The following is a 213,765-nucleotide window of genomic DNA, read 5'->3' on the forward strand; positions in this document are numbered from 1 at the left end:
GACAAAAACATTACCTGAAGTACGTGTTGACTGTTGAATGAATTGTTTTTTGTTAATTAACAGCAAAAGCTGCCTAAGCAAGTGTAAAACATGCAGAAAGTATTTCTAACTGTTTTATTTAATTTTTTAAGTCAAATTTACCCATCATTTTCATGTTCTGGAAGGAAAATAATTCATTGTTAAGTGAAAATTTAGTTAACACATCTGTGGTTTTTCATCATTTTTATAATTATAAATGATTATAATGATTTTTATAATATTTGATTGATTAATTTACCCCCTAATTTTGGGAAGGGTTCTTTTTTGAAGTAACTTTAAGTTATCTTGATTTTATTTATTTTTATTACAAAAAGACGTTAAAAAACTATTATTTTTACATTAAAAATAAAATACAATAATCTCCTCAATATAGTTTTTTATAGAGCTCAATATTATTGTACAAAATACAATGAGATTTTAACTGTCAGAAGAAGTAATTTGTACGTACAATAATAAATAAAATTTTTACAGGACTTTTATTAACCGATGAAGATTTATGGGTCGAACAAAGACGATTTGTTCTTAGACATTTAAGAGAATTTGGTTATGGACGTAGAACCATGTCCGGTATTGTTGAAGAAGAAGTGATAGAGATGGTCACATTATTTAAAAAAAAAGTTGAAAAAGGAAATGGTAAAATAGTTATGGAAATGGATGAAGCATTTGGAATATTTGTAATCAATACGTTATGGAAAATGCTTGCCGGTCTTCGATACGATCCGGAAGATAAAAAAATGAAAAACTTACAATGTCTTTTAGATGACTTATTTAAAAGTATTACCATGGTTGGTGCCCTTTTTAGCCAATTTCCAGTACTTATGACTATCGCACCGGAAATCTCAGGTTATAAAAAATTTGTCAGCATTCATCAGAGCATATGGGTGTTCTTAAACGTAAGTAAATATTTTTTTTATAAATATGTTATGTAATTAATTAATAGTTGAAATTATATTTACCTCTAGCCACGAATAATGTTTAAATTGTTATCAGAGCACGGTGCAATATGTTCATTTTTATCTGTCTGATATATAAATAATGAATGAAGTATACATTAAATGTAAATACATACTTCTGAGGGAGGAAGGAAACTAGCATCTATCATATTTGTATTAGTCCTGGTTCAAGACTTTTTTTTTGCGTTGTCTAGCTTTGTATTATAATCGATTGAAAAATTTAATCGATCATATCAGTGGATCGTTGACCAAATAACTGAATTTACATATTGAATTACCACAATACTATATTTTATACAAACATTTTGTGATGTATTGGAAAATATCTAACGGTTTGACTAAACTGTTGTTTCTCAAGAAACAAAAAACGAACTGTTGTTTCATTTTGGTACAAACTATTTTTTCCTACCCAATAGTAATAATGCATAGCAAACATGTTAACTCAACAAGCAGAGTTATTATCTCACGCTAATGAACATTAAGTTAACGAAAATAAAATTGAATAAACTGTTTGCTGTTTGCTGAGAACAGGTTATTTGCTCAGCAAATTGTCATTTTATCAATATTAAATACCCTGTAAGTCTAAGATTGAACAGTTTCAAAAACCATACAAATTTTGTATATGAAAATAACGTAATATTAAAGTGCAAAATAAAAAGGTCTTAAAACTGTTAATCTTGTGATAAAATAATAAATGGTATTTCCCAGAGACAACCAAAGCAGCCGGCAACCAATGCCTTAAGAAAATTATTAAAATGAAACTGTTGTTTTTAAACGCAAAAAACATGCAGTTTAACAATGTAATGGAAGAAAGAGTCATGAACATTAACAGATTAATAATTCAAGCTGTTTTTTTCCCAAAAGTTTGTGTGAACAGTTGTTTTTTTTTTCAAGGAACAATTTGTTTTCGTTTAGCAGAAACAGTAGAACTGCTCACCTCTACAAACATTAATCAAAACGTTTTTGTCATAAAGTCTGCAAGACACTATTAAAAAAATTACATTTTGTTTCAATTTTAACTGTTTTTAATGTGATAAACTAAAAAAAGTATCAACACCCAATAAATAATTAACTATTTAGGATACCCACTCTGCTTGAAGATTACGTAGAATACATTTTACCTGAAGATCAAAAAGAATTTATTATCGTATAATACAGACTTTACACAAATATTTGTAACAACACATTCACTGATTGATTCACTCTTTTTAAAAAAATAAGTAAAAATTTTAAAATAAATAATGAATATAAACAAATCACAGCCACACCAATATGCATTAAAAAGATTCAGAAAATTTTTTTAAATTCTGAAAAGATTCAGAAAAAACCATCTATCAGTTATGGAGCACTTTCTAACATATACAGTACAGTCCACTGAATTATATAAACTGCAATCCACTGGCTGCATAAAGTTTGACATTAAGCAAAATAATAATGAATATTATGACTAAGCGACCTTCACAGTAAACAGACAGTTTGATTCAGTGTCATTATAAACCTTTAAATTTCAAACCCCAAAATTCTAATTAAACAAACAATTTTTTTTGTTCCAGTAATTTTTATATTTTGTGTGGTAAAAAATGATTAATTCATTATCTAATGGCATGAATAACAGTACAATAAAAGCAACTGTATGCTTTTTATAAGAATATAACATACTTGTATATGACTGATCGGTTCTCCAATTGGTGTTGCTAAGGACTCACAGCTATCTATCAATTTGTTTTTATTTGTTTGATGTGTTTGACCGACATAAGGCGGCTATCAAAAAGTAAACCTAAAAACTTGGCATCAGGAGAGATTGCAATTAGCTCTCCGTTAAGAAAGACTTGTGGAATAAAAGGGTCCCACGGGCGAGAAAATTTTGTTTTCTCAAGTGAAAACTTGGACCAAGCTTCAAGCCAAGATATAGTGTTCTGTAGTAATCTCTCTGTGGTGACTTTGAACGGGACGTAATACATACAAAAAAATCATTAACAAATAAAGAATACTAAACAGGTGGTTGCACACATTTAGTAATACTGTTGATGGCTATAACAAACAAGGTGGACTTAATACATTTCCTTGAGGCACTCCATTCTCAAAGGTAAAAATTCTCCAACATGAACTCGGAAAGTTCAGTCATTTAAGAAACCCCTAATAAAAGCAAGCATATTGCCCTTGACTCCCTATTCTTTACGTGTTTTAGAATATCATGTCACCAGGCCATATCATACACCTTCCTTATATCAAAGAAAATAGTGAAATGGCTCTGGGCTTAGTAGTAAGCATTTTGAATAGCTGTATGCAGCGACACTAAATGGTCAATGGAAGATCATCCTTGGTGGAAACCACATTGTTCTGGAGATAAACCCAATGTTTTTCTAAGTACCATGTAAGCTTGTGGTTCACCATTCTTTCCATCACTTTGCATAAAATGCTTGTCAAGGATATTGGGCGGTAGCTTGAGGGGCATGCCTTAACTTTACCAGGTTTAAGTAATGGTACGACAATGACTTCTGACCAGATGAGTAGGAAGACTTATGCAGAGAATAAATCACTATAAATAACAGGTGTTGTAGTGCTGCATTGGGATGGTGTGTGAGCACACACAGACAAATGTTGTCAGGTCCAGGGGAGGTGTCACATGAGTTTTTAAGTGCGTGTGGATAAATTTGGGTGTGCTGGTTAGACTGCCTAAATTTAGGAGCTAATTTTAAGGTTGACCTCTTGCTCTAGAAACTTTGCGACCAGGAGTAGTTTATTAAAAATAAAAATACATGAACTAAGTAAGTAAAGATTAATACAAATAGTCACAGCTTCCTAGATCATTACAGTTAATAACTAGTTCTTATTTCCATCTGGCTGAGTATCTATATACTAACGGCCAGTCCTCTGAGTCCATGATTTAAAAATAAAACCGTATGGAAACATAGTATCTAAAATAAAAGGTGTACTTTTGAGATGCATTATAAATATTGTGCAATTTATGAATCAGGAACAGTTTGTTCATTTTAAGCTGAAGAATTAACAAATGACAACCACTGATATTTTTGTTTACTTAAAACAATACAACCTCAAAACAAAACCCGTCGAGTTGGTCTAGTGGTGAACATGTCTTCACAAATCAGCTGATTTGGATGTCAAGAGTTCCAGCATTCAAGTCCTAGTTAATCAGTTACTTTTACATATTTGAATACTAGATCGTGGATACCCGTATTCTTTGGTAGTTGGGTTTCAATTAACCACACATCTCAGGAATGGTCGAACTGAGATTGTAAAGACTACACTTCATTGACACTCATACATATCATCCTCATTCATCTTCTAAAGTAATACCTGAATGGTAATTCCCAGAGGCTAAACAGGAAAAACAAAGGTATAACCTCAAAACAAAACTGTACTGTATTAATAATAAATCAATTCATTGCCATTATGCATCTAGGCTTCATCAGCACAATACATCATCACTATTATTAGTTTCCTGTCTTATACTACTATAAAGAAATTTTCTCTTGTATTATTTTTTATTTACATCTAGAAAAAATATTCAGTGTTCTCATTGCATCTGTGGTAATTATGTAAATATATATTAAGTATTATTATTTTTTTATGTTTATGGCTGCTTCTATTAGTGTTTTTTAAACTAGTGTTTATGTTTTTATTAATTTTGTTCAACAGTATCTTGATTTTATTTATACTTTGTTGTTCAACTTTTTAATGTTTCCTTTACAAGTCTAGATAATGTCTAGATTAGGCGGTAAAGACATTCATAGCTAAACAAACAAAAAACGTTACTATAAATGTTGTGAAAATTATGACTGAAGAAGCAAGTCAGTACTTTTATTATTAATTAAAAAAAAATTACAACAGACTATAAATGGCACCGGGATGTCTAAAAGAATTGTTGTAAGAATTAAAAAAGAGCCATTAACTTTAAAACCATTGTCATCTCAGAAACAGAAAAGCACTGAAAAGAAAGCAACTGGCACAAGCAATTTCATTAGTGCACAGTAATAAATTTTTATTCATCTGAAGATTGTTCAATTAATAAACACAAGACCAACAGTACCATTACACCCAAGAAGATAAGGTAGCAAATTTTCCAACAAAAATTATACAGTTGACTGACTAAAGAAAAAGAAAATTAGTTTAGGGGAAGATTTTATGTTAAAAGTGGAATCTTGCAAGATAATGAAACGATAAGGAAAAGACAAAAAAATTCAAATTAGATGAATAGCATAGAACACAGAACTATATGCTTACATTTACCAATGCTACGGTTACACTTACCAAATTATCACATTGACTTAAATCCCATAGTATTAACATGTAAGCTCAAGTCAAAAATAAGGTTGGATGTCATAATGTTCTATGTCAAACAGTTGATGCAGGTACGCCAAAATTTGAATACTTTACTGTAGATATTTGGAGAAAACGCTATCAACATGTTGAAAAATTGAAGGACAGTATCAACAAATGTAAGGATCTATTGAAACTCAAAACAAAAATTATATTTTAAATTTATATGAAACAATAGTAGAACTAATAGTAATATACAAAGGTTATTTTTTTTAAGGTCCGATCGGTCACGAAATTAAAACCACAGTGAAAATAAAAAAATTTTTATTTGTAACAAGTACTTACATAGTTACACTATTTCTCTACATAGTCGCTACTCCAATTTAGACAATTGTTGCAGCGTGGTACCAACTTTCCAAAACCCTCGTCATGGAACGGAGCCGCCTGTGTGTTCAGCCATGTTTCTATGCTGGTAGGCAGCTTGATGTCTGTGCCAAAATGTTGTCCTCCTAGACAGCGTTTCACATGAGCAAAGAGATGAAAATCGGATGGAGCCAAGTCCAGACTGTATGGTGGGTGATCAAACACTTTCCAATGAAAACGCTGCAGGAGCTTCCTTGTTACAGCTGCAGTGTGCGACTGAGCATTGTCATGGAGAAAGATAATGCCTGATGACAACATTCCTCTCCACTTATTCTGAATTGCTCTTCGTAGACGTTGAAGAGTCACGCAGTATGAGGCTGCAATGATAGTCATGCCACGTTCCATGAAGTCCACCAAGAGAACTCCATTCTGGTCCCAGAACACAGTAGCCATACACCTTCTGTTGGAGAAGGTTCGCTTGAACTTCTTTGGTCTACTGGGAGAATGAGAATGCATCCACTGTTTACATTGTTCTTTTGTTTCGAAATGGACCCATGTCTCGTCCCTGTGACAATTTTGTTCAAAAAATCTTCTCCTTCGTTGTGGTAGCGCTGTAGAAACGTTAAGGGGGTGTCCATTCTCATTGTTTTGTGATGGTCAGACAGCATCTTGGGAACCCATCTCGCACACAGTTTGCGGTACTGAAGTCTCTAACTCACAATGGTGTAGAGAGCTGACCTTGAAATTTCAGGAAACAAATCACTCAATACAGAAATTGTGAACTGACGATTTTCTCGAATTGCCTCATCCACTCGCTCAATGAGATCATCGGTTTATACTTGCTTCCTTCCCTGATCGCCTGCATCATGAACATCTGTACGTCCTGCTTTAAAGTTCCTGCACTATTGTCGCACTTTGCTGTCACTCATTGAAGTTTCACTGTTCACATTACTTATTCTTTGATGAATTTCAGATGCATTACACCCCTCAGCCTGAAGAAATTGAATTACCGCACGCACTTCACACTTGGCGGGAGATGTTATTGTTGTAGACATGTTTACGTGCTAGCTGCATGTTCAGAACTAAACGAAGTGAAGCGGTGTGATTGAAGGCCACACTAGAGATGCTGCGCAACATATATGAGCAAAGGTTCATTCGATTTTTGCCCGGGTTTTTATTTCGCGACCGATCGGACCTTGAAAAAAAAATATCCCTCGTACTAGTGAAGGTAAAAAGTACTGTTTAATTCATGTGTATATTTAATTGCAGTTGGTTTCATTTATTAATTTATATTTTTTATAAAACATGTTCCGTATAAATAAAAATGAAACAAGAGCATATACAAAAAAAAAACTTTTTACTTTGAAAGGAGCATATACAACAAGGCTAACAGGTAGTAATATATGTCACTTTTCCAGATTTTTTAGCAAAGTTACATTACTTTTTGATTTTACAAAACATTATTATTAAATTATTTTTATTCTTTAACCAGGAGTATAAACTAACTACTAGTAGCAGAAAATTTTATTTGTAAGCATAGCGTCAAGTGGTGAAGAGATTTGAATGCATGTGCTTAGGTTATATATTGAGTACTGAATGCGAGTGTGCAGCTATTGAGTGCCATCTGCCAGTTTGAATTAAACATACTGTTCATGAATAAGGCTATAGTACTGTAAATTAAAATTTATTAATTCTTTTCATGATTGAAGACCTTTTTTTTATAAATGTCAAATACATCCCACGATAAAGTGAGTTGAATACTGACCAATTAATAAAGAAATAAACAAGAAGAAATAATTTAGAATTCAGTCAAATGAATATATTCTTAAAATCTGATTTAAAAAAAAATTATTACAAAGAATTACTTTTGTATGTTTAATTACACAACTCATCTTGGAATTAATAATATTATAAAAAAATAGTATATAAGTAAGCATAGCAATGTCTAACAGTTTTTAAAAGAAAACTGAAAATAATCTAAATATGAGGGTAAGTCAATTATTATCTGCAATTTAGTTATATTTTTGTTTATGTTGGTAGTACTGTCGTGTTGCGTAGATGACGCATGCGTGGTTTAATTGTTGTTATGTCTGTGCAGGTTTCAGCTGCTAGGTTAGTTCCATTATTGCTGCCCTGCTATTAACCATGGCTGCTCCGCTTTCTGTTTGCACCAAAGAAGAGCAACATTCAGCGATCCGTTGTTTGTGGTCAGAAGGTGTATCAGGGGCCAAAATTCATTGAAGACTTTTGGTACAGTACGGTAACAGTGTGTTGCAGCAAGGGAGTGTCTATAAATGGATTGAAAAATTCAAAAATGGTCGCACAAGTGTTACGCACGATAAAGGAGCCGGACGACCAATTACCACCACAAATGAGGAAAACATTGAGCGTGCACATAACATGATTTTCTTAGACAGACGAGTAACTATTGATGAAGCGGCACATTATCCGCAAATTAGTCACAGTCCTGCCTACAAAATCATCCACAACAGACTTGGGTTTCATAAAGTCTGTGCAAGATGGGTCCCAAAGCAACTCACACAGTTGCATAAACAAACGTGCTTGGACATCTGCCAAAAACATTTGGATCGCTATGGTAATGAACGGGACAGATTCTTCTTAGACAGAATCATCACCGGTGACGAAACACGGATCCATCATTACGAGCCAGAGAGTAAACGGCACAGTATGGAATGGAAACATCCAAATTAGCCCTGCAAAAGAAGTTCTAGACCCAAACATCCACAGGAAAACTGATGCTTATGGTTTTTCGGGCCCAGTAATGAAACATTATGATGAAAGGGGCACGACAATAAACAGTGCGCATTACAGTGACATGTTTACTGCCAAGCTGAAACCTGCAATTCAAAGCAAATGCCAAGGACTGCTTTTGAAAGGTGTTGTGTTGTACGACAATGCCCGTTCACATACTGCTGAAACGCTCCAGAAACTCAACTTTGAAGTAATGGCTCCTCCGTATGATCCTGATCTTGCCCCTTCTGACTACCACTTGTTTGGTTGACTCAAAGAGGCATTAAGGGGCCATCAATTTACCTCAGATGAAACAGCGAAAGAAGCGGTGCATTCCTAGCTCGCAGCTCAACCGAAAATCTTTTTTTATGAGGGCATCAGGAAGCTTGTGCAACAATGGACCAAGTGTGTTGAAATGCAAGGGGGACTATGTTGAAAAATGATATACATGTAAGATTCCTATTTGCAATAAAATTTATAACTACATAGCAGATAATAATTGACTTACCCTCATATTATGAGGTCTATCTTAACTATGAGAGCTATTCTAGAACTGACTCTCAAAAGGTGGTAAAAAAAAAAAAAAAGAAAAGAAAATCTGATTTTATGTATCTCTATTATTACTTGACACAGTTGCCATCCAAATTTGAGGCACTCCACTAGCAGGTCATCCATTCGTTCAGTTCTTCCAGCTAAATAAAAACAGGGTAGTCATGCAGGATCACGTTTGGGATGTAGAGGAATCAAGAAAATTGTTTGCATAACTTGAAGGGAAAATGGGTAAGTTTTCCCTTAAAATAAAATCTGGATCTTTTTTCCCTTAAAAATAATCTGGAGTCCATACACAATTTTTGAAGCTGTTGGTAGGACTGCCTGATTCTTATGGTATAAAATGTAGTAAGTTATTTGGTATATGTTTATTACCTTTCCAAATCGGTCTTTGTCATATGGATAATATTATATAGACAAATATTTTATCAAAATGAAAACTAAAATCAGAATAAATTAATAAATATTTCAAAATGATCGCTATTTTGCTGCCTTATTATTTTTTTTCTTGTTGCAAGCACCTTTACTCTGCATTACTAAATTCATCAACTAACAGTTTCAGCCATATTTAATTAAAAATTTTAAATTTTTTAAATTACAAAACTGCATAGAACAGTTTTTGATGAAGAATTTGGGAATTATATGGGTGCTCAGAACAAAAAGTATAAAATAAAATAGCAAATTAGCGAATATTACAAAATATTTATTAACATTTTATTGGACTGGACTGAAAATAATAAAACAAAAAAGTAATGAAAAATTATATTTATACCTGTTGCAATTTGCAATTATTTCTTAAAATTATAAATTTTAACTATAGTTAATTTTAATTTATACACATTAATAATAATAGTAAGTAAGTAATGATAAAATACTGGCAATTTATATTACATTATATCAAGTGTCAAATTGGACTGACACAACAATAAATTATTACATACAAACACATAACGACGATTGAAAAAGAATCACATGTGCATTCCAATTTGTGCTAAAGAAGAGAACTAAGTCGGCATCACACATAACTGAGATATGTCATAATACTAATACAATCAATTTATGTACATAATTAAAAAAATAATAATAAAATTAATTTGAAGAAATAAAGGACTGCCGAAATTTTTTTAATAAAATTTCTCAGGGCCAAAAAACAAAAAATGAGTGTATAAAAAGATAATAAAAATAAAAACACTGCTTGTCTGATTGTTGAGGTCCAAAATTTGGTTCTACCAGTACAATTCACTGACTCTTCAACAAGAAATGAAATAATGGTTTCTCTCCTTTTAATGCTTCCTAACAATGGCACGCAAACAGATTATAAAAAGTAAAATAAATAAATGTTACAAAATTTTACAACACTTTTATAGTTTTATTCATTTACCAATTATTAACATTTTTTCATCTGTAATTAATTTCTTCAATTCTACATTTATGCAAATAGTTAACATGTCATCAATATTCATAAATGTACTATGAATACTAATTTAAGAAAAAAAGGGAAACAGCAGTGTAAAATTGTTACGGCTAACCTCCTTCATAATAAACATTTTATTCCATTTAACACAGCAATAAAATTAATATAGCTGATGATATTACCTCAATTTTTAAGAGACTGGTTTTTCTTATGCGACAGTAAATTCAATTCAATTCAATAATCATTCAGAGATGATTGTTGCATTTAATTTGAAACTAACAGTATTTAACATGATTGTTTAATGATCAATAATCGTCTTCTACCTACTATTGTTTACTAATCAAATTTAGTATAGTTTACAAGCTGTACTCTTCTCATTATCATAATCTATAATATTCATGACCCACTATGTGATCGACATAAAAGTTAGCATGACAGTTTCTTGTTTTATTACAAAAGAAGCTATTCTTGTTTAGTAGAAATAAAGTTGGAAATAAAGAATCAATCCTTCATATGCAGGGAGCAAACCGGTAGTAATTTCCCAGTATAAAAGTTAAATTATAATCAGGTTCTGTGTACATTGTAGATTGTACACAGTGTAACCCTACAGAATTTCTATTATTATTATTATTAGGACAGCTTGGTTAATAATAAGCCCAGTTTATTAAGATTTTCCCTTACTAAGTGCGATCAGATTTTCAAGTTAAAAGTTAACTAAAAATTTATGAACACTTAAATATGGAAACATTACAAAACAAAATTTAATAAATTTTTTTTATTTAGATAAAGCTATAATGTTCCTTACATTCTAAAAAATCCATTGTTATGTTACTCCACATATTCAAGAGCTTTTGTATTCTAGCATGCTACCTAGTGTAAAAATATTACATGCTACATCGTCATCTTGTTTCATTCCAATCAAACCACTCGTTGTATGTCTCAGAATCTATGATGTAACTTTGTTAATAGAACCTAGTTTATTTAGATATTTAACCCTATTTATCTGTATAATGTTCATGCGGAACACAATTCATTCAATGTTGGATTATTTTAAATAAATATATTATTTATTTTTTATAAAACTTAACATAAATTTATTTTTATAATTTTGGTTAGACATATAATTTCTATTTGTTAAAGTAACTTAAAATGATTTATTAATTTTTTCATATTGGAGAATTCAGACTTTTCTGAATTGAGATATGTCTGTTTATACAGAAGCATAAGCTGTTGCAGCCACAACAGCACATTAAACTTATCCATCCCTTGTTTTATTTTAACTGAATTGTAGACCTATTTTCTTCAAAACTGATCTTACTTTAAATTTGAATTTATAATTACTACATATACTTCTGAATTTTAAATTCTATGCTTATTACGGTCTCAACCACATCATAAATTTTTGATATTTCCAGATTATTCAGATTTTTATTCATCGACTATGTCAGGATGAAAATGGGTTAACCATATATTTTGTTTTCTTTACAATTTCTTTCAAAAAATATACAAAAATTGACTTTACAATTAATCATTCCAAATTGGAAATTAGCTGAATTTTTAATTTAATTATTCAACTGAAAAAAAATCACTCCTCCTGAAAATTGTCTGAATTCTACCCCGGTTTCTTCTATTTACATAAGTGTAATTTTATTTTTGTAGATGATTTCTAGATAAGCTTGCTTAGGTATTGAGATGAAATACAAAAATATAACGAATAAAAACCAAAAATAATGTTAACTTATATAAGTGGTAGTGCACAAAAAAAAAATAGAGAAAATTTTCAACTAATTAAAACTGAAAACTTTAAGCAAGAAATTAAATATTAGACCTAATGAACTATTTATTAAATTAGCCAGTTGTTCTACTGGCTGAGCTACCAAGATTACCATAATATTTAAAGAAGAAAATAACAGAAAAGTAACATTTTCAAATATTAACTTCAAATATACCTAAATTTATAACATCAACATAACATTCTACACTTTCTGAAATTTTTGTTATTTTTATCTGATATTTAATTTACAGTCTATATAATATCTGAAGGCGGGCCCATAGTAAACTACGGCATCCCCTTCACTGTTCTTTACATCACTTATCGACTTCTCCTCACACCAGCAGCCATAGTAGTGTATCCCAAAAGTCACATAAATTAATTTGTAATGACTTGCACCGTACTAATTATGATGCCACTATTGTAGTAATGAAATATGTTCTGGTAATTTATTATTACAAATAAAATTATTTATGCCTAATATATTGTCCAAGATATATGAAACAATTTATTTTTTTTCAAGTATATTAAACTTTGGTTTTGCTATAAATCAATAGTAACAATGATGTAATAAAAAGTATATGAAATGAGTTGTTTATTTATTGTAGGCAATAATTTTATAATTTTCTTTGACGTGGCATCATAGTTATGAGAATTATTTTTTTAATAGCATGTATACATTACTTTTGTTGCAACCAGTAGCACACGTTACACATGCCAGGTTAGAGGAGTAGGGTAGAGGCAGCTTAGAGGGAGAACCCGCCTTTAGATTTTACATATACTATAATAATTAACATAATAAATTAACTTTCTTTCAGTATTACAATAATGAAACGACTTTTAAATTCAGTTCACTAACATTTTAGAACTTCAGAACCAATAAACTTGTCCATTTTTTGTTTTAAATACATATTTTTTAATTCTTTGATTTTTTTCTTAAGAAAGTTCCAATACAATCCAATCCTCTTTTCTAGGATTTTGAATTCAATAATTCAACTTCAGTTACCTCAATATAAACAGATCATCTGTCACTAACCGCGATCGATTACGATAATGATTGAAATTCTTGTGAGTGAAGTATTTATTGTCTGGTAGCTTTACTCTTTATCATATCCAATTTCTTCAACCTTTAGACTGAACAGAGGCTTAGGACTACATTCTATTTTTCTAATTGGTGGAAATTGCCACCAATGAGATTTTTCTCTGATGTAAAAAAAAAACCTGGTACAGTTACAAGTATTTAAAAATTTAGGTCTCTGTTAATTATATTCTTTAGATTTCCATGAATTTCCTCAAATAAATGAAATAACTATTGTAAATATAAACATTTAAGATAATAAATATGTATTTATATAATCAATATATATAATTCCCTAATTGCAATTAATGTTTTATTTAAATTAATTACTTAGTTAATTTGAATATCAATTAACTTAATTCAAAATAAACAGAATAGTATCCGATTGTGATTTGCTTCTAATAAATTTATAAGGTAAGTGTCCAGTATCCAGTACATATGATTAGGGCAACAATGTATGTCATACAGTAAAATGCTATCATTTAGTATCAAATTTAACAAAATATAAAAATGACTTCTTTACAGGAGGTAAAATATTTTACTACACAAAGGTGTAATAACTCACCCTGAATTCAAGAGATTATTAAAAATAATAATAGTGTGGTTCTGATGAAAGGCACTACTAACTCAGGCTAAATTTTATTGAATACAACCTAATGAAGAAAGAGGACACCAATCATCATTTTTTTGTAACATGAGTACTGTAATATTTTTTAACATAACATATTCTTCCTTTAAACAAAATTTGTTTAAATAAATAATTACTTCATTTAAAGAAAAAACTGATTATATTCAAACAAAAATCAATACATCCATAACATTTTTATTAAAAGAAAAACCTGTAATTTTTGAAGAGGTGTTTTGAAAGCATCTTAAAACATATCAAATATAACTAATCTTCTTAATTCAAGAATTAACAAAAAATGTATAACCTGAAATAAATGTTAAAAAATAATAAGAACAAAAACCATGTAGTTATTTTTCTCCTTTAAAAAACAAAGAGCCGACAAAATTATATGCAACTAGAATAATGAATTAACAACAAATTTTCATTTTAAATAAATTTTAATATAATTTAAATTACTTAAGACAAAATATTTAAATTATAAAACTTAATTTATACAAGTACAAATTTTTTCTTAAGTAAAAAGCAACAGATCAAGTCATCTGCATTAATTGCATATATCACTTGCATCTATGCCTCTACATAAGTGATGTCATCAATAACAAGTAAAGGACATATACCTTACAATTTAATTTTGTTAATGATGTAACCATTAACCAGTTAATGCAACAAAAAACATTTTAAATGGTTAACGACGTAACCATTTATCAATAAAAAGTAAAATTAAAATTTTATTTAATTTTGTTATGTTATATAATATTCACTCATTTCCTACTTAGAAGATGGCCTTCGTGAGAGATCACCTATTTTCCCATATATACCAGTTCACTTGGTGAACATCTCAATGTAGTACAGTAACTATACTCTTATCTATGATAAAAATTCAAAAAAGTTCTAATTATATACAAATTTATAAATAATATTGTATTGTAATGGTTTCAAGAAGACATGAGTCATGCCGATTCATGGCTACTGTTCAGAATGCAGTGTTAAAAGCAACAGATATTTCAGTAATGACTACCTTACCTCACAGTTTGGAAACAGTAGCCACCCATCGTTATGTTAATTTGACTTTATCACCAACAGATTCTTTGTTGTAAGAAAGAAATTCTATGAATTTCACATTCAATAAGATATGTTTGGTTAATATACAAAACTGAGGCAGCAAATTTAAACTGTTTGTATGAATATAAATGGCATTCTACATCAAATTATACATATATATTTGTTATTAAACTAGTAAATTCTGAAAAAATTATCTTCCTTGAGTGCATTTCCTTCCAGGTACAAAACATAATGTTTTTTTAGTATAAGAGTGGATGTTAACCCTCGGGCAATTATTTTCTTCAAAACACCAAAGTAAAACTAAACTTAAACAACTTTCTCTTTATTTGTTATTAAAATTATTTTTTATCACATATATATATTGTTTAAGATGTCTAAAACAGTCAGATGTTTACATTCCAATCAGTACAAAATTTCTGTGTAATACTTTTTTTTATTACAAGTGATAATTAATAACGATGATAATTAAAGCATTCTGTAGATGTAATTTATGAAAAGAAATTCTTTTACTGCCGACATAGAACTCAAAAAATAAAAATTAACAAAATAACATTACAAAATATTACTATTTATGCACTTAAGCACCAGAAATCACAGTGACCTTTATTTTAATGCTGAATTATATTAATCTGCTACAATCAATCTATATATTAATAAAAAGACACAAATAAAATGAAAAATAATAATTATTACTGTTAACATCATAATATAAAGAAAGCCATACATGTTTATTTTATTTTAAAACAAAAGGTTTACAAAAAAAAAATAAGGAAAACCAAACAAAAATCTTTCAAATGATCATTAGGTTATAGCATAAAAATTTTACACTATTATTTAGTGTAACAATATATGCATTTTTTATGAGCACATCTGTAAAATTTTTACATACACGCTCAAATTAAGCAAGATTATTATCAATCACACTTAGTGCAATGCACACGTATGACATTCATACATTATACATTCAAGCAGATGTACATACATGCATCACATATACAATCGTACAAATGTACACATCCATACAAAAAAGAAAGTTTACAAATTTATTTATTATTATATATTATAATTATAAATATATATAACCAAAAATTAAAAGACTAAACATACAGAATACAAGTATCTTACTTAAAAATAACACTACCCAATATGACTAAAGCAATAATTAAAGTAGTTATTTAGTTAAAAACTGTGGCAGATAAGTCTGTACTTTTTCTCTTTTTTATTTTTGCTTTAATCCTTTGTAATTTTCTCTTAGTAAATTTTCAAGTTTATTATTACTTATTTTTAAATAAAAGTTATTAATTTTAACCATTTTAATTTATACTTAATAATTTTTAATTTAAACTTAAGTACAACGTTATTAATTTGTTTTAATGATGGAACTAAACCTTAAAAATTGCATTAAACAGATCAATAAAAAGTAATTAAAATAAAAATTATATATATATAAAAACCCTGAATGTATGTTAAAATTTTTTTTTTATGATAATGAAAGCACCAAAGCTGAATTTATAATAAACACCCAAGAAAATAACTAATGTTAAATGTTAACTAATTAACAATAATTAAATGTTAATTAACATTGAGTTATTAACTAATGTTAAAAAAAAGTACAGTACAATCCTATTACTATGAACTGTTTGAGGCAAAATAATATTAATTATGTTGAAAGTTTGGAATCGGCTAGATGTATTCTTTTAATACAATTAAGACTGATAACTATATTGTACTTGTAAGATTCACTCCCTCTACTGCTAGAACAAAATTTCCGTTGTTTTTCATGGTTTGTCACGAAAAAAATTCTTTTCTCACATAAACTAAAATAGGGGATATGTAAATATATTTATATATATATATATAGAAATATATTCTTCTTATTTGAATAACAAATATTAGCAGTTTACCTTATAAATAAGTAATAAGTTCATAATTTTGACTTGTTTTAGAAAGACAAATCTGATGGCTTGATGAAAAATTAATATGAAATATAATTATATCATTAATCTGTCATTAAGTAATCTTTTTTTTTTGTCAAAAAACACTTAATTCAGATCAAATTTTCTGAGATTAGGCTGAAATGTTTAAAAGGAATTGTTAAGCTGAACTACCTACCTGATGCTAATAACAAATTTTGTAAATTAATAAACAGTTACCTTTCCATTTACAAACCTTAGCTAAAATATCTAAACTTTAGTTGTTATGTGGGAAACATTGCTAATATTAGAATCATCTTACAATGCAATTGGTCATTAATTTTATAAAGAAATAAAACTACTAAAAGTGCTGGAACAAAATTGAAAATTATTCATTTAAGAGAAAAAATATACAGTATGCAATTTGCAGCTTATAATTTACATTGGGTTATTACAGATTTTAAAAGATTCTATATAACTTAATTCAGAAGATTAATGGAAAGTGATTAACAAACCTGTTATTGGCTTCTTATATATAGAGGAACTCAAAAGAAAATGGAATGCATATAGTTTTGAGTTTCTTTATTCCCTTTTCAATAATTGATTATCATATATAAATAAATGCTTTAATTTTCATTTTTTATAATGTTTTTACAATGGTAATTTTGGATAATAGTTACCAATAAATTTAGTTTTTTATGCAAAAAAAATTTCGAACTGTACTTTCCTTGATACTATAAAAAACTAAAAGAGTAATTTAATTAAATGTTTATATTATACATTTATGAGTATTCAGGATTAAACAAAACAAAAATACAATACAGCATTACATCAGAGTAATATAATGGAAATGCAAAAGAAAAAGGCAGATCAATGATATGAATACTAAAGACTGTTCATAGATTATCATTCCATGTAATATTTAAGAAAAAAGGTTCGACAATGACAGACCAAAATTGAGAATGATAAACCAGAATTTTATTATTACAAATTGAATTAAATATTAAATGAATTTTAAACAAATTGTACAAAAGAGGATATGTCTATAAATTGTTTATCAGAGCAATTTTATGAAAATTTAAGGAAAACAGAATAGATACATCCATGTGAAAGTAGATTCAAAACCAATTATAGAACAATAGATTATGTATATCTAACAACCTAGAAATTTTAACTGAAATACAATTAATTACATGAGAACATAAATGCGGCATTGGAATAATTCAAAGTAAAACGTTTACAGACTTTATAAATTACTTTCAGCATCATCACCCAAGATATAAATTATAAATCTAAAATAGAAAGAGAACTTTTGGAACAACAACTTTTGTTGTTCTCTACAACAAAAGTTTTCCCAGATATCTTAAATTGGTAGCGATTGGAAAATTAGAATTTAAAAAGAAAACAAACAAAATCACTCTTTTTCTCTTGGAAAAATGGAACAGGATTTTGTTAAATCATTTATGATAAATTAGCTGTGGCAAGCTGTGCAGAAGAGATAGGTTTGTGATATTCTGAGATCGGATGAAGTATTAAAATAAATGGATCTTCCAAATCGGATAAAAACAAATGAAACAGAAAATTGAATGAAAATGGAGAAGTAAGTATTTAATTATGGGGCAAGAGAAGTAACTTCAAAAAAGGAGACGAGATTACAATTTTATAAATACGTGAATTACCTTGGGATGAATGCCATCTCTCAAAGATAAAGTAAATAAGTACTGCAGAAAATACTTTAATTGAAAAGTTCAAAACAAAAAATGGTGGAAATATTTGGAAGAGGCCTATATCATGAATATTATGACTGAAGAAAGAAAGAGGTCCTTCTAAACAATCATAATTAATTAAGTTTTATTGGATTATAAAATGAAAAAAAAATTAATAAAAAATGTGTTCTATTGTAGAAACAAGATTATTTAGATTACTTCAATGATTATAGATTACTGAACATTAGTAACAGTTCTTAATTTTTTGTGGAAATTTCTTCTGAATAAGAATAAGTTGATGAAATTTTACCAGTAGTTCACACAAACACTAAAAAAAAATTCTATTCACAAGGGATTCATGACTATAATTTGAACGTATACTCTCTCACTGCTCCAAAAAATTCAGAGGGATTGCACGAAATGTCAGGCTGTTTATACAGTAACTAAACCACACCTTTATTAGAAAATTTTAAATATAGAATAAGGTGTTTTACTAAGATTCCATGAATATTTAATATTATTTATAAATAAATAATTAGATGATAATCATCTCACTATTTGACCGTGAAAAAAGTAATTTTTACCATTAAGAAAGTAAAAACCACTTCTTTTTAAATAAGACATTAAATGTTTATTTATCACATAACAATAACCTCTGCACCCCTGGTACAGAACATAGTTATATATACTACATATGATTGTATCTTTTTAAAGATCTTGTTTCAAAGAATTTAATTTTTTGGGTAAAGGATTGTACTGTATATATAAAAGCAAAGTACATTTTTTCTAAGATAAGATTTGTTAATGAATTTTAATTAGATTGATAAAACCACATTTTTTTACTAAGAATAAAAATGCAATGAAAACTTCATTTTTTATAATTTTCATAATACTTATTTAATTATGAAAATATATATCGATATCAAATAATCTGTACATGTAAATAAAAGTGTCTTTTTGCAAATAATATAATAAACCTGTTTAAAAAAAATATTTTATTAATTCGTTTATAAAATTATCATGATCATTTTTTAATTTAATAATTATAATAATAAATTAAAAGCTATAGAACAATCAGTATCATTTATTTTATTTTTCCATATAATTTTAACAACTTCTAATTCTACATCTTGATATACTGTATATTTATATGTATATATGATATATTATACTATAAAAATGTGCTACACAATACTTTATTAAATTCAATAACTGAATTATTAATAATTCAAAAACATGTACAGTATAATTATGACAATTTATTAAAAAATATTTACCTATAATTATTTATTAATATCTGCTGATGTAAATTTCATCATCAATTATTATTTAAATTACTTAATAAATAAACAATTATAATAAATAACAATTCAGAAAATAATAATAAAAAAAAGGTTAGTGTTCACAAAAAAAATCCCAGTTTAGTTAGTGATAATTTTTTCATTCATAACAAAATAATATTACAACATATTAAACTATCAGATAAAGATATCAAAAATAAATAAATAAACAAGTAGATTTAAACATATGTAATTTTGAATAAAGTTCACAAATTCACTAGAACAAATATCTGGAACAGTTTAAGCAAAAATGAATTCTTTAATGGCAATGGGGGTTGTATACATGCACATAACTAACCCATTTGTGGAAGAGAATGGTGTAGAGCAAAAGCTAGGATGGATTACTGGAGTGAAATTCATTTTTGAAAGAAAATGACTTTTAATTAAATAGATATACTAAAAAAACTGATGACTGTATTCTTTCCGTGGTCAAACACACAGCCAGCCAGGTATATCAAAAGCAATAGATGGCTTTATTAGAAAATTATTATAAAGATGAGTAAATCTTTCATTGTATAAAGTTAAGTGTACTTTTTTTTAAAGGGATGTTTCTAAAAAGCTTAGGAGTAAAAATGTATTAAATGTCCAATATACGCATAATTTATCCAGAAATTAAAATCTAAATTCTATCAAATAAACAGAAAAAAGTTACTAAACTAACACATAAGCATCAAAGAAATAGAAATATAGATTTAAACACAGTACCTGGAATGGTTATAATCATTAAAAACCTAATGATGATAAAAACAATAGAGAAGAAGAAAGGACCCTACCAGAAACAATGAATGAAGATAACACCTGGCTTGGGCTATACAGCACCGCGTACAACGAACACAGATTTCTTTTGGACTTGTTAAAATAAATTAAATTATAAAATTCTAAGAATACATCTCTAAGATAACATTATGATTGTGGATTTCAAACTTTTTTTATCAGACAGAAAAACATTCATTTCAAACTCAATGTAAAATTGGGTCAGGTTCTAAATTAAAAATTGATTTCCAAAGATATATTTTCATTAGCTAACCAGAATTAATGAAGAAATTTTCAATATTTAGAAAATTATACACAATAATCATGTTTATAACAAAAAAACATTAATGAAGTACCTTTGGAAAAAATTGCAACAAAACAATACAGAATCGTTTTCTTTTCCAGCAACGAACAACACCTTTTCATGTTTATTACAGCACATTTAATCCAGTAGTTATAAGTGAACAAACAAATTGTTAAAATGTATACAATTTACTCTGGCTCAATGCTATATAATTTTTTCATACTTCCAAAAAATATAAATCCAACTTGTAAGTTGGATTTAATGAACTAACCAACTAACTACAGCGGTAGATCACCTTCTACATTAATACTGAAAAAAATTGTCGTTTTAATATCATTATTACTTAAGTAGAATGAATTTTCAGAGTAAATTCAATCATCAGATACAGTATTTCACATATTAAGTGTGCATCATGAAATTGATTGCTTAATAAAATTAAACAACCAGAGTATTACTATTTTAGTACCTTTGCAACAATACAGTCAGTATTTATTATAAATAAGCGGCAAGTAATCCAGTATAATGAAATTTATTATCTTTTTCTGTTAATTTACATAAAACACACCTCTTATAGCCTATAAATTTATTAATCTGTGAGTATTGTTAAAACTGTAAAACAATTTTTTTTAAATTATTTTACTTTGTGCATTACTTTTTTAAAAAAATTACAAATTGTTCTTTGTACTACCTAGGACAGTTTAAGTTTTGGTAAGGTGCATAGTTAAGTTAAATATTTTTTTTTTTGAGCTCACATATTTTCTAAAAATGTTGATTCAAATGACTTTACATGATTCAAAACTATTGACTTATATCAGTAAATGTCCTTGCATCAGTAATTATCTATTACACATGTATAAAATAAATGAATAAGAAATAGAAAAAATATATACAACAGGAAGAAGCATCAATAATAAGTGTCACAACAAGATTACCTTTGAAGCATCACCATATGGAAAGAAATTTCCATAAATTTTTTTAAATTCTTCAACACTAAGATGTCCACTTGGACAATCCTTCAAGAAACCTTTGTACCATCCTGTATTTCAGCATCTAAAATAAAAATAAATTAATAACAACATTTGTTTTGATAGCTAATTGATCCACTCTTTTATGACCTACAAATATATGTAGAAATATATGAAATGTATTTTTCCTAATGGATTACCAATCAAAAGAATGAGGCTGCAATATATGTTTTTAAAGAAATTCATTTCCTCTACAGTATGCTAGAATCCAACAACAAGCATCTGAAGTGATTCCAGCTTTTTGTACGGTTGAGTATACTACTGTATACTGATCAGCATACTGTATACTGTACACTTCAGCATGCCTTCAATATTCCTTTTAGCAGTTGGTGTTAATCATGAACAATTAGGCATTTTAGGGGTCACTAAAAATGTGTAATTTTTCTTAAAATGCAAAGACTGGTATAATAACATTTGGTAACATTATAAATACATGGATTAAGTTGTACAAATAAATTTTATGTTGACAGTCATAATTTCTAAGGTAAAATTCTGGGAAGAAATCAGCAAAGAATATCTTCAAATCACCAATATGTCATTTTCAAATTAAAACAGGTCTGGCACATGGAGATGGATTGTCTCCCATCCTATTCAATCTAGTTTTAAATAAAGACATGAAAACCTTCTGGAAAAAAATTAAAAAAGCATTAAAATTGGACCAAAAATCAAAATCTAAAAATCAGCAGCCTTGCTTTTGCAGATGAACTAGCACTTCTCCCAAAATCAGAAGATGGGAGTTTCCAAAATTAACAACCTGCTAATTCAACAGAAAAAGTAAGCTTGCAAATTTCCTTCTCAAAAACAAAAATCATGTCAAACCTAAAAAATGTATGCCAAAAAATCAATAAAGAAAGTACGGAAAAATTAATGTAACAACTCAATTTAATATTCAGGAAAGTAAGTAAGCAGTAAAAAAGAGTCGCACAAAGCTGTCTGGATCCTGAAATCCAAAATAGAAAAATTGTTATTTACTAACAATCGAAGATACCTAAAAAATAAACAAAAAACAACCTTTCTATAAATGTAAAATTCAGGTGTTACAATACTATAGTCAGACCAGTGATCTTGCTTGGAATTGAAACAGCAAATCTGGCTGCCCGTAAGAACGTTTTCTCAAAATCAAAACAAAAATACAAAGAAGAGTCTATAATTCCAGAAAAGCAGAAGAAGGGTACACATTAAAAATCAAATAATAACATTTATAAAACCCAAGATTTGAAAAATGCAATTACAAGTCATATTCATAAAGTAATGGCCATCAGCTTATATTTAAATATTAGCGGGTCTGAACACACTTACAAGTATGCAGGGCCATCTATCGGCTATTTACAAAGCCACTGTAGTTGTTATTTTGATTCAGTAATCATTTGCCTGCCGGTGAATGCAGATCGCAATGTTCGCGACAATTGTTTCTCCCGCCAGTTGTGAAGTGAGTGCTGCGATTCAATTTTTGTATACAAAAGGATCTTCAGCTGCGAAAATTCATTGGGAGTTGTGCCTAGTGTAAGGATCTACATTAATGAGTGAAGAATAGGTTAAACAATAGTGTTGAGACTTTAAAAATGGCTGCACAAATGTGCATGATGAAGAGCGGAGTGGCAGGCCCATTATTCAGATCGATGAAATCATTGAACAAGTGAATTAAAAACTGCAATGTGATCGGCGACTGATGAATCTCGGCATGTTGGACACATCTCTACCTACACAACAGTCACAGAAAAGCTCAGATATCACAAATTGTGTGGCAGATAGGAACTGAAAATGCTCACTGACCAACACAAGAGCAAAGAATGTGCAGTGGACGAGTGTTTTTGGACCGCTATAGAAAAGATGGCGATAATTCATTTTCCCACACTGTTACAGGCAACCAGACATGGATATCCTATACCAACACAGAATCTAAACAACAGTCAATGTAGTGGCGCCATTCATGTTCCCCAAAACCAAAAAAGTTGGTGTCAAAAAATGTTGTTACTGTTTTCTGGGACGAAAAGGGCATCATTTTTGACACCCTGGATTCTGAATGTGTGCTGCAAAACACTCATCAAACTGAGATGTACGACCCAAAATCAACGACGCAGAAACTATCATCCAGCATAATCCTCCTTCACGACAACACGCATCCTCATACCACTGCCTTAACCAAGAAGATTTGAGATTTTCATTGGGAACTTTCTGACCATCCTGCATATAGTTCCAACCTTGCACCTAGCAACTACTTCTTCTTCTTCTTGCATTTGAAAAAGTGGCTTGGTGACCAACAGTTTGAAAACGACAAGGAACTCAAGACTTCCGTTGTCAATTTGTTGAATTTCCAGGTGGCAAACTTCTATGCAGAGGGGTTAAAGAAACTGGTGCAGCGTTATGAAAAGTGCTTAGAACTGAATGGTGATTATGTGGAAAAGTGAAGTAGATGTGTAGTAAACTAAAACTGTAAGTAAAAACGTTTTCTAACGAGTAAATTTTTTTAATGACCAAACACTTCTTACTTTATGAATATGCCTTGTATAATTCGTCAGACAAATGAATCCAAAAAGGCTAAATAAACAACATTTTGAAAAATTTTTGAAAATAAGATGCTAAGTAGGATACATAAAGCAGAAAAGCAGATGAAAGAAAAGATTAAAAGAGAGAGGGCTACTTGAATTTTAAAAAATTAACATACAATACAGCGGTTCTTGTTTGAAGTAAAAGCACCACAGAAAATGGACAAAGAAGAGAATGGGTGCTTCGAAGAATATGGAAAAGAAAAAAAAATTATACTGGCATGGTCCCCAGTAGGCCACTTCAAAATAAAAAAATATCCAAAAATTTTACTTTGCTGCTACTTTTATCATAAGTATGATTAACAATGGTAAAACTACCTCAGAAACACAATCTATAAATTATTCTAGATTTGTTTGACAACAGATGTTAAAGGAGTTTTAAAATAGTATTTAATTGGACTCTTAACACCACAATTCGCCATTATTTTTTTTTTTCAATATAAATAAATAAAAAGTGTAGGGAATTGTAACGAAAATTGTAAAGAAAATGGCTTCTACAGTTCCGGGTCTCATTGTCTGGTTTGTAACAGTTCTAATTTACATTCAATAACAGTAGGTTTTTCACGCTCGTACTACTCAAATTCCTAATTTCTTCTGACTACTTGTTGCTTATTTTAGCTTCGCTTCTATGACTTATCTGATTTGTCCTCGGCCAAATTTTAAATATACATATAATTAATTAAGTTGATTATAATTAACATAAACACATATAAAAAAAATTGTATTTACACATTATTTGTTAATTATACAAGTGAGCAAATATCTAACATAAAAACTACAAAACAAAATAGCTATTCTAGTACCTATTTTCGATCAATATAAAAGGCAGCTTCTTATAACAATACCAGTGCCACTTGTAAACATAGAAGGACTATATCACAATACTCAAAGAGATAGCCCCCAAATTTATGTTAGCGAATGTTAATTCCCACCTACAAGAAGAGATAAGGATGAAGAAATTGAAATATTCACTTCAATTGCTGAACAGTGTTTTAGTAATTCTAGAGTTTAATGAAGTTCTTAAAATTATTGCTAAAAAATAAGTAAATGCAGGAAGTAAACATTAAAAGAAAACCAAAAACTCAGCTTTAATCAAGAGGTCTCTTAAATTTCAGGACACAAAATTTCACATGACAATACGCCTGTGGACATAACAATTTTCATGGGAGTAAATCTACAATGATTTATTAAGTTTAAACTGATATAAAAACTGCAACTATAATAAAAAAAATTTGCTAGTCAAATGTACAGAGCATCTTGGCAATAGGTACTTGGTTTTTTTTTGTGGTATTCACAATGAGACTTCATCTAAAAGAAAACCCTGATAAGTGCATATAATTTCAGTGTGTGTAGTTTAATTCCATAATTACTTGCACATAAATGATAACCCTCATGTAACTTGACTTCAGATTTTAAAAAATCTGATGTGGATACCACATGACTTACTTGTACGCCAAAAAATAAAACAGTACATAAAATTTTATTTCATTAACAGCTTCTGATATTTTTTCATATTTTTTTTTTATTGTTATTATTGAATTATTATTTATTGTAATTTTTTTGTGCAATCAGAGGTTAATAATTATTAATAAATCAATATATTTAAATTAAAAAAAAGGAGATGAAGTCCGATTCGAACTGATGTGCCTTCTCCATATAAGATTCAAATATTTCATTAGGCTAGAGCTCTCGAACCAATGAAAATAAGTACCACTTATGATACATCGTTGAAAAGCTCTCAATGAGGTTACTACTGCAGTTAAGTAAAAGTAAAAAAAAACAAAATGTTTTTGGATTTTGGGCTTTTTGGACCAGTATTGCAATGAAGAGGGGAGGTGCAGAACTAGATGTTACAAGAGTCCTAAATCCAAAATTTCAACATTCTATGACTAATCCATTTTGAGTTACGCAAGATACATATGTTCAGACGTCACGCTGAAACTAGTCAAAATGGATTAAGGGATGGTCAAAATGAATATTTCTGTTGAAATCTGAAATTTTTCATGATTACAATACTTCCTTGTACTTAAGCTTTTGTTTAAGTATTAATCAAGTGATTGAGGTCTTGTTCACAAAAGAGTTTATTTTTATCAATTGATTCTTAAAACAGCAAAAAAAAATATATAGTTAACCAAATCCTGATCTACGACACTAACAATTATATCAACAAATAAATAAAAATTTCTTTACCTATAAGGTAATGTTTGTTTCATGTGATTATGAAGGGACTAATTAAACATTTTCCAAATAAAAAAAGTCATGTAATTTGGTTTGGGGATTTTTGCCATGTAACAAAGACAATATACAGAGAAATGACATCAGCAATCAAATAGAATTTATAACACAAAATAAAAAAAAATCATTACAGTACCAACCATTACCATATTAAAATACTAACCAGAAAACTCTGTATTCTGCCTAAGATCCTCCAATACTTCTGGCTTAAGTTTGCTGTTCTGTTTTCCCATTGTCTGCTATATACAATTCTTTATCTATAACTGAAATGAAAAACAAAGCAAGTAATGAAGAGATGATACAGCTAGTATAATTTCATGTATGGAGCATATTTTATTTATTTTTAAGTACTAATACATTAATTTAACAATGTTTGATTACTCACCATTATATGTTAATACTTGCTTTAGTTTATTAACAGAATTATTTCCACTTTCTTTGTCTCCACTTTTCATTTTACATCCATAACACTAATCTGTTACCACTACAGTCATAATAATGTTTGATTAAATTGTGAAATATATATATAATATATTCCTTTTTAAAAAAATTACCTTTAAAAATAATTAATGTTTTCAAATAATCTGCAATATAATTAATAAAGGAATAAAAATAAAGAATATATAAATGATCTGTAAATATAATTGTCATTTTTATAATTTCATAGGGACTCCTTATTAGCAGACAGCTTCACAAGTACACAAAAATTTCCACAAGAGGTGTTTTGCACTCAATAAAAATTCTGATCTTGTAACATGCAGATTAAGTTTGTGATAATAAATAACAGTTTTGGAAAAAATAAAATCTAAAAGTTAATAAGCTAATAAAAATAAATGAGTGCTGCCCATTAAGTCTTTATTTCTTAGTCTTATTCAACACCATATATACAGAAGAAACCCAGTTTACATTTTTGGACAATTTCATCTGGGCACTCTACAATGAATTTAAAATCAATTTAAGGAAGGGTGTCTTTCATGGTCATAAGAAACTTCTCCAAGTCATTCATAGAGAAAAGGGAGAGAATAGATCTGTACATTCATAGTTCCAGACCTCAAACAATGGAGTCGAACAAAATAAATCGTTTGAAAAAACTAGACAGAAATAAGGAAGACTTAGTAGGTTTAACTGTTAAAAAATTTGAAGGAAATAACTTTCCAGATATAACCAATAACCGAGTTAGATTATATTTTGGAAGTGAATAATAATATATATATCTATAAAGCAAAAAATAAAAGAAGCAAAAAAGAATTACTAGTCCCAATTTACCAAGAGTATTAATTATGAGCACCAGAGTTAATATATCCAAAACTGAAGAATTCCTACCTGAAATGACTAAAAGAAAAGGCTAATTCCTACACAGATGACACAAAACTATGTTTGTTTTGATATCATTTAAAAAAAAAATTAAATTTTAGACAGCAGTAAAAAGCAATTAGATATAAGTTGGACTTAAATGTAATTTCTTAATTTTTTCTTCATGAATAATATGCTGACAGATTATACAAAAACTATAAAAAATGAAAAACTATTATTTGAATTCAAGTCATTGTTATGTAGGTCCAAAATTAATGGAGGAATTAATATATGAAATTAATACCACCAGTAACATAATTTAAAAAAAAAATAGTTTTTAATTGAAAAATATTTTTATTACTAAAAGAATTTGTTTCCCTCCTCAATACTCAATAGGTTTAACCCTAAAAGATTCTGCTGTATTCAGATATAGTATCACAAGGAGATATATAAAATTACAATCCACTGAGATTATAATGCCTGACCAAGATGTTAAACTTCAGCACTGGAATTTGTCTGCTATTGGGCCACACAGTTCTGAGTTAATCCTACAGAAAATGAACTCTTGGTGATTTACAGGCTTCTCTATCTATTGTAAATACATTAACCACAAACATACATCCAATTGTAAACGTACAGATGAATTTTTCTTAGAATGGATACAGAGTAGGTAGACAGAGAAAGTAAATAAATAGATTAATAAATGTATTAGAGGTAAATACGAGGGTTATTTTTTTTTCAAGGTCCGAACGGTCACGAAATTAAAACCACAGTGAAAATAAAAATTTTTTTTATTTGTAACAAGCACTTTGATAGTTACGCTATTTCTCTACATAGTCGCCACTCCGATTTAGAAATTTGTCGTAGCGTGGTACCAACTTTCCAATATCCTCGTTATAGAACGGAGCCGCCTGTGTTTTCAGCCATTTTTCTACGCTGGTCTGCAGCTCGATGTCTGTGCCAAAAATGTTGTCCTCCTAGCCAGCATTTTACGTGAGCAAAGAGGTGGAAATCAGATGGAGCCAAGTCTGAGCTGTATGGTGGGTGAACAAACACTTCCCAATGAAAATGCTGCAGGAGCTTCTTTATTACAGCTGCAGTGTGCGGCCGAGCATTGTCATGGAGAAAGACAATGCATGATGACAACATTCCTCTCCACTTATTCTGAATTGCCCTTCGTAGACGTTGAAGAGTCACGCAGTATGAGAGTGCTGTGATGGTCGTGCCACATTCCATGAATTCCACCAAGAGAACTCCATTCCGGTCCCAGAACACAGTAGCCACACACTTTCTATTGGAGAAGACTTCTTTGGTTTACTGGAAGAATGAGAATGCATCCACTGTTTACATTGTTCTTTTGTTTCTTCATTTTTAAATGGACCCATGTTTCGTCCCCTGTGGCAATTTTGTTCAGAAAATCTTCTCCTTCATTGTGGTAGCGCTGGATAAACGTTAGGAAGGCGTCCCTTCTCATTGTTTTGTGATGGTTGGACAGCATCTTGGCAACCCATCTCGCATACAGTTTGCAGTACTGAAGTCTCTCACTCACAATGGTGTAGAAAGCTGACCTTGAAATTTCAGGAAATGAATCACTCAATACAGAAATTGTGAACCGACGATTTTCTCGAATTGCCTCATCCACTCGCTCAACGAGATTATTGGTTGACACTCCCTTCCTTCCCTGACCGTCTGCATCTTGAACATCTATACGTCCTGCTTTAAAGTTCCTGCACCATTGTTGTACTTTGCTGTCACTCATTGAAGTTTCACCGTACACATTACTTATTCGTCTATGAATTTCAGCCGCATTACACCCCTCAGCCTGAAGAAATCAAATTACCACAGGCACTTCACACTTGGCGGAAGATGCTATTGTTGTAGACATGTTTACAAGCTAGCTGCGTGTTCAGAACTAAACGAAGTGAAGTGGCGTGATTGAAGACCATACTAGAGACGCTGTGCAACACATAAGCGCAAAGGTTCATCCGATTTTTGTGCGGGTTTTTATTTTGTGATCGATCAGACGTTGAAAAAAAATAACCCTCGTATCATGACAGGTATATCTTTTTTAAAAAAAATGTGTCTAAATCATTACTGATCAGTAAATATCACCTGCACCTAAAAATTTTGAACCATCACTTATTTTCAATCATTATTTACAGATTAAAATAAAACTACTAATATTTTACATGAAACTAACAATTAAAATTAGTTCAGTACATATGTCAATTATGAAAAAAGGAATCTTTGTATATGGCAATGATTAAATAATTATAAAACAGCAAATTCCATCACTTCAATCATTGAATAAATGTATCAGAAACACTACTAAATCAAATTGGAAAATATCAATTCATTTACACAATATAGTACAAGAAATTTTCATATTTGTCAATTTTTTTTATATTACTGAATCATATGTTTTTGGTAACAGATAATAAAACTGGCAACGACATGTATTGCGATGAGTTTAAAATACTTTTTAGAATGAATTATCAAAAAATGATTAAAGACTGTAAAGAAAAAAATCACTTGAGTGATCGAGATATGGAAAATGAAGAAAATGTATAGAAAAAATTCATCTTAATCTAATGAATGTTAAAAAGTGCTTGGAATGAGCCGACACCTTCAACAATTAAACAGGTTAAAAGAATCAGTATTTTATTTAAAAGTAAAAACAAGAAAATAACTGAAGCTTCAGTTTCATAATAATAAAATAATTCTACAAAATACTATTGACTGTACCCATTAAGTTTGACATATCTAGAGACTGATATATTCCTAAAGTTTTAAATAAATAAATCCAAAATAGGATAATAATGATGAACAACAAATTGCAATATCAGCGTAAATTTGAAGGAAATTCATATTATTTACTTTTGTTACGTAGCAACTTACATAGAATTGGTATAGAGTTAAAAGGAGGAAAATCAAAAATGTTTATTAATTTTTAATAATCAGAATATTACAGTGTTAATCTTTGAAATAACCATGTTCAAATCTTACGCACAATTTAAAAAATTGTTAGCTATTAAAAAGTAACAAAAATTATACTGTGTTGATTACTGAATCCATATTTGTATGGTACAGATGATTGATTACTCAGGAAAAACTAAGTTAAAATTAATAATAAATATTGTTTTATACAATCTAAGGTTTTTGTACGTTAGGTGAGATGAGATAAAGTTAATCTCATAAATGAGATAGCTATTATCAAAAATAACAAGATTACAAAGTAATATGAGGAACAAAGTGGTTTCTGTTCCGACTGGCTTCTTTACTGAGTCTCACACACTACTTCAAATCAATAGGTCAAACCCGCAAAATGCAGATTACCTTTAACCCTAAAAGTCAAATCTACTCTCTGTTCAATTTTATTCTCATAGAGAAAGGAACTCTTATAGAGATTAGTACCTCTTATAATATAAATGTTTCACTATGTCAGTCAAAAAAAAGATGAACTGTGATATATTGTTTAAAGCAGCAACAAATGTACCTGTTTCTGTAGTAAAAATGTATTTTATGTATTTACTAGTAATAATAAACCAGTATTAGTTAATTGGACATTAGTGCATTCTAAGAAAAATACATCTGCAAATATGTATGTTATGATGTGTGCAATACAAAAAGTGGAACGAAAATTAAAAATAAAAACTCCCAAATCTAATATTGTAAAGAAAAAGTGGTAATTAATATAAATACTTAACAAGAAAATATGAATACATGTATAAACATTTTCTTTTTTTTAAATTAAAACTTTATTTACACATCACTTTATTTAATTTAATAAAAATTTAATAATTTTTAAAAAATATAAATTATACTAAATCATAATTATGGTAACATTAATTCAATTTTTTTTCAAGTATCAAACATCCACACACCAATAAAAGTTATCATTAATTTTATATATATATATATATAATGAAAATCCTGTTAAGTTTTTTTTATGACAAAAGTATTATTGAATAAAAACTGTGTTTACATGTGACTTTGTTTATCATTAAATTATTTAAACACTAAATTTAACTACAATTACTTTAAACATCATTAACCAAATAATTAAATGTTGATTTATTTCCAAAAATAATCTGTGTAAAAAAAAATTATAATAAAGAATATTTATCATAATTACTTTTTATAAAGATATAATTCACAGTAATATCTGCCCTTAACAGAAACTTTTGCAAGAATAGAAAATTTACATTAAACAGAATTTGTTACTTTGTAAGAAACATTCTTTTAGAATGTACTTCTGTATCAGGCACTGTTACTTCTCTACTGTACTAAGTTTATGACATTATAAAGTATCAAAAAGTTGTATCCGATTTGTTAATTTTGTCCATTATATAATATTTTGAAGTTTATAACATATAGCATAGAAAAGAAATTTAATACATAAATTTCAAAACTTACTTATCGATTGCATTTTACAAAGTTTTCCAAACATCCCATAAAACTAGTAACATCAAAACAAATATCATTTGGAAATATTTAATGGCTGATAAAGATTGGAATATAGTTCTGAAAAGAACTTCCCACTGGTAAACATGACTCTGAAAGTCAATCATAATAAATCTATTCAATTAAAAATTTAATAATATGACTTTTAATGATGAGTAAGACAAAACAAAGAATTATCATGTAGCACATACGTTACATCACACTGAAAATATGGAGATTTATGCTGTGCACCACATGTAGTCAATACTTCTTTTACCTGACAATTAGATCCATATTCTTAAATAACTATTAATTAGAATGTGTTATCAGTGAACAAAAAGAAATTAATATTATTATTTACATAACAATTTATGAAAAATAATGATCAAACATTGAAACAAGTAGATTTTTTAATCTAACATAATAGTAAATAATTTATTAAGACTAAAACAGAAATGGTGTCTGCAAATAGTAACTGTTTACATATTCATTGAACTCAAACAATACTAACTACATTAAAAAACAGTTTTCTAAAATTACACTTATTACTTATAAACCCCCTCACGTCAAATATGAGATCTAGTGCAGAAAAATAAATTCTGTTAAGGACAGCTTTTACAACTATTACTGTAATTGTTTTAGTAAATATAATTTATTTTATTTTTTAAGATAAGTTTTTATTACATTTTATTAGGCCATTATTTATTATTTTAATTTCATTTTAAATGGAATAATTTAAAGAGATGAATGGACACTGTAGTAAAAGAATCAGAAGAACTGAATTGAATTTTAAACATTGAAATCTTATTTTAAATTTGAAATATATGATACATATTGATTTTTATTACTTGTTTACAATTAATAAAAATAATAAATAAATAAAAATGTATTACAAAAAATTACTTAAAAATACAACATCCAACACAAATAGTAATAATTAAATTTGTTATAATAAAGATGACAACAACAATAATAATAAAATAATACATTTCATTTTAAAGAGAAGTAAATTACAACAATTAATTAAAATGATCAATTTTATTATTACTGTACAATATGTATGTATTATAATATATATTTTTTCAGGAAAGGATAAAAATACAAAAAGTATCAGTAATGAGTGCTGCAGAATTCATAAATACTTCTATAATAATAATAATAATAATAATAATAATAATCCACAAAACTCTCAGTGCAGTTTTAAATATTAAACAATAAAAATTAATAAATTAAAATAAACAATCATAATACTAAATTTCAGTTAAAAGTACTTTTAATACAATATAATAAATTCAGAACTTGACCACAGAAATCGCTAATTATTTTTATAATGGTATAACCCTTAATCAGCTGCTATACATCTAATGTCAATATGGTCTAATATTCATCAAGTGAATAGATTTAGCAATATAAACTGGAACAGTTTTAACTTTATAATAAAATTCACAGCTTATTTCTTACCAAGCTATGTTTTATCCTTAGTTTAATTAGTCAACAACAATTAATATGTATACTGTTTAAAATATTTTATTTTTCCAATCATTATGTTATACATGAAAACTCATCATTATTCCAAAAATACTTCTTGTAGATGATCTGGAACTATTTATAAAACAAGAATAGTTTGTATAGAATGTTTTGCTCATAGTTAAATGGATATCTCTAGATTAAGTGTATCACAATCTAACAGACTGTATGTCTATTGAATTTTTTTTTAAGATTAGCAGAATTATAACAGAACTGAAACATTTTAAACGTTTGTAGTCTGTGGATCAATTTTTAACTCAAAACTCGAAAAAAACATTACTATAAAGAAATCTTTTCCGCAATATTTTGGATATCACAATGATAGTTTCCTAAAAAATAAAAGAGAATTTGTGAAGAAGGATTAAAATGCAAAAAGCAAACTGGTTCTTATAGATTACTTAATACATGTGATCTCGCTTATGTTAAATAATACCACATATGCAATCATACTTTGATAGATGGCTGCATGCCATACTTGTTACTGACCAATAATCACAGTGATCAGAGCTATATAATTCTTTAGTGAATTTACAACTTTGCACTGTGCATCTTTCCTTTTATCGAACAACTATAATGAAAAAATATAATTAAACTATATTATCTATGTTTTGTCAACTCCAGATAAAAAAGTTTATCAAGCCATCATATTATACATAGGTGGACTAATTTTTGTTAAAAAAAAAAAACAAAAATAGAGGTTACCAAATTCTCTCTAGAAATGTGAAATTCTCTACGATATTTTGGAACAAGAATATTGGTAACACAATCCAAAATTATTTAAGCTCATATGATTAGTTTACATGAGGAATTAATCAAAATTTTATCTAATTATAGAAATTAATCAGATAGTAGGGTATGAGTAGGAAGGGAGATGACTCATAATCCAATCATAGTGCAAGAGGAACTGATGTTAGAATCGGATCAATCGCATTTTAGTTCAACATCAATGAAGTTATGTATGTATTAATTACATCTTGATATGTTTAGAATATTAACATTTTCAAAAAAATGATCCTAACTGATAAGGACTCGGTTCAAGACTGCAACATTGCATTAAAATAGTTATGTTTTTAGCTATACTAAGGTATCGAAGTCAATCTCAGAAAATGAAATAAATGACATATTTTACTTAAAATAATTTGTCTCATAATGTTCCTATGATACTACCAAAATCTGCAAACATGACATAAAATAAATTATGTAATAATAATAATTATTATTTACTGAAAATATATTTATAATTTCAAGTTATCTTTCTTACAAAAAACTGCCGGCAAAAGTTTAAAACCTTAATTTAAAACATCTGATGAATTAAAAAATATAAAATTACAAACAAAGGAATGACTAAAATCTCTGCAGCAGCTATTCAGAATATTTACTTAAATAATAAATCATGATTTCTGGTTAAAATACTTATATTTAACTATTTAAATATTTTTATTTCCAGTATGTGGGTACATGCAATTAGCCCAACAGGAGGTTTAACCTATTTAGTGACTAGAAAGGTGTCCTTGGTCAGGATTAATAGGATGTGGCCAGTTTTTTCTCCCTCAGAAGCATAATATACTAACTAATAGTCCATATGTTCACCATGCTCTGAACAACAAGCACAGGTTAATAATCAGAGGGTATTTTCATAGCAAAAATTAAATACTCTGTTAGCAATTATATAAAAATCTATTAAAATGAAATAAGCAAAAGCTCTGAAAAAGATTATATATAAAAAGTAATTTCTGACTTATACTCATAATTATAAGAGCAAGTACATAACAGTTATAACAAATTAGAATGTAAAATACAAGACGTCAATAAAAATTAAAATCCTTAATTTGTCAGGGAACTCTCATTAAAAAGCTACAAAACTAATCTCCTGGTATCTGTGATAAACTCTTAAGAAAAAAATAAATTCCTATACATAAGTAATGCATCAAAATACACTTTCTAGTGGAAACCCAACAGAGAATTTATTTAGAAACAAATAGTGAATATTTGTATTGCCTGAAAATTCATCTTATAATAACTATAATAACAATTCTGGAAGAAGAAAATTACCCACTTAAGTAAATACACAATCAAATTTTTGACAGTATTTAATAATTTTCCTGGAAAGAATGAAAATCAGTTAATAATTTCTCTGATAAAGTATTCATCATACAATAGGCATTAAGTTTTTTTAATAAAAAATTGATGAACCTCTGCTAAGTAGATGCAAGTGAAACAATGAATTTCAGATCTTGCGTGGATAAAAATTATATAAGAACTGAAATAAAACAAAATACTGAAATTTGTAACTAAAATTACAAAAGAGAAAGTTAGGAAGCTGTTTTGAAAACTGTATAAACTTTAAATAAAGTTAACAAGCCTTCTCTGAAATATTGCAATTTATTTATCTTTTTGAGTTTCTGTAGGAAATCCTGGAAAAATATTTAATTAAGATCAGATTTTGAGAATAATAAAGGGGCTGAATTGGCTACTGACTCGACGAATCATACTAGGATAATGAAAATTTGAGCAACAGAACTATCTTCTGATATTCACCACCATCTCTCTTTTTCATTTTACAACCAAATAACCCATCAAAATCATAATTGTTCCTTTCATTCTATTCACATCAACAAAACTCAACAGATCTGGGTTATAAATAATTCCTGAAATACATCAATTATAAGATCAATCATACAACTCAGGAAAACATTACATTTATTTATTTTTTTCTACACCAAAGTAGGCATTTCTACCACTTTATTCCTACAGCCCAATATACAGACGCCATATTAACACGGCTCTTGCCAGTTACCATATGTAAAGTTGCTGGACATAAAAATATATGATCCACTATCATTTCTTCTTCACTGCATAGGACGCATTGTGAAGTCTCAGCCACTACTCCTATTCTTAATCAGATATTAATTGCATCACGTTTATATGCAATTAATATTTCATCATTACAATTACTAGAAGAGACTAAGACCAAGTTTCAGGCATTATAAAATATTTTTATATAACCATAATTTTTATTTTAAAAATGATTAATGTTAATGTTTAATGATTATTAAGCAAACTACTTTTTAGACATTTTTTTTATAAGAATCTATAATTATTCTAATAAAATAATTATTTTATTAAATGTTTCCATTAAAATTACAAATAGGAATTACATTTAATAAACACATTTTAATATTTATTAATGTGATTGAGCAAGTTCTGAACTATATGCATAATCTGGTTTTATAAATATTTTTTATACAAGAAGCGTTAAAAAGTTAACTTAATTTTTTATTAAAAAATAAAGTAATGAAGAGAATTTAATTTTTCAATTAGTAAAACAAATAATTTCTAGTGTTTGTTTAACTGTCAATTATCATTATTATTTTTGGGTAAATTAAGAGATAGATAGAAAGAAAGAAAGAAAGAAAGAAAGAGAGAGAGAGAGAGAGAGAGAGAGAGAGAGAGAGAGAGAGAGAGAGAGAGAGTTCATCAAGGAAAATTCTTTAGTGGTAAATTAAAATCTAATAAGTTCAAACAAAAGATAAAAATAAACCTTCTACAAATGGGGTTATCTATATCTATTAGGCTATACAGTACAGCACAATAGAAAGTAGACCTACTGTCTTCTTAGTGTGAACGATACTTAGGTGTACTTATATGACCAATAAGTGGATATACAACCGTTCTTAGAATCAGATACAAAAAAAAAATAAAGAACATTTTTAAAAATGAGGAGTAATAATAAAAAAAATATAACTGTGTTTGCAATCAAAATGAATTTATATAATATTACTTGCTCAAAAAGACATTTTAAAAATGTATTTCTAATGTAAAGACAGCTACCATACCATATTAAAAACCTGTAAAAGGCAGACAGACACAATACAAATTCTAGATCATGAAAATATCTGCATACGTACTGATGTATTTAAACTGCTATGAAGTATATTTTGGTCAGGTAATTAGTCTACTTCTGCAAGAATTTTGAGTTGAAAGCATTAAAAGCCTTAAAAATACCCTGATTTTTCAAAAGAGTGATAGTCCAATATTATTAATATGCATTTTAAGAATCTGAGCATCCCATTTAAAAAAAAAACATTTGAAACCAAGTTAAGAAAATCGTAAAGCAAACCAGTAAGCTACATCTTTTACAAACAGATGACTCTGTTAAGTACAGAATATTTCAGGAAGAAATTTCCTACAATATTTCAAGGCTATTGAGAGCATAAATGATAAAATACAAACTGCTGTAAACTAGTTCCTGAAAATAATAAAGTTTCATGGCATGTAAAGCTTCCCTATATGTGAACAACTCAAACACACTGACGATATCAATGATCTGCAGCAGTAACCCAACTAAGGATATTTAACATAAATTAAGAAAAAAATTAATTGAAAAGAGACCCTTCCTTCATGGTATCCCAATGTTTTATGTGACAATCGATCCTTTGAAGAGAATTGAAGGGAACCCTCATAAAATAAAAAAAGATTTGGTTCAAGATATAAAATATTAACAACACTTTGTAATAAATGCATGAAAAATGAAAATTAATCTTAAAAAAAGATATTCAAATTCTTTTAATTTTGTAATAAAACATAAAACAAGATGAACAGTAAAATTGCAATCAACTTTTTACAATGATGCTAATATCCTGTTTTTGTTTTAATTCTGTTAACGCTTTTACAATGTTTTATAAATACTACTGAAACCATACAAAAATAAACATAGCTGACACTGTCACTACTTTAGCATGCTAAGGTGTTATGTTTTTTTTAAATTAATGTGTTCATAATTGAAAATAACTGAATTAATTACATATTTACAACAGTGTTAAAAAAATTTCTTTAGTAAAAATTCAATTGTGCTTTAAAAAAATGAGTCCAAATGTATTAAACAATAATACTGTAATGCAAAAAATTAAGTACACACAACTTTTAGAAGTTCTAATAACATGTAAAAAAAAAAAAACACACACAATTACTTCTGAATAAAATAAAAATTTGCATACTTACATTTAACTATACATTTAATTTACAAAATCTTACTGATAAATTGTTATAAACATATTAAAACTTGTGCAAAACAGAATAGAGGAGAACAATGCAAAAGTCCTCAATTTAATAACAGTAATTTTCTATACAGCCTTACTTTGATGAAGTAAATCCTATCCTTAAATCCATGAAGTAACAGATACATGATGAAACTGGTAATTACATTTTCTATGTATTTTAAATATGAATTACGTTTAAAAAATAATTATCAAATTAAGATATAAAGATTAAAAAACATACACATGAAATCAGAATACATAACCTAAAAATACCTCAAGTTTAGAATATTAATAACTCCAGTATTTGGCATTAAGTTTTATTTCTCTAATTATAATTAAAAACTTTTTACGTTAATATTATAAAATTATAAGCATAATAATTATGCAAACACATAAGATGATAATACATAAATAACTGGTTTGTAATTCAGTAAACGATTTTTTGCAAGCGTGTCCCAATGTGGAAAAAATTGTATTTTTGTTTTATATGAAAACCATATGAAATAATGATTATGTACCAAACTTTCCAAGGTTTGTAATTTGCATAAAAAACTTTTGTTAACGGTAATCCTTAGTTTTGCACAAAAAAGATCCTCTGATCAGAAATTCTGTAATGGACAAGTTTCAAAAATTTTATATTAAAGAATTAATTTAAAATTAAGTAATAAAAAGAAAAAAATGAACTTCACTAAAGTATATAAATCTGTGCTTTAAAAAATATAACATTATTGTTTTTGGTAAGATTATTATTTTATGATTTAAAAACTACAAAACCTAGTATGCTTATTTTCTAAGTACTGGATATAGATTATTACACATATAATAATTTAAATATAGATTCAAAATTCTGCATTACAGTACAGAGATTTCTCACTTATGGTAAATAATCAGTTTCTAAAAATTCAAGTGTTAAATGTGTCTACTAAACGAAACACTATAGATATATGCAAATTAAAAATAAAAAATATATACTTTTTGAGGAGAAAAGATACATGGAGAAAAGATACATACAGAAATACATTACATTTACTTCTTTGCAAATTTAGTTATGATTGATAAAATTACTAACTGAAATTAAAAAAAGAGAATATTGTATTGTATATTAATCTATACTACTGTGAGAATTATACATTACTTAATATCCTACGTAATGTAATTTACAAATTTAATGTATAATAACATTGATTCAATCAGTATTTAAGTAAGTATAGTGTTATAAATTTAAGTTTGTATCTGTGTATGTAGTTATTTCTAAAATAATTTATATGTTACACCATAACAAAAAAATATCATCTGTGGTTTACCACGGTCTAATAATATTTAACAAAAAAGATTCTACAAGGTAAACTATTTATTAGTTTCAATGGTCGGTTAAATCCTGATTATTTACAAACAATAATTTTTATTTATGATAAAAGAAAATATCATATATTCTGTAACAAGAATTGAATATGCAAGTTGTTATTATTAATTAAACTCAAGGAAATAAAATATATAGCCATTAATTAGATAGCCAAGAAAGCAAATATGAATAAACATTTTAGAGGAAAACTAACTGGTGCTTCGGTAATGCTAAGAGGGATAAGTATACTGAATGGGATGTTTAGTTGAAACTACAGAGTAGCACACACTACAGTAGCTGATAACTACTATTCACAATAAAACCATTCTATTCAGTATTGGCAGTTCATCACACCAGTGCCTAAGTTATCGATATAATTTCAACAACATATTTGTAACATTATAACTACAATATAATAACAAAGTATAAAAATACAGATTAAGATTTATATGTAAATGAAAAGATTTCTGTATGAATCTGAACATTATAATAAGTCGTTAATCACAATTGACTGTCAAAGTCTATCGACTGATTTATAAATACATATGTATTAAAAAGAATGACGCAATACTTGTTAATGTTAAAAATAAATTCACATGGAAATGTTAAACAATATGCGATGAAATGTAAACAAATCATTTTCTCTTCCCACAGCCGACCATAGATCGCAATCTTTTTTAAAAAGAATAATACTTCAAGTCATCTTCATTTCAACAACAGTCTCAACTAAACATGTCATTTAGTATAAAAGATGTCACAATCAATGAAGCAATTAAATGAAACTCAGCAAGGGTGTTAATTTGTTACATATTTGGCTATGTGTAGAACCATATTAATTACCACCATTAAATGCTTTTGTTAAATGTTGAAATGAATTATCATTTATGATATATTGTTAATTGCACAATTTATAGTAAATCATATGAAAAATTTATTAACTTTTTTATAAAGCTATTTGAATCTTTTAAAAAAGATTATTCTTGTTAAAAATTATTATTTTATTTACTTACACACTATTCTTTCTTTTAGAAAATACATTTTTAATCATTCTCTTTATATAATTTTTAAGTTTTAAACAAAAAGTATTTGAATGCCTTTTATTATATAAACCTGCATTTAAAAAACAAAATCCTTAAAAACTAAGTTTTGTAGATAATTTGTGCAAACTCATATAGTTTATTATTCTATATTTCAATGAAGAAATAGAATTACCACCATAATTATTTAAAGTAAATTTATTAAACATAATGTATGCTATTAGTATTAAGAAACTAGTATTTTATTTTTAATGATTTCAAACATGTTATAACTTTTAATCGTCCATTTAACTAAATAAAAATAATATGTTATTATGTCATGCTAACATATTTTAAAGACAAAACATCTCATTTATTAAAATAATTTTGGTAATCTGTAACATATAACACAATTCAAGACATTACTATATTTTATACACATGCAGCAAAGTATTATTTTTTTATTTTTTTTTTTGTATGATTATACTGCTTTAGCATCATACAAACAGAACTACTGTTGCTTTCTCATCTACATATATATATATATATATATATGTTTAGCTTTGTCACAAAATATGTATGTTTATAAACAAACAACAATTTACATATATGGCTATTTATATATCCCTGTTCATGTATCATAGGGCCTAGATAGGTCTTCTTCGATGGATGTGAGAGACAACCAAATTGAATTCTAAAAGTTTTGCAAAACTAAAACTGTCAATTTCATGGATGGTTATAATTATTTAAGAGTAAGAGGCTAATACTTTCTATTAGTGTTAAAAAAAATCTTTTTAAGTGCTGCTGTTGATAACTATTAATTGTACAATTATGCTGTGCTGTATATACTTAAAGAAAAAACATTATTTTGCTTCATTCTTGTGATTTTCAAATAAAAACTTATTTTTAAATGATTTTTTTTATACAAAAATTTTAGTCTTATAAAAATTTGGTACTTATAACTACAATTCAAAAATTTGTGCAGAAGTATGGTAATAATACATAAATTTTAAGATTCAATACAACCTAACTTTACATTACAGAACATATTTACGATGGATATTTAAAGTTATCAGTCAGGCAACAATCTCAAAATAATATTTCCAAAATAATTATTCTATTGGATAAATTATTTAAAACTGGATAAATAACTAAGATTAATCCAGAATGATAAAACTTCATTTTAAAGGAGGTTTTTTGCAATTAAAGAGATATCAACCATATAAATCAAATTTAAATTAAACCGATAACAGTATTTTTATAAATATATATATATATACTAATTGCTTAATGACTATGACAGCAGTAGCAACAGCTCATTTTACTATTACTAACACATATGCATATAAAAATAATAAAACCCAAAACCATCATGAATCCAGTTCTGTAAACCAAAGTGATAATTTGAACAATGTATAGTAATGAGATGAACCTACAGAGGTCTATCACCTTAAACCTTAAAAATATTCTTTTGTAAGCGAGATAGATAGTAGGTGGATCGTTAAGCTGGGAAGACCAGTGAAGACTATTTAGTTAATGATATATGACTTCTCACAAAGGAAATAAACATTTCAGGTTTTTGTTTCCACGCTGGAGATTGTAAAAAAAATCTAACAAGTACTGTTACTTGATGGATAAACTGAAGAATAAGATTATTTTTTCAATAATCTCATATAATCAAATCCTTAACATGGCAAATATAATTAATTACTTTAATTCAAACAGCCTAAAAGACAAGCTATGTAGCGGTATAAATAGTTGAAACGCCTACCTGACTGATCACATACTACTAAACATACAATAACACACACTATGTACACAGCACATAACAAAATAAAAATATTATACTACTTCAAGAAACATTTTGAGTATTAATTAATAAACAGAGGGATTTGTCGTTCCCAAATTCCTATTTAAAATTTATTATGACAATTTTACAAAAGAGAAAGAATAATTTTAAAGTAATTTTACTGCAAATTAATAATAAACATTTTCTATTATTTTGAAAAATATAATAATTAAAATCATTTAAATAAAATGATTTAGTCTTATAATGTTTTAATCAGTCATTATTTACATTAACATTTTATTACATATCATATATATATTTTTTCAATCAATCCCTGTTAATGACAACAAACTAATTTTTAGCATGGTGTTTAAGTAATCAAGCGTGAAAAAGAATCTAGCAAAAAAGAAATTCACAAGACTTAATTCAATCAATAATTGTAATTATATACATATAATATAACAAACACAACACACCAAACTTATTAAATGTATATTAATATGACACTTATATACAAAATAATGTGGTGTTTGAAAAACTCATTAATCTTACATAAAAAAGGGATTACTATATATATATTTCTTAATATACACTCACAAATGACTTTTTTTGAGTAGTAATATTATTATATATTTCTTTTTTTTATAGGATAATTGTTTGCAAATAAAGTTTGACAAGGTCATCATATGGATAGAGCCATTAAAATAAATTAATATGACTGGTGATATCTGTAACTGATCCCACACATTCTTAACTAAAAAAAAAAAAGAAATGGAATTTATTAAATATAAACTGTTCTTGAATTCTAATAAGATATATTAGTATATATATTATTATATTATTTCTGATGTTAAGAATTAAATTTTAAAATAAAAATTTACGGCTCATAAACATTTTCCCCAAAATATTTTCTGTAGATGAAAAATCATCATATAAAAAGGTTATTTACATAAGTATGTAAATAACCTTTTTATATCGAATTATAATAACCTATTTTACATTATATCGAATTATAAAAAAAAAATTAATTAATAAACCATTTTGCATAACTCTAAATGAATGTAAAAACAAAAAATAGTAAATACATATTAATGAAAGACCCTCGGTGATTTATATTTTACAAATGGCACAAAGTTAAAAATATCTATGAATCAAACATGAACTGTTAAACTAACCATAAATTCAAATGCATTTAACAAATTTTATAATTTTATTTAAAAGAAATTGTATAATAAATTATCACAGCTAAAAAATTATATACCTCTTTTAACCCTTAAGCTGGTTAGTATCTGTTACATCAGGTGACATGCATTTATTCAACTACCTGGCGTCAATATTTTTAAGAAAATTACTACTAGTTATAATTATATATTGCTCAAGTAGTACTGTGAAACAATTAAATACATATTTCTTGCATTCCACTTGTTTGTAGAAACTTTACTTCTAAAATTTGATAAAAAAAATTTGATATGAATTGATCAAGAACTCTTTTCAATGCGCTAAAACTAAATTACACTATGATAGCTATTTTTTTAGAAAAGAGAAGGTTCAATCTTACAATTTTCAATACACAAACTTTAATTTTTAATTTACTGTAAGTTCTACAATACAATCTAGCTTCACTGTTAAGAATTAGCTTTCATTTAATTAACTTCAAATTACACAGGATGCCAATAAACATTTTTTTTAAATTAATGAATCAAGGTGTTTTATAAAACTAGTAGACATGCTGGCCCAGGATATTTGATTAATTTTATTTTTCAGAACATTTAAACATTATGAAGCATTTAATACAATACATAAAAAATAAAATAAAATAAATAAATATACATACATTTCAGAAAGATTGTTTGTGTTCAATAATGGATATTTAATAAATGTATTAGTATTGACATTATTAATACACAATTAAGTCAATAAACATGTTTCATAAATTGACTGCTCAAAATATGTATATTTCAAATATTATATTATCAAAAACACTATTCTGTTATTTTAAAGCTGGAACAACACTGTGATCAGATATAATTTTAACTTATTTTTAATTAAAATTAATAGAACTGAACCAGTCCAACAGGATTAGTACAAAAAAGTAACAATTTTTTCTTCGGCTGTTTAAAATAAAATTTATATGTTAAAACATAACTGGTTTACATACTGAAAAAAAAAACAAAAAAGCAACAGCGGGTTAACTTTCGCTATTAAATGCAACCGTGACAATTTATAAATCAAGTGGTTTGATTACTCAAAAATCTGTTTATATGGTAGACAAGCTTTTGAAAAGGTGAGCTCATAAAACAAAAATTATTATAGAGAGGAAATAGTAGAACTCAATCAGCAAACTATTAAGACTCTTAAAGTTATTACTGATGTAATGGATATAGACAGAGGTTAATCAGATGAACAAATACCAGCTCAAGGATAAATGATTAAGAATATAATATCTTTTTATAGATAAAATTTTTATTTTTTGTTATCACTTTAAAATATTATTACTTCAATTTTTTTTATTAAAGCAAATTAAGGTAAAGCTAAAAAAAGGAGATGTGATAATATATTTTACTATATGAGATGCTTCTTAACATGAAATTTAAAAAGTGGAAATTATAATAAAATATTTAAAAATAGAATGTTTATCAGTTTATATTCAAGTTGGACATATACTAATTAATTTTTTGATTTTCTTTGAACAATTTTATCTTAAGTTTTATAATGTACAAAAAAAATTCACAAATAATGACTGTTAATAAATAATATCAACTTATACTATACCTACATAAATAAGTAAATGCTTTATTTTATCATTTTTAATATATATATATAACAATTATTTATAATATTAAAAATGTATTATTTTACTTTACGTTAACTAATAATAAATTTATGATTATCAAGCAACAGTTTATAGTATGAGAAATAAGAGGCGCAACATACATATTTTATTTATTATAATACTATATAATGAGATATAGTAAAGAAGAAGACAGATGTTGGTTAATCTTTTTTTCCTCAAAAAATAAGTTGAACAAAATATTACTAAAAACAACAAAATTACTGATAAGTAAAAACTAAATCCGTATAAAAAACTTATAAAAAAAGAAGATTTTATTAATACAGAATTATTTACTTTCTCTATTTCCCTGTTATAAAATTCTACAAATGAGGGGCAGTGATTAGTAAACAAAATACTTGTTTTTGTAAACCAGGTGTAAAACAAAATAACAAATCTTGTATAATAAATGAAATTGAAATAATCAAGTCCTCATTTAATTTAATTTCATTATAACTGATAAAGTTTATACTGAACTATTAAGCATGCTGTATTACTGGTTTCCACTTGTTCATTGATCTTTTTCATTAAGATGGAATGATAGAGTTGATAAACCTTGAAATAAAGATGGCTATAAATTAAAGCTCAGTGCTGCTATCAATCCTTGGATTTCAGGATTAACAGCACCGTTAAAAGTTAACACTGTCAGGATTAAGTTAACAGCACTATATTAAAACTGGTAATGCCAAGTTTACCAAACTATAATTGAACCGACAAGATTATTGTAAAGCTTATAACCAATCTGTTAAAGAGCAAATAAATAAGGTCTTTTAAAGACTGTGAAAAATAGTTATTACTTTTTAATGGAGTACAATCCAACTTATAAAAACACAAAAAATTATAAAAAAATAGAAATTTATGAAACACAAGTAACAGTAACGTGTAAGATTAATTGTAATGGTACTATTTTAATATATTAAGTCTCATATTGAATAAAACTAGTTAACTGATATCTTTTAAAGAATACAGGCTAATCTGTATATTTATTCAAATAACTGCAGATATTAAACAAATTCAATTTTCACTAATAATGAAAAATGGATGTTTTTAGCCGGTGAAAAGTGCCATGTTTGATCAGAATTTAAAACTAGAATCTTCTGGATAAAAGGCAGAAGCACTACACTCTGGCATGAACTTATGTCCTTAAAGTTCATTATAATAGATGTGAATAAGTCATTAGCTTGGTAAGAAGTAAATTTGTTTTAAAAATCTTCTAACATTTTAAAATATATGATGTCAATCATAAGGAACAAATAGCACTTGTCATTAATGTAAAAGTTCATGATACTTTTACATTGATTCTGAAATCGACTCAAAATTTATACAATTTAAGGATTATTCTTAAGCATTTTTATGTCTGAAACATACATATAATGTTTTTGTAGTAAACCTTTTTCTAAAATATTAATAACTATACATAATAAACAATAGTGCACAAATGAAAAAAGGCAAAGAATAAACATTTAATCTGCAGTAACAACGAAAGCAAAACAATGTTAGAAAAACTCTTTACCAGGTGACTGTATTTCTGTTGTGGTAACATTTTAAAAAAATAAAATTGAATAACATTAAATTCTTCAAAATATATTGTTTTAAAACTCTGAATTATATAATGGAAAATATTGCAGAATATAAATTCCATAAAAAATTGTCATTACAAGCAGTAAAAATCAGTTTCTGCAACTCTATCAACCATTTTCATCAACTGTACATTAATTTTCAATATTCATAGATTCACCATCCACTTCATAAAAACCAAATTAATTTTTTGTAATATAGTCTTGGTATTTCATTGTTAGAAATAAGTAGTTAATGATACTACGAAACAAAAAGCAAAAACTAACCGTGGCAAACCGAGTAAAAAGTATAACAAGCACATCTTCAAAGCATTTAAGGTAGTAACAAATTGAACATTGTATTCATTGATCTGTAGATAGATGTTCTAATCAACATCTATGAAATCATAAGATATAAATAGTGATAACAAGAGATAAAACAGGTTCACGATGAAATCCTTTTATCATTCAAATAATAACAATCACTAATAATTGTAAGTTAATCTACACAGCATCAAAGTCATTTCAAAACCTTAAGCAACAGAATTAGTTTTCATAAAGGAAATGATGTTTTGCTAATAACTATTTAAATTAATGTTATAGATTACTGAAATATGAATAACATATTAAACGAGGACTTAGGTAATTTTTTTTAGAATTACGTTACCTGGGAATAAAAAAAATAATATCTTAAGAAGAAACGGTACAAGTTATAAACACTGAAACAATAATAATAACACATTGTAAAAATTTACCAGGACTCATGACATGTACTGAAAACATTCACGAAATTTACTTCCAACATGACCCTCCACCACATTACACCACTGCAGTCTGCAATTATTTGAATGAAACATTTGATAGAAGAGCGATTGGTCGACAGGCAGATATCGATATACCTCCAGATTCACCAGATATTACGCCAATAGATTTTTTTTCATATGGGGTGTCTCAAGGAGTCTGTTTATTCTAGAAAGCCTCATACTATTGATGAACTGAAAGATTACATTTACGATGCATTCGATGATTTGGACAGTGATAGAGAACTTTGCCGTAGTGCATGTTCCCAAAAGACTGCAAAAATGTATTAATGAATATGGAAAACATTTTGAACATAAAATATATTTGTAAGTACTGTCTGTAATAAATAAAATAAAATAAATTCAGTACTTTTATAAACAAATGTTAAGTGACTTTTGTGCCACTCTGTCTTATCTTCAAAGGCAGTCAATAAATAAAATAAAAACAAACTTGGGTGATAAATTTATCTAATTGCAAAACACTTAATTGATTTTATGTCTAGAAGTTTGACATTTTCTAACAAAAAAAGTATCCTGTTTAATAATTTATGTTATTTTAGACATATTTTTTAAAATCAATTGGTGTCAATATCATATAAACATAATACGACAGGTAATTTTTATAACAATAGGAGTACCAATAAAAATAAGTGTAAATAAAATATACCACATTGATGACAATAAAGAAAAATAAAATAATTAATAAAATGGAATAATTATGATTCATAAATGGTGTTATTATATTTTTTAAACATTTCTTAAAAATAAATTAAAATTTTAACTTCTCTGTTAAAACTGTACTTAATGCAAGGTATTTGAACCAGGTTACTCCTTACAGGATTTGTCATACTATAATTACCAGTGCATTTATAGAAGATTAATTATTTGAAGTGTTTTATGAAATATAAACAAAGGGTAATGCGTCATGTAACATTAAGCTAATTGATGTCTGTCAGTATGGTTTGGTGTACAATTTCAACTGAGCTGAAATTAAATGCACCTCAATCGACCATTTGAAAGAAAACTAGGCAAAACTTCTTTACAAAATCCAATTTTACAAATTTCACTCCATAAATCTGCATAATTTTTAAATCTCTTTCAAATCTATTTCTCAGATTCAGTTGTTTAAAAACTCAAGTGGAGTATACAATTAGTGATTTTAATATATAATGACTGCTGGGTAGTACTAACCTTTGTATTTTATTCCGGTAATAATATCCTTTACCCCAGCTATTCCACAGGAATCGATAGATTATAACATTTAAATAATTCATTAAAATTTTAATGATAATTTCTTAAAAAATGTAATAATTTCTAAAACTTCTGCTGCTCAATTATTTTTTAGTGAACCTATTTTAACAAAGTGATAAGTAAAGTAAATAAGTAAGTAAATAATCCTATTTCATGCAATCATAAATTGATGAAGAAGATATAATTTGCTTTGTAACCGGTGTTTCTAAAGCATTAATTTGTGGGATCGTTAAAATATCACTGTTTTAAAGCAATTTTTTTTTTTAATCATTAAATCTGCTTATATAAATTTTTTAATGGGAACATTAAACAATAATTCTGAAAAATATGCTTCAACAAACATCAACAACTGAACTTGAATTTTAAATTAAAAACTTAGTATTTTCATAACCGATTATGAAATCAAAAATAAGCTTGTAACATGAATCAGTTGGTGGTTAATAGAAGATGAAGATCTCTGATCTCCGATTCAGGTAGAAATAAGACGAGGATATTTGTAATCTGTTCCTATTGACTGTCAAATTATATATAGGAGCAATATGGAAATTGAAAGATAACAATTTAAGAGAGATTTTGAGATTAATTACAATTTAAGTGAATTATATAATAATATATCAAGTTTACTTAATTTGTGAGGGATGTTTAAAGGGTAAAGACTATAAAGAAAGACAAAAACTGTAAGTATGCTGAAGTTAATTAGCACAGAACAGAAAAAGAAAAGAAACAATGAAAATAACAGATTATTGCATAACTTTGTAGAACTGACAATAAATCTAATGTTGCAATTTAATCCTGTAATTTTAAGATAAACTATTAATTTTGCAGTTACCTGAACAATTTTGGTCATTTCCTGTATATCAATTACACAGTTTCCATCAACATCATACATTCTAAATGCCCATTTGAGCTTTTCCTCAGGTGTCCCAGATGAGGTAACATCTATTGCCAGCAAGAATTCCTGCACAAAGAAAAGTTAATTTAAATATATTTAAAATTTTAACATTTATTTTCAATACTGTTAATAGCATTAAATCTACCTAAACTGTAAATTTATCACGACTGAAAAATTTATTTTTTTACTTTGCTACTACAAAGTAGCTTAAAAAAACTCAATTTTATTCCACATTTCCTATTAAATGTTTAACTGCTTCATCACTCTTTGAGCACTTCCATATGAAATCTGACAGTGTGCTGATAGTCTCCTCAAGCTTTTTTAAGGTGAATGATGCATCATATTCTTAACCTTAGCCAGTTTAGCATCAGTCAAAATGGCCTGTCTTCCGGTTCTCTTCTTGCCTGATACACATTCTCTTCAACTGATTTGCATTCTCTAAAATGAGTGATTAATCTCATTATGGTCGAATTGTTAGGCACTGCCACACCCGGGTATTTCCCATGAAATTCATCTACAACATATGCATAAGAACGACTGAAAAAGTAATGTTGACTGAACAGTTAATATGTTCAGCCATAAAAATGGATGAATTTCTTTTTATGTAGATATAACTAAATTTATTCTTCAGATTAAAGAACATTATATATAAAGATTATCAACATTTCAAAATGTCAAATAAATAATGACAGTAAAAATTATGGCGACTATTAAATTTTTGATATGTTAACCTAAGTAGATTTAAAAAAAAAAAATCATTTTTTTATCGCAACTGCAGATACACTGCAAATATTTCAGTAAGGAATACAGGTTGAATGAAATGATACATGAATAATCAAGCGACATAATAAAAATTATAATTTTATTTATTTTTTAAATATTCTAAGATGTTTTAAAAAATAAGTAACACTTTCATCTTCATTAAAAGAAAATCCACAAATTTAATTTGATCTGTAGGAGTGAATGGGTTATCAATCATGGGTGATAGTGGCCACACATGGCTTCAATCACCTAGAGGTTTATTTTTGAAAAACTGTTAGCAGATCAGATGAATGAATTTTTACTATTATTACTTAAAATATTTAACCAAATCTAACTAATAAAAACTAAAATACTGGTTAGATGTACCAAATACTAAACAAGATCAATATATGGGAAAATTAAAAATTAATTCCAGGAAATATTTCATAATTAAATCATCATCTATAAAAATTATGTCTTTAGTGGTTTTACATTACTTTTTAATAAAAGAAGACAACAGATTAGAACTGTAACTAAGAGAAGAAACATGTCCTAACATATGAATAACTTATTCATCAAACCAAGTCACTATTGTATAATGTAACACTAACAATAAATACAAAGAAAAAGCTGATTTTAAATACAGTCAAATACAGCCACAACTGCCAATTCTTATTTCAAAAACTAAAGTTATATATAATCACTTATTTGGTAAGTAATAAATTACTTACGCTAATTTTACATAATTCTTTTTACTTCTCTCTCTTTTTTTGTTTAGCATCCAGAACCACCATAAGGTATTACTTCAGACGATGAATGAGGATACTAGGATTGTTTACATAATAATTCGATTTATTTGCTAAAATTTTACTTGGGCTTACATCAAGTTCCAAACTAGATTAAATAACTAAAGTCTCATTACACAATTATGTTATTTCGAGAATAAATTTAATAAATATTAATTTAATTAATTAATGCTACAAACTGCTTACGACTGCAATATGAGCTCACCACATCAGTACCTTGAATCCCAGAACCAGGTTGGATCCAGGCCTCCAACATACATACATATATAATATATATATATATATATATATATGTAATATATATATTGTATATATTTATTGTACTTGACAACCATAATACAAAACATTTAAATTACGGTGGAACAGCAAGAAAGCATTAGTAATTAGGCGGTTACTACAATTTTAGAATATTTTGTACAATTTACACCATCTCTGCTTTAATCTTGGTTTAAAATATAATCAAAATAGGGGAACTTTTTATTTATTTTACCATTAAATTTTCTTTATATTGTATCATCCATTTTAAGCCACAATCTGAAATTAAATTTATACAATTACACTCAGAAATTGGGAAAGACAGTGTTAGTAGCAGTATTGATGTAAAAGGAAGTAGTCATGACATTATTGAATACAACTTTTTTCATTTTTTACTTTTCATCACTATCATAATGCTTTTTACACTTTTTCATTGAGCAAGTTGTAATAGAGGTTGTGTGTTGCCCATTTTTTACCGCTATCAATTATGTGCCATTTAGTAAATACAGACTGATCGTATTTTATTTGTTAGGCAGCCAGTGGCCTTCATACACATATCATTTTATGGTGAAACAACAGTCAAAGCAACATTTTGTTGATATTCCAGAACAAAATAGAACAATTTTATTCTTGTTATAGTTACTTGAACGGTTTATTCCGGTTGTTGCAACAGCTTTCTATCAAACACTAATCTTTTAACCTCAAATAGATACACTAAATCCATATATATCTTTTTACATTCTATTCTGTGTTTTTATGTATAAATCTTGTTTTCTGGATTTCCAAATTCCTCCTTAAATAAATTAAATAACACCAAATACTTTGAGGTACAGTCCACTAACCTTAATTTTTTTTAACATGATTCTTTTTAATCAATTCTTTTCAAACTTTTTAACTGATCTATAATATTAAACTTTCTTTTTAAATATTGGAACATTTCAAAAATGTATACTTGTCTTTCCATTCCTGTGTTTTACTGCTATAAAATTCGACTAGTAGAGATTTCTTGTCAATATAATAACTCTCCTAGCATGTACAATTTGTTTTTTGATAAAATCCATCCACCTAGCATTTGCAATTTTACTACCTCAAAAATAAAACGGTTCCAACTTTTGGATTATTATTTTTATATCTTTTATTAACACACATTATTTTTCTCCAATCTGTCACAATATTATTAATTTGGTTTTACTTATATTTATTTTCACGCATGGAATATTTATTCATAAAGTATTTTTTTCTAATTCATTTATAATTATTATTGGTACGAATAACAATTTTTTTATGTAAAAAACAGCAACATTTAAACGCAGCACAATATTTTAAATTTCATATAAACACTGTTCATTATAGAGCATAATTTAACTGCACCTAACACAAAACAAAAATTAAACGTTCTTCTGTTTTTAAATATACAAAAATTACAATAATTAATGTGAAATAATAAAAAGAAATCCATTTACATGACAACATTACAAGTTCGTGATTATGAAGACATGTAAATATTCTTATACTTAAGTTTGAATTAATTACAAATTCAAGACCAGGGTTGCATGTCTAGAACAAGGGGTGGTCTTAACTAGATAATATTCAAATGGTAGAATTATAATAACTGCATATTACTCTACAACAAACAGCCTTGTAATGTAACACTACCCAATCAAAGTAGCAGGATTAATAGTCTGGTGCAATTTAAAAATGGCTGTATATTTATTTAAATTTAAATAGGTGAAGGTTTCTCAAATCCCATAAAATTTCAAATATATATATACACACACATTTTTGATCAGTAGTTTAATAACTTCAACATTAGAAAGAATAGACTTTTTATAAATGTTTGATTAAAGAAAAGTCTTTTTTTTTTTACATATTTTTGATCTTTCAGTTAAGGTAAGTTTCAAAGTTAACATTAAAAGTATGGTCAGTCACATTATCCATCACACTATAGCTCAATCCGTAAACTGAAAGGCCGGTATTATCATGAAACACTTGCTTGTTTTATAATAAGCAAGCAGATGCATACTTCTAATATGTTGGATTGGTGAGGAGGCCATTGGTGGACTGCTAATATGTTGTTCTTCCAGCGGACGATTTCAAGAATTCAGTTTGCTACAGTAGTAACCCTAACTATCCGCAAAGAGCTAGGTTTTCACCCATAATCTAACTTAATGAAACATAACACAAATTATAATGAAATCAACCGATGCGCGGGCATGCACACACACCACACACAATTTACACTGGTCGCAACATTTATATGAAAAAAACAAGCAATAAATTTTTACTACCAACAAAGAAATTTTTAATATCCACCAAAAAATAAAGAAATTTTAAATACAGCATCCTTCAAGAATACAAAAGATAAAGAAAATAAGCTCAATCTCAACTAAACCCTGGTTAATATTCCAGAAGTATTCCAGACAGAACTTGAAAAGTTATGAATGTTCCTTTAAATTGTTATAAATAGACATAATAGTACGTATACATTTTGAAAGACTTATGTACATATATACTTTTCTGTCTTCCATGGGCTACGTTAAAACAACTTCACTTTGCAGTTTGTTTGTTAGCTTTGATGTTTTGCAATTATTTTTTCATTCGTTCACTTTCAGCTTGTTTTTTTCTGTTCTATGTTTGTCTCTTATTCCTCTTGGTTTTGGCTAGAAACATTTTTCTATCATTCACAATTTTTTTTTTTGTCTTCAGTCATTTGACTGGTTTGATGCAGCTCTCCAAGATTCCCTATCTAGTGCTAGTCGTTTCATTTCAGTATACCCTCTACATCCTACATCCCTAACAATTTGTTTTACATATTCCAAACGTGGCCTGCCTACACAATTTTTCCCTTCTACCTGTCCTTCCAATATTAAAGCAACTATTCCAGGATGCCTTAGTATCTGGCCTATAAGTCTGTCTCTTCTTTTAACTATATTTCCAAACGCTTCTTTCTTCATCTATTTGCCGCAATACCTCTTCATTTGTCACCTTATCCACCCCTTTCTTATTACGGCTTCTTTCTTATGTTCTTCAATTGTTACTGTTGCTGTTTGGTTCCTGTACATGTTAGCAATTGTTCTTCTATCTCTGTATTTGAACCCTAATTTTTTTAAAATGCCAAACATTTTATTCCAATCTACGTTATCAAATGCCTTTTCTAGGTCTATAAACGCCAAGTATGTTGATTTGTTTTTCTTTAATCTTCCTTCTACTATTAATCTGAGGCCTAAAATTGCTTCCCTTGTCCCTATACTTTTCCTGAAACCAAATTGGTCTTCTCCTAACACTTCTTCCACTCTCCTCTCAATTCTTCTGTATAGAATTCTAGTTAAGATTTTTTATGCATGACTAGTTAAAACTAATTGTTCTGTATTCTTCACATTTATCTGCCCCTGCTTTCTTTGGTATCATGACTATAACACTTTTTTTGAAGTCTGACGGAAATTCCCCTTTTCATAAATATTACACACCAGTTTGTATAATCTGTCAATCGCTTCCTCACCTGCACTGCGCAGTAATTCTACAGGTATTCTGTCTATTCCAGGAGCTTTTCTGCCATTTAAATCTTTTAATGCTCTCTTAAATTCAGATCTCAGTATTGTTTCTCCCATTTCATCCTCCTCAACTTCCTCTTCTTCCTCTGTAACACCATTTTCTAATTCATTTCCTGCGTATAACTCTTCAATATATTCCACCCATCTATTGACTTTACCTTTCGTATTATATATTGGTGTACCATCTTTGTTTAACACATTATTAGATTTTAATTTATGTACCCCAAAATTTTCCTTAACTTTCCTGTATGCTCCGTCTATTTTACCAATGTTCATTTCTCTTTCTACTTCTGAACACTTTTCTTCAATGCAATATATCGTCTGAAACCCAAGGTTTTCTACCAGTTCTCTTTATTCCGCCTAAGTTTGCTTCTGCTGATTTAAGAATTTCCTTTTTAACATTCTCCCATTCTTCTTCTACATTTTCTACCTATCTTTTTTACTCAGACCTCTTGCGATGTCCACAATTTAAAAATGCAATATCTAATATACTTATATCTAATTCTTTTCATTTTTCTTCCATTTCTTTAAAACAATTAAGTTTAGTCTTAAATTTTAAGAAGCAGTTACACAGTTGTTATTTATTTCCAATCTTTCTTTTTAAATATCTAAAGAAGCAATACTTCCTTTTTCATACTAAATCTGTATTTATTTATTTTTTCAAATTTCCGGTATAGCTCTTCATTTGACCTTAGTATATTTTTATTATCTTTGTACTTCAGGTCTAATATTTTACTTTCTTTTTTAATGATTTTTAAAATTTTAATTTATTTGCTGGCTTCATTGTTTCTGTTGAATATAAACAATCAAGTTCATTGTAGTGTTTTGGTGCCTAGATTTTGCTTTGTAGAATATCCAATTTTTTTTATAGTAGATGTTTCTTGTCAATTAATATGCAAATACCACTTTATTTTTTTCTCTTTCAATGTTAACTTTTCGTAATATATATTGTTTTGTGATATTTCTGCTAAGTACTTTTTTCCATCGGATATTTGAAGAGTTGTTATTTCCTTTGACTATTAAAAGGAAATAATAATATTTTGGCTACAGTTAAGTCATTTGCAGTTACGGCAAAATCATCAGCAAAGACAAAACAGTTTACTTCTGATTTATCTTCTTTACATCCCAGTATTTTTCTCCATGCTTTGATCAACTATCTTTTAGAATGCTATTTTGTCTCTTCATAATTAAAGAGAATTTGTAGGCAGACCATCATCCCCCTGCCTTACTCTGTTTTCATTTCAAAAGAATCTGTTATCATGCCCATAAATTTAATTTTCTGACAAGTTTTGTGCTTGTCTACTTAATTATGTTTTCCTTCAACTTCCACCTTTGTTAAAATTTGTGCTTGTCAGAAATATAGTGAATAAATCATAAATTTAGAAATAAATAATCAATAAAACACTTTCTTTGAATAGAATAATGCTCCACTTCACACAGTACCACCATTATTTGTTTCAGATAGTGAAAAGTGAAATTCTCTTTTTAAAAACTTATTTAAAGAAAGAAAATTTATTTAAAGAGGATTTTAATTGGTATACTCAATGAGCTAATTTATAAAACTTACTGATCTAGTATGAACTTAGATTGATTTACAGTCAAATTGTAGCAGGCTAGAGTTATTACCTTGACCTCAGAATATATTCTAAATTAATGTAAATAAAAAGAATTTCTACTCAGTAATTTTCTCAACGAACAGTGAACAGCATTTGTGATAATTACTCTATGAATCAACTTAATGAAATCTTAACCACAAACACACACACACACACACACACACACCACAACCAGCAAACTAAAACCTGAATATTTTTGCTGATTCCATTTTGAGAAAGAAACAGATAAATTATCAATTTTGAATAAATAATATATACACAAAACAAAAGATAGACAAATAAGGACTTAGAAAAGCAAAGTCAATAAACAGAAATATGCAACAAAACATACATAAAAGTTACTTTCAGAGAACAGATCCATTATTTTTTTTAAATAACAGATCATATCCATTAAGGATATAAACAATTTGATTACGTTTACCTCTTTACTTTACGTAAAATCACATTTTACTATTGAAATCATTATAACTCTTAAGTTTTGACTTGGATAGCATGAAGGAAGTCTCTAAGTATTTTCTTTTGTCATTATAAACAATGAAAACTAACAGTCAACATAGAATAGTCTCACCTACCCACAATATACTGAAGTCATCCAAGGAAGGGAGTAAAAGGCTACAGATTAACAAGACTTAAGGAGAAGGAGGTCTAGCTTTACCAAACAGTAATTTCAGCCACCAATTTGGCTTTTTGTATAACCAATAGATAGGAAACAATTAGTCTCAGGGCAGACAAAATGTCCTCCCTATTAAAAAAGTGATTACTGCTTCCACCACTACAGAACAAGGTTAGATGAGATAACAGATGGAAAAGGCAAAATAACTAACAAATCCCATGGTACCTGTAAAGGAAACAAGAGTCAGAAACTACAGAATAGGAAATAACAGACAAAGAACAGGGTGAATGAAATTCAGGGCCATAAAATATGTGATAAATTTGCTAACTTTATTACTAAGACATGCAAGTATTCTTTTTGTAGGCGCAGAACCGACCTGGCGTTTTATGCGTCCTCCAGATCTATATTTTTTATTTAATTTTTTTATGTTGATTTAATAGCTTTTAGTCATTGTTTATAAATAATAAATTTAAACTAAATTATACAATTAGTTCATAGCTTAAAAGTAAGATTCTTCAAATTTTTTCTTTTTAAGTTTATTTTACACTTATCTCTTCTTCTTTTAACATTTTTTTTAAACAAATTCATTGGTATATTTTTCTTTTAAAAAATGTATAAAATAAAAAAGTCTATAAAGTCAATATAGTCATGCAAATATTATCAAACTATGCAACCCAAGTTCTAACAGAAAAGGAATTCATCAACTGTATAGAATGAATAATCTGATCAGAATGGTATAGGTAAATAGTTTACACTCGCCTTCTTGTGTGAAAGGAAGACAGTTTCAGGTTAGGCCTGGCCTGACCTGGACCTCATCACTTATATAATTTTTAAAAAACAAGTCTGACCATCATTCAATGTTTTTTTTAAATTTTAATTCTAATTAAGAACACATGCCAGGTGAAACAGGAATATAATAAGTAACAAGTATAATCACTACAAGAACAAGGGTATAGCTGCCTAACAGCCTCTAATTAATTTCTTTCAATTTAAAAATGCTCATTAAAAGAAATGTGATCAGAGAAATGCTCATCAAAGAAATCATGTGGTCAGAGGGTAAGGTATTATTTAGTGAAGTTTACTGATGCGGCTGCACTTAATTTGTTCACATCGAGAAACAATAAAGAACATAAAAATTACCGGGATGATCATAAAACAAAAATATATAACAACTATGTGATTCAGAGAAGGCAGAAAAGCAACTTCTTATAATTTAATGTAACTGTAATAAACAAACATCTTAACATTCAAGATATATAAAAGGATTTGAGGCGAAGATTCCTCACATTAAAAATGAGAATACTAACAGATATTAGGTTGGATTGTGTTGATTAATGTATATCAATAGCAGAAGCGTTAGCTAATGAATTAAACTCACAAAAGAAGGAGAACGGATAAAAAGAAGAGAACATTAAGGATGGAAGGAGGAGGACAAAACACAAACTGAACGCATCTTACTCAACACTGCAGCTAATACTACTGTTTATCTTATCCCCCAAGCTACTATTACCCATTGCTGCTGTAATTAATGTCCACTTATATTAAATTCAGCATTAGAATGATAAATTTTACAATATAATGAAAACGCTACACAGATTTAATAACTTTTGTTGTAAGAATATTACAGTTTTTTAATTCAATATCCTCCTGTGTAGGTCGAGATGATTATCTAACAAGTACAAAATAAATATATCTAATTGTTATAGAGTTCAATAACTTTTGGAATAACTGATATAATACTATATGGTTAGAAAGTTTATAATTTTCCAAATAAACCAATTAGAGATTTTTAGATTATGTTAGAAACAGCATAATTTAAAAACATATTACATTAGATAACTATATGTTACTTATCTTTATTTTAATAAAAAAGTTATAAAATTGTTACCAAAGAATAATGAAGTAAGGAAATGTAATTATTAAAAATAAAACTGTAAAATTAAATGATAATGCAAACAGAATTACATTTAATCTACTTGATGCATAAATTCAGACAAGATAAAAATATTAACTTCATTTATGAAATAATATTACTAAAATTATTACAACTTAATCAACACAACAGATGGCAATATATTACATATAAATAAAAATAATATATTTAACAAAAATATTTCAAAACAAAGTTTCTGACATCATAATAATAATCATCATGGTCTGAACTTTAGAAACTTTACTTTGTATTCAAATTATCATCACATGCTTTATAACTAATCAATCAACAACTTATGTCATCAATCATACACTTGTGACAATTAACATGTTCCTTTATTAACGTATATCTTTTTTTTTTAAATTACTTTTTCATAATTTATACAATTTAATTTAAAAATTAAAATTCTTATAATTAAAACAACAACATAAAGTCTTTTATGCTTTTTTTTTACTATTTTTACTTTCTTGTTATGTTATTTATAAAGTATTTTCTATTAGTAAAAAATGAAAACCAACCAAGATTCTAATATCTTGACATTTAAAAATCGGTGAATCACGAAATTCTAAACAAAACTAGTCAATAAATTTAAATTCATGTATATGTTGAGCGACTGGTTTTGTATCTCAGAAAAATATTTAAATTATTAACAGATTTAGGTTGAATAAGGAATATTTAGACTGAATTAGAGATTTGAAAAAATTAAGAGGTAATTTTTTTATCTTAATTAAGATGTGATGGAAAGGTACTTGAAAGGGGCTGGACTTGATATAAAATTGTTTTTATGTTAAAATAACAATATCAGGAAATACTTTGAAAACTGTAATACTGAAATACTTTTGAACAACATTTTGATTGAAATTCCCCACTATATCTAATAATTTTATTTTTATACATTTTTTAACTTCTCCTTTTCTAAGCGGTTTCATATTTCTTATTACTATTTTTTAATGTAACATTATCAGAGTATAATAAGTTTTAAAATCATATTGCAGAGTGAACGAGTAAAACTCTAACTTCGAAAAGAAGTATTTCTATACTTCAACTTTTTATGACGTGTCAAACCTATATTTCTTCTAAAGTTAATATGATGGAAATAGTTTTCAAAGTTTATCAAAGAGGTAGAGTTAACATTTTTTTTTTTGTTCAAGCGGTTCAAAACGAATAGGTACGGTCAACAAGAAATCATTATGGAACTATATATTATAACCAAAAAGTATAGGATTAAGAATGAATAATTTTCAACTTTATCACTAGGGAAAAAAAATAAATTATTAGCTCTGGCAAATTTCTAAGAAAACTTTAACCTAGCTGCCAAATTTCTGTTGCAGAAAGGAACATGGAGGACAATGCTTTTAAAGTATCACTCGAGAGATGAGAGTATTAAAGGCATATACCAAAAAAGATTAACTAGAAAGTTGATGAATTTACCAATGGTAGAAGATATTGATGAGGAATGAGATAACCTCTGTCGCACTATTGAAGAAGAAGTCGATGAGGCTGTTTGTATGAAATCGAAATTACATAAGAGGAGGGGGCCTGAGGATTTGGAATGAGAAGATATTAAGTGCCATAAAAGAGAAGCAACGTTGGTATAGAATAGGGCAAAATGATCCATCAGAAGGAATTCGATTTTCTTATAATAGAGCCAGAAACCACTCTAAATCTATTGTCAGATGTGCTCAACAGGAATGTTGGGAACAATTTATAAATACCATAAAGCAAGATTTGCATGGTAAGCAAGAACTAGCTTATACATTTCTAAAAATGATGGGTCAGGAAAACAGGGAACACATGCGGCTACAATGTGTTTCAAAGAGAAGTGAACAAGAACATTATGCTGCCTTGTAGTGTGATAGAAATGTAGATAAAGAGAATTTTGCTCAGTGTTCCTCCTGCCAGATCAATTTGAACTAACTATTGACGAGTTATAGCAGATAATTAAAAATATCAAGAATTGAAAATCGCCAGGTCCAAATGGAGTCAATGCGGAATAGATCAAATATGGAAGATTACTGTTGCATATGAAGTTGTTACACTTGTATAAATATTTGTTGGAAGAGTTACAAAATTCACAGGGCTTGAGGTAAGTCTGGAGTAACCTCATTGTTCAAGAAAGGATAACATGCTGATCCCAATAATTATCGAGGAATCGATTTGTTAGATACAGGTTACAAAATATGTGGGATTGACAGGCTCTTTAGTTGGGGAGAACAAGATGGGTTTCAGGAAGAGCGAGTGGATCATGCAAACACTATGAATGGTTATTGAGAGACACTGAAAATTTAATCATCTCTAACATCTTTCCTGTGTGGATTGGGAAAAGGCTTTCGACAACATTTGTAGACCTATGATGTGGAATATAATGTTGGATAATGGATATCACAAATATCTTGTTATTCTGCTGCTGGTTAACATTCTGAAATGGCTATTATGATTGATGTGGGAAGAAGAAAAAGAAAAAGAAGAAGAAGAAAAAGAGTAAGAAAAAGAAGAAGAAAAAGAGTAAGAAAAAGAAGAAGAAGAAGAGGAAGAAAAAGAAGAAGAAGAAAATATAAATCTAATAATAAATTGTCAATAACTGTTAATCTATACATAAAACTTCATGATGGATATAGACATAAAGTAAAATAAATGACAGCTCGATGTTAGTGGAAAAAAAAAGTATTTCCTGGGTATCTTTGAAGATTTTATTATTAGAAAAAGGTAGTTTGTGAGAGTGAAACAAGATGATGGCCTTTCTACAATGTAGTTAACTTTATGTTGTACAGAGCATTATGTGATGTAAAATTGTGTAAATATATTTTACAAATCAACCTGAGTATATCCCTTTATAAATAACATTACATACTTTATAATTACTTAAATTGGGATAACATAAAGAGTAAGTTGTGTAAACAAAGGATTCGGCATGATAACAGGGCTTACTTTACCAGAAATAAAATTTTTAAGACAAATTTTTAAGCAAGAAGCTATATCAGAATGAGTACGATAAACTTTTTATGAGCAATTGTTAAATAATTCAGAGGCCTGGTCAATATCATTATATTGACCGGCCTCTTGTCAATTTGAGGTTTTTTGAAAGAAAACTTAAGAAGAGCTCTTAAGTATTAACAAAAAGAGAATGGAGATCTGTAAGCGGTAGAAAAGAGTAAAATCTGTTAATGCACAATAGATAAGCTGCACCTGAGTCGTATTAAAAGGATGGAGGATACAAGAATGTCTAAAGAAATATTGGAGAGTAAATTGGGAAAAAAAATGATCGGTTGATGTTTAGGGAGACTTGTGAAAGATGGATGTGAGATACCAAAGGTGACATGACAATGTTAAAGATAATGATGTTTTAAAAATTAATTTTGTTGCTAATGCAAATATATATAATATACAAGTATTTAGCAATTTGCAACATTTTAATGTTTTTATTGACTACTTACTTATGCGACATGAAAAAATGTAGAATTATTCATTTTTTTATTATATATCTATAATCAATCCAAAATACAAAGTTTTTATAGCAGTATAGATTTGCATACACATTTTTTTGTGAAATTAGTAGTTACAAATGTTACAAAACCATATAGTAATGTAATTTTAAATCGCTGTAAAACCCGATTGAAAACCTTTATTTAAAACATAGTATTTCAGCTCTTGAATTATTAATAGAATAAAAATGAATAACTACATATTAAATTTAAATTAATATCAATAAAATAATAAAAAACAAAATGAAATTATTTACTTTACATAATATATAGAAAAGAGGTTAATAGAATAGTCTAGGAAAGTTAGAACAGTGTTGTAAATAGGTAAAGTTAGAAACCCAGATGTTCAGCAAGAGATCAACCAAAAGTTTAATCAAATGATGAAATAGAGCATATTTAAACTAATCACTTTCTTAATCGTTTACCCTAACAAATTCCATTTTTTAAACACAATTCTTTCTTTGTACAATATCAAAATTAAACATTCGCTTTTATTTATTTATTTATACATTTAGATAAAAATTAGTTTAACAAGAGGATTACATAAATAATAATAATAACACTGAACATAAATACAAGAAATACTGTAAACAAAGAATAAATAGATTTTAAAAAACTATTAATTAAAAGGAGCCTAGTAAAGATAAGTTTGACTGCTATTAGTTCAGTTAATGCACTTAAGTTATTTATTTTAGTTATTACAGTTTATACTGCAGTTGATTTAACAAGATTATTCTTTAGAGTGGCATAAACTGCTACCGTCATTAGACACAAAATGTAGCTTGCAGCAAGGGAAAATGCAAATGGCATTAATTAAATGACAATAACCACTCTCCTTCATGTTTCAGTAGATTAACCTTTTTTTTTTTTATAAGCTCACTCGGACATTAATACTGGACTGGAGTGGTTCAAAAGTCATCAAAGTTAAAAAATAATACGTAAATTAACAAATAAAAGTTAAAGATGGAAACAAATATTTTAATTACACAGATTTCATTTTATTTGTTTTTAAATATATTTTTTTTAAATTTTAGAGCAGAATTCTGTAATAAAATTGTTAGTACCATCAAAATTGTTAGTAAAGTACCATCAATCTATCTCTTGACGACTTGGATTCTTATCATTCACACTAACACTCCTACAATGATTTCAATTTCATTTTCATTTTTTATATAAACAAAAACCTTTTATAGAAGTAAAAAAAATGAAGCACCTTTTTATATATATATGTATATGAAATTACCTACAGTCATCATAAAAATACTCCTAAATTTTGAGTTAATACTTAGCGATAAAGAAAGAAATATGCACAAATAATAATTATAACATTGTTTCTGGCTTCACATAAAAAAAATGGTTAAACGAAGAGGCATGTTCATCAAGCATCATTAACTGTATCATAAAATAAAAAGACTAAAAGTATATTTTCAATATTATTTCTAAACTTGTATTTCTTCAATGTATCTAGTATTTTTGTAGTTCAGTCATCCAAGTGACACTTTATATTCCATAAAAAATATACTCTTTATGTTAAATTTCATAGTTTATGTATAAACATTAAATTTTACAACTTAAAATAAAATAAAATAAAAATACTGTAAAAAACTATATATATATATATATATATAGTTTTTTTTCAACTATATATATAATTTCTTTACAGTATTTTGTTTAATGAGTTTAATTTTGTTTATTTTATCAAATAAAAAATGATTCATTAATCTATTTTTATGTAAATAAATAACAGCAAAATACATAAAATAAATAAAAAATTACAACAGCAGTATTAAAAAAGATTTTTATTATAATAATCCCTCGTAAAAAATTGTTTGTTATAAAAGTAGCAGTAATATTTTACAAACGGTAAAGATATTTTGTAGTTCTATGTTTGGGTAACAGTGATTAGCATTCTTTTTGCACGTGGAGATCAACAGATCACAAAACAGCCAATCCCTGTAGTGTACACGATTAATGTTACAATAGTAAAGTCAAATTTCAGCTGCTTTTTACAGGGATTAGTGCGCTGAAATGCAACAGTACCTTCAGTTCACTGAATAAAATAAGGGGAACCGATTTCATAACTCCCTTTTGTATGATTTGAAATGCGTGATTGTTATTTTTGAGAATCGCTATGTAATTTTATGAATGTCTTATTATGTCTGTTACATTTCCTAAGCCCTAAGGTTATATCAGCACCTAATAAATATAATTAACTCATCACACAGTTTAACAAAAAAACTAAGGTGTTAAACATACACGGCGTAAAAAAAATGTTAATGGCTAACTATACATAACATTAATTTTTTTATCGTATTTTATTAATACGATTATTAAACTTTCAATTTTTGAACTCTCATTAACAAGATGTTTAAGAATGACAATACTTTTTGAGAAAGTAACAACCTGAAACTTTTCACAATAAAGGTATATTTATGTTTATATATTTAACACCTACTGTGTTATACGCTATTTTATCAAATAAAGAATAAAACTTACACATAGACAAAATAAAAAGTATCCATATTTTTAGTAATATAAATAAGAGCTTTGACTCTCATAAATCTTAAGAGTTACCAATTTGTGGTTGACAGTTTAGTAAGTTCTGATTTTACTTATTTTTATTGACAGAGCATAGATGAAATATATATGAGGAAGGAAAATTTATGATAACTATAAGCAATATGCAAAAAAACTTTCATTATTACTAATCAAGTGATTTATTTGCTTTAATCAAACCGTTTCACGATAACCAATAATTCATTACGACCCAAAACTACAATTTTCAATGTAGAGTCATTTATGGTTTTGGCACCACCATCTTTTTCTAATTAAACTCTTTTAGGGATAGGTATATTAGGAAGAGTATATCAGTGTTTCTGCAATAATCCTTGAGGTATCTGAAGGTTGATAATTCTATACTTACACTTAAATTTACACTTATATAAAATTTTTCTATTCACTGTAATTTAATATTATTTTTTTATTATTGCTTAGAAATCTCAAGTATTTCTATAAAAAAATTCTACGATTGTTACTTTATGTTACAATAAAGTTAAAAATTACATACCCTATTTTGAATATCGGATTTTAGTAGCAAAATTTAATATTTTCATTCCACAATAGTTACAATGGTATTTGTTTCCCCAAAAAACACTACTATTTATGGCATTAATAATATAAGTAAATTACTAATTTAAAGGCTTAAGATGACTAAAATAAGTCTCTTATTCAGCAGTCCTAATTAACCCAAGTACTCCTGAACTAGAACAAACTGTAAATCCATAATTAGGTATTACAAAATTAATACTTTAGGTTACAAGCAAATATAGAAGCTTTAATATTTATCAGCTTACAGTTTAAAAGACATTACAATAAATTTATGTACCGGCATAAAACATCACTACACAATTTCATTTTTCAGCTGTACTGTTCGGTTGATTAAAATATACTGACTAAAATTTCAAAAGTTACAATTTAATTTTTTCTTAATCAAATAAGATGCGTTAATAAAATTACATTTAAGGTGTGAAAAAAATGCTGTAAATAATTAATAACATTATTAACTTGTAAAATGAAATGAAATTAAAACTGTAATTTTAAATTTTTAATGAGAAATAAGTATTTAATTGTTTTAAAATTAATTTTAATTTTGCTACTGAAACATAAAACTGAATTTCAAGAAGGTTTTTTTTTAATTAATTTTTTCCTTATTTTGGTTAGTTAATACCATGGTATTTTGTTGCTTAATGAAAAAAAAAATAAAAGGATAAAAACTAAGACAAAATAAAAGGGTAAAAAAGGAAGACAAAAAACAGAATTATTTTAATATTGAGGTATAAAAAAGGTAAAAAAATATTTTAAAATTTAAGATTACTCAAGGTAAAAAGAAAAGATTTGTGATAAATCATTATTTTTTGTCCTGAGCAATATAAACGTACATCCTGAGTGTATATATCATGCAAGTGAGTGTGTGTGTGTGTGTGTGTGTGTGTGTGTGTGTGTATATATGAGATATGTCCTAAGCTTAAACATATGAAAAGTAAGTTGTCTTCTGTATTCAATCAAAATTATGAATCCCACCTACGATATACCTAAATGGAATATAAATAAATAAATAAAATGAAATAAATATTGGGTGTAGGAAGTCTGTGATTATAGAAATCTTTATTATAAATAATACTAGTTGAAATTCTAAATTTATGATGTTTTAAATTATTTTAAGAATCGGGGCATCTAAAGGTAATATATGAGGTATATTCGTAAAGTAAGGGGGTTTTGTCATTAAAAAAAAAAATTAACTCATGAGAAAAGGTTTTTACTTACAGATTTAATTTACTTATCTACTTCACTTTTCCACATAATCACCATTCAGTTCTAAGCACCAGTTTCTTTAACCCCTCTCCATAGAAGTTTGCCGTCTGGGAATTGAAACGGTTGAAAACGGCAGTCTTGAGTTCCTCATCGTTTTCAAACCGTTGTCCAAGCAAATTTTTCAAATGCAAGAAGAGGAAGTAGTCGCTAGATGCAAAATCGGGACTATATGGAAGGTGGTCAAAAAGCTAAAAAAAATCTTGACTCTTCTTCTTGGTTAAGGCAGCGGTTTGAGGACACATGTTGTCATGAAGAAGGATTACGCCGGACCACAGTTTACCACGTTGACAATTTTGGATTGCACGTCTCAGTTTGGTGAGTATTTTGCAGTACACATCAGCTGAAATTGTTGATCCACATTCCATGAAATCAACCAAAATGATGCCCTTTTCGTACCAAAAAACGGTAGCCAACATTTTTCAACTCGAGTATGGAGATGGGTTAAACATTTTCGGTTTTGGGGAAATTGAATGGTACCACCGCATTGACTGCTGTTTCGATTCTGCATTGGTGTAGGATATCCATATGTCATTGCCTGTAACAATGTGGTAAAACAAATCATCTCCATCTTGTCGATAACGGTCCAAAAACGTTCCGTCACTGCACATTCATTGCTGTTTGTGTTGGTCGGTAAGCATTTTCGGTACCCACCTTGCACACAATTTGTGATATCCGAGCTTTTCTGTGAAAATCATGTAGATAGAGGTGCGTCCAACATGCGGAAATTCATAAACCAGAGCACACATCCTTTTGGCCCTGCAGTCGTGAAACTGTGTTCAGACCTGTTAATATAAATATAATATTTAAATATAAGCCGATGGCCCTTACTTTATGAATATGCCTCGTAAAATATGAAGAGAGATTCTGTGCTGTAATTATTGTTTATAAATAATTCCATGATAAAATTTCTTAGCGTTTCATCTGAAAAATTCTGGGTTCAAATCTGGTGAGGGTTGTTATTTTTCATAAGTATAAAATTCATTTAACGTACAAAAAAATTGGAAGTGGGGAGATGCAATGAAGTGTGAGTGTAGTTAATGAAAACAGTGTAGTTATGAAAGTTACTACAATGAATGATGACAATTAGCACTGTCTTAAATAGAGTTATGTTTAGGTCAGCAATGTAATTTTTAAAATTTTAATTAACTACTTCATTATATATAAGGAACAAATAAACTGTAATTAAAACATGTTCTTAGCTAATGTAATAAAATACACGTAAAGCAAATTCTCCTAATAGCCTTTAATAAATTAAATAAACTACAAATACTCACTAATATAAAATCAAAATAAATTGTTAACTACTAGATAACTAACAAAAAAAAAGAAGAAAAAAAGAACAATTAAATAATGAAGAGAGATGTATATGTAGGGGAAAAGACTGAAGGAAGGAAAAGTGTAAACCGCACGAGGTGGGATAATCAGCTTTCCTAAAGGAAATGAGATTACCTCTTTCCCTGATCTACTTTTAAAATTGTTTTAACTGTTTCACAAGTTAGGCAATTTTTGAGACAAATAGCTACTCTACGTGTAATACATGTATATATTTTTTTAAATTTATAATATTTGAAGAAAGAGTTTAAAAAGAGTAACCATTATTTATTGTTATTTTTATTAAGTTTCAGATAAAACAATGGTTTGTATGTAAAGCAAATCTCTGAATAAACAGAGGAAGCTTAACAAAATCTTGCAACTAGAAAATTATTTATGATTTCCTTATACTAAATTTTATTTTATTTATCAACATTATTATTATTATTATTGTAAGTTTCTATGAAAATTATAATCATATTATTAACATAAAAATAAATACTGTAATTTATTGTAGTCTCATCATTTTATAAAAAAATATAATCACATTTTACTAATTAACAAAAAATAAATTTTACTAATCTTATGTCTTAATAACCATCATCTAATAATATTTTCCGTTAAGTAATATTATAAAAAAATATGTTTTTTATATTAACTCAGATGTTTTTAAATAAAAAAAATTATAAAAATTAAAAAAAAACGACTGTCAAAAAAAAATTAAAAAGCATGATTGCCAAAAAAAAAAACCGTTGACAATTATTGCTCTTTAATGTAGAATAATTAAAGAAGGTGCACGTGACAAATTGTATACATATTTTTTCAAACTTTTTAAATCTATTTAAGCATATTTATATAGCCTATGACATTCCCAGTAACATAAGGATTCCATCCAACACGTGGTCATACATCTAAATCGGTACAGCCATTGAGCTGCTAAAATGAAACAAACATGTATATACATATATAAACAGTAACAGTTACATGGTATTAATGTGTAAGCGATCTACCTCTGTCATTAGTTAGTTCTAAATTGGCATCACTGAAATTCTATATTAAAATAAGTATATAAATACAAAAAAGAACGAATAAATGGACTAATTTAAGAAAAAATTAACCTTTATAATTATACGCTTATAATTTATAAATATAATCAAAGCAAACTTAATCTATGCCCGCTTTACTCAATAACCTTGACTAGCGCGCGAAGGTTAGTGAGCGAAACGAGCATAGGTTAAGTTTGGTTAGATATTTATAATTTCAGTATTAATTAAATAAAAATAATTCCATTTATTATTAAATTAGTCCATTTATTCATTCTTTTTGTATCTATTTTCTTAGTTCAATATATCGTTTCAGCAGCACCATCTAAGAACTAACTACAGAGGTAGATCGCTTACTACATTAATACCAATTACAATCCTTTTTGGGGAGTCGTATAAAAACACTAGTTACATGAATAAAAGTGATCATTTGATCTATCAAATGTAGATTTGAAAAATTAATCAGATGAATGAGTCGTTTTTGTATAACTCACATCTCAACACTTCATTCTGAATGACTCGGAAACCTCATATCTCATATGCAAGATGGGAATTATTTAAAAACGACTCAAGTCATTTGATAGGATTCTTTTAATTTAAACATTTTTTTAAACATATATAAGTAAATATAGTGGTACCTTGAGATACGAATTTAATTCGTTCTGTGATCATCATCGTATGGCAAAAAAATTGTATCTCAAATTTTTCCCATTTAAAATAATGTAATATATATTAATACGTTCTATCGATATGAAACTAACCCAAAACACAGTTAAATTACATATAATATACACAATTTGTATATAAATAAACAAGTAATAACACACATAATGTTTATTAATTTATTTATTAATATATTAATAACACACAATGGTTATTTATCATCACTTTAACGTCGGGCCTTTTTGGCCTCACTTTCCTGACTTTCACTGCGCGAGACCTTCACAAGGCAACGATCGAGGTCTGTTTCTGCCTTCTTTTTAAAATTTTACGAAAGAATGTGAGACACCTATCATCAAATAAGGCACTCGCTCTCCCTGTAGATAATTTCTCTGGGTGTCTTTTTTCCACAAAATCAGACACTTCCTGATATGATGATACGAGCGCCACGCTCATGCTTTGCAATAATTTCATGTTTCGCTTTCATTGAGATCATTTTCTTAGGCTTTTTCTTTTCACCAGTTTTGTCTTTAACTTTGGGATCCACGGTTAAAATAACAAAATATGCAGAGTACAGTATATATACTATCCAAAATGACACGAAAAACAGGCACAAACAAAGCGAATAACACGTCGTGGCGGCCATACAGAGGACTCTGGTCTCAACAACCAAACAGAGCGACATAGCGGGCAGAAGTGGCGGGAGGAAAGCTGAGCGAACGCTCTGCTATCTAGGGATCACCTATGCAATTATCGCACATCGCAAATTCATATCTCAAATTTTTCGTTGTATGTCGAGGTTTAAATTTTAGAATATTTCATGTTGTATCTCAAAACATTCGTATGTTAAGACATTCGTATCTCAAGGTACCACTGTTTATACATTTATACAGCCTATGACACTCCCAGTAACGTAAGGATTCCAACGCGCGGTGATACATCTAAATTGGTTCAGCTGTTGAGGTGGAAAAAACATATATACATGTACTCTAAATACATTACAATCTTTTTTGTGCAGTTTGTGTAAAAAGGAACAGTATAAATAATAAAAGTAATAATTTAAGTCTTTCAATTAGTAAATGAAAGAACATTAAGCAGAATAATAAAAATAAATAATGTTGAAAAAATAAAGAAAAACTTGAAGAGTGGCACCTTAGCAGAACTGTGGGTATTCTAAGCGACAATTTTTCTACAATAATAAGATTTGAAACTTACGCAGAGATTTGACATTTTTAATACAAAAATCATTAATACTTAAACAGCTTCAGAAATAATTAATCTCAAAATAGCTTAAAAAATTTGTTACATATTATATTTAAATAATATGTTTATAAACTCTTTTATTGATGGTTTAAAATAAACCATCAAAAGTTAGAAGAATCTGTTTAGTACATATTCTTGGCAGCTTTTATCTTACAGAATCTACTTTTGATATCGTTTAATTATTTGTTGAAGTTCGCATAGTTTTTCATTTGAAATTTATTTTAAAATGACTAATGGTTATTGTTTTGTAATTAAATACAATAAAAATGTTTTTAATCAAGATTTAAAAAAAAAATGATATTGTAACGTACGACTGATTAATTGCAATTCAATTAATTGATTCTTAAGTTTATATGAATCTGATATAGGAGTAAATATTTTTAAGATATATTTAGACGAGAAATCCATTATTATAATGTTAAAGGGAAAATAGTTTTTATTATTCAAGATTTATATCTTAATAATTGTTTATAAGTACAGCAGAATCTTAGAAATCCAAGTTTGCTATTATTATTATTATTTTTTTATAACATTTTTCTATAGTATCCATTATATATCTTTTCAAATATGTGTACAGTAAAGCAAATTAGTTTAATGTCGTCTAATGAAGTTGCTAAAACATAGTATTTTACAACATAGATTACATTAAAGTAATACTCTACAATCATTTTTTAAATATGTTTTCTTTTGTTCAATCGGTGTAATTTTTTGGATTAAAATATGTTTCATCAAATGGAAGTAAAAAAAAAAATTCTGTATAAATGTTGATACAAATCATTAAAATTTACAATTTTCATGGATGTGCTAGATCAGACCACCAAGAACTTAGAATTAATGGAGTTGGATAACTATTCTATATTTATTACAGGTTGAATGAGGATGCAAACTATTCAGATTTTTTTTTTATTAGTTGTTTAAAAATTCACTGAAAAAGTAATAATGTTTTTGTAAAAGAAAATCTTTTAATTGTATTTTAAATAAATGAATTTAAATGGGATCGGTAATTTATTAAAAAATGCAAGTATAATAAGATCCTTTCTTGTTGGCAAAAGTACAGAATGGACCAAATAAAACTGACCCCAGGAAATAAAAATTTAAAAATGAAAAGCAATAAGTAATATTAAATTACCTAAATTTATTGATTTTAATGTTTAAAAGTGTTGCAACATAATTTTAAAGTCTCTGTTTCAAAAACTCATCACCAGCCACTATATAAAGTTCGGCGTGGTGAATCATGTTCAGAAAACTTTCCTGCAATTCTCAAACTGGAATCCTGGCAATCTCTTGTCATAAATTTTCTTTTAACTTGTCCAGCATCTGCGAGTCGTTCTTGTAGACTATTCCTTTCGGATAGGCCAAGAGGTAAAAATCACAAGACGATAAGTCTGGAGATCAGGTGGCCACAAATCCTTACAGATTGTTCTATCCTTAGTGAAATCTTGGTGGATTCGAGTGAGAGACCAGTCAGAGATGTACTAAGCTGTTCCATCTGTTGGATGTACCCGTAAAAAAGTTCATCTGGAGTCTAGTTATGCGTAAATTCTATGTAAAGTCATATAAATAGACACTGATATTAACAAACAGTCTCCTCAAAGAATACAGGTCCAATTATCCGGCTTCTAGAAATTGCAGACAAAACACCAATTTTTAATCATATACTGGTTTCTGATTGGTCTCATTCGGATTTTGTGAAGCCCACTGCTGCATATTCTGAGAATTAACGTAGGCTGATAGATAGGACCACGCTTCACATGTTGAAATGAAGAGAAAAGGATTAAGGAATCATTCGCTTATATTCTATAAGAGCCACCGGTAGTAATTCACTCGTTTGTCTTTATTATGTTGTTTTAATTTATGCACTATACTCACATGATAGGCTTTCATTTGTAAAACATGAAGTATACGCAAACAAGATGTTCAAGAAACTCCAGTTTATTGGGCTAATCACCACGATGACTTGTGACGGCTCCTTCCAATGTGATATATAGTATATAAGCAACAACTTTCGGAGTTTGAACAGTTGGTTGTTTCACTCTCTTCACATTAGCAACAGAGCCATTTCTTTGTAACAACTAATACGCATACGCAACAAACACCATCTTCTGACGCAGGATGTGTCAGATGGCTGAAACCGGTTTTATACGGCCGACCCGGTATTACGCTGAGTTACAAAAAAATAATTCAGCTGTCTGATTAGAAAAGGGCTGGATATTGTATCTTTTTTTTAAGATTAAGTGATTGCTGTAGACTACATTTATAACGTAGACTACAACCGTTGTTTTATATTTAATATTAACACATGTAAATGTATCCATATACAGCACACTACCCTTAAAAATATATGTCCGAATCGATTATAACAGAAATTAAGAGAAAAACTCGTAAAGAAAAATATAACAAATAGAACAATATAATCAACCCAAGAGTACAATATACATATGTGTAACTTTAAAATCTCCTAAAAGAAATTGATATTATTTTAGGGATCTCTTGATGAATCCTGAAAATTATAAGTAGATCTATTTCTAAATAAAACAAATTTAAAAGAAAGAAAACATATAGAAACAAGTTCCAGTTCAGTTAAAAACTAATTGAATTATACATGTAAGAAAATGAATTATTAGGTAATTAATTTGTTGAATATAAATTTTTAACTGCTTTACAAAAGCCTTTAAAGCTCAATCAATGGTTTAGACCGATTACTGAGACCAAACCAATCTCAGAACTATTTTGAGATGGTACCACTAACTGTGTCTTAGTTAGTGGTATCTAAAGAAACCAGTCAAATAACAGATCAGTTAAAAATTCGTATTTTTAAAAATGGACTTACCAAATGGATAACACAGTTTGCGACCATATCTATACATATAAATTCTCAAAAAAAAAAAATATAATATAACCTCCAGCAATACAATACGCGAGCTGAAAGTCTGCCCCTCACCAACTGCTATGTCTGTGTGCTAGTGTATCTAGTGCGATCAGATGATGTCATCTGGTTTGATAGTACAACAAATCCTTCTTTCTGCCTACCCTTCTTGCCTTTTAAGCTAGCTATAGTTTGGTTGACAAAGACAGAGACAAACCCTCAGCTCATTTAGAGTAATTTCAGTTGGAATCGACTAAAACAATTACAACAGCAATAATCAGTGATGAAAAGCTACCTGTATAGTAGATGAAAATAGTTTTCAAATATGTAAAAAGTTTTAATTAAAATGTAAATTTTGTTTCTTTAGACTAGGCGATTAGTTTACAAGATAATCAAAAATATTTAAATATAAAATTCAATAATAGCGTTATAAGTTATAAATCAGACATTACATAAGATTTACAATACTTACTTTGAAATCGATATAGCCATTCTTGTCCATATCAAATGTTCGAAATACATGGTCACAAAACTCTTCTGCATTGCCACTTGGAAAAAACATCTTGTACATGACTACAAACTTGGCCGGTGTCAACCGCCCGTTCGGACAGTCTTGCTGTAACAGGAAAAAGAAATCAATTATTTTTTTCAATATATCAACAATATTTTTTGTTTTCTATATTTAAAAAAAATTCAATACGTTGGAGTAAACTTTGTATTACCATAAAATTTGAGCAGTGTGTCTCGATGAGTGTAAAAAAATATATGTAAATAGTTCTTTAGAAATCATCTTTCATCCTCAAGGTAGGAAAAAAAATTCTGCCTTTATAACATGTTTAATGAAAACAAGCCATCTAGTTTTAAGTGTTTTCCAATATATGAGAGTTAAGTTTCTGTAACTCCTATAAATAATTCATCCCTTAAATTTGTTTTACAAGAGGGATAATTATGAAATAGCATCCACACCAAATTGCTAGCTTCTATTTAACAGGTTCTAAATTATTTAAGGAAATTTTGAAGTCCATACTTCAACTATTTCACTCACAAGTTTTTTTATAGGAGACAAGGTATTTTTTTGTGAATTTTGGAATTACCATGTGTGATTTCAAATCATTTCGATATCAATAGGTATGAAAATATCTACAAAACTGTTTGTTTTGAAATACAATGAAATTTAATGACCTTGAAAATTTCAAGATCGATTTCAGAAGAAGTTCTTACAGATCCTACTCTAAAATAGAGTTATTTATCAAAAACTAGTTCATCCAGGTAACTTTTTGCAGTCAATTATCTTTCTTTCTTTTTCCTGTTTAGCCTCCAGTAACTACCGTTTAGATAATTCTTCAGAGGATGAATGAGGATGATATGCATGAGTGTAAATGAAGTGTAGTCTTGTACATTCTCAGTTCGACCATTCCTGAGTTGTGTGGTTAATTGAAACCTAACCACCAAAGAACACCGGTATCCATGATCTAGTTTTCAAATCTGTGTAAAAATAACTGGCTTTACTAGGACTTGAACGCTGTAACTCTTGACTTCCAAATCAGCTGATTTGGGAAGACGCGTTAACCACTAGATCAACCAGGTGGGTTGCAGTCAATTATCTGAATACATTAATCTTCTACTGTTTTAATAAGTAACAAAAATAAAATCTTTTTACATGTTTTACCATTCTTTAAATGAGTAAGGTGTATAGACCATGAATGCAATTTTTCCTTACAATAAGATAAAAAAAAAAAATCAGATTACCTTGAGTTGTATATATTACGATGACTTTTCAATTGTTAGAAACAAATGTTAAGTTTTAATAAAACTTAAACCGCTTCACTTTGATATAACAGTTAAGTTAAATTCTCTAAAAAAATGATGTAGAATTACTCTAGACAAAGAGAAATTAGAATAACCAAACCAGACAATTTCTCTCATAAAATAGCTATGCATCTATGAACATGAAGCTCTTTTGAAAACAAAATGGGATGTACTGAATAATTAGTGATCGGTGTCAGGAACATTAATGGTAATTTTAAACATATTGGTGAATGTATAGAGAGGAAATGTCTAATTAAAAGAAAGAAAAGTTTGTAACTAAGGCAATTTCATCAAAACTGTAACAGAATTAGAAATAAAAATGTTTTTTTGTTTATTCAGCATAATTTACTTGGATTATGAGACTGTAGTTAACACGTTTGATAAAGTAAAGGGCAATAAATTTGTGTATCTAATAATCTGTTTGTTTTTACAAAAATTAAATTTATTTTGAAGGAGTAAAGTTATCCTTTAAGAATATAAATTTTTGTAACACGATTGAGTAAAACAAAAATGTATACAGTTTCGGTGTTGCTGAAAGAGCATTTCATTTTCATCACATTTCTGTGGCATGTTATTTTTTCTTCAGGGAAATTATCAAAAAACTCTATAGTTGAAAAAATAATCATTCTCATTCGATAAAATAAATATTTTAAATAGTTATTAAATAATCAAAAAACTTAAAAATATACAAATTAATTAATAAATCTGTTTCTGATGACAAACAGTCCTACACTCGATTACAACTAGTTTATGAGTTTTGTACGATATGAATAACCGACTAGCCCGACTGGTTTTCAAACCCTGAACCTTCCTTTCAGATGAAAGGCATAGACGATACCATTACACCATAGGGGTCGGTATGTAATAAATACGATTAGTCATTGTAATATACAATCCACATGTGCAAAAAAAGTTATAATAAAAATACTGTCCAAACTAAATAAGCAATTAATGAATATATATAGATATATAAAAGGTGGGGGGAGAACCCAATCTGAAAGGTTTTGGCTGTCTCTGATTAGCGGTTTAGATTTACTTGAAAAAAATTATAATAATGAAAAAGAGATGTACAATTTTCTATTATTTTAATATTTTATTATAAAATATAATGTTATAAATATTAATATTTTAATACCTCATATCTGCTGAGAAAACATTTTTCAGCAGAAGTGAGATTTTTATAAAATAATTTTAAAATTCATTAAACACACATTTATGTATTTAATTATAAAAAAAATAATACTAATAATAATAAGTAAAAATACAGGAAATTCGAAAAAAATGGTGGAAAAAATATAGATATAGACACACGATACTTCAATTAAGTGTTGCAAGCAAATAACAAAAATATTAAAAACAAAGTGAAAAATGTAATGTAATTTACAACTGTACGAATATACTACACGAATTCAATGAAACTATATTTTAAAATTCTATAACTCGCGTATCTACGCTCCCGTTGGAGCGCACTAAAAACACATGCGCACGCGCGCGCGCGCACACACACTTTTAATACCCCTATTTTTCTGTTTCGCCTCCGGAACCACCGTAAGGTATTACTTCAGAGAATGAATGAATATGATCTATGAATGTAAATGAAGTGTAGTCTTGCGCAGTCTCAGGTCGACCATTCCTGAGATGTTAGTACCCATAAAAAAGAGCCGGTTAGCGAAGCAATTACCGCTCCGTATAAAATTCACTTCGTGTAATAACACTTAAAAGAAGAACATTTTATTTCGCTTTACATTACTTTTTTCCAAAACGAAGTTTTTTTTACATTTCTCTGCCGTTCTTCACCTGGAATAAAATTACCAAAAATTCTTGTCGGTCCGGTCGGCAAAAAAGAACAAGAGAAAGAAAATATGACTTGCACCGATGTATTCTCAAGACGGGTCGTCGACTGGTTACATATCAAGGTTATATAGTCGACTCGACAGATGTTAATTTAAGTTTTTATGTAATCTTGAACCGTAGACTCGGTATTTCAAGTTGAAAGTAAGATTTTTAAACTTTCATTTTTTTTAAAATGCTTTGTTTAATTTTTTAAGACAAAACTTTTATTTTAAGATGCAATTAACTAATTCCTTCTTTGAAATAAAATAATAATTTTAAATTACCGTAGTTAAATTTAAAGAAACCAGTTATTATTATTAAGCTAAACAAGCTAACTTCTTAAGTAAATATTAAAATCTCGATTGAAGTTGTTAAATATCTAAGCCGTCATTTTCAGCTTCATACCTGCAGTACCAAATTTAAATTATATTTTCGAAATTACAACGACCGGAAAAAATGTTTTTTAAGGTGAAAAAATGAGAAAGTATATTTTTCAATTTAACTTCCGCTAGAAGAATATTTAAGAGTTACTAAATAAAATACTAGTAATATTCAGAAATTCATCGACGCTTAACAAATCAAGAAGTTAGAATAACCTTTAAAATTTAGTTCGATAAGATAAGCGAGGAGGATCGTTCGTCAACATATCACAATGCCCTCTACTTGAATTTATTGTCATTTATGATGTTATTAAAGCGGAGTGTAGTCATCTTTCCTTTTATTTATAACTTTATATATCTCCAATAAAAAAGAATAGTTTGTTTGCTGTATGCGCTCACATTTTTATTTTGTCACCGTTGTAACAGAAATATAATTAAGAGAAATCACTAATCTTTTTTTATTTAACGAATACCTGCAAAATATTTAATATTCTCACAAACACGAGGATATGAACGCGTCAAGGGTCCAGAAGGCTTCGCCCCCTGGCTAGACGGTCGGGCGATCGAAGCGGTCAGGGCTCGCTTCGATCGCCCGACCGGCTAGTAATCGATAATGCCGCTCTGATCTAGATTTCATTACGTTTTCCCTTGATCCTTTCAGGATTTTTTTTGTATAAATAAAACAACGGTACGATCGGAACAAAATACTTGTTTCGTATAACAGTTAGTTATTTGAAAACAATCGAGAAGTAATAAAAGAAACCACGCCCACCGGGACCATCAACGGTTGAATCGCATGCGATCTAGAATAGGTAAATATAATTTAAATAGAAATCAGAATTTCAATAAACTATTCCTTTAAAAAATCAGCGGTTTTTGCACGGTTCACTAAATACATAAGTCGAGATAATCGTCTTATTTCTTTAAATTTATATCCGTCGAATAGATTAACATGACGACGATCGATATGCTGAGTAAAGTACTTCGGTTTTATAAAAGCGACACGAATGGAATGTAAACTGCTACAATCGATATATAAATAAACACAAATCAATGTCAATGACAGAAATTACTATTAAAAAAGGAGGGATGGAAACAAAAAGCCTTGTATATAACAGCGTACGGGGGAATTTGTGTGAGCAAGGAAGATGTAGTGTATAAAAGACAAATCGACAGGGAAATACACGTTAGGTACAACCGATCGGACATGATTGGTCGTCACGCAAGGAATAAATAATATAACAGATAGTAAATAAAGTAAGGAAAAATGTATTTATTTAAAACTTCTTACCCGATCAAAATAATTTGATTCGATTCGATACGAATTGTTCGATAAATATTACACAAAAATATAAAATATAATAAATAAATAAATTCCTTATTTTCGTAACGCGTTAATAAAAAAATATGAACTTCAAACGCTGTCGTGTCTTAGTTTTAATTAACTTGCGTTTATTACTTTGTACATTAATTTGTCGAACAAACCACACAATCATGTAAAAGAACAGAGGGCAGACAAACCGATCTCTCAACTGCTGTGCGCACCAGTCGGATAGTGTTGTAACCGTTACAACACTCTTGTGACGCTTGGAAGCCATGGCTTCCAAGCTAAGCCATGGTTTAACCTGATCACATTGAATTTTGTGAGCAAATTCTCGTCTTTATACTTGCTACTGGTTTAGGCCCAATTTTATGTTGGATATGTATATGACATATGAAATTACCAAAGCTATGTTTATCATGCCATAAAACACACAATGGGGCCGCCTTTTTGACTTACAACTAGAAGACATTTGATTACACAGTTGATCCATTGAATCTACTCCGCTTTTAGTAACCTTGTATATTTCAATGATGTGTAGCTATTTGGAGTTCGGGTCGATTGTTGACTTTTCATCACATGTTGGTAGTAGCAAGACTACTTTATTACTTTTTACCTTATAGGATACCACAGTTTTGAATTCATCAAAGCAAAACATACTCAATCCAATTTTTCTGCCCTTTAGATTGACCATTTTAGGGGGTATCTCGTGTTTGTCCTTACACAAAGTCCCAACAATAGTTAGTTTGTAAGGATGATCAAGTAACAAGGTGGCTAGAGGCACTGAATTAAACCAATTATCAATTGTGATATTCTGATTGGAACCATGAATAGTTTCTGACAATTTTTTGACAAAAAATTTCCAGTTTGCATTGTTTTCACAGTATAAGGAATTGCACCTACCATGAATTTAGTTGAACTCTCACACATCATGACAATCTTAATCCCGTATTTTTCAGACACTTATTAGGGATATACATTCTGAAGCTACAATGACCTCAATTGCATTTTGAGGTCATTGTAACTGTTCATCGATTGTTACAAATGACTAAGGTTTATAAGAACTTCGACAGGCTGCAACAAAACAATCCCACACTTCTCTTATTGGTGCAAAGCTTTCTATGTTCTTCTCAAATTTCAGCATGATTATACAAACTGGTGTGTAATATTTATGAAAAGGGGAATTTCCGTCAGACTTCAAAAAAAGTGTTGTAGTAATGATACCAAAGAAAGCAGGGGCAGATAAATGTGAAGAATACAGAACAATTAGTTTAACTAGTCATGCATAAAAAATCTTAACCAGAATTCTATACAGAAGAATTGAGAGGAGAGTGGAGGAAGTGTTAGGAGAAGACCAATTTGGTTTCAGGAAAAGTATAGGGACAAGGGAAGCAATTTTAGGCCTCAGATTAATAGTAGAAGGAAGATTAAAGAAAAACAAACCGACATACTTGGCGTTTATAGACCTAGAAAAGGCATTCGATAACGTAGACTGGAAATAAAATGTTCAGCATTTTAAAAAAATTAGGGTTCAAATACAGAGATAGAAGAACAATTGCTAACATGTACAGGAACCAAACAGCAACAGTAACAATTGAAGAACATAAGAAACAAGCCGTAATAAGAAAGGGAGTCCGACAAGGGAGTTCCCTGTCTTCGTTACTTTTTAATCTTTACATGGAACTAGCAGTTAATGATGTTAAAGAACAATTTAGATTCGGAGTAACAGTACAAGGTGAAAAGATAAAGACGCTATGATTTGCTGATGATATAGTAATTCTAGCCGAGAGTAAAAAGGATTTAGAAGAAACAATGAACGGCATAGATGAAGTCTATGCCGTTCATGCCGATGTTCATGCATCGCATGAAAATAAACAAGAACAAAACTAAAGTAATGAAATGCAGTGGAAATAACAAAGATGGACCGCTGAATGTGAAAATAGGAGGAGAAAAGATTATGGACGTAGAAGAATTTTGTTATTTGGGAAGTAGAATTACTAAAGATGGACGAAGCAGGAGCATATAAAATGCTGAATAGCACAAGCTAAACGAGCTTTCAGTAAGAAATATAATTTGTTTACATCAAAAATTAATTTAAATGACAGGAAAAGATTTTTGAAAGTATATGTTTGGAGTGTCGCTTTATATGGAAATGAAACTTGGACGATCGGAGTATCTGAGAAGAAAAGGTTAGAAGCTTTTGAAATGCGGTGCTATAGGAGAATGTTAAAAATCAGATGGGTGGATAAAGTGACAAATTAAGAGGTATTGCGGCAAATAGATGAAGAAAGAAGCATTTGGAAAAATATAGTTAAAAGAAGAGACAGACTTATAGGCCACATACTAAGGCATCCTGGAATAGTCGCTTTAATATTGGAAGGACATGTAGAAGGGAAAAATTGTGTAGGCAGGCCACGTTTGGAGTATGTAAAACAAATTGTTGGGGATGTAGGATGTAGAGGGTATACTGAAATGAAACGACTAGCAGTAGATAGGGAATCTTGGAGAGCTGCATCAAACCAGTCAAATGACTGAAGACAAAAAAAAAAATATTGGAAGGACAGGTAGAAGGGAAAAATTGTGTAGGCAGGCCACGTTTGGAATATGTAAAACAAATTGTTAGGGATGTAGGATGTAGAGGGTATACTGAAATGAAACGACTATCACTAGATAGGGAATCTTGGAGAGCTGCATCAAACCAGTCAAATGACTGAAGCCAAAAAAAAAAAAAATTGACACGTGCATCATTACTGACATAATTACATGACATTAATGTGCACGTGCAATTAAAAGTTTGATAAAAGGTAACAAAATTAACATACGGAACTTCACAAAATTTAAACTTTCTTTTTTACTCTTTCTCCCTTTTCCCCTGTTCATTTCCCCCATTTACCCTTTTATCATTTTCACATTTACCTTATTCTCTTTCCCTTTCACCCATTTCCCCCTTTTTCCTCATTTCCTTCCCCCGTTTCTATTTCCTTTACCCTCTTTTCAGTTTTATTTTTTCTCCTTTCACCTTTCCATTTCCATTTCAATTTTCCCCTTTTTCCCTTTTAGTTTTATCGATTTTCCCTTTTTCCCCGTGCGTTAATCGGTCCAGAGGTTTTTTAGTCTATAGCGGATACACATATTGGAAACACTGAAATGGAATCGAAAAATATTTAGTATAGCGTGTGTTGCGTTTACGTCCAACAGATAGCGCTGTTTTTCTAAAAAAGCATGATTTTACATGTCACAGCTGTGACATCTTAGATATATAAAAACGCGCGCCTATCGAATCCAATGTTCTGTCAAAATTTGAAAGCGATCGGTGAAGAACTTTCGGAGATTTAACATTTTGAATCTTTACATTTTTATTTATATAGATAAACAATAAATAAAAGTATATTAAAATACCTTCATTTATTGTAATGTACGCATGCGTTACATTGTACGTAAAAAAATCCGATGTGGACACCACATGACCTCCTTGTACGCCTATTAAATTACATAGACACATTTTTTTTTAAATGAAAATTATAAAATCTAATTTTTATTAACAACTTTTGATATTTTTTCATACATTTTTTTTTTATTATTATTGAATTATTAATTTTTTTTTTATAAGCTGAGATTAATAATTATTAATAAATCAATACATTTACATTAAAAAAAAGTTATAAAAAAAGAGATAAAGTCTCATTCGAACCGATGTGGCTTCCCTTGTAAGGTCAAATATTTCATTAATTACAATTCAATTTGGCCATAACTCTGGAACCGATGAAAATTACTACCGCTTACAGATATCGTTGAAAAGCTCTCAATGTGGGCGGCTTATTACTGCAGTTAAGAAAAACGTGTTTGAAAACTTTTGGTTCAGTCGATTGCAATCAAATTTGAAGGTGGACAACTTGGTGTTATAACAGTTCTAAATCCAAAATTTCATTATCCTACGTTTTTTAGTTATGCGAGATTCATACGTAGAGACGTAATGCCGAAACTAGTCAAAATGGATTCAGGGATGCTCAAAATGGATATTTCCGTTGAAATCTGATATCGAAGTTTTTCCCGATCACAATACTTCCTTCTACGAAGTGAACGAAGTAATGTGATCGCGAAAAATTATATTATATATTATAATAATTATAATTCCTCCTCTATGAATCATGAGACCTTGCCGTTGGTGAGGGGGCTTGAGTGCTCAGGGATACAGAGTAGCTGGACCGAAGGTGCAACCATATCGGAGAGGTATCTGTTGAGAGCCAGACTAAGGAATGATTCCTGAAAGAGGGCAGCAGCTCTTTCAGTAGTTGTTAGGGGCGTAAGTCACAATGACTTAAACGGCCATATCAACATCACTCAGTCCTCTGAGTACTGCGCAGCTGAAAGCAATGGAAAACTACAGCTGTTTTTTTTTCCAAGAAAATGTGGCTCTGCATTTTCAAAAGCAATAATGGAGGCGCCTTCCTTGGTAAAATATTCCGGAGGTAAAATAGTCCCCCGTTCGGATCTCCGGGTGGGGACTACTAAGGAAGGGGTCACCAGAAAAGTAAAAAATAACATTCTAAGAGTCGGAGCGTGGAATGTTAGAAGCTTAAAAAAGGTTGGTAGGCTAGAGAATTTAAAAAGGGAAATGGATAGGGTAAACGTGGATATAGTAGGAATTAGTGAGGTACGGTGGGAAGAGGAAGGCGACTTTTGGTCGGGTGACTTTAGAGTAATTAACTCAGCGTCAAATAATGGGCAGGCAGGAGTAGGTTTCGTGATGAACAAGAAAATAGGGAGGAGAGTGGAGCATTTCAAGACGCATAGCGATAGAGTCATTGTAATAAGGATAAATTCAAAACCTAAACCGACAACGATTGTTAACGTCTATATGCCTACAAGCGCCCATGATGATGATGAGGTAGAATGTGTATACGAAGCGATTGATGAAGCAATTAAACACGTAAAAGGAGATGAAAATTTAATAATAGTTGGAGATTGGAATGCAAGCATTGGAAAAGGCAAGGAAGGAAATATAGTGGGTGAATACGGGCTGGCCAAAAGGAATGAAAGAGGGGACCGACTTATAGAGTTTTGCACGAAGTATAATTTAGTAATTGCCAACACCCAATTTAAAAATCATAATAGAAGGATATACACTTGGAAAAAGCCAGGCGATACTGCAAGGTATCAGATAGATTATATCATGGTTAAGCACAGATTTAGAAATCAACTCGTGGACTGCAAAACTTACCCTGGAGCAGACATTGATAGCGACCATAATTTGGTGATAATGAAATGTAGATTGGGGTTTAAAAACCTGAAGAAAAGGTGTCAGATGAATCGGTGGAATTTAGAGAAGCTTGAGGAAGAGGAGGTAAAGAAGATTTTTGAGGAGGACATCGCAAGAGGTCTGAGTAAAAAAGATAAGATAGAAAATGTAGAAGAAGAATGGGAGAATGTTAAAAAGGAAATTCTTAAATCAGCAGAAGCAAACTTAGGCGGAATAAAGAGAACTGGTAGAAAACCTTGGGTTTCAGACGATATACTGCAGCTGATGGATGAACGTAGAAAATATAAGAATGCTAGTGATGAAGAAAGTAAAAGGAACTATCGGCAATTAAGAAATGCTATAAACAGGAAGTGCAAACTGGCGAAAGAAGAGTGGATTAAAGAAAAGTGTTCAGAAGTGGAAAGAGAAATGAACATTGGTAAAATAGACGGAGCATACAGGAAAGTTAAGGAAAATTTTGGGGTACATAAATTAAAATCTAATAATGTGTTAAACAAAGATGGTACACCTATATATAATACGAAAGGTAAAGTCGATAGATGGGTGGAATATATTGAAGAGTTATACGCAGGAAATGAATTAGAAAATGGTGTTACAGAGGAAGAAGAGGAAGTTGAGGAGGATGAAATGGGAGAAACAATACTGAGATCTGAATTTAAGAGAGCATTAAAAGATTTAAATGGCAGAAAGGCTCCTGGAATAGACGGAATACCGGTAGAATTACTGCGCAGTGCAGGTGAGGAAGCGATTGATAGATTATACAAACTGGTGTGTAATATTTATGAAAAAGGGGAATTTCCGTCAGACTTCAAAAAAAGTGTTATAGTAATGATACCAAAGAAAGCAGGGGCAGATAAATGTGAAGAATACAGAACTATTAGTTTAACTAGTCATGCATCAAAAATCTTAACTAGAATTCTATACAGAAGAATTGAGAGGAGAGTGGAAGAAGTGTTAGGAGAAGACCAATTTGGTTTCAGGAAAAGTATAGGGACAAGGGAAGCAATTTTAGGCCTCAGATTAATAGTAGAAGGAAGATTAAAGAAAAACAAACCAACATACTTGGCGTTTATAGACCTAGAAAAGGCATTCGATAACGTAGACTGGAATAAAATGTTCAGCAATTTAAAAAAATTAGGGTTCAAATACAGAGATAGAAGAACAATTGCTAACATGTAGAGGAACCAAACAGCAACAGTAGCAATTGAAGAACATAAGAAAGAAGCCATAATAAGAAAGGGAGTCCGACAAGGATCTATCTCCGTTACTTTTTAATCTTTACATGGAACTAGCAGTTAATGATGTTAAAGAACAATTTAGATTCGGAGTAACAGTACAAGGTGAAAAGATAAAGATGCTACGATTTGCTGATGATATAGTAATTCTAGCCGAGAATAAAAAGGATTTAGAAGAAACAATGAACGGCATAGATGAAGTCCTACGCAAGAACTATCGCATGAAAATAAACAAGAACAAAACAAAAGTAATGAAATGTAGTAGAAATAACAAAGATGGACCGCTGAATGTGAAAATAGGAGGAGAAAAGATTATGGAGGTAGAAGAATTTTGTTATTTGGGAAGTAGAATTACTAAAGATGGACGAAGCAGGAGCGATATAAAATGCCGAATAGCACAAGCTAAACGAGCCTTCAGTAAGAAATATAAGTTGTTTACATCAAAAATTAATTTAAATGTCAGGAAAAGATTTTTGAAAGTGTATGTTTGGAGTGTCGCTTTATATGGAAGTGAAACTTGGACAATTGGAGTATCTGAGAAGAAAAGGTTAGAAGCTTTCGAAATGTGGTGCTATAGGAGAATGTTAAAAATCAGATGGGTGGATAAAGTGACAAATTAAGAGGTATTGCGGCAAATAGATGAAGAAAGATGCATTTGGAAAAATATAGTTAAAAGAAGAGACAGACTTATAGGCCACATACTAAGGCATCCTGGAATAGTCGCTTTAATTTTGGAAGGACAGGTAGAAGGGAAAAATTGTGTAGGCAGGCCACGTTTGGAATATGTAAAACAAATTGTTAGGGGTGTAGGATGTAGAGGGTATACTGAAATGAAACGACTAGCACTAGATAGGGAATCTTGGAGAGCTGCATCAAACCAGTCAAATGACTGAACACAAAAAAAAAAAAAATTATAATTATATTATATATTGATTTTTTACATCCGTTTATCGTTTTCTACAATTTTTTTCCATGCTGACGTTCTCATTACATCTTCTACGTAATTAATTCCTTTATTTCGTACAATGAAGTAATAACGTAGATGTAATGAGGACGTCACAATGGAAAATATTGTAGAAAACTATAAACGGTTGTAAAAAATTAATGTATAATATATATGAATCGTAACTACAAAAAATAAATAATATTAAACCAATCTTATATATATATATATATATATATATATATATATATTACAAAAATTGGGCAGAAATCCTATTTCTAGTTAGGACTAACTATATATCGGGCTGAATTTTTTTATTCTGCTCGAAATAATCCACAGATATGTCATCAAGCATCAGCATACCCCAAAATTGAGTCCTTTCTGAAAAGTTGTAATTTATTCCTTAATTGAAGAAATTATCAAGGTTATTACTCATAGAAAAATCATTTTGAAAGCGTATGGATATTTTATGAAGATATCTGCTGGGGGATTTCGAGCAGAATAAAACCAAAAAAATCAGCCCGATCCGATCAATAGAACATCTGAAGGGACTGGAAATAGGATTTAAGCACGCGTTTTACCTGTGGTAGAAAAAGAAAAAGAACAACAAGCGGGTTAGGGGCATAGTTCCATATAAGCTGTGAGGCCCCGAAGTGATTTTAGAGGTATTGAAATAAATTGCACAAAGAAATTTATTACCCGCTCATGTACACAATCAACTATTCTAAATCTGTAAGGTATACTCAGTGACACATTCTGTTCAGACTACGGAATAGAACATCGTGACTTTCTTACGGGAATTTATAAATACTATTCAAAACAAAAATATTCTATTCAGTTATCTATAGTTATTCTATTACAACAATACTGAGCACGCTCTGCACCGTTATACAACTGCATGATGACTTGATTTACCCATTCGCGCATGCCACCTTTTTTTTCCTTTTTACTCCACCATTAAGGTACGCACAGCGCTGTCAGAGTGTCGTGTCAGTCGACTTTTTCTTTTTTTCTTTTTCCTGTTTAGCCTCCGGTAATTACTTTTCAGATAAAACTTCAGAGGGTGATATTCGTGAGTGTAAATGAAGCGTAGTCTTGTACAATCTCAGTTCGACCGTTCCTGAGATGTGTGGTTAATTGAAATCCACCACCAAAGAACACCGGTATCCACGATCTAGTATTCAAATAAGTGTTAAAAATAACTGACTTTACTAGGACTTGAACGCTGGAACTCTCGACTTCCAAATCAGCTGATTTAGGAAGACGCGTTCACCAATAGACCACCAACCCGGTGGGTTCGTGTCAGTCGACTGCCCCCTGTCTTTCCTAGTCCTACGGGCGTACCATCGAGGTCCTCCTAGTTTCACTCAGGGACGTTGACCTCCATTCTGGACAGCCAAGTTCCCCTCTGCTGGGGAGCTGCGCCCCCCGTTCCTACGCTATCTAGCTCCAGATGTTCGTTGCGCACATCTCTTGTTCTCCCCGCGGCCCTCTCAAAGCTTGAGGGTGCCCGATGCCATCATCGGATAGCTCCGCCTCTCCCCCCATTCTTGTATATATCGCGTGTGCCACCTAGTGGGAACTTCGGGAACTAATGGTGTTACGCGGGGATGAAACTTGTGGAAGTTTTGAGTGATGTATCTAACAAGTTTGAAAGTATTAAACGCTACTTTTGTATAACTAATTTAGAAATATTCTGTATTATAAACAGCAATAATAATAATAAAAAATAAGAATAAGAATGTTCGGGAACTTTTCAGTAGACCTTTAATTGATAACTCTTTTTTTCCATTTATTTATTATCTTTTTTGAGTTGTATCGCTTTTCATCAACTATAACATTTTTTTAAATGTAAAAGTTTAACAGAATCTTATACTTTTGATGTTTCAGTTAATTACGTTAACAAAAAAAAAAAAAAAAAAAAAAAAAAAAAAAACAAATTATTATATAAAACCATTATAGTTTCTTTCATATTATCTATACTAATCGATTTATTTATTTTCCGATTAGTTTGAAACTTTAAAATTCCTTTTATAAAATTATAAAGGGCCTTATTTTATACCACGGACACATCTCTTTTAATCTATGACATTTTTATTTTGTTATTAAAATTATTGTTCATAAAAGTAATAAAAAAAAGCTCTAAACAAAATATATAACTTCCTTTGTTTATTTTTTTTTTTATAAAGAATGCCTAAAAAGAAGTGTAATGTATTTAGGATGTTTACATGTAAGTAAGTTTTTTCACCGTAGCCGCTCAACGACTGAACCGATTTAGATATATGACGCCGCGTTGGAATCCTTACGTTATCGGGAATGCCATAGTTTATATATATATATATATATATATATATATATATATATATATATATATATATATATATATATATATATATATATATATGTTTAAATAGATACAAAAAGTTCGAAAAAAGTTGTACTGTATACAAAATTGTCAGCCGCAGGCTCATTAATTATTCTAATTTACTAATTATCCTACGTTAAAGAGTAACAATTTTTTTTGCGGTCGTTTTGTTAATTTTAACTTTTATCTATTGCTCAATCTTACTAAAATGTTTGCCCGTAGAAAAGACGCGAAAAAAATATTACAAGTATACAAGTATTGTATGCTTGTAACAATTTTTTTTTACAAAATTCAAGTGATATTAACAACCAAAATTTTTTTCCACATATGAGACGTTACTCGCTCAAATAATAGCTATTTAATAACAGAATGATTTACAAAGAACGTAAGAAATTTTCAGGTCATGTTTTAATAACCCACCGGGTTGGTCTAGTGGTGAACGCGTCTTCCCAAATCATCTGATTTGGAAGTTGAAAGTTCCAGTATTCAAGTATTAGTAAAGACAATCGTGGATACTAAATCGTGGATACGGGTGTTCTTTGGTGGTCGGGTTTTCAATTAACCATACATTATAGGAACGGTCGACCTGAGACTGTACAAGAGTACACTTCATTTACAATCGTACATGTCATCCTTTGAAGTAATATCTGAATGTTTATTCCAGTAGACTAAACAGAAAAAAGAAAAAAATCATGTTTTAATGGTAAAAATAAAAATTAAAATTCGATGCACATAGGTTTGGAAATGCATCGTTAGCGACTGTTGGTTGCCGAAAGATTTCGTCCCGATTTCTGCACCTTCGGTTAAATTAAAGCAGATCGTAATTCTCAGGACACAAAGTAAAGGGTAAATCCAGTTATGTGAAATCTGACCTGAATAAAGATTGAAAAAAAAAATTTATTTTTAGTAGTTAAAGCTAAGAGTAAAAGACAAAAGATTGGTGTTAGAAATACGATTTAATTTTTGGTAAAATAACTCTTTGCTAATAAATACATAAAAATACATAAAGTAAAACGGTACGAATTAAGTTTACAGAAAACAAATCATATTCAAATGTATTTTAACTAGATAATAAAGGAAACCCACCGGTTTGGTCTAGTGGTGAACGCGTCTTCCCAAATCAGCTGATTTGGAAGAGTTCCAGCGTTCAAGTCCTAGTAAAGTCGGTTATTTTTAACACTTATTTGAATACTAGATCGTGGATATCGGTGTTTTTGGTTGTTGGGTTTCAATTAACCACACATCTCAGGAACGATCGAACTGAGACGGTACAAGACTACACTTGATTTACACTCGTACATCATCCTCTGAAGTATTATCATAAAGGTAATTACGCAAAAAGAAAAAGATATTAAACGAAACAAAATGTTCAATATTGTAAACAAAAAACAATTAAAATTTATTAATCGATTAAATATCGTAGATGATTTTTACATATATTTTAATCGCGGTTTTCAGATTTCAATGGAAATATCTATTTTGACCATCCCTGAATCCAGTTTGGCTACTTTCAGCGTGACATCTGTTCGTACGTAACTCGCATAACTCGAAAACGATTAGCAGTAGGATGTTGAAATTTTGGATTTAGGACAGTTGTAACATCTAGTTAAACACCTCCCGTTTTTATTGCATTCGACTGAACCAAAAATGTCCAAAAAAAAACTCAAAATCCAAAACTTTTAAATTTATTACTACAGTAATAAGCCCTCATCGAATGCTTTTCAACGATATATAATAAGCGGTACTTTTTTCATCGGTTCCAGAGTTAGAACAAAATAAAATTTTAATTAACGAATTATTTTGCTCTTATAAGGGGAAGAAACATCGGCGAGAATTTGTCTTTTATTTAAATATATTGATTTATTTATAATTATTATTAACCTCAGATTGTAAAAAAAAATTACGATAAATATTAATTTAGTAATTAAAAAAAAAATTAAAAAATATCAGAAATTATTAATGAAATAAAATTTTATGTACTTTTCACTTTTCTTTTCAAAAAAAATGTGTATATGTAATTTAATAGGCGTACAAGGAAGTTATGTACGCCTATTTTATATCAGATTTTTTTAATATTTTTAAATTAAATATCTCTCAGTCTGAAAAAAAAAATTATATACTCACATACACACGCGCGCGCGCATAATATTTGTATTTTTTTTTATAAATAAAATTTCAAAACAATTTTTTTTACAAATAATTTTTATTAAAATAAAATAATTATACATTAATAAAATAATAATTTTGTTCACAATTTATATTCACTCACATATAGAAATTTTGTCGCATTAAAATTTTGTCATACAGAAATTTTGTTTTATGTATTCGATATACGTTGAATTTTGATGTTACTTCTTGTAAAATTTACTCTTCAAATTTAGTAATTTTGATAACGTTGAATTTTGATGTTTATAATAATTTAATTTTTAATTTTTGATAAAATTATAATTAAATTCTTCAAGATCAACGCACCCACTACGTATTTTAGTAGTGGGGCGCTGAATACTATGTAAACTGAGACAGCAACAGCGAAGGAAGCGAACTTGTATAATAAAATGAGAAGTAAATATATAAGATAGTTCAACATAATTTAGTCGATTAATATGTTTTATCGTATTTTATTATTACTTTTCTTATATCACCTTTCTTCTTTGATCTTACTTTTACAGTTGTCTTAAGCAGAATGATTTTAATAAGATATAACGTATGTTGCTATGAGATTAAAAATGATGTATGTAATACATTGTTTAATTTTATAAATATTTTATTCAGTTTTTAAACGCTCCTTTGTAATTATAATTCGAGTGAACGCGCGCGCGCATAAAAGAAATAAGTCCATGAATTTTTAGTTTTGATTAACCTGGGATAGAAATTAAAAAAATTTGTCGAAAACGCGTTTTAGGTTGTTTTTTGTTTTTCTTTCCGTAGGGGGAAGAAAAAGCTCTGGCAGCCGACGTCAGGCCCGCACTGACGGCAGTGCGGGGCTCTCACCCGCTAAAAAACCTCCCCTCTTATCATGAAGGGGCCGGATCTAAGCCGTATTGTATGTTTAGTCCCTCCACGATCACCCAGGCACTCTACTATCCGAATTCGTACGACCGGAAGGCTTCAGGAGGGTGTCTCAGAGGTTGTAACTCAAATTTTTTAAATTGTATCACTCTTTGTAAGATTTTAAAGGTTCCTTTAAGATAAGGGAAATAATATTAATAAAAATTTTTGTACGATGTACCCAAAATAGCGGCAGGATAAAATTTGGTTTTTTAAAAATATTATATTGATAATTTAAGGAAAAACTGTCGCAAATAAATAATATTATAAAAATTTAATAAAGTTGACAATATCGAAAAAAATTTATTTAAAAGGATTTACGTATTAAATATAAAGTTTTCTTATTTACTTACATTTCATTTTAATAAATATTGGGAACGACCTACTTCTGTTGTTTGACAGGATGTGTGGGATGATACTGCATTGTTCAATGATTCCCTACGAATATTTTGTGTTGATTCTCGAATTTTATTTTATAAATTATCGACATCTTGGGTCGTATGATAAACAATACTTTTGTAAAACGTATTTTCCAAGTTATTAGAATTTCATGTTTTGATTACCATTTTCAGTTATCGATAAAATAATTAATAATAATAATAATAATGTTAGTAAAACTAATATGTGAATTATTAATACACAACGTCAATGGAGAAATAAAAATGTATCGAGAACTACAAACATTATATTTAATGTTTTATTTGTTTTTAATTAATTCGTAAATTTCTTAATAAATTCATGGACTATTACTACTAAATTTAGCAATTTTTCTTTTTAATAAAACAAAAAAAAAATTAGATCAACTCAAAAGTTAATAGTTGACAGATTATGAATTTTTTTTTTTTTAATATACAAACGTTAAAATTAATAAAATACAGCCTATTTTTTAAATAAACAAATAAATGAAATTCTATTAATTAGAATTAATTTTTTTGTACATTTATACTATAAAAAAAGCCGACAAAATAAAATATATTGCATGGCTTTCCCAAGTACGCGGTCATGTCATACAATACTAATTACACAGCTTTTGCATTCTGTATATTTTTTTTGTTAGTTAAAAAAAAAATCTTTACATAAAATTACTAATTAATGATGTTAAAGAACAGATTAGATCTGGAGTAACAGTACAAGGTGAAAAGATGAAGATGCTACGATTTACTGATGATGTAGTAATTCTAGCCGAGAGTAAAAAGGATTTAGAAGAAACAATGAATGGCACGGATGAAGTCCTTCACAAGAACTAACACGTGAAAATAAACAATAACAAAACACAAGTAATGAAATGTAATAGAAATAATGTAGATGGACCGCTGAATATAAAAATAGGAAGAGAAAAGATTATTAAGTAGAAGAATTTTGTTATTTGGAAAGTAGAATTACTAAAGATGGACGAAGCAGGAGCGATATAAAATGCCGAATAGCACAAGCGAAACGAGCCTTCAGTAAGAAATATAATTTGTTTACATCAAAAATTAATTTAAATGTCAGGAAAAGATTTTTGAAAGTGTATGTTTGGAGCGTCGCTTTATATGGAAGTGAAACTTGGACGATCGGAGTATCTGAGAAGAAAAGATTAGAAGCTTTTGAAATGCGGTGCTATAGAAGAATGTTAAAAATCAGACGGGTGAATAAAAAGACAAATGAAGAGATGTTGAGGCAAATTGATGAAAAAAGAAGCATTTGGAAAAATATAGTTTAACTTTAACTATAAACAGACTTATAGGCTACATATTAAGGCATCCTGGAATAGTCGCTTTAATATTGGAGGGACAGATTGAAGGGAAAAATTGTGTAAGCAAGCAAAGTTTAGAATACATAAAAAAAAAATTGTTAGGGATGTAGAATATACGGGGGTATACCGAAATGAAATGACCGGTACTAGATTGGGAATCTTGGAGAGCTGCATCAAACCAGTCAATTGAATGAAGACAAAAAATAAATAAAATGAAAACAACTTATAATTTTGATGATCATCTTGCAATTTATTTGCACTACGGTCAGTTCAGCATTAATAATAACCATTGTGTCAACAAGGATAACGAGTTTAACTAATAGACCAACCGGGTAGGTTAATGTTCGCATTTTCGTAAATCACTTACACGTAAGTGTTATTTACACAAAAAAATAACTACAGACGATATATTTATTTCATTATATGTTGAAAATAATTCTGTAGGCGATTAAAATAAAAAAAATAAAAATTAATTAGAGTACCTTAGTATTACAAAATAATATTTAATGTTAGGTTAACAATTTTTTAATCTCTTCATTATGAACGAATATGAAAGTTATTTTTATCTATCTTTACAACTCTAATTATTTTACTAATTAAAGAAAGCTATTGAAGAATTTATATAAGTAAATAACGTTTTACAAATTTTAAATCCGTAAAAAAATAAAAAAATTTACACGAACTCTATTTTATACCAACGAACAATATCGTACGGTTCTGTAAAATGTATTTTTAATAATATCATTAATTTCAACTATTTAAACAACAAATTCATTATTGTTCATATAAATAAATTCATATAGAAAAAAATTTACTCGATAGATTAAAAACTTTGGTTACAAAAATTTATAGAATTTTAAGGTTAGGTAAGTTAAAGAAAATTTTTTTAAAATTAATTAACCTAATTATATTTTCAATAGTATTTCTTACGCTAAACAAAGAAATGTAATATAGATATAACTTACTTTTAATATCTTCCCAATTTCAAACCCGATTTTAATCTTAAAAAAAGTATAGATCAATCTTCAAGAGGTCCCGGATTTGAATCCCGCGGTCAGATATAGCATTTATCATACGCTACAAATTTCCATGAGGGTTAATTGACGATAGTAGTTGATGCCCGTAATCTCACAAAAAAAAATCATAAGTTTAACTGTTTTATATATATATACACACACGAGTACATCTTTAAATAGAAACTTTATAACTTTTTTCAAGTCACTTCTAAATATGAAGAAATAACAAAATCTGTGTGAAAAACAATTTTATCACTTGACAGTAACAGTGGGATAATAAAAGCAAAACAAAATTAATTTATAATTTATAAATTAATTTGAACAATCAGTAATGTTAATCCTTTAACATTATCTATATAAATAAAAATGAATGTTTGTCTGTATGTCTCTTATGCCTTCCTAAACCGTTCATCCGATAGCGATGAAACTTTAGTGAGAAGTTGTGCGCACGCTCGCGAAGGTTTCTCATTATCACAAAAATATGTTTCACTGCAATAGGTATCACACCAATGAAGGAAATACAATGATGAAAACTATACCGTATTAAAAAAAAAAAACACGCACACACAAACTAAAAGAAATAATTCAAATACTTTTGTTATTTTATTTTAAATATATAAATTTTGATGTAATCAATTAAATATATTTAAAAAAAAAACAAAATAAATATTAATTTAAAAATAAATGATTTATCTCTAACGACTGCAAACTATATACCAAGTTAATTCTAGTATTAATTTGTCTCTAGAGAGAGAAATAAAAAGACACACGATGACTAATGTTACATCCCTCACCCCTCTCTCTACTTCCCTCGCCCCGCTGCCTACATGAACATTCAACACGTACAAGACGTTTTGTTATACAGTTTTATTATATACTTTCACTTGTCCTTGAATCTATACATATAATAGCGTTTGTTTTGACAACTGTCTTTTTAATACAACGGGGTTTTTTTTTTTTTTTTTTTTTTTTTTTTTTAACACAAGTGGCAGTGTAATAATAAAAAGAATTTTACAGTTTTATAAGTATTTTCGTCAATATTTTTATACATATTCATAACTCTTGCACGAACAAATATAACAAAAAAAAAATCTTCACAAAACACTAATATATATTTTATATATTGATATACCGATTCAAAATGTTTATTATGTCCGCCAAATGATTTATCTTATTAATAAACATAATTCATTATTTTCATAGAAAATATTACTCTTAATTATTAATATTAGTATGGAAGATATTTTACATAAATCACAGTAATTAGAAGAAATAGAAATGATATGTTTTTTTTTTGTCTTCAGTCATTTGACTGGTTTGATGCAGCTCTCCAAGATTCCCTATCTAGTGCTAGTCGTTTCATTTCAGTATACCCTCTACATCCTACATCCCGAACAATTTGTTTTACATACTCCAAACGTGGCCTGCCTACACAATTTTTTCCTTCTACCTCTCCTTCCAATATTAAAGCGACTATTCCAGGATGCCTTAGTATGTGACCTATAAGTCTGTCTCTTCTTTTAACTGTATTTTTCCAAACGCTTCTTTCTTCATCTATTTGCCGCAACACCTCTTCGTTTGTCACTTTATCCACCCATCTGATTTTTAACATTTTTCTATAGCACCGCATTTCAAAAGCTTCTAATCTTTTCTTCTCAGATACTCCGATCGTCCAAGTTTCACTTCCATATAAAGCGACGCTCCAAACATAACAACCTATATTATCGGTGTTACAATTACGTCGCTAAACGAAATCTTAGAGCTGTACCACACTTTGTGAGATAAAAATTTGATTTTTTATTTATTTAATACCGGTATGCAAATCCGTACAGGTTACATCCGTACCGTAAACGAATTTACGAGTTTATCTGTACATCTGGTTCGATTAGAAATAAAAAGTAACGGGCCGAAAAAAAATAATCGATAGGATGATTTTCTGCAAAATCGTGATCGATATGTAAGTCGTACGCAAAGGTTAGTTACACATAATTTGCGCGCTCCTATGTTTTCACTATGTTCTTGTTCACGACTTATTTTCATTAAAGTTAATACGGCAAATTTAAACTCGATAAAATTTTTTTAGTTAACATTTTGATAATTTTTACGGGCGATTTTATCCCCGTCGGGCCGGGGATTACAAGCGCAAGGTGGATTTTACTAAAAGATATCTAGGATCAAAACGTACACAGAATATAATTACAGATACGGTAACGAACGGTTTACGATATTTCTGATCAACAATTTCGACAAATGTCGAAATTTTGACTGCATTCAAAAGGGATTTTATTTTACGGTTTACCCGCTCAGAATGTCGTTTAAAAACTTAAAGAAACTAGTTTCATTTTTTATTTCAAACGAGATTTCCTTCTCTCTTTAGTCGAATAAAAAAAAAGTAAATACGATATGAAAATTTTAAACGACTTATTTTTTAAATATGGATCGGAGTGGTGGTCTTTTCACACTAACGATAAGGAAAGGCGAGCGATTAAGGTAGTATAATTGTAAAGTTATAAAATACGTTTATTTTTAGCGCGCAAATCAAGTAATATGTTAAATGTAAAGGCGGCTTCATCGAAAAAACTATTTAAATTTAGTTTCCCGAAAGTGTCTTTCTATCGTATCGCAACCAAGTTTTTTCCTAAGATCACGAATTCCGTTAACTGAAACACGACAACCGACCAGATAAGATTTTCTATCGATGAATTCAGAACGGGACGTTAACATAATTCTGTGTTCTTAATAGACATCCTGACGACGGTTTAAGATACGGATTCCCTCTTCCTAATCGCTCCACGTTCGTTGGCACCGGCTTTTGTCCGACCGAGATTCTCTTCGTCTCTTTTTGTTCTTCAATTCAAGATGCGGAGACGTTCTGATGTTCGTCGCGGAGATGTCATTTCACCTTTCCGGTAATAGATTACCATATATATATATATATATATGCATAAATATTCATAATTTTTGTCGATAACTCTAGTCACAGCTACTCATACGTAGAAATAATATATCGACACAAACACATATTTTAATATTATTTTTAACCGATCGAAATAAAAAGCTAAATTTAAATCGCGAGCAGAACCTTAATTTTATTAAATAATTGAATCGATTTAATTATATTATTAACTAGACCGTTATGTAACAAACAATTTTTTTTAAATTATATTTTTGGTTTTACGATAAAATATTATAACTCCATTTTATTCCGATGAACGGCATCGTAAAATTCTATAAAACGTAGTTTTGATAGCATCATTAATTTGGGCTATTTAAACAACAAATTCATTTCTGTTCGTATAAATATTCGGTCGATAAATTAAAACTTTAGTTACAAAAATTTATCGAATTAAAATTTTTAAGGTTAGGTAAGTTAAAGGAAAAATTTCTAAAAATTAATTTACATAATTATTTTTTGAGTACTTACGCTAAACAAAGAATCGCAATATAGATATACCGTACTTTTATTACTTTCCAATTTCAAGGCCGATTGTAATTTTAAAAATGTACAGATCAATCTTCAGGAAGTCCCGGGTTTGAATCCCGGTCAGGTATGGCATTTTTCATACGCTAAAAATTTCGGTCGGGGTTAAATGACGATAGTAGTCGATGCCCGTAATCTCACAAAAAAAACCAAAGGTTACTGTTTTTCACACAAACACGCGCAGAGAGAGAGAGAGAGAGAGAGTGTGAGAGACACACATCATTAAATAGAAACTCTAAATGAAGAAATAAGAAAATGTGTGGGAATATAATTTTTTTCTTGTCAGCAAGACTTAATAATAAAAGTAAAACAAAACCGACATAAATCGATCTGTAATGTTTATAAATTACACGATATAAAAATCAATCCGTACTAACCAAAATAATATTTTGACATATTAGACGCAACTCAAAGGTTTTCGAAGAGAAATTCTAAACAATTTACAGCCGTCTATGTAAAAGGTTCTTATTTTGCTTATATAAAAAATAAACCCGTCATTCGCTTGTTTTTATTTTCAACAGACTTCTCACGTACGTTAAATATATCTATAAATCAGTTAAACGGAAGATGTAATCGCTCGATCGTTTCGTTTTGCATTTGTAACCGATTCCCTTATACGTTATTTGTTTTAACCGAACCGTGTACGCTATTCTGCCGGGATACTGGCGATGTTCATTAATCGCATTCTTTATTTTACATCCGTTGTCTGCAACTACAGTCACTATTTTATCGGTGATATTCCGTTCTTCGAAAATCGTTTTTAAGATATAGCCGATCGCCACTCCCGTTTGAGCGACTGACATTTCGCGCGTCGCCGGTACAATTGAATGAAGTTTGTTACCGCGTGTAAAATGTAACAAACGATTTATTGCCATCGGTCCACCAAATATCGGTTGTTACTGAAACACGTTTTATTGAATTTAGATATTTTTAACTTTTTCCGACGTTCCAGAATAAATTTACGGTAGCATTGTACACGACAAAACTTTCCTACTACTTGACGTATAAAATTTTACTACAAACACTTTTGTTGTCTTCATTTATAGCAAACTACGTTTAAACGATCGATGATTTCCCTTCATAATTCTACTTCATAAATAAAAGTTAAAAAATAAACTTTCTTAACGGCTAAATTATAAACGAAAAGTAATTAAACTATGAAACCAAAGTTTAACGGAATAATCTCTAAACGAGTAAATTCTAATAAGTAATAATTCCAACGATAGTAAAATAAATGAAAAATTCTGTAAGCCGAATTAATATAAGTAAAGTAACAAAATTGAAAAACGCTACTATTTAACGCTAACTGAAACTGTGACAAATAACACCGTAAGAATTGACGCGATATATATAAACAAAAAAAAAACTAAGTTACCAAAATATTAGCGACCGATTGACAACGCGATAATAATTCAAATAAAACCGCAGCATCTGTAGAAATTAATTTTTAGGGGGCGATTAATCGCGGCGCCAGTAACCCGTAGACAGTCAAAACTTGTTAAATGAAAATTACTCAACCGATGGATTATATCTTATTCGATGTTTGTACTCGTGGAAAAAATAAGTAACGTTCACATTTCAAACGAATCATTCGATTATTTATATCGTTCCATAACTAATATCTCTATTATAAAAATCAATCGATTTAGCCCATCCCTAGAGACGAGGGTAGTAAAATAAACAATTAATATTGGAGTTCGTAGGTATTAAAAGTGACAGGCTGATAATTGTAGTTCGAACCGGGTCGCTTCTGTTTTAAATCTGTCATCCTGTTCATATGAAAGTAATTTCGCTCTCTAATAGATAATTTTCGGTACGTTTTTGAAATAAAATAAACCGTAAAACAATCGCATACAGAATTACTAAAGAAGAAGTAAAATATGCGAGGTATATGACTCAACTGAATTTCGTTGTAATAAAACAGGATTGGCTAATTACCTTTGAATTATTAAAATAAAATCTATTAGCAATTCAGTAAAAATAACGTTTGATAAATTTAGTACGCTTCATTATAAGAAAATAATAAAATAGAAAAATTCCAGTACAGTACGTAGTAACTTGACTTATTTCTCTACACCTAGCGGCAGCCTATTTGGAAACATCTCTGATTTAAAATGCATTACGATTTTGATTCGACGAAGTAGATGCGTACATTACAGACGCGAAAGTAACAGAGCGCCGTGTGAAAATTCAGATAGCCGTACTCAACGATCGGCGAAATCGTTAAAAGATAGTATAAAAACCTTTATTGTACAGATAAGTTTCTCGGTTAACAGAACAATCTACGAATTACACGAAAAAGGCGACGTAATTTTTTCCACATAAAAGTAATAACTGAAATCGGTCGACCGAATTTAAAAATTAGTCGGATCTAAAGTTATTTAATAATAAACTCCATTGCCCGGTCAAAGTAGTCCAGAATATACATATTTTTTTAATTCACCATCGCTTGGGAAGCGAAATAACGGAAATCAAGTAAATCAAATAACTGTAAGAAAATCCGTAACAATGAGGATTTGGAATTTAGCGTTTGAAATACCGATCCTTTTTTATTAAATTTCATTCGACGTACAAGTGTAAAAATTACCTGCGGCAGAAAAGTTTTACACAAAAAACTTTCTGATGCTAATCTAACGTGTCACCTACTAAACGGAGAATATTAGAGAAAAATCCTTCATTATATAAAAATATATATATACACTTACACACACACCCACGCAGCCAACACTGCTCCATATTGTCGGTAAGTACATCATATCCCGCCAAAATTTTAATGCACATAATCAGAAAATTTTATAAAACATTACGTATCACGCTAAGATAAAAATAAGAAATAACAAACTTAATACAAAATAATTCCAAACAGTAATTAAATAATAAACTATACGAAATACTGAGTACTTTAACCCACAGATTACTTTAAATAATCGCACGTCAATACTACTACATACATATTTATAAAAATATATAAAATTTATATATATATATATATATATATAGAGAGAGAGAGAGAGAGAGAGAGAGAGAGAGAGAGAGAGAGAGAGAAAATATGGAACGAAGAAAAACTTCCAGAACACTGGACCACAGCCCTCATCCATCCATTACATAAAAAAGGAGATAAAACTAATCCTGAAAACTACAGAGGCACATCTCTCCTGGATTGCACATACAAAATCCTGTCGAGAATCATATACAACCGATGCAACGACCAACTTGAACTGGAACTTGGGGAATACCAAGGGGGATTTAGGCCATGGAGAGGTTGCCCGGAGCAAATAATATCCCTAAAACTTATGATGGACTTATATAAAAGACGGAAAAAACAACTAATAATCACCTTCGTCGACTTTAAAAGGGCCTATGATTGTATACACCGACCATCCATGCTGAATATTCTGAGAAACCTGGGCCTTCACCCTAAACTCGTAAACATGATAAAATTAACTTTAACCGATACCCAGTCCAGAGTGAAATTCAGAGGTGAACTCTCTCGACCCTTCTACATAAAAACTGGATTGAGGCAAGGAAACGGCCTCTCGCCACTCCTTTTTAACTGCGCCCTCGAATTTGTCATGAGAAAATGGTATGAAATAAATCCCAAAAATATAAAAATGGGTACTAAGAAAAACTCCATCACACTAAATCGCCTAGGATTTGCAGATGACCTCGCTCTTTTAGCAAATAATATTCAAGAAGCCAAAACACAAATCATGAGCCTTCAAAACCTAGCACAAAAGATAGGGCTTCATATCTCTTTCGAAAAAACTGAACTAATGGCCACAGATCCTCTGGTAATAGAGCGCATTACGGTAAACGATCAGAAAATTAAAATAGTAAAACGATTTAAATATCTAGGGGAAATAATAACTTATAATTTAAATGAAAAAGTGACATGGCAAAACAGGACAAATAAAATGATTAAATCCCAAAAATTAACTCGGTCAACATATAACAAAAAATGCCTTTCTGCTAAAACAAAACTTAAACATTATAAAACTGTAGTACAGCCAGAAGTCACCTACGGAAGCGAGACCCTTTTCAAAATCACTCAGAAAAACCGAATTGAACAAATTCTGAAAATAGAGAGGAGAATTGTCAGAACGTGTATCGATAAAAAACACCAAAAAGAAGGCCGATGGTGGATTGTGCCAAATGAGGTGGTGTATCGAGAAATAGAGCCTGTTACTGATACTATGCGGAAAAAAAGAATCTCTTTCTTCGGTCATCTCATAAGGACACCGCAAACAAGACCGTCAAGAAATATCATTGAAAAGCTCTGGTTCCAAAAGCTAGAAGTAGGATGGATCAAAGAAATTAGAGAAGATATGAAAGAATTGGGAATTTGCTGAATGACCTACAGAATAAAACTGGAAAAATTACAAAGCTAAAAGATAAAAGCATTAGATTTAAACAAAAGACAAACAAACGACAAAATACAACGAAGAGGGTGTTTACGGATGAAGAAAAGAAAGCAAGATCTGAACGGATGAAGAAATACTGGGCAGCTCGAAAGAGTAAAATAACACGCTTTTCTCAGAAAAGATCCAACTAAAATTGACTTAAGTGGTCCCATGTTGGCCGTAAAAGCATAATAATAATAATAATACTGTACGATATGCAAAATACAATATTCTATAACTTAATAAAAAAGATTAACCGAAAATATTTTTTTTTTAAAATGGATTAACCGCATTCATTAACAAAATAAATTACATAAAGAAACAAGAGATAAATATTAAAAATTTAAGAACTTGACTGCCCAAAAAATAAGACAGTTGACAAGCGCAGCTTTTTAATGTAGGATAATTAAAGAGCGTGCGGGTGACAATTTTGTATATAGCATAATTCTAATTTTTTAAATTTATTTAAATATATATAGCTTGTAACAATCCCCGTAACGTAAGGATTCCAACACGGGGTCATCATCTAAATCGGTTCAGCCGTTGAACTGCTACGGTGGAACAAACATACATATATAAATCTTAAATACATTACACTCCTTTTTGGGCAGTCGCGTAAAAATAAGATTATTCATTTATTTTAATTTATATTCATTAAAAGTTACGAAATATACAACGATAAATTTAACTGCCGATATATATTACGATTATTATTATCTCGTAATATAATCCTAATTTTATCAGAATATTGCGAAAACAAAGTCCCAATCGCTTTAAAAACGTAATCAAAAATATATATTTATTAAATATTAAAACATCATTTTAATAAAACCGTACACACTTAGGCCTACCGTTTCTAAGATTTGAGGTTAATTGAACCGCAACCGCCAAAGTATACTATTTTCCAACGACTAATAGTCAAATCCGTATAAAATTTACCGACCGATCTTTACTAGGATTTGAACCTCAAATCCTTCGACTTGGAAAATCAGCTGGTAAAAATTTATTTTAGACGAAGAGTTTTATCACTAGTTACAGTATGCGAGTACAATATATAACGCTTCATAATAATAAATATAAAACCGGAAAAAATATAAATACTTAATTTTTTTCAATGTATTTCAAAAGATTCTTATAGTTTTATCTGAAGTATCCAGTTTCTCTTAAGAAAAGTAATAAAATTTACGTTTCGGCTTTATACAGTTCATCTTTTTGTTTTAAGCCTTTACGATGGAAATTACGCTCTTATAACCAGCAGATTGCGTGCAAGAAAAACAAGAACAAAGTAATTTATCGTTAATGAATTTCCCTTACAATCTCAAAGAAAAAGGGTCGGTATCGGTTATAAGAAAAGTATGAAAAATCGAATCGTTTAACTTTCCTTCGTGACCTGTTCTGATGAGCGTTTGAACGCTTTCCTCTTTGCAGATAATCTAATCGTAACGTCTGGAAATGAAAGCGACGATGAATTGCAGATGGATTTAAACAAATTTTATAAACCGGCTTTAAAATATAACTTAAGCTACTGTTCTTTGTCTAAAACCAAAATCCTATTCTTACAAGGTTATAAATTTATAAGGTCTAAAAATTTTATACAGTATTTTAATTATTAAATCTGCAATATCAGAAACTTGACTGCATTCGTTTTAGGCCCTTATCCGAAGAATAGTAGGCGCTTTAAACGAATTCGATATTTTACTATAGAAAGTTATAGCGATATGTTGTTTTTTCTAAAAAGCCCCCCTTCCCGTCTCCATTTTCCCGGTTCGATTGGCCGTTAACGAACTCGACCGAAATTTTTTGACAAGTTATTTTTACGAAACAATTTGAAAGTGATTGGCCCAAAGTTACGGCAGTTATCATGTCCACAAGAAAGTGAAATATATATATATATATAACTTTTGAGCTGACGGTGGTTTTGGGGTCTGGAGATGTGAAACGCGAAGAAGTCGAAATTTTCCGAATATGTTGAATCACGGTACCGATTACAATAGGTAGCTTTCTTATGAAATCTTCCAAATAGATTGTGTAAAATACAAATGAACATTTTATATTATCTCTATTTATTTATAAGAAGATAAAAAATGAACATAAATAACGGTTAACGTTTACAAAATTACAGATCGTTATGTCGCGTTGAACTTTGAATTTTGTATTAGGATAAATTGAAACGGATAAAAAAGTTAATAAGACATTTTAAGAAAGTTATAACGATATTTTGTTGTTTTCTTTTTTCGAAAAACCCCCCCACGGTCCGATTTTGGCCGTTAACGAACTCGACCGAGATTTTTCGTTGTGCTATTTTTAGGGAACAATCTGAAAGTGAATGGCGCAAAATTACGGCAGTTATCGTACTTTTGAGCTGACGGTGGTTTTGAGGTCTGCGGGAACGGGAAGATGTGACGAAATTTTCCGGAAGTCGAATCATGGTACCCGATAAAACAACTAGCCTTCTTATGAAATCAACTTAAAAACAGTAGCCCGTTTAAAGAATTTTAAATTAAATTTTTCAAACGTGGAACCGTCGGTACATGAAATCAGTTATAAAAATAAAACAAAAATCAACCTTACCGACAATTTATATTTTGTACTTTGGGTCGATCACGTTGGTTGTCGTCGCATAAAAGTATGTACGCCCGTAACGTAAGAGTGTCTGTTGTCTCAGTTCACCGATTTTTATGATTTTAATATTTTATAATCTACGTTTTTAATTTTAATGTTTTAAATCAGAAAAATTCTCTCCTGAGGATGGTCGAACGACCGAAAGTACTAGACATAATATAAATTATCGGTAATGTTGATTTTTATTTTATTATTATATTATAATTAAAGAATTTTATCAACGATGTATAAAAATTAAGATTAATTTTAACTAAAAAAAAAAAAAAAAACGATTCTTCCTTCTACTTTATAAGCTAGTAAACGCATAGAGTAAAAATTGAAACGATTGTAATCCAAAAAAATTATACTTCTGAAAGGGAAAAATAATATTAAATTACTTACGAAAAGGTAAGAGACGAATAGAACGAACGAGTAAAAAATGGAATGCCGGAATACGTCATTACGTATATTATACAGAAAAAAAACAAACACAATTCAAAATGATACTTAAAATGTCAAACGATATTTAATAATTTATTAGTTAAATCTGTATACGGATTAAAACAGATAAATTCATCCACGGTTGGGTGTACAGGAATTGGGAATCAAAATCCAAAATATTTTTTTATCTTTTTTAAAATATTCTGCTGATTTAGATCACTATTAATATCAATAAAATACTAACAGAATTCGATAGATGGGTGGAATATATTGAAGAGTTATACGGAGGAAATGAATTAGAAAATGGTGTTATAGAGGAAGAAGAGGAAGTTGAGGAGGATGAAATGGGAGAAACAATACTGAGATCTGAATTTAAGAGAGCATTAAAAGATTTAAATGGCAGAAAGGCTCCTGGAATACACGGAATACGTGTAGAATTACTGCGCAGTGCAGGTGAGGAAGCGATTGATAGATTATACAAACTGGTGTGCAATATTTATGAAAAAGGGGAATTTCCATCAGACTTCAAAAATAGTGTTATAGTCATGATACCAAAGAAAGCAGGGGCAGATAAATGTGAAGAATACAGAACAATTAGTTTAACTAGTCATGCATCAAAAATCGTAATGAGAATTCTATACAGAAGAATTGAGAGGAGAGTGGAAGAAGTGTTAGGAGAAGACCAATTTGGTTTCAGGAAATGTATAGGGACAAGGGAAGCAATTTTAGGCCTCAGATTAATAGTAGAAGGAAGATTAAAGAAAAACAAACCAACATACTTGGCGTTTATAGACCTAGAAAAGGCTTTCGATAACGTAGACTGGAATAAAATGTTCAGCATTTTACAAAAATTAGGGTTCAAATACAGAGATAGAAGAACAATTGCTAACATGTACAGGAACCAAACAGCAACAATAACAATTGAAGAACATAAGAAAGAAGCCCTAATAAGAAAGGGAGTCCGACAAGGATGTTCCCTATCGCCGTTACTTTTTAATCTTTACATGGAACTAGCAGTTAATGATGTTAAAGAACAATTTAGATTCGGAGTAACAGTACAAGGTGAAAACATAAAGATGCTACGATTTGCTGATGATATAGTGATTCTAGCCGAGAGTAAAAAGGATTTAGAAGAAACAATGAACGGCATAGATGAAGTCCTACGCAAAAACTATCGCGTGAAAATAAACAAGAACAAAACAAAAGTAATGAAATGTAGTAGAAATAACAAAGATGGACCGCTGAATGTGAAAATAGGAGGAGAAAAGATTATGGAGGTAGAAGAATTTTGTTATTTGGGAAGGAAAATTACTAAAGATGGACGAAGCAGGAGCGATATAAAATGCCGAATAGCACAAGCTAAACGAGCCTTCAGTAAAAATATAATTTGTTTACATCAAAAATGAATTTAAATGTCAGGAAAAGATTTTTGAAAGTGTATGTTTGGAGTGTCGCTTTATATGGAAGTGAAACTTGGACGATCGAAGTATCTGAGAAGAAAAGATTAGAAGCTTTTGAAATGCGGTGCTATAGGAGAATGTTAAAAATCAGATGGGTGGATAAAGTGACAAATGAAGAGGTATTGCGGCAAATAGATGAAGAAAGTAGCATTTGGAAAAATATAGTTAAAAGAAGAGACAGACTTATAGGCCACATACTAAGGCATCCTGGAATAGTCGCTTTAATATTGGAAGGACAGGTAGAAGGGAAAAATTGTGTAGGCAGGCCACGTTTGGAGTATGTAAAACAAATTGTTGGGGATGTAGGATGTAGAGGGTATACTGAAATGAAACGACTAGCACTAGATAGGGAATCTTGGAGAGCTGCATCAAACCAGTCAAATGACTGAAGACAAAAAAAAACTAACAGAATTGCTGGTAAAGCATCGTGGTCGCCGCGCTGGGAAATCACAAACATTTAATTTTAAAAAATAAATAATAATAATAATAAAGCAATATATCATATCATATTATAATAAAAAAAAATCCAAATCGGTCGGGTAAGTTTAATAATAAAATAGAGTCGCTAAATATGTTTCCTTTTTTCCCTCAAATATTGGGAAAAAAAATTCTGAAGAACAAAAAAATAGAGAAAAATAAAACCTGATTATTTTCAATCGCTATGCGTAATATAGTTCCTGCTTTGTACGTAGTATAACATACGAGTAAATCTTATCTTTAGCTAAGGGAGACAAATTATCTATAAAATAAAAAAAAATACACTGCACTTTAATATAATCAAAAAGCGTACGGGTGACAATTTTGTATTAATAATTTTTGTATATAGCATAATTTTTTTTAAAACTTTTTATATTTATTTAAACATCATATATTGCCTATGACACTCCCAGTAACATAAGGATTCCAACGCGGAGTCATACATCTAAATCGGTTCAGCCGTTGGGCGACTACGGTGGAACAAACATACATACATCTTAAATACATTACGTTCTTCTTTGGGTAATCGTATATGTAGTATTTGTATACAGTATAAGATGAAGGAGAAACACGTGCTTGCATGACGAACAAAATTAATATGATTTTTTTCTTAAACGTTTATAAACATAAATTAATAATTAATATAATCCACCTTGCTAGCACGCTGATATGTACTCTAGAACTTTCGGCTTACTTGGAAGCCGGCATCAGAAGGTAAAATTAATGCATTAAAGTCAAAATTTAAAAAAACATAGTAAAAATTTAAAAACAGTTAAAGTATACTATTAGGATCGGAACAGTCACGACCGTTTTTAAATTTTAACTATGATTTTTAAACCTTGACTAATGCATTAATTTTAACTCCTGATGGTGGCTTCCAAATAAGCCGAAAGATCTAGAGAACGGTAAGGTGGATTATATTAATTATTAATTTATTTATTTAATATATCAGCGGTACCGTGTTTGAGAAATTAATATATATACATATATATATTTATATAGCCTATGACACTCCCGGTAACGTAAGGATTCCAACGCGGGGTCACACATGTAAATCGGTTCAGCCGTTGAGCTGCTACTATGGAACAAACATACATACATACACCGTGAATATATTACTCATTTTTGGGCAGTCGTGTAAAAAAAAGGAAATAATAAAATTGTTTTAATCGGCAGATTATTTTGAAACGAATGTAAAATAATACAAGTTTCTTCATTTTTATTAATTTTTATTGTTTTAAAGCAAAATCATCGGATTATTTTTATTAATTTATTTTTTATAATAAAATATTTAATAATCTTTAAATAGATGAAGATATAACGGTAACGATAAAAATTGTTACCTAAAAATCTGAGGAATCGAATATTAATACTGAAAAGATTAATATTTTTTCATAAATTGTAGAATACATCTTAGTAATTCTATTTGTACCATGAATTCATTAAATTTACGGGTATTTTGTAACGCGGTTAATTTATAAGAAACTAGCGATAGATTCTTATCATTAGCTGAATGCAGTTACACTATTTTTAAGGGCTTATTATCATAATGCAGTAAAATATTTTTATCTGTATTTATATATTTATAACTTTGAATAACTTTATTTTTTTATTTTTTAGACTCGAAACCCATGTCACAATCGTATTTAGCCTAACCCTATTCATACTTATACACAATATTAATTAGTTTGTTCATCGTTAAAATATTTTTGGGTTATTAAAGAAATGTTTTCATTAAAAATATTAATTGAAATCAATAATTAATTAGACGTAATTAAAAGCAAATGTTAGTCTTTTCTTACCTTACAATGAAAACAATATTAGCGAAGATATCATTTAAGTATCAACATTTACGTACAAAACATTTATATAAACTGGTTAAAAAAAAAAACGAAATTACAACTGAAAACAACCGCTAGATAACTTATTTTAATGTAGCAAACTTGCACATCACTAAAAAAAAATAAAAGCAAATACATACCAACTCGCAGACAAAATAACCGGTAAACAAATAAATACACAATGAAATAAATACACAGATATGCGTTTGAGTTTCGAACGGTAACACGCCTGTTGATTCCTATCGCAGCCGGCAACTGGGTGACGTGATTCTAATAAAGACAGCAGAGCGGCAACGTTGTAGTCCGATCAGCAGAGTATAAAACTGTTCGACAGTAAATTCAGTTTACTAAATTTATTAGCACATCAGGCCCCTACCGACAAACCCTCCAACGGATCGGAACGCAATCCAAACTTCAGTCTACTATTACGTTCTTAACAAAAAAGATATTAACGTCAAGAAAGAAACCTAACTTTTCGGTATGTCTTTTGTAAATACTTAACAAAAGGTTACATTTCATGACTCGAATTTTCTGTAATCCAACTAATATTTTAGGCGACTACTACGAGTTAATAATTAATTTAAAATAATATAAATAAATAAAATATTTATATAATTTGAATATGCTCTTTCTTTTATTATAATTTTCAAAATGAAAACAATTCTGAAATATTTACTTCTGCAAATAGATTTCTACGATTAGATTTATTCATTTATTTTTTTTAAATTATATATAATTATAAAATCAACTCAAAAGTAGAGAATTATTAATTCTAATATTTTTATAAATTCCACATATTAATTTTGAAAATTAGTCGAGATTTTAATATTTATAATTTTTTTTTTTAACTATAAAATTTCTCTATTAAACAAACTCTCTACAAAAACAGAAGATATTTAATATATTAATGAAATTTTAAAGAAAAATAAATGTAAGTTCAGTTTCTATAAATCGAATTTATTACGTTTGGAACTTTCAAATCTTTCATCATCTGTATTATGTAATCGCATAAATCCAATTATCTTTTAATACCACCGTGACTTTTTGTAAACAAGATTAAATTCGAATAAACCTTTTTTATTAGGTCGTTAGGATTAAATTCACATTTCCGAACTGTAGACTTGAATATAAATAAGAACAGATGGCAAAATGAAATTGATTTTACAATCAGTCATAAGAAAGAGAATTCTCTAAATAAATGTATGTATGTAATAATAATATGTATGTATTAGAGGTAAATATTTTAATATTTAATCACGACGTATGAGATAACTTATTTACTTTTTTTTCACTTACTGATGCAGTTAAACCAACTTATATATAATTTTTTAAAGCAGTTAATTGTAAATAAAATGACAACCTCCCCACAACCCGCTTTGTTAAATCGGTTAGTAAACTTCTTATAACTGTTAAAATGGATTACAAAAATTCCGATCACCGTGATGGAGTGGTAATATCTCCGCCTTTCATTCGTTGGACTCCGATTCAAATCCGGTCAGACATTTTAAATATTTCCGTTTCATATACTCACCGCACAATCTTCCGGTTTATGCGGTAAATTATAATAACTAAAAAAATGTAATAAAAATAAATTACGCAGTTTGACAATTTTATGCCTGATTTCATTTTTGCCAGAGAGATCGGGCAACACGAGAATATATTAATATATATATAAATATTAATAAATTTTTCTTTTATAGTTACATAGTTACAAGGAACTTATTTCATACTAAAAAAAAAAAAAAAACGCATAAAGTCAAACTTCTTTAACCCTGAAATGCAAATTTTATTGAATATGCAATTAAGATCTCAGTGCCGGTAAAAAAAAGTATGAATACACAGACTTACGCAGAAATATTCGACTACGTAAACAAGTACTTTTATCGTGTTCTAAAGGTATATCTCTCGTTAAAATTATATTTTTGTTTAAAATGTAAACAAATTCATTATTCATTCTGAAGAAAAATAATAAAATTATTGTTTATATTGAATAAAATAATGTTTATTAATAGAAAAGTTACAATTGTAAAATGTATAACAATTTAAATGTTTAAATTAAATTTCAAAAAATAAATTTTCATCCTTTACGTAACGATATGAAACAATAATACGTTTTGTGCAAGAGTTTCATCGACGTAATTGCGGTCCGTTCTCATATCGATGGGAATAAGTCTATTTATGCAAGTTAGGGCGTTTTACAAATCTCGGAGTTGCTGTCACGTTCTAAAAAACATGTCGTCATATTTAAGAGAACGCCAATCCGCAAATTAGCGTCAGCTACTACACGGGATCCTTGTAGACTATTTATACTGCCCACCGGATCGGTCTAGTGGTGACGCGTATTCCCGAATCAGCAGATTTGGAAGTCGAGAGTTCCAGCGTTCAAGTCCTAATAAAGACGGTTATTTTTTACGGATTTGATTATTAGATCGTGAATACCGGTGATCTTTGTCGGTCGGGTTTCAATTAACTACACATCTCAGGAACGGTCGAACTGAGACTGTACGTGACTACGCTTCATTTACATTCATACATATCGTCCTCAATCATCCTCTGAACAGTAATTCCCGAAGGCTAAATAGAAAAAAGAAAGAAAACTATTTATACTGCCGGTTCGATTGTACGCGTCTGGCTCTTCAAGTATAACCCACCGGGTCGGTCTAGCGGTAAACGCGTCTTCCCAAATCAGCTGATTTGGAAGTCGACAGTTCCAGCGTTCAAGTCCTAGTAAAGCCGGTTATTTTTACACGGATTTGAATACTAGATCGTGGATACCGGTGTTCTTTGGCGGTCGGGTTTCAATTAACCGCACATCTCGGGAACGGTCGAACTGAGACCGTACAAGATTACACATCATCCTCTCAAGTAACACCTTACGACAGTTCTGGAGGCTAAACAGAAAAAGAGAGAGGCATAGGCGTCGGAAGTTTGAATTTTTTTATACGAAATGATATTGTATAGTATAATTTAAATTTATTTATAAATTATATAAATATTAAAACATATAAAATAAATTTATTAATAAACATACAAACAAAAAACCTTAGGCGATTCTTTTATTATATTTAAAAAAAAGTCTTCTTTTCAATAAACCAAAATCACTGTTCCACTTATCGGTCTAGACCGTCCAAAATTTCTCTAAAAACAACATTTTTCACTCCTTTATTTCTACGCTCTGAAGACAATTTCACTTTCATTCCGCTCCGTGCTTTTACTCTTGATAACGCGACAAACAATTGCCCGTGCCAGAAAACTTCTCAAATAAATGTCGACCGATTCAATGGTTTTTTTATACAAAATCTAATCGCAGAGGAAACTGAAGTCTGTTCAATGAAAACCCTTTTGTACTCTCATCGATCAAAGTTATTCTTGGAAAACACAAAGTTTCTCACCTCCGGTCAAAATGTTGCACTTTATAACATTATTCGCCAGTCCTCTAACAATAACTCTCGTTACATCGCATAAACCATATTTACGATCGAATTTCTTAAACGCAACACGATTTAAAAAATATATTAGTAACATATATTTCGCGTATATAACGATTAAAGAAATAAATACGTATTACAAGTATAAATAATAAGTACAAGTAATAAATATATAATATATAACAAGTATACACCTGACCGCCACGGGACATGTACTAACCGATCGGAATTTTCCGCTAGCGATCGGTACATTCCGGTGCCTGAGCGCATTATTACTTATTGTTGTACGGAATGACTTCGCTCGGACTAGTGGTGTTGTTTTATGTGGTAAGCTAAGGGGAATGGACACACGACAGACAGACTGACACACTTATAAATGCCCTTAATAAAATAGGATTAACCGTTGTTAATACTATTTTTTTTTTGTCTTCAGTCATTTGACTGGTTTGATGCAGCTCTCCAAGATTCCCTATCTAGTGCTAGTCGTTTCATTTCAATATACCCTCTACATCCTAGATGCCTAACAATTTGTTGCCTAACAATTTCCAAACGTGGCCTGTCTACACAATTTTTCCCTTCTACCTGCCCTTCCCATATTAAAGCGACTATTCCCAGGATGCCTTAGTTTGTGGCCTATAAGTCTGTCTCTTCTTTTAACTATATTTTTCCAAATGCTTCTTTCTTCATCTATTTGCCGCAATACCTCTTCATTTGTCACTTTATCCACCCGTCTGATTTTTAACATTCTCCTATAGCACCGCATTTCAAAAGCTTCTAATCTTTTCTTCTCAGATACTCCGATCGTCCAAGTTTCACTTCCATATAAAGCGACACTCCAATCATACACTTTCAAAAATCTTTACCTGACATTTAAATTAATTTTTGAAGTTAACAAATTATATTTCTTACTGAAGGCTCGTTTAGCTTGTGCTATTCGGCATTTTATATCGCTCCTACTTCGTCCATCTTTAGTAATTCTAATTCCTCAATTAACAAAATTCTTCTACCTCCATAATCTTTTCTCCTCCTATTTTCACATTAAGCGGTCCATCTTTGTTATTTCTACTACATTTCATTACTTTTGTTTTGTACTTGTTTATTTTCATGCGATAGTTCTTGCGTAGGACTTCATCTATGCCGTTCATTTTTTCTTCTAAATCCTTTTTACTCTCGGCTAGAATTACTATATCATCAGCAAATCGTAGCATCTTTATCTTTTCACCTTGTACTGTTACTCCGAATCTAAATTGTTCTTTAACATCATTAACTGCTAGTTCCATGTAAAGATTCAAAAGTAACGGAGATAGGGAACATCCTTGTCGGACTTCCTTTTTTATTACGGCTTCTTTCTTATGTTCTAAATTATTACTGTTGCTGTTTGGTTCCTGCACATGTTAGCAATTGTTCTTCTATCTCTGTATTTGAACCCTAATTTTTTTAAAATGCTGAACATTTTATTCCAGTCTACGTTATCGAATGCCTTTTCTAGGTCTATAAACGCCAACCGATTAAATACAAATCTTTGTTTTTTAAATATAATTTCATCCTGATTTTATAAAATCAGGCCGAATATTTAAAAGCTTGAAACGGTTCAGGTAATTTGTATTTAAAGGAAATACAGTGTCTTTTTTGTTTCAAAAGAATGAAAAATTATAAGGCGTCAAATTACACGAATGCGGTACCTATTCGCGGTTGTTCCTTTGGTGACTTAAACGTTAATAAAAAGTTTGATGGAGATAATGTCTGATTTGAACCCTACACATACATTCACGCTAAATACATTACACTCCTATTCGGGAAGTCGAGTAAAAAAATATCATTCCGATCATTTGTAGCCTGTCGCACGAAATAACAGTATTTACTAATTTCAACAACTACGGGCCAATCGTTTCAATTACTAACGAATGACGATTTTTGTGAATACGGTAATCGGTCAAAAAATGGGATACGAGTTTTTTTTTTTCATTTCTCAACGTTTTATGACCCAGGGAACCCAAAAAAGTAGCGGAGGATAAGGTTCATACGTACGTATGAGCGTGTACTGACGCGTTTCAGTTTTAATAACTTGCGAATGGATAAAATAATTTTGATAAAACCCGGTACTCAGAGACTCATGTATATTAGGCGATTTTTTCGGTAACAGTTTGGGGCCAATATCTCCAGGGGATGAGATAGATAATGTCTTTGGAGTCATTTTTCTCAAACTTTTGAGTACATGCGTACGCGCTTATCTTACCGTTTAAAAAAACGTTGCTCCCCAAATTCTCCCTCTTATCCCGGAAATCGACAAAATTATCTTTTCATTTATCGCACATTTTTTGAACGATTTTTTTTCTTTTCATCTTCGTAAGGATAGTAATAGTGCAACTGTTGTAAGCGACCAAAAAAACCTTTGGAGGCGATATTGTCGGTGGGGGAATCGATGAAATTTTAAAGATATCAAATTTAGGAGTATTTAAAAAAAATTTCAAGTTTCTTTAAATTTTTATTAATAATATTACGATACTAAAAACCCTCATTATTCACCCCCACCCCTAAAAAAGAAACGTTAGATAACTTTAAGTCGTAAATTTATCGGTGGAATTATTTTATTTCTTCAATTTAACGAAGTAAATGAAAACAAATCACAAAATTTTTCTGAGAGGTGATTTTGGTGTGGGAAAGCAGAAAATGTAATAAAATACTGATTTTTTGAATTTTTTACACTTTTTCTTCGATCGTTATTTTTTTCACTACATAAGAATAAGTAACCAGAATCAGAAAAGCATTAAAACAGCTTTACACCGAATGTCGGTTCTTGTACCTCATTTGTTTTAAATGCGTTCAATTTCACAAGAAATACTGTAATAGATTATAAAAATATTTAAAAATCTAAAATATTCAGTAATTTAAATCGCAACTAAAAGTAATCAAATGCAATAATAACCACGACTGTAAAGGTTTTTTTTCTTGATTATAAGATTAATTTTCCTTTTTCAATATTTGTTTTATATAAATATGTATTCGGATATAACAAAAAATAGAAGTAGTATGTAAAAAATATTCAAAATTTATTTATTTATTCCACAATTTCTTTTCTGCTTACAGCTTTACAAAGGAAAAAATGTAATTATTATTCATAAAGTTAACAAAGATTCATTCCAGAATAATAGAATTTACATTTATTACTCAAAAGTGATACCGGCAAGAAGTTACGCGTTTTTTTATGAAATTTAGCAATTAATTAAATAATCTTGGGACTTATATATTATTTATACTAATAATTTATTTATTACTTATTATCTAAAAAATAACTCTCTTGCTAGGAAGATTTTTGTGCTGCAAGTGCATTATATTATTTATATTTCTTAAGAAATATGGTTCTTTTATAAGTATAAATAGCAAACGTAGATATTTTTTCTTAATTAAAATCGCTGTTATTTAACTTGAGATTTAAAAAAAATCAGATTTACTATGAAAAAATAATATTTACAGTAAATAATAAATGTAAATTGTAAATTTCCATATTCCACGCACAAGCTTCAAGTTTATATGATGATTCAAGGAAAAAAAAATAACACACAACTGCGCTGTAGCAGGGACAGTTTAAAACTGACAAAAGTAGACAGTAATAGCAGTGTTAAACGTGACGCTAAAATAACTGCAGTTCGAGACGATTCTACACCTTGCAGTCCTCGTAGAGGGAAGGACGGTCTTGGAGGTGCGGGAGAGGGTGTATGCGGCCATCGACACTATACAGGAGTGGTTGAGGTCCAGGGGTCTGCAACTGTCTACGGAAAAATGCCGGTGTATTGCCTTTACGGGTAGAAGAGTGCTAGAACCGTTCGATATTTCCATCAACGGTCATGCTATAGAAGAAGCGAATAACATCAAGTACTTAGGAGTTATCCTCCAGAAAAACGGTAGATACACCGAGCACATAGTCGATGTATGCAACAAGGCAGAAAGGATGATAAAAAGTCTAAACATCATTATGTCATCGCAGAATGCCCCTCGGGCCTCAAAGCGCCGTTTACTGGCGACCACCGTCGTGTCTTCGCTTATGTATGCCGTTCCGGCCTGGTGGCGCTCTATCGCCATCAGGCGCAACAAAGAGAGACTGGCGAGGACGCACAGGTGTGTGCTCCTAGGTGTTGTGTCCGCATACAGGACAGTGTCCTATGCCGCCCTGTGCGTGTTATCGGGTACACCTCCTATTGACCTAATCGCAAAAAAGAGGGTGGAGAGGGCACAAGGCAAGCCAGAACAAGAGGTCAGGGATGCCGTTTATAATATCTGGCAGGAAAGATGGTCGCAGGAAGCTGTGGGTCGATGGACGAGAACCCTCATCCCCAACATCAAGCCGTGGTTGTCGAGAAGATTTGGTGAGGTTGATCATCACCTATCGCAGTTTTTTACAGGACATGGTTCCTTCAATAACTACCTGCACAAAATAGGCAAGAGAGAAGAACCGATTTGCAACTACTGCAACGAGATAGATGATGCTGAGCACACCTTTTTTGAGTGCAATAGTTGGGACACACTTAGACGTAGTAAGGCACTCACAGGTATAACTCCAGAGACAACAATAGACTACATGCTAAGAAGAGAGTTAAACTGGAATAATATAGCTAGTTTTGTTAGACAAGTCGTTCTACAGAAATACTCCGATGAGAGAAGACAAGGTGTTGGCTAGAATAGAACTGGGTGGACAGCCTTGCTGGTGAGGTCCAGCATGCTGCGGTGTGTTGGCACTGATGAGCCACCAAGGACTCCACGGGTAACAGCACACTGAATACTGAAGGGACCCGGCGCCGCGTCGCGGCGAACTGGCTCTAGCGTGGTGTATTAGTATTGCCCTTTTGGGTCCCCAAGGGGCCAATATTGATAAAGAACTCTCAAAAAGAGCTAACCGGTAGGCCGACCTGCCTTGCCGGTATATAGCCGGTGGGGAGGCCTATTTGAGTTTAAAGACACTCCCCTGGGCGGCGTAATACCAACAAGTCGGTCCGGCCCAGGGGAGCTGAGAGAAAAAAAAAAAAAAAAAAAAGTTCGAGACGATTAGGTTCGATTTTAGGTTGCTCACCCGGTATTGCAATAATAAAAAGCTACTTCAGAAGACCTTGTACTTTTCACAAAAGTCTGTATAAGTGTATATTTATTTATACATCTATTCAAATATTAATCCTTTAAGGCCGATTTTTGAAAAATTCAGATTACGATAAAAGCAAAGTGTTTAATAAAAAAAATAATAAATGAAAATGTAAATATAAATAAAATAAATTTAATAAATAAATTCTTTATAGTAATAAATGTTTTAATAAAAAAAACGGTAGTTCCATAGCCAATGATAAAATAAAACGATTATTTATAAAATTGTATAGCTCATACGTTGACAGACGACTTTTGTTAAGAGGAATTTTAGAGGTAATTCTTTTTTTATTTAATTTTTTTGGGATGACATGCATCAACTAAAAACAACTGTCAGTCTGATTAATGCGACGACGGTGTGGGAGAGGGTGAGAGGGGGAGATGAACAAAACACAGGTGGCTTCCTTCGGTCTGATTGGCTACCGTCGGACAGTAATTATCGCGCGATGTAAACTTGCGTACATGTGTGCGTAAGTGTGTGTATTGCAGTCCAGCAACAATATTAATATCTCTATTTCTTATATAGACGTTCGATATAATTAAATTAAATCAAGATTTGTCGATAATTTTATATCTATTATTACATTTTATTTAAAATAATAATTAATCTCCCTTAATTTTAATAAACTTATTAAAAATATTACGATAAGGTTTATCCGTTTTGTAATTTACAAAAAAAAAAATATATTCTAATATTACATAACAGATTTTTTTTTCGGGAAATCGAGTAACAGGAGGCAAAAAATTAATAATTTCAAAAGTTAAGGATTAGGTGAATTCTTTTCCGGTTTACCAGAAAAATTACACTCGAGAAAAGGTTTCGAACAAAAGAAAATATTAAAATCGGTCCGGGTAAACTTTACAAAAAAAAAATTTATGTTATGTTATGTTAATGTTAAATTAATTGTTAATGTTATGTTAAATTTATGTTTTTATGTTAATCGATAAATAATGAATGTTTTCCTAAATAATTGAATAAATTTGCTTCTACAACTGCATCTATAATAATATTTTAGAAAATAGCCGTAAAAAAAAAAACAAGAAAAAATTGGCGTAAAAACGTTATTTTAGTTTGACATATTTTTTAAATTTCCATTAAAAAAATGCGTAAAGAATTAAATTCTGAGAAAATCTACGCAGTAACATCAACTGAACGTAAAAAATAATTTAGGAAATTTTATTTCGATTTATTTAAACAAAACAGATCGAAACATGACAGAAAAACCCTGTGTTATATAACGAAATTATATCGAAACAAGAATTATTATCAATATTGCAAAATATTAAGAAACAAAGTCATTTTTTATTAAAAATTCATAAACCGAAAGAAAAAATTAATTAACTTTTCAAACGAATATTATTTGTTTACGATATTGTAATACATCTTTAATACCGACAAATTTACAATAAAAAAAATTTTAATACGCTATTTTTCTGCCGTTTTTTGTTTAAATGAATAAAATTCAAATTTTTCAAAACTTCTTTATTCGAAGTTGTTTATGCGTACACGGATTTCTCAGAATTATATTTTACACAAATTTTATTTCTAAATGTCAATTTAACGTCAAATCTAAAAACTTGTTCTTAAAAAAGGAAATAAATATAAAAAATTAAAAATACACTACCGCCTTAAAAAACTGCTGACAAACTCGCTATTTAATATAGGAGAATTAAAGGGCGTGCGGTTCACAATATTACATATAGTATATTTCTTCAAATCTTTTTTTAGTGCGTAAAACTATTTTCCAATAAAAAAAATATTCTAAAAACTTGATGCCATCGGTCGATATCATCGCGTAGCGTTTACGGGACAAAAATATTTGTCGGATATAAAAATTTAAATAGAAATTTTTTTAAGTTAGAATTTATACTTAAGATTTTAAATACATCTTTCAATATCTATTTGAAGCGTTCATAAAAATTTTTTATATTTTTACGAAAATATGTGACGTCAAATAAAGTATTCAAATATTTCCTTAAATATGAACGGTATTTTCATCTGAAAAGGTTTATTTTTTGAAGTACGAATAAAGAAACGAGTAAAAAATAAAATCGATATGTTTGATAGTACATAAAACCCGTATCAAAACATTTTTTTATTTGTAAATATACGCATCGTACGTCGGGTAAGTAATACGTATAAGTTGCTTATTAAACTAACATTTTACAAATATTAATTTTTTTATAAAAAAAAAGTAACAATTATTTTTGTTTAAATTAATCACTTTTAATACACGAGATTCAATTTATTAAAAGTAAAAATAACCTAACAATATAAAAAAAGATGGCTTCTGAACAATAGAAGGGAGGAAAAATATTACTACTGCGGTTAGTTTGTACGTATGGTGACTGTGAGAGGGGGGAGAGACGTCAGAGAGAATGTGAATGCATTTGACTCTCACGTTCTCTCCTTGGTTCGCGTCGAAATTCATCAAAACAACTACGTAGATCAAAATGTGTGTTACGTTGATGAAAAATTATAATTGATTATAATATTATTAGCTGTTTCCATTATATTCAGCGATGTAAAAAAATCAAAAAATCTTAATTATAATATTCGATTTTTTAAATTTCTGCTTTAAATTAAAATAAAACAATGTTTAGTAAAAAAGAAAAATTATAAAAGCACGCACGCGAATGTACTTTTATATATATGTGCAATAATCACGTTTACGTGCGTGGTTATAATTAATCGAATATTAGGTAAAATTAAATAATTGAAAGCCACCACATCATTACTCGTTTATGTACCGTTAGCCATGTTCTTTAGCTAACAGATACAAGTGAATTTAAAAAATTGCTTTCATTTATTCATTAGTCTAGTGTTTTTTTTTAAAAAAAAAGTAAAAAAAATGAAAAAGAAATTAGAACAAACATTTTGGCTAAATTTTTGTCGAAAAAAAATTAATAATAAATCTGACCATGTAACATAAAAACCAACCGTTTTGATCTACAGAACATATCAATGTAAATTTCAAGAAAAGTGAGAAAATATTTGTAAAGTATTTCATATGAATAACAAAGGCAATTTATCTTTCTAAAATAGATAGCTAATTTATTAATTACCAAATGTAGACACAGGCAAACGGTTTTGTTGTTAAACAGAAATCTAAATTTTTAAAACAAAAAACAGAACTTCAATAGAATATTGAAACCCGAAATAATTAATAAGTAAAGCACATTTAAATATAAATAATACGTAAATAAAACGTTTAGTCTACAAAAGGGATAAGAGGGAGAATTTGGGGAGCAACGTTTTTTTAAACGGTAAGATAAGCGCGTACGCATGTACTGAGCTTAATATAAAGTGAGGTATGTACTGAAAAGTTTGAGAAAAATGACTCCAAAGACACTATCTATCTCATCCCCTGGAGATATTGGCCCCCAAACTGTTACCAAAAAATTGCCTAATATACATGAGTCTCTGAGTACCGGGTTTTATCAAAATCATTTTATCCATTCGCAAGTTATTAAAACTGAAACGCGTCAGTACACCCTCATACGTACGTATGAACATTATCCTCCGCTACTTTTTTGGGTTCCCTGGGTCATAAAACGTTGAGAAATGAAAAAAAACTCGTATCCCATTTTTTGACCGATTACCGTATTCACAAAAATCGTCATTCGTTAGTAATTGAAACGATTGGCCCGTAGTTGTTGAAATTAGTAAATACTGTTATTTCTTGCGACAGGCTACAAATGATCGGAATGATATTTTTTTACTCGACTTCCCGAAAAGGAGTGTAATGTATTTAGCGTGAATGTATGTGTAGGTTTCAAATCAGACATTATCTCCATCAAACTTTTTATTAACGTTTAAGTCACCAAAGGAACAACCGAATAGGTACCGCATTCGTGTAATTTGACGCCTTATAATTTTTCATTCTTTTGAAACAAAAAAGACACTGTATTTCCTTTAAATACAAATTACCTGAACCGTTTCAAGCTTTTAAATATTCGGCCTGATTTTATAAAATCAGGATGAAATTATATTTAAAAAACAAAGATTTGTATTTAATCGGTTAAATGCCGAATGATGTATAAGAACAGAGGGACAACACTTTTAAGACTTCTTCCGATGTGAATCTGACATAATAAACCTTTCTTTATTAACTAGGCTCCTGGAACAGACGGAATACCTGTAGAATTACTGCGCAGTGCATGTGAGGAAGCGATTGATAGATTATACAAACTGGTGTGTAATATTTATGAAAAAGGGGAATTTCCGTCAGACTTCAAAAAAAGTGTTATAGTAATGATACCAAAGAAAGCAGGGGCAGATAAATGTGAAGAATACAGAACAATTAGTTTAACTAGTCACACATCAAAAATCTTAACTAGAATTCTATACAGAAGAATTGAGAGGAGAGTGGAAGAAGTGTTAGGAGAAGACCGATTTGGTTTCAGGAAACTTATAGGGACAAGGGAAGCAATTTTAGGCCTCAGATGAATAGTAGAAGGAAGATTAAAGAAAAACAAACCGACATACTTGGCGTTTATAGACCTAGAAAAGGCTTTCGATAACGTAGACTGGAATAAAATGTTCAGCATTTTAAAAAAATTAGGGTTCAAATACAGAGATAGAAGAACAATTGCTAACAGTAACAATTGAAGAACATAAGAAAGAAGCCGTAATAAGAAAGGGAGTCCGACAAGGATGTTCCCTATCTCCGTTACTTTTTAATCTTTACATGGAAGTAGGAGTTAATGATGTTAAAGAACAATTTAGATTCGCAGTAACAGTACAAGGTGAAAAGATAAAGATGCTACGATTTGCTGATGATATAGTAATTCTAGCCGAGAGTAAAAAGGATTTAGAAGAAACAATGAACGGCATAGATGAAGTCCTACGCAAGAACTATCGCGTGAAAATAAACAAGAACAAAACAAAAGTAATGAAATGTAGTAGAAATAACAAAGATGGACCGCTGAATGTGAAAATAGGAGGAGAAAAGATTATGGAGGTAGAAAAATGTTGTTATTTGGGAAGTAAAATTACTAAAGATGGACGAAGCAGGAGCGATATAAAATGCCGAATAGCACAAGCTAAACGAGCCTTCAGTAAGAAATATAATTTGTTTACATCAAAAATGAATTTAAATGTCAGGAAAAGATTTTTGAAAGTGTATGTTTGGAGTGTCGCTTTATATGGAAGTGAAACTTGGACAATCGGCGTATCTGAGAAGAAAAGATTAGAAGCTTTTGAAATGTGGTGCTATAGGAGAATGTTAAAAATCAGATGGGTGGATAAAGTGACAAATTAAGAGGTATTGCGGCAAATAGATGAAGAAAGATGCATTTGGAAAAATATAGTTAAAAGAAGAGACAGACTTATAGGCCACATACTAAGGCATCCTGGAATAGTTGCTTTAATATTGGAAGGACAGGTAGAAGGGAAAAATTGTGTAGGCAGGCCATGTTTGGAGTATGTAAAACAAATTGTTGGGGATGTAGGATGTAGAGGGTATACTGAAATGAAACGACTAGCACTAGATAGGGAATCTTGGAGAGCTGCATCAAACCAGTCAAATGACTGAAGACAAAAAAAACACGGTAGCATAAAATTATATTCATTTTCTATTGTAAACTATCTAATAGATTACCAGTTATTTATAACCATTAGTCGCTTCTGTGTCTCCTTTAAAGCAAAGTCTTTTGATCTGTTGCGCTATCGCGCCCTCTCTCTCTCACTCTCTCTCTCTCTCTCTCTGTATATATATATGTGTGTGTGAGAGGGATAAAAACAAAAAAAGAAAGGCTGATGTAGTATAGTTGTTAATTCTATTTTTATAAGTACATAAAAAACATGTCTGATGATATGGTCAAGAATAAAGTTAAACTCTGTGTTGTTTTGATGGTAATATTTAAAATAAAAAATGCTGTTTAGTCAATTTTCAAGGACAAAAATGAGTACGTGCTACATGAAATAAGATACACACACTATAGCTTATAATAAAAAAAAAAACAAACTGAAAGGAGTGAGGGAGTAAAATGAGAAAAGAATAAGCGGGATATAGAAAGACGTGACTAAACTGGACACACGTTTAATCTTTTTAACTGTTTTACAGTAGCAATTGTTCAGCTTTGCGATGAAGAAATAAATCAACACTTGTTTTATATTATTTTAAAAGTTAGTTTACCCCTAGTACACGTATACATATAAATTATTTTTTATATTTCAAGCACAAATAACAATTGTGGTTTTATTGTAAGGGAAAATATTATTTTCTACTAAATAGTTGTATTTAAAAATAACATAATTGTGTTTCTATTTTAGTTCAGTTTAATCAAGAGCAATTCAGAAATAATATTATTTTTAAATAATCATACTAACGTTTGGTAAAACTCATCACATTTACAATACCGTAAGCGTTTAATTAAATTGTTTACTTTTACGTATTTTTAACTGATAATTATTTTAAACAAACATAATCTACACTTCTAATCGTTTTTTTTTTTAAGTAGGATTATCGCTTCGCTGATATTTATGGTAGAGTAGTAAAAACTCAGCCTTTCACCTAGAAGATCCAGGATCGAAAATCATTTAGGCATAGTATTTATTTTACAAACTACAAATTTCCTTCCCATATTCCCACACACAAACTTCTAACTAACGTAATGATTTAATTATCTTAAAAGAAAAAGGTGTCTGTTATAACAAGAACTTTCGTAATCGTTTTATTAGGTTATTACATTGCCTGAGTGTTTTAATTATATGATAATTAAACTGTAATACGTAGATAATCCACCTTAAAAAATATTTATAAACTTTAGTATTTCTTTTACTTACAGTTGTAATTTATATTTTTATTTTCTCAGAGAATATAAATTTATCCAATATTAAACTTACAATAGATTAAAATTTATTGTTAACCTACGTGAAAGTTACAAACATGATTTTTACGAAACATATGTAGTTAAATAATATTAATAAATAAAATAATAAACTTAAATATTATCTTACCTAAAAACTGTACGATTACAATAAAAATAGATTATCAGTAAATCAAGTAAATATTTACGCACGGATTTAACTTCCTCTTTCAACAGAAATCAGTAGTTGACTGCTAAAACCATACTAAGCTAATTTGAATTTTTCGAATTTCTTCACTGCAAATGTTTTAATAAAATGATTTTATGAATTATTTATTCTAAGGTATTTAATTTAAATTAAAAAAAAAGAAAATAATTTATAACCAAATTAATTTTATATTTACCAATTTTCATTATATTAATTGATGAAATAATAATATCTTTTCCGTCTTAGAGAACATAAAATATAGCGAGTAAACTCTTAATATCGTCGACCAGTCAAAAACAAAGAAAAGTAATAAAGTTGTTTGTAAAACTTCTAATGTCGTGCCAATTAAGAGACATTTCTCAGTCTCATCAAAATCGGTTACTATTATGCATATCGTTTGAATGGTAACTGAAGAATTTTCTAGAAAGAAAATTCCACACGGTTTAGGACATTATTTTAAATTTATGAACATTTGATTTAATTTATTGTATACAACTTTTTTATTTTTAATATATCGGTTTAAAATTAAACATTTCTTTTTTTTCATTTATAGTTTAATGAAAACTAAATTAAAATTTCAACATGATTTTTAAAAGTACCTTGCTACAATTTATATGACGCACTTTTTTTAGATGAAATCTCGTGTTTTATTGATATTTTTAAATTTAAAATCTATTCTAGTTATTTAATAATCTTCCAGTTTACAAATTTTTTTTATTCAAAATAAGAAGGGTGTTTTAATTATTTTTTTCTTTGATGTTGATACATCAATATCGCGAAATTTTTATAAAATTAATTCATCAGTTTTATAAATGAACTAAAATAATTTTATTAACGTAAAATTTATAAAATGACTTTAATGTTTTAAATAATTTTATAGGAATGCCTAATTTTTATATTAAATCTAGATACATTATTTGTATAAATAGTAAATATAATTTATATGTATTTGTTCTTTGTTGCGCTTCGCTACCATTAGTGGCCTACTGAAAATAAGTACAAATTTCTTAGTACAATGAACATCTCACAGGAACTATCTTAATTTTACTGTTTTATGTATTGAATACTTTAATAATTATTATTACTGAAACAGGAAATGTATTTTAGAACCTGTATTAAAAGAGAAATCTATATTTTCTTTTGAATTTTTTTTTTTGTCTTCATCATTTGACTGCTTTGATGCAGTTCTCCAAGATTCCCTATCTAGTGCTAGTCGTTTCATTTCGGTATACCCTCTACAGCCTACATCCCTAACAATTTGTTTTACATATTCCAAACGTGGCCTGCCTACACAATTTTTTCCTTCTACCTGTCCTTCCAATATTAAAGCGACTATTCCAAGATGCCTTAGTATGTGGCCTATAAATTTGTCTCTTCTTTGAACTATATTTTTCCAAACGCTTCTTTCTTCATCTATTTGCCGCAATACCTCTTCATATGTCACTTTATCCACCCGTCTGATTTTTAACATTTTCCTATAGCACCGCGTTTCAAAAGCTTCTAATCTTTTCTTCTCAGATACTCCGATCGTCCAAGTTTCACTTCCATATAAAGCGCCAATCCAAACATACACTTTCCAAAATCTTTTCCTGACATTTAAATTAATTTTTGATGTAAACAAACTATATTTCTTACTGAAGGCTCGTTTAGCTTGTGCTATTCGGCATTTTATATCGCGCCTGCTTCGTCCATCTTTAGTAATTCTACTTCCCAAATAACAAAATTCTTCTACCTCCATAATCTTTTCTCCTCCTATTTTCACATTCAGCAGTCCATCTTTGTTATTTCTACTACATTTCATTACTTTTGTTTTGTTCTTGTTTATTTTCATGCGATAGTTCTTGCGTAGGACTTCATCTATGCCGTTCATTGTTTCTTCTAAATCCTTTTTACTCTCGGCTAGAATTACTATATCGTCAGCAAATCGTAGCATCTTTATCTTTTCACCTTGTACTGTTACTCCGTTACTTAAAAACAAATTATTTAATTATTTTGTTAGATCTTCACTAAAAATCACATCCTATAGAAGTTTATACTTTTTATCTTCTATCTTTGTTCTTTTTATTACAATTCTTTTAAGTTTATAAGTTAATGTAATTAATACTTCAGCACGTATCAACTAATCACCTCGCCAATCGCCGAGGTGGAGTAGTAATATCTTCCCTTTCATCCGAAAGATCCCGGTTTCGTATACCGGTCAGGCTTGAAATTTTAATTCACTTCAAAATGTCAATACCATACTTCCACACACAACCTCCAACCTAATATAATAAATTATTGAATTAAAATAGTAAATTCATTTCTGCGAGTAAGCCAGGTTTTGTACTCGTCGAGTTGAAGTGTTATATATTTTTCAGTTATTATCGTTACACTTCTTAACCTTCCTCTGTTCAAAAAAGAATTTAGGAATTATTTTTAAAGAAGATTAAATTTTTTGTATTAATTTTATATTTAATCTTTAGGCTTCGGTTACAGCTTGGACAACACTCCATATGTGTAATATCTGTATCAGTTTTACGCATTAAAAAAATAACCATAAATTGAAGATTCTATTATAAATTGCACGCATAATCCTTATAAAAAAAAAATAAGTACGTAAATTTAGACTCAATTTGATTCTCACAGAGTTCAATTTTTCTAATGTAGGTTTTGTCTATAATTAAGTTAATTAAAAAACCTAAAAAGGGAAAGAAAAAAGATTGGTGTAATCGGAAGTAAGTGGGTTCGATTCTTGGTTTTAAAAATACTTATTTTGATATTACCTATTAAAAAAAGACTGACAAGTTGAAAGTCGCGATTTCGATTCTAGGTTTCAGCACAAAATCACATACTAAATGTAAAAATAAATATTAAGTAACGTTAAAGAATAGACTTGATCTTCCTTCAGAACAGTTTTATTAAAAATACTATGCATTAATGTTAAAAAACAATATTTAAAAAAAAATCGATTTCCGGTTTAGTTCAATTAGTAATATATATCCGAGTATCATTATTAAAAAAAGCTTAAGTTGAAGATCCTGGGTTGGACTCTCATAACATAATCACATTTCAAAACACAATCGCATTTTTAATATTTATAAAATACTTAGTTTAGAATCAATTTGGTCTCCATACATTTAAATTTATTTATAAAACCATTAAAAAAACAAACCAATTTACATCCATGCTGCTTATACGTGTATTTAAAATATAAAATAAATAAATAAAAATGATAAAAAAATAAAAAGTAGAATAAAAATCTCGGAGGGTGTGAAAAAGAAATAAACCGAATGGCTTTACTTTAGACAGTATTAAACATTTGTAAATTATTATTATTATTATTATTATTATTATTATTATTGTTAAACGTGCTTTATGCAGCCGCGCGTTCGAGACGGCAGTTGTGTAGTTTAACCTTGAAACAGTTGTACGTCTCATAGCAACTGGAGTAGTAGACAGCGCGTCGGCGAGCAGTTTTGTCTACGATAGCGCAGTATAATTTGTAAAATTATCTCTCGATAAATAAAACGAATATTTATAACCATTTCTTTTCTGTTTTTTAAATTTATTTTAATCGTATTGACAACATACAAAGTATATATATATTTGTTCCTTTCCTCGGGCCATCCGTTATGTATTTGCTTCACAAGATGAGATGAAATGATAATTTTGTAGCGTGTAAAAATGCTATGCCTAACCGGGATTAGAACCCGGGACCTCCGGACAAAAGGCTAAGACACTATCACTCGCGCCACGGAGGCCGACAAACGTCAGTTACTATTCACCCAATTTTATTTAGGTTATGATTTTTAATTTTTCATGTTATGAATTTTGATAATAATGTAAGATAACGTAACCGAAAAATCGAACCCAGAATTCTTTACTATACAAAAAGAACGTTAATTCAGATGCAACGTCACTCTGACTGGTTTAACAATACATACGAGTAAGTTAATAAAACATTGTGTGTGTGTGTGTGTGAGCGCGCGCGCCCTCCATTATTCTTTAATTACGCAACAGACTTAAAACTTGAAATTTTTTGTACATCACGAATTCATTCTTTTGATTTCATTGACCCAAAAAATGTACGGGAAGAGTATTTTTTTACAAAAAATTTACTGCATTAGAAATTAAATCAATTAACAGTCAACACATAATACGTATTAAAATGGTAACAGGATACAATTTTCTTGTTTTTTTTTGTTTTTTTTATTACTACCGTTCTGGTTGACAAAACAATGTACACTTCATTTTACTTTATCAGATTAAATGTATCACAAAATTGATTTATATCCAAAAGGTTCTGGATCCGAATCCCGTTAATTTTTTACGTACGAAAATATTTATCTACCTCACTGTCATAATTAAAAAAAAAAAATTGATGTGGGACACCACATGACTTCCTTGTATGCCTATTAAATTACATATACACATTTTTTGCTTCATTTGGTATAAACTTATTTCATTTGAAAGTGAAATACGATCCTCTAATTCTTTAATAAAGAATTTTTTGATTTTTTTTCTTCATATTATTGAATTATTATTTATTGTAATTTTTTTACAATCACAGGTTAATAAATTAAATTATATTTACACGTTTTTTTTAAAATGAAAAAGTATGTAATTTTATTTCATAAAAATTAATGATATTTTTTTCTTTTTGGTTATTACTGAATTATTATTCATAGTAAAAGTTTTTTTTACAATGAGAGTTTAATAAATTAATAAATCAACATATTTAAATAAAAGAAGTTAAAAAAAGGAGATGAAGTCTGATTCAAACCGATGTGCCTTCTCCTTGTAAAATCCAAAAATATCATTAAACTTTTACTTGGCTATAACTCTGGAACCAATGAAAATAAGTATGATATATCGTTGAAAAGCTCTCAATCAGGGCTTATTACTGCAGTTAAGAAATAGTGGGCTTTTTTTGGACACTTTTGGTTCAGTCGATTGCAATAAAAAGGAGGAGTGCACAACTAGATGTTACAACAGTCCTAAATCCAAAATTTCAACATACTACGGTTAATAGTTTTTATGTAATGCGAGATACATACATAAGTACAGAGGTCACGCCGAAACTGTCAAATGGATTCAGGGATGGTCAAAATGAATATTTTGGTTGAAATCTGAAAAGCGAAATTTTTCGCGATCACAATACTTCCTTTACTTCGTACAAGGAAGTAAAAAAGGTCTGAAATACTCCTTACCTGTGCATGTGTTCCCACGCCCGGTATGAGGTAAAAAGACAGTAATATTATTTTTCGCTTAAGATGCAGTCTAGTACTACAATTAGTTACCCAACGTAACTTCGCACGGGCGTTGCTCTATGTTCAACCCTGCGGCACATTTATGCATAATCATATCTCGGATAATTATAACAATAAAAAAATATTACAATTTAAGTACAGTTTATTATTTTTTAATTTTAATGAAATGAAAATAATAAATAATAATTTTTTAAGACGCTAAAAAATTATATGCACCAGTCCCCATAAAATACTATTGGTGGAGAAGATCATTAATTTTGTAAGTTTAATTAATTTTTAGTAAAATGACTATAAAACTTTTACGATTTCCAAATTACTTTCATATAATCTTTATTTTTATGAAGGAACAGTTTGAGAGTGTAATTGCAGAAAAACGTTTTTGTGAACAAAACAGTCGAAGAATCGATAACTATTTAAATTAACGGGTTGGCTAATTAGCTTTATTTTTTGTTACGAGTTAATAATTAGTAAATGAATAAAATATAATGAAAAAATGTCGGCCTATATCTAGCGCAAATATAAAACAGAATAACATTTCCTGAATGAACTGAGGAAACACACACGACGGAAAGAGCGGTAGAATCAGTGGAGAGTTCTGGGTTTAATCCCAGCAAGATTTGGTATTTTTCATACGCTTTAAATCTATGAATTGAGAAGGTAAAATTGATTAAGTGAAATGCTAGCGCATTACGTCATTATTTACCATCGGCTGTGAAATTACGTAACTAATAACTTCGTTACAAATACACTCTTGCTTAAATCCGAGTCTTGGTTCAACAAACAATATTTTAATATTTATTTTTATTTATCTCTTAGATTTGTCACCGCTTTTAAGTCGAAAAATGTTTTAGATATGGAGGTCCGAATAATCGACGTTTTAATGAACATTAATCTCAGATTATATTTTTTAATTTGATTCAGAATTAATTTCTGTTTTTTGTTATAAGAAAATCTCTGGTAACTCGAGTACTTAAAACAAGCAATAATTTATACGTTATTTATTTTTTTTATATTTATTTTTTTATAAAAAATAGTAAAATGATAATATAATGATTCGTTATTAAATTAAGAAAAAAAATTATAAAAATTTTACCATAAGTAATAAAAAATTTTTTTTATTCATTTCCTTACTGGGTTTGCTTGTTGGAAGAGTTATTCTATGAAAATGAATTGAATAAGATATAAGACAAATGCAACGCAGCGATTTATCTGATACCCAACTGTTGCGAGTACACCGGCAAGGCGGGAAAAAAATCAGATTAAATTGCAACATAGCGTCTGTCATAGCATCAGTAAATGTTAGAACTGTGTTTTATGAATACAACTCCCTATAAGAATATTAGTGTCTGTACGTTAACCGAAACGAACGGGCGTCTTACATAATTTTGAAGTAATTTTCAGTTTAAGTAAACCTTATTATCTCTTTATAAATAATATATTAATTAAATTTTTTATTTATTTGTATAATCACACACGCGCGCACAATTTTAATTATATATATTGAAATGTATTACTCTGTATAATTTTTTTTTCTCATTCAAATTTGTTATAGCAAAACCTTTGCAATTACAAAAATAAAAACTGATAGAATGTTCTAAATTTTTTTTGTATAAACTTCGTTAAAATTTTATTGGTAGCTCCGCTCCTTTATATATATATAATTTAAATAAAAACTACTACCAAACCCGATAAATTTGAAAAATATATTTATACAAATTTATTAAAATGTTATATCTTGCTTCCTTTCCAAGCAAAAATTAGTTGCTTTTTTGTGTTATTCCTAAGTCTATATTGATTTATAAATAATTAACGACACGAACTGATATCGGTGAACAAATGGAAAATTATTTGGGAGTTGAACCCAGGAGCCTCAGAATCAGTATATTTTTAATAACGATACAGATACGAATTTTTTTCTTGCTAGTATGCTTCACTCTCGTTACCAGACTTAAAACATGTAAAATTACATGTTTAACCCAAAGTATAACCAAATATTTAACTTGTTTCGTTTTATTTGCTTTTTTTATATTGTTTTGCTGCTACTATTTAGAACTATTTGGATACATTATTAAGAGATAAATACTGTAAATTAATTAATTTATTATTATTAAATTTATTAATTTATTTTGTATTTATTATTTATTAACTTTTCTAACAAAAGCTTATGTTTTCTAAAACGTGAAACGATCCAAATGTTTTATGATAAAAGCCAACTGCATTTTAACTTAATTACAAAAACAAAACTGAAATTAATTTACTAAATTATTATATTTGTTTCATCTTACATGATGCTGTATATATATATATATATATATATATATATATATATATATTCTAGTTCTATGGTGCAATTAAAGAAAAGTGTTCATAGGATGTCAACTGGTCATTTTAATACTAGGGTCAATTTCCCATCTAATTATGCCATCAATATAAATAAATATTAAATAGAGTCTCGGAGGTTCAAATGTGATAATTTCATCATTTGACTCTCCTGCAATGTTGATGGAAGTATTAGGAGATAATTACTTGTAAGCCTTGCCAAAAAACTGTAATTGTTTTTCAATTAAATAATTTTATATATATATATACTCATAATTTTTTGAAAGTTCACAAAATTCATTAACATACTGACTAACTGTGCTAATTAAATTTAATATGAAAAGAAATTTAAACCAACAAAACACAGTAAATAGATAAGTTAATATGGTAAGTTTAACTTATCTATCATTAAATATATATACAACTGTATAATATATTAAATAGAAAACAGATATTAGAAAACAATTTTCTTTAATTAAAATCAAAAAATTCACTGCAAGTTAATTTTTTTTAATTAATAGTTTCCGAGCTCAACGAACTTTTCTTGAAAATAAATTAATAAACATTAAAAAAAAAATATCATGTAATATTAAATGAATTAAGCAAATAAATTAATAAAAATTTACAAACCCAACACAGTAACAGAAGTTGTTCCATCACCAACTTCATCATCCTGAACTCTAGAAATATCAACTAAAACCTTAGCTGCAGGATTATCCACTCCAATATTTTTTAAAATGGTTGCTCCATCATTTGTAACTTCAACCTGACCTTCATTGCGTCCTGATGAAACTAGTATTTTATCCATTCCTTTAGGCCCTAGAGTGCTTTTAACTAAATCACCAACAGCAATTGCTCCAATAAATGAAGACATCCGAGCTGTTTCAGCTTTCTCCTCAGCTGCTTCATTTTTAATATTCTTACAGGATTTAATGACACCTAAAAAATAAATAAAATCAGATACCTGAAATAATAATAAAGACTTATACACTGAAAACTAAATGAAACTTAATCATTCTATATACTCAAAATACAGAGTAGGCATTTACAACCATCAAATACAAAAAACAGAATCTGCTACCATACCTGGGAATAACATAAAAGATCATTCAAGACTATAATCAATCTTCTGTGACAGCGTAAATGGGCAATTTATACTGCTAAGGAGGATATTAGATACAGATATTATATATATATATATATATATATATATATATATATATATATATATATATATATATATAAAATGTGTATGTGAGGTACTAAAGCAATAGCAGAGAGATATTAAGAAATGCAAAAAAGGACTACTTGTCATACATTAGCAAGATCCTCTAAGATGAACCACCACCCCTCAGAAACAAAAAGACAACTTGATTATTTAAAATGGGATATTTTTGATTGCTCATCTAAGACTTGGACATGACCCTTCATAAGTGATTTTCACATTTTCATCAAACTGAACAATTGATTAGGAGTGCTTCAAAATAAATGAATAGCTGCAGGAACCACTCACTAGCTTCAGAATGGACAGTGTTGAAGAAATTTGGTGAGAGTATAAAAAAATTTGTTACCATTACAGAAGGTTCCAAAATTTGTACCCTCAATAACACAACTTCGTGCTCATTAGATGATACTGTAATTAAAGTATATCAGAGTAATGACTAGCTATTTACATCAACATTGTTTATCTATACTGTTATGATGTGGAAAAAAAATCCATGAATTTTTCCATGGCACAGTAATGCCAAACTTTTGTGTTGTTTTATTTAATTCATAAAATTGTAACTAATGTTTAATTTTGTTATTAAGGATTGTTGTTATAATTGATAAATATGTTTATCCATAGTTCAATTCTTTAAGGTGAATTCACATTCTGAAAAAACCCCTTACCTTTCCCAGTCTACAATGCACAAGAGTAAATAGAAATTACAATCACTGAAATGCTTTCTATTTTGACCAAAGATAACACACAAGATTTCTGAGAGTTACTAAATATGAGATCAACTAAACAGCTACTTTAATTCAAACAAAATTTAAACTCACAAGTAAATCATATGTACAGAACACAGCATTACTCCAGTTAATCATTTCAACATATAAGTGTTACAACATAATGTAGAAATTAAACAAAATAAATCACTTAAGCGAATTCTTTAATGAAACAATTAAAAACTAATAAAGAACAGTTCACTTAAAAGAGAAAATTTATTAAAAATAAGTGAATTACATTGAAAAATAAAATAAAATAGAGACATTCCTAAAAAACTTAGTTAATAGTGTTGAAATTTGCGGAATCTATAAACTAATATTCAAAATAATCTTAGGGTTGTAAAATTATGAGTTTGCAGTTAATAAATGACAAATTTTGAGACAATGACAACAAAAAAAAAATCTTTTAAATAATTAATAACAATAACTTAGCTCAATGTTTATTAAAATTACCCATACGCCAGTACTTTTACATTTATTTATAACATAACTTAATAAAAAAAGAAAACTATTCTTGACATACATTACTTTGAGTAAATTTACAATAAATAAATAATTTAATAATAAACACATAAAATCTCACACTTAATTCACATAAAACTCGATAATGTCACATAATATAATATATATTGCTTTGACATATTACATAATATAGATGTATTGCATCACATAATATAAGGGAACTAAATACACAATCCTGCCAAGTGTAAACCAAGCTATGTTCTGTCCAAAGTAAAAAGCACCAATAAAGAAATTGATTAAGCAGAATATATAAGTTTATACTATTATTACTCCTTTACAACAAATACCATCAAAATGATTTTCATATGTTTGTTTTGATGACAATGCCATATTTTTGAAATAAAGTTACATATGTTAGTTTAATTTTTTTCTAAAATTAATGAGAATTTTTCTCATAATTAGGAAGGATGTTCAGAAGTGGAAAGAGAAATGAACATTGGTAAAATAGACGGAGCATACAGGAAAGTTAAGGAAAATTTTGGGGTACATAAATTAAAATCTAATAATATGTTAAACAAAGATGGTACACCAATATATAATACGAAAGGTAAAGTCGATAGATGGGTGGAATATATTGAAGAGTTATACGGAGGAAATGAATTAGAAAATGGTGTTATAGAGGAAGAAGAGGAAGTTGAGGAGGATGAAATGGGAGAAACAATACTGAGATCTGAATTTAAGAGAGCATTAAAAGATTTAAATGGCAGAAAGGCTACTGGAATAGACGGAATACCTGTAGAATTACTGCGCAGTGCAGGTGAGGAAGCGATTGATAGATTATACAAACTGGTGTGTAATATTTATGAAAATGGGGAATTTCCATCAGACTTCAAAAAAAGTGTTATAGTTATGATACCAAAGAAAGCAGGGGCAGATAAATGTGAAGAATACAGAACAATTAGTTTAACTAGTCATACATCAAAAATCTTAACTAGAATTTTATACAGAAGAATTGAGAGGAGAGTGGAAGAAGTGTTAGGAGAAGACCAATTTGGTTTCAGGAAAAGTATAGGGACAAGGGAAGCAATTTTAGGCCTCAGATTAATAGTAGAAGGAAGATTAAAGAAAAACAAACCAACATACTTGGCGTTTATAGACCTAGAAAAGGCTTTCGATAACGTAGACTGGAATAAAATGTTCAGCATTTTAAAAAAAATTAGGGTTCAAATACAGAGATAGAAGAACAATTGCTAACATGTACAGGAACCAAACAGCAACAATAACAATTGAAGAACATAAGAAAGAAGCCCTAATAAGAAAGGGAGTCCGACAAGGATGTTCCCTATCGCCGTTACTTTTTAATCTTTACATGGAACTAGCAGTTAATGATGTTAAAGAACAATTTAGATTCAGAGTAACAGTACAAGGTGAAAAGATAAAGATGCTACGATTTGCTGATGATATAGTAATTCTAGCCGAGAGTAAAAAGGATTTAGAAGAAACAATGAACGGCATAGATGAAGTCCTATGCAAAAACTATCGCGTGAAAATAAACAAGAACAAAACAAAAGTAATGAAATGTAGTAGAAATAACAAAGATGGACCACTGAATGTGAAAATAGGAGGAGAAAAGATTATGGAGGTAGAAGAAATTTGTTATTTGGGAAGTAAAATTACTAAAGATGGACGAAGCAGGAGCGATATAAAATGCCGAATAGCACAAGCTAAACGAGCCTTCAGTAAGAAATATAATTTGTTTACATCAAAAATGAATTTAAATGTCAGGAAAAGATTTTTGAAAGTGTATGTTTGGAGTGTCGCTTTATATGGAAGTGAAACTTGGACAATCGGAGTATCTGAGAAGAAAAGATTAGAAGCTTTTGAAATGCGGTGCTATAGGAGAATGTTAAAAATCAGACGGGTGGATAAAGTGACAAATGAAGAGGTATTGCGGCAAATAGATGAAGAAAGTAGCATTTGGAAAAATATAGTTAAAAGAAGAAACAGACTTATAGGCCACATACTAAGGCATCCTGGAATAGTCGCTTTAATATTGGAAGGACAAGTAGAAGGGAAAAATTGTGTAGGCAGGCCACGTTTGGAGTATGTAAAACAAATTGTTGGGGATGTAGGATGTAGAGGGTATACTGAAATGAAACGACTAGCACTAGATAGGGAATCTTGGAGAGCTGCATCAAGCCAGTCAAATGACTGAAGACAAAAAAAAATATATAAAATTAAAATAGTGTCATTATATTTCACACGTATTTATATCATTTCTTAAAACTGATTATAAATGAGTGTCATAACAATGACAACGGATTAGCCAATTAATATTCTCTTTACTTTAACAAAATCTCAAATTTTAGAACCACCCCGAATCATAAAAAAAAGTCCAGGTACATTACTTCAAAATAAAACCGAATGAAGAAATGAACCATTTAGTACGAAATCATGAAAAATATTTATAAAAAACAAACTACTCACTCAATAATTAACTACCTTTGATTTTTACAACTGAACCGACTATACATTCACAAAGGAAAAACAAACTAATGTTTTAAAACAAAACATGTGTACTATTACAAATTTCTAAGTTTAGTTTACAGTTACAAGCATGTGAACCATCCGGTTTATAATGTTCGTCGTAAGTGCATTAAATAAGTAATTATAATGATTAAAAGATGCGTATAATTTTATTTAAAAAGGATGAATATAAAATGATTCAACTTAAGCTTACCATTCTGAAATTATTTATACAATAAACGATGTAACGATTTCAATATAACCTCACAGCTCGAGAAACTCAACTCTGGTGAACGGAAAGCAGGTTATCCACCCACATAAAGCAATGACAAATACTATGCCGCCGCTATGGAAAAAAAGATAAAGTTATAAATTACTACTTCTTAAAAATATATAACAAAAGTAGTTAAGGTATTTTATTCTTACTAATCATTGTAAAAAAAGAATATTTACTTTGGGAAGTTATTAGTAAAGTAATTTATTATAATGCCAAAAATCACATTGTTAATCTATAATTACGTCTGAACAAAATGATATAAAATATCTATGACCATATGAATTTTGTTAGTTTCAATGAACGTATTTTTTAATATATTTTTAATTTTCTAAAAATAAAATGCTCCATAAATAAAACTAAAAATGTTGCACAACCAAACTTAATTTATATCATTCGTTTTTATAGATAGTCGACATTGCTTATGTTGATTAGAAAAGAAACATATCGGATAACCGTTGACATACTCTACGTACCTCATGTACTTAGGTATAAGCATAGTTTCCTCTAGGTTGCGCGGGTGCGCGACCGCGCAATATTTTTAGAGACACTGCTATTAATATTCACAGAGAAATTTATTTTCCGCGCATCTACAATCAGCTATAGTAAATATTTAAGGTATACTCAATAACACGTTTCGTTGAGAATACGTCGTAGTATACACCGCAACTTTCTTACGGGCGTTGATAACTATTCGCAATAAAAACAGTATTCAGTTATCGGCAATTCATCACACAAAAGTTGTAATGCTTCTCAGTGATGAAGCCAGTGTTATACTCGGGAAGAAAAGTGGTCTAGCAGCAGTTCTTAAAAGAGAAATATCACGTTTAACTTAACAACAATCTATAGTTTCATAGAGATGATTTAGTATTAGATGACACGTGGAAAAATGTATCTGTATACAGGATATATGTATAATTTTATTAGAAGTGTGTACACAATGTTTCACCGATCTGGCATCAAAAAGAGAAATTTTTGAATAATTAACTCTAGCGTTATAACATGATGTTATATCATTTAAACTATTAAATGTAGTTATGATAGTAATCAGCCTTTCATAGGATCTCAACCTTTCATCCGGAGGTACCGGGTTCGAATCCTGGTCAGACATGGTATTTTCACGTGCTACAAAATTGTCATTCTCCCTAATGGTGGTCCAATGGTTCAAAGATTGGCAAGAATTTGATAATGAAATTATTATAAATTCAGTAAACAATTTTGATTTCATGAAGCAAAATATAATACAGCTTTCAAAAAAAATATTCAGAATTTATGAGAAATAAATTCTGCCCTCCTCTATGAATCATGAGACCTTGCCGTTGGTGAGGGGGCTTGAGTGCTCAGGGATACAGAGTAGCTGGACCGAAGGTGCAACCATATCGGAGAGGAATCTGTTGAGAGCCAGACTAAGGAATGATTCCTGAAAGAGGGCAGCAGCTCTTTCAGTAGTTGTTAGGGGCGTGAGTCAGGACGACTTAAACGGCCGTATCAACATCACTCAGTCCTCTGAGTACTGCGCAGCTGAAAGCAATGGAAAACTACAGCTGCTTTTTTTCCAAGAAAATGTGGCTCTCTGCATTTTCACATAGCAATAATGGAGGCGCCTTCCTTGGTAAAATATTCCGGAGGTAAAATAGTCCCCCGTTCGGATCTCCGGGTGGGGACTACTAAGGAAGGGGTCACCAGAAAATTAAAAAATAACATTCTAAGAGTCGGAACGTGGAATGTTAGAAGCTTAAAAAAGGTTGGTAGGCTAGAAAATTTAAAAAGGGAAATGGGTAGGACAAATGTGGATATAGTAGGAATTAGTGAGGTTCGGTGGGAAGAGGAAGGCGACTTTTGGTCAGGTGATTTTAGAGTAATTAACTCAGCGTCAAATAATGGACAGGCAGGAGTAGGTTTCGTGATGAACAAGAAGATAGGGAGGAGAGTGGAGTATTTCAAAACGCATAGCGATAGAATCATTGTAATAAGGATAAAATCAAAACCTAAACCGACGATTGTTAACGTCTATATGCCTACAAGCGCCCATGATGATGATGAGGTAAAGTGTGTATACGAAGAGATTGATGAAGCAATTAAACACGTAAAAGGAGATGAAAATTTAATAATAGTTGGAGATTGGAATGCAAGCATTAGAGAAGGCAAGGAAGGAAATATAGTGGGTGAATACGGGCTGGGCAAAAGGAATGAAAGAGGGGACCGACTTATAGAGTTTTGCACGAAGTATAATTTAGTAATTGCCAACACCCAATTTAAAAATCATAATAGAAGAATATACACTTGGAAAAAGCCAGGCGATACTGCAAGGTATCAGATAGATTATATCATGGTTAAGCAAAGATTTAGAAATCAACTCGTTGACTGCAAAACTTACCCTGGAGCAGACATTGATAGCGACCATAATTTGGTGATAATGAAATGTAGATTGGGGTTTAAAAACCTGAAGAAAAGGTGTCAGATGAATCGGTGGAATTAAGAGAAGCTTGAGGAAGAGGAGGTAAAGAAGATTTTTGAGGAGGACATCGCAAGAGGTCTGAGTAAAAAAGATAAGGTAGAAAATGTAGAAGAAGAATGGGAGAATGTTAAAAAGGAAATTCTTAAATCAGCAGAAGCAAACTTAAGCGGAATAAAGAGAACTGGTAGAAAACCTTGGGTTTCAGACGATATATTGCAGCTGATGGATGAACGTAGAAAATATAAGAATGCTAGTGATGAAGAAAGTAAAAGGAACTATCGGCAATTAAGAAATGCTATAAACAGGAAGTGCAAACTGGCGAAAGAAGAGTGGATTAAAGAAAAGTGTTCAGAAGTGGAAAGAGAAATGAACATTGGTAAAATAGACGGAGCATACAGGAAAGTTAAGGAAAATTTTGGGGTATATAAATTAAAATCTAATAATGTGTTAAACAAAGATGGTACACCAATATATAATACGAAAGGTAAAGTCGATAGATGGGTGGAATATATTGAAGAGTTATACGGAGGAAATGAATTAGAAAATGGTGTTATAGAGGAAGAAGAGGAAGTTGAGGAGGATGAAATGGGAGAAACAATACTGAGATCTGAATTTAAGAGAGCATTAAAAGATTTAAATGGCAGAAAGGCTCCTGGAATAGACGGAATACCTGTAGAATTACTGCGCAGTGCAGGTGAGGAAGCGATTGATAGATTATACAAACTGGTGTGTAATATTTATGAAAATGGGGAATTTCCATCAGACTTCAAAAAAAGTGTTATAGTTATGATACCAAAGAAAGCAGGGGCAGATAAATGTGAAGAATACAGAACAATTAGTTTAACTAGTCATGCATCAAAAATCTTAACTAGAATTTTATACAGAAGAATTGAGAGGAGAGTGGAAGAAGTGTTAGGAGAAGACCAATTTGGTTTCAGGAAAAGTATAGGGACAAGGGAAGCAATTTTAGGCCTCAGATTAATAGTAGAAGGAAGATTAACGAAAAACAAACCAACATACTTGGCGTTTATAGACCTAGAAAAGGCTTTCGATAACGTAGACTGGAATAAAATGTTCAGCATTTTAAAAAAATTAGGGTTCAAATACAGAGATAGAAGAACAATTGCTAACATGTACAGGAACCAAACAGCAACAATAACAATTGAAGAACATAAGAAAGAAGCCCTAATAAGAAAGGGAGTCTGACAAGGATGTTCCCTATCGCCGTTACTTTTTAATCTTTACATGGAACTAGCAGTTAATGATGTTAAAGAACAATTTAGATTCGGAGTAACAGTACAAGGTGAAAAGATAAAGATGCTACGATTTGCTGATGATATAGTGATTCTAGCAGAGAGTAAAAAGGATTTAGAAGAAACAATGAACGGCATAGATGAAATCCTACGCAAAAACTATCGCATGAAAATAAACAAGAACAAAACAAAAGTAATGAAATGTAGTAGAAATAACAAAGATGGACCACTGAATGTGAAAATAGGAGGAGAAAAGATTATGGAGGTAGAAGAATTTTGTTATTTGGGAAGTAAAATTACTAAAGATGGACGAAGCAGGAGCGATATAAAATGCCGAATAGCACAAGCTAAACGAGCCTTCCTCATCATACAACAATATTGAGGTGGTACCGAGAGTATGAAAGAGGAAATGTAGACCTTAAGGAAGCTTCAAGATCAGATTGATCATCTTTGCCTATGACTGAGGGAATATTATTACAGAATGAAAAATGCTTGACGCATTTGCTTGACATTGCTTGGTAGGACATTGCTGGTAGGTCGCATGCCTGTATGACCTACCAGCAATGTTTAGGGGGTGACCTAGAGGTGTTCTTGGGCATTAATATACCAACAATTCATGCTATTGTGCAAGATCACCTTCAAGTTAGAAAGCTTTTTGTGTGCATGTTCCTCAATCAGATTGCACGTCGTGTTTCATGCTGCCATTAAATGCTGAAAATGTTTGAAAATGAGGTGGTCAATTTTTTGCTATAATTTTACTCGCGGGTTAGGTGTTGATCAGTGTTTAGAGGAAATGACTCCTGTGCTTGGAGAGGATTGTCCTCATTGTACAACGATATTTAGGTGGTGGCGAGAGTTTGAAGAGGTAATTTTGGCCTCAAAGATACTCCAAGATCAGGTCAACAAACAAAAAATGCCATACATGACAAATTTGTACTATTATGATGTTCTGATCAACTTTCAGAATGAGGTGTGTATGTTTGAAGATGAGGAGACCGCCCCCTTGGCTGTTTGAAAATTCAGATCAGTGAAAAAGAGAATGGTGGCTCTATATTTTAGTGTGAGAGGAGTTTTAGAGTGAAATGTGTTAGAAACTCAAAAGATAATTACAAGGAGGTAGTACACCAAGGAATGCCTGCCTAAAGTTGTTGAAGCTCTGCCCAAACTCAAGAATGGACACATGGTTTCTTCACCATGATAACGCTCCAATGCATCACTCCAAAGTTTGCTCTGAATATTTGGCCAGCACTGGAATAAAACTATTTGAGCAGCCTCGCTACAATACTAACCTTACTCTTTGTGATTTTGCGCTCTTTCCCCCAGATAAAGAATAGACTGAAAAGGGGGGATTTTATGAGCAATGATAGACTTCTAAGGGCTTGGGACAATGAGCATGCCTCATTGACCTGTGATGAAACATGACAGATCCATGATTCAAAGAATTCTGGTTTTGAAGGGTGAAGAAGTGTATAATGTGAAATTATTTTTAAAACTTATAAGAAGTAAAATCTTTAAAGCGTATTGCAAATCTTTTCTAGAATCTTTGCATTAAATAATTCATTCTACAAATAATTATCAAAATTAAAGGGAATAAAATGATTGAAGAAAGAGAAGGTTAGGAAGAGACAAGAGTAGACAAAGAGAATAAGGACATGTTAGAGATAAACATGTTTTTAAATAACTATATTACATTTCATAAACATATTACTTTTTCATAGACAATAATGTTTTATTGTAAATATTAAAAATTAATAACATTAAAAAAACTTAATCATTTTTCTCAAAAATGTAGTGAAATCCTGAAATAAAAAAAATTCTATAGTGTTATTAAACATGTATAACAATGAACAAGAACTCATCAATGTAATTGAACTTACTAGTAAAAACTTCAAATTGTAAGCCTATCATGCTGGTCCATGTGATCAATGTAGAGAGAGGTTAAGCCATTGTAGGGATCAGTAGAATTTGACACAAATATTAATGAATTATCTCATTTTCATTTAATTAACAGAGGATCCATGTAAAACAAATAAAAAAAAATAAATACGTAGCTTATATATAAGCAACAGTAAAAAATATATTAAGTTTTTTAAAGCCTTACGTTTTTCTTCTCTGTGAGATTAGCTAGTAAGAAGTAATTTAAAATTAAATTATTGAAAATGTTGGACTACATTGCCATCAGCTTAGCCATGTTAGTTGTCTGTTTTGGAGGAAAAATGATGATCAGATTTATCATTTTTCCTCTCAATGAACTTTATTTTTCACTTATTTTCATGTGTTTGATAATTGGATGCTAAATCTCTTTTACTTTTAGTACATTGTAAACTGGAAGTGGTCTTAAAATGGCAAAAGATTAGAGAGTTATAGTATTTGTACATGAAAACATCGATGTATGTAAAATTTTTTATTCTTAAGGATGTGTTTTATTGTATATATATATATATATATATACACACCATTAAGTAATTAAGTAATGACTTATAATTAAGTAATGGTATAATATACCATTATATATATATATATATACCATTATTGCCTGGAGTTTTAGAGTTGAATCAATATTATAATAAAAATTTCATGATATATATTAATACTGTTTTTGGAATACATATTAAGTATTTAAGAGGTAATAAAATATATTTTAATTAATTAAAATAGTGAACTTTATTAAAAACAACCTTTGATAATGGGATTTTGCTTCATTTATACTGTGGTAGTTATGTTATTTTATACTGTATTTTAATAGTAGTTATTTTATACTGGTGTAGAGTACTAGGAATAATATTTTTCTTACAGTAGTTTGCGTTATATTTTTTTTGTGCATTATTATTTTTATTGTTTTTGTTGAAATTATGTAAAATTTAAAATCCAAATATATGTTTAAAAATTAATTTATTTTTTATATTTGTTAAATTACATTTTGGTGAACTTGAATGTTAAAAGTAAATTCATGAATTAAAATGCCCTAAAGAAAGTACTACCAGGTAGATATATAAGGTAGATAAAATTTCATCATTATTCTCTTTTCAATAAGTGTATGTCATTATCTCTTGTCAGAATGCTGTTGTGCTTGTGTTTTTTTTTTTAATAAATATGATGTAACCCTTTAAAATATTTAATGATAAATGTCCCCTAATTTTAATATTCTGTAAAAAATGTTTCCTTCTTTTAGGTGCGTATCTTATAGGATGTGGTCCAAGGGGTGCACTAATATTTATGTCGTGGTTAGGTATTAACGTCCTACCAAAGGAGGAAATTAATGCAAAAGAAACTGAGATAGATATTTCTGATAGACCTGTTGGAACGTTTCTAGTCAATGATGATGTTCAGGCATGTATTTTTATTTTGTTATATAGTTTTACTTATTGTTAATTACTATTAAAAGGCTTAAAACAATTTTTGATAATCTATTAGAAAAAAGTGTTTTGTTAAAAAGAAATTTGTTGTTATGTATTTAATTATAGTCTCGTTATAATCATTTTACATTTTGAAATACCTCTGTAAAAATTAAAAAATCATTTTACTATATCTATAATTTGTTTATTTTTATGTAACATTGTTTTATTTGTAAGGGAACTATAATACTTTTATAAAATGTTTTAAATTTGATTTTTAAGTGCAAACTTGCTCACATTTTGTGAAATTGATTACAGCAGGCTCAGAGGTTTTGTTATTCCTGTCAATAAGTACTACTGCATCTTAACATAATAGTGGGTTATTTGGTCACTATGTAACCTATTATGCCTCTTTAAATGTTCAGTAAATATTGTTCCTTCAATATAGCAAAAAATCAGTTCTAATTTAATTTTTGTCAGTCTTTTACAAAAAAATTATGGGGATTTTGAATATTTTATTGCATTATAAAACAATTTGTCCTTAATAATTATTTTATCCACTTTGATTATTTTCCTTAATACATTTTTTCTGGACTTTTAAGTGATGATATAAAAAAGTAGTTTTTTTTTATCAAGAGAAAGACTAACCCTTTGGAATAGAATTTTAGATAAGATGTAGTTCAAATTCTTCTTTGACCCACCTGCTGCTGTTTTGGGCAGAAATTTCCTGTGTTCTATAGACCCTGTGTTTTGTATTTCGATTATTATTATTATTATGGTAACAGTTGCAGTCTTTTATAACCAGACCCTTAACACCACAATAAAATTTTAGGTCAGGAGAAAGAAATGAATTTCTGATTTGCAACTTTCTTTATATAAAAAAAATAATGTAATCTTTGTTGTATTTTTGGCTTGCCTTGGCTTCTTCTGTCCCAGAGTTTTTGGGCTCAGGGTTTTTTTACTCTAGATCATGGTAGTCCTAGAACACAATCATAAACCCAACTCTTTTCTTTCACAGTAATCCTTGACTTAAAAATAAGATTATTAATTCAGTGACTGTTAAAAGACATTCATAGATAGTGTTGTTAAAGCCTTTCTATATGAGCCAGCAGATAGAAGGCAACTAACTGTAACAAGTACAGTTAGTTTTTTATTAGCACCTCATAAGTGTAATAAATTTTATACAGATTGGCTATGATGTTCTGATATGATATGTATGGTGTGGTAGTAGAATGCATTAGTTAAAAAATAGATTATCATCCAACTGTTTTGTATTTAATACACCATATAATAACTTGAAAAGATTACAAAATAAACAGTGTGTAAACAGTACTTTAGTACTGTCACACATGAAGCTAAGTAACTAACAGAATGCAATTTGAAATATTTATTCTTTCATCAGAGATCATCCTCATTTTCAGTTCCCTTTAACCCAGATTTCCTCAGGTTGGGGCTTCTACAAATATTTTTCTCCATCTGCCTCGATCCACGCTCTCTTCCATTGCCTTCCATTACCCTCACCACATCCCCTCTCGTGCACTTCCTCCATCACCGCATTTATCCATTTCATTCTTGGTCTACCCCTTGATCTATCTGTTTCCTCTGCATCTATCATCCTGTTTGGTAATCTTTCCTCATCCATCCTTTCAATATGTCCAAATCACCTGAGCTTTGATCTTCCAATTGACTCGACAAGGCTTACCAATTTCAGTTACTCTGTAATCATACTGTTCCTTATACTATCCCTTCTTGTCTTCCCTAGCAAGCTTCTTTTAAATTCATTACTGTTGCTCGACCCTCTTGCCTTCTGTACTCTTGTACTTATTTCTTTAACCATTCTCCAATCCTCTGGAAAAACTGTTTCCAGATAAGTAAACTTTTTTATCCTTTCTATTTTTCTATCGTTCGTAGTTATGCCCATCACTTTACTCTTCTCAAGACTAACCTGCGTACACATTTCTGAGTTTCTTTCATTCCATTCATTTGGATGCTCTATATCCCTTTCAGACTCCCCCCCCCACCTCCACCATATAACCAGGTCATCTGCAAATAACAAGTTGCTTGTTCCTTTTCCTATTTCATTTTTAACTTTTTTGTAGATTCCATCCATAGTTAATGTAAGTGAAGATATCACACACACTTCCTTGTCTCAATTCATTCGCTAAACAAATCTGACCTTTCCAGACTTGTCCTGACTCAATTCTTGCTCCCTTCATACATAACTTTAACCATCTGCATGTCTGCTTTATGCACATTTCTTTCTTCTAGCAGCTGCCACACAACTTCCCTATTCATGCTATCATGCCTTTACTATGTCCAGGAACGCCATTACTAATTTCTTATTGTAATCCCACTTCTTCTTACTCACTTGTCTCAGAACAAGTATTGCATCTATAGTGTATCTACCATATCTGAATTCCATCTGTTCCTCTTCCAACCTCTCTTCAGTCTTCCTTCTGATGCGGTTTTCCAGTACCCTTTCAAACAGCTTTGCCATGTGTGGAAATAGTAATTACTACACAATATTTTGCCTACTTTTATATAAGGGTGAATCAAATAAAAACAGTAATTTTCTTTATAAATTTATTGATTAATAATATATAAAATTTATACCTTCATCATTTCTCTATATGGTCTCCTGCACAATTTACACACTTTTTCCAATGACTTGGAAGATTGAATATTCCTTGTTCATAAAAGGTTTTGAGGATCAGTCATCAATCAGTTGCACACACGCTTCTCAAATCTTCATTATTTCCAAATCGTTTCCCTCCAAGCGATTCTTTCAAAGGTGCAAACAAAAAATAGTCACAGGGGAACAAATTGGACTGTAAGGAGGGTGATCGAAGGTTTCCAGTGCATTTTTTCCAGTTTATCCCTGGTCAAAGTCGCAGTGTGTGGCCTGGTGTTGTCATGGATTTTGTTTTCAGAGTGAGTAACACTTTTGTGTTATCATTGTCCATTCTCATGGAGGATGACATCTCTGATGATCATACTCTGTCTTTTGTTTCGGTAGGCACCTTTTGTTGACTGTAGCAGCTGGCAATAATAAGTCGCATTCACCGTTCATTGATTGTAGAGAAAATCAATGTATGAAACTACCCTGAGTCAAAAAAAATTGTTGCAAGAACTTTTTCAGCTGACAGTCAGGTTTTGGCCTTCACTGGGCAGCCCTCACTTTCCTTCGCCACTCCTTACACGCCATTTTTGACTCCAGAGGATGATGATGGACCCATCACATTTCATGATGTGCCCCAAAAAATCGTTCCCTTCTTGCCAAAATTGATTAGAAGTCATTCATAGATCTCCAGCCTGACCTGTTTTTGATTTTCGGTCAACAACCTTGGAACCCATCAAGCACTAATTTTTCTAAAGCCAATATGATCAGTGATAATGGATTGAACACTCCCATAGCTGATACCCCCTTCTGATGCGATTTTTTCAACAGTGAACCGGCAATCACTTTCAATAAGCTCTCGAACGGCATGGATGTTGTCAGCTGTGACACTTGACCTTGGGCGTCGATCATGACTTTCATTTTCTACACTTTCTCTCCTGCCCTTAAATTGTCTGGCCCATATATACACTCGGTTCTGAGACAGTGTAGCATCCCCTGTATCATCAACTGTATCTTTAAGTGAGTTAAAATTTTACAGGTTTAACACCTTCAAGTTAGAAACTTTTTGATCATACATTGTGCTACAACAACCGAACCTCTTGCTCACTCATGGCTGTAGTGATGACAGAAAAAAGCAAAGGAACTAACCAAGCTGATTTTCCCTCTCTAACACACTGAACATTAACCCCCCCCCACACTATGCCATCCGGCTCGGAACTGCTTGCTGCATAGAATAGCAAAATTACCGTTTAAATTTGATTCACCCTCGTAAATATGGGAATTATTATTCCCTTTTTCCAGTCTTCTGGAATCACCTCCATTTTTCATATACTTCTGAACAGTCTGTACAACCGAGTGTTTCAACAGTAACAGTATACGAGCATTACTGTCTGTTGCAATTTTTATAAGACTGTCTCCCTCAAACACTGTCTGGCGGTTTATAAAATTATTTTAATGAAATTTAAATATAATTTAACAGTACACAGGAATAATATGAATCTTAAAAAGATTAATTTCAGTATATATTATTTTAGTTCAATATATATATTCAGTAAAATATATATATATATATTGATATATTATCAATATAATATATTATAAATATATATATATATATATATATAATATCATATATAATATAAGTTATCTTTTTAAGATTCTATTAAATTTATATTTATATTTTTTTTCTCTTTTGAGGCCATATTGGACCACTTTAGTCAATCAGTTTCCAGTGTTTTTCGAAGAGCGGACTGTCTTAACCTTCTGGTTCTGTCAGGACTTTTTATGCGATCTGATCTTTGTTTCCACATTTTGTCTATAACCTCCACTGTGCCTCTTAGGGTTTTTTCAGTAGAGAATCTGTGTGCTTTGAGAGTGTTAATTGTTTTTGCCTTTTCAAAAGCATCCTCAATCCTCAGTCCAATTTCTTTGAGATCCTTCTTAATTTCTCTTACTTATTTTCCTCTAGTTTTCTTTTCCAAATTCCTGAGGACCAATTGTTTCAAAATTTGGCATTCAGGCATTCTTAATATGTGGAAAAATGAGAAATTCTTCTCTCCTTCATCGCAATGATGATCAGATTGATTTCTTTGTATATGATTTCATTAGTGAGAATTAATTAGATCCCATTCTTCTGGTAATTTTTGTTTAAACAGATTCTGATGATCCTGCATTCTGTTTTAATTAATTGGTCGGTTTTAGCTTCATTTTTAATTTGAAAAATAGTTTCACAGGCGTATAATGCCTTTGGGAGAATGACTGTTTTGTAGTGACAAATTTTGAAGTCTACTAAAAGGCATTTTTTACTATAGGTCTTGCAGGTTAAACCTTGTGCTTGTACTTTTCTAATTTTGGAAATTCTGTTTTCCCAAGTAGATGTTTTTTTTAATTTGCAGTCTATGAGTTCCCCTAAATATTTAAATTGCTGAACTAGTGTAATTTCATTCCCATTAATTTTGGCTTTATTTGTGCAGAGAGGATCAGCGGCCATAATTTCTGTTTTTTTCATAAGAGATTCTTAATCAAACTTTTTTGGCTGTATTTTCAAGGCTAGAAATTTGTGAGCAAACTTGATTCATGTTCAAAGCCAGAAGGGCAAAGTCATCAGAAAATCCTAAGCAGTTTATTTGAATAACTTTCCATACTCTTCCAATTTTGGTTTTTTGAGGATTCTTATCTTGTCACATTTTCATTATATAGTACTAGCAGTGTTAAAAAGTAGAGGGGAGAGTCCGCATCCCCCTGTCTTAGTCCAGTTTTAATGGTAAAGGGATCCAATCTTTCTCCTCGTAATTTCATCTTGGTTTGGGTGTTTGGTAATTTTTACTACTTTCAGGCATAGCCTGGTAGTATCTGAGGATCTTAAGTAGAGTTGGCCTGTGAATGCAATCATAGCCTTTTTTAAAGTCAATGAAGGTAATAAAAAATTGCTTGAGGACAAGTTTGTAATTTTCCATTATTAATTTTAGACTTAGAATTTGGTCTGTGCAGCTTCTATAGGGTTAAAACCCTCCTTGGTATTTGCCCAGCTGAGGTTCCAGTGTGTTCTTAATTTTGTTTCGATTTATGCTGGAAAGAATTTTGTAGGTACATTCTTCTACAGGGTTATCTCCCTATAGTGAACTGGGTTTGTTTTGTTTGTCCCCATTCTTAAAAAGCAGGTGGATTGTTCCCATGATCCATTGTTCCGGTTATTTTTCATTAATCCAAATCTTGACCAGGTGCCTGTACAATTCAATGGGGGGAGTTTGGGCTAGCATTTTTCAAAATTTCTGCAAAAACCTTATCTGCCCCACTGGACTTATAATTTTGAAGTTCTTTTCTTGCTTGCATCATCTCTGAAAAAGTAGGTGGGTGAACTTTGCATGAGCTTTGGTAAAACTTCAAGCTAAGGTAACATGCCTAAATAATTTATTAAATTGTAATCCATCTCAACAACAAACTTCTCATTGAAGAGATCCATTATAGATTTTACTGTATTTTAGACAGTTTTAGTAACATTTTTTAATTTCTTAACAAGGTGTGATTTACTCAGCAGTCATTCAGAAAGTATGGTATGTTAACTATTATAAAACTTTTCAGGATACTAAAACACTTGTTTTATATCAATTTATATTAACCTATTTATAGAAATTGTAAATACATAATCTGGAAATGAACAAAAAGCTACGTAATAATTCTCTTTAATTTTGGCAGGCTCTCTTCAAATAAACTGCAACTAGTGGTAACAATTGACTCATGAAAATCGACAAACAATTGACTGCAGAAAAGAGAAAGTTTACGATATAAACAGTTTTTTTCCTGTGATTATTTCATAGCATTAAGATGCTCAAAGAAGTATAATCTTTAAGGTCCCCATTTTCACTGTACAGCATCTGATTTGAAAAGCCTAGCTGTAAGTCATATTGAGACATAGAAATGGAATTAAAGAATTGCATAGATTTGAGCGTACAAAAAGCTTTTATAGGCTGAGATTTGTAGGGCTGTCTGTTACCTTAATCCATTCAGCTACACCAGATACTTATTAGATTTATAGGGCTACACGAACTCAAAATCTAAATGTCAATATAACGCCAAGTAAATTTAAAAATATTTTGTTAAGTTAATTTGTCAATCTGAAAGTTAACCAACTGTTACTACATTCAGTTATCCATTAACACTCACAAGTTATACTGCTGTATAGTAATATCTATATATAGTTATATTTTTCTTTAAAAATTAAATTCTTCATCCTATTTTTGACTTATTTTGCTACTAACAATTTTTTTGTAATTTATACTGCTAGACAATTGACAAGTAAAAGAAAAAATCACATTGAAAAATATGCATTGATTGGATAAATTAGTAAAATTCATTGAAACTGCATGATCTGTAAAAGTTTTAGCAAATTATAACGTTTATATTTTCACTTCTCCTAATATTTAGAACTTCTTATGATTTAGTTATGAATTATGCTCATCTCTTTTAATTTAGGTAAAAATCTATTTTTTCTCCCCACTTAAATAGAAGCCATACATTCTTTCTATCATTTCTTTGTGATAGAATAATAATAAATTATTCATAGGCATTTATTAAAGGCAAAGCCTTTCTATTCGTGCTAGCATGCCTCAGTCTACATTGAGTAGTAATAGTAGGATAACCTACCAAGTTGGTCTAGTGGTGAACTCATCATCGCAAATCAGCTGGTTTCAAAGTTGAGAGTTCTAAGATTCAAATCCTAGTAAAGGGTAGCTCCGTGACAAATTTGCTTTAATATAATCAATAGTCTCAAATCCTTTTATATGGATTTGAATACTAGATCGTGGATACCGGTGTTCTTTGGTGACTGAGTTTCAATTAACCACTCATCTCAAGAATGGTCAACGTGAAACTGTACAAGACTACATTTCATTTACATTCATACATATCATCCTCTGAAGTAATACCTTACAGTGGTTCTGGAGGCTAAACAAAAAAAGAGAGAGAGTAGTAGTTAGAATTGTTTTCATTCTCATGTTCTGATTTACCTACCCTTTCAAGGAAACCTGATGATAAGCCTGTGTGTAGGAATTGTTATTTATATATGTTTACAAAAATAATAAAATGTGTCGTGTAATGTTTTTGTATTTACTTATTGTCTTATCGTGAAAATAATTAAAATTGTTATGTAACTATAAGCATAGCTACATAAATAATTTAATGGTTAAGTATACAAAATTGTTCAATTTTTTTTAAGTAACTTATTTTTAGGATATTCTGTCAGAATAATGATACCTATAGTGGTTCAACAGTAAATAATTATACCGTAAAAATATTGCGAAATAAAATAGTTTAACCAAAATGTCAACTGCTCATAGATTTCAATTTGAGCACTGTAGGCTATCTATTTATCCAGCCGTGTTATTATGAAAGGCAGACCACACATCATGTATGTGCTATGTTCAATTTTTTTTACGTAATATGAACTTAAAAAAGTAAACTATTTTTTTTGGATAGACTCATACAAATTTAGGCTTGCATTCAGCTTGTTATTATCTGCATCAGGCAGCAAACCTTCTCTGATCATAAAATTTGAATGAAATTTTTTAAATATCTTCATTTTCTGCCCATAAACAACTGTTTTCTGATTACTTTACTGTTTCACTTACTACTTTTCCTTCTTTGCTATTTAGGTTTTTCATTAGATTGCAACTGAGACAGTGAATCATATTTTATACGTTTAGAGGATTTATTTTTTAATATTTAATCTCATAACTAGTACAACAAATAGGTGGATAAAAATAAAATGCTTAAATTGATGGAAATTGGCTCTGTGTTTAAAAATAGGGAAATCTTTAAATTTTCAGATTCTTTCATGTTATGTATAAAGATTAATGTTTAAGTCCAAATTAAGTCTAATAATTGTGTTTTAAGGTTTTTAAAATACAATTGATTTTTGACTATAAAAAAATTTGATTTGCCAGCTTCAAAAATACTTTTGTAGACAGGCAGAGATAATATAATTCTTATTATTTATCGTAATCAGTTATCCTAATGTTATCTTTTAGGTTAAAACTTGCCGTTATTTATTGATCTGTGTGAAATTTGACAGAAAACTATTTCATTAATGAATGGTATTGTAAAGTTAATTTGAAATGAAATTTAAAAAATATTGTAATAATATTTTTAAAAAAATTATTTTAATTGCCCTTTAATTGTTAATATTTTGTTCTTATAGACTACCTCATCACAAGGCACCTGTATGAAGACAAACGACAGCATTGTCCTGGGGCATTGACTGATTTATGTTCGGCTCTAGTTAATAATACGATATTTGCATCACTTGCTGTACGTCATGGGTTCCATAAATTCTTTAGACATTTATCACCTGGTCTAGCTGAAGTTGTTGAAAGATTCGTTAGAATTCAAGAGGAGAATAATCATGTTATTAGTGAAGAGGTAAATAATTTTATTTTATTTTTTTACTTTTGGAATTGTGTTTTTAAAAGTGAGATGCTTATGTTTTGATTTAATTACAAGAAAAATTGGTCAAATTTTTGGTTTTATGCAAGGAAACTGATTTTGTGATTTTTTTTCTTCTAAACTTTAGATTGATTTACATCAGAATAAATTCTTTATTCATTTGAGCAGGTAGCTTTCGGCACTGAATATAATTAAATTAATACCCCATATTATATGATTTCATTTAATAAATAGTTTACCTTTTATCTTTCTTTCAATTCTAATAATAGTTATTCATTTGTGTTCTAAAATTCAAAGTACTCATTGTTTTCTTGTTTGGTGTTGCTATTTTATTTTTAAATTTCATTTATACAAGGGCAATTATTTCTCCTTATTGTGCTGCTGTTTTAGTTTTTTCTTTCTGTTATGGTTGGCTGCAATGCACCCCAAATAACAAAATTTAATTTTGGCTGGTTACTTTTATAGTCCACTGATTTTTTTTCAATAGGTCTACTTTCAATGAGTATGACTTTAGGCATAGTCAAAGTCAATTAGTTTCAGGCATAAAATGTTTAATATATTTATGTAACTGCATAACACACTATACACATAACAATATGAATTTGACATTGTCACAGTTCAAATATTTGTCATTAAAGTGGAAGAACTGATGTTAAATTTGTTTTCTTAAAAAATAATTGTAACAAGCCATTAATAATTGAAAAGACATATTATAGTTGTAAAGGCATTAAAAAACAAAAATTTATGAGTGACATGCGGCCTGTTGAGTCATGTCCTTTGTTAAGTGTTAATGATGAAGTTGAATACACCCATCTAATCCCCCCCTCCCCAATATAGAAAACATTGAAAATATATGAAGTGGTAAGAGGAAATTGTGTTGAGGAAATAGCATCGGAAGTGGGATATCAATGGGAAATTACGCATTATTCTTGACAATAATCTGTTAATTCATTGTGTTTGTCAGTATACTGTACCATAAATGTTTTCTGCATATATGAAACCAAATAACATTTGCATGAACACCCACCATATTCTAAATTGTCATCAGCTATGTTTTATTTGTTCCTTGCTTGTATTTGAAAAAAACAAAGTGAGAGAATGATGATATTAATGCCTTATGATGACGCAAGTTTCTATGAATGTGTCTAGGAATGATTCCAAAAATTGTATGAATGTTAGCAAAAGTGTAAAGCTGTAAAGTAAATAGGTTTAAGAAAGTATAATGTAAAACTTTTTTAATGTACAATGCAGTTTTTGTGAAGTAGTTATATGCCAGAACATTTTGAAACTATCTCAATGAATCAGTATGAAGCTGCAAAATTTTAATCCGCATGACTGAAATTCAAACATTCTTGCTTAAGATATCTGCATTTTTGTGGTTCAGGATTTAAAATTTTCTCTTATTAATAGCAACACTTGTCTTTCTATCAGCTGGACTGAAATTGTAGATAACTGCTTAATTAATTGAAAAAGTTCATTTTAGCTAAAAAAAAAGAAGATAATAAATAAAAATGTGTAGTTGCAAATAGATCTTAGCATATAGTCACACGTTACACCATAATATGTGATATGAATTTATCTGATAACACTAAAACAATTTAATAAACGAACACTACTTTTTTATTAGAAAGTACCAATAAAATCTTGAATTAGGTTATTTCTTGTAATCTAAAAATAATTAATCTTTTGAATGGAATTTATTTAGCATAAAAGGTGTCAAATCATGTCAACAAATTTTGATTAATATTTTAACAGTTTTTTTTATGTTGATAGTTTTAATTTTTTCAATTTTTTACTTTATGTAAAGTAATAATTGAAATTATAAAATTTACAGAAAGAAAATGATTAAATAAGATCATTTTATAAATTTAATTTATAAAATAAATTAAAATACAAAAAAGTTAAATTATTTCACTGTTTCTTTTTAGATTAGTGGTAACAGTGTTACTCAAAAAAATTGTGTAAACAGAACATTTAATTTTTAGAAAACATGAAAAATTCAATTAATTATAATTTACTTTAAAAAAATAATGGTACTGTTAGGTAAAATAAATTGTAAGTTATTTGTTTATTTTTTTTATTATAGTATGTAGAGTGTACACTATGAATTAACAGAAAAATCCATTTCATTCTTTATTTTTATATTTTTAACTAGTTTTTTACGGATACATTTATGTTGTATTTTGTTATAGTTTTATCTGATTGGTGAAGATGAATGTGAAGAAGCTGAAGACGTCGAAGTACCAAAAGCACTTGGAGATGTGTTTAAGTCAGTTGCTGGAGCAACTTTTTTGGATAGTAAAATGTCATTAGATGCTGTATGGCTTGTTTATCACCACATGATGGAGAATGAAATAGGTAAAAAAATGTTACTTTGCTTTTATTTTAATGATTAAAAATATTTTTCTTTATAAGTTACCTAATTTAAATGGAATCCAAGTGTTTCAGGATGGATGTTATTAACCAAAGTTAATTTTTAAACTGCAGGGCCTGAACTTCTGTCCATTGCCGTTGATTTTTCTTTCAAAATAATAATTATATATTTAATGTGGCTGGTATTGATAATTACTGAATAAATGAATGGTAGAATCTTCAATGATGATGTGGTTCAATCTTCTTGATGATTGATCTTTGTGAAATGCAAGGAGACTGTTTGATATTGAGGCATGTTGAATCAATCTCCCTATGCAATTCCCTTTCATCCATTCTGTAAGGCTAATTTTCTAGCACCTAAAATGGTCTACCGGGAACTGGTGAGATCTGGTTGCTGAGATTATTTATACACTGGATGATGAGATGTGTATAGGGTTCACTGATAACAGATAACTGCCTATCGGTATGGTAAGTTTTGGTTGCATTGGTTTGCAGATTACCTATACATTAAATTACTTTTAATAATTCGAATTAACAATTTGCCTCTAGTAGACAACCTTTTTTCAGTATGAATTATTAAAATACATATATGTTTTGAAATATGGATTTTATTACTAAAATAGTTATTACTAAAATTATCTCTATAAAGGAGTACTAGGTTGGGCTGATTATTCCATAATTAACAATGAATGTAACTTCCTAACCCATTTGAAGCAGCATACTTAATGCTTACTTTCATAACAGAAGTGGGCATATTCAATTTGCACATACATGTTACTTGTTAAATATTTCTTGTGGTTGTGGTATATCTATACATGTGTAGCAGCTGAGATAACACCAATTACAGCTGCTTTTTCTGAGTAAGTTAATTATGTACCCATTAAAAATCATTGTATAACAGGTATTTGAAACCTGTTAAATTCAGTAACTGCAATGAAAAATGAGATATTCTCAAAAAATTGTATAGAAATTCTTGAGAGCAAGTAGTAACCTATGCCAGGAATCTTGGGACGGTCAAGTAATTTAATGCAGCTTCTTCAGTGAGCTGAATTTTATTAGTACCCAACTCTACAAATATGACTGGTTACATAATGAACTTAATTACTCTCAGAAAAAGCAGCTGTAAATTGATGCTATCTCAGCTGCTACACAAATATTGATATACCATAACCACAAGAAATATTTGAACAGGTAATTCATAGATGTGAATTGAATATACCCACTTCTGTCATGAAACTAAGCATTAAGTATGCTGCTTCAAGTAAGTTAGGGAGTTACATTCATTGTTAATTATTAATCAACAATAATAATTTTTACTTCTCCAGCAAAATAGGTATGCTATATAAAGGAAGGTATGTGAATTGGGTCAAATTTTGCATGTCAGGTTTTTTACAGGTCTTGGAAGTTTGATGAACCAAAAATACAATTTTAGAGCTGAAAAATTCCATAAGAATGTTTGTTGGTGTGTATGACCTGTTTTTAACTTTATATCTTCTGACTGAAATTTGGCATGATGATTTCTGTTTATGGGGTATTGATAACATTTAATTTGGTTGTAGTTAGTCCTTTATTACGTTTAATGGGACCTTATGGTTCCTGAATCTCATAATTTTACTCAAAGGATAGATTAATTTTTCTATATAATTTAATGCTCCTTATTATCTAAGATACTTTCTGTTGACTTTGATCTTATTCAAACCCCCTACAAAGGTGGATGCAAAAAACCTTTCTTTTTGATATGAAAAACTCTTAACGTTCACATTCAAAAATCACATTTTTGTAATATTTGAAGATCCCATTACAATAAGTAAGTTACTTTGGTTATGTATTAGGAAAATTTCATTCAGTGGTGAGGGATAATATTATTCTTTTGCTTTTGTTAGTTATTATTTTGCTTGATATATTCCAGATTGGATTAAATGATTTTTATGAAATTTTATTCAATGACCTCTGAGTATGGATCACCATACTCACCCCTACACCCATTGGTCACCAAGGGTGTTCTCAAAAATTTACTAAAAGAGTCAAATAATTATTTTTACATAATTCTTTACTTGCATTCTTCAATGTTTTATTTAATTTTCCTCCTAAACACTAGTCTGTCAAGGGCAAAGTCCTCAGCAGCCAAAGCATAACTTGCTTGGTTTCACCAGAAAAGTCATGCAACACTGTTGGCTTTTTAATATTGGTTTTATCTTATAATTTAATTTGATGTGTTTTTTTTTTTAGAATTATTTAGCACAAATGTACCCAAGTCTCCTATTAGAGAACTGCTAGAACTTGAACCTGAAACTGCCAAATTTGGGTAAGTATTTTTGAATGATCATACAAGTGATATTATCTTTTCAGTATCCAAGATCTAGAAAGTAATAATTAGTTATAAATTCCTGTTACTAATATTTTTAATGCAGATTTGTCATTTAAAAACTCCTATAAAAAAAACAGTATTTTTAGATAACTTGGTTTTATTAGACAAATCTTAACTTTTGAAATACAAGGCCATTTTTTTTTAAGTAAAGTCCTGTAGCTATGTAAATTTTATTGAAATGCACATATGCCCCAGCTCCTGGCATTCCTTGCACAAATGCAGTCACAGCGCCACTGTGTATGATTTATATTATGAAGTTGAAATGTTTCAAATAATTGAGTGGCCCACTGATTGTGATACAATTTGTGATTCGATTTTTGACTGCAAGGAACAGCACTGGATATTTTTTTGTCAGCAGCAGACATTCATCACCAAATATGTAAGGTTTACAGGCCTCATTCAATGATTGACAGCAAAGTGCGTAAATGGGTAAGAATGTTTAAGGGCAATGTCCATGATGAACTGCAATCGGGCCGACCTATAATCTCAGATGATTTGCTGTGCAAGGTTGATACAAAAATTTGTGAAGACCGGCAATTTATGATTTCTACTGTATCACTGTGATATTCTCACAAATTTCAAGGTCAGTGCTACACAAAATTATTTCTGAACTCTTGCAGTTCAAAAAACTGTGCTAGCAATGGGTTCCCAGGCTACATTCTGAATAACAAGAAAAGGAGAATGCCTAGTCATTTTTACCAGATATAACACACATTTTTATCAGATATAGTGAAGAAGGGGATGAACTTTTGGACCATATTGTTCGGCTACCTGAAGGAGTTTCTCGGTAATCAGTGGTTTAACACTGATGAAGAAGTGAAAACAAAACAGTTAAGACTGGTTGTCTTCACAGGCAGCTGATTTCTATGACATGGACATAAACAAAAACAAACGTTATTGACAATAACTTTACTAAAAAACAGACTTTACTTAAAAAATAGCTCTTCTATCTCTGGAGCTGTTCTTTGTTAAAATGAAGTTTTATAATATTTAAAATAATAAAAAGGGATCAAAATTGAGATAGTTGAGTTTTTTACATTATCAAATTAAACTTCATTTTGAATTTTTAATAACTTATTAAAGATCACTGTTATTCTTTCTTTAGTGTTTTTTTTGTTTTTGTCTTCAGTCATTTGACTGGTTTGATGCAGCTCTCCAAGATTCCCTATTTAGTGCTAGTCGTTTCATTTCAGTATACCCTCTACATCCTACATCCCTAACAATTTGTTTTACATATTCCAAACGTGGCCTGCCTACACAATTTTTCCCTTCTACCTGTCCTTCCAATATTAAAGCGACTATTCCAGGGTGCCTTAGTATGTGGCCTATAAGTCTGTCTCTTCTTTTAACTATATTTTTCCAAATGCTTCTTTCTTCATCTATTTGCCGCAATACCTCCTCATTTGTCACTTTATCCACCCATCTGATTTTTAACATTCTCCTATAGCACCACATTTCAAAAGCTTCTATTCTTTTCTTCTCAGATACTCCGATTGTCCAAGTTTCACTTCCATATAAAGCGACACTCCAAACATACACTTTCAAAAATCTTTTCCTGACATTTAAATTAATTTTTGATGTAAACAAATTATATTTCTTACTGAAGGCACGTTTAGCTTGTGCTATTCGGCATTTTATATCGCTCCTGCTTCGTCCATCTTTAGTAATTCTACTTCCCAAATAACAAAATTCTTCTACCTCCATAATCTTTTCTCCTCCTATTTTCACATTCAGTGGTCCATCTTTGTTATTTCTACTACATTTCATTACTTTTGTTTTGTTCTTGTTTATTTTCATGCGATAGTTCTTGCGTAGGACTTCATCTATGCCGTTCATTGTTTCTTCTAAATCCTTTTTACTCTCGGCTAGAATTACTATATCATCAGCAAATCGTAGCATCTTTATCTTTTCACCTTGTACTGTTACTCCGAATCTAAATTGTTCTTTAACATCATTAACTGCTAGTTCCATGTAAAGATTAAAAAGTAATGGAGATAGAGAACATCCTTGTCGGACTCCCTTTCTTATTATGGCTTCTTTCTTATGTTCTTCAATTGCTACTGTTGCTGTTTGGTTCCTGTACATGTTAGCAATTGTTCTTCTATCTCTGTATTTGAACCCTAATTTTTTTAAAACGCTGAACATTATATTCCAATCTACGTTATCGAAAGCCTTTTCTAGGTCTATAAACGCCAAGTATGTTGGTTTGTTTTTCTTTAATCTTCCTTCTACTATTAATCTGAGGCCTAAAATTGCTTCCCTTGTCCCTATACTTTTTCTGAAACCAAATTGGTCTTCTCCTAACACTTCTTCCACTCTCCTCTCAATTCTTCTGTATAAAATTCTAGTTAAGATTTTTGATGCATGACTAGTTAAACTAATTGTTCTATATTCTTCACATTTATCTGCCCCTGCTTTCTTTGGTATCATAACTATAACACTTTTTTTGAAGTCTGATGGAAATTCCCCTTTTTCATAAATATTACACACCAGTTTGTATAATCTATCAATCGCTTCCTCACCTGCACTGCGCAGTAATTCTACAGGTATTCCGTCTATTCCAGGAGCCTTTCTGCCATTTAAATCTTTTAATGCTCTCTTAAATTCAGATCTCAGTATTGTTTCTCCCATTTCATCCTCCTCAACTTCCTCTTCTTCCTCTATAACACCATTTTCTAATTCATTTCCTCCGTATAACTCTTCAATATATTCCACCCATCTATCGACTTTACCTTTCGTATTATATATTGGTGTACCATCTTTGTTTAACACATTATTAGATTTTAATTTATGTACCCCAAAATTTTCCTTAACTTTCCTGTATGCTCCGTCTATTTTACCAATGTTCATTTCTCTTTCCACTTCTGAACACTTTTCTTTAATCCACTTTTCTTTCGCCAGTTTGCACTTCCTATTTATAGCATTTCTTAATTGCCGATAGTTCCTTTTACTTTCTTCATCATTAGCATTCTTATATTTTCTACGTTCATCCATCAGCTGCAATATATCGTCTGAAACCCAAGGTTTTCTACCAGTTCTCTTTATTCCGCCTAAGTTTGCTTCTGCTGATTTAAGAATTTCCTTTTTAACATTCTCCCATTCTTCTTCTACATTTTCTACCTTATCTTTTTTTCTCAGACCTCTTGCGATGTCCTCCTCAAAAATCTTCTTTACCCCCTCTTCCTCAAGCTTCTCTAAATTCCACCGATTCATCTGACAACTTTTCTTCAGGTTTTTAAACCCCAATCTACATTTCATTATCACCAAATTATGGTCGCTATCAATGTCTGCTCCAGGGTAAGTTTTGCAGTCAACGAGTTGATTTCTAAATCTTTGCTTAACCATGATATAATCTATCTGATACCTTGCAGTATCGCCTGGCTTTTTCCAAGTGTATATTCTTCTATTATGATTTTTAAATTGGGTGTTGGCAATTACTAAATTATACTTCGTGCAAAACTCTATAAGTCGGTCCCCTCTTTCATTCCTTTTGCCCAGCCCGTATTCACCCACTATATTTCCTTCCTTGCCTTTTCCAATGCTTGCATTCCAATCTCCAACTATTATTAAATTTTCATCTCCTTTTACGTGTTTAATTGCTTCATCAATCTCTTCGTATACACACTCTACCTCATCATCATCATGGGCGCTTGTAGGCATATAAACGTTAACAATCGTTGTCGGTTTAGGTTTTGATTTTATCCTTATTACAATGATTCTATCGCTATGCGTTTTGAAATACTCCACTCTCCTCCCTATCTTCTTGTTCATCACGAAACCTACTCCTGCCTGCCCATTATTTGATGCTGAATTAATTACTCTAAAATCACCCGACCAAAAGTCGCCTTCCTCTTCCCACCGAACCTCACTAATTCCTACTATATCCACATTCACCCTATCTATTTCCCTTTTTAAATTTTCTAGCCTACCAACCTTTTTTAAGCTTCTAACATTCCACGCTCCGACTCGTAGAATATTATTTTTTAATTTTCTGGTGACCCCTTCCTTAGTAGTCCCCACCCGGAGATCCGAACGGGGGACTATTTTACCTCCGGAATATTTTACCAAGGAAGGCGCCTCCATTATTGCTATGCAATAATGGAGGCGAAAGGTCTTTAGTGTATCATTCTTATTTGCTTGTGGTTTTTTTATGTGTGATATATTTTTATTTAATTGAAAAATAAGAATTTTGTTAAATCAAGAAACCAGATCTTTTCACAGTACATGAAAAACTGTCTTAAAAATCTTTTTTCTTAGTAATAAAATAAAACAGGATAAGAATAACTTAGTCCAAAAAAAAGATTTTTGTATAAAATGTTATACTGCTTTAAGTTAAATAGATGATGAAAATTTTGTGATTGTTTTTTAAACATTACATTTTTACTTTATAATGTAGTCTTTCAGTATCTTATAAACTTATAAATAATGGTAGGTTATCTAAGTCATTTATGTACTTCATCTTATTAAGTTCATCTTTAGTTTGTTTATATTTTGTAAAAATTTCAAAAGGTAAAAATTTTACTCCTTCTGTGAATCATGAGACCATGCTGATGGTCAGGGGGCTTGAGTGCTCAATGATACAGAAGAGCTGGACCGAAGGTGCAACCATATCGGAGAGGTATCTGTTGAGAGCCAGACTAAGGAATGATTCCTGAAAGAGGGCAGTAGCTCTTAAGTAGTTGTGAAGGGCGTAGGTCAGAAGGACTTAAATGGCCATATCATTACTCAGTCTTCTGAGTACTGCGCAGCTGGAAGCAATGGAAAACTACAGCTGTTTTTTTTTCCAAGAAAATATAGCTATCTGCATTTTCATGTAAAAAAGATGGAGGCACCTTCCTTGGTAAAATATTCCAGAGGTAAACTAGTCCCCCATTCAGATCTCCGGGTAGGGACTACTAAGGAAGAGGTCACCAGAAAATTAAAAAAAACCATTCTACGAGTCAGAGCGTAGAATGTTAGAAATCTAAAAATGGTTAGTAGATAAGAAAATTTAAAGAGGGAAATGGATAGGTTAAATGTAGGTGTAGTAGGAATTAGCGAGGTTCGGTGGGAAGAGGAAAACAACTTTTCATCAGGTGATTTTTAGAATAATTAACTCAGCTTCAAATAAAGGGCAAGTAGGTAGGTGTAGGTTTCATAATGAACAAGAAGATAGGGATGATAGTAGAGTATTTCTAAATGCATAGCAATAGAATCATTGTAGTAAGGATAAAATCAAAACCTAAGCCTAAATATGGTACATCGATTTATAACATGAAAGAAAAGGTTGATAGGTAGATGGAATATATTGAAATGGATACAGAGAAAATGAACTAGAAACTGGTGTTTTAGAGGAAGTCAAAGAAGATGAAAAGGGCGATACAATAATCAGATCTGAATTTAATTGAGCATTAAAAGATTTGAATGGCAGAAAGGCTCCTGGGATAGACGGGATACCTGCAGAATTATTGCGCAGTGTATGTGAAGAAGCAATAGGTAGATTATACAAACTGGTGTCTAATATTTACGAAAAAGGGGAAGTTCCATCAGACTTCAAAAATAGTATTATTGTCATGATACCAAAGAAAGCAGGAGCAAATAAATGTGAAGCATACAGAACAATTAGCTTAACTACTCGTGCTTCAAAAATCTTAACTAGAATTCTGTATAGAGAAATTGAGAGGAGTGTGGAAGAAGTGTTAAAAGAAGACCAATCTGGTTTCAGGAAAAGTATAGGGACAAGGGAAGCAGTTTTAGCATTCAGATTAATAGTAGAAGGAAGATTAAAGAAAAACAAACCAACATAATGGCATTTATAGACTTAGAAAAGGCATTTAATAATGTAGACTGGAATAAAATTTTCAGCATTTAAAAAAAATTAGGGTCCAAGTATAGAAATAGAAGAACAATTGCAACATTTACAGGAACCAAATGGCAACAGTAATAATCAAGGAACATAAAAAAGAAGCTGTAATAAAAAAGGGAGTCTGATGTTTCCTATTTCCATTACTTTTTAATCTTTACATAGAACTAGCAGTTAGTGATGTTAAAGAACAGTTTAGATTCAGAGTAACAGTTCAAGGTGAAAAGATAAAGATGCTACAATTTGCTGATGATATAGTAATTCTAGCCGAGAATAAAAAAGATTTAGAAGAAACAATGAATGGCATGGATGAAGTTCTTCGCAAGAACTACCACATGAAAATAAACAAGAACAAAACAAAAGTAATGAAATTTAGTAGAAGTAATGTAGATGAATAATTGAATATAAAAATAGGTAGAGCAAAGATTATGGAAATAGAAGAATTATGTTATTTGAGAAGTAGAATCACTAAAGATGGATGAAGCAGGAGCGATATAAAATGCCGAATAGCACAGGGGAAACAAGCTTTCAGTCAGAAATATAATTTGCTTACATCAAAAATTAATTTAAACATCAGGAAAAAATTTTTATAAGTTATCTTTGGATAGCTTTATATGGAAGTATGGAAGTGAAACTCAGACGATCAGAGTACCTAAGAAGAAAAGATTAGAAGCTTTTAAAATGTAATGCTACTTTTTTTTTGTCTTCTGTCATTTGACTGGTTTGATGCAGCTCTCCAAGATTCCCTATCAACAACTAGCATTCCAAATGAATTTGGATTCCAAATGAAACAACTAGCACTAGCTAGTTGTTTCATTTCAGTATACTGTGAACATTTATAAGGGTAAAGAGATACAAACAATAAGTGGGACCTTGCTTGCAACATCAGTTGTGTTAGAGCTGATGAAAGATTATACTAACTCTGAAACTACTCTTTGTTTACAAACAATTATTACACATCACTGGAACTGGCCACAATAATGTTCCAAAAACAAGCCTCATTTGGTCCGAACAATCTGCATAAACAGAAAGAGACTTCCAGCAGACCTTTTCAAAAAAAATACAAGAAGGTGAAATGGTTGCACTTGAAAATGAAGTTGGAATCATTGTCTCAAAGTGGTTGGACAAGTAGGAAGTGTTCATGATTTCTACAAAGCATACTTTGTTGCTTCAAAAAGCAGACCTCACCAGAATGTATTAAAACCTTTGGTAGTAAGTGAATACAATAAAATGAAAATGGGCATTGATTGACATTGCATATCTGATGACTTGTTATAATTCTGCGGTAAAAAAAGTATCAGGAGGTACCACAAACTTACTGAAGACCTTCTTCTTAGCACTGCAATAATTAATTAATGCTTGACTAATCTATAAAGACATCCAAGGAACTAATCAACATATGTCTAGCACATCTTTTAAGGAAAAACTTGTTTATGATCTTGAAATATTGGAAGAAAACCAGCGGTAAAAGTACCAAAGATAAAATCGCAACATATTGTAATGGAAACTGAAGAATTTTTGGGTGCTGGATAAAACAAAGACATGTAAGGAAAAATTGTAAGATTTGATACAGTAATGCCAAAAAAGAAAGTTACGCAAAAGCTAAAAATTCCAACTTTTTGTGCTCAATGTCCAAATAATCCATTGCTATGCAAAGCGTGTTTCAAAGAAACACGTGAGTAGCATTAGAAAATCGTCATTTTTTATTATTTCAGCATCTGTATTTTAATTATTATTTGTTTTTAACCATAACAATTACTAAAATTTTTATGAGTATTGTATCTTTTAAATGTATTATTTTGTTTTACGTTTTTTCTGTAATAACATTTTTCTCTTAATTATAATTGTTTATTATTGTTCATTTATCATTGTACTAACTTAATTCTTGAAGTATAACTTTTCTTTATTTAAAATAAATAATTTATTTATTTAAAATAAAAACCGAGCCCACAGATTAAAAAGAATGTGTAAAAGAAAATATGCATGAAAATGTACCTATTAGAAAACAAACAAAAGTTAGTTAAAAAATCAACATGATTTATTTATGCTCTTGATTTAAGTAATCATCTACATCAGTCTGTATTATATATTTTAGATTAGACCCTTTTTGTTTATAATTTAAAAATTAAGATTAAAGCTAATGTGTGGTAGAATTTAAAAAAGTGATGCAGTTGTTTTAATATTTTTCTTTATTCAATTTTTCAGTAAACCTGAAAAATTAGCTGATGGAAGACGTGTACGAGTTACAGTAGAAGTATTTGGTAAAGGTGCTTTTAAAGGTATCGGAAGAAATTATCGTATTGCAAAGTGTACTGCAGCAAAATGTGCTCTAAAACAACTGAAAAAACGTGGACTTGTTGCCAAAAAATTTTCTTCCCAGCGTTGGTAGGATTTATTTCTAGTTTTAAAGTAATTGTTAAGAAACAATGTGCAATCTGTCTTTCTTCTGATTATTATTGTTATTATTATTACTATTATTATTTATTACATCTATTTTAGCTTACGATGTAATAATATATTATAATTCAAGGTATTTATTGTAGAATAAGTTTTTTTATATGTGTATGCATTAAACATAAAGTTAAATAATGTAAGTATGCATTTTTTTATTAGGAATACTTATTGTAATAGTATCTTTTTAGTTATATGAAAAATGTGTTTTTCTTTTGATGGTAAATATTTCTTTTTTTAAACAGCAGTTAGTAATTTATCATTCTTCCATTTCATTTTATGTAGTATTATCAAAATAATAATTTTAGTTTATATTTGAACTAAGTTATGTTCAATTTTAGCACAGATATATTGACTGCTATTATTATTATCAGTAACATCTGTATTTTGATGTTACTGCTGATCACATATCTGTGCATAGTGAGCATATCGTATGCATGATACATGTGACTATGCACACCACACACTCAAAGCATAAATATGTTTATTTTTTTTATAAATATCAAATTGGTCTCTAAGATTCTTGGTTGTAACAATTTTATCTGTCTTTTATTTTTTTGAATTTTTTTGCAACATAAAATAGAATGTTATAAAATAATATGTTATTTTCTATGTATATTTTGTAGACATAAAATAATTAGAAGTTGAAATATTTTCTTTTTTTTTAAGACATGTTAATGGATACAGGTTGTGTAATAAAGAAAATCAGTGAATGTGTAAAAAGATGTCATTGAATGTAAAATTCAATAAACCATTTCCAATGAAATAATTTTAGGTAATCTGTGTTCAAATCCTACTTGCAGCGTCTTAGTTTAAGGATTTATACCTGTAGTTTTGATAAATATTTTAAGTGTACTTCTGTTTTAGTGATTATTTATATATTTTTATTGTGCAAGTTAATGCTAGAAGGTGGACTCTAAATGTAGGTTCTACGGTTTTCAGATTCCTCCTGTTTGTTTATATAACATTTAAGAGATTTTATGCTGAGTTTTCATCGATTGATAAAATAAGAAATGTATAAAGATTTCAGGAAATAATTCTTTAAAATTAAGAGCTTATTGAGGTTGTTATACTTAATATTCCAAGAAGCCATCAATTTGACTATATAACCATTCTCTGTAGAATTATATTATAATTCTACAGAGAATTATATTTATAATTATAAATAATTCTACTAATTATATTAGTTTTATTTCTAGAACAAGTTTTAAAATTTAATGTCTATAAATATATTCAAATGCTGAAGATAAATATTACTTTTTTTTCAAATAGTATTAAAACCTTTTGTGCATTATAATTTTCATTTGCTGAGTTAATGAGCTAGCAAATGTGTATGTGTGTATTTTTTTCAAAAGATTGAAAGCTCTTTTTTAAATGTAAATCAGTTACTTCTTTTGCTTACTTTACTTGGTAATTAGATTATTTTATTATTCTACATTATAATGAATTTAATTGTGAGATCTAAAATATATATTCAATCAAGTATTGATATGTTATCATTTAATTTAGTCAATTATCCTCGGCGGAATTTGATTTTGCTGGAAATAGCGGAGATTATCTGTTTTTATTATTTTGTTATTTCTTTATGTAGTGTAATCTCCAAGCTTATATTATTTTGTAATGAAGTTTTTTTCGTTTTGAACGTTTTAATGGGGTCAATCTTAACTTACAATATTTTTATTCTGTAGAATGAAACAGTTTCTGATGTGAATGAATAAGATGAGGTTACATCATCCTTTGAAGTGAGAGTAATCACTTGGATTTTTTCTTGTAATATAAAATATTAAAGGAAATTTATTGCATTATTTTTCAAAATACACACTGTATAAAAAATGATTAAAAATTTGCAGAAAGTCATTCTTAGAATATTGTGTGAATTATTTTCATTTCAAAAATTTTTTTATTGAAACTAAAACTATTTTACAGGTATAGATTAATAGGTTTAGGTGAAATTTCTTTTCCATAGAAAATCAGAAAAACTTGACTGGTTGAAGTAAAATTTGCTTTTAGAATGAGTGTATTATTTTTACAGAATTTCATTCTTAAATGAAATGAAAAAAAATAATTTTATTTAGACATTTAGTTTTATTATTATTATTATTATTTTGTTAGTATAATTTGGTTATTGGTAAACTGAAATTGTGAAGTTTAATGTAATTTTATGAAAATTATTTATTGCTGAAATTTTTTTTATTATTAATTTTTGTGTTTGGGTGGGTAACCCTTTATTCATTCACCTTGGAAAAACAAAAAAAATTTCTTTCTATGTTAATAAATATATTTAAAATGTGTGTATCAATATTAAAATTGTAAGACATCTGGAAAAATATCCTATTAATAGATATAATCATAAACATAACCTAAATGTAATAAACACTAAACATTGTACAGTATATGTAATGTCAGCACTGTCAAATTGATGGCTAGCTGCAGTATTAGGTTGTAAAAATGTTGATCTATCTGTATTAAGTCATTTTTATAACACTTTTATCTGTTTTGTTTTATTATTTTTTCTTTAAATCACCTATTGTAATTTACTTATCAAGTGAAAATATTAAAAATTTATCTAATAAAATTTTACCAGTTATTTTATACTGAGTTGTATTTTTATCTGAAATGAAAAAAGTATTTATTTATTTTTAATTTTTAAATCGCTTGGATTTTTTTTTTCCTTCTAATATAAAATATTAAAGAAAATTTATTGTAGTATTGTTCAGAGTACATTCAGTATAAAAATCAATTAAAAATCTGCAGAAAGCTATTCTTGGAATAATCTTTGAATTATTTTTTTCATTATTATGATTGAGAACAAAGTTCTTTGCATATTAATTCAGCTGCCAGTATATTCTCGTATAATTTTCTAGACAAGAAAGAATGGTGTTCAAATGTGTTTTAACTTTGTTCAAAAATAACTGTGATAAGAAACCCAATCATTGGATAATTAATAATGTTGATTGAAATAATTAGGTATTATTTTTTTTAATAATAATAATTTTATTTATTTTAACTAGCTGTATTAAATGGATACTTCTTAAGATGACTCAGGGTCAAAAATATTAGGTTAATATTGGTTGTTAAGGCTTGAATTTTTCATTATTTTCAATTGCTATTACATACCAAGGAATTGCTGCCATGTTTGATAAGATTTATTTGCCTTCTTTCACTGTCATCAGATTCAGTATTTATCTATTTTAAATTGTTGTTAATGTTTTATTATTACAAATTTCTGGCTGATGTTGAAACTAGATATATCTTGCAATTTTTAATGATTATTTTTATGTATGTTGTAATCACTGTTATCAAGAAAATTTAGGATGTAATGATATGTAAAGTAACTGAATGAAAAAAAAAAGCAACTGCTAAATTCAAAGGAATTTAGCAGTTAATACATTTTGAAATAGTTCATAATCATAGTAAAAATAGTATAATCATAGTTAAAGTAACATAATGTGTCCTCATTAATTCATATTTTGAGAATTATTTTTTTAATTTCCAAAATGGTTAATTGAATCAGTGAAGTTAGTACACTTAGAAAATTTGTAAATTTTTAAAAATTATTTTTATTTAATACTGATAATCACTGATAGGCGGTTGATTTGTATTCCTTTAACGCACTCTGTATTTTTCCTTATCAGTATTTTTGCAAATAAATGGATTAAGTTCTTTTCCTCATAATTATTTTGTCCAACTCATCATGCCAACCTTTTAGTCCTCTTTTTCTCCTATCTCAATCCTCTTTCGTAAGGCATCATCTGTTGCTTTATATGCTATCTTGCTGCTTATATTATGCCATGCTTGTTGTTTAAGTGTTACTAGTAACAATCTTCTCTAAATAATCATTCAACTTTTTCTGATATAAATGTTTCACATCAGCTTCTTCTAACATATTCACTATTTAGATTAAATCTTTCTCTTTTTGTATTATGTTACCAGATAGCCAGTACAATCTTGCATAAATTTGATTTTTAGATATTACCAGGTAATTGTCAGTACTCGTCTCAGATCCTCTGTAGACATTTGAATCAATTAATGTTATGTCTCATTTATGATTTACAGAAATATAATCTATTAGTGATCCCTGCCATCTGACTTCCCAAGTATACTGATAAATGTTCCTTTTTGTTTCAAAAAAACAAGTTAACATTTTTCTTAGTTGTTTAAGAAAACACAGGTAATTAATATTATTACAGTGTCATTTACTGCAGGTTCTCCATATACACTGATAGATTTTACTCTCCATTAATTTCCAGCCATTCCATTGAAATCCTCTGTACCATAGAGGTAGATAAGCATAAAACTTTTCATTTTCCTCCTTCTGTCTTGCTTCTGGCGCGTATATATTTGTACTGTAATTTCCCTCAGCTGCTTTTAAACTAGTATGTTTATTGACAAGTTTGTATTTTTTTATCATATTGGGAATTCACTTCAGAATAAGAATTTTTTTGTACACCAGAATATATCATTAAATAATTTTCTATTCTTTTGGTACCTTTTAACTTTGTTTCACTAATATTGGCCTCATGTAACTCCTTTTCTACCTCCTCCTTGTTACTTTTATTTCTCATATTACATGTAGCTATTTTCTTATCATTTGTGATTGCTCTTCTAAGTTTCATGTGTAAATTATGCTAGTACACTGGTAAATTGTTTTTTTTTTTTTTTGTTTTCAAAGTCTCAGAGTCATAGTCTATTTCATTTCCTTCTTGGAGCTTGCCACTAACTAAATAATTCTTGACTCATTTCTGGTACTGTGTGGAGTAAGACCATTGGTAGGGTTATTACCTTTAAGCCTCTGATTCAGCCCCAGATTTTATTCAGACATCCATCTTATAGGTTCACTAACTCTTTAAAATATTGAGAATTTCTTGCTCTTCTACCAAGAAGACAAGACACTTTTAGCCATAAGCATAGGCCCTTTATCTGGTATTACTATCCAGAGCTAGATGGGTCCTCAGGTTCCTATTACTTCTTCTCTGCATTTTCTCATTATCTTGAATGATGAGTCCATCTTTGGGTGGGTTGTGAAATTAATTTGTAAAAAAAAATAACCTAAAAATCTAAAAAAAAACTTTTATATATTAAAGTAATTATAAAGAATTGAGCAACAAAAAAGGATTATAGTTAAATTCATACAGTGCAGTTGTAATATTATAAATAATAATGAGCTGCTATTGAGCAACAAGTGTATTTACAATTTCATTCTTTTATTTTAATATAGATTGCTAAAATGAAATTGGAATTATTTTTTTAATTACTAAGTAACATATGATTATGTCACTTATGAAATGTGTATTACTTTATCTACAAAGTTTGCCAAAGTACTATTTACGAGGGCGGTTTGGAAAGTAATCTCCACTTGATTATAAATAAAAAACCTGCATGATAAAAATAGTTTATTATATACAACTTAATACTGCAGCTTGTAACTATTTTTCAAGATAGTCACCATTTAAATTCAAGTATTTCTCATGGTGGTTTTACTAATTTACAGATACCTTCATAAAATTCAGCCTCCTGGATACCCAGCCAACCTTTCATAGCATTTTGAAGTTTGTCATCATAAAAGTGCTGCAATGTACGACATTCTTCATGTAAGTGAAGAAATGAAAATTACTCAGCGCCAAGTCTGGGCTGTAAGGAGATGATCAAAAATGCCCCATTGGCATTGATTCAGAAGTTCTTGAGTTCTTCAAGCACTATGAGGATGAGTGTAATGCAAAAAAACCAACACTGGATGACAGCATACTGCGACGTTTGTTCTGAATGGCTCGCCTAAGTTTCTAGACCGCTGAAGTAATCGTCATATTATATTCCATAAAATTGCTTCGTTGGCATCCTAAAAAACCTTAGCCATAACCTTTCTCACTGAAAAGTCTGGTGAGCTTTCTTTGATTTTCATGGAAAACTCATGTGGGCCCAAGCCATCAACTGTTATTTTGTTTTGGTGTTCATGTAGGCCATCCAAGTTTCATCTCCAGTCACAATTCTCTTCTAAAAATTTTCTCCTTCTGTGTCATAATGTGAAAGAAAGTCTAAAGTAGAGCTCATTTGTTTGGTTCGATAGATCTCTGAGCATTTTTGAAACCCACCAAGCACAGAACTTACAATAGCCTAATTTATCAGTGACAAACTTTTGCAAAACCATACGAGAAATTTGCAGGAATTGTTCAGAAAATTCAGAGATTGTGAATCTTCAATTTTCATGCACTTTTTCGCCAATTTTACTGACAAGATCATCACTCACAACAGTAGGCCTACCACTCTTCTCTTTTTCATGAATGTTTGTCCTTCCATTTTTAAAAATGTTTGGGCCATACACAACTGACAGTGGATGTCTGCTGCTGAAATATTTTGTGCCCAAAGAAATCTTATGCCAACATGCACCTCGCATTTCACAGGTTTTTCTATTGCGGTGCTTATGTTTCTAGGTTATAACAAGCAAATACACTTAAGTGTGCAGCTCACACTAACACAGCTGGAAGTGCATTGATTCAGAGAGTACACTGATGTATCAATGGCGGCACCACTAACACTATTAGCTCTGTGCTACAATGGAGGCTGCTTTCCAAATTACCCTCATATTACTTACTAAATATTCATCATGTAAAAAAAGCTTGCCTTTATGAAACAGAATTTTTTTTATAGTTAGTATTAACAAAATTTGCTTCTTTTAGTATGTAATTAAGAATTTCAATTTATTTGAAGAAAACCTGTAGAAATTAAAGAAAATTTATCAGAAAATGTACCCGTTTTTACTTTCTTTTTTTGGTAATGCAATTTCAGTTTTTTCCTCTTTTTAGAGATTATTTTAAAATTGAATATTTTATACTTCAGAGCAGAACTTTTTGTTAAAAAAAATTCTTTGATGGTTTGTTAAATTGCCTGCAATCTTAACTATCAGTTAATATATAATCACTTCACACTAGCATAAACAACACAGCTTTATACAGGTGGGCCAAAAGTAACTGCTCACCATTTTTTTTAATAAAACGTTACAAATTAACTCAAAACTAATTTTTTTATCTTTAAATTAATTTCAGTTAAAACATGATTTACTGAATTAGATTTTGAAAATAATATGTTTTAAATGCTGACCTCTGAAGGATTCACAAACCAAGCTTCTTTTAAACACATTTTGTGTAATTAAAACCAAGTTTCTTCCAGTATTGCTGCTGTTTTGGCTCAAGTGTTGTTTTTTAGCTTTTCTAAATTTTGTGGCTTATTTACATAAATTTTTTCTTTCAGAAAGAGAAAAAATCAAGAGCTGTCAATCAAATCCAGTGACTTCAAGAGGACAACAAAAATCTAAATTTCTTGAAATTATTTGATTTCCAAATTTTGACCTAAGGAACTTCATTGTGGCTCTGTCGGTATAAGCTATGGCTCCATCTTACTGGAAACAGACCTCTTTGAAGTCATTTCTAAGATCCGAAATGAAAAATTTCTCAAGCATTTGCTGATATCTATCACTCACTATTCACTGTCACTGAAACACCATTTTCTTCAAAAGGATGTGGCTGCAATTCTTTGTTGAGAAAGATAATTCCACTGTAACTTTTTTTGGCTGTAAAGGATGTTCATGTACAACTTGGGGATTGTCAGTTCCCCAAAAACGAGCATTTTGTTTGTTAACACGGCTATTAAGATGGAAATAGGTCACTCATCCACAAATTAGGCAAAAAGGAATCATCAATGTTTATAGATTGACAGCAGTATTCCAGATGTAATGCATAATCATTCGAGTATATTTTATGGGCTAATAGGATTTTTTAAGGAAACATTTTAAAATTTTTGTGCATTATTCTGCACAATAATGTTTGATTAATGAATGCCCCACTGAGTGGATATTTCTGTGTTGACATTTTGGCATCTTCCAATAAACTGTTCCTTATAGACTCAATATTTTCATTATTTCTGGAAGATCTTAGTCTTCCTGATGTTCTGGCGCCTCTCACCGATCCAGTCTGTTCAGATTTCAAAACCATTGTGCAGATGGTTGCACCAGAAGGTGATTTTCTAGATTTGTAAAACTTTCAAAATATTAATTGTGTTTTAGAAACACTTCTCTGACTTTCCAAGTAAATATGACTATTTTTATTCTTTCTTGGAGGATTTATTTTTACCAAATGAATCTTTTTTTTATTTAAGTTTAATCCGTAAAAAAAATAAATTATAATATTTCAATAATAAAAAAATTGTAAATTTTTTTTCATAGGAAATAATCTTTGGCCCACCTGGTATTTGTCTCTATACCTCTTTTGCTTTGTAGAGTTATGAAGCAAAGGAGATACTTCTTTTCTAAATTTCAGTATAGATTTTCAACAGTCTCAATGGAGATTCTTCATTCCTTCACATCCTTTTCTACATCCTGTTATTAATTAAAATTATGAATCTATTTGTTTATTTATAGTATTTTTAAAATACACAGTTTAAAAAAACAATTTTCTATATTTACTTAGCTCTGTTTAACAGTTTCTTCTAAAATGGTTCCCATATTTAAACTCACCATTGAAAAAAATGTTCAGTATATTTAAACTCATTTTTAATATAATTTCTTAACTAAATTACAGAACTTGTTCCTAAGAAAACAGGGTAATATGTTCAAGTAATTACCAGTAATCCTTACAAGTCTTCAGATAAACTGCTACTCACAAAAATAATGCTGAACAAAAGGGTTTGATGTGGTATAAAACTATTTTTTTTTTTTCATTCAGTGATTTGTAAATATAACTTTTCAAAGACTTTTAGAGCTTTTTTTTTACATAGTACTGTTAAGTTTTCTAGTTTGTATAATTGAATGTGTCAGTTTTGCTTTTAATTTATTTAAAACCAAGTGCTGCAAAATTATGTAACAACTACTATATAATGGTATTGCATAAAAAATTATTTCAGTTGTATCATTTTATTTGTGATTATCCAAAGAATAATCATAATCTTATGTGAAATTGCGTTTTTTTTTAGTAATATGAAATAATAATTATTGATTAATATTTTTTTTTTTTGTCTTCAGTCATTTGACTGGTTTGATGCAGCTCTCCAAGATTCCCTATCTAGTGCTAGTCGTTTCATTTCAGTATACCCTCTACATCCTACATCCCCAACAATTTGTTTTACATACTCCAAACGTGGCCTGCCTACACAATTTTTCCCTTCTACCTGTCCTTCCAATATTAAAGCGACTATTCCAGGATGCCTTAGTATGTGGCCTATAAGTCTGTCTCTTCTTTTAACTATATTTTTCCAAATGCTTCTTTCTTCATCTATTTGCCGCAATACCTCTTCATTTGTCACTTTATCCACCCATCTGATTTTTAACATTCTCCTATAGCACCGCATTTCAAAAGCTTCTAATCTTTTCTTCTCAGATACTCCGATTGTCCAAGTTTCACTTCCATATAAAGCGACACTCCAAACATACACTTTCAAAAATCTTTTCCTGAGATTTAAATTCATTTTTGATGTAAACAAATTATATTTCTTACTGAAGGCTCGTTTAGCTTGTGCTATTCGGCATTTTATATCGCTCCTGCTTCGTCCATCTTTAGTAATTTTACTTCCCAAATAACAAAATTCTTCTACTTCCATAATCTTTTCTCCTCCTATTTTCACATTCAGCGGTCCATCTTTGTTATTTCTACTACATTTCATTACTTTTGTTTTGTTCTTTTTTATTTTCATGCGATAGTTCTTCCGTAGGACTTCATCTATGCCGTTCATTGTTTCTTCTAAATCCTTTTTACTCTCGGCTAGAATTACTATATCATCAGCAAATCGTAGCATCTTTATCTTTTCACCTTGTACTGTTACTCCGAATCTAAATTGTTCTTTAACATCATTAACTGCTAGTTCCATGTAAAGATTAAAAAGTAACGGAGATAGGGAACATCCTTGTCGGACTCCCTTTCTTATTAGGGCTTCTTTCTTATGTTCTTCAATTGTTATTGTTGCTGTTTGGTTCCTGTACATGTTAGCAATTGTTCTTCTATCTCTAATTTTTTTAAAATGCTGAACATTTTATTCCAATCTACGTTATCGAAAGCCTTTTCTAGGTCTATAAACGCCAAGTATGTTGGTTTGTTTTTCTTTAATCTTCCTTCTACTATTTGATTAATATTATAAAATATTAATAATTATTAATTTCTTGTATATATATACATTATATATATATATATATATATATATATATATATATATATATATATATATATATATATAATGTATATATATACAAGAAATATAATATAATAATATAAATAAATAAATATATATATATATATATATATATGTTATTATCTTATAATATATATTTATAAATACAGAAATACTCATTAGTATTGCTAAAGAGAGTCATCTAATTCTAAAATCAGGCGTCTCCATTTTAGAAAAATTTTCAGGAGATGTAAAAAGCATTATACCAATTAATCTTACATGATAATGTAATTAATTTATATTCATTAAAATTGTTAATTTGATAATATAAAAGGATTTTTTGTCTTACATTTTTGTTTGGAGGTGGCCGGTTTTTGAATAAAATTTAGATTTGGCTTGGAATGAACTGATTTAGTTATTATTTAATAATAAAACTAACAAAAGGGTTTGATCTTATCTTAGAAGATTTTCTTTATAATGCATTATAAAGAAAATTTTCTGTATTGATATTATTAATATTACAATGCATTGTGATAATATTTTCAACACAAATGGAAATATCATTGGTAAAACACATTTTCTACAAAAGCAAAAAAGAACAATAGAAAGTAATTTTAGCAAAAAGTTTACATTTGATTAGTTGTTAAAAATCTAAGCACAATCATTTTCTTCTAATTCACATTCATCAGTACCATTAGCAGTGTTACTTTTCATAATTAAAGCAAGCTTTAAAAAAAAAGACGACTCCATTTCTTTCTAATCTGATCCATGTTTTCACAGTAATTCATGAATATCTTTCAACTTGAGATTCATAACATTTTTTTTTCTTCAACAACAATCTCAAGACTTACTAGTGGAATATTTAAAAAATCTAGAAATTCAAGATTTTTAAGAAGTTACATTGTTTTTCAAAATGAATGTCCTTGTTTTATTAAAATTAATACCATATTCAATGAAGAATTTAAATTTTCTTATTCCTTTTTGAAAATTGAATTGCTACTTCGGTATTGACATTGTAATCAACTTCTCCTCTTATAATTGTAATTCCTGCTTTGTTTTTGTTAATGATGAACTTTTTGGCTTGGTTGAATTGAAAATATCACATTCCTGGTTTACAGACTATTTTTTCAGCAAAGTGTTTCCAGTCATAAACAAAACCAGCCGTTGAAATGACAGTCCCATGTTCTGAAAATATATTTTTGTTTCTACTCTTTATATCTTTTTCAATCCTTGTGAAAACATGATCAGAAGGGAGATAAGAATCCCCAATCGCAGGAAAAATGAACTGTATTACTTTAATCTGTTCTGGAGCTTTATCAGTAAATCACTTGAAGAGCATTGCCATAAGAATTGAATTCTTATTTTGTCTGCCACAAACATCTACATTAATCGAACTGTTGTAGAAGTAGCAGGAAAAATATACATACAAATATAAACCGTTATAAATAGCTAAAGCAACCTTATTTGAACCTTTTGTGTAATTTACCTTATTCCATTCATAAATTAATGTGTTTTCCTTGGTTTGATGACATTTTGAGCTACCGATTACAACTCTTAAATAATATTGGTGTAATTGGCGTTTATAATAGGCACTTATCAGGCAGTTTGGAAACAGCTTGATTTTTCTGCACATTAAAGGAAAACATTACAACTTTATAGTTCTTTTTTCATAACAACTTATAAAATTGTTTAGACTGTTGCACATGGATCTTTGTAGTAGTTTTGAGCTCGTTCCTTTTATCCTCATCATTTTCTAATTTAATTTTTTTCTGGAAAAACATATTTAGACCAAACAACTGTTTGGGGGTGACCCAAATCCAATATTGAATCATGTGTTGAAAAGTTTTCTAAAATAGCTTTCATTTACACTTTAGTTTTCATCAGTAATGTGCTGCTGATAGATTTGCCACATTTTTTTAATGTTCAACTCCGAACTTAAATAAACTCTTCCTAGAGTTTTGTTTCTCTAGTAATAAGTTTCAACTTCTTATGAAAGATTTGATTGCTATAATTTGGGTTTGTAAAATCTCAGACGTATTACCTCCACAGTTTTTGACAGACCGATACAACCAGTCTTGTTAAATCTGCTGAGTACACCCTGTACTCTTTGTTTGGTAATACTGAGGCATTGTAAGAAAGTTTGATGGCATACAGGTATAAGATCTTGAGACTTACACTAATAGAATATTTTATACTTAGATTTTTGTCTTCTCTAATACCATCAGACTGTCTAGCTCGTTTTGGTTACTGCATATTTTATGGTAAAGAATCCTACTTCAATTTATCTCTTGACTAATAAAAATAAAAATTAAATGAATTGTTTTCAGCTTTTTTCAATGAAGTACATTTGTATGTTTTCATATTATGTTCATAGTTAGGAAGCTCTACAAGCCCTGCAAGCAGAATATTGCTCCAATTTGGAAACTTTTTTCCCAGTTCTTTATATTCCTACCTTTCTTTCTAGCTTTATCACCACTAACCAGAATTAGATAAATATCTTTTTTTTAATAAAATAACAAAGATGCTTTAAACAATTTCATGTGATTACAAGTTAAAATGCAATAAATTTGTCACAAGTGAAACTGTACGTAAAATTAACTCAAGTAAACTAACTTTTAAAAATTAACTTATAAAAATCTAAACTTATTGAACACTATAAACTATTAAATACTACTTCAAAGCATGAACTTAAATTCAGAAAATCATTAAATAATACATGCCCAAATACACACGACCGTGGTGAGAACGACACCAACTGCTAGTATAGGTTATAAATGTTTGGGTGACCAGTAGTTTAAATTCAAGCTAATGGAGATGGTCGGTTCTGAAATGCCACCATATTTTTATAGATGCAATAACTAGTTTATAAATGCCGGTTTTGGAGCAAATTTTGTTTGTAGTAGATTCGTATTTGACTTCTGAGGAAGAACACAAAAAACAAGTTTCTCAAATTTTTGGAGATGGCCCAATTTTGGAATTAGGAGACTCAAATGTTTTATTTTAATTATTTAAGAATGTTAATATCTATTATGAAATTAATTTTTATTTTTTGTTTTGCTTTATCTTTTTTTTTTTTTTAGTAAAAAATGTCAATTATAAAAATTAAAAAAAAGTAGCATATGTTTTATGAACTTACTTGCACTTGCAGTTTATTTTAGGTGCACATGTGCGTGCGTGTACATACACACACAGATATATATATATATTTATTTATTTAAAAATTTGTTTAATAAAATGTTATAATAAAAATAACAAGTTATAATAAGTTGAACAAGTAACAACTTATAACAAGTTTTAATAAGTTGTAGTTGTTATAAGTTATCGTTTTTTTTAAAGTTAGGCAGAACTAATGTAATGATTTAGTCATGCTTGATTTAAAAGTTATTACTTAGATGTTAGATTATTCTGCACCCATGAAGTGGTATATTATTTTATTTGTTAATCATTTTTTATATCAATAAGTCTTATTTAATGAGTAGAATATTAAATTAATTGTAAAATTTCTTTTCAGTTTGTTGTCATTTGAAAATGTTAATTGTTCATTAATTAACATATTTTTCAAGTGTAAGAGACACTGTTTTAATTTAAAAATTGTGATATGCCTTTTAATCAAAGGCAAACATTATTACTTATTAACAGAACTTTCAAATCAAGATATATAGAAAGAATATATTCATTTTGCGTTAGATGCAGAAGGTTAGGGTTGTGTATTTAGTTTAGAACTTAACAAAAACATTTCTAACTTTGTAAGTGCTGAGATTCGAAGATTAAAGATGGTCAAGCAGGTGTGCTGGTCCTGCAGTTTCATATCATTCAAAGGACATTTCACTAACTGCTTTGATGGATTCCAAAAAATGCTGTACTATACGCTCTGATCAGTTATGTCTAAAACTACACCAATGTCTCTTTTTACTTCTGAGTAACCAAACTCTTTGATAATGTTTAAGGGCTTTTCACTGTGAACCATACATTATAATTTTTCCCAGGATCTTGTGCTAAACTAAAGAAATGGTGGTAAAGTGTCAAAATAAAGTTCATTGCTGATATTTTCAAAACTAGTACTTTCATAAAAATCATTGAAAGGTTTTTAAATTTTGAAAAACTACCTTTTATTTGTTTTTTTCATCTCTGTACAATAAAAATTGCTAGATATGGCAGTTTGAAGATAAATATAATTTTAGTAAAGACCATTTCATTGTAAAAAAAATTATTCTGAAAACTTTATAAAAATTTTTTATTTCTCTTAAACTACTTACCTTATACTACTTCTGTATATTATCGCCACATGAATTAAGACATTTATCGTAGTAATACACCAGCTTCAAAATACCCTCGTTGTATTTTTCTGGCGCCAGTCCATCTAGCCACTGACTAACAACACTTTTAAATTCATCGTCTCCCACGAATTGCTTACTACTCAAAAATTGTTTCAATTTACCAAAGAAATGGTAATCAGAAGAAGCTAAGTTCAGATTATGTCGTGGGTGATCATAAATTTCCCATCCAAATGTTCTCAGTAAATCACATGTCGGACCTACAATATGTGGATGTGCATTATCATACAGCAGGACGATCCCATCGGTCAGCCGCCCATGTCGCCTATTTTGAATGGCAAGCCATAACTTACATAGATAGTAGATTTTGCAGTAGGTTTCTGTATTTGTAGTCGTTTATGTGGCATGAAATCAATCAGCAATACGCCAAACTGATCCCAAAAGACTGTCGCCATTAGTTTGCATCTAGAGACTTGACCTTTGTCAGTCTCATTGGTGATTGAGGATGATGCCATTCACTTGACTGCCATTTTCTCTCTGCTGTATAATATGAAATCCTCGGTGTTTCATCACCAGTAACTATTGAATTAAGGAACGTTACCTTTTTCTGTGTAGCACATCAAAAATTCCAAAGTGGATCCCACTTCAGATTTTTTGTGACATTCCATTAAGACATGCCTAAACCTTTCTGAAGCCTAAATGGTCATGGACAATGTGACCAACAGCTCTTGAAACATCAGGGAAAAGAAGGGCCAGGTCGGAAATTGTTGCGTGATGATCTTTTCTGATTTCATCATCGACGCATTTCAACAAGTCCTTGGTTCTTCATCGTGCACATTAATTCTGTTATTTCTAAACCTTTCACACCATTTTTGGATGTTTCTTTTATTCATTATATTATCACTATGCACAGTAAGCAACTGCCTATGAATTTCAGCCGGCTTAATGTTTGATGGTTTAAAAAACGTATGACTCCACGTATTTCACATTCAGTGGCAACATAGATTTTCCTATTCATTTTATAAAGTAATAACTCACACATAACCAAAGATACTACAATGCAACAACTTATAGACAACAATGCAGAGAAATCTCCCAGCGGTTTTTACTTTAGAGATATCCCTCGTATAAATATTTACTGAAATTAGGCAACTTCGACTGTTAAACTTTTGAAATGTTTTTTATGTTTTATGTAAAACACTTATAGAAGCTTTATATTAAAATATTAATTAACAGTTTTGTATATATGAGGGATGTAGAATCAAAACTCATATAATACATAAAAACAAATTTTCAGAAAATCAAAACATTCTGTGAAATATATTCTTAAAACACTGTACAGAGTGATTTTTTAGTCCTTTCATCCAATTTTAAATGTAATTTAAGAAGGGGAAATTTAGGTGGAATAAAAAATGTATTTGTTACTTACAAAAGAGATTTAATAAAAAGCTATTACTTACATAATTGTTAAAGAATATGCTCAAAATGCCCACCCCTTGCGGTTATACACGCACAAACTCTTTTCAGCATATTAGCAGATACCTTTTTAAGAGTTGCATTGGAAATATTCGTGATTAAGTCTATAATATTGACTTTAAGTTCATCAATAGTGTGAGGATTGTTTTTGAAGGTCTCGGACTTAATATAGCTACACAAAATGTAGTCAGGAGATGTGAGGTCTGGGGACCTTGGAGCCCATAAGCCCTTGTTTATTATTCGATCATCAAAGAACTCTTGCAGAAAATCCATGGTTTCTCAAGACGTGTGGCATGTAGCGCCGTCTTGCTGAAACCAGCAATACTGTTCTTGAGGTTCCATGAGGGACACAAATTGGCGCACAATATTCCTGTATATTTCACCAATTACTGTCTGTTCGAAGAATATGGGTCCGACTATACGATGATGAGATATCGCACACCACACACCAATTTTTTCGGGATGCAAAGATTTTTCTTGTAAAGCTTAAGGATTTTCAACCGCCCAAATTCGACAGTTTTGACTGTTCACGTAACCAACAAAATGGATCCAAGCTTCATCACTAAAGAACACTGTATTTAAAAATTTGATTCCATTATCATTTACGAGACCTAAACCAACGGCAATATTGCAATCGCTTGTTTAAATCTGGAGGCTGAAGCTCTTGGACTAATCATACGCGATACGGATACAATTTCAATTTTTTAGCAGCTTTCTGAACACTCGAATATGACAAACCAACTTGCGTGGAAAGTTTTCGTAAACTTTTCCATGGAGAATTGAGCAATCTTATTTTCACATTCTCTAAAACGTCATCTGTCAAGCGAGTAGGTCGACCACTACGTTTTCTGTCACAAACACTATCTGTCTCTCGAAATCAGTTTGCTAGCCTAGAAATTGACATTTTTTCTGGCAGAGGAACACCACAAAATTTAATTTGAAGTGATTCTTTTACACCCGTGTACGATTTCGTAGCAAAATATTGTTCAAGAAGGAAAACTCGTTGTTCTATGGTAAAAGACATTCTGTTCGTAACACGACCAGAAACGGCACAAATGTTTACACAGCTGAAGGAGAATCAACTCACACTGCCCTATCTATACCGGTTGAGTAGCGCTACTAACTTTGTGTCATAAAACAAAATTTCTCTTTCTTAGAAAAAAATTACCAGACATTAACAATTGGGTAACAGGATTAAAAAAATCACCCTGTATTTGTCATCAAAAAGTTGCTATATCACTTACTTTAAAATATATTTAAGTTTCAAATTTGGATTATGTAAGTTTTGATACTGGAATACTGGATTAAGTAAGTTTGATTCCAACTTTTGATAGCCTTTAGATTAATTATGCCAAACTAAAAAGCCAATATCACTCTTATTTTGAAGTAGAATTTATTCTGACTATACACTCAAATGATAAAAAAGTTTTTAACTAATGAATATGAATTACAGATTGATAGTGAAAAAAGAGATGGTTTTGTAAAAATTTGTTTTTAATGTTTTAATACAATACAATAAGCCATTTGAAATAAATTTACTTAATTCTAAATTTATTACAAAAAAAAATATATTCTTGCCTATAGCAATACTGTCCTTGCTATAGGTATCTAAAACAAATTATTGGAGAAACTGTTCTTTACTTCTCTTTAAAAAACTCAAATTGTGAGAGTGGGTTCCTCTTCTCTCATCTCATGCATTGCATCTTTAGGCCCTTCAGTTTCAATAGAATTGTCAACAACATGAATATAAAATTGAAGTTCAACTGAAACTACGCCTAGTTATGCCTTTCATGTATTTTTAGGTAAAAATTAGGGACTCCATTAGTTAGGTGAAATAATTTTGTTCAGTACCTAAACCAAGATTGTTTAGTAAACTACGATTAGGTAAACCATAAAAAATTGTCTGTCTCCATTGTTCTCCAAAGTGCTTTTTCAGTAGTTTGTCAACATTTTTCTTCTTTGTCAGATTTAGCTTGTTTCTCTTTATCATTAACTACGGATTCAAATTAACAATGTTTTTCCCTGTTTCCAAACTTCTGTAAACCTGGAAATCTCACCTGTAGTTGATTTCTCTATGCTCAATACAGATATTTTGTTTTCTTTTTATAAAAACCCTTTTTACTTTTGAAATTTGGAACTGCCAATTGCTTACTTGTTTCACTAGTTCAGTATGTACCTTTTTGAAGTCTAATACACCCACATCTTGCCAATCAATTTTTAAAGTAGCGTATTTATTTGTAGTATCATACACTTCATCTGGGTTTACGACTACATCTTTCCTAATTAGCTCCTTTTCTAGTGCCCCAAAAACATGATTAGGACGCAGGAAGCTGTAACCCATGACAGTGTACAGAATTTCCACTTCTTTGATGCATTCATCAGCCTTTGAAGCCAGCCACAAACTAACAATTGACACAATTGTTGAATTTTTATTTTCTCCACAACATCCATCTGAGACAAGTCTGATAACTTGACATATAAGTCAATTTCAAGAAATCATATGCACAAGACGAAATGATATTGGAATCTTTTGGAAACTCATTTTCTGTCCAACAATATGCTGTGGCATTTTCTGGAGTCAATTTGGCTTTGCCATTTCCTTTGACAATAGTAAAATTATGCATATAGACTTGGTCTGATGTAATACGTACTTTGGTCGGAAATCTTAGGGAGCGGTAGATTTTTCTGGGAATCATATGACAAAATGAATATTTTATCATCATCATCTTGCACTTTTTCATAAAACACCTTTTTTTTTATTTATTCTTTTTTTAACACCCCCGAAGTGACCGGTCCTCGCCGTTAAGCTTTAACACAATCACTTCAGGGTGTCGTGGCGGTCGTCTACCCCCCTGCCTTGCCCTCTCCTAGGGCTTCCCATCGGGGTCCCACAAGCCTCATCAAGATGCAGTAGCCATCCCTTCTGGACGGCCACTACACCCTTCAGCTAGTGGGCTGCCGATCCCATTTCCTACTCTAGGTTGCTGAACCCGCGTTCCACGGGTCCAGCAAACCTGCGCGTCCCCCCAAACACACCTGAGGGTCCCGAATGCATCATCGGAGCACCCCGACTAACCCTCATTCTTGCATATGAAGGAGCCAGAGTGACCTCTGCATCCGGGCTGCCTTTCCTGCCCTACATGGCGACCACGATTCGCCCCTTTTTTTTTTTTTTTTTTTTCCAGTTTTATCTGCAACACACTCCCCAATACTCCCGTCATCGGTAACTGACAGTGCCGCTACCGGGAGCACCACAGAAAAATTTTTACAAGGTTAATTAACATCAAAATACACATCACAAGACAAAATACACAAGGTTACAAAATACACATCACAAGACATAAATACAACGGTTACAAAGAAGAACAAAACTATTTCGTAGCACCATCAGGCCTTTCCCAGCGCTATGCATGGTCGGTCACCTGCCTCTCAGCGCCTCCTCTATCCGGCGCTGCTCCTCCTCCTTATCCCTCAATATCCTGTTGACAAGCGTTTCCACGGCGCACCATTCTCGCCGTCCCCGGAGCATGTATGCCACCACATTTTCGGCAGTCAACCACGTGAGCCCCATCATCCTTCTCACGTGATCCCACCTTACGCACTCAAAAATCGTGTGTTGAGCCGTATCCTCGTCTGTGCAGTAGATGCACTCTGTAGATGCACAGGAGTCCCTTTTTCCAAATCTAAAGAGGTACGCCATGAAATCACCATGACCCGACAGGAATTGAGTGAGATAATATCCCACTTCTCCAAATCCCCGCCGGACCCATGGCCCAATATTGGGGATAAGCCTCCTCGTCCATCTTCCTTTTTCGGAGGCCGCCCATCTCTCCTGCCAACTCACCAGCATTTCCTCCCAGGCGTCCTTCTTGCTCATGCCCCCCCGTCTTCTCTCCAGCTGCCTCGCACGCAGTTTTATCGGCGGGACCCCTGCAATAACCTCCGCCGCGTCCCCTGATATCGTTCGGTACGCAGAGGTTATCCCAAGTAGCGATCTTCTCTGCAGGGAGGTCAGTTTCGACTCATTGCCCTTCCTTTCCAACGCTTCGATCCACACCGGCACAGCATACAGCAGTGTCGATGTGGCCACTGAGAGAATGAGTCTCCGCCTCCCCGCAGGTTGGACATGAGCCTGACGAGCCTAGACGTCACCTCCTCCGTTCTTGCGACAGCTTCTTTTACATGCCTCGTGAATTGGCCTGACCTGTCCAGCCACACGCCTAGATACTTCGCAGCCCTTGACGTGTGGACCTGGACGCCTCCGACCTACACGGTGATGTCTCTCAGGCGCCTCCGGCCCGTCATGGCGACCATCACCGTCTTCTGAGGGGCCAGAGCCAGCCCTCTCCCCCTTAGCCAATCCCCGACCATGTTGACAGCGCTAGTAGCTCGTTCCTCCACCTCTCCTTCCGACGCGCCAGACACAAGGAGCGCCAGATCATCGGCGTAAGCCACTGCCTGGGTACCCGCCGGGAGCTCTATCCTCAGCAGCCCGTCGTACACCAAGTTCCACAACTGTGGACCGAGCACCGAACCCTGTGGCACCCCGCCACCCATTTGGAAGTCCTCTTTGCCATCTTCTGTTTCCACCAGGATCCTCCTCTCGTGGAGGTAGTCGTTTAATAGAGCGACGATGTACTCGCTGAGGCCTCTGTCCCTCAGCGAGTCCATGACCACTCCCCACGGTATGCTGTTGAAGGCGTTTTTGACGTCTAGGAGAACCACTAGTGGAATCTTCCTCGTACGCCAGGTTCCCCGTGCCGTCTCACGTGCCCAGTCCACGACGTACTTCACAGCGTCGATCGTCGACTTTCCCCTTGTGAAGCCAAACTGCCGTGGAGAGAATCCTCCTCGTGTATCAACCTCCTGTCGTATTCTCTCCATCAGCAGCCTCTCCATTAGTTTGCCGGCCACATTCAGCAGGCACAGGGGCCGATACTGCTCCTCCCCGTTCTCCTGCGTCTTTTTCTTCGGTAGCAGTACAAGCCTGGCCTCCAGTGTATGTCGGAGTCCCGGGTGTGTTAAGCCCCACCATGCCCACAGCCTCCAGTAGCGTGGCCAGCTCATAGCCGCGCGCTGTGGACCTGATGCCCCCCAGCTCCCGACATTCAGCGTTGAGGTCGCCCGCCAGGAAGGTCGGCTTCCTTGCGGTCCGTAGGACCCGCTCCAGATCCCCCAGGAACTGCGTGTATCGTTCCGCCGAACAGTTCGGTGAGATGTATCCGCACACGATCACATAGTCAGTCAATTCGACTGTAACGAGGCCATCTCCTCTACTGATCCTATGGACCGCGCGTTTACCCGATACACTCACGATGGCTGCGTCTCCCCGTCTGTCCACTATCCATGGCTCCGCAGCCACCACCCTCTCGTTCGGCTCTGAGATCAGAAGCAGGTCCACGTCACTGACCAATGCGGCCGCCCACACCAGATCGTGGGCAGTCGGACTCCTGTTGGCGTTCATCTGTAAGCACTTCATAAGCGGAAGCGCTTACAGGCCCGACTACCCATCCGATGGCCCACTGCTCCACACGACACACATCTGAACTCCTCTGCGCAGTCCCTCTGCTTGTGGCCGATCCTTCCACAGTTGTAGCAGTTACCACTCCGATCCGTCCCGGTGCATGCAGCCGCATAATGGCCATACTCCCAGCAGCGATAACATCTCACCTCAGGCCTACGGGCGTCCACCCGGCAAGACTGCCATCCGACCCGAAGTCTTCCCGTCGCTACGATCCCGCTCGCTTCTCTCACCGGCAGCACCACCGTTGCGTTTTGTGTGCTGCCATATGCAGGTCGCAGGGCTGTCCTGGCTGTCGTTTTTCCTCCCAGGGCCTTCTCTATGGCTTGGCACACGTCCTCCCGTGTAGCCTCCGCATCCAGGTCCCTGATATGGATGACAGTCTGGCGAGTTGCCGGTCCCTTGTCCACGATATTCAGGTCCGGGGTCGCCTCCTTCACCTTGTTCTTAAGGGACTCTCGTGCGCCCTCACGAAGCCGTACCTCCAGCTCCTCACCTCTGCCCTTTCTGACAGATAGGATATCTCCAGCCATCTCCTCTCCCACGGTCACCTTGACCTGACGGAGGAGAGCCGCATAGGAGACACCCTCCTTCTTGACAACAACGGTCTCCGTCTTCGGTCCCTGTCTTACCACCGAAGTGCTTGCTTCCCCAGACAGGTACAGCTTCACACTTAAGTCCCTTTTTCTCGCCCAGCGTTCCAGCGCCTTTTTCACACGGTCCCCTGTTCGACGCTACCACCAGCGAGTCGTCGGTGTCAGCAGCCACTCTGTCCATGCCGGTTAGGAGTTGGTCGATCACTTCACTACTCCGTCCATCCACAAAGAGCACATACGCTTCGCCAATGTCTTCCTGGTCCAGCTGATTACCAATTTCCCTGACCGTCTGGAACTCTCTGAGGACCGTGCCAGGCGTTGGGGGACTCGTATTTAGGCGCTTCCGTACTCCCGGCGCCACCTGGCATACATGCCCGATGTAAGGGCTACGCCTTGCCCCGGAAACATCCACCACGTAGACCTTGGTGTCGCCGCCATCTTCTGGAAGTCCGTCCCTTTCCTCCACCTTCTCAAACACATGAGGCGGCCAGCTCTGCTCTGCAGCCAGCTTGAACTTGGTCAGGTCTTCCCCCGCCAGGGCCTCGAGTATAGATGTCACCCCCGCCTTATGCGTCTGCGTACCTCTCTCCTCGCGTTCTACACTGCAGGTCAGTCCTGCTACTACTGCTGCCACTTCTGCAGCGTGCCTCTTAATCCTCCTCGCAGCATCCGCTAGCGCCCCTGCAGATGCATTGACTCTGCAGAGAGCCATCAGGGAGTCCACCTCTCCCAGTAGTGCCCTCAGCTCTTCGCAGTCTATCGCCACTCCTTCACTGCCCTGTCGTCTTCTTTTGTGCAGCCTGTCCGCTCTCTCGCCCACCACAACCTCGCCCGAGGTCACATCCTCCAGGCTGGCAGAGGGGGAGGGTCGAGGGGATCTCTTAATTTTCCCTGAAACTCGGAAAGCTCGCTCGTCCTCCATGTCAACCGGTGTTGTTGTGTGCAGCGCCTTCCGAGACCTACAAAAGCCTCCCTCCTCCTCCATCACCACTGCATCGGATCCAACCGAGTCCTGCATCCGCAGTTCTTCTCCCATGTCGTCTACGTGATCCGAAGACATCACGTAGGGCGGTGTAGCGACGTTCCGTAAGGTCCACCTAACCCCTAAGGCGCGATTAATAACTTGAACTAAGCGCTACCCAGCTAACTCCACCTCACGCCGCTGGTAGCGCTTCTGTCACTGTCTCCCGTACTCTGCAGTGAGTCGAACTAATCGACTGTCCCGGAGAAGAAGAAAATAGAAACAAAATAAAAAAGTAAATAAATAAAACGTAAACAAACAAACTACAGTCACCTAGGCAACCTAGGCAACTCAAAACTTACAGTAATAATGAAAAAAAAAACAAAACACACGGGCCAATACCCTCCAAAAGTAGTCTTTAGACGTCAAACAACAGAAAAACAAACAAAAAATACCATAAGGCCGCCAACCACTGTTTTAAAAAAGAAACAAAAAAACACAACCGTTTGCCGCCACACGGCCACCGTATGTAGCACAAAAATACTTACAACTTGGTCGATATTCAACGGATTTTAAAAATTTTTCCACCACTATGCTTCTTGTACTCTACATTTCCATAATGCACGCCTCTCAACTCACAAAAATTAATATAACTCACAAAAACACAACACGTAGCCGCAGCCCACAAATGGCGTCCGTTTAGCCACAAGTCAACAACCTAACCTTCATAAAACACCTTGTATTTTATTTTATGCACCCTCTTTTCTATAATGAGCATATTCTTCGAAGGATCGATCTACCTCTCTCTTGATTTGTTCACTTAAACTTTTACAAGTCGAATACATATCTGTGCGAGATTGCCAAATCCTAAGTTGTATTTCGTGTTGTATATCCCTCTGAAATATGGGAGTTGTACAGGCAGATTATCAGTTTTAGATGAGTATAATCTCCATAATTTTTTTACATTTAGCTCAGAACTAATATTCACATTGGCTACTTCCTCTGCAGTGATGGGATTTCAAGCACTGTAATGTATTGATGAATTTGATTAAGCATTCTCTCTTAGGCTTATACACAGATGATCTTTTAAAACATGCTTGCTTGTCTGATTCAAAACCTTCTGCATGGAATTGAGCTGTTATTTTGTTAATCCTAAATCGTGAAATTTGCAAAATAAATTGAAGTTTCAAGGCAGACTGGTATGCTTTCACTCCTGGAATTTTTAACAAAACAGCATGTTGTTCTAATTTTGGATTCATATGATGTTGGGTTTTCTGGTTTTTTTCTACTGCCTTGGCCTCCTTCATTTACAATTGAGAATTTCAATGTGCTTCAAAATGAAATGGGCTTGGTACTCCCTGTCAGCTTTTTTTTTTTTTTTTGTAATAAAGCTTGTTAAGGTGCATTACATCTTGCATTTTCAGTTGCTGACAGCTGAACAGACATCTGTGCGGTCACACTTGGGTATTGTGGAGCATTATATGCCGAGTACCTAAAAAACAAAAAAAATCTCGATTTGGGTAATTATTAACCTAATAGTTTTTGTCTTTGCTTATATATAAGAGTGTCAGGCCTATAGCAAGCTTAATTAGGACAATTTTTTTTAGAAGAAACCCATAAAAAAATTCAAACCATTCTAAATTTCTGTGCAATTCAAACAATTTCAAACAATTCTAAATAATAACTATTATTAGTCTGTATTTGGTCTATTCAGGGTAACATAAACTACGCCTAGTTATGCCTGTCATGTATTTTTAGGTAAAAATTAGGGACTCCATTAGTTAGGTGAAATAATTTTGTTTAGTACCTAAACCAAGATTGTTTAGTAAACTACGATTAGGTAAACCATAAAAAATATTGACTTTACGATTGATTATAATGTTGAAAAAACCTTAAAACATAGTTAGGTTAGAACTTACCTAGCAACTTCTCCCTTACCTTTTGCTTCCAGTTTTGTGGTTACTGAGATGTTTCCTACTTCTCTGATCATCTTAAACTGGAGTAACATTTAGTTCCATCGCAATTTTGACATAAATTCATATAAGTAGCAGTAATAATAACACACACTGAATAATGCTAATTACATTCATTTGAACAAACAACAAACATAACTTTGAAATCACTGTTGAATTCCAAGCAGCTGACATCAAAACTAACATAATCCATTGGATTATGTGACTTTTGACACTAACCACCACTTTTGAGTCTACTTTTCAGTAGGATTAAGAGCCCCCCTCATATATATATAAAATTTCATTTTTCGTTTGTGTAAAAATATAACAAATAATTACTAGAAAAGGGAAAGAAATTAAGATTGCAAATTGACGTATTAATAATAAATTTACTTTAAGCATAAAGTCTTTCAGTAAAATAAACTTTAGGTTTACTCAATTTTTAAACAGCATTAATAAAAATGTATTTCATAACTATTTTATGTAACTAAAATTAAATATAGTTAGAGTAATTAATAAATTTTATATTTGTTATTCTTACTTATTTTACTATTTTATATTAACATGATAAATTTTCAAACTGTTAAAATATTATAATCATGTTTATATAAAATAGTAAAATAAGTATAAAATGGTAAGTACATTACATATATACATACAATTATAATACGTTCAATTATACAAACGATTATAATCATAATATATGTATGTAATAATAATATAATTATAGTAATTATATATATATATGTATATGTAATAATGTAATAATAATAATAAGTAAGTATATAAGCGAGTATAAAGTTATAAGTATAAAATGAGAAGAAATAACAAATTATAATTAATTTGATCCAACTGTTAGTATTAGAACCATTAGAGTCAGAAATATCTGCTTAAACAAGCTCCGAAACGCTAATCTGTTGAAAGCATTGTACATTTCACATTTAGAAAGATTATATAACTACAAAATTAAAAAAATACATGGAAATAAAGTAAATTGCTCAGCTTTAATTTATTCTCAAAAATGAATATTTTTCAAAATATTAACAATAATGTTCAATAGAAGAATTTTTCCCTAAAACATTGTTATTAAATTACTGAATTTCAAGTCCCACTTTTACAAGCAAAAAATGAATTACCATTACAGGGATCAGTTTTGAAGCATTTTAATTCAAATGATCATTAATTACTTGATTTTTAAAACCAATTTCTTACTGATTAATTGTATATGTATATTGCTCTTATTTCTCACGATTTAAAAATATAATATATAATAACGAAAGTGTAATAAAATCTACTACAAAAATAAATCTTTTTCAGTAAAAGAATGTTTTTTAGAATATTTATCTTAAAATATTTATTAAACTTGCCCTATTGAAAACCTAATAATAAATTCTTACAATTTTTTTTTTTATGAATTCTTGGTCAGTAACAGGAAAAAAATGTCTGAAGGTAATATAATTTAATCAGCATATATCTAACAAAAAGTAAAATAGAAACTATATCCTAATCATGAAAATTATTATATTTTTTAAAACAGCTATTTATTTAAAAATAAGCTAGCTTTTGAAGGGCCTACAGGACAAGGGGTGCAAGTGCCAAAAACCACTTTTCAAGAAAATCAATTTTAAAGTTTAATAGAAAAATTTAATTCCAGGTAAAAATAGGGAGAGTGAAGATGATATAATGTTTACACACAAAGGTTTTTAAAATTAATTTACATATCTTTGTTTGGATATAACTCATATTTTGTCTTTTATCAACCATTTTGTAATAAGAAGCTTGTACCCCATCTCCTGCAAGTGAAGAAGAAACTACAATTAAGCTAATAGGCTATAAATAAAATCAAGAATTGTATTTATTGTAAATTAAGTTAGAACTCAAACATCACTGATTTCTTGCATGGCTGTGATGTAGTCCAAATCAGTGTTATAAATATTGTCCACCTCAGGCTCATCTTCCGCATCTGTTGGAGTGTCAGTTTCAGTAGTCTTCTGTTGTTCAGTTCTTTGTGAGGTTTGCGGTCTAGTTTGTACTAGTACTTGTACAGTAAAGGCTATTTATTTTAATTTAATTTAAAGTAAAAAATTAATAAAATTGATTAATATAAAGCATGAATTTTTTAATCAGCTTTTAAATTTTCAGAATACGACATTTGCGTACTACGTCCATTATTTCGCCATAAAATAAATTTTCTCTTATGAAATCCTCGATAAACTAAATATATTTCCTTTAAAACTATTTATTTTAATTTAATTTAACGTAAAAAATTAATAGAAGGTGAAATATTAATAAAAGTCACTACCCTCCCTCGTCCAGCAGGAGACCATTGTCAGCATAAGGTGCGATGCGAAACCCGCTGTGCAACCTCAGCCACACTAGTGAATCAAACTCCACCACTCATAATAACTGACCAACAAACTGCCCTGCGGACAACCCTTTTACAGTATTTCTCCAAATCATGGCTGCCCATGTATTTGTTCAACCAATCAAAAATCCAAGGCCCGTCACCATACATGCTTAGGTGGGCAACTCACCAGGTATATTATATACCTGCAAATTATATTGCGTGATAAACCCTCTAGATTAATTCACCGCCATCATCGGTGAAGCCACTATGCCACAAAATTGACTTAGCGTTCACATCCGCTTAAACAAAGAATCGACAGGCACGTGAGAATTGTAGGATTTTATACCAGACCTCAATTTTATGACGATCAGCCTATACATTGAAAATATGAACTTGCAACATACAGTTACAAGTTCTAATCAACCGCACGGACAACAATATGACGATCGTTTGTGAACTGCCGAACGAAGTTCCATCACAATGCTGCAGATATGCTAACAGAACGAAAATAAAACCTTTTCCAACAAGAAAATCATGGCAGTTCACCGGGTACAGCTTAGGATGCTGCAACAAGACAACATCAAAAACAAACCCAAACGAGGAGTGTGCAATGTGTGTGAGGAGTGTATATTACTTACTTAAGTGACTAACAGCAGTTCAGCAGATGTTCCATGATTTAGTTTTTCCACTTTTTAGTGTTCACTTAAATATTAGAGTTATTTTTCAGTTGCCTCTATATTTAGTGTCTAACTATGAGGTAACCTGTTTTATTAAGTTCTTGTTTAATCTGTAAGATTAATAATTAGTAGTTGTTAACAGCAGTCATAAAAATTGAGAGTTGTCAAAATAAATCTTTATCACAGTATATACTGTCTTTTAGAAACGAGAAAATATGGAAAGTAAAGATTAGATTAAATTTTCAGCTTTTTAAGTATTCAGATGCTTAATTTTTACATTTTATTGTAAAAGAATTTACTTACTTTAATATATATATATAGATATATTTTTTTTTGTGATTTATGTTATAATAGAATTTTACTAATGTTGCATCATTTATTTAATAATATTGTTTGTATGTAATTTTTAACTTTAGCATGCTTTTCATTTCCACTGCATTTCTCGCTGGCTTAAGACTCGTCAAGTATGCCCATTGGATAATAGAGAATGGGAATTCCAAAAGTAAGTTTATTAATATCTATTATTAATTAGGAAATATGAAAAAAGAGCTATACTAAGTGGTTATTAGAAAAAATGTTTGGAAAAACTTTAACTTAAAATCCAGTGCTAAATAACCATTTCAATTGTTAAAAATGTGACACTGCCCCTAGTAACAATAACATTTGCTTATCTATGCCACATCATGTTCCAAATTCTATCTTGAATTTATTAAATTTATACAGCAACATATTTTTCATAACTAAACTTTTGTGTAACAATTGCCGTTAAGGCTTCAGTACAGTGACCAGCTTGCAGCAGAGCTTTATGTTGCTGTATATCTTATGAATGTTTTGTGCAAACTGATGTAAAGTATGGTGAATCACAGGCACAGGCAAGTGTGGTTTCTTGAAATCTCCATTAGATCAGAATAGTACAGATTCAGACAAGGCATTTTGCCACTTAAAATACTTTTGTTATGCACAAATGTCTTCAATGTTCTGTAACTTACTAAAGCCATGCTGTGACACAGCATGGTGAAGAGGTATATTGCACGTCTTGAAGAAACAGGAGTAAGTAAAAATGCAGTCTTATTAATGGATTTTTCAGAAACCAAACTTTTGGTGTAATCAAACAGCAATTTTTAAGTCACCTTCTCTAGAAAACAGTATGCAGTAAGTCTGCAATTGTACTTTTTGTACAGGTTGAAAGGAATATTTTAGTCATGGTTGAGGGACCTGTACTTTTGCAGCACGAGTGGAGCAAGACACGTGTGTGCTTGCCTAAGTGTGTACTGTTGTACTAAGTGTGTATGTTTTTCTGCAGGCAATGGAAGTCTTTTAAAAAATACTGTTTGTTTTTTATTAAAAAATAGTCTAGTCAAAGTGCAATAGATATGACACTGGCAAACTTTGTAAAGTGACTGAAGACACATTGTCTTGTGTCTGAAACTTCATTTCCCTCCCATGCACTCTTACTGCATCTGTTCACATACCCAAAGAGAAACAAAATGAACTACTGCGCATAAACCAAGCACTGTGTATAATATTTAGTGTGTTTGCTTCATTTTTGCTCTACTTCAATTCTGTTATATTTAGTATTACATTTTTCAAAACTGTTTAGTTAATTTGCTCTATAACTGTTCAAATTATATTAAAGGTTCTTATAGACTACAACAATTTGTATTCGTTTGCATATTATATTTCTCAGATCTTCTTAAAAGAAAGGAAGAATAAAAGGTTTCAGTGAAAAATTTACTAGTGTATTATTATACACAAAAAGATACATGAATGAATTATCTTATTTTCATAAAATGTTTATGAAGCATCTTGTACCTCAAGTTGGTGATAATCTTAGATCTGGAGGTTTGCTTAAATGCATAGTTCTTTTGTTAGATAATGCAGTGTTACATCTAAGTGAGCTTCTACTAAAATCCTACATTAGATAAATTTTTAAAAAAGTTTTACCATTTAATACACCAACTTTAGGATGTAATTGTATGACTGGCAAAGTCAAACTGAACACAATGCTAAAATCTTGGAAAGAAATTTTGCTTGATATCACCAAGTGCAATGAGAAATTAGATTTCACAGAGAAAAAAATAATTCCTCATCTCATCTCAGCTCGCTGAACTGGGAGGGCTATTCAGAAATTAACTTCTGGTCCTTGGTATTGAGTGAAGGAATGGGGGTAGTGATTCTATCTTTGTACAGTTGAATAACCCAATTCAGTGAGGTTTTATAGTAGTGTTACTGGAAATATTGCTCTCTTGTTTGTTCTTGTAAAACTATCATTCAAAATGGCTGCTGTTTAGAAAATCTCATTGATTGTGAAGTGTGTGTGGACCTCATCCATTTCCTTCATCCAAAAAACTTGTCAGATGTTGAAATTCATCGTGAATTTTCCGCAGTATATGGGAGAATATCATGAGTGACAGTGAAGTAAGACAGTGGTGCTGTATGTTTTGAAAAGGTTGAAGAAACATTCAAGACAATGAAAGAAGTGATTAACTCTCATTTGTCTTAGATGCACTTGTTGTAAGCACCTGCAATTATTATTGTCAATGTGAAAATTTGAGAAAATCATCAATAACAAAGTTATCTGAATTTTTTCCTTGCATATTGCAAAAGTGCTGTAAAATTGTAACTGATATGTTAGGCTTTACAAATTTTGTGCTTTGCTAGATGCTTAAGCTTCTTTCTGACTAATGCACAAAAAAGAGGATGGGTCACCCACTAATCTTCCTTCACCGTTGCTGTAACGAGAAGGATGAAATCCTTGACTTCATTGTAACAGGTGATGTGACATTGGTTAAATTTGTTAACATGGAAACAAAAGCTTAATCAATACAGTGGGGGCACCAGTTCTCTAAAACCCGTAAAGACGCGTCAAACAGTTTTTTCTTAAAAGCTGATGGCATCAGTTTTTTGGAATCGTGAAGGTGTGATATTGGTTGATTTTATGTAAAGAGTTATGACAACGCTGAAACTTATCGTGAGTTACAGAAATTGAGAAGGACTGTACAGCATGCTGAGTTCAGGCATTGTTTTTCTTCACGACAACGCTTGTCCGCATACTGCAGTGCACACTCAACGCCAAATTGACAATTTCAAATGGGATTTGTTTAACCATCCTCTGTACAGCCCCGATTTGGCTCCCAGTGATTATCACCTTTTCCCAAAAATAAAGAAATCAACACAGTATTTTGAAAATGATGATTTGAAAAACAGTGTTACTACCTGCTTAATTCACAGACAGCAAAGTTTTATGATGAGGATATTTTACAACTTGTTTACAGATATGAAAGTGCCTTAATTCAGATTGCAGTTATGTAGAAAAGTAGTTGTAAGATGTACATAAGAAATCGTTTTTCATTTATCAGTTTGTGTTTTTCTATTAACGAATCAGAAGTTACTTTCTGAATAGCCTCCACAGTTAGTCATTGCCTGTAGGTAGAATGTATGTAACAAATACTGGTAAAAAAGCAGTGTAATGAGTACGCAACCACATATTGTACATAATAAGCTATGATGAATTGATTATCCTTTACTGCCATGAAAATTGTCAGTGTGTGATAGTTGCCTTAACATGTTATTTGTTGTTTGAATTGTGGTTAATGCAGTTAGTGCATGATTTTTTCATATTATTATAACAATCTGGACAGTAGATTTAACTGAAATAGATTTATTTATTGTTAAGGTGTTTTTATTTTCTAACATAACCTCATTTACTTTAACAATTTTTTGAATAAAAGGACCTTATCCATTCCCATTTTTTTTTTTTACCATTATAATGTCTTCCCTTTTTTAAATAATTTAACATTCTTCTTTACCAAAAATTTAAATACTTGTTTCAATAAATTCTGAATATAGCATTCTTTTGATTTTGATGCTCAGGTTGTAAAAACCTTTTCGCTGTATACTCTTTGAAAAAGAAAATATATATCATGATTTCATTTGACGATCCTATTCTTTCTAATTACTGCTCATCATATCCATGGTCATTTTTAATATTGATCCTGCTCATCAACATACCTTATTAATAAATTTAATTTTGCAAGCTGTCTGCCTATTTTTTCTTCTCTTCATTGCTCATCTCTAATGTATGGAGAATTATAGGGTTGTAGTATCACTTTTTTATAAATACCTTTTATGAATTGATTCTTTGTAATTGTTGCCAGATTCCTCTGATGGATGGCACATGGTACCTTATAACAACCTTGTAGCTCAGAAAAGGGGTGTTTGGGATTTTGTAATTGTGTTCCTGAAAAGTGCATGATGTTGGTTGGTTCAGCTGGTGGGGAGTTGCAGCTCATTTATTGGAATCAGACTGAGCTTCTCCTCAGTGACAGTTTGTTCTCCAATACTGTGTGGCTCCCAGTGCTCACAGTGTTGGGTCAGCATCTGTTGTTGTCACCACTATGTATCATGGCTGTAGTAGGCTTTGTTGTGCTAGGCCGGTGGGAATGTGTTCGTCTGCTGGGTGATCCCATGATGGGCCGGCTCCTGCTGGTAAACCTGTTAGTCAGGCTGCCAGCAAGAGTGCTTGAAGCCTGGCAGGGTGGGGCAGAAATGTGCTGTCTGCTCCTAGTGACTTGGTGGGCCGACCAGGCCTGTTGCTCAGGTGGGGATGTTGGCATCCCATCAGCAGATCTCCTAGCACCACATTGGGCTGGTCAGGAAACATTTTCCATCTTTTTCTTCTCCCCCTGGTGGGAATTCAAGAGTAAATGCTTTCACCTTCCTGCATTGCTGTTTACATAGCTGCCAGTGCTTAGTGGGGAAGGCCAGATTGGTGGATGCGGGGGTAGCCATGTGTTTTTGACATTGACATTGAACTGGCTACTGCTGCACTTGCCAACATTAAGCAAAGTATGCGGCAACATAATAAGACTTATGCCTGCAAGGCCCTCATATATATCTTTCAATTTTTCCCATTTTCTTCAACTACAGCAAAATACTGTTAAAAAGTTTTACAATTTGTGGTTGTTTTGTTAAAAATCATCATTCACTTTTGGATCATTCAATTCTTTGTTGTTATTACCATGCTTTATAACCTTGCATCATCTTTTTACATGTATAGCATCTGAATTGACTGTATAAAAGAAGAAAAGCTAGTTTTTCAATAGCATTTTTACTGAAATATGTTTTTTATATAATTATTAATCAGTTATATATATATATTTTTTTTCTTTTACAGGTATGGCCATTAATTAAATTCCAGTTTCACCAACCAGTTACTCAGTTGGAATATTTTACTTCGGTTAATTTTAAATATATTCTTAACATAATTTTTAAAGTCTAAATACATGGAAGTTAATTTCAGTTGACTAAATTTGAAATTCATTTTATTTATTTTACAACCTTGTTTGTGTAAATTTAATGAACCAACTTAAATAAACAAATAAACCTTTTTCTAATAAGTTTTATTATTTATGCAGCTTTTTATACCTAAGTTCAAATGTTTTCAAACTTCTAAAGAATTTTTTTATACGGTTAGAATTATTAATGATTTAATTCTTAACAGGATTATGAAAATAATTTTGATTTTATAAAAAAAATATTTATCAGTTTAGATCATCATCAGTTCAATCGGTTCTGCTCTCATGTGATATCTTATGTGTGAGAAATTATTTTATCCCTTGTACATGCTATAAGTAACACATGGGCACTTGTATTCATTAAGCCCTATCAACAACAAATAAAAACAATTTTATTATTCATTGCTTGCTTATTTTATTTGTAAAAAAACTTTTCATTAGCCATAATTAGTGGCCATTAATTTAGTGTTGTGTAAATTTGTAATTCTTTAGGTTGTAAAATAATCATCTGATAACCACTGACTGGTAAGATACTAGACTAAAGGAATGATATCCAAAGATACTAACAAACGTAAAATTAGACTTGCTTCAAATTTATATTCAGATGAAGTAAAATACAAGCTGTAAACAAAAAATATCCAATCTTGGCTCATAAAAACAAAAATAGTTAACATAGTTCAGTGACTTTTTTCCCTTCAAATTAGACTCCTTTTGATGTAACAGTTTTATCCCAGCAATGTTTTTATTGTTGGAAGCTTTTTCCAAAGTCATTTTAAGTGAACCCATAAGTCATTTTCCTGCATTTCTTTTGATCTCTTCTCTGTCTTCAAGACTTCTTTCCTCTAAGCAGAATTTTAAACATAGGAAGGTGCATAGCCAAACATCACAGGGAGCCATGTCTGGTGATTAAGGAGTCTGCTGAAGTAGTTTGATCTTGTGTTTTGGCAAGAATCTCTGGGTAAGTTGTGATGCAAGGGCTGGAATATTGTCGTGATGAATTTTCCCAAAGCTGTAGTTTCTTGCATCGAACAGCAATTCTTAGCCTACGAAGAACAGTTATGTAATAGTAATAGTACTCTTCATTGACAGTTTGTTCTAGAGGAGCACACTTGTGATGAGCTGAGCCTTGATGTAAAAAAAATTTCAACATGACCTTCAAATTGCTTTGTGATTCCTGCCTTTCTTTTGCTACAGAGAACCTGGAGTTTTCCAATGAAATGATGGATTTCATCATGACAAAAGACTGTGACCAGTCTTTGTCACAGGATCATTGTCATAGACCCGTGTTACATCTCCAGTTATTTTATTTTATTTGTTTTTCATTAAATCGGGATCACTAGTAGCACATTCACGCATGTTTTGCATAACTTTCAGGTGGTTTTCCTTTTGATCATGAATGACAAGTTGTGGGACAAATTTTGCTGCTACATGCTGCATACCAGATCTTTCATTAAAATCTGTTTCACCGAGTCTAATATAATTCTTCAAGATCTCTAATGGTTATTCGACGATCATTCATCAGCATTTCTCAACTTGATTGATATTTTTTGGAACTTTTGCTGGTGGAAGAAGTAGCTGTCTGAGCATTCATTATTTTTGACAGACGTTTGGGCATCTTGGAAGTGGTAATATTGCTCTTTAATTTGTGTAACGCCCATAGTTTGATCACCAAAAGCTGTTTGAATTTTTCTTATTGTCTCTAATTTCATGTCGCCAAGTTTCTAACAAAATTTAATGCAGATTCACTACTCAGCCCATTCAATCAGTTTGAATGGCAATGAGAACACGACAGTTGCTACTCGTGCATTTTACTTTTACTGCTGCAATGGTTTCAAACTGGTTGTTGCAATAGCAAAACAGTGAATGATGTGCAATCAGTAAGAAAGAGTTTTGGTCACATTCCACAACCATTCCCCTCCACACAATTGGTTACAGCAATAAAAAAAAAATAAGGTGAAGTGCTTTTTCATTGCCCCACATATATGTTTCCAAATGCTTGTGAATAGTCGTGCATACAGTAAATTAATTTACTTTATCAAAAAATAATGCTGAATAAGATAAAAAAATGAATTATTATGTAATAAAAAATAGTAACAGGAATGTGATTTACCTGAATTTGTATATTTCATGAAAATGTAATATATGGAAGAATACAAGTACGCAGTGGGCTACTAAGTACTTGAATCAATAAAACTATAATTAATATTATCCTTCTATTATACAAATTGAAGGTAAGCAAAAGAAAATAAAGGATGAAAATCATTGTCACATAATAGAAGCACCAAGTAGTTTGAGGAACTGGTGAACCTGTTAACACTGAGTACCTTAAGATAGTTATATAGAGTAAATCATAGAATAAAATTTAAAAGGTAGGAAATAAAAGTAATAGAAATGAAAAACAAATGACAAAATTACAACAGTTGGGGCCTATATGAAGGCAACTTCATATAGAAGTTGCCTTCTATATGAACAAAATAATGCTAAACAAGGAAGTTTAAATTATTGAAAAAAATTAATATAAAAACTAGCATGAGTTATTGATTTTTTTACAGCTACATGTGCATGTATTCAATCCGATTTTTAAGCTATATATTTTTAAATAAATTTTTATATACTGTGTATGTTAAAAAAAATAAAATCCAGATAAGAGGGTAAGTGCATATTTTAGTTCGAGTAATACTTGTTTTTCAATATGGTGAGGGGTTTACATCCCTAACACAATTCCTGCAATTGACATGAACTCTTGTACATCTTCCTCAGTTATTTATATTGAATCTTACTTCATTGTGTAGGAAAAATACAATATATGTACTATGAGGGTTATTTTTTTTTCAAGGTCCGATCAAAATAAAAACCCAAGCAAAAATCGGATGAACCTTTACGTATATGTGTTGCACAGCATCTCTAGTGTGGCAATCAATCACACCGCGTTACTTTGTTTAGTTCTGAACATGCAGCTAGCACGTAAACATGTCTACAACAATAGCATCTCCCGCCAAGTGTGAAGTGCGTGCAGTAATTCGATTTCTTCAGACTGAGGGGTGTAATGCATCTGAAATTCATTGACGAATAAGTAATGTGTACAGTGAAACTTCAATGAGTGACAGCAAAGTGTGACAATGGTGCAGGACGTGCAGATGTTCATGATGCAGGCGGTCAGGGAAGGAAGCGAGTGTCAACCGATGATCTCATTGAGCGAGTGGATGAGGCGATTCGAGAAAATTGTCGGTTCACAATTTTTGTATCGAGTGATTTTTCCAGAAAATTTTAAGGTCAGCTCTCTACACCATTGTGAGTGAGAGACTTCAGTATCGCAAGCTGTGTGCGAGATGGGTTCCCAAGATGCTGGCCGACTACCACAAAACAATGAGAATGGACGCCTCCCTAACGTTTCTCCAGCGCTACTACAATGAAGGAGAAGATTTTTTGAACAAAATTGTCACAGTGGACGAGACACGGGTCCATTTCGAAACTGAAGAAACAAAAGAACAATCCAAACAGCGGATGCATTCTCATTCTCCCAGTAAACCAAAGAAGTTCAAGCGAACCTTCTCCAACAGAAAGTGTACGGCTACTGTGTTCTGGGACCAGAATGTAGTTCTCTTGGTGGAATTTATGGAATGTGGCACGACCATCACTGCAGCCTCATACTGCGTGATTCTTCAACGTCTACGAAGGGCAATTCAGAATAAGGGGAGAGGAATGTTGTCATCAGGCATTGTCTTTCTCCATGACAATGCTTGATCACACACTGCAGCTGTAACAAAGAAGCTCCTGCAGAGTTTTCGTTGGGGAGTGTTTGATCACCCACCATACAGCCCGGACATGGCTCTATTCGATTTTCACCTCTTTGCTCACATGAAACGCTGGCTAGGAGGACAACATTTTGGCACAGACATCGAGCTGCAGACCGGCATAGAAACATGGCTGAAAACACAGGTGGCTCCTTTCTATGACGAGGGTATTGGAAAGTTGGTACCACGCTACGACAAATGTCTAAATCAGAGTGGCGACTATGTAGAGAAATAGCATAAATATGTAAGTACTTGTTACAAATAAAAAATTTTTTATTTTCACTGTGGTTTTAATTTTGTGACCGATCGAACCTTGAAAAAAAATAGCCCTCGTATGTACATACAGTAGTGCTACCCAGTATTGTCTTACTCAAATAATATAAATTTTTCAGTGCTCACATTTACATATCAGGAAGCTGATTAATATTTTTCTTTGACAGATTTGTCAATTTTTTATAGTAAATCAATTAAATTTGTTTAATCTTTCATTTATTCCATGTATGCAGTATATTACATTTTTCATTGTTATTTTCCCAACATTTTTTATTCATGTTCATTTACATCCCAAATTTTGGAATTATCTATTGAATATTCTGTCTAAAAACCAAATAATATTATGTTCTCAAAAGCCATGCCACCTTATATGCATTGTTTTTTCCTTGCCTTCTATAGATTGTGTCATATACTTCTAGATCATTTTTAATTTTACTTTCAATATACATTTTATACAAAAAGATGTAGGAGGAGACTGCACACTTATCATCTTCTCTTCCTAGGCCAAACCACTCAGTTTGTACAAACCACTTCAGTACAACCTCATTTCACCAGGATTGCTGAAATCCAAGTGAAATCTTTCACTAGTGTAACAGAAACAAAACATTTTAGGAAATATGTTTTACATATACATAGTACAAACTTTTTCCAATATTTTCATGAGTAGAATATTTTATGAAAGTCCCAGGAGAACTTTGTGATACACTCTGTATCTTATGAATAGATCTGAATGAGTAACAAGTAAGATGAATTTAGATATCTGTACTTCCAAAAGTTGCTGTTAGATTCTAAAACTTAAATTAAATTTTCCAGAGATATATTCTTGCTGGTTAAGGTTTATAGGTTCACAAGAGTTCTTCAGCACAACATAATGAATAAAAACATGACATTATAACAGGTGTTTAAAAAACACTAACTGACAGGAGTAAAATATTTTTTGTTTACTTGTGCTGGAGCATACCAAACTGGAAAACTAGCTTTTAATGATGATACATTTTGTAACATATACACCAATTTTTTTTTTGTTTTGATATCACATGTGAAATTAAAAAAAAATGTATTTTTTTTAAACTCATGCTATTGACTGAGAGATACTTTATGTACTTTCAAGCAATAATGAATAATGGGGTTTGTTGTGCGACCATGTAGCTACAATGTTAGCTCATCTTACTTATCTTCAATAACAAATACATGTAATGTAGTCTTGACATGGTAGCAAATTATGAGGTATGTCATCAGATAATTTTTACATTAGGTCTGATTAAATCTTTTTATTCTAAAATCATAACGTTCAATGAAATTGATTGCTGTTTTTAATTGTGCACATCTTTAAAATTACAGAACAGTGTTACATATATTACTATATTATACTGTACTGTATTTAGGCTTACAGAAAATTGTTGAGCAGTAAAATTTTGTACATGTTTTGGGAGCAAGCCAGTTATGAGATTGGCTACGAAGTTAGGACCGATGTTGGTGAAGCTTAAAAATCGGCAACTACTTGATGAAATTACCCAAAATTATTCCCTAAAGCAAATAAAGGTTTGGAAATCTGCAAAGGAAGGATGTAATTATCAATGTTTCTTTAGGTTCTCTTAAAGTCTTTATATAGTAGTTGTGCATGTTAAGGTTTTCCTTCATTCTGATGTCTTATATTGGGAAAAATGTTTTGAATGATTAGACTTGTAAAAAAATTAGTAGGCCAATTTTTACATACTTGATTTAGATTGTTTTTTTTTCTTTTGCTTGATGATATCGCCACAATCTTAAAGCTTGTGTATGGGATATGGAAATGTACTTACTGTATGAAAAATGTCGTGACTGATTAGGATTCAAACCCAGGACTTCCGGATGAAAGGCAGAGACGCTACCATTTGCAGTATGGAGGTGCATATTATAATCAATGCTTATATTAATCATCACTTAGTAAATAAAAGTTATAACATAAAATAAAAAATAGGTCACTGACATGCTGCTTAAGGTGATATTCATTAAAAAACTTATTTGTTTTTTAAAGAGAAGATCTAAGACAGAAATAAAAATCAGATTAATTTTAAAACATTTGCAATAAAACAAAAACAATTTCTTGTACAAATCATAACACTTCAGTGCTCATTGTTCTCATGGAAATATTGTTGCAGAGTAAATAATTTCCAACATTCAGCAACATATAATTTTATAAGAGCCAGTCTTAATGAAATTATATAAATCATTAGCAGAATCCAGTATGTTTAAATTTTAAAAGAACATATTCAATATCTTATTACTATTGTTATTATTAATTAGCTCAACATTCTGTTTGTGAGTAGAATTTTTACCAGAGTCTGGGCTATAACTGGTAGATACTGGTGAAAGGTATTCTCTAAAAATAATTTTCATTTATTTCTATTTGCATACCATATTTTAAAATTCCAGGTCGAGTTGTAAGGCTGCAAATTTTGTTGGACAGATAATGCTAGGAATAAAACAAATGTTACAACTTATGGATATTCTCATCTCTAATTCAAAATGACCAATCGGGTTGTTGCTATTTAATATTATTAGAGACGTTAAACTTTGTCTACTGCAAAATAATGTGGGAAATGGAAGAACTTCTCTCTACATTATTTAACTTATAGTTGTATACATATAATTAAGTTATTCTTAGTTCATGAAAAATATTATTAGTCATGAGGAAATGTGTTAGTTTACATATCAGTAAAACCAAGCAAATGTTGGTTAAATTAAATTTATTATTCACTTTTATCTTTACTAAACCGTATTTCTTTCAGACATCACAAAACAGAGTATCAGTTAAACCTGACACCTCTGGATTTTTTGTCTAGACTTCTGGTCAAAAAATAATAAAATCTTTCTTTGTTAAAAAATTCTGTACTCAACTAAAATCATTGTAAAAAAACAATACATTCAACTGAATTGGAGAATAATTCATTACTTAAGTAATGAAATTTATTATTAGATTTGGACAGATGCCAGTCCAATTTGTATTTGAGCATAGAATCAGCTTTTTGTGCTTGTGGTCTGATAGCCATTATTAATCATTACAAAACATTGTATTAGTATTTTGGTTTTCAGTGTATAGTACAGTACCCTAGTGAACTCATCAGTCAGCTAAATCATACTTTAGCCTTGTTTTTAAAATTATTTTATTGGTTTGATTGCAGTTTACGTAACATACACATTTCAATATTTGTATAAGTTAACTCATTTTTATGTGCAGTTTAAGGTAAAAGATAAAACTTTATATATAAAACATTTAAATGTTTAATATGTTATTTAATATATGTTTTATATAGTATTTAATCTAACTTATTGGATGCCTGAAGGTAGAGTAAGACAATAAGTTTTAAAACTCATAATAGAGTAAAAATGTGATTGAAATAAAAAATAAACATTACTTTATGTTATGTAAAATTCTGTGTGTGTATTTGCACATGGACATATGCAAGAGTATTTGGCTTTTAGAACAGTTTAAAATCATTCATGAAGTTTGGTATTTATTTATTAATATTTCTAATTTATTAATTATTAATATAGATTTAATTATTATTGTTGCAGTTTGGTTCCTATAAATCTTAGCAATTATTCTTCTATCTCTATAATTGAAACCTAAATTTTTTAAAATGCTGAACATTTTATTCCAGTTTACTTTATCAAATGCCCTTTCTGAGTCTATAAATACCATTTATTTGGTTTGTTTTGCTTTAATCTTTCGTCTACTATTAATCTGAGCACAAAAATTCCTTTCCTTGTCCCTATATTTTTCCTGAAACCAAATTGGTCTTCTAACACTTTTTCCACTCTCCTCTCAATTCTTCTGTACAGAATTCTAGTTAAGATTTTTTGATGCATGAATAGTTAAGCTAATTGTTCTGTAGTCTTCACATTTATTTAGTTGCTCCTGCTTTCTTTGGTATCATGACAATAACACTCTTTTTGAAGTCTGACAGAACTTCTCCTTTTTCGTAAATATTAAACACCAGTTTGTATAATCTATCTATTGCTTCCTCATCTGTCCTGCGCAGTTATTCTGCAGGTATCCCATCTATCCCAGGAGCCTTTCTATCATTCAAATCTTTCAATGCTCTACTAAATTCAGATCTCAGCATTGTATCTCCCTTTTCATCCTCTTCCTCTTCTTGAGGAATAGGAATCCTATAACACGAGTTTCTAATTCATTTCCTCCATATAACTCTTCAATATATTTCACCCACCTATCGAACTTTTCTTTCATATTATAAATTGGTGTACAATCTTTATTTAACAGATTATTCAATTTTTAATTTATGTAACAAAATTCTCCTTAACTTTCTTGTATGCTCCATCTACTTTTACTAATGATCATTTTCTTTCCCCTTTTGAACTTTTCTTTAATCCACTCTTCTTTTGCTAATTTGCACTTCCTGTTTATAGTATTTCTTAATTATAGATAGTTCCTTGTACCTTCTTCATCATGCGCATTCTTATACTTTCTGCGTTCATCAGTCAGCTGCAATATATCCTCTGATATCCAAGGTTTTCTATCAGTTCAGTTTTTTCGCCTAAGTTCACGTCTGCTGATTTCCTTTTTCCTTTTTAACATTCTCCCATTTTTCTTCTATATTTTCTACCTTATTATTTTTACTCGGACCTTTTGTGATATCCTCCTCAAAAATCTTCTTTACCTCCTGTTCTTCAAGCTTCTCAAAATTTCACAGATTTATCTGACACCTTTTTTTTCTTCAGCTTTTTAAACCCCAATCTACATTTCATTATCTCTAAATTATGGTCGCTATTGATGTCTGTTCCAGGATATGCTTGGCAGTCGAGGAGTTGATTCCTAATTCTTAGATTAACCATGACATAATCTATCTGATATCTTCTAGTATCACCAGGATTTTTCCGTGTATATATGATACATGATTTTATAACTTCTATATGATTTTTAAACTGGGTGTTGGCAATTACCAAATTATACTTCATACAAAACTATAAATAGGGTCCTCTTTCATTCCTTTTGCCCAGCCCATATTTACCTACAGTATTTCCTTCCTTGCCTTTTCCAATGCTTGTATTACAATCTCCAACTTTTATTAAATTTTCATCCCCTTTTATAAGTTCAATTGCTTTGTCAATTTCTTCGTATACACACTACCTCATCATCATCATCATGGGCACTTATAGGCATATAGACGTTAAAATCATTGTTTGCTTAGGTTTTGATTTTATCCTTATTACAATGATTCTATCACTAAGCTTTTTGAAATACTTTACTCTCTCCCCTATCTTCTTGTTCATTGTGAAACCGATTCCTGCCTGTCCTTTATTTGATGCTGAGTTAGCTATTCTAAAATCACCTGACCAAAAGTCATTTTCCTGTTCCCACTGAACCTCGCTAATTCCTACTACACCTACATTTAACCTATCCATTTCTCTCTTTAAATATTCTAACCTACAAACCTTTTTTAAACTTCTAACATTCCAAGCTTCGACTCATAGAATGTTATTTTTTAATTTTCTGGTGACCCCTTGCTTAGAGTCCCCATTTGGAGATCCGAACAGGGGACTAGTTTACCTCCAGAATATTTTGCCAAGGAAGGCGCCTCATCTTTGTTATAAAAATAATAGTAAATAAATAAAATAAAAGCATATACATGTTTGTATAAACTCTACATACGAGGTCTGATCAGAAAATCACCAAACTTAATTATTTTTAATCTTTATTATTAATTTTTCAGATTATTTGTACTTTTTCTCATCAAAATACTCCTTCCCCTATTCACGCACATTTCCCAGCGGTGTTTCCATTTCGCAAACCAGTCCTGGATGGCCTTTAAGGTCTATGACAAATTTGCTTTAACGTCATCAATAATCTCAAAATGGCATCTTTTTGTTAACTGATTTTACTTTCAGAAATAAGAAAAGATCTCAAAGAGCCAGGTCTGGCGAGTAGGGAGGCTGAGGGAGGTCAGTCATCTGATTTGTGTCACAAAACTGATGAATTGACAAAGCTGAGTGTGTGGGTGCATTGTTGTAGTGAAGGAACCATGAGTTGTCTCACCACAACTCTGGTTTCTTTTTGCAGATTTTTTCTTGTAACCATTGTTGTACGTCTTGGTAGTACTTATGGTTCATTTTTCACCTTGAGGCAAAAATTCAAAAAGAACATCATTTTGACATCGGATTGAGACTGACATGCTTTCTTGGGGTGTGGAGATCCTTTGCCAATCCATTGTGATGATTGAACTTTTGCTCGATTTGTTGCTATAAACTCAGCTTTCATCTCCCATTATGAACCTTTGCATGTGAACGTTTCATCATCATTGGCTTGTTCAAGAAGTTGCTGACAAACGTCCACTCGATGTTTTTACTGCTGTTAGGTCATCAAAGAGGAACAAACTTTGCTGCAACTCGATTTTTGTTCAATTTTTCATTCTCATTCTGCATCTCAAATGTATTATGCCATAACATTTTGAAAGAAAAAATGAACACGCGAGTCGCAGCAAAAAATTTTATGGCATGATCCAGTAGAGATGCTAATCTCTTCTGCAAGTTCTTTGACTCTGACATTTAATCGTCGATATAGTAGATTGTTAATTTTCTGTATGTGGGTGTCATTAGTTGAAGTCAAAGGCCTTCCTGGTTGAGGGTCATCTTCAATTGACTGATGACCACTTTTAAATTGTGAAAACCATTCATAACATTGTGTATGACTCAGACCATCATCTTCATAAGCTTTTTTCAAAAGTTAAAATGTTTCTGTGAAAGCTTTTTTCAAATTTGTGCAAAATTTTACATTGTATTGTTACTCCAAAGAATTGCACATTACAAAAATCGCTACTAACACTTAAACACGTTGTACTTGAATAACAATAGCAAGAAAATTAAACAAGATATCAACCATGCAAGAACATGTGGTTACAGAGGAGATTATGCAGAACATACCAACTGCACGTCACTAAATGTCCCTGTTGGCGCGTAATTGAAAATGCTTGGTTATTTTCTGAACAGACCGCATATATAAACTTTGGTTATTCTCCTTTAGTAGTTTTTTACAATTTTTTAGATTTGTGTATTTAATTTGAAATCTCGGTAAAAAAAATGAGGTCAAATTCATTTTGAAAGAGTTTGTGCTTCTTATGTTCTGCTTCTTTATACTAATCATACATGTAGTAGACAGTTTAATTTATTAGCTTAAAAATTTAAATGGGCATACATATTGTAATCAAACTATATTGGGAGACAAAAGAATTTTTGGAAACTTTGCACTAGAATAAATATTTATTGCACTGAAATGTATTCTTTATCTATGAATATTATTATCTATATAATTCTTGGAAGAACCCCTCCCAAGAAGGAAATAAAAATAAAAAAGCTGGTAAGGAGTTACTTAACTCTGGCAAATAAGGTTTTGCCCTTGACAGAGTAATACTTTAGAAAAAATTAAGTAGAATATTAACGTACATAATTTTGCTAGTAAGGAATTATGTAAAAAAAAATATCTATGTGGACTAAAATTTTGAGATATAGAATCCATGGTGACTGTTTCTTCTCGCAGCTGTGACCAGTTGTAATCAAAATTCAGTGGCATAACCATTATTTAGAAGTCATTTTACAAAATTTCATAAAAATCAGTTCAGCTGGTTTGATTATATCTTGTAGATGATATATGAAGAAAAAAGCAAAACAATTTGGCTTATTATCCCCCCAACTCCTGATTATCATATTAAAGAGAATAGGGTGGAAAGTAATAGTTGGACCAAAGTTTTCTTTCTATTTCCAGTATTGTATGATAGTGAATTAAATAGTTAGAAAAATTGATAAATTCTAAGAAGTTTTTCTTTGTAATGCGTTTTAAGTTAAAAAATATGGCAGTTACACATTATTGAAAAGAGAGAATAATTTAATATTATATAATGTTTAATTTGAGTGATTTTAAATTCCTTTAATGAATTTAACATTGTTTAATGTCAAGGGGTATAATTTTGTTGCTGTATTTGTGTTCGCTCATATCTTATACCACACTGTGTGTTAATAGTGCAAATATTTCATGTAGTGACTTTTAATATAACCCATATATGACAGGTTATAACTTTTATTACCACATTTTTCTAACAATAAATATTATTCTATTTATATTTTTCCTGCATGACTTTGACCTTGCACTTAGATTTATTTTACAAACAGGATGGTAAGATGAATTACATTTAATAAAAATGCTAGACCCTAAAAATGCTAGAATGAACTGTAACCAGCTAACCCAAAATAAATTTTCAAATCACTAAGA

General features: G+C 30.5%; 2 protein-coding genes across 8 annotated transcripts; one reads left to right on the forward strand and one right to left on the reverse strand.

The window, feature by feature from the left end:
• Window positions 1-19,767: 19,767 nt before the first annotated feature.
• Window positions 19,768-139,104, reverse strand: LOC142317589 (T-complex protein 1 subunit beta-like). Of its 7 annotated transcripts, none has more exons than XM_075354174.1 (5): window positions 138,985-139,104; window positions 75,473-75,616; window positions 50,427-50,555; window positions 26,875-26,974; window positions 19,768-21,955 (listed from the first exon to the last, which is right to left on the reverse strand). In XM_075354174.1, exons 1-4 carry the CDS (start codon window positions 138,985-138,987, stop codon window positions 26,969-26,971), a joined length of 282 nt encoding a protein of 93 aa, XP_075210289.1. In that variant the 5' UTR covers window positions 138,988-139,104; the 3' UTR covers window positions 19,768-21,955; window positions 26,875-26,968. The 7 variants fall into 7 exon arrangements, with proteins under 7 accessions (XP_075210289.1, XP_075210273.1, XP_075210268.1 ...); XM_075354158.1 differs by lacking the exon at window positions 138,985-139,104 and adding an exon at window positions 134,424-134,564; XM_075354153.1 differs by lacking the exon at window positions 50,427-50,555 and adding an exon at window positions 134,424-134,732 and having other exon boundaries at window positions 21,753-21,955; window positions 138,985-139,074.
• Window positions 139,105-144,350: 5,246 nt separating this feature from the next.
• LOC142317489 (endoribonuclease Dcr-1-like) lies at window positions 144,351-201,534 on the forward strand. The gene is made up of 8 exons (XM_075354053.1): window positions 144,351-144,369; window positions 145,928-146,089; window positions 154,904-155,124; window positions 157,341-157,506; window positions 159,751-159,826; window positions 167,937-168,116; window positions 196,552-196,637; window positions 201,312-201,534. Exons 1-8 carry the CDS (start codon window positions 144,351-144,353, stop codon window positions 201,326-201,328), a joined length of 927 nt encoding a protein of 308 aa, XP_075210168.1. The 3' UTR covers window positions 201,329-201,534.
• The last annotated feature ends 12,231 nt before the right edge of the window (window positions 201,535-213,765 follow it).

This window comes from Lycorma delicatula, chromosome 1 (assembly GCF_047948215.1).
Source record: "Lycorma delicatula isolate Av1 chromosome 1, ASM4794821v1, whole genome shotgun sequence".
NCBI classification, from domain to species: Eukaryota; Metazoa; Arthropoda; class Insecta; order Hemiptera; family Fulgoridae; genus Lycorma; species Lycorma delicatula.

Bases quoted from the DNA above. Each gene is read 5' to 3' on its own strand.
- LOC142317489 (XM_075354053.1), top strand. The intron at 157,507-159,750 runs GTAAAAAAATGT...TTTTTTTTTTAG, and splicing joins CATGATGGAGAATGAAATAG to AATTATTTAGCACAAATGTA. The intron at 168,117-196,551 runs GTAGGATTTATT...TTTTAACTTTAG, and splicing joins AAATTTTCTTCCCAGCGTTG to CATGCTTTTCATTTCCACTG.
- LOC142317589 (XM_075354147.1), bottom strand. From the start codon at position 134,667: ATGTCTTCATTTATTGGAGCAATTGCTGTTGGTGATTTAGTTAAAAGC. The intron at 126,646-134,423 runs GTTTGTAAATTT...TTTTCTTTCTAG, and splicing joins AACTTCTGTTACTGTGTTGG to AAAATTCTTCAGTTACCATT.